Source organism: Pseudochaenichthys georgianus, chromosome 23 (assembly GCF_902827115.2).
Source record: "Pseudochaenichthys georgianus chromosome 23, fPseGeo1.2, whole genome shotgun sequence".
Classification (NCBI taxonomy): domain Eukaryota; kingdom Metazoa; phylum Chordata; class Actinopteri; order Perciformes; family Channichthyidae; genus Pseudochaenichthys; species Pseudochaenichthys georgianus.
Genome location: NC_047525.1, coordinates 10,541,834 through 10,824,893, shown reverse-complemented (window position 1 = coordinate 10,824,893; position 283,060 = coordinate 10,541,834). Strand labels below are relative to the sequence as shown.

At 40.4% G+C, this 283,060-nt stretch overlaps 26 protein-coding genes and 1 long non-coding RNA gene across 59 annotated transcripts in view; 18 read left to right on the top strand and 9 right to left on the bottom strand.

Moving 5' to 3' along the window:
- lhfpl3 (LHFPL tetraspan subfamily member 3) overlaps positions 1-26,385 on the bottom strand; it is a 48,419-nt gene extending 22,034 nt beyond the window's left edge. Inside the window, exon 1 of the mRNA XM_034075241.2 lies at positions 25,391-26,385. Coding sequence (XP_033931132.1) covers positions 25,391-25,826 — 436 coding nt within the window. The 5' untranslated portion in view covers positions 25,827-26,385. The remainder of the gene's footprint in view (positions 1-25,390) is intronic.
- Positions 9,419-10,322, top strand: LOC139432964 (uncharacterized). The gene is made up of 3 exons (XR_011642533.1): positions 9,419-9,487; positions 10,043-10,103; positions 10,187-10,322. It is a non-coding gene; the product is annotated as an uncharacterized lncRNA (long non-coding RNA).
- A 571-nt stretch (positions 26,386-26,956) lies between the features above and the next one.
- Positions 26,957-34,665, top strand: orc5 (origin recognition complex, subunit 5). The gene is made up of 15 exons (XM_034075240.1): positions 26,957-26,999; positions 27,291-27,417; positions 28,325-28,417; positions 28,783-28,968; positions 29,390-29,464; positions 29,981-30,092; positions 30,389-30,519; positions 30,718-30,766; positions 32,358-32,448; positions 32,611-32,666; positions 32,923-33,035; positions 33,139-33,186; positions 33,269-33,379; positions 34,177-34,289; positions 34,387-34,665. The coding sequence occupies exons 2-15, from the start codon at positions 27,301-27,303 to the stop codon at positions 34,430-34,432; spliced, it is 1,341 nt and encodes a 446-aa protein (XP_033931131.1). The 5' UTR covers positions 26,957-26,999; positions 27,291-27,300; the 3' UTR covers positions 34,433-34,665.
- Positions 34,666-35,105: 440 nt separating this feature from the next.
- Positions 35,106-37,948, bottom strand: guca1aa (guanylate cyclase activator 1Aa). The gene is made up of 4 exons (XM_034075130.1): positions 37,751-37,948; positions 36,369-36,518; positions 36,196-36,289; positions 35,106-35,701 (listed from the first exon to the last, which is right to left on the bottom strand). The coding sequence occupies exons 1-4, from the start codon at positions 37,946-37,948 to the stop codon at positions 35,574-35,576; spliced, it is 570 nt and encodes a 189-aa protein (XP_033931021.1). The 3' UTR covers positions 35,106-35,573.
- A 754-nt stretch (positions 37,949-38,702) lies between these two features.
- Positions 38,703-57,533, top strand: golgb1 (golgin B1). Its single transcript, XM_034074859.1, has 20 exons — positions 38,703-40,405; positions 41,205-41,283; positions 41,451-41,621; positions 41,739-41,852; positions 42,748-42,915; positions 43,017-43,139; positions 43,623-43,736; positions 43,950-44,652; positions 44,741-44,817; positions 46,165-46,225; positions 46,573-51,583; positions 51,668-52,079; positions 52,149-52,382; positions 52,891-53,691; positions 53,830-54,023; positions 54,334-54,493; positions 54,740-54,840; positions 54,931-55,002; positions 55,378-55,465; positions 55,565-57,533. The coding sequence occupies exons 2-20, from the start codon at positions 41,215-41,217 to the stop codon at positions 55,700-55,702; spliced, it is 8,811 nt and encodes a 2,936-aa protein (XP_033930750.1). The 5' UTR covers positions 38,703-40,405; positions 41,205-41,214; the 3' UTR covers positions 55,703-57,533.
- Positions 57,534-58,339: 806 nt separating this feature from the next.
- On the top strand, positions 58,340-65,645 carry hcls1 (hematopoietic cell-specific Lyn substrate 1). Its single transcript, XM_034074891.2, has 16 exons — positions 58,340-58,449; positions 59,144-59,227; positions 59,311-59,384; positions 60,116-60,239; positions 60,370-60,480; positions 61,689-61,743; positions 61,839-61,949; positions 62,029-62,139; positions 62,222-62,332; positions 62,413-62,468; positions 63,035-63,104; positions 63,774-63,922; positions 64,000-64,137; positions 64,626-64,875; positions 65,217-65,285; positions 65,373-65,645. Exons 2-16 carry the CDS (start codon positions 59,144-59,146, stop codon positions 65,507-65,509), a joined length of 1,650 nt encoding a protein of 549 aa, XP_033930782.1. The 5' UTR covers positions 58,340-58,449; the 3' UTR covers positions 65,510-65,645.
- Positions 65,646-65,964: 319 nt separating this feature from the next.
- On the bottom strand, positions 65,965-67,949 carry llph (LLP homolog, long-term synaptic facilitation factor). The gene is made up of 3 exons (XM_034074896.2): positions 67,858-67,949; positions 66,767-66,989; positions 65,965-66,659 (listed from the first exon to the last, which is right to left on the bottom strand). Exons 2-3 carry the CDS (start codon positions 66,975-66,977, stop codon positions 66,496-66,498), a joined length of 375 nt encoding a protein of 124 aa, XP_033930787.1. The 5' UTR covers positions 66,978-66,989; positions 67,858-67,949; the 3' UTR covers positions 65,965-66,495.
- Positions 67,950-68,059: 110 nt separating this feature from the next.
- pex26 (peroxisomal biogenesis factor 26) lies at positions 68,060-70,482 on the top strand. Its single transcript, XM_034074894.1, has 5 exons — positions 68,060-68,394; positions 68,486-68,626; positions 69,096-69,415; positions 69,497-69,637; positions 69,723-70,482. The coding sequence occupies exons 1-5, from the start codon at positions 68,201-68,203 to the stop codon at positions 69,827-69,829; spliced, it is 903 nt and encodes a 300-aa protein (XP_033930785.1). The 5' UTR covers positions 68,060-68,200; the 3' UTR covers positions 69,830-70,482.
- Positions 70,483-70,544: 62 nt separating this feature from the next.
- usp18 (ubiquitin specific peptidase 18) lies at positions 70,545-78,034 on the top strand. The gene is made up of 10 exons (XM_034074893.2): positions 70,545-70,832; positions 72,563-72,659; positions 73,743-73,885; positions 73,955-74,034; positions 74,123-74,257; positions 74,743-74,838; positions 74,923-75,084; positions 75,159-75,290; positions 75,540-75,586; positions 76,397-78,034. Exons 1-10 carry the CDS (start codon positions 70,769-70,771, stop codon positions 76,467-76,469), a joined length of 1,029 nt encoding a protein of 342 aa, XP_033930784.1. The 5' UTR covers positions 70,545-70,768; the 3' UTR covers positions 76,470-78,034.
- A 22,584-nt stretch (positions 78,035-100,618) lies between these two features.
- LOC117468457 (G1/S-specific cyclin-D2-like) lies at positions 100,619-112,275 on the top strand. The gene is made up of 5 exons (XM_034112583.2): positions 100,619-101,039; positions 101,915-102,130; positions 104,529-104,688; positions 106,950-107,098; positions 109,567-112,275. The coding sequence occupies exons 1-5, from the start codon at positions 100,845-100,847 to the stop codon at positions 109,711-109,713; spliced, it is 867 nt and encodes a 288-aa protein (XP_033968474.1). The 5' UTR covers positions 100,619-100,844; the 3' UTR covers positions 109,714-112,275.
- Positions 112,276-112,887: 612 nt separating this feature from the next.
- tigarb (TP53 induced glycolysis regulatory phosphatase b) lies at positions 112,888-116,768 on the top strand. The gene is made up of 6 exons (XM_034075258.2): positions 112,888-112,981; positions 113,240-113,277; positions 114,120-114,241; positions 114,810-114,887; positions 114,992-115,102; positions 115,906-116,768. Exons 1-6 carry the CDS (start codon positions 112,950-112,952, stop codon positions 116,335-116,337), a joined length of 813 nt encoding a protein of 270 aa, XP_033931149.1. The 5' UTR covers positions 112,888-112,949; the 3' UTR covers positions 116,338-116,768.
- A 2,211-nt stretch (positions 116,769-118,979) lies between these two features.
- fgf23 (fibroblast growth factor 23) lies at positions 118,980-120,709 on the bottom strand. Its single transcript, XM_034075248.2, has 3 exons — positions 120,303-120,709; positions 120,108-120,211; positions 118,980-119,450 (listed from the first exon to the last, which is right to left on the bottom strand). Exons 1-3 carry the CDS (start codon positions 120,535-120,537, stop codon positions 118,980-118,982), a joined length of 810 nt encoding a protein of 269 aa, XP_033931139.1. The 5' UTR covers positions 120,538-120,709.
- A 905-nt stretch (positions 120,710-121,614) lies between these two features.
- Positions 121,615-128,440, bottom strand: LOC117439321 (fibroblast growth factor 6-like). 3 transcript variants are annotated; one of them, XM_034075218.2, is made up of 4 exons: positions 127,473-128,440; positions 126,749-126,852; positions 124,777-125,002; positions 121,615-123,315 (listed from the first exon to the last, which is right to left on the bottom strand). In XM_034075218.2, the coding sequence occupies exons 1-3, from the start codon at positions 127,813-127,815 to the stop codon at positions 124,826-124,828; spliced, it is 624 nt and encodes a 207-aa protein (XP_033931109.1). In that variant the 5' UTR covers positions 127,816-128,440; the 3' UTR covers positions 121,615-123,315; positions 124,777-124,825. The 3 variants fall into 3 exon arrangements, with proteins under 3 accessions (XP_033931109.1, XP_033931110.1, XP_033931108.1); XM_034075219.2 differs by having other exon boundaries at positions 121,615-123,225; XM_034075217.2 differs by having other exon boundaries at positions 121,615-125,002.
- A 12,005-nt stretch (positions 128,441-140,445) lies between these two features.
- Positions 140,446-144,004, top strand: rad51ap1 (RAD51 associated protein 1). The gene is made up of 9 exons (XM_034074966.1): positions 140,446-140,701; positions 140,796-140,842; positions 141,433-141,562; positions 142,161-142,267; positions 142,350-142,430; positions 142,553-142,693; positions 142,772-142,954; positions 143,046-143,186; positions 143,534-144,004. The coding sequence occupies exons 1-9, from the start codon at positions 140,685-140,687 to the stop codon at positions 143,656-143,658; spliced, it is 972 nt and encodes a 323-aa protein (XP_033930857.1). The 5' UTR covers positions 140,446-140,684; the 3' UTR covers positions 143,659-144,004.
- A 2,193-nt stretch (positions 144,005-146,197) lies between these two features.
- LOC117439224 (probable polypeptide N-acetylgalactosaminyltransferase 8) lies at positions 146,198-158,127 on the top strand. Its single transcript, XM_034075033.1, has 11 exons — positions 146,198-146,602; positions 147,354-147,597; positions 150,632-150,798; positions 153,572-153,755; positions 153,838-154,035; positions 155,993-156,107; positions 156,277-156,462; positions 156,562-156,699; positions 157,384-157,479; positions 157,551-157,718; positions 157,801-158,127. The coding sequence occupies exons 1-11, from the start codon at positions 146,392-146,394 to the stop codon at positions 157,975-157,977; spliced, it is 1,884 nt and encodes a 627-aa protein (XP_033930924.1). The 5' UTR covers positions 146,198-146,391; the 3' UTR covers positions 157,978-158,127.
- A 683-nt stretch (positions 158,128-158,810) lies between these two features.
- On the bottom strand, positions 158,811-166,273 carry ada2b (adenosine deaminase 2b). Its single transcript, XM_034075298.1, has 9 exons — positions 165,973-166,273; positions 164,935-165,154; positions 164,044-164,254; positions 161,858-161,985; positions 161,070-161,160; positions 160,828-160,936; positions 160,567-160,724; positions 159,550-159,752; positions 158,811-158,898 (listed from the first exon to the last, which is right to left on the bottom strand). Exons 1-9 carry the CDS (start codon positions 166,271-166,273, stop codon positions 158,811-158,813), a joined length of 1,509 nt encoding a protein of 502 aa, XP_033931189.1.
- Positions 166,274-166,820: 547 nt separating this feature from the next.
- On the bottom strand, positions 166,821-174,729 carry atp6v1e1b (ATPase H+ transporting V1 subunit E1b). The gene is made up of 10 exons (XM_034074716.2): positions 174,621-174,729; positions 174,439-174,500; positions 173,195-173,260; positions 172,248-172,357; positions 171,948-172,014; positions 171,736-171,825; positions 170,592-170,660; positions 170,388-170,482; positions 169,543-169,630; positions 166,821-167,483 (listed from the first exon to the last, which is right to left on the bottom strand). The coding sequence occupies exons 2-10, from the start codon at positions 174,469-174,471 to the stop codon at positions 167,421-167,423; spliced, it is 681 nt and encodes a 226-aa protein (XP_033930607.1). The 5' UTR covers positions 174,472-174,500; positions 174,621-174,729; the 3' UTR covers positions 166,821-167,420.
- A 1,036-nt stretch (positions 174,730-175,765) lies between these two features.
- LOC117439029 (glutamate-rich protein 6) lies at positions 175,766-184,638 on the top strand. 3 transcript variants are annotated; one of them, XM_071201732.1, is made up of 3 exons: positions 175,766-175,948; positions 181,991-182,066; positions 183,485-184,638. In XM_071201732.1, exon 3 carries the CDS (start codon positions 183,737-183,739, stop codon positions 184,379-184,381), a length of 645 nt encoding a protein of 214 aa, XP_071057833.1. In that variant the 5' UTR covers positions 175,766-175,948; positions 181,991-182,066; positions 183,485-183,736; the 3' UTR covers positions 184,382-184,638. The 3 variants fall into 3 exon arrangements, with proteins under 3 accessions (XP_071057833.1, XP_033930608.1, XP_071057834.1); XM_034074717.2 differs by lacking the exon at positions 181,991-182,066; XM_071201733.1 differs by lacking the exons at positions 175,766-175,948; positions 181,991-182,066 and adding an exon at positions 182,224-182,313.
- A 3,350-nt stretch (positions 184,639-187,988) lies between these two features.
- spic (Spi-C transcription factor (Spi-1/PU.1 related)) lies at positions 187,989-189,399 on the top strand. Its single transcript, XM_034074715.1, has 5 exons — positions 187,989-188,027; positions 188,173-188,260; positions 188,473-188,594; positions 188,672-188,783; positions 188,863-189,399. Exons 1-5 carry the CDS (start codon positions 187,989-187,991, stop codon positions 189,333-189,335), a joined length of 834 nt encoding a protein of 277 aa, XP_033930606.1. The 3' UTR covers positions 189,336-189,399.
- Positions 189,400-190,707: 1,308 nt separating this feature from the next.
- On the top strand, positions 190,708-192,304 carry spi2 (Spi-2 proto-oncogene). The gene is made up of 5 exons (XM_034074721.1): positions 190,708-190,895; positions 190,993-191,077; positions 191,158-191,258; positions 191,350-191,488; positions 191,850-192,304. Exons 1-5 carry the CDS (start codon positions 190,893-190,895, stop codon positions 192,140-192,142), a joined length of 621 nt encoding a protein of 206 aa, XP_033930612.1. The 5' UTR covers positions 190,708-190,892; the 3' UTR covers positions 192,143-192,304.
- A 2,278-nt stretch (positions 192,305-194,582) lies between these two features.
- On the top strand, positions 194,583-229,596 carry mybpc1 (myosin binding protein C1). 27 transcript variants are annotated; one of them, XM_071201708.1, is made up of 37 exons: positions 194,583-194,871; positions 199,713-199,739; positions 200,699-200,770; positions 201,604-201,819; positions 207,270-207,317; positions 207,701-207,772; positions 208,615-208,830; positions 210,076-210,147; positions 212,014-212,061; positions 213,238-213,279; positions 213,756-213,797; positions 214,474-214,584; positions 215,009-215,157; positions 215,245-215,362; positions 215,448-215,496; positions 216,102-216,158; positions 218,464-218,627; positions 218,751-218,883; positions 220,447-220,571; positions 220,661-220,766; positions 221,124-221,290; positions 221,400-221,565; positions 221,645-221,751; positions 221,848-221,984; positions 222,170-222,329; positions 222,423-222,527; positions 222,612-222,800; positions 223,373-223,507; positions 224,043-224,210; positions 224,346-224,434; positions 224,508-224,703; positions 225,026-225,165; positions 225,257-225,416; positions 225,811-225,947; positions 226,201-226,387; positions 227,578-227,616; positions 228,744-228,832. In XM_071201708.1, exons 1-36 carry the CDS (start codon positions 194,850-194,852, stop codon positions 227,595-227,597), a joined length of 4,152 nt encoding a protein of 1,383 aa, XP_071057809.1. In that variant the 5' UTR covers positions 194,583-194,849; the 3' UTR covers positions 227,598-227,616; positions 228,744-228,832. The 27 variants fall into 27 exon arrangements, with proteins under 27 accessions (XP_071057809.1, XP_033968428.1, XP_071057816.1 ...); XM_034112537.2 differs by lacking the exon at positions 227,578-227,616 and having other exon boundaries at positions 228,744-229,596; XM_071201715.1 differs by lacking the exons at positions 201,604-201,819; positions 227,578-227,616 and having other exon boundaries at positions 228,744-229,596.
- A 903-nt stretch (positions 229,597-230,499) lies between these two features.
- Positions 230,500-241,218, top strand: chpt1 (choline phosphotransferase 1). Its single transcript, XM_034074806.2, has 8 exons — positions 230,500-230,945; positions 235,822-235,969; positions 236,078-236,219; positions 236,323-236,407; positions 236,811-236,942; positions 237,023-237,181; positions 237,450-237,575; positions 239,556-241,218. The coding sequence occupies exons 1-8, from the start codon at positions 230,706-230,708 to the stop codon at positions 239,670-239,672; spliced, it is 1,149 nt and encodes a 382-aa protein (XP_033930697.1). The 5' UTR covers positions 230,500-230,705; the 3' UTR covers positions 239,673-241,218.
- Positions 241,219-241,596: 378 nt separating this feature from the next.
- On the bottom strand, positions 241,597-261,113 carry gnptab (N-acetylglucosamine-1-phosphate transferase subunits alpha and beta). Of its 2 annotated transcripts, none has more exons than XM_034074822.2 (21): positions 260,819-261,113; positions 260,110-260,195; positions 259,601-259,720; positions 259,137-259,187; positions 257,816-258,018; positions 257,214-257,278; positions 256,620-256,754; positions 251,072-251,233; positions 250,795-250,974; positions 250,451-250,621; positions 250,200-250,323; positions 249,906-250,118; positions 248,140-249,212; positions 247,856-248,055; positions 246,802-247,021; positions 246,576-246,689; positions 246,293-246,378; positions 246,094-246,192; positions 245,780-245,947; positions 244,499-244,589; positions 241,597-243,044 (listed from the first exon to the last, which is right to left on the bottom strand). In XM_034074822.2, the coding sequence occupies exons 1-21, from the start codon at positions 260,978-260,980 to the stop codon at positions 242,973-242,975; spliced, it is 3,795 nt and encodes a 1,264-aa protein (XP_033930713.1). In that variant the 5' UTR covers positions 260,981-261,113; the 3' UTR covers positions 241,597-242,972. The 2 variants fall into 2 exon arrangements, with proteins under 2 accessions (XP_033930713.1, XP_033930714.1); XM_034074823.2 differs by having other exon boundaries at positions 246,299-246,378.
- A 3,984-nt stretch (positions 261,114-265,097) lies between these two features.
- On the top strand, positions 265,098-268,800 carry dram1 (DNA-damage regulated autophagy modulator 1). The gene is made up of 7 exons (XM_034112521.2): positions 265,098-265,509; positions 265,847-265,914; positions 266,141-266,283; positions 266,364-266,541; positions 266,751-266,809; positions 267,309-267,401; positions 267,490-268,800. Exons 1-7 carry the CDS (start codon positions 265,379-265,381, stop codon positions 267,526-267,528), a joined length of 711 nt encoding a protein of 236 aa, XP_033968412.1. The 5' UTR covers positions 265,098-265,378; the 3' UTR covers positions 267,529-268,800.
- Positions 268,801-269,195: 395 nt separating this feature from the next.
- Positions 269,196-273,684, bottom strand: washc3 (WASH complex subunit 3). Its single transcript, XM_034112522.2, has 7 exons — positions 273,490-273,684; positions 272,598-272,696; positions 272,412-272,477; positions 272,157-272,318; positions 270,011-270,136; positions 269,851-269,915; positions 269,196-269,760 (listed from the first exon to the last, which is right to left on the bottom strand). The coding sequence occupies exons 1-7, from the start codon at positions 273,538-273,540 to the stop codon at positions 269,661-269,663; spliced, it is 669 nt and encodes a 222-aa protein (XP_033968413.1). The 5' UTR covers positions 273,541-273,684; the 3' UTR covers positions 269,196-269,660.
- Positions 273,685-274,092: 408 nt separating this feature from the next.
- On the top strand, positions 274,093-279,505 carry LOC117439293 (zinc finger protein 502). 2 transcript variants are annotated; one of them, XM_034075163.1, is made up of 9 exons: positions 274,093-274,233; positions 274,759-274,961; positions 275,045-275,146; positions 275,224-275,319; positions 275,403-275,513; positions 275,592-275,709; positions 276,381-277,170; positions 277,262-277,326; positions 277,408-279,505. In XM_034075163.1, exons 1-9 carry the CDS (start codon positions 274,200-274,202, stop codon positions 278,901-278,903), a joined length of 3,015 nt encoding a protein of 1,004 aa, XP_033931054.1. In that variant the 5' UTR covers positions 274,093-274,199; the 3' UTR covers positions 278,904-279,505. The 2 variants fall into 2 exon arrangements, with proteins under 2 accessions (XP_033931054.1, XP_033931055.1); XM_034075164.2 differs by lacking the exons at positions 274,093-274,233; positions 274,759-274,961 and having other exon boundaries at positions 275,060-275,146; positions 275,229-275,319.
- Positions 279,506-281,711: 2,206 nt separating this feature from the next.
- LOC117468448 (tetraspanin-7-like) lies at positions 281,712-282,800 on the top strand. Its single transcript, XM_034112570.1, has one exon. It carries the CDS (start codon positions 281,712-281,714, stop codon positions 282,798-282,800), a length of 1,089 nt encoding a protein of 362 aa, XP_033968461.1.
- The last annotated feature ends 260 nt before the right edge of the window (positions 282,801-283,060 follow it).

Here is a 283,060-nt window from a genome sequence, read left to right as displayed (position 1 = left end):
TTTCCATGGCAACCGGATAGCTCAAAGGGAGGAAAAGCATTAATGGGTGGCTGAGGTGGCTGCGAACATCACTGAAACAACACACGTCCCCTCTCAGAGTCCGTGTTCTCTGATCCGTGACCTTCGGAAAACGGTGACTGTAAACAAACACTACCGGGCAGAAGCAACCGTTTACCCACAAACACACACCTAAGAGAGAAAAACACATCACTCAGACCTAAGAGAGCTTCCTGCGAGTGTTGTTCCTCTGGTGTAATCTTAAGTAAGTCCACTGGGATGCAAACACTCCCACAGCTCGCGCTTCTCAACTCCCCCGGCTAAGTTTATCAAATAACAGAGCCACGGAGCCTTTTGAAGTCCTCTCAAGCTCGAACCTCATTTGTATTCTACTTTGCCCCCAGTTTTTACTACGCTTTCTTTGATTCTGTCCCTCCCGCCAATATGTTTCCAGTGTTGGAGTTGTTAGTCATGTTTTCCACACAGCATGGGTCCCTCTGATGTGCCGCTGTTATAATCGTCGGTGGATGATCAGTGTAATTAGGCGTCTACCTCGGAGGAAAACCAGCTGGAGGAGACGCCTTGTGACCCTGAACCGATTTGTGTCCCATTCTGAGGCAACTTCTTTGGGTAAACATTTGTTTCTGAATAATGACCGTTATGTTTCTCATCAGTCAACCATATGCAGCACTTAAATCTGAGGCCAGAGAAAGGAGAGTAATATATTCTGAATGTCACGTCTGTATGATGGCTAAAAGGCTGCAGTCATCAAACAGCTTCCTCTCACGATACAACGGTATTGATTGATAAGAGGATGGGATGGTGGAAATGAGATGTCCTGCTGAGAAGTGGAGCTAATGGATCAGAGTTTTGTTCTGGCTCATCACAGAGGAAATGAGGATGCACTTTAGATCTGCAGAGAGGACCAGAACGAAGGATGGGTGGGCTATATACTGGTATTAAAAAGGCTGAGAACGCAGAGAGTATAATACACAGAGATCCAAAACTGGGATAAATAAATATGTCATAGAGTAAGCTGGGTCCATGTAAAGATGGCAACGTTGTACTGTCTTTAGTATCAATAAACCACATTTCTAGATTTTAAATTTCAACACAAATTTTTGTATTTATGTAAAGTTTCATATTTTATATTCTTAATCATTTTTGAATAGACAGTGCAGACTTCACCTATCTCTATGTTTCAGTAATATGTTTTGTCGTAAAGTCGTGTCTAACTTTACCTTGTTGACTTGAATGAGAAACATATCAATATTTTGTCGTTGATCTTTTTAAAATTATTTTCTTACCTTTCTTTCCCTTTTATTGTATTTAATGTGATTCTGTTTATATTCCATTGAGTTTGTAGCGGAGGTCTCACTATAAGATTTTAGGTGAGCAAGCTTTTACTTAATTATATACATATATAGGGAGTAGGGTTAAAGTGTGTAGTTAACACCGTTTTTTATAATATAAATGTGTTTTAAAGTAGGGGCAAACAAATACAAAAGAAACTAAATCAAGTAAAACACTTTTTGCTATATATGAAAGCAAAGTGTTGACATGAGATGATGGGTACTGGCATATGAAAGTGTTTTCTTTTGCCACAAGCCTGTCAAACAGCAGGGATATAACACAAGTCAAAAGGCATACCACTAAGAATCCACATGACATTTGCACACAGCGTCGGCACATCATAGTAAGCAGTGACATCTGTCAATAGAAATCAGTATATGCCATTAATAAGTATGTGACAGTAGACATGAGCGGGACCAGAAACATAGTCACATACAACTCAGAACTGATGGTTTCAACCACTTATCACTCTTAACATCACTTGTAATATCTGCTAAATGGAAAAGTAGCTTTCTTAAGGTTATATCCTCCTTATGTCTTTCAAAAGAGAGTTCAGAGCTGTTTTTCAGAGTTTAAAAATGCCCCATGTGGTGCAACCTTCACAGAGGCGTGGTCTTCTATAAATTAAGGAGCATCTGAGCATCATTCACCCTCAGACATGCCATGTCAAGGCAGAATCTGATATATGATGGAAACCTTGGACTGGCCGTCAGTCTCCTCAACACCAGCAGACAGCAGCATCATTAACTCAAACATGTTGAAATGAGCATCAATCAAAGACACATGGGCTTATTGGAGGCAGATAGTTTCAAATGGGTCACCCCGTTCTTGTCCTGCTGCCTAACTCAGGGGGAGGAAGATAAATCAACCGGCTGTCTTTTCCATCCATGTCCAGTGATCAAGAAGATACTCCCCTCCCCAAAGGGAAATCTATAAAGTCTACCCCTCCTCTGGGAAACATGTGAAAGCAAGCAGCAGAGGAGGAGACTTATTGACAGTAAGCGCACGATGGAGGAATCAACTACAAAGTCTAATGGATCAAACGGACGCTTGAAAAGCTGCTGTCTTCTGGTCATTCGTTTGTTTGCAAAAAATGAAGGCTTATGTGTCTTTGACCTGTAGTAGTGTCATGGCCCTTTTCGCTAAGTCAATAAAACACAAGGAAAAAGTTAAGAAAAGACACTATTTTCTAATGTTGGCTACCAAGTGTAAGTAGAAAAGTAAACTCCTGGAAAAAAAAAGTGAATCATACTCAATTGTATCTCCCTTTGATTGAGTCCCTAACAGTAAAATGCTTGAGAATATAACGAAAACAGAGATTTATTTCTCTTGGATCATGCCTAACTTTAGTGAATTATAACACCATGTATGGGATTACTCTGCAGATGCTCCAGTTTAAATTAAGACCAATCTTTTCAATGGATTTTTTAACATTAAAAAAGGCCAAAATGTGTCCTGCAACAGAATCAGTAATGCCTGTGTTTAGCCCATTTCCTCTTGAAGATATGAATCAACCAGGAAGTTATGCAAAGTACTTTTTCACTGCCAAAATAGAAAAAGTCGAAACCAGCCCACGTACATGCTGGTGAATGAAATGGTTAGATCATTATTAGCAAGCAAGGGCTTCTAGATAGCGAGCTCTTGTAGTAAAATGATTTAACCTGGCAAAAATATTCTTACAAACATGAAGTCTTGTTAATACACAACATATTGCTTTTGTTTTTACACAAATACGGCACTCTGTCATCGCCCTTGGGTTGAGAATACATGTGAAGTTATTTCTCTCTGTGCACTCAGGTCCTAATTGAGAGCAAATCAACTTCTCGTAATTATGGAGCGGGGGACTGAGTATGTAAGTAGTATTACACATGCCCCTTTCGTCTCATTAGTATGCATGAAAAAGTGACAGATGACACGCCCCCAATTATGCAAATGAGCTAAGTCCCGAAGAAAAATGGCCAAGAGACGTGCAGGCGGAGCCCTCTGTGAAAGTGAGAGTCTTTTTCACCAGTCAAACCTTTTTTGTTGCATACAGCAAATTCTAATATTACCCCCATACAACCTCATATAACTTCATATTGGGTTTCCTTGTAGTTGTGTGAAGTAATTATAAAAAAGACAAAAGATCATGGGGGAAATAGGATATTTTATTATTTCCCTCTTTACGTATTTGAAAGTACACAACCGGGGGAAATCTGCCACTTCCTCACAGAGCCCCTCCTCCAACACACATGAACGTGCGCACAGATCTTCGGCTGTATGCGTCTGAACCCCGCACAGATGCTGCATTCGTTTCTTGACTGGCGCTCCGGACGGATGGCGGTAAGTTGTCACAGGCGTCTCGCTGATTAAACCCATATCGAGGCGTCTCTTGGCCATTTTTCTTTTTTGAAAGGTGACTTGGTAAGTGGAAATTAATGGCTTTTTTATTTAGTTTGAGCGTATTTCTATTTTCACCTAATTCCACCCCCACTATCTGCTGGTGTCATAGCCAAAGGAAGGGGTGGAGAAAAGGGGGAGAGGCCTGTGCTGGGAGGGGGCGGGGGGCTAGACAGTCTCACGCATAACTTCAAAGAGACACTTAGATTAACATCAAAGGCTTATAACACACCAGTGTGAAATCATACCTGCCTGTTATAACACCTCACATCAAAGGGCAAACATCAAAGGCTAATTAGATTAGACAACTTTGAGGGCACAGACAGCATAACTTCAAAGAGACTGCCTTAATCAACACCTAGATTAACATCAGAGCCTTATATCACACCTACCTGTTATAACACCTCACATCAAAGGATTAGACTACAAAGGGGTGTGAGGGGACAGGAGCCAGACAGCATAACTTCAAAGAGACTGCCTTAATCAACACATCAAAGAATCAGACAACAAAGGCACTACACAGGGGGGCATTTCACACCTACCTGTTACAACACCTCACCCCTCACATCAAAGGATCTCGACCAAAGGGAGGCGGGACTTAGCTCATTTGCATAATTGGGGGCGTGTCATCTGTCACTTTGTCATGCATACTAATGAGACGAAAGGGGCATGTGTAATACTACTGATGTATACCAACAGATTGAGGAGGAGGGTCTGAAGAATCTTGTTCGTTCGATGTTTTTTCTGTAGGTTCATTTGCATGATTGAGAATCAAGTTTAAATAAGGGCATTTACTTTGTTGGACGCAAACATGACTACATTTCTGATAAACTGTACCATAACAGAGACATACTCATTCATGTCTAAGAGTAATTATTTATTCACAAACCAGTGTTGTGGTTGCATGTATAATTCATATCAAAGTGACTCGCTGCAGAGACAATGTCCAACATCAATGGAAGCAGCATTCCTTCTGCATTCCTCTTGGAAGTGGCTGTCATGTTCATAATATCTCAACTGTGAGCTCGGACAGAACAGGCCAGAGGGATCAAAAAGCAACAAAGTCGCTCGCTAGTCGATTTCATACTGTTGGTTTGGGGGTCTCGTTATTTGCATTCGGCCTGTCACATCCAATAAGAGCAAGGAAAGCCTGAAAGTTCACTCGTGTTTTAGCTCTGACAGGAAGCTTTTGCAGAAGTTTTTAGTCGTTTGAGGTTATTCAATTCAATTCAATTCAATTCAAAACCTTTTGAATTGTTATGAGGAGTTGTCGGGAGAAGGTGTGCAAGTGGTACAGGACGGAGCCTTTGTTTATCCTCCATCCTGGCTACACTAATGACATTACTCCTGGGGAGTCGGGATAATCAAGTCTTAATGAGACGTGGAAGACTTTAGTGCTGTGTTTGACAGTCACTGCTAACAGGGGGGCTGATCCTTTGCTGATCTCCAGATGACTCATTGTTCTACAACGTTTTACCCAGAGAAAACATCAAGTGGAATGAAGTCCAGCTTAATGGCGATCAGAGACCAACGTTTACTGCACTCTTATTATTTTTCTTGGCACTATTTGCTTATGAATTCCAAAAGGGAGGTTACCTATTTAGTTATGTTTGTCAGCAGGATTACGGAAAATCTCAAAGCACAAATGTTATGAAATTTGATGGAAGGGACGACATATACAAATATTAGGAGGAGAAAATTAATATCAATATTAAGATGATGTGATGAGACAAAAATGCTGAATTGTATATAGAGAATATTTGTTTTATTTAATGTTGAATTATAGATGTATACATCCCTGCCAAAAATCTGAAAAAGCACTTTTACTGTTTTAATAGGTAAAAGTAGGCATCAACATGCTTAAAGCTCATTTTGCTTTCTATGTCGCATGAGATTTTCCCAACTAAAACTCAGAGCAGCATTCATTTATGAAAAAAGTGAGATATTCAAATCACCTCTGTTTTAATCCTGGATAATTGAGACTTTTTCCCCATCCAAGTTCTGCAAACTAGTCTGACTGGAGGGACTTCAGCAATTACTTAATGTGAGGAATTGATCAGGATCAAGTCCAGCCAGTTCAGTGGAGTTAGTCCAAAATGGGCCGGATGATTGGATATAAATTCAGCCACTCAATCAAAATAAGTAACATTTCTACAATGCCGTATGAAAACGACACAGAATGTGCATATGATTGAATTATTATTTAAACTCAAGGATGCAGTCGTTTGATGAAATATGAAGCGATTGTACAAAAACTGAGACAACTAAATCCACCAGACTTTGATATGCAGATCAGACTGATATGAACAACTCTGAAGAAGAAGTTATTGTTATTCTGGAGCTTCCCGTAAGACTGTAACGCAGCAGGAAAAACAGAGGGTGTTTCGTTTTCCAGTGGGACGAGCTTATGCTTATGACTTTCCCCTGCTGAGGGATTTGTCAATGATCCCTCAAGCTGCAGGCAAGCTCTTTAGTGACGCTCCCTCATGGATACATAGAACAATACAACAGCAGATCAAAACAGACGGTAAAATAACATCCACGGCTCGAGTCAGTGATACTCCCACTCAGTCTGAATAAACCTCTCATCTTTCATACACACTGGCACAGTTCCACAACACACCAGGAATGTCAGACTCATTGCTGCTGATCAATCTTCTTCCTCTCATTTTTGTCCCAACACCATGCTGTTAGCTCTCCCACTGCTCCATAACTAGCACCTGATTAGGAGTGATATAAAACCCTATGACTTCAGCACGTCCACATCCCGCAGAGACCTCTGGAAAGATCTCGTTATCTCGGCCTCCTCTGGCTGGCAACTGGACACTTTCCCATCATCATCATCATCACCATCATCATCCCACCAATTTAAAAGGGCAGCACAGCTCATGATAATGCCAGTGGTCTTCCATAGCAGCACGTCTATTTTAACTGGCTTCAGCCACACATGGGAGAACCATTTCTCATGAAACATGTATGAAGCCTGGCAAACTCTGCAGTAATCAGCGCTATAGGCTGATTAGGAGAGAGAGACATGTCTATTTAGACTTTTGTGTTGCTCCATGCAAGCCTAGTGAGGGTTTAATTAGAATTTAAACTCGATAGATTTTTACAAAATGCTGAGGAAACTCCCCTCAGCCGTCGTAACAACAAGGACATTAAAGCAGCCACCTCATAGTTGGTTTAATGAAGAGGTAATGGAGCCTGTGAGGATGCTTGTCCCCATAAAGCATCTGACTAGAACAAAGCAATGAAAGTGCGATTAAGTTTTAAATAAGGCGTTTAAAACAAATAGAAAGCAATCGGAGAGCACAGACGTCCACATTATTCTGATGATAGAAAGTGTTTGCCAGTAGTTAACAGAGACAGAGATGGACCCTCTGAGAATATTAGGTCCACGCACAACGACAAATGAAACAACACTCTTAATCTTTATCGAATTTATGCAGCAGCAAATTGCACTTAAATATATAGCGACAATGCACCGATTAAATGTGCACATAGTTTACAACAAATAGCCATCAGGAATTTGGCAGCCAATTATAGGGAAACTGTTGACATGTCAAAAAGATAAAAAAAGGAATTATTCTCCAGAATCTTCAACATATTTAGGCTAAACCTATTTTTTGGAGATGAAATGGCAAATGATAATCATTTGGATTCATGTTCATTTTATGCAGTATAAATACAAAGATTTAAAAAGTGAAGAAAAAAAAGTCAGCCTCCATCTGTGGCCTTGATGCTATTATATCATGTTTTGTTTAGGCATGTTAATGTACACCCCAATCACTGCTGTTGATTTATCTGCACTTTAACCTCAACAGAGGAGTATCCATTTTGTGGAGCGTAATTCATATTTAGCCCCGACAGGTTCTTCTCCTTTTTCTTGGTCTCACATAATCTCCATCTCTCTGCTCATTTTGGTCCTAACTCCTCTGCAATCAGAGATGTCAGTCACACTTAAAGCTCTAAATACCTTGAAACTCCTCAATCAGACACACCTCCACCCTCGCTTCCCATTGGACCGGCTCCAGGAGCTCCAACAGTCCCATCTGTCGATCACGCCGCGGCTAATAAAAGACTAAATCATAATCACCTTAAGATGACATGTTATTCATCATAAAGCGGCAGTAACTCAAATATAATGTGACCTTGATGATAGCCAGGCTTTTTTCTCATTAAAACGTATAACATTTTTCATTGTAATCGCTTTAAGGAATGACTAACGAAAATGTCAATGTACTTTTTGTTCCAGAAAATTCCAAAAATATTGGATTGCTTGCCAAACAATTCTATGAAGAAATTATACATATTTTGGGCATCGCAACACAAATGTTGGCATGCAAACACGCACAGTTAAGATGGTGAATATACTGTAGCAAATATAACTGCCATTATTGACATTCTGAGCATGCAAACGTATCAGAAAGTCACCATCTACCAAAAAAACTAGTTAGCTTACACAGTTACAAGTTTCATGTACAATTGAAGCAAATCAGTGAATAAAATGGTAAACATGGTTAAAATGACACCAGCTAGTTGCATGTTAGCATTGTAAGCATGTGAAGGCAAAGCTATGTCTACAGTATGTAACATGGCTTTAGACAATGTATTCTGGTTAGCAGTATATTTACCATACACTACCGCAGTGGTTCTCAAACTTTTTTCAATAATGTACCCCCTTTGGAAAAAAAAAATTGAGCCAAGTACCCCCTGATCAGCGCAAAAAGAAAAAATGCCTATATAAAGAGGTACAGTACAGCGCTGCACCATCAGTGTCTGATTTATTAAAACAACAACCTTGTAACTGAGAAACACTTAAATGCTACATTTCAAATGTTTACAATGCATCACTAAATTCATGGCAAACCAATTTTAACATCATGCAATAACACTAACGGCCCTTGCCGGCGGGCGTGTCTGACACTCGACCAACAACCAATCACATGAATCTCCCGCCCCAGACACACAAGCACGCGGTTTGATTGGCTAGAGCTTTTACTGGCATATGATTCGATTGGCTGACGCCTCCGTCGAGGGGTCAAAAGTTGAACATTGCTCAACTTTTGAAGCAAGCAACGCCAGCAACGCTCCACGTCGCTTCCCAAAATGCAGTTCGGCTAAAAGTGACGTCACCCCATTCAAAGTGAATGGGCAGAAGCGTTGGAAGCTTCAACGCACGCCGCTGTGTGGACGGGCCATAAGACGACATTAGTTGCATTGAACTGATCTTTTTAATAAGTTGTACTTACAATGTAGTGAGAAACATGGGCTGAGGATCTTTTGTCATTCTGACAGGGAGGCTAACTGCAGTTATTACACTTCGCGTTTTGAAATATGTGTAACTCTGTTAATACAAAACCCACACTTCTCAATCTTCGTTACTTTTCCTAAAATTTGTATATTTATTTATTTATTTTGGGGGCGTGGGGAATGAAGAGAAAAAGATATATGAGCATTTTATGAGCATGGGATTTTGACCCCTAATAAAAAAATTATGCATAATGCTATACTTTGCGAGAAGGTCCTCGCTGCGGAACGCGGAATGGGGCGGCGTCGGATACAAGGCGGGGTTGGATGTCCGACCCCGTTCACTCCAATGGACCAGTTTTTTACAGCAATGGCGGATCGCGGAGCCTCTCAATAGTTCCCCGGAAGTTAGCTTGCTACTAACTTCCGGGAAACTATTGAGAGGATCTGCGGCTAGCAGCGCAGTAGAGTTGTAGCATAATAGACTGTTCGTGATGGACTTTTAAAGGTAAGAAGACGTTTAAAGATTTATATTGCGGATATTATCAGAACATCTGAATCAAATTAACTACACATGTGTATTAAAGGATGTTAGTGGATTATCCCTTCAATCAGTATATTTAACGTTTACAGATTAGGCTAGAATGCCGGATAAAGTTAGCAACACACGTTAACCACGAACAGCCTATTAATCCGTTCTCCTCATGTTATTTCCTCCAACGTTGTGGAATTAGAGAAAAGGGGCTTCTTAACGTGCTTTTATTCGGGGTGGAGGGAGTTACATATTAGTTAAATATAACATTGGGGCGTGTGATTGTAGTGGGTGGAGGTGGTGAAATGAGGATATCCATTTTGGAGTTCAAGCTAGTATAATATAGTTAACTTACACAATAATAAGGAAGAGAGCTACTTTTGTGATACATCACTATCGATATGGATTTAGAGTGGATATTTGAGACTTCCAAACAGTAAACAAAAACGTAATTTATGGGTGAGTGTTTTTAGCAGAGTCATATTATGTCTTTGATTCTGTTGATTATTACCTGTCTGTATTATGTTGCAGCTCAGCTGATGTTGGATTGATGGCAAAGGGAGAGGGACTTAAGTGAGAGTGAAAACACAAGGTACGTTTTAAAATAGGTCAGCAATTTCCCATCCTCTAGGTTGCTAGATGTATCTAACCCTTTCTCCCGTCTCTCTCTTTCAGCACAAGAACCCCAGGGGGATTCAATGGAGCCTGAAGACCTGCAATGAGACCCTCACCCTGCACCTGAGTCTCAACTCCCAGAGCTTTGCAAGCCTCTCCCTGTTCCTTATTTTTTATTAAACAGACGTTAAGCTTCCCAATGGTGTGGTCTTTGTTTTGTGAAAAATATGATTACCTCACATATGTTGTTGCTGTTACATTACATTGCATTTAGCCGACACTTTTATCCAAAGCGACTTACAATAAGTGCGTTCGACCAACAAAATACAAACTTGAAGAAAACAGAATCATATAAGTACATCAGGTTTCATAGAGCAAAAACATTTCAAGTGCTACTCAACTGGCTTTAGGTAAGCCAGTCCTTTATTAGTATACAAGTGCTTTGTTAATAGTTCTATCGCTCGAAGTGGAGTCGAAAGAAATGAGTTTTCAGTCTGCGCCGGAAGGTGTGTAAGCTATCTGCTGTCCTGATGTCAATGTGGAGCTCATTCCACCATTTTGGAGCCAGGATAGCAAACCCACGTGTTTTTGCTGATGTGAACTTGGGTCCCCCTCGCAGCGAGGGTGCAGCGAGCCGTTTGGTTGATGCAGAGCGGAGTGCACGTGCTGGGGTGTACGGTTTAACCATGTCCTGGATGTAGGAAGGGCCAGATCCATTCGCAGCATGGTACGCAAGTACCATTGTCTTGAAGTGGATTCTAGCAGTTACCGGAAGCCAGTGGAGGGAGTTGTTGTCTTTTGTGATAGTTAAATTGCTCCTGCTGACTTGAGCCAGCCATTCTTTCCTCCTCTCTGTGTCAGTGGGGAAACCTTACATTCATACTCCTTTCTCTGAGCGCTTGGAGCATCCCCAGGCAGCACAGCATTTATGTTCAGGTTCAAATTTGAGTCTGACTTTTTAATGTTTTTTGAGCAGTGCATTGATAAAGAAAACCTTAAGGTTCATGCCTGTTTTGAAGAGCGTGTTTTTGAATGTTTGCATCAGCAAAGCCTTTCACTGTTGTATAGATTTTTTTTTTATATACTTGTTTTTTTTTTTTATATATTTACTGTATTTGCTTTCTCGGTTCTGTTATCTTAATGATTGTTCTGTTATATTATAAATGTTGTAAATAATAAATGCTTTTTCTATCATTCTATGAAATGCAGTGCAATGTATCATTTGAAATATATGGACTAGATATGAGTATGCACAGAACTGACTAAATGAATAATCAATTATAAAACAAATATTAAATAATGAACTTAAATACACTAATATAGAAAATATGACCACATTGCACATGTGGTATAAAAAGGTATATTTAAATACATTCATGCATTTAATTAGTATGAAGTTTTTAAATTATATTTAGTCGAGTGCAGATTTGTATTTGTAGGCTACTTCTTGTAGTTATCCAGCAGATGATGCTGTTTGTCTCATTAGGATATCCATACACCCCGCCCATCGGACGTCCAGCCCCGCCCACATCTGACGACGCCCCATTCCGCGTGCAGCAGCCAGGGCCTATAGTAGGCTACTTTGCGGCCACACGCCATTGCCAAGCAACGCTTATTGTTTAGGTCCTTTGATAAGCAGGCAGTCATATCATTAACTAGAACTAGCTAGATCTCTAGAGCCAGTCCTTTATTAGTATACAAGTGCTTTGTTAATAGTTCTATCGCTCGAAGTGGAGTCGAAAGAAATGAGTTTTCAGTCTGCGCCGGAAGGTGTGTAAGCTATCTGCTGTCCTGATGTCAATGTGGAGCTCATTCCACCATTTTGGAGCCAGGATAGCAAACCCACGTGTTTTTGCTGATGTGAACTTGGGTCCCCCTCGCAGCGAGGGTGCAGCGAGCCGTTTGGTTGATGCAGAGCGGAGTGCACGTGCTGGGGTGTACGGTTTAACCATGTCCTGGATGTAGGAAGGGCCAGATCCATTCGCAGCATGGTACGCAAGTACCATTGTCTTGAAGTGGATTCTAGCAGTTACCGGAAGCCAGTGGAGGGAGTTGTTGTCTTTTGTGATAGTTAAATTGCTCCTGCTGACTTGAGCCAGCCATTCTTTCCTCCTCTCTGTGTCAGTGGGGAAACCTTACATTCATACTCCTTTCTCTGAGCGCTTGGAGCATCCCCAGGCAGCACAGCATTTATGTTCAGGTTCAAATTTGAGTCTGACTTTTTAATGTTTTTTGAGCAGTGCATTGATAAAGAAAACCTTAAGGTTCATGCCTGTTTTGAAGAGCGTGTTTTTGAATGTTTGCATCAGCAAAGCCTTTCACTGTTGTATAGATTTTTTTTTTATATACTTGTTTTTTTTTTTTATATATTTACTGTATTTGCTTTCTCGGTTCTGTTATCTTAATGATTGTTCTGTTATATTATAAATGTTGTAAATAATAAATGCTTTTTCTATCATTCTATGAAATGCAGTGCAATGTATCATTTGAAATATATGGACTAGATACGAGTATGCACAGAACTGACTAAATGAATAATCAATTATAAAACAAATATTAACTAATGAACTTAAATACACTAATATAGAAAATATGACCACATTGCACATGTGGTATAAAAAGGTATATTTAAATACATTCATGCATTTAATTAGTATGAAGTTTTTAAATTATATTTAGTCGAGTGCAGATTTGTATTTGTAGGCTACTTCTTGTAGTTATCCAGCAGATGATGCTGTTTGTCTCATTAGGATATCCATACACCCCGCCCATCGGACGTCCAGCCCCGCCCACATCTGACGACGCCCCATTCCGCGTGCAGCAGCCAGGGCCTATAGTAGGCTACTTTGCGGCCACACGCCATTGCCAAGCAACGCTTATTGTTTAGGTCCTTTGATAAGCAGGCAGTCATATCATTAACTAGAACTAGCTAGATCTGATAGATTTGGACATAAACGGGAGTGAAGTCTAACCGGACGCGAGAGAGAGAGAGAGAGAGAGAGAGAGAGAGAGAGAGAGAGAGAGAGAGAGAGAGAGAGAGAGAGAGATCCGCTATGCATGATCATAGCTCCCCCGCTGTGACGGACCGTTGAGTTGAATAAAGTAGTTAATCTACTAGTAGTTTGTTTAAATGCATTAATTATGTTTTTTTTAGGGCTGTCAAACGATTACAATTTTTAAAATCAGATTACTCACAGTTTACAAATTAATTAATCATGATTAATCACCATTATGTCCAAAATATGCCATTTATCTATCTATATTGTTGTGGGAATGGAAAGATAAATGAAAGAAGGCGGATATATCCATTTAACATACAGTATCCATGTTTATTATAAAAAATTTCTGCGTGTCAAAATGAAAGACAACCCACACACCTATCAATCATCAAACCGTGGGGTCTTAATTCATTACGTGTTTATTTCTATCAACGGGGGAGTACTTCAGGAAAGTCGACAGAGGGGGCGGCGGCTAGTGGAGTACTTCGTGACCACAGAGTGGGAACGTTGTGATCAGCTGTTAGCGCAGTTCTCCAGTGAAGGGGGGGGAGGAGTCTCCCTCCGCAGCCGGTTGGCGTAGTTTTGGCACAATTCCGTTGTACAGACCGACGTTAACAGCAGCCCTGTCTGTGCACACGGAGACCGACTCTGTCGTCTGGTGATCGAACCGCCTTCTGGAAAAGCTTCACAAGTACGTCGGTACGCAAATGCGCTTTGTGACACAAGTGACGGTACGCATTTCAGATTACGCACATAACCTGCGTACCAGTTAGTTATGTGCACCCCTGTACTACAGCAAAAGTATTCTCCGTCGGGACTTCCTGCAACAACACGACGCCGTTATCTTGATTCTGATTGGCCAGAAGACATTATCAAAGATGTTCTATTGAGAAGTCAATCACTATGTGACAAAAGTTTTCAAAACCGTGGCTACTGAAATCAATCTTACTAACTGCTGTCTGTGCAATTTACTCTGCGCGAGTTGGCAGACTTTATTTTGCTTACTTTAACATCATTTTTCATGGTGGGGCCAAGCCATTTCTTGGTATGGGTGTAGCCTACCCCAGCCATACCCTGGCGCTGCCACGTATGGGGCGGGCCATTCTGCACATGCGTTAAATGCGTTAAATATTTTAACGCAATTAATTCAAAAAATTAATTACCGCCGTTAACGCGATAATTTTGACAGCACTCGTTTTTCCATTAACATAAAATAAATCTCACGTACCCCCTGCAGTACTCCAACGTACCCCTAGGGGTCCGCGTACCCCCATTTGAGAACCACTGCCCTACGGTATGTGCATATTTAAAATATGTATTTTATCTGTTTTTATTATTGGTAATGCACTTTGTTATAGGTCTATTTAAAATCAACAAAGAGGTAAAGAATGTGGGACTATTTTTTCAAGCTCAAGGTTTTATATCAGGACAGCAGACCTTGTAATCCTTGTAATAGAAAGAACACTGCTGCACACACTAATGTCAAATTCCTCCATGGCTGCAGCAGATTTGTGAGCAGCTGGCAGGCAGCTATGAGGACATCGAGTCCAGCTGGGATTTAAGCATTTTGGATCAAATGTTTGGTCTAACCTCGCCATTAGACCACACACACCATAATAACACCTCACCCTCTGGGACATGTTTAAATTGCCTCGCTCACGCTGATTTATTCTCTCTGGTGACTACCTGTAATATATTGCTGATCATCTGATCATCTGGCTGATCATTTTCTTAAAAAACTTGCTTATTTTATAAACTTTTGAATTTGTAGCTCAGCTTTTTCAGACATTACATTTGCATCAAGAGGCAACGTAACAATTTGTTGTAGATAGTGTTGATTTTTCAGAGCACTTTAAAGACTGTTCATTCTTGGAAAAAGCTATTGATAAAGTAAACTAATTACAAGGTCCATTTAGTTTAATCCAACCTGGGCAAAACATTAATAAATTGCTCAGACAAATATTAAGTAGACCCGATTAGCTACCAAAAATATACCTTATAGTGTGGTTATTCTGTCAACCTCTCTTGGTTAGTTTGAATGTTAATCCGTTGAGTGCAATTTAGTCACAAATCTAAGCTTAATTCAACCAAATAATGATTATATAGTCAAGTGTCTCCTAAAAGTTTCTACTTGTATGAAAGTGTCAAAGTGTCTATTAAGGCTGATGGAGGTCAGCAATTGGTTACTGTCTCTTTAAAATCCTCATCAGCTAAGGGAGGTGATCCACTTTCTTAATCCTCAGTATTAGAACAAGTCTGTAGGGTGAGATCTGTGAGCGTCTGCTGACTTGGCTGGCTGTCTTGTTTGGATCATTTACTCTGCATGGGTCAACATTTCTATTTTTGTTAATGCTTCTGAAGCATGTACAAATCAACATCCATCAAATGTGACCTATCTGAGCTTAAACTAGTTTGTTTTGTCTGTGTGTGCATATGTGTCTCTGTTATGTCTGCGTCTTAGTCTCATGTGTGATCATGTCTCAGACTTTTACGGTGCTTCATTTTATGTGAGTGGATAAAGATGGGGCTGATGTCATTAGCTCCCTGCCTTAAATCTCATCTACAGTGCAAATGTTTGGCTTTTTTTAAATAGGCTTTGACCCACAGCCAATTATTGCCAGCAACCTCTTTCCTTCATTTTTTGTTTGTTTATTGTTATAGTGGCAGGTACAGCATTTGTATTATAGGGTGCGATAAGTGAGTAGTACAGCCATTTATTTTGACTGGATGTTAAAATTTGGAACAACAAATTACGTTTGCGTTTGGTTAAATACTACACGATATAGGGACATGCAACTATAAGATGTTTCACTTATCAAATGCAAGAAATAACTGATGATAATAATGTAACATTATGCCTTTATGACTGAGTTGGTATGATGGCAGACTTGTAAACAGAGAGCTTTTACTACAATGTGTTTTTTTACTCACAAATAAATGAATTAATAAAAATGTATTACGTAGATCTTGTCATGAAGAAATATAACATACAATCTATAGTATATTTGTATTTCTGACCTCAGATAAGACAAGAGGAGTATAAAAGGTGTACACTTGACTTCTTATTGGATTACAACATGAACAAAAAACAAGTTTTACAAAATGAAGATTTCAGTTTTCAAACATTCCCTGGATCAGTTTTCATTATCTATCTCTCTCCTCAGCAGAGAGTGTGATAGCGTCTTGGTGTATTTTTCAAGCACACAATGTGACGTGATAAGCAGCACGTCCCCGTTCCACTAGACATCTTTCTGATGAGGTGTAAAATTGAATACTGCACGGCACACCGAGCATTGGTATAACGATATCAGTCAGTCAGGCGCTTTTATCAAACTGTTATCATGCATCAAACATAAGGCAAGCAGAGCCTTTGTGTTCTCCGTCACTCTCACAGCAGCTGCCCCTGCTGGATCCTCTGGATATTCTGGAAATCAACATTTAGATCAATAAACTAACTCCAACAAATGTTGTTTTGGCTCCGAAAGCGAGACCACTTACACTAAAGACAGTGCAGCTGTTCTTATCGAATCAACCCCTCCCAACTTTAGTTTTATGAGTCAGGAAAGAATGCATAAGAGAGGTGGAGTTGCTATTTTGTTCAATGATTCCATTAAATGCAGGAAGACATCTTATGGGAACTTTGCTTTTTTTGAATATGTGGCCCTTCAGCTGAAATGCTCCTCTCGAACTCTGTTCCTAAATATCTATAGACCACCCAAATACTGTGCAAGCTTTTTTGATGACTTTACTGAACTGCTGTCTATAGTGTGTATTGACTTTGATCGTCTAGTCATTGTTGGTAATTTTAACATCCATGTTGACAACCCCCAGGACAGAGGGGCTAAAGAACTGTTTTGTGTTCTTGATAACTATGGACTGACTCAGCATGTGACGGAGCCCACGCACAATAAGGGGCACACTCTGGACTTAATTATCTCAAAGGGTCTGAATATCTCTAAGGTTGTGGTGACTGATGTTGCACTCTCTGACCATTCCTGTGTTTTCTTTGAGAGCTCTATTTCTGTTCACAAAAATGTTCAAAAAGAGGTAACCACAAAGCGATATTTAACTGAAAATACTAGGGAAATGTTTACTCAGAATTTTTCTTCCACACTTGCCTCTGCTAACATCTCAGTAAATGAGCTAGTAGATCATTTTAATTCAAAAATTCAAAATGTTATAGATGCCATTTGTCCAACTAAGGTAAAGGAAGTGACTGGGAAGAAAATATCTCCATGGAGAAAGGCCATGACCGTGAGAGCAGAAAAAAGAGAGTGTCGAAAAACAAATCTCCAGGTTCACTTTGAAATCTATAAAGAGAGACTTGGCCTTTATAATTTGGAATTGAAAAACGCACGACAGTCTTTCTTCTCTGACATCATTACCAAAAACAAAAACAATGCACGTGCCTTGTTTGCTACCGTCGACAGACTAATGGCGCATTTCCACTGCAACGGGGTAGCCCCGTTTAAGCGTCCCTAAGCGTCCTCGCTCAGGCCTCGGGCTGCCTCGCTGGCCGGCAGAGGCCGTGGCGCATTTCCATTACAGTTTAGGACCTGGGGTAGCAACGCAGTGTAGGCGGGGCGATCAGCTTTTTGGTCGGAGCGACGCTGGGTAAAACTGCAGTGGCGTCATCTTCAATGCGACACAACTCACAAAACACACACAACAATGGAGGATGTGGAAGCGATCGTTTACTTGTTTCTTGGTGTGTGGCTTGTTATCACAGCAAGAAGGAAAGTGATCACAGCAAGCATTGTATTGTATTCATTGTATTGAACATAAATAAATCCTTTTTTTTTTCAATATACATGTGTTTGTAAAATGTTTTAAACAAATATTATCTGAATTGAATATTTGAAATTCAAGCACCAGTAAGTACTGCCCCATAATAACATTTGAGGAAATATCAGATCATGAAAAGAAAATCTTTCTAATCAATTAAGCAAACTATAAACATAAATACTAAAGTGTAAAACACAGCAAAACTATATTCATAAATGCAAGTGTAAAATAGTGTGGACAATTGTAAACATGGATGGAGACTAAAGTATCCACAACATATAATATATTAAATATAACCTCAATCTTTCTTCTAGACATGTTAAAAGCTTGCTTGAATGGGTTATAGGTTTATTTTGTTCTCTCGTCTTTGAAATATATAAGGAATGTGTTGTTTGAGTCTAGTAGAAGGAGGGTATTACAATTGAGCAATTGCTACATGTATTATGTATTTATTATGTATTCTTAATATTATTACAAAATAAACATGTAATAATGTTTTAGAGGAGGACCTCAAGCTAGAAAACTCAATTTCTTGCTTTAAATCTCTTAAAAGTAAGGGTCTTTTTCCTAACTGATGGTGTTTGTTATTGCTTTATAAATTCATGTATGTTTATGATTTGTTTCTGTTGGGTGCCATTCATTATCAACAAGAAATAAGATAAGTCAAAGAAGTACTTTATTGATGGCAGTATAAAAATACAAATGTTGTATCAAAAAGGCATGCCATTAAACAATACAAATAAAAAATTTAAAACTGTATTGCAGCCAGCATAAATATACATGGAATTGTAAATATAAAATGAACATTTTAAAGAAAATAAATAAACAAGGAAGTAAAAATGTTGCATTTAAAAATTAACTAGATAAAAAATATATAATATGTACAATAACTATTAAGGTTTTTTGAAGTATCAGGGAGGAGACGGGCCACGTCGGCTGCCCAGTCATGGTGCCGTTCCTGCTGGGCCCGATCCTCTCCTCCTCGTTTCCTCTTGCCTGGGTGACAATAAGATAATAATTAGCAATAAGGAAAACACACAGGACAGGTACAGGTCACACAAGGATATAAGAATAACATGTATAAACAGAACAACAGTAAGGTGAACTAAAGAAAGTTCTGGCCCTAGATGTTTACAATGATTGTGAAAGTGAATTACATTATGTCCAGCCTGTTGATAATGAATATAAATATATGTATATGATAGGATGTCACACACAACTGTACTAGCTGCTTACTAGCTAAGACTTTACTTGTAACAGAGCATTTCCACACAGTGATATAGCTTATTTTAATTACTGACGATGGATGATCCACGGTTTAAAAAAACAAAAACACAATTCCAGTCGTTTTGCCATTTCTATTTCTTACCTAGAACCACACGCTGCGGTGTCGTGATGGCACTCGGTGTTGGTGGTTGAGTCGGTGTCGATTCTTCGGCTGGGGTCCGTTCTGGATTCGATGACGATGTGGACGGAACACTGCCATCAACCGTTGTTCGGGAAGGTTCCTCCTCACGAGTCCCAATGTAATCATCTAGAACAGCAAAATGACTTGATAATTCCACAAACTACTGCAGCACAATACTAAATAGCAACAACAACTATAGAAAAGAAAAACTGAACGTAAACAATGGCACATATGGTGTTAGCAAACAATAGCTCTAGCTAAGGCTATCTGCCTAGGCTATCTGCCTTAGCTAGCTATGTAGCTCTTTGGGGCTCCATAAAAGCACGGGTTGTCGAACATTAATGTAAGGATAAAATAGACTTCTTTGTTAGAAGTGAGCGTACCTTGCAGGGACTCCAGTAAAGCCGTTCCGTTTTCCCTACATCGCAGGAAAATCCGCGCTCGGACATCTGTGCAGAGACATCCTGGAACACTTTCACATTTCGCGTTGTTCCGTCGAGCTCCCGTTGGATTCTATCATCCCCAATGAGATGTAGGAACGTCGTCACCTCCTCGGTCGACCACGGTGTGCTTTTCTTCGACGTTGCCATTTTTGTAGCTCCTCCGTTTACAAAATGCTGCAAGCTTGCTTCTTGATATATATGTGACGCGAGGGATGATCTCGCGCGCGATCTTGTGACGATTCTCTCTCTGACCAATCAGCAGTCGAGTGTTGACGTCACAGCCCTGGCCTGGTCTGATAGAACCACGATTTTATGGGGCCGGAAAAAGAGAGAAAAAGTACCCGCTAGCCGGTACTAGGCTATATGGAAATGCCACCAAAAACTGGCCTGGCCGCTTGAGGACGGTCCAGGACGCTTAAACGGGGCTACCCGCTGCAGTGGAAATGCGCCATAACTAACCCCCCAGTGTCAGTAGCCTCTGAATTTCTATCCACCAGGGCATGCAATGATTTTGCCTCCTTTTTCACTGACACAATTCAGAAAATCAGACAAGCAGTCAGTGCCTCTGCATCAGGTACAGCAAATGTGTTGTCCCTATGTCCACCTAATATCAATTCAAACACCATGACACAATTCCATCAGATTAATGATAAAAACCTAGAGGACATTATTCAACTTCTGAAATCCTCCTCTTGCTGCCTTGATATTATTCCAACAGGATTTTTCAAAGATGTTTTTCGTTGCATGGCCTCAGATCTACTTCATATAGTAAACAAATCTCTTCACTCAGGTATTTTTCCACAGGCCCTGAAAACCGCAGTCATTAAACCGCTCTTAAAAAATAATAATCTAGATGCTTCAGTAATGAACAATTACAGGCCCATATGAAACCTGCCATTTCTAGGTAAAATCATTGACAAAGTAGTTTTTCAACAGTTGAGTAATTTCTTGCATTTAAATAGTTGTTTCGATGTGTTCCAGTCAGGCTTTCGTCCAAACCACAGCACTGAGACTGCTCTTGTAAAGGTCTTCAATGACATCCACTTAAACACAGACTGTGGCAGAACTTCAGTGTTAGTATTATTAGATCTCAGTGCTGCGTTCGACACTGTTGACCACAACATATTACTCGACCGACTAGAAAACTGGGTGGGACTTTCGAAAACAGTTCTAAATTGGTTTGAATCCTACTTAAAGGACAGAAACAACTTTGTTTCTATAGGTAAATACATATCTGAGTTGACAAAGATGACATGTGGGGTACCTCAAGGCTCCATCTTGGGGCCTCTTCTCTTTAACATCTACATGCTACCACTGGCTCAGATAATGAAAAACAACAAAATAAGTTACCATAGCTATGCGGATGACACACACATTTACGTAACAATTTCACCAGGAGACTATGCTCCAATTCAAACACTGAGTAAGTGCATTGAACAAATCAATGACTGGATGTGTCAGAACTTTCTCCAATTAAAAAAAGATAAAACTGAGGTAATGGTTTTTGGAGCCAAGGCAGAACGTATAAAAGTTAGCACTGAGCTTCAGTCTGCAATGTTCAAAACAACAGATAAAGCCAGAAATCTAGCTGTAGTCATGGACTCTGACCTGAGTTTCAACAGTCACATTAAAACAGTTACTAAATCAGCCTACTATCACCTAAAGAATATATCTAGGATTAAAAGACTAATGTCACAGCAGGATTTGGAAAAACTTGTCCATGCTTTTATCTTCAGTAGACTGGACTACTGCAATGGTGTCTTCACAGGTCTCACTAAAAAATCTATTAGAAAGCTGCAGCTGATTCAGAACGCCGCTGCTCGAGTCCTCACTAACACTAAGAAAATGGATCACATCACTCCTGTTCTGAAGTCTTTACACTGGCTTCCTGTGTGTCAAATAATTGATTTCAAAATACTGCTGCTGGTTTATAAAGCACTGAATGGTTTAGGCCCAAATTACATTTCTGACCTACTGCTAAATTATGAACCATCCAGATCTCTCAGGTCTTCAGGGACTGGTCAGCTTTCTGTCCCCAGAGTCAGAACTAAACATGGTAAAGCAGCGTTCAGTTATTATGCTCCAAATATCTGGAACAAACTCCCTGAAAACTGCAGGTCCGCTGCAACTCTGACTACTTTTAAATCCAGACTAAAGACTTTTCTTTTTGCCGCTGATTTTAATTGAACTATTCACATCTTAAACTGCACTGTAACTTTTATCCATGTATTTTTTCTATTAATGTTTATTTTATTATCTTTTCTTTTTAATGACTGATTTTAAATGCCATTTTCTTAATGTCTTTCGTTTTTTGTAAAGCACTTTGAATTTCCTTGTTTTGAAAGGTGCTATATAAATAAACTTGCCTTGCCTTGCCTAAAGGCACAGGAAGCTGACCAACGTCTGATTCAATGGTCTTCTACTGATTTACACATACAGAACATTTGCAGCTGTTACTGCCATGGAGAAAATCATGCCTGTGAATTTGTGGGATCCAGATGGTCATTAGCTCTGGAGGCCGTCAGGTTACTGAGCATCGTCCTGTTTTCTTTCTGATATGCTTTAAAAAGGCGTTTTAAGTGCTTCTAATGGATCTATCAATGGCAAATACATCACCTATTTATGGCTATCTGTATAAATAATAAGCCATTTATAACCTTGTAGGTTATAAGGTTGTAAACAATCTATTTGGCATCCTCCAGACTGCTTTTTTACAATCTCCCTATTTCATAAAAACTAAATACGAAGAAACTAGAAAGTGAAATTAATTAATAGCAGATAAATGTCTTAGAGATGCTTACACGATATTTCAGAAAAGCTCCTTGGCATACATTACAAGTCTCTAAAAGAGGAAACAGCTTTTCCAAAAGATATTCACTCATTTGGTGTTTGATGAATACATCTCCTGTTGGTGTTTAACTAGGTTCAGATCTATCTGACTGCGAAGGTGTGTTTTAAAAAAAAATGTGATTTAACATCATCATGTCTGATTTTAAATAATGAATAAGAAGCTTTAAAAATGTGGTTTGTTGAGGAATTCCGAACCGAAAGCATAAGGAAGTGGAGAAACAAGAATAATATATTAAAGTTGTCTCTCTGGGACCTAAGGCAGATCTGTCGAAAGAATGACGGCTACTGTGCAAAGTTATGCAAAACATTTGTGCAAACTATATAACCACAGATGTTGTTTAAAAATCGCAAATAAATAATGACATGGTTACCTCATTACAACAATCATAATTATTGGCTATAGTTAAAAAAAGTGCCCTGCCTGGTCCACCAAGGCAGAGCTCTTCAAACATTCAGGACGTCCCTCTGTGGGAGAGGAGGGCTTCCTCTGAGCTCTGTTTGCTGCCATCACAGCAGCTTCATACACCCTAAAAGACATCACGCAGGGATGACTTATCATTTTTTTTTGCAATCACGTTTGGATTTCAGACAGCTTAGAGAGAGTACCTCGGTATCAGCTATTTCTGTTGCCTAGAAAACCGTTAAATGGCCACTTTAACAGCAGCCGTGATGAGAATAAGATATATTGGTCACATTGAATTGCACAAAAGTATATTGAAGATCAATTAAGGTTATTTTTACTTGAGTAAAAGTATAAGATATACTACAAATTGTACTTTGTAAATAAGTAACCTTAATTGTTTTGCTGGATTTTTTTTTTTATTATTATACAATTGTTTTTTTTACCCTCTGGTTAACATCTTTTTATGAATGGATATATTTTTAATACTGATAATGACCCAAAATGTTGTGTTTTAGACTGTTGGCAAGTACACAATATACCAATTTGAATACATCATCTTGGTAATGGAGTGACATGGACATTTTTTTATCACTTTCTGGCATTTGATGGACCTAATGATTTATCGATTAATTAGGAATATAATCAGCAAACAGTGTATAAAAAAAATAACCTTTTTGTTTCCAATTTCATATGTAAATATGATCTGAAATGTAACCAGTAACTACAGCTGCAGTTAGCCAAGTGTAGTGGGGTAAGATGTACATTGTTTTGCTCTGAAATGTATTAGTTATGTACTGTCTACTTCAATAAACCTCCTTAATTACTCTCCACCACTCCTTACGACTTTAACAAAAACCACCAGAGCTGAACATCTGATTTATTTCTTTATCAATGTGGTGCAAACCGTCACATCTGCTTCTCTGATGGTGGGAAAACTGGAGAAAGCAAACATGTGACTCTAAGGAATAAGAAGCAACTTTGATCTGTGAAATAAAACCCTCAAACTAGCAGAATGTAGAACTCATTAGGACTCTGAAAGAGCTCATCATAGTGCTTTTGCTCCAAGATAATCCAATTTAAAGCTGAGATACTTCGAGATACTTTAGTGAAAAAGCTTTTTTCTGCTTTAAAATAGCCTCGCATCTGGCCAATGGCTCTCCTAGTTTCTATGACTAATGGTTTGTGCAACGTGGAATTACATTAGCCTCTGGTTACTATATATTTAGCTAAAACTGGTAATCAACAGACTTCGGGGACAGATGTTCAGGCTCATAAACATCAACACAAATGCTTGATCAAGATCTTCATACACTTCAGATCGTTACATGATATTTGACCAAGACTCGAGATATGCTCTAGTGTAAAATGGACCAAATACTACTTTTACTATAACAGGGCTCTGTGGCCAAACCCATTGGAGACGTCAACACAAAAAAAGCAGGCGAAACATCTTAAGTGAAAGCAATCTGCATTTTTATCCTCCTCAATTTTTGCAATCTTAGCTGTGAGATTTGAGTAAAACCTGTAATTAGATTAGATTAGATTAGAATCTTTAATGACCACACAGCCAGGCTGGTGGAATTCGTGTTCAGTGCAGAGTATTACAGCTTGTTCCATACAACTCAACATACAATAAAAAGTACAACACACAGCAGAGGGCAAAGACATATCATAACATAAAGTTCAAGGTGTGGTGGATTGTTATTGTTCATTGTGGACAATTCCAGTTCATATTATGATCCATTACATTTCTTGTTCTCATCTCAACAGAGTTCAAATGAGGAGTCTGGAGAACATCTAGATTTTTAGGTGCTGTAGGGTTGCAACTTCTACTTATTTTCATTGTACATTTTCTGATTCTTTTCTAGATAAATTGCTCCATTGTTCGGTCTATAATGTGTCAGAAAATATTGAAAAAAATCCTCTTGAAATCCAAGGTTATGCCTTGACAATCCACAACCCAAAGATGCAGTTTACCATTATAAAAACCTGTATATCTAGTACAAGAGACTGAAACCACCTTTTCTTTGATTTTTGTATCATTTATCAAAAAAGGGTGTTTACTTTGTTGATTAACTAGTCAAATACTCAATAAAGTTCTAGACCTGATAAATAATAAAATATCATAAAAGATCAAACCTGTAATTGTATTTCAATGGCTTTTTATTGAAGCTCTGAGTCATTTCTACTCGGATCTTCAAACCTAAAAAGCAGGAGAACATAGATTTCTGGCTGCAGAATGTGTGAATATTTATTCTAAACTTTGTGATAAGGGGAGATAAGGGAGAGACCTCATCTCATAATATTTTGAACTATGAATCTCATATGAGAACACTGAAGTGTTTTGAGAACTCCAACCTGTAGCCAGTCTCTTACCTGCAGCCAGCTGCATCCAGCCGCAGATCTTGTACACGGTGCCGGTGCTGCAGAAGAAGAAGAGCGAGAAGCAGCCGATGCAGGAGAGCACCAGCACCATGGACATGGCGATGAAGAAGGAGGCGGCCTTGAACGCACCGGAGGGGATGCTGCTGAACTCGGTGAAGCTGCCCTTACAGGTCAGGTCCCGGGACAGCCCGTTGCCGATGCAGTAGTGGAACAGCCCGAAGTATCCCGCCTGCGGGGTGTCCATGCCGTCTCCAATCCAGTACGGCTGGATGAAGCACACCACGTTGACGATGGCGAAGAGGATGGTGAAGATGGCCCAGAGGGTGCCGATGGCGCGGGAGTTCCGGACGTAGTTGGTCTGGTATATTTTGGCAGCCTCGGAGGCGGGGATCATGGTGGTGATCGTGCTGGGGACCCCGGGGATCATCCTCCGGTCTAAGTGCAGGGGTCTGCTCGGTGCTCAGGACCAATGTATTCAGCGAACTCACATCTGAGCATCTGATCCGTAAAAGGCAAAGATGCTGTGTTCTGCAGAACTTGTCGCTGTTTAGGGTTTTTATTCTGACTTTATACAGTCACAGCTGTTTCCATAGAATCACTGCACCCTCACATCCATGGCGAGGTCGGGTTTTGTTTTCTGGTGTTTTCCTCCTGGTTTTCATTCATCACTCTTGCAAAAAACGAAACGCGCTTTCCGAAAAAACACGCTTCAGGAATCCATTCAGAAGCCAGTGGATTCATCCGACATTTGTCCTGATGATTTGTCAAATATGTCGTTACCTGAAACGTGTGTAAAGCCAGATACTGTTCCCCCGGCACACAGGCTCATGTCTGGGATCCACTCTGCTGAAATGCTCCGTCTGAGCTCCGACAGACCAACAGCTGCAGCTGAGGTGAATCAGAGGAGGAGGAAAGCCTTGGGTAGCACAGGGCCAGCCCACATCTCTTAATCCACGTCTGACGTATTATTCAAGTAGCACGCCCAAAATCTCAACACACACAATCATAATAATAACAAACTACAACAGTGTGGCTAATGCACCCAAATGTAATGCTCACATAATCCCCACATAATCCCCCTCTAACAGCTGCTTCACATTACCCTAATTATATGAGAGCGGTATGGGAGCATGCTCCTCGAAATTACCGTACACAAATGCAACTATTAAACAACATTAGACTGCAAATGAACGGCATAAATGGACCTTTAATTATGCTTGCTTCCAATGATATCATAACAAAACCATAAAAACTCAATATTCCCAGATGTTGCCTTTGTATATGCCGTTTATATCATTCAAAAGACTATTAGCCTATATGTTCTCATGTTTTCTCCTTTCTACTTTGCTCAGCAGATAAAGCTGTACAGTTGTCATGTAAGTATAATGTGTGTATCACATCCATACATAAAGAACAATAAAAACATATGCACAATGTGTATATTTATGTGTTTAAAAAACAATCTTCTGAAGTTCTTTACATCACAATAACAGTTTTAGAGCTAAAAACTACATTACCCATGAATCTTTGTGCGATCTGCGATTGGCTGGTGACCGGACACCGTCATTTGGCGTAATCTGAAGGCGCGCGCGAAACTCATGTGAGTGTCCACCTCCTGTTTGTTACCGTTTTCAACTTTTAATGTAGCTTTTCATCGCTTTTTACGTTTGCTACACATTTTATTTTCTGTTATATATATTATTAAAGTGCCCTGTCGTGTTTACAGTGCATTGTTTTCTTAAATATGTTTCGTTCTGGTCACATTTTTGACTGGATACGAGTTGTGCGTGTGCTGTCAGTGAACGTTTAGAAAGCTAACGTTAGCCTGGTTGTTTGTAGCCGCTTGTCACTGACCTCCTCACAGTCTTAAACACTGTGTTGTGGTTTGTAGTACGGAGAGCATGATGTCAGCGCTGTTACAACAGCCAGGATATGAGGAAGAGAGGCTGCAGACGGTTTCAAAGAAGCTGCCCTGCAGAGAGGTCCAGGCAGGGATGCTGCTGTCGCTCATGGGTCAGGTATGTAGGCTCGTGTCGATCTGAAGTGAGATCCTGGCTGCGGGGGCGCGCCTTAATACGATTATTACACTAAAAGTGGACCTATATTATTTCGCTTCGACTTCACCTAAATTAATGAGAAATGGCAACATGTGGCAGGGTTACATTATTGTTTTAGCATATACCATTAGTTATGGGATACACATTGTCAAACTGCATTTTCGGCCAGCCACAAAAACGTACACTCACTCTATACATCTCTGCCCCACCATCATTCTAGGCACATTTATTTATATAGCACATTCAAACACAAAGTGCCTTACAAAAAAACAACACATATATTACAAGAGAAACACATTATACAATTACATTAAAAAACAATGTTATATTGTATAGCTAAGATACACAATATTTCAGACTTATAGCACCTGCTGACCTGCACAAAAATCATTTTAATTGGACTCTAACATACCTTACAAAAGATAAGAAACACATTTAATAAAGTAAAACACAACTATACAATGGAATACAGCAATCATTGTTTTAAGTATACTCTACATTTAAAATCTTTACAAGTGTATTTTGTAAGTGGGAGGTTGTGGCTCAGTGGGTAGTGCGCTGACCTTCGGATCACGGGGACACTGGTTTGAATCCCGCTGTGTGCTTGGACAAGACACTTCACCCCAAATTGTTCCTGTGGGGATTGCCCACAGTATTGAATGTATGTAAGTCGCTTTGGATACATTCAATACAAGTGACATGTAATGTAATGTATTCATTTCAGCAAAAAAAAAAAAGAGTAACTGTTGCATGTAACTTTAAATCAAGTTATATTTGTCCATTTTGGATTGGCGTTTTGGTTGATAAAGGAATATCTATGTTGTTTGTTGGATTGTCATTAATCATATTGACATGTCATATTTCACAGCCACACCAGTACAGCTATCCCTCAATCTTCATCTATGGTCATCAATCTTCAGGGAAGAGTCATGTGCTGAATGTTTTGCTGAAGGAACTGGAGGTAATGTTTAACACAAACTTAAAATGTTCTGTTTGTTTTTTCATTTAAGTAAAAAAAAAGCAGCAATTCTGTTAATTTTGGTATTTGGAAGTAGCAACTTTTCGCATTTTCCCTGAATAATTGTTTTTACAATTGATCTGTTATTCAATTGAATTGTTTTCTTTTCTGACTGTCTGTTGCTAACAGTATGTAACGCTGAATCACAGCAGTGGAGAGCAGTAACAATGAGAGTGTTTGAGTTTCATTAAGGACTTTTAATTGTTCAGTGTGCAACAAAAGCAAAGGAGAGTCAACACAATGTGAAGGTGTGTATTTAACTGCACATGGATACAAAACTGATTGTCTTTTCCTCCTCCTCTTTGCAGCTGCCCCACGCCACAGTGAGCTTTGTTGAATGTGTTTCTGTTGCCTTGCTGTTTGAACAAGTGCTGCTGTCCTTCTTTGGCTGCGATGCTGCCTCGCTGCTCCCCCGCAGTCCCTCCCTGTCTGACTTTGTACGCATCTACAGACAGCAGAGCTCGCAGTCTCCTGCCAAGCAGACGCGATACATTGTGAGTGCACTTTATTCCCCAACCAGAAAATCGCTCCTCACTTGGCACACCAAAATACTATAATCCATGGCATATCAAATGTATTATTCTTGGGATGTGTCACTCAAATGTATGGCAACATGATTAGTAGTGATAACAAATGCAAATAGACGCTAAACAAAGCTCCAGATGCATAAAGCCTGGAGAAAAATAGTCAGATTTCCAGCCAGCACTGGAGTTTTAGTCTAGAATGTTGGCTTACTACTTGGCCTTTTACAACCTCTAGTTTGTTAGATATGAGTTACATTACATTTTGCTTATGCTTTTATCCAAAGCGACCTACAATACGTGTATTCAACCATGAGGAAACAAACTAACAAAGGAATTCTCCTCCTGAGTACATTACCTTTCAATCACACTTTTTCTGGTATATATTTTTCAGGTAATGGAAAAAGCAGAGCTTCTGAGAGACTCTGATGCCAATCTCCTCCCTGCTCTCCTGCGTCTTCAGGAACTGGTGAGAAAGTGCAGCACGCTCTTTGTGTCATCTATCAAGCCAGCAGCTCTAATGTTGTTGCAGATGATGAACAGGGACTGGAGGAGCTTCCTTTGTTATAAATGATCTGGAGCTGAGTGCGTGGAGCGCTTTAATAATGTTGTTCCGGAAGACAGATGGCAATCCCACACAGCATTTAAATTGAGGACATATAGAGGACAAAGACTATTTGTGTTTTATTCCTGTGATAGCCGTTTTTATCTGGTGGGTTGTTTATAGAGATCCTTTAGCTGCCCATTTCAAACTGTCCATCATTGTTCCTCATGGCACAAAATCATATTGTCACGGTAAAACAAATGAGTAGAGCTATTCAAATGTCAAAAGACTTCAACTAAACAATACGCTGAAATACACTCAACATTAGATCTATATATATAAAACATAAATTGAATGAGGTAGCAATGTCTGTAGCCATGGAGCCTGAATCCCCTTGTAGTACAAACCAATGTTATATCACACATTATGGGACCTCTTCAGGTGGAGGACAACGTTACCGTCATCCTGCTCAGTGAAATCGTCTGGGACAGGTTCAGACCAAACACCGGCTGTTTCGAGCCCCTTCTGCTCCATTTCCCCGACTACAGTAAAGGTAGCATCCTTCACACACACACACACGCACGCACACGACACGATGAGCATTCAGTGTCATGAATAAACTCCCGTCACACTGCATAATTGTGAGGCACACTTGGCGGATTCTGCGTGAAATGTGTACCTGTGACTTTGTTCTTACACATAAGGCAGAGACTGAAGAGGAATATGCATGTATTTTTAAAACATTTAGCACGACAGGAATTGTACTTGATGTTAGAAGAAACATTGCTTTTTAAAATATTGTTTTGTGTGAGTAGTTCTACTGACAGTGCTACTTCTATGCATTTGAAGGTGAGCTGCAGCACATTTTGGCCCAGGACAGAAATCCTTCATATTCGGATGAGTTTTACTCGGCTTACATCAACATCCTGCTGGGAGTTTTTTACTCGGTGTGTCGAGACCTCAGAGAGCTGCGACACATGGTCAGACACACACACACACACACACACACACACACACACACACACACACACACACACACACACACACACACACACACACACACACACACACACACACACACACACACACACACACTCATAAATTAGAGAACATTTTTCATAGTTTTGATTTTCTTTCAGTCTGGGATCATTGATTCTCTTTCTCCTCTTGTCAACCAGGCTGCTCTCAACTTCTCAAAGTTCTGCGAGCCGTTAGCAGAAGGAAAAGGTAAAACATAAAGAGATGTATTCTTTCATCTGATAGCTGATCAATAATAAACACATCTCTATTTTACCCTTTTATTTGTGCTCATTTGAAGAGAGATCTTTTTAATCTTGTTGAAATGAGTTTAAGCTATTTGAACTTTTCAGCATTTCTCTCTTTTAAAGCTGCATTCATTGATTACCCCCCGCTAATTAGATTGAAGTGGAACAAGCTGTAAACACAACAGTCAAATATTGTCACCATATAAAGTTGTTGATGTGAATACGCTGGCAAACCTTTTCTCATGTTCACATCCACCATACTTCAGCAAAAGATAGGTAAACCATGACACCTAAATGTAATAGAATTATAACATAAGTTGAACAATCACTGTTTTTATAGCTTTTTATGTTCTGTTGTGACAAAACAATCTGTCTCTTATATCCGAAACATTGAGTTAAATTAGGCAAAAAAGCCTCATAGTTAATTGGAGACTGGCTGCAGAGTAAGGTGATATTTGTATTTATCACAACAAACGTCACCCCTCCTCAGGGGCGGTTCTAGGGGGGGCAGAGGGGGCCAGTGCCCCCTAACACTGACTTTTGACCCCCCTGTGGCCCCCCTAAAAATGAAAAAAAAAAAAAAAGTTTATGATTACACGATTTATTGGCTGACGGAATAGGAGGAAGTAAAACATTTTGTCACTCTAGTCGGACCCATTAGAGCAGGGGTCTCCAACACGTCGATCACGAGCTACTGGTATCTCAATAGCCCTCAATAGCCCCCACTTTACAAATATGTTTTTGTTTTTTTAACTGCAAGCCGTCATCGTCACGGAGGAGCACACAGCCTCTGTGAGCGAGCGAGACAGAGAGAGAGAGCACACCTTTATCTATTTAATTTGTTGTAAAAAATAAAGAAATCATTCCAATGATATAGGACAGTAAAAAATAAGAAAGAATACTAACTATAGGTAACATAAGATAAGAATAAACTAGTTTAAATGATTTGTTATTGGTTGTGATCATATTCTAAAGATTTGTTGATTATTGAAAAGTTTACAGCTCTCTTTCATGAGTGTTGAGAGCTGTATCCATACGTTCATTTTGTGCTCAAAGTGCACCAGATTGATGCATTTAACTTCAACATTTCAAAAAATAATCTTCCCGGGGCTGCATGCCCCCGGACCCCCCTAGAGGATGTGAGGTCCACCCCCGAATGAAGCAGGTTCAAATAATTAAATTGCATACATTTTCTTTTAGTAAACACTGAAAACGGGTCCCACAGACCCAAACAGCACACAAAGGTTAAAGGTAAGCGTATAATAATGTGTAATGAAACAAATACCAATAACTGTATTGCATTGTTTTCTTAGGTGTATGTGCAATTACTTCATACTGTCTTTGTCTTTTTCGTCCTGCATTTATTGTGCCCCCCTCAGAAAATAACTGGCCCCCCAGTCAAATTGGTCTACCGCCACTGCCCCTCCTTAACCGTTACGCAATTACATGTTCCTATTCTTCCTGATAACATCTATTCTCTTATAAGCCATTTAAAGTGATTGTATGCTCTTAATGTGGCTTTTTCATCAATGCTCCTCTGTGTATGACTTCAGTGAAAGAGACGGACACTCACAAGCTGTGGAGAAACATCGAGCCTCATCTGAAAAAAGCCATGCAGACTGTTTACCTGCGGGAAGTGTCCAGGTCTGTCGGCTTTACATCGATCTGCTAATGAACCATGTCACTTTCTGATCTAACGGCTCGTTCTAGTTCTGCTGCTTGTTTGCTGCCTCCTGGTGAACAACCTGAATCAGCGTATTTACTGCTGCTGTGGTTTGTGTTCATAATTCCCTGTTCTCTGTTCAGCCTGCAGTGGGAGCAGATGCAGCAAATGGAGGAGAAGGAGAATGGAGCAGTGAGAGGTACCAACACACACTTAGCGCTGTTGAATCTAATGACGTAATACGCTTGCAGAGCAGATGTTAAATTGCTGAAACAGGTGCATTGACATTTTGTATTAATGCTCAAATTGGGAACAGCAAAAAAATGAATCCCACCGTATGAATCAATGTACTGTATGACTAAATGTAGGGTTGCTGAGCATCATGATGTACTGTATGAAAGTCTTTTTACACAGTGCGCACAGTACACCCGACTCATTCCTTTATTTCCCTTCAGGTTTGTCCGCTCACACTCATGTTGAGCTGCCTTATTACTCCAAGTTCCTTTTGATTGCTGCCTACCTGGCATCCTTCAACCCTGCCCGCACAGACAAACGCTTCTTTGTAAAGGTACAGCAGTTTTATATTATAAATATTGGTATCTTGTACAGATTGTAAAGCCCTTTTAAGTGTTATTGTGTGAGTTTAATGTTGCTCTGTTATCCCCCAACAGCACCACGGTAAAATAAAGAAAACAAACTTCTTGAAGAAAAATGAAAAGGTGATCATCTTCACATAACACTGCCCTTTCTGCACATTTAAGCTAAACTGTTATATAATCTTAATATGTCTCTGTTTTCTAGACTAGTAACCACCTTCTAGGGCCGAAGCCGTTTCCTCTGGATCGCCTACTCGCCATTTTCTACAGCGTGGTGGACAGCAGAGTGGCCCCCACTGCCAGCATCTTCTCCCAGGTCAGGGTCGAGACACTTTCAGACGCAAAAAAAAATTACCGTAAATGAATAAGGATCTTTTTTTTTGGCACGTTCTATCACATCTTATTCCATTTGTTTTATGTTTCTGCATAATTTCAATTGATTCTCTTCGGCATCTCATAAGTGACTCATAGTTTTTTAGCCGTGCTAGTGGTACAGTATGGCTGTAGGGATGGAAATGTCTGAGAGTGTTGGTTTGCCATTTCTCTACAGCCTGAAATACCAACTTCTGGATGGACATTTTGATGTCATCATGTCCTAATTTGTTAACCTGAGCTCTGTAGTGGGATGATTCTTTATTTTATTTTGCCCTACAGTGCCTTCAATCTTTCTCTATGATTGTGACTTTGAAAGTCAACTTTAGGAATACTCCAGGGTCTGTGAAGTAGCTTCGACAGAATATTTAAACAAATAACGTCATGCTTGTTTGCCCATTTGCCAGTTAAGCAAATGAAATGAGAACATAGTTTCATTTTAACAGGATTTTAAATTGTAATTGTTCCCATTTCTGGGAGCAAATGACACACTATGTTATGTTAAATCAAACGTAATGGCCACAGTGTCTCAGATGAGAGTTTTCTCCCCATATGGTCATGAGTTTCGTACCTGAAGCCAAATGCTGATCTATTTATGGCCCGAGCATGAAATGGTTTTAGGAAATTAGGCTCAACCCATATCTGTGCTACTGGCTGTCATTTAGTGCTTCAAAGTGAGGCAAAGCTGTTTAAAGAAGTGGAACCGAGAGGCATTTCATGTTTCACTCGATTCTCCGTCAGATCTCCTCTCTGGTGACCCTGCAGCTGTTGACGCAGGTCAGTCATGGCGACCAGATCGATGCCCCAAAGTACAAATGTGCCGTTTCTATGGACTTCATCTGTGCCATCTCCAGGTGTGTGTGCATGTCTGCTAAAACACATTTGACTGAAAATGAAAACAAATTACAAGTTTTTTCACAGAGGATATGCTTCGTCTGTTTTATCTTCCAGGACTGTGAATTTTGAGATTATCAAATACCTTTATGACTTCCTGTGAGCCCCTGAGGAAAAGAAAGAGGCAAGACACAGTGACAGAAAGACAAAAGAGGGTAATATACATCTAAAGATAAGCAGTATCAGGAGATGGACTGTTGTTGGGATCTTTTGTGTAAAAAAATAATCCAATTATGTCGCTGCCCCCTTGTGGTTAAAGAATAACCCTGTTTTCCTTGTCTCATGACAGTTAATAATAATGTTTAATATTTGTATAAAATAAAAGCCATTTTCGCATGTTTGCTTTATACTTGTTTTAGTTTTTCTATGTTTTTACAGGATATATCAAGCGTAATACTATAGTTTACATTCCTTTTCTTTTTTATTACAAAAGATAATCCTGTTTCAAATAATGGCAGAAAAAGATGAACACGATGCAGGTTAAGCATGTGTGCCTTACATGGAGCGACTTTGGCACCGTGCAGGAAAATCATCGTACTTGTTTAAAGGGAGGGTTCACTTTCCACAACGTGTCATATTTGTTGATCCTGTTGTATGAGGTCGTATACTGAAGTCATGGGGTTTGCTGAACAGGCAGTAAGTTATTAAGCTAATACACACACCCACACCTAAATGCCACACAATCACAAGCTGCTGCTTTGTCTTCTGCTTCAGCTTTATTTAAAAAAGGATAAAAAAGGTAAACATGAGAACACTGCTTAATCTCTTCAGACACTTTTACCTGTTTGTGTACTTTACGCTGCAAGTCTCCTCCTGTTAACCCAACGGGCAAGAACAAGTAAAAAGTCATTCAAGTATTTTGATGTAGACGCCCAGAAAATACAGATTTGGAAAGCATTAAGTGCATATAACTGCCACTCTGCTCCACTTTCTCCCTGTTTAATCCCTGAGGGAATCTGTGGGTAAGTGGACCGTCTGAGAGATCATCCCTCGTGCCAAGGTGTCCTTGGGAGAGCTCAGCGACGATAGACAAAGACAAGTAACACTTTGCAAAGGTCATCCAAATGCATATGTGATTCTTTTAGAGGTTAGAAATAAGATATGTCAGGGTTTGCAGCAGAATTACAATAACCTGGTTTAAATGTTTATAGAAATCTTAGTCTATGAAAGACCTTTTATTCAGAGGCCATGTACTGAACTCTCAGGTTGAATTGTGTATAAGCATAAAGTCATCGGGGCAGGCACTAAACACTGTGCCTCCTATTGTGGATCATCGTCATGATGTGGGTCAGGTCCAGGCTTTTTATCATCACCTCCATGAAATCATCGTCACCTCGAGCACCGGCCACAAACTCCTCCAAGGAGAGCTCACCTTTTAGAGGGAAAAGACGTTTAAAAACATGCATTTTTCTCCCAAATTAAGTCAAGTAAAAAAAGTCCCACACCCCCGTTTTAAAATTGCATTTCATGTATTTCATTGTACTTGTTGAATTAACATCCTTTGGTAACGATTTAAGGATTGTTGGAAGTTCATCAGCCATCCACATAATATTGTGTTGTTGTGATTGTCTGGTTTTCTACAGAAGAGAATTAGTGCCTACCATGAGAACAAATGAATATGAACATTTATTATTCATTAAAACATTTTATTTCAGTTGCATTTTGTGTAAGAACCATTTAATCGATAATAATTACATTCTTAAATTACTGAAAATTAACTTTACATTTTAGGATTAAAGTTGAATTTCTGAAAATAAAGGAATTTTTTTATGTCTGGCCTTCCATAGATGTTAGCCTCAAGACAGCCTCACAGCTGATAAATGGCTCAACACTGTCCTCCCAATGTTCTAAATCTCACACACTCACCATCTCCGTTTATATCGATCCTGTCAAACACGCGGTTAGTGAAATCCTCAGCGGAATCTTCCTGACTTTCATTCCCATTGATAGCACGGATAGCCTGCAGGAACAGAGTATATCAGTATCCCATGATGAGACCATGAGTTGCTATAAAATAGAGAGTGCATGATATGCTGTACCTTTATGATGTTGAGGAGCTCATGCCGGTCAATGCAACCATTACCATCCACATCATAGAGTTTGAAATACCAGCGCAGCTTGTGCTCCATCTTCCCTCTCATCACCAGACTGAGAGCAGCCACATACTCTATGAAGTCTATGTAGCCGTCCTGCAAAAACAAGTGGGGCAAAACATCAATCAATTATTATACATCATCGTCTGATTAATATTTAACTATTTTCACACATTCAAAGACAAAAATCACTGACGACGGCCCCTTCATTTCAACTTTCAAATTCTATCTGTGAAATAAAGTGTGCCACAGGGTTATCTCCAGGGACTGTCCAAACAACATCAACAATCTCACAGATAATCCCATCGTTGAAATCATGCAGAGAGATTAACATGACCTTTTGTGAGCTGAAGGGGGCCTAAATATAGCGATGACCCTGTTCATGCTCCGAGACAATCTTAATAAACATGATCCAGGGTTTACAAGCGTGTAGCTGGGAGATAACTGAACCGCTTGTTTGAGTTAAAATTGTATATTCAGTGTAGATAATAAAGACAGAATAACTCACTGATGCACACAAATGTAAGTCTTTCTTAATCTCATGTCAATAACGTCTTTATGTCCACATGGTATTTATTTAGTTTACTCTGTCTCTTTAAAAGGGAGTAGAAAGAAATGCAAAACATGACGCAAACTAGAAACCCCACATATACCCAGAGGTGGGAAGTTGTGGAATACTAATACTTCGTTACTGTTCTTAAGTACATTTTTCTGGTATCAGTACTTTGCTCCACTCCTTATTTTTCTGACAACTTTTCCCCTTTACTTCTACTACATTTGTAACACAAATACCTGTACTTTCTACTTCTTACATTTTGAAAACAGGCTGGTTACTTTAGTTTTAATCTGTGGTTGGTGGCGTGATCATTATTATTTAGAGTCATTGCGTGCCTATTGATTTGAACACGATCCGTGGCTCCATCATTTCCTGGTCTTCTCTAAAGAAGAGGGACTGATGAAAACGTTATCAAGTTGCCGTTGTTCAGCATGGAAACATTCATTAGCTAACAATGACATTATTGTTCTATTAATATAAAGGGTAGGCCTACTCTTTAAAACAGCTGCTAGTTATGGGTACTTTTTTTACTGAAGTACATTTCGAAGCCCATTCTTCTTTACTTTTACTTGAGTAAAGAAGTTTAGTCAGTACTTTTATTTTTAAACACGAGTATCTGTACTTCTACTTGAGTAAAGGATGTGTGTACTTTTGCCATCTCTGCTTATACCATCAAATCCTGACCCTCTCAGATATAAAAAAAACCCGTTTTTTTTCTGCAACCGAAGTCTAAACCCTCTTGAACTTTGTATTTGAATGTACAGAATCTTACTTTGTTCATGTCAAACGTGCGGAACATCTGCTCGATGTAGGTGTTGGCCTCCTGGTCCAGACCACGCAGGCCGAAGAACTGCTTGAACTCGTGCAGGGTGAGCTGACCCGAGGGACACTCCGTCATGAACTTCTTGTACCAGTGGTGCATCTCTACCGCCTGCAGGTCGTCCACGGTGCTTGAGGATGAGTTACCCATTCCTCTTTGACACCTGTGTGTGTAGGGAGAAGATACCTTGAACCTTTTTTCTGCAGCTGCTGGTCTACTGTGAAGGGGATGTTATCCCTCGCCACAGTCACACAACAACAGGGCTAAGGGGGAGAGCAGCAGCTGATGGGGGGGCCTTTTGTAGCTGGGGACGTCCTCCTTGGGTCTAATCCATAGACTGTATATATAAATATCTAATCACTGTCTGTAAGCCGGACAGAGGCAGATGATCAGCATAATCGGCCCATTGAAAGGCCAGGTGGACTTCTCCATCCATATTTACCACGAGAACTGCTGAAACACAAGATGCAGCTTTCATCCGTCACGTGGAGACGAGGGACATCCATCACATAATGCATCTGAACTGAGGACTCCAGCAGGTGTTGTGTTCTTGTTTTACACTATGCACATTAAAAAACACACTACTCAGCAGATTGAGAATTCACAAAAAATGATCTTTTGTTGCTGCTCTATTTCTGAGATTTGCAGAATCAAATCAAAATCATGTCTCAAAACATATCTTGCACCTTGATGCTTTTTTCCCCAGTATTTATTTTTTCCGTTTTAGCCTATTTTTTGGCTAAAACACTACGTCTATAACACTGTCCTACCACATCATACCAACATTTCTATTGTTCTATATTTAAACTGAAAAACCTAAGTATTATTGCTTAACCATGTGAAGCACTTTGTAACTTTGTTTTTAAAGGTGCTGTAAATAAAAACATTACTATATATTCGATAGAGAATTTTATTGGGATACCACAGTTTAAAACCAAGAAGGCATGGCTGATTGTTGCAGTGACTTATTAAACATAACAGTTAGTGTAATTACTTTAAAAACAATGCAAAAAGCTTTTTGATCTCGGTGACAATACCAAAAACAAGTAAAATAATAAATCCATCATGTCTTAGTGCTTCTGTATGAAATGAAGTCTCACTTCCTAAATATACATTTCTTCCTAAGCAGTATTGTGTTAGTGGTATTTAGCAGATATGTGCAGTTAGTGTTTCCAACAATGCATTCTTAAAACTTCATTAGTCATTCAAACAGACAAATAACACAGATATATACATTGTTAGTGCATAAACTGGAAGCTAAATGAGCTATCAAAATATTGATATTAAAATATATGCACTAATACAAAACAAAAGATAAAAACGTCATTAGTAAATGCAGCTGTGGGTCCTTTTAAAGCAACATTTCACTTCCAATTTTACATTGACATCGACATTTAAAGAATGGTTTAATTCATAGTAGTTGCCTCTGGAATACATTCAGGAGCAGTGTAACTGGCCATAACACTTGCAAAATAGGATAATAGTTTCAGGTTATGACAGGAAAACCACAGGAAGCATAATCTCCACAGGAAGCTCATTGTTCATTCAAGGATTTTCATTACTAATACCACATAAGAATTGGCCTGCTGGACAAAAACAATATATTTTGCAGCAAAATTAAATATGCTTCAGACAGGCACCGATTTAAGAAAATCAACATTTGGCTGGTAGCTTTCAATCAAAAATCCTACACCTGCTGTAGTGCAATAATGAGATTCGGAAGAGGCAACACATTGTACTCTAGTTTGCATTTCCCTGTAATCCATTTGCATTAACAGCAGATATGAGTGACGAAACGCAGCAACACTGTTACCTCACAAATAGAGCAATATTTTTCCAACATTTTGGAAGAGCTTTAAGACAAATTCGAATGATGGAATACACATATTATATTATGTAACCACATAACAAATAGCTATATTTAAAAGCTTAAAAAAGTAAACAGTTATATGTTTTCAGTAAGGCCTCATTGTCCTTCATATTCAGTTTCCAAATCCCCTTCAGGTTCACGGTGCGGTTTTTGTGGTTGTCTCAATTTGGCCTTAGGTGTAGACAACACAGTTAAAATAAGTTTAGTCAATGTTGATGATCCATGTCAGAGCTCGGGCATATCTCTGGCACCTCCACCAGCGACACTTATCCTCTTTCCCCAGTGCAGATATTTGTAGATGGAGTCAAACACTGACACCGTGTAGCGTGCAAACAGGCTGGTCCACTTCACTGCGTCCACCATCCACTGCACTGTGCGCCCCACAAAGGCCACAAACACTGTGGTGTAGTGAAACAGCAGCAGCAGACTCCTCCCAAGCTGCTTGCCATGGTTGATGATCATGATCAAACTTTGTTCATGTCCTGCCATCATTATACTGTTTGGAAGCTAATTTAATGTTTTGAAAAATATATATATTAAATGCAGATAGTCCCTAGAAAGTACACGCCTGTGAATTTGCAGACAGTCCCTTATACACGCAGATCCCGGCTGTCCAATCAGAACACAGGAAATGTTGTTTCCGGGAATGTTTGGTGATGTGGCTATGCTCTGACATCCATCCGAGGAAATATATCACATAAAAAGCAGATACATTCACCTGGAAAGCACTCGAACAGGTGAGTCAAAATGTCCTTCTTTTAAAAAAAAAAGAAGCTCCACCTGTCACTGGGTTGCAAAGTAGAGCTGTCATCCGTCAAGGAGAAAAACTCAGCTGTGCATTTTTTAAGAAGCTGTCCTTATTTACCAGCGTTAGATAGCATTAAGTAGCATTAGCTTACTTACTGTAATTGTGCAAACTACAGCCAGAGTAAACACCGGGTGTCTTGGCACAGTGTCCCCTTCACACTGCTGTTTCTTAATCTTAATATGTGTCTTCTAATTTTTAAAGACACCGTTGTCCAGCCTCTTGCAAAGTTTGCCGTCCATTTTCGCGTTAGCTAGCTATAATCGTTGATGTTCACAAAAAGAGTGACGCAGCCGCAGTGGAAAGTCAGGCTGGTTCGGAGGAAGTCGACTCTGTTCGATCTAACTCGGAGAAGATAGGTCGGGGATCTCTGCCAATGTGTTGCTTTGCACATATTTGCGTGAGGGGGAAAGGCAAATAATTACAAAATATGGGAAAATGTTAGCACAGAATAAGTTGAATAGTTATTTCTGTAAGCATGGTTCTGCAAAATGCCTTTTTCTGAAAATAACAAAATATAGAAAATAATGTAATATTCATGTTCATTCTAAGTTGTTAATATTGTACACAATTGTAACAACACTAAATTCCTGCACAGTTAAAGAAGGAGCCATGAACATGGAATTCTTTAATACACTTATTGACTATATGTAAATAGGAATGAATGTTTTAGAAGCAGATAAGGAAACATTTGACCATCATTACTGATGTTATATTGTTCCCACTCACAGTGGCATCTTTATGTTCAGCCGTCTGGCCACAGTCCTCCAGGAGCTCTCTGGAGAGGAGGGCCAAGATGGAGACCCACAGGTGAGAAAGCAACAGTACAATATGAAAAATCATTATGAAGAGTTTTGCTCAGTGTGTCTTCTACTTTTCAGCTAAAGATGTCTGGTCCAATTTCAGCTGTTTTTACAGGTTCGCTTTACAAAGTTAACCATAACAAATAAACGGACCTTCTCTCTTTCCTTGAGCAGGGCATGCTGGTGCCTCAGCTCCCCGCCGGTGAGGGCCAGGCTCCAGGAGAGTCGGAGGCCCCTGAGGAGGCCTTGGAGAGGCTGGCTCATCTGGAACAACTGGTGGTCCAGCTGAAGGAGCTCATCCGAGAAAAAGACACTGAGCTGTTTGACAAAGATGCAAAGCTCAAGGTAAATAACCTGTGTGTGTGAGTCTGCTATCGAGAGTCCAAAAGTCTCTTAATCGTATTCTTTATGCCAATGTCTTTTATCAATTAGCGCTTATGTTTTTTTGCTTTATATCCACAGAATGGGAAAGACGAAGCTGAGGCCCGCTTCACCAAACTCAAACTGCAGGCCAAAGCCAAGATGGCTTCACTCAGCAAACAGATCACTGAGCTGAAAGGACAAGGAGGGGCACCAGTAAGTTTGAATAAGGCTTAATACAGGGTGCCTACTAGGAATGCACGATATTGGAAAAAACTGACATTGCGATTTTTTTTCTCCCCCTGCGATATATATATTGCGATGTGAAAACATACAGGAATTGAAGAAAAGACCGTTTTTTTCCCGTAAACCATCCTTTCTTGAACTTTCATGCTCTACAATTGGTATTTCTTTAACCATATTGAACCGGATGAAGGATTTTAGTCACCGACGTCTGGATCTTAAGTTATCAGAGCAACAAGCTGAGCTAGCTCGGTTAGCAGCGCCAAACTGCCCTGGAGAAATACATGAAACTACTTTATTCAGTGTTTTTACCTTTAATCACGGGGTCCGTTTGCTTTGATTGTGATTGGTGCATGCAGAGCCTGCATGTCACTCACTCAAGTACCCCTGACATGAGAGCCGCGCAAGTTTTCCTTTTGTAGCAAGTAGCAAAATAATTGTAACATGACGTGTTTGAGTAAATTTGCCTACTTAATATCGCAAGTCCTAAATTAAAAAAAAAATTAAATAAAATTATTTTTTTAAATCGCACGTCCACGCGATGTAAATATTGCGCATGCACATATCGCGATTATCGTCACGACACGATATATCGTGCAGCCCTAGTGCCTACCATGTCGAGTGTAATCCTTGAAAATTGAAAAAAGTACATGGAGAGTGCTGTAAAGTCCTGTAATTTCTTCTTTAAACGTGTGTATGAACACTTCAAATGGTCATGGTTGTATGATAGTAGCAAAACATCCTCCAGTATCCTGTATAGTTCCTATAGTTCATTTACTATATAGACTGAGATATGCCCCTTGTTCACTAAAAACCAACAATAAGGCTCAATGCTTTTATCTGATTCCAACATCTGCTTTGTCTACAGCAGAGTCCAGACAGCTCTTTCACTGGGGCCGGTCCTGCAGTCGAGGAGGAGCTCCAAGAACTGAGGATCAGGCTGAGGGAGGAGGAGGCGAACAGCAGAGAGCTGCAGGAGCGACTCCGGACCACAGGGCAAAGCCTTCAGGACAAGGAATGTGCCCACGCTGAACAGGTGACATGTTTATAGCAACATATAGACATATCGTGTAAAACAATTACAGAGTTCATTCATGATTCTGCTTTCTAAATGAATTCTTGTGCTTTTGTTTTCAGTTGCACAAACTGCAGGCTGTGGTTTGTGAGAAGGACGTGCGTTTCCAGGAACAGATCCAGAAACATGAAGAAGAGCTGCTGGGGGTCACAGCACAGTCTCAGAGTGACGGCCAGCTTCAGCAGGTACAACATCCAAGAGTGCTTTAAATAACTTACATTCAAAGTGAGGATTATATATTTATCAACCCATTTAATCCCTACTCCAAGAATTTGTTTGGTTTTCCTTCTTTTTCTATTCTCTTTTTGTTGATTTGTATAGCTACAACTTAGTAATATGGTGATTATCAATTAGTCTGCTTGTTATTACCGCAAATAAACATAGGTTAATGAAATGTCAATTTAGTTAAGTCCGTTTTTTTTTTTTTACATAAAAACATACATACACCTTCTAGTCCTAACATAGCCGATGAACACGAGCTAAACACTTTACTCTGAAGGAAACGGATAACTGGCAAATCACTGGAATTTGCTTCTGATCATCTTAAGGGGGTTAACACAACAAGCAATGTTTTTTTAGCTTGTAAAATAGCAAATGATGCCCACACATCACAGATTCATTCACCATTAATACAGTCATTTGGTCACTATGTTGTTCTGCTCTCCCAGGCCCTGAATGCAGCACAGAGGCGCTGTGAGGAGCTCGAGGAGGCCTTCAACTCTCGATCCCAAGTGCTGGAAATGCTGCAGCAGGAAGTGAGCAGCGCTGATCAACAGAAACAGGTACGGTTTGGATTTAGTGCATGTGGACTGTTCTGCACACTGGCAGCACATGCAGATGTTGCAATTATTCTTGCTCCTGCTAGATGAAAAGAAAACTGTTCAAACAGACATACCCTCGTCTTGATGGCACAACATTATTATGCATTGTTTGGCGCAGCCTCACAAAACACACCCACTCAAGTCCTGCTTCTCTCTGGTCTAATTTCTGCACAGATCCTGACCGCTCAGTTCCGGCAGATGGAGCAGGAGCTGGCCGAGGCCGCCAAGCAGCGGGAGGAGGAGAGGCAGCAGTGGAGCGGACAGGCCAGCAGTGCCGATGCAGAAGTGGCAGCCCTCAGATCCAGCCTGGAGGACTTGGAAAGGGACAGGGCGGAGCTGGTGAGGCAAGGTGGTGAGCTGGCCGCTTTGAGAGAGGCAGAGCATGGGAATGTGGAAGCTCTGGAGAGGGAGAGGATGGAATTCGCCAGATTGGAGAGAGAGCTGTCTCTGATGAAAGAGGCTGAACTCGCAGCCGTACAAGCCAGCCAGGATGCTTCAGAGAGCGACAGGGCGGAAATACTGCGGCTTGAAAGCGAGCTTATATCCCTGAGAGAGGCTGTTGTTCATTCCAGCGAGGACGCTTCAGAGAGGGGGCAATCAGAAGTAGATAAGCTGGAGCAGGAGCTGGCCTCACTGAAGGAGGAACACGAAGATGCCCAGAAGAAGGGGGAGGTCTTGGCTGAGATTTGGAAACATCTTCGCTTTTTGGCTGTCGAGGATGAGCAAGCAGCAGTGGAAGTCCCCGTCCCTTCTGACCTCTCCCTGTTCCTGGACACTGTGCAGACTATTGAGACACAACTAACCAGGCTGAGAGAGGAACGCAGTGAGAGCGAGGAACGCTGTGCACATCTCACCCACACCATGGAAACCCTTCATGGTAACATCATGTGTTTGTTTATGAAGTTGTGTGTGTTTGTGTCAAGCCTTTTTATTAAGATGCTATAACATGAATCTTCAATTTTCAGATCAACTTGACAGACATACCACAGAACATGAGGAAACCGCTGCCAGGGTACAACAGCTGGAGCATAACCTTATCCCAGTGAGTGCTAAGACAATGTAACTTCTGCTATTTACATATGATCTGGATCCGGATGCATTAGGCTTTTGCATTTATACCTTGTATTTAATCGCTAAAAGTACACTATTAAATTATAACAACTCTCAGTCCTACATTGCGATGGAGTTTATAAGACTGTCCATACTGAAATGGAAAGTTTTGGTTTGCATTCTTTTTTACTAACTTACAGTTGGACATGTTTCTTCAATCGAATGGTAACTTTGTGTGTGCACGTGATTTCTGTACAAAGTGAGAACATTTATAAGTACATATTAGTAGTTAAGTCAGATTTATCTTTAAATCATGATTTGTCAGGGAAGACTAGATTCTCTCTGTCGTTTCTGTCAAAGACATTCGGCCGATAGGAAGAGTTGGGTGACCTGTCAACTCGCTGGTAGGGCTGCTCGATTATGGCAAAAATCATAATCTCAATTATTTGGGTCAATAATTGATATCACGATTATTAAAAACGATTTATTTGAAAACATCCATTTAATGAAAACAAATATTTAAACAGTATGTTTTTAACCGTTGATTACTCTGAACTTTAAGTATAATTCAACTGAAAAACTAATAATAATAAAAAATTAAAACAATTTTATAATAATCATTTTATTTAAATTATGTTGTTTTCATAATCGTTGCAAGCCAAAATCGTAATTGTGATTAAAATACGATTAATTGAGCAGCCCTACTCGCTGGGCAGGTTTTCTTCTTTAATTGTGGTCATGCTGCACGGATCGCAGTCACACTTCTCTGAGGACCGATCACAATGCGAGCCTGGCCACCTACAAATGTGGTCTATCCGGTTTTATCACATTCCAAACAGAGCATTTGGCATGCATTCACACCAGCTATGATTTATAAACATCATGCTAATGCTAGGCTGAAGAATGTAAACTTGTAAATAAGCTCTGTGATGCTCTGCACATGCTTTAACTTCAAATAAATGTTATTGTGGGACTAAAAGCTTGGTATAGGCTGAGGTGTAAAAAGCTAAAGCAGTTCTTAATATCTACAATGTCAGACAGCCGTGTCATTATACTTTCATTGATGTACCGTTTGCACAGTCAGCTTTTATTTTGCGAGTAAAGGGCAAGTTGACTGCTCTTATCCTCTGAAATGAAATGTCCCTTATCCCCTCTGCACTGATCAACTGTTATACCTTACTGTCTTATCCCGTCTTCACTTAAGGCCATATATAGTGCTGACATAGATTTAAGGACAATGATAGAAGCCATGTCAAGCTTTTTAAAGGGTTTCTTTAGTATATGTTTTAATAATAAGGTCAACAAAAATGTAATTCTGCAATTTTTGTTTTTGTTTCAGACACCTGAAAGAGATGACGTGACTGAACCATCGGGCCAGGATTCAACTGAAGCTAAACATGGTACACAAATTGGATTTGTCTTTCCAAGATAAAACTCATACATTAAATGGAAGCATACATACAATCAAACAAATCAAGAGCTCTTGGTGGCTAGGCCACTTTAAAAAAGAAAGATTTGAGCTATAACTTATCAGCCAGTGATTTTTTGCTACATTATACTTCTACTCCACAACCTTTATTTTACAACTATAGTGATTTGCTACTACTACTGCTGTAGATTTTGAGTTCTCTATTTTGTGACAGCAGTTATATAAAATAACAAAATCAGTGTGCCATTCAATTACATTTTGAGAATTCAAGAAGTAACAGACATTTTAAATACCATCTCCTGTTATTGTCTTTCACAGAGCACATACTGGAACTAGAGCAGCAGCTTTTAGAAAGAGACCATGAGCTGCTGGCCTTGCGAGAGTCCCTCAGACAGGCCACTGAGCAGAGCGCCAGTGGGGTTGCATCGTCTGAAAACTACGAACAGACCCCAGATCAGGGTCAGGATGCCGATACGCCCCCCCATGACAGTTCTGCAGCTCTTTCTGGCTTCATGGAGGATTCACGTGACGACGAAACCACCTTAGTTGCCGAAGACACGTCAGTCTTCTCCATGTCTGCTGGTACTGAGAGCAGCCCAGAGCTCATCGGAGACCAGTCTGAGTCCCCGGAAGAATCCAAAGGAGCCTCCTCAGATGAGATGGTGGCCAGTAGTGATTCAGAGGTGGCCCACAGCAGCTGGACCCTCCTGGAAGCTTTGAATCAAGATGGAGGCCAAGAGTGGCCGTCCAACCTGCAGGACTTTAGCCAGCTGCAGTCCTGGGAGGCGACGAGCATGGAGCAGGAAACCTCCACAGTTCAAGTCGAGTCCTCCTCTGTCATTATCAGAGAGACGGTTCAAGTTCACGTGACTCAGCAGAGTTCTTCCACCACAGAGGGCAGCATATCCTCTGGTCAGGTCTTTGCTCAGGCTTTAGCTGAGGAGCTTCAGAAGAGGTACGGTGAGATTCTGGCTGAGCTTCAGGGGCTCAGAGAGGCAGCTGCAGAGTCACAGGAGAACATCAAGAGCTTGGAAGAAGAGACACAGTATCTCACTGCTGCCAAAGAAGAAGCAGAATCCCAGTCCAATAGTTTTGAAGAGGAACTTCAATCCACCAGAGAGGAGATGGAAAAGCTCTCTCAGAACAGCAGCTCTGGGGCGGAGAAATACGGTGTTGAAATGCAGCTTCTAGAAGAACAGATAGACATTTTGAGCAGTGGAAGTACAACTAAGGAAGAGAGGATCCAGGCCCTGCAGGCAGATCTGGAAACAGCTCAACAAGCTTTCTCAGAGCAGGAGGGGCATGTCAGGATGCTCAGTGCTCAGCTGGAGGAAAGGGAGCTCCTCTCCTCTGAGCTCGAAAGGAGACTCCAAGAGATGGAAAACAGCATGTTGGAATACTCTCAGACATCAGAGCTCAACAATGACACTCTATCAAAGAAGGACACGGAGATCAGCGAGCTGCAACTCCTTCTCGGACAAAAGGAGCAAGAAGCGACGGAGCTCAATGACAGTATGTCAGCAAAACTCCTCCAAGCAGAGGAAGAGAAGTTCCAGAGAAATGGTGAAGTCAAATCGCTGAAGGAGCAGATAGTAGACTTTGAGAAAGTCAGAGACGAGAAACCCAAAGAGAGTTCTGAAGACTCAGGCGCTCCTGTAGATGATGAACTCGCTAGTGTGCGAAAGGAGAAAGGAGTGCTGGAGACCCAACTGATGACCACCAAGAAGAAGTTGCAGGCTGCACTTGTGCAACGCAAAGAGCTCATGAAGAAGGTTGCTGATTTCGATGTAGAAGTGAAGACATTGAAAGAGCGAGAGGTTGAAACTCCTGCAGACATCCCAGAGGCAGAACTATCCAGAGGGCAGGAGATCCAGGAAATGGAGGCCAAACTCCTCGAACTCCAACAAACTTTGAGAACCAAAGAAGAGGCGGTTGAGGCCCTCGATCTGAAGATGACTCAACAGGATGGAGTTCTCACTGAAACACTTTCTGTGAATAAAAAGCTAATTGAAGACGCTGAAAACTCTCAGCAGGCTGACGGTCCCCCTGCAATAACTGCGTTACGGTCCCAAGTGGCCTCTCTTGAAGCAGAGTGCGAAACCCTTCAGAAGAAAGTTCAGGAGGCTCAAGAATCTCGCAAGGAAACCATCCGCAAAGCCAAAGAGAAAGACAGGCACCACCGGGAACAGCTGAAGCAGCAGAAAGAAGAATACAGCGAGCTCGTACAACGATCTGAGGAGCAGAGCGCGGAGAGGGAAGGGCTTCTGACTAAATTGAGAGAATTAGAAGAACAAGTGAGCACTGAGCCGCCCAAAGAGGCCAAGCAACTGGCTGAACACATGGAAAAGCAAGCAACAAGTGATTGGGTCCAGGAGGAATGGGTGGATTTTGCCACGTCAGAGACAGATTCATCACAGCCACAAGCCAGTCATCCGGTCCAGCAACCTGCAGAGCAGTCGCTCTTTTCTGAACAGATGGATGAGTCTTTGCAAGCCCTCAGAGGAGACATCCAGAGCGTGCGGATGGCTAACGCAGAGCTCGAGAAGCAGCTGCAGGAAACCCACACCAGTTTGTCACTGAAGGAGGCTGAATTATTGGAATTGGGCGAAGAGCTGCAGGCACTACGAGAAAAGGAAAGACAGATTGACGCACTCTCAGAGGAAGTGAATGACCTCAGAGAAAAGTTTCACCAAGCTGAGGCTCACGCTGAAACCCTGAAAGCAGAGATGGAGATTGCAGCAAAAGCAACATCTGAAGATTCTACATCCTCCATCACAACTCTTCAGGCCGAGGTGGAGGACTTCAAGGAGTTCCTCGACAATAAGAACCTTGAAATCATGGAGCTAGGTCAGCAGCTTAGCGAGCAGAAGTCTCTCATACACTCGATGCAGGACACCGTGTCTCAGAAGGATCAGCTCATAGTTTCTTTACAGGAAGAACTGAATGCTGAGCAAGAAAAATCCCAGAGGTTAGAGGTCGAGGTTCCACAGAAGCAAGAGGAAGAAAAAGACAGCGAGGCAAAGGTCCAGCAGCTCCAAAGGAAACTTCAGGCTGCTCTGATTTCTCGCAAAGAGGTCTTAAAAGAAAACAAGACCAAAAAGGAACAGCTGGCTGAAACTGAGAAGCTCATTAAAAAGCTGAAGCACAAAATGGAGTCCGCTGAAAATGAGCTGGAGAAGCTGAGAGCGGAAAGAGTCAGACTGATTGATGAAGTTGACCGGACATTAGTAGAAAACCAAAGCTTAGGATCGTCCTGCGAGAGCCTCAAGCTGGCCATGGAGGGCATAGTGAGTGAGAAAGACGCCTGTAAGAGGGAAGTGGAGCTGGCCAGAGAAGAGGCCGCCAAAGCCTGCAGAGAATGGGAGGAGAAGGTTCAAGGCATGAAGGACGAGTACGAGACACTGCTCAAGTCGTACGAAAACGTGAGCGACGAGGCCGAGCGAGTGAGGCGAGTCCTGGAAGCCGCCCGGCAGGAGAGGAAGGACCTCGCGACCAAGGTGAGGGCGCACGAGGCCGGGAGGCAGGAAGCTGAGAGGCAAGGAGAAGAGGCACAGAAAGAGGTGGATTTGGTGAAAGACAAAATGAGAAAGTTTGCCAAAGGAAAGCAGCAGAAAATAATGGAGTTAGAGGAAGAGAATGAGAGACTCAGAGAGATGCAGGACAAGACCGTGGTAAAGCGAGAGGGAAGGGCTCTCAAAGCAGAGGCTGAAAGACTTCAGGATGAGCTGGGGGCTTTGAAAGCTGACTTGGATGCTACTGTGGCAGAAAGAGACTCGTTGGGGCAGCAGATTGAGGAACTGAAGGAACAGCTTGCCCAAACAGAACCGATAGAGGACAGTATAACTAATGCAGCTGTTGAAGAAGAAGAGGTAGTCACTGCCCAGCAATCCGGTATAACCATGACCACAGCAGAGCCTGATGAGAGTCAGAATGAAGACAAAGAAAAACCCTTGGAAGAAACACAAGCTGAACAAATAGCTGCAGCGCCTGCACCAGAAAAAGCAGAAATGACTGAAAGTGTTCAAGTTTTATTAGAGGAGCAAATGAGGGAGATGGAAGCAGCTGTCAATGCAGAGAGGGAACTGTGGCAGCAACAGGAGGCTAGACTCAAAGCGGAGCTGGCCTCTCTTGAGCGAGATCTCCAGGAGAGTAAAGAGAAGGAGAGCCTTGTGGCCTCTCTGGAGAAGTGCCTCCAAGAGGGCAAGGAGAGAGAAAGGAGGCTGGTGGAGGAGGGTGCGAAGAGGGAGGCGCAGTTCAAAGTGCTGCTCAGGAGCCTGGAAGCCGAGAAGGACAACCTGGAGGAGCGTCTGATGAACCAGCTGGCCCAGCTCAACGGCAGCATCGCAGACTACCAGCAGGAGGCGGCGGACAACCGGGAGCACTTGGCCGAGCTGCAGCGGGAGGTGGAGCGGTTGGCGAGGGAGCGGGCCGAGTTGGAGGCCGAGGCTCAGAGCGAGAGCGACCGGGCCGCCAGGCTGGAGGAGGACATGAGGCAAGCACAGAGAGAGAGAGCAGAAGCAGAAGCAGAGTCTGGGAAGCAGAGGGAGCTGGAGCAGCAGCTGAGGTCCGCTCAGAGGGTCAGGGAAGGCAGCCAGAGCAGAGCGCGGCAGCTGGAGGAGCTGCTGAGGGAGAAGCAGCTGGAGGTCCGGCAGCTGCAGAGGGACTGCATCAAGTACCAGGAGAGGATCAGCGAGATGGGTAGAGACGCTAAGGCGCTGCAGCAAGGTTACAACGAGCTCCAGAATAAGCTGGAACAATCCCAACTGGAGACTTCTAAAACTCTAGAAGACCTGAAAAGGACAGAAGCAGAGTTGGATACCTGTACATCTCAGCTGGATGAGGCCCAGAAGCAGGCACGCGTAGCTATGGCGGAGAGGAGTACCATGGAGCAGAACGTCCAACAGAGAGAGGCCTCGATGAAAGCAGAGGCGGAGCAGACCCTGGACTCTGTGAGGTTCAGACTCGGAGGCGAACTGAAGGAGATGGAGCTGAGACTGGACGAGGTGGACAGAGAGCGGGACAAGGAAGAGGAAGCGACCCTAGAGGCCAGAGAGGTCGCAAGAGCAGCCGAGAGACGAGCCCAGGAGCTGCAGGCCCGCCTGGACGAGTCTCTGGCCAGGTTAGCTGCCTTCTCGCGCTGCATGTCCTCACTGCAGGACGACCGAGACAGAGTTTTGGACGAGACCAAACAATGGGAGACTCGCTTTAGTGACTCTCTGCAGGGTAAGGAGGCCGAGGTGCGGGAAGCTGAGACACGAGCAAAGGATCTGACAGAACAGCTTCAGAGAGAATCTGCTCTGAAGCAGCAACTTCAGCTATCAGTTGACAGGTAAAAACGTCCTCTTCCATTTTTCCTTGATTGTATTTTTGCTTTTTAGCTTAAAACTTACAAGATTTGTTTTCTTCTTTTAAGGCTGGAGAAGGCAGAGAGAGATTTGAAGCTGAAACTGGAAGGGGAGGAAAAGAAAGTGTCAGAGAGCCAAGCCGCCCTAGAGGAGGTGAAAAACAAGCTGCAGCAAACCACATCCGAGCTGCAGGCTGCACAAAGTGAAGCTCACGCTCTGAAAAGAGAGGCGGAGAGTCTCAACCAGAGGGCCAGAGCTCTGGAGGAGGCTGTCGGGCGGCTGCAGGGTGAAGTGGACCAAGCCAGGACAGAGCTGAGTGAGCGGGAGGCCGAAGAGAGGCGGCTGTGTCTGAGCGTGGAGCAACTGGAGACAGACCTGCGCTCCTCTAAAGCCCTGACGGAGAGTCTGCAGACTGAGTTAAATGAGAAGGAAAGGAGAGAAGTGGAAATGCTGGGAGAGAAGGAGCATGCTGTTGCTCAGGTATTTATAGGTTTTTATCTCCAGCATTCCCTATATTGTTCACTCCTCATGGTTGTTTTTGTTCCCCAGGCTGCAGAGGAGGCTAGAAAGGAGGCCGACGGCAGGGCAAAGGAAGCTGAGGAGGAGCTGGAGCAGAGGAGAGGGGAACTGAGGGATCTGGAAGAAAAACTGCGAAAGGCTGAAGAGGAGAGCAATAACAGGAAAACCAAACTGGACTCTTTCATGAAGGCCATGGGCTCCCTGCAGGATGACAGAGACCGAGTGCTCAACATGTACAAACAGCTGGAGGAGAAACACCTGCAGGTAACACACACGAACCTAAAGCTTAGAGTATTGGTAGTAATGTAATACTTCACAGGAACTGGAAAGAATTGCTCAAAGCTGTTAGTTCCTGAGCACTCTTCACAAGCTCTCCTTGTTTAAGAAGCAATAATGAGACGCAGCAAAAGGGAAATGATTCTCTGAGTTACACATTAGTTCATACCTTTTCTTTTCTGTATTAAAATCCTGACATCTGAAGTGTTTGAGGGATGGTAGCTTGACTAGTAGATATAGGTTGTATTTTAATCCTAAATACTCCAAACATAGTCTCAAAAATAATCCTGCAAAAAATGTTGTAACTTTAAGTATTATTAGAACATATGGCTTAATTCCTATGAAGTTTAAGACACGTTTCTGCAAACCTTTTAGACAACCAAAAGATGTCAGGCACAGAGAGCTTGTAATGGTGCTTTTGATAGACCCTTTCATTCATGTTTTCTGTGAGTTGTATGCCCAGCTGATGATATAGGAATGTTGTTGTGTGTGTCAGGTGATGCTGGAGAAGGACGGTCTGATCCAAGAGGCGGCAGGGGAGAACAACAGCCTGAAAGAAGAGCTGCGCTCTCTGCTGGTCCAGAGAGACGACCTGTATGCTGAAAGGTCTCAGCTGTCTGCTCAGCTCCACGGCTACCGCGATGAACTGAACCAAGTCCTGAGCATGAAGGACTCGCAGCACAAGCAGCTTCTGGCAGCTCAGAGAGCGCGCATTGCGGAATTAGAAAGTCAGGTAAAGAGTGTAATCAGAGCCGGAGAGATGAGAGTGGGAGCAGTGAAAGTGGAAAGGGAGGCTCTAAGCCAGGCTGCACCACAGGTGATGGATGCTCCCGGTGCAGAGGTGGAGAAGCTAAGGGAGCAGCTGCAAGCAGCCAGAGAGCAAGTGGAGGCTTTGGAGGAGAGATTACAGAAGGAGAGACAGGAGCAGCAGGGCAGGAGCAAAGAGCTGTCAGAGCTGCGATGGGAGTCGGGGGTGATGCGGACAGAGTCAGAGAACGCTCAGGAGAGGGTGGCAGAGCTGGCCAGAGACCTGCTGGCTGTGGAACAGAGTCTGCTGGCAGAGAGAGAGATGACCACGCAGCTGAGAGCAGAGAACCAGTCCTTCTCAAAGGCCATGGCCTCCCTGCAGGACAGCAGGGACCAGGCTCTGAACAAGGCCCAGGACCTGAGCCTGAGACTGGAGGAGGTGAGTAAAGCAGGGGGCGTCCCAGTACCCAGCAGCCCCGGGGGCTCCACTGGAGAAGTGTGGGGTCTGAAGAATGCTCTGCAAGCCTTGCAGAATGACAGGGAGAGACTGGTGAGTTACATGTCTGACAAATACATGTAAATATTATGGACATCACAAATCTCCTGGCAAAAACATATGATATTTGTGGATTTTCATTGAAATCTATTCCAACATCTATTTGTTCTCCTTCCTTCTCTTTGTGTGCAGCTGGAGCAGCTTCAGACACAGGCGACTGAGCTCAAGAAGCTGAAGTCAGAGCTGGCTCGACTTGGAGCCGGAGAGCTGATTAAAGTCAGCCAGGAGCTGTATGAAGAGAGGAAGAGGAATGAAGACATGCTCAGTATCATCATGCAGCTGGAGAATGTGGCGGAAATGGGCAAACGGCAGATAGAAACTCTCAGGTGAGAAACACAGAGAAAAGCAAAATGCCACAAGAATGTTTCAAGGTTCGCGGCAAGACCTTAATTAGACTTCAAATGTATGAATCTTAAAATAGGACCTTAATTGGTTTTATAAATGTCTTTAATCCGTCTCTCAAAAGTCTATATAAATGCTAAGACATGGGAAGAAAGGTTTGATGAATCACAATGTTGCTTTTTTTATTATTAAGAAAATGCCACACATTAATGCCATACGTACCAGGATACTAGAGGTGTAGGAACCCTGCTTTTCTGTTTGTGAATGAATATGAATTTGTCTTGGTCTTATCAGACTAGAGCGTATGGACTGGATGGCTCAGGCGGAGCAGCTGAAGCAGCAGACCCTCACCACTCTTTCAGAGAGAGACCAACAACTGCGGCAACTCAGCGCCATGCTGGAGGAGGCCCGCACTCAGAAGCCCAAGCTCCAGCAGGAACACTATCAGAGAGAGGTATACAGCTGCTGCTACTTCTGACTGCAAACTGGAACATTATAGATGTGTGTGTCCTTAATAGATGGTTCCACATCTCACTTTGGGAATAATAATTGGACTTCAAGTTCTTAGAAATATTTGACTTTGATCCAACACTCTCCAGAAATGTGGCTTGCACAAGGTTTGATTTAAACCTATGAAATCTACAGAACATAGGATAAGGATGCTTCATATAACGTGGATCCTTTCTAATCTTTTGTTCAGGGAACAGAGGAAGTGGACAGCGCTCCCGGAGCCCCACAGGAGCGTAGCAGCCTGTCAGACAGCCATGCATACGTAGCCGAGGTCAAAGAGCTGCAGGGAAGGTAATGCAGAGGTCAAGCTTGACCTGAAACACTATTTAAAAGATTAAGGATAACATTTACGGATACTAATCCATTTCATTCTTACCTCAGGCTAGATCAAGAGATGCAGCAGAGAGTGGCTGCTGAGGAGCAGCTGATGGCCACACAGGATCAACTCAAACGGTATGAAAAGTGATGCAAGATAAAAGACAAGGGAACTTAAAGCAATACTTTAATGTTATACTGTATATATGATCAAATCACTATGTAATGTAAAATGGATTGCTTCTAAAGACAATTAGCTTTTTTCAATCCAAAACAATGATACCTAGTTATTACAATAGAAGAACTTGATAAACATGATCACAAAATTGCTTGTTATTGTTAATTATTATGTGTTTAACGTTGAGTGAATGATCATGATTTGTAATCGCAGTTAATAAACAGTGCTTCAGAATATTTGTTCTGCATCTCTAAAAAGTGAATCTTTAAGCTCTCATAAATGTGTTTTAATTGACCAATTATCACCACTAACATCGGTTTTATTATTATTATTAGTCACAGCCAGGGTACATGGCACTCGGCACAGGAGGAGGATCACTCGGAGACGGCTGTTTTTATCGAGCAGGAAGGAGCCGTCCCTCGAGTAAGGCTCCCTCTAATGTCCCCTTCCACCTCATTTGTCAAAGTAACTATAATAATACAGACGTATGAGCTGGATGTAACCTTGTCCTCTCTCCTGCAGGCTCGGAGAGGCGGCCCCAGCTTGATGCGGATGCTGCGGGGGGCTTTCTGCTCCCGCCAGCGCACCCCTCTGCTGCTCAGCCTCTATCTGCTCACTGTGCACATCCTGCTGCTGCTGTGTCTGGGCGGGCTCCTCTGAGAACCGCTCCCTTTAAACACCTGACCAATTGGATCTAGAGTTAGAGAAGAGGGGAAAGGAAATCTTGACGCAAACCTAGCCCAAGCCATCCATCTGTTTTCATTTTTAATGTCATCAATTATAAAAAGTTGTCTAGGAGGCTCTCCACACACACATTGCACTTTACAGGACTTAATGCTGCATTCATGCGCCCCTCGGATAATCCACAGAGTTGGGAAGTCGTTCTTCTGCCTTTATTAGCTTTCAGTCGTTATGTGAAAACTACAACGCGTTTTGAGTGATCAGAAGACTAGAAAGACTTAATAAAAAGTCCATTTAACAATTACCAACATGGACGTTACAGAGACAATTTAGTATTTTATTAATTCGATAGAGCACGACACGCTGATAGCAGTATATTTTTCCTGTCACTTCACGTGAACAGCAAATTACGGTATAACCATGTTACAAATAACATAGGAGCAGACATCGATAAGCAATGTGTTAATTATTTAAGTTTCTTACTGTATCACAACTTTTACTTCTGTAAAATGTTACTGCTTTAGATATGAGCGTTGTTGTCTCATGACATGAGATTATGAAGTTGTGTACCGTCCTAAAAGAACGCAGCATTCATATTTTATCCAAAGTACTTAAATGTATTTAGTTTTTTGTTAATGGTTTTAATTATGTTGCTTGTGTATGGCTTCAAGGGAAACCCGAGAAGGAAGGAAACGGGAGATTAAGTTTGCTTTCTGAAGTGTGTCATGATGGTGTTCTTTGTGCCTTTGTATTGGATTTAAAAGGGTCACTTCAAGTACGGACTTACCAGTTTTGTCAATTTTACCGATTTCTATTGAAATGTTTGGCTGTTGAGTGATGGAAATCTTCCATCCACTTCCAGTGAACTAGCGTATTTGTCAAAATGTCCAACTGTAATTTGAAGATGGCTTGAGGCTCAGGACATGCTGTTATAATCCAGTCTCTTCCTATTCTACTCATTTCATGCACAAAATTGGAGCACAGTGCAATATTTGCTCATACACATTCCTGTAGTGTGTTTCCTTTTCTTTTCCTCTTATATAAATCACGAGAAAGGGGAGCATTATAGTGATATTTGTTATTATGTACGTAAGGTGGAAGTGGGTATTCCCTCCTAACATATCCAATAAGATCCCCTCCCCATCCAGGCTTCTGTTGCACAGATTTAGATTTGACAGTTTGCTCTGTAGTTTTTACAGCAGGTGAACAATGTTACCGCAGTGTGGATCCATTCCAGAGGAGAAAGACTGCCGTGTTTCCTATCAATATCCATCCCATTATAATCCACTCTAATGTAGCATCATTTAATGCCATAGCAATCAGAATGATCCACATGTATACTGACTTCATCCTCTTGATTCCTGTTTATTTAATCGCTCAGTGTTGGTGAAGGATCTGTGCGCATTTGCTTTTAACGTTTATGTTCTTCATGTGTTACACACTGAAATATACTTACTGTAAATAACTTTAAAAAGGGCTGTATAGAAAACTAAAATGTAATAAAAGTGATGGTGGTTTAGATCAGGGACAGATCTTGTCAAGCATTAATTATTTTTCTCATTTGTGTAGAAAAACCACATTGGTATATTTTAAATTACTGTAGAACTTTTGTCAGTTAATGGTTTTATTTAATTCATAAAATTAAAACAACGTTATCCGATGATTGAGCAAACATTTATAAATGTTGAAGTGACATAACTGTGATATTTTAACAATTGAACTGCTGGTTTTAAAACATAATGCTTCTCTGTGGGACTTTTTGTTAAGTTACTTTCACTTTCTTTTAGCACAGAATAAAGATTAAACACATCAGCTGTGTCTGTCTGTACTGATGTCAGTGAACTTAAAGATGGAAGTTAAAATGAGTATTATGTCTAAGTCAATAAAATAGAGCCAGTGGGTATGAAAAACAGGTTCAGCAACGTTTTACTTAATTGTTCATGCAGAATTTTACAATTCCTGGAGGGACATTTAATCTATTGCCTTCAAATAATTTGCTTTTATTTGCCAGAATTTAAGAGAAAAAGGAATTAACTGTTCAGCTACTTTTTCACACAAAATAATTTTCATGACGTCTGAGCCCAATTTACGATGCTTTTTTAACAGCAAAAACAACAAACATTTCCTTTAATGTGTAGTCACTATGGTCAGCGAGTACTTAGAGATATTATTACCCAGTTGTTTCCTAATACTGTGTATGGTGTGTGTCTGCCCCCCAGTGTTACTTGTAACTACACCACAACCTGCTAAATCACAAAGCTGACAAATTCTGTTTATAAAAGGACTCTCAAGGTCAGAAACTGTAACTAACATAAGAGCCCATAATTATTCATGCATTTAACTGATTGTGTTTTACACCATTAGTGCTAGCAGCCCCTATATATCCTTAAACTCCACATTTACTCTTATCACCACTTTCCGTGAGCACTTGAATGCAGCACTTCTTACTTCTTTTTTTTTTTTTAAAGGTCTCCTACAGAAATCCCTTGATTTATATATTGTATTAAATATTGAATACTAAAATAACAAGATCCTGTAATGTTATAATTTAAAGTACGATAAAAATAGACGACATTATTATTATTTACATCAACGCACGTTCACGTCCCCAAGATCCGCGTTCACTTGTCGCCCATTAAACTGTCACCACTTGACTGAAGAACTTCAAGAACACTGTCGGTTTAACATCCACTTAAACACGGATATAATACCCTGACAACTCAAAGGTAATGTTATTTTGTTTACTTCAAACTTACTATAAAAAGCATAGGTCTATGTGCTTTTATTTTAATCACCTTTAAATGTCATTAAGGAAGTACATATTGAGACGTAGTTAAAGGCAATGTACTGTAAACCGTTAGGAAAATGCGACATGGGTGACTTAAAAAACTGCAAAAAGAATACTGTAAGATAGGAAGGGCTAACATTTAATGTATTTTATTATCTTAATATGCACCTGTATGGGCAACATATGTTACAATGAACAATTATAGTAAAAGGGGCAATTGCTAACTTCGCATTTATTAAATGAATAAAGAGAATACTGTGTTTTCCTCCATTGAGAAACAATGTTATATCAGTGTGTAACTTGTAAGCATTACAGGAAGTATTTCTTTTAAATAATATGTTATCATGATACTGTTTCTTTTGTAGTTGAGTGTCTCTTTACTTTATAGAAGTACTGCAGTGTGTTCCATTATGGGGAAATGAAGCTTTGTGTTGAGAATAACTTCCCTTTTGACACTTCACCAAACTGTGTTCATAGCTTGTGGCTGCACATTACTTATTTTTAGTTATTATGTTAATAAAAAGTGCTCAGTGATAACAGTTTTTAAAAATATAACAAAATATTTCCAGATGTGAACATATGATGACTCAGAAACTGTCTTCAGTGTGGCTCCTGGTGTTTTACTTCCCCAGATGTGGAAGGCAGTCGTGGGCCACAATGTGAAGGTGAAGGTGTCCACAGAGGGGGACGACTGGGAGACAGACCCTGACTTTGAGGTACTGTACACTTCCTGCAGATATGTGAATCACTGTATAAAGGTGTGTGCGTCACTCAAACCCTTCCTGGTTGTGTGTTTCAGAATGATATATCCGAGCAGGAGCAGAGGTGGGGAGCAAAGAGTGTGGAGGGTTCAGGGCGGCAGGAGCACATCAGGTAGGAGATGCACACCTCCTGAGCGATTCTTTGCACTATGTAGAGAAATGCAGGACAGAAATGGTGCTGTGTAGCAACAGGAAGAGGAAGTGAGAGCAGAGCACAAGTCGCAGGCAGTGAGTCTTTCCTAATATGGGTAATATATGATGGTGACTATGTGACAGTGACAGTCACTTTGAATAGGTGGGACTATAAATACAAGCAGTGGTGCTGAATAGGCCTAGAGATGGCTCAAAGATGTCTTTACTTACCGCTAATTCACACTTTCAAGAGTTTATAAGGTGTTATTGCTGTTGTGAATCATACCTTCAGCTGTTCATCATACAACATGACACTGTATTTATCTTTTTATGTTGTATATTCTTCAGGTATACAAAACCTGTACAGTATCTGTTCCAAAATATTATCTATAAACAACTTATTTACATGAATAACTTATTAGGAAGTGTTGCATTTACACCATCAGTTACGGAGATGGGTATTTCCGAGATTGAAGTAATATATTTTGGATAAGAAAATAACATTTATCTAAGATTAAAGCCTCAAATATCAGAGAAGAAAACAGGAATGCCACCCCTATCTCTCTTTTCCCATGAATGTAAGACTTTGTATTTCTAATTATATCCCCCTCCCCAATCCTGCTTAGTTTTTTCTACGACAGATGTTTTTATCATTGTTTGTACCGCTGTGCTTCTCTGTGTCAGTGTGTTTGACCCTGTGTGACCTCCCAGTATTGCAGATCTCAGAAACAAAGTGGCTGCGGAGCACGAGCAGGGGAAGAAGAAGGAGCACACTCCCAAAGCCTCGTACGGATATGGAGGGAAGTTTGGAGTCGAAAAGGACCGAATGGACAAGGTTAACACATTTTTGACACTCAAAACATCATGATAGGATTCTCTTATGTATTGCCAGATTCAATGTAGGTCATCCTTCGCTCCTACAAACTGTAGGCTGGATTGTTTACATTTATATCTCTGTTTTTAAGGCGGCGTTGGGGAACGACTATGTAGCACAAGTGGAGCAGCACTCCTCTCAGAAAGATGGGGCACAAGGTTTCGGTGGGAAATACGGTGTTCAGAAAGATCGAGTCGACAAGGTGAGGAGAAGAAGAGACTTAAAAAACATCCGTTCTTATCTGATTTGATTATTGTTACTTCATCTGGATGTTTGACCTTCACTGAATGAATTGCACTCAAATAAGTTTCTAAATCTCAGTTGAACCCGTGTAACTACTATCATGATTTGATTTTAGGCATAAAAACATGTCTGGGAATGAATCGTACACCAACAAGTAACTTTCACACGTGTGATGTGGAAACATGATATTAATAATTGAAATAAGGAAGAACAAATATGTAATGTAAGAATCTATATCCGTTTAGTTCAGCTTTTCTGTTAAAACCATATCGGACACAAATGATCATTTAAGTGTTTTCAAACCATTCAAAGCACTTAATAAAAGGTAGGTACGATACAATATTACTTTAATAATCAGATCAAGTCTGACATTTCACTTGGGTCACAGCAGATCCATTTGCAACATTAACAAGGACAGGTATTAAGACAAGAAAAGCAAACATTTAACATAACATCAGTGAGAGAAACATGCTCAAAGACCCTTCAGCATGCATTTGACCTGGGATTTAGCTCTGTATTTACTGTTAGAATGGACTGGTTTATGTTTATTAAGGATCCCCATTAGTTTTTGCTCTTGACAAAAGCTACTCTTCCTGGGGTCCGACACTTAAAACAATACAACAATAATACAACAATGATACAACAACATTCAAGACATAATTCCTGACATCATTAACAACATCACCAATATCATTAACCATTTCCAACATCATCAACAATCTCATCCACTTTCAATATCAATCTCAATCTCAGCCAAGGATGAGTGCACAAGACACCCAGCAGTACAAAGCATGAGATCAAATTAAGTTAGGGTTCACAGCTCACAAGGGTACATGGTCATTAGTAGATGGCCCTTCAATCTCTTCTTGAAAGAGGCTCTGGGCTCTATTTCAGCAAGGTAGTTTGAGTTCCATTCCTTTATAGCTCTATAAGACACAGAAGATGTGTCCTGGGTTTAGGTGCCAGTAGATGGCCTGATGTAGCTTGTCTAGTCTTATGGTCATGCTCGTCTCTTAAACTGGTGCACATTGGAGAGCTTCAGTCTGACTTTATTAAAGCGAGGGACCCTGTATCTCCGATTAATGGCAACAATGAACATTCGCTGTTCAGAACAGAAGGGGTCTTTAAAGAATAAATAACCTTAAATGCAACTTTGTTTCTGTGCAGTCGGCCATGGGCTTTGAATACAAAGGAGAGGTACAGCAACACACATCTCAGAAAGGTAACATTAAAGGGGCAATTTCATCTACAGTACAATATTTGTACTTTTGTTAACTAATACCTCACAGAATTTCCTCTACAATCCACATGTTTTAGATTACTCAAAGGGATTCGGAGGAAAGTACGGTGTGGAGAAGGAAAAAGTGGACAAGTCAGCTTTGGGGTACGACTACAAAGGCCAGACAGAGAAGCACCAGTCACAAAAAGGTGAGCTGACTTTGTAGCAATAATCAGTTTTGACACATTTTTTGTGACATTTTCTTTATATTGCACTTTATTTCACCAGATTATGCTAAGGGGTTTGGAGGAAAGTACGGCGTGGAGAAGGAGAAGATGGACAAAACCGCTTTGGGGTACGACTATAAAGGAGAAACAGAGAAGCACCAGTCACAGAAAGGTCCGTGATAGTTGTTGCATTCGTCTGTTTTCACACCCTTTGTCCATGATTTCTGATCAGTGTTTATTTATTTAATGTACAGATTATTCAAAAGGATTTGGAGGGAAGTTTGGTGTTGAGAAGGAGAAAGTGGATAAAGCTGCTTTGGGCTATGATTATAAGAGCGAGACGGAGAAACATCAGTCACAAAAAGGTAAGGAGACATCCACATGTGTGTATTTTAAAATATAATGTAACTATAGTACGTCAGGCTGATCAAATGGATCTGTTTAGATTATTCAGCAGGTTTTGGAGGTCGTTATGGAGTTCAGGCTGACCGCATGGATAAGGTCAGTATTACAGCTGCAACTGTTATTTCACTTTTTTTTTTTTTTCTCTTGTAAATGATTATAGGTTATTATTTAAACTTAAATAAAATGGTAGTGTTGGCATGTTGATGTTACATTATTGCCATTACTGGCATTAATATATTTAATTTTATCTTTATTTAGTACAATTGTAACACAAATTCTAGCCTTTTTTAGTCATTTGAATTGGTGGGCGTTAAGGCTGTAATTCACAGGTAATAAAGGCTTGTTCAAGCTTGCTGTGGATGTATGAAAAAATCAATATACTGTATATAGAAATATGAATTAATATGTGTGTAGCATGGAGAGTGGTGTGTGAGGCTTGGCAGAATATATCTGTTTTAGTGTAGAGGACATATTTTTGTGCAAACTGTGGTATTTAATTGGCTGAGATAAAGCTATATTGTGGACCCATACATGAACCATTTTAGTTATTAACTTATTATTCCTGCACATGTCGGTATGGCCAAATGTAACATAGTTAATGGTATATATTGAATCTATATGGACTTTTGGAAACACATACTTTCTCTATTGATCTCTTTCAGAGTGCAGCCGGCTTCTCAGACATGGACTCCCCTTCCTCTGCGTATGAAAAGACACAACCATTAGAGGCCTGTAAGTCAATTTTTCCACTCACTACAATACACTCTACTGCGCCATCTTTCTGTGAACAAATAAAGCCACCAGCGATAAGGTGTAACCATGATCAAACATCTAAAGCAGTGTTTCTCAAACTTTTTCATTCCAAGGACCACTTTTTAACCAATAAAAAAACACTCGCGGACCACCTAACTCCACAAATATCAAAAGACACAGCGTTTGTCTAGAACAGATTACAAATCGCCTGAAAATGGTACAAACAAGTGGCAACATGTGTGATGAAGGTGTTGCGCTGGGCTATATCATGCAATCGAAGGTGAAACTTAACCTCGCTCCATTGCGGAGATATTCCCGCGGAAAACTGAAATTTATTTATTTATTTCAAATGTGAAATGTTACCAATATACTCACGGACCACTAGTGGGCACTCACGGACCACCAGTGGTCCGCAGACCACACTTTGAGAAGCACTGATCTAAAGTAACGGACAGAGAATCGGCACTTTTGAAACAGGGCTGAAGCAGAGGGGATTATGGGATGCTGCAATGATCTGTTTGGTGTTTGGAGCCAAACACTTCAGAGACATGTTTTGTATATTTCTGAGACATATTATATATTGATGAAAAACAGTATAATCGGGGACCTTTAAGCCACATTCATATATTTTTGTATCTGTTTCTGCAGCAAGCGCGGGCGCAGGGAAACTGAAGGCACGTTTTGAGAACATGGCGAAGGCATCAGATGAACAAGACAAGAAGAAAGCAGAAGAAGAGAGAGCGAGGAGACAAGCCAGAGAGAGCAAAGAGCGCGAGGCTGCCAAACGCAGACAAGAGGTAACACACTGTCAACATTATATTAGCAAATAAACTAAAGGTTAATATGCGTGTTAATGAATGTGTGTTCCCTGTAGGAGGAGAGCAGAAGAGAGGAGGCAATCCGTCCACCACCTGTTCCAGATGTGGCTCCAGAGGTGGAGGATGAAATGCCGCCACCAGATATCCAACACCACATGCCAGAGATACAAGAAATACCTGAACCAGAACTAGAGGTAAGACACTGATTCAAACAAATTATACTAAACAAAAGATTCATCCATATTTTTGTTAACGAATCCCAACTATTTTGATTAACGACTAATTTGCTCATGCTTAAATTGCAGAAGATGCTGTTATTAGCGTCTCTCTTATAGAGAGTTCCTGCGTTTCTCTGTTTTACATCATTAAACGGAATATAATAGGCTTATGTACTGCCAAAACCAGACCTTGCACTTTAGAAACATAATGTTTTTCACTGTTTTCTAACATTTTAAGGACACTATTCTGCAGATTCATTAATGAAATTAGTTACTTTAGTTCTGGCTATCATCTCTGTTTGTAACTAGGGAAATATTTTGTTCACATAGAATCGTTAAAATTGTTTGAGAAATCTGGAAAACACAGAACAGACGTACACTGAGATTAGGTGATATACTAAAATCCTAAAGTCACCTCCAGGATTTGAGAACATGAAGTTGAAGACATGCTGTGATGTTTTCAGGAGGAACCAGTGTATGAGGAGCCCCCGGTGCTGCCCCCGCGCTCAGAGGATTCCAACTCCCTGGAGGCCCACCCACCCCCCGAGATGTTTGCAGATGTGGAGGAGGAGGAGGATGAGGGAGAGTACGAGGAACTCGCTGACCCGCCTCCTCCTGGACCCCCAGGTCTGTCTGCAGATATGGAGGAGGATGAGGAGGAGGATGAGGGAGAGTACGAGGAACTCGCTGATCCACCTCCTCCTGCGACCCCAGGTCTGGTTGGGAGGGTTACTTTAAAAATGGAATCCGTTACAATGACTAGTTACATGTCACAAAATATAATCTGTAACCAAAATTGAGTATACCAATATATAAGTAATGTAACCTAATCCTACCTTTTGGATTACCTCAATATCAACACCTGCTAGTATTCTCTATTTTTTTTTTAACAGTAATCTGATAACCTATTTATTTAATGTAACTGCATGGGAATAGTTACCTTCTTTTGCATCCTGATTGATACGTAATCTCGTTACTCCCCAAGCCTGGCAGTCAGTTACACGTCAAACCTTTGATTTATAGAACAAATATTAATTTCTATGTTCCCTTCACAGCCGACGATAATGACTATGAAGACCTGTCGACTGGCCAGACGGCTGTAGCAATTTACGACTACGAAGGAGGTATGACACTTTTCAATTCTTCATTTTTTTGGACATTTCATTATATCTCGACATTTGTGAGAACAAATCCTCTTCTTTTCCACACAGAGGCTGGTGATGAGATCTCCTTCAACCCAGATGATGTCATCACCAACATCGAGATGATTGACGAGGGCTGGTGGAAGGGACATTGTCGCGGTCGCGTTGGTCTCTTCCCCGCCGCGTATGTTCAGCTGTCGCAGTGAGGAAATTATCAGGGAGGTTTTGAACAAGCTTAACTTAAACAGTTATGTTTCTAAGGATGTGCAGCAAAGGGAAATATAAGTTTTTATAGAATAAATCACACAATAATAAATAATAAAATGGCTTCTGCTGAGACGATTTCTTTATTTTTATTGTGTAATATCTACCTTCGGGTCAGTGTAATTGAGTATCTAACGATGTGATGATATTAGTGGTAAGAAGTTTCATTTTCTTCATGAGATTAACTGATTTAAATCACTCAGGCATATATTCTAAAGGCAACATTCTTGTGTTGTTTATATGCCAACAGCTTGTCTTAGTTCATTTTTAAATTATTGACAATTTTCAGTAATGTCAGGGCTCTTATCTTCTAGCTCAGGAAAAGTAAAGTATTGTGATCATATTGTCACTATTTTACATAATTCTGCTCTCCAAATAAATGTCCTAAAGCAAAGTGTTGAAAAATGAAAGAAAAACCTTTAATTAAAGTCCGGTTACAAGTGGGAAGCAATCATTCATTATTATTTCGCATACAATTTTATTATAGAATACGCAGCAATATTGAAAATGTATACAAATCGGTTTAAAGAATCTGACAACAGTAGAGAGCTCCATCAAAATGAGGGGCGGGGGGAGATGCGGAATGACACAACATATGACCCAAGTATCACTCAAACATAAAACATGACGTTTACTGTAGCCCAGTTTGAAGACTTTAATTGTAGTAATGACAATCAGACATATTGTGGACTGGTTCTAGTTTCTCTAAACGTGTCGTAAGATGAAGCTGCTGTTCCATAAGAACAAACGTTTTCCTGCAGGGAATTACTTAATAACAGTCTCCGTTTCACAACCATGAATCTTGTAATCCACTTAACAGAATGGGAAATTCCACTGTTACATGTATAAAACAATACATGAAATTATTCTGTGTTGCAGCGTAAAAAGTCTTTTAAGGCAAAGCAGTGTTTTTTTTGTTTCCTCTGCTTTACCAGGCGAGGCCCTTCTTCTTCTTGCTGTGGCCGTTTTTCTTTGCCATGCGTCTGCCTTTTAGTTTTTTGGCCTGCCTTTGATTCATCCACACGGGGTACTGTCCATTTTCATTCAGTTGAGTTATCTTGTTGCGCTTGCTGTCCATGTCCATCTTACCATCTGCAACACAAAAGACAAGGATTACAAAATAAGAAAGATGATAAATAAACATGTTGCAATAAAACTTACAAATCTGTGAACTATGTTGTTAACAATCTCTCACTCACCTTCCCCCTCCATCTCCCCCACATCTGTCTGCTTCTTGATCTTGTCAGCTGGCACCACAGTGACGATGTCCTGTATGTCGGCCATGACAGCGTCTCCTTTCTTATCCATACTCAGAGCTTGTTTCAGGCGTGCCAGCTCTTTGGGAGCGTTCTTCTTCCTCTTCTCTGCACGCATCTTCCTCTTCCATTTGCTCCTGAGGCTTTTTGCCATTTTAAAGACGATCTGAAAGAAGAAAGGAAAAACACACAACAGTCAAACTTACTACATTTTTAAAGCTGCTCTGCAAGTCCCCACACTTCATTGTTTTTTTTCCTAATCAATTAAGTTTCTCTAGGATGCAGAAGATGCCAAAACCAAGAGGCCCAACAATCAATAAGTATGTATACATTGTTGTATCTACAGGGATCCTGAAACTATTAAAACATATCCTCTTTGGTGATTACAACCCCAAAATAATACTCCTGAAATGCAAAAAAGAGTGTTCAGTTTTTCTGAAACTGTACTACACTTTTAGCAAGACTTGCTAAAACAACATAGGACAACACAATCACACTGTTGTTTCAGGTGTAATTATAGGGAAGTGTGTTGAAGAAATATATCTCACAGGACATTTATAGTAATACAAAAAAGTGAAAATGCTAAAAAAGGAGATGTGACACAGCTTTGCAGGGAAGAACGACAATCAAGTGGTAAACATCACGTGTAATCCACTGTAATTGCTTAATGGAGATATAAAAAAAAATAGGCCTAAAAAAAAGCACCGTTGGCCTGATCACTATTTATATGACACAAGATCATCGTAATTACATACGTATCCACATGGGAAACAGAATATAACATAACACAATGTCACTATTTGGTATCAACACATAACTAACGTTTGATATTAGCAAGCTAACGCAAGGTAGGCAAACGGTTTGCTAGCCTGTTAGCTTTCCAAAGCTAGCAAGGTAGGCAAACGGTTTGCTAGCCTGTTAGCTTTCCAAAGATAAAGCAACCAAGCATAAACTTGAGAGCGAATTCATTCTACATAGCAACTAATACAGTGTATGAGTATTATTTGACATGTTAACAATAAGCGTTGACTTACAGATGTCTTTTAGGTGCTTTAATTTTATCCGTAGACCGACAGGGACACACTGCGCTCCGCACACGTGTTTACAAGTTGGAGGAAAAACGATGACGCCTTTGTGAAGAAAGAGTAACATGATTGGCTGCTTTTGTCGATCTGAAGAACGGAACATGTGATTGGCCGAGGATGCCAGGAAAACAGGAAGGTCTATTGTAAACTAATGTTGAGTAGAGTGTTGTGTACAAAAGTAGACGTCCACACAGGACTATCCACGTACTAACTTAGCAGCTAAAAGTAAATAAATAACACGCACTATCTTTTAGTGCGTGTTATTTATTTTTATATTTTTTACTTTTTTGTCATGAGCAGTTCGTCTGCAGCTCGCAGCTTCGGTTCAGTCTGCAGCTCGCAGCTCACTTGTTCTTTAACACAGATGTCCAGCATGTTGGACACCGCTGCAGAGCAAATGATGGTCGAACAAGACTTCCAGGAAGCCTTTGACACATGCGACAGAGGCCTGGAGAGCCTCGCCAACATGGACCAAGAGGACATTAGGTGGAAGTCTCAATGTTCCTAAGTATGAGATGAATGCTCCCTGCAGCTGGATGCTAATGTCTCTGTGGTTTTCTGTGTTTCCCCTCTTCAGGTGTGGAGAGCTTAAAGCTGGCTTCTGCATGTTAGGGATGCAGGCACTGGCTGAGCAGAATCAGTGGCATGGAGTCCTCTCATGGATCCTCCAGCAGTACGAGCACCAGGAGAAAATACCAGCCAAAATAATGCAGATGTGGTGAGTAGAACTATAGCTGTATAATAGATAGAAAGATAGACAGGACACAAACAGGACAACAAGATAGTAAATAGTAAATCCACAACATTGCATATTCTTTTTTATACTTAATATAATACATTAACCCTTCAAAAATGTATTTTTGTTCTATCTTATCTTAGTTTGTACAACCCTCTATAAATAGAGCCCTTGCATATACATTGTAACTCTGACAGTTGAAACCCCTACTATCCACTTAAGCATAATTGAGAACAAGCTTCAAATAGTATAGCAACCAAGGTAGCATTGTCCTATTCCTGAATTTATTTTAAAAAAAAAAGGATAATTAATATACATTTGTTTATTACAAGAAGAACAATTTGGCCTTTTTGTTTGCTAAACCACTTAAAGATGATTGTTCTGTTGATTACCTATCATTCTATCGTCTTCAGCTCTAACATACCTATTGATAACGATATTTTGTCCCCAGCATACTTCTTTACTCCAAGGTGGGAGAGCCAGCCGTGATGCAGGACGCAGCCAGAGTTTGGTTACACTGCCTGCCCAACAGCACAGTGACAGGCTTTGGCACGGTGGCGGAGCTGTACCTACTGCATGTCCTTGTGCCTCTGGGAGACAGAGACGAGGCTCTGCAGCTGATCCAGGGCCAGGTTGGAAGCAGCGCGTTCTCAGAAGAGCAGAGGCAGACGGCGCTGGATGTTGTAGAAGAAAAAGAGCGACAGAATGAAGAACCGCCTCCAGATCCTGGGATCAGACCAGACTCTGAGATTGCCACTCACTCAACCCAAGGTCTTGCATATAGGTTAAGCCCTGAATTATAATGAAGTAATATGAGTACAAGTAATTCATTCAGATTTTCTAATTCTACAGGATCTGTAATCCGTAAACTTCAAGCCATGCTCAGGTTTTTGTACCGAAAAGTGTTGTTGGCCGGCTCTGGTTCATTCTCTTTCCGGAAATTATTTCTTGCTGCTGTTCTGCTCTACATGCTTCTCCTCCGAATGGATCCAGGTTAGATCAAATGTTCTTTGTTGACCAGTATCACATTTAAGATTTGAATTATATCAGTGAATTTCTTCTTGTTCTTTCCCTGCAGCTCTTCCATCTTCATTCATGTGGATTTCTAAACTGCTCCAGCTGCTCAGACAGATGTGGACTGCCATGTTTTCACCGTACCATCAGGCTCTTACACAGAGACTGTAAAAGACTGTGAAAATCACAATGTGTTTGACTAAAGTATATGTGTATAACATCAGTTTGTGAGTGTGTATGCAGGAGCAGACCTAGGGAAATGTTCATGGGGCGGCAAAAGAGTGTCATAAAGGGCATAACATATGAACATTAGCACAAAATGTGATCAATAGATTATTAATAGAGACTAAGGGTTGGTAATGTGGCAGAAGATAAGTACTACATGTTGATGTCACATTTATCAATATTTGCTTGGAAAATAATATTTTTAATAATATTAAAATAATGTGGCAAAGCGCTACAAAGAAATACCAAAGGGTGACATTAGAAATCCATGAACCTTTAATGTCAAATCTTCCGCTGTCCTTTTTCCTTTAACATGAGCCTATCTCTTAGCATAAACAAGTGCATTTACATATTATTCAACCTTATGTTTATTTTTAGAAAGTTATTATTTCTATTAATCTTGATAATTATGCAATTATATTGATTACATTGCGGTTTATAATACGTACAATTCAGGTAATTTTTGTATTAACTGTGTTTTTACAGTTAGGATGTCAAACTTTTAAAAATAAAAACAAACAAATCAAACAAGAAATACTGGCAACGGAATGTTAGATAAAGGAAATCTAATAAAACGATAATAAATATGAATGAAATTATGTTAATTTTCCGTTTGTTTTGTGATAATATCGGTCTGCGACTCTGCGCGTGGCAACTACTAAGTTTCGATTCCAGCAAAATGACGAACCCAGAAGTGTAAAAACGAAATTGAACCTTAAGCTGTCAGACGGTGATGTTTACTCTGAGAGGAGAGGAACAGATCATTCTGAAAGATACACGGAAGGTTTTATAACTTTTCTCTCAAGTAAACGTGTCTCTGCACCCCGGAGACGTGGGGTTTGTCTCCAGAACTTCCGGTAGTTATCCGACACTGAGTCTGTGCTGATGTCTCATAGAATCTGCCGGTTATTTTCATTTATCTCTATGAGGGACTGGGACAGCTCTTTTGGTAAGTCTGCTGATGATATTTGTACATATGATTTAACCCTCTATGGCATGACTTTTTATTTTGGGAGGAAAAAATGTTTCACCATGTGTTTTAGGAGCTTAGGGGTCCCTGATATTATATCAAATGTGACCACCCCTCAACCAGGGGTTGGCTTGTTGCCTCAGGGCAACAATGTGCTACGAGGGTATTGAAACACCAAGGATTTCTATAATTCAGAAGAAATAGAAAAAACAACTCTATATGAATTCAAAAGATTTTCTTTGTGTGAGTGTGTGTGTGTGTGTCTCTGTGTGTGTGTGTGTGTGTATATGTTGTGTATGTGTGCGTGTGTCTGTCTGTGTGTGTGTGCCTGTGTGCCTAACCCTATCTTGACCTTCACTGTGCTCACTGTCAGACGGATGCCCATAACATGTTTTGGTGTCCACTTCCTGTAAATATCAGTAGATGGTAAAGTAAAAACATTGACTAGGTTTATCATTTTACAGCTGAGCACACTTGTATGATATTGCCTGGAAAAAAGTGGTCCAAGTGGTACAGTGATGCCCTGAGGCAACGAACAAAAACACATAGTTTTAGCTAATTAATAAATACATAATAAGTCTTTAAACAATCAAATATACTTCTTTACATATTCATGCACATGCATGTATTTTTTGTTTTAAGTTGTGTACATTTCTAATATGTTAAAAAGTGAAATGTATCTTACCAAGTGGTGGCCCTGAGTCAGCTGTGCTTGCAGAAAGGACTGCTCCACCCCCAGACAAAATGCCACACCCATATAATTCCCTCATTTTATTGGACACCAGCATGTCAGGTGACATTGTGTATATTTACAGTATGCCATAGAGGGTTAAATGTTACCAAACAATACAATACATTAGCCCTGCTACATGCCTCCATAAGCACTCATCTGTTGTCTACTGTAATAGACAGTATTTCATTTCATCTTACTGTACAACATTTAATTTTACATTCTGTTCTTGTATGTTGTATCATATTCTATTTACGTATATATAGAGTTCTTGCACCATTTTTTTATTTTATATTTTATTATATTGCATTGTTGGAGGAGCTTATGTGCATATACATTAACACCTTTGAATTGAATGCATTATATACTCGCATAGGTGCAATTCATGTGCTCCTCCACAGTATGTCATTAAGGTGGAAGATTAAAAAACATACCACCTTTCAATGTAATACAATACATTTCCACCAACAAAAGGAAAACTAAGCATTGTGATGAAACATGTCATCCTTACATTCTTTCTCGAAATAATAAGTTACAATGGCAAAATAATGAGCAACTTTCTCAAAATTACTTAAATAAATATCATAGTCTACTGTATTCTGTTCCTCTTCACAACCAATAAATCCCTCATGTGTGCAGCAATGACAGAAACAAACAAACTGCCCTTGGATCTGTAAAATCAACTTAAAAAAATAAACCTGTAAAATCTTCTATAAATAGGGCCTTAAATCAATAAAAAAAAAATGTCACTGTCTTCTATAAAAGGATTGACTTGTTTATTTGAATCCAATATGTAAGTGAGGTGGGCGCTGGAGGTATATATTTACTTTGAGCTTCAAGCATAACCTTTATGTTTTTATATTATTTTCACACCTGTGAATGCCCGCTGGCATGGGCCCCTAGGTGGGCCCTGGAAAATGTGTTTGGTTAAACTTTTCAGCAACAGGATTCTTTTGACGTTCCCGATGGTCTGTCACAGGAATGAGAGGCCTCAGTAACCACCAGCTGTCCTGCTGTGTGAACACACTCCTGCAGACCCTCTCCGCTACCTGGGAACTGGGAGAAATACTCGACAAGTAAGAAAATAATGTTGTATGGTCCTGAATTAAGAAGATCATAACATACTGTATGGCAGGGGTGGCCAAAGTCTTTTCACCAAGGGCCACATGAGGACATTCGAAGGACTGGGCCACTCACTCGAGGTGAGGTTTATTGCCTCATAAGTTAAGTTATAAGTTAGCAAAATCAATCAGGTAAATTATGCTTGATAACTGAATATGCTTTAAGAAAAAAAACAGCCTACATCACAGCTCTCCATAGGGTTTCATTAATTTTTTTAGCAGCTCGTTCCTTAAAACAGAAACCTCAGATTGCTTATCATAAGAGGAAAGAGGAAGGGTATATTTCAATCTTGTTATGTAAATAAGCTATTGGGCTTTTTTCCTATCAACTTAGATTTGTTAAAACATATTTTCAACTTTAATTGACTTAATTTATTAGAAATTGGGCTTAACACATGAACACTACTGTGTAATATATGTACAGATATATTCAAGAAGTTTAATTTGTGGGCCGTATTCCATTATACTTTTTTAATTTGTTGAGGGCCGATTCAAAATGATCCGCGGGCCGTATTTGGCCCCTGGGCCGTAGTTTGGACACCCCTGACATATGGAGTTAATCCGCAGATGCTTTGTTTAAAAAAATTAGACCAAACTTTACGATGGATTTGAGGATGTCAGTTGTTGAGCAACAACAAAGGCACAAATAGGGCCTTTAATGGACTAAGTAAAGCTTGTCTTTAATCTAACCAATTGCCTGGAGCAGTTGTTGATCACTTGCGGCCTCTACTGGCTCCTTAAGAGGAGTAAGGAGTCAACATTATAACGGAATAAAACAAAATATGTTTCTCAAAGTTGTAAATCACCGGGTGGTCCTTGAGCATACAGTGATGAATGTGCCCAATGAATATTAGGCTGATCGGCGCAGTAGTATGCACGATAAACTGCAGACAGACATACACAGACACATGCAGGCACACACACAGATGTATTGGCCGACGGTGGATTTAACAATCAACAAGGTGTCAATTAAGATCCAAGGCTGCTTCTCTCAGGTAATCAAAAGTAGGATTAATGAGTTTTTATGAATTGCACCAGGTGGGAGGCAGCTGCTGTGAGAGAGGAGTGGTGTAACGTCCCCCTGCAGCTGAAGAGAGTTCTCTCCGCCATGAAGAGCGACACCTCTCGTCCTGCTCATCATCGTGCCTTTCTCCACTCTCTGGACTCAAACCGTATTCGACGTAAGGATGCTACTTTATCAGATGATTATTGATTGGTGTTTATTTAGTAACTTTTAACATGTTTTGCAGTTGGTACGCAGCATGATGCTGATGAGGTGTTCCTCTCCATCCTGAACCTCCTGCACCACCAGATGGACGACGAACATCTGGTTGGTCTTTCATTTTGAATATTCCTTATCTTTCCAACTGTAAGTGCGCCATTTATTATATTGTGTTTGTATTTGTTTTTTCTGCCAGGCTCTTGAAATCCAGAATCTGTACAAGATATCCGTGGAGACATGCGTGCAGTGTTTAGATTGTTCCTCCGTCCAGACCCTGAACACCTACCTGCTCAGCCTGCCGCTGCATGTCAAGGAAGATCACGACTCTCTGGTGAACTTTGTCTTTTCTTTAGACTTGGATGAATATTTCAACATATTGGAAGATATAGTTATAGGCTGTTTTGCCTGCAGCTAGATGGGAACATCGATTATCTTAGCATGAAGACTGGAACCTAAAGGAGACAACTAGCTTGGCTCTGTGCAAACAAAATTCAAACTTCCTCTAAAGCGAAATAATCGAAAAAACGATGTTTTGGTTGTTTAATCCAAACAACACTTGATGGTTTTACTTAGTCCAGGAAAGATCACACACTTTTTTCCTGGTTGTTCCCAGTCTTTATGTAAAAGCTTTTAGGGAGGCTTTAGGAGCAGCTGCTAATAAAGTGTCCTAGAAAAAAAGCCCTTGCATTTTCTTTTTATCAAGAAAGCACACTTGACACACTTGACACTTTCCTTAATGCTGCTTCATTGTCAATCAATTGCTGTTAACTTTTGTGAAGTTGGATTTACAAGTTTTTATTCAACAAATATTTTCAGGAAGGCTGCTTGACCTCCTTCTTTGAGCATCAGGAGCTAAGGGGCATAGATTGCTGCTTTTGTGCACAATGTGAAAAGAAGACTCCTTCTAAAAAGGTGAGACTTGGTTTAAATGCTTCCCAGTAATTACTTATTTTAATTACAAAAAATTATTTTGTAATTATTTGTTTTCTTCCTCAGGGTGTTAAACTACTTTCCCTGCCTCGTATCTTGAGCATTCACCTGAAAAGGTTTCGGAATAGCAATGGTGACACCCGAAAACTTGACTGCAGGATTACCTTTCCAGAAACCATTGACTTTTCTGAGACTGTTAAGGAAGCGTTCTCCTCAGACTTTAACCAGGTATTTCAATAATAATAGTAATACAGTCTGTACATTGTATCTTTTGTCTTTTATAAATGTACACATTTTTCCAGAATGACTGCAAGTACACACTGCATGCAGTGGTAGTGCACTCTGGATATGCATCGTTTGGGCACTATACTGCCTACGTGCGCCAAAGGGGGAGCCAGCACTGGTACTATGCAGATGACAGCCACGTACATCAGGTACGTTCAATCTGACAAAATCTGTCTCACTTGAATGCAACTTATTTCAGCTTGCACTTGTTGAAGGACCCCTTGTTAAAAAAAAAATTAGACACAAATGCTCCCCTGTATACCCTTGTTTCAAAGCCCTGAGATGTTTAGCACAATGATAATGATACCTTACGTGAAAAAATGAAAATGACATTTTGGCATTTTTTGTTACTATAATTCAGTTGTATGCATTCATTTGTTTTGTATTCAAACACATAGGCCTCCTGGGGAAAAGTGCAGAGTTCCTATGGGGGAAATCACAGCAGGTAACCTCCTCAATATACGTTTTTCATGTCTGGATCTTTTGATAACCTTTGATATTGCATTAGGGGTTAGGGAGTCGGAATAATTTAACATTTTGGGAATTGCTTCCTTGGCAATAGAGTGATACCACTATTATATACAGTATATATGCTTAACGTGAGGCTGACACTAGTAAGCAGAGCATGTCATTAAACAGCTACCCTGGCTCTGACTTTATGTCTTTATTTTTTAGCTACAATGGATAATCGTACTCTGAAATTAATTTCTTAGCTTGATCAAAAGAGCTATTAATACTTCGATTAATACATTTTTTAATAACAACTCCCGGTCCCCTGTGTTCAGCCTCGTCTAGAAAATGGCAACAAAACAACATGTGACCCCCATTTAAGCTCGCTTAAACCAACCTCCAGTTGTTTTCAGAGTTAAGGGTTTTTATAAATAACATTTAAAGCCTTGCTTGAATCCCACTTCCATCATGCAGCTTTTATCTTCCTACTTGCGGAAATCGCTTTTGATCTTAAGACAAAGCCTTATTGTCTGTTCCTCGGTGGAAATCAAACACTAAAGGTGGTCTTGTTTATTGCGATGGGGGCTTTCAGACTTTTGAACCCACAAACAGAGGAAATCTGTCTTGTCTGTCATACTGTCTTCAAAAGCTTTTTGTCCAACACTGTAGTTATATTTTTACTTCTAATTCTCTTTAAGTGTACTGTAATTTGGTCATTTTATCCCTTTACTTCCCTAACTTGTAGGAGCATAACTTTGATTTCTACATTTCTGTGTTCAAATGTTTAATGCTGTTATTTTTGCAGCGGCACAGCCTACATGTTAATGTACAGAAGAGGTTCAAAAGAAGCGGTACAACAACCACAACTCTCCGGCTGAGTGGATTGACGTGGATGAATTTGACCTGGGTTCATGGTGCAATACTGGATCAAAATGGATACTATCGGAAATATATAGAATACATATACTCATTTTCTTTATTTAATTTATGGGACTTTTTAGATGTTATTGTAAATGGTGAATTGATTAATATGTAACGATTTTTCTTGCTAATTTAGACTGTACTTCGTCAAAGGAGTCTTTGTATTTAAAGAAGTTGGTAAAAAAGCTTTTATGGTTTTCTTATGATTGGATAAGGGTTACCTGTAATCATATGTTATTTGTCATCAATATCTCAACAGGTTTATTCTGAGATAATACATTCTGACAGTAATTTGTGCTGAACACCAGCAGGTGGAGTTGAAGACTCAACACACTGATGGGGTTTTCCATCCCGAGACCACACACACTGTAAACACACTCTATGATATGGGGAGGGTTGGTTTGAAAAAATGCTTAGCTTAGATATTCACTGTTATGGGGGAAATACCTGCTATTGGAGTCAGTGTTCATTTTCCTGACACTGCTGTATGATATATATGAGTCACCCATTAAGCACAGTGAAGTCATTTCTTTTTCTCGTTTGGACTGCCAAAACAACAATATTAAATGTCCTTCAGAATCTCATTTTGAACTTTCATTTTCTCACAACTTGTAGGGTCTATAACTTCTTACACAAAAGCGGATTTGATGTCTCAATTAAATTATTGTATTGATGCATCAACATCAGCACTTCTATCACTACCTGGGCCCAAAATGAATGCACTTTAATGCAATTTAATAATGCCTGTTCTGAATGTGTCTTGCAGTTAAAAGATGGGTTAAAACTGCAATTACATCAGTGCTAAAATGCTCGGTATAGGCTTTCAGCAGAGCCTCTAAAGCTCCCACTCGTTTCGCCAAGAGTCGGGGGACCGTGTGAAATGGTGCCTATGTGCTGTGGAGCTTTGACAGAATGGAACATGTCTGCACAGTGCCACAGGCAGCACGCCTCATGCTTAGTCATCTCGCTGCTGTGTGGTGCCACTTTCTATATAGGGGGCATCTTACTCCCACATTAAAAGACCAGGGCTTGAGGTTTATATTATGTGTCTTGATTGAGTCAGTGTCACATTAAGATTGTTTTATCTGAATATGCTTAAATGGGAAGCTGACAATGGAATACTTGTTGACACATATTGAGAAGTATTGGGATGTGGATGTATTTACAATAAAAAAGCATTTCAATGATCTAGACGACAGGCTCAGATCATTTAATAAAAGCTGATATAATCAATGTATTTCTTTTGGTGTTCCTGCTGTTGTTTAGATTGCAGAAAATGTATCCAATGAAAGATTTCCTGCTTAGCATCATATGGCAGACATATTGCCAGGTAGATCACACATTATGATAATATAAGGAATGTACATTGTGCATGTTGAGTCTGCTTTTTGTGCATTTTGCTGATAATACTTGTGTACTTTCAACTGAGTTCACCTATGTGGGATTGTCATTGCTAATGTGTTAGCAGCATAGCGATGTTATACTGGTTGAAGTGTATGTAATAAAAAAATGTTGATTTCAACTATAGAATACATGTACTGGATTATATAAATCTGCCAACTATCTGAATATGCACATCTAGTGGAGTAAAAAGTACAATATTTGTCTCTATATAATGTGGATTAGTTATTAAACACCACCCTTTTAGATTTGGTCTTAGTACTAAAGGCACATTTGGTTTATGCACCTCTATTGTCCAGACTGATTTTGAAAAGTAATTCTAGAAGAAACAAAGCGACAACAACACAATAAAAGTGATTCTTCTCTTGTAGGGTTTTCATGAATAATTCATAACGTATATACCATGTGTCATGTAGGTGTTAGACGAACACCTGTCGGACACCACCTTGACATTGACCACAAAATCAAGCTAACAATACGACAGCATGACACAGGCAGCACGGCCCAGGGCCACACGGATGAAGTCTGAGTTAACGTCTGGACATCTTTGTTTCTTTCCATGCACGTGTCACATGCCTGAGGCCTTTGTCTTCATTGTTTGGGGTTGAGCTCTGGCCCCTGGATGCGGTTACTCAGACACTCTATAGCAGATCATAATCTCTGCAATTTAGCTTTCGCTCTTTATCTTGATCAGGTGTTAGCCAAGGACACCTTATGTTGTATTTCTTTGGCAAAACATCTCGCCAGCAGTGATAGTGATTGACTCGATAAATCAGTAAACGGAGGCAGAGAGAAACGTAGGCCATCATGATTCTCCTCAGGCATTGCAGTGTGGCAACACTTAAACGGTTTTATTTTGAAGAACATATTGAGGTTCATTAATGCTTTTTCATCATTGTTGATGTGTGTTTACCAGTTACTAGGTGAGGACACCACTGTGATGCATCGAGGAGAAAATGGAATTTGAGAACCACTCTTAAAGTTTCCCTTTTTTGTGGGTGGAGGATTTCACAGACTTTTTATGTAGCCAGCAAGAATTACTGTTTATTTGATAACAATCATCAATAATCTAATTTAATGTCACTCGAAAAGCCCTCATGCTGTTTAGTCATACAAAGGCAAAGTGAATTTGGACTGTTTTGATACCTAAACTTCAGTTCTACTTTGTTATATCTAGGCCTAATTATGTTAGCCAGTTAGCTAAGATTGTGAATATGTTAGCATTAGCGTTGAGCTCGAAGCCCCACAGTGTCTAAGTACAGCCTCACAGAGCAACATTCTGTTATATTATTTAAATATGGTAATATAAACGTAAATAAACTTGCCTTCAAGGTGTATCAGGAATACATATAAAAACCTAATATCCTCACTTTCCTAAAAAAATGAAAGTTTCTTTAGGGCAAATGTCTAAATCACCCACCTTCAGCTTGACATTGATATCTTAATGGTGACAAAATGGCTTTCAATCATTCAAACTGCATTTATAACTTCCAAACTGTGAAGAGTTTGTAGTTGTTTAAACTTTTACCAACAGCGACTATCAAATTATGTTCAATTTGTGATTCTGCGCTGGTAGTATGAGGATCAGATTAAACAGGTTACTGCATTTAGGCAATAAGGGAAGAGTCAAGGCTGTTTGTTTAATTCATAGTTTACCGTTGTCATCTTCTGGTTTTATTGTTAAAGCCTCAAAAAGGAAGTCATTCATGCACGTCTCCACGCAGTTCCCTTTTTCTTCTCAGGACGGAGTTTGTGAATGGTGGCTGTTTTTGCCTGTTTTATTTACATACTGCAGAAATGCTGATTGTAAAATGTTCCCTCCATATTTCCAAACCAAGACCCTTTCTGAACGCCTCTTGTCTGCTTTAATCCGGTATGATCTTTCCAACAGCAACGTTCTGGATGCTTCAGGGGAGGCAAGCTCACACAGCGATCCTTTAGTTACATAATAAGCTTTCAAATGTAGGAAATGATTCTCTTTGGCTCTTTCCGTGTTCAAAGTCCAGGCCTGTGACCATGGTGAAGTCTGCTTTTGTAAATAGAAAACAAGAACTGAAGGCAAATGTCTTTTGCATGACTTAGATATTTCATTTCATTAAAAAAAAAGTGGTAAATCAGATAAAGGAGCATAGGCCTTGAACATGTATCCACATATTTCTTCATCAAAAGAAAATCCTTTAACAAAATTCCAAATTATAGCCATGTTGGAATGTTTGTCCTCATTGATTTGTGACACTCACCTCTAATTTAAAAATGGCTTCCCTTGGCATTGGTATGTGGCTATACTGTGCTGATCTCACTGGAATTTGTAGTATGAGTGGTCGTATCGAGGAACGAAGCCTTATCGTACCCCAGTGAGTTCATAAAATGTCCTCTCTGTCGGGAGAAGGGAAGTCTGGTCAACACAGAGTTTTCCTCTCTTCACATGTTCAGTTGTCCTCCCAGAGGATCTTGGCAGTCTGAGAGCAATAAATATAACATCTGTGAGTTTTCTAGGAAGAAGGGATTGATAACAGTCAAACTGCTATAGGGGAACAGAAATAAAACAGCATGGATGAAATGTAGTCCGGTTTGGTTTGTACCCAATGTCTCTGATGTTGGTTAACTCAAAAGACTAGTGGCTAATAATATTCAGTCAATGTTTCCAGGTTTATCGTGAAGTATACTTCCATACAAGACGGCATGTTACAGATGTTGGTTCTCACAGGAGGTGAGCGGAGGCCCCCTGATAATTGTGGTCATGATATGTAGGGATATATGACCTGATGCCCCACCCTTGTCTCCATAGCCCTGTCGTTGCCCTTCAGTTAGCACCTTATCTCAGCTCCTTATCATCAGACTCAGGATCCAGAGAAGATCAGCCGCCGTCTCAGAAGCCGGGCTGCTCAGGTTTCAGGGGAAATGGCTTTGCTGACGGGGCCCAGGTAACTGTCTGTCACACAAAGCTCCTGCTCTGACATGTACGCCACCATGTTTGTGCACCTCCACAGTGTTAGCCCCTCCACTGGATACCACGGGAGGGGAATTCAGCTGCTGAGTTTGTTTAGGTAATCTTTTCACACCTCAAACTCTTCCATATGGTACCTCCGCTTACCTTGATTGGAAACGTTGTGACATGTCAAAAACCAACATTATCCTGCACAAAGGTTTCTATCGTAATCAACAATGCAGTTTCCGTATTACATTTTGTCTTCATTTACATTATTTAATTTCATAGTCGGTTCTTGTACATATCATATTCTGTTTACATGTATATAGACTTTTTGCATGACTTCTTATTTTGTATTTTGGTATTTTATTATATATGTTGCATTGTTGGAAGAGCTCAGGTCAGAAGAATTGCATTGCCATTTCTACACTGTAGCTTTGTGCATATGACAATAAAACCTTTGAATCTTGAATCTTGAGTTTCAATGTATGGGAACCTAATTTTAGAAGACCAGGCTGCATTTTTGCTTATGCATGTGAAGCATCAATTGAATGTCACTTAAATAACTCTTGTTGTGACATGTGAAACCTCACCAGATATTATCATAATAAATCTCCATCTCGCATGGCATCCCACAAATTAAAAATACTCCTCCTCTGGTCTCTCACCAACCAAGAATGAATGGAATTGCACCTTGAGGCGAACCGCTGCCTCACCGTTCCAGCTCTGAGCTAGTGATAAGCTCATAACCTGTTAACTGCTGCCGACACACATTTCAGCTGTGCTTGTGCATGCATGCCAATCAGTTGCTACATCAGCGCTCCAGTTAATGATTTGTACACCAGGAGAAAACAACTGACAGGAGGATATCTCATAGCGAAACTGGCCCGGTTACAAACAATGCCATTTATTATTTTCTCCTTGGTGCACCTTGCCATGTTCAGGAGACTTGACCCGGGTTGTGCTGTTCACTCACTCTTTAATGTGTGCTGGGCACCTTGAGAAGTGAGCTATCCATTGTCAAACCTCTTTGACCTGCTCTCTCCTTCAGCCTCTCCTATTTCCGCACAAAGACTCTCTAATGCCAGGTAGCTGGCTATGGCATTCCTGTTGCATTCCACCATGGGGAAGTTGCTGGGATCAGGATGAAAAATGCCTGAAACAAAGGCCTACTCTCATTCACAGGGTTTAGGGTTCTGTGGGAAAGTCCAGGCTGGACAGAGATTGGATGGCAGAGGAATGCGAAGCGGGGCATAGCTTACACAGTCTCTTCAGCGCAGACCCAAAGATACATTGACAAGGTAGAGGTCTTCTTACAGAGAGGAGTCATGAATGAGGATGATAGGATAACTGCAATACATCCCTCATGCATTTCACAGCCAGTTAAGTTATCCATTCTCAAGCTGACCTCAAAGAAAGACGTGAAAATGGATACGACATCTTAACACCGCATTACGTTGTGGCGGTACGTTATTATAGAACAAATTCCCATTTTTAGTAAAAATCATTTTGAATAAGATTTTTTAATGACAATCAAGAGGTTGAGGTGGATGTGTTGATGGGTCGTTGGGCCAAACATGGGGCTTTAACCAAGGGGACCTTGCATATTTGTACCCGGACCATGGTCTTTTCTTTCCTTTGTCGTATCCTTTCTGGCAATATTTGAATACATTTCACAGCGACAGTAAAGAGGTGGAATGCATCAAAGCAAGGATTACCAACTGTTTGGGCTTGTTGACCCTCAAAGCAAAGGTTATAAATGTTCAGATCACTGCCATCATCTACTGACCTTTTTAAAATATGTAATCACTCCTTTGGGATGTCTCGTTTTGACTCCCGTGTTGAACCCACGTAGCAATTACAGGGTCAGATAAATGACCGCTTCTCTAACCTTTCATTAATCATGAATTATGACACTAGTAGCCTTTTCATTTGTAAAGGTATGAAGTCCATTCCTTTACCGCCTCATGCTGAGGTTAAGTGTCTGACCTCGCTTCACCCTCCCTCCCCTGAATCCTATCCCCAGCTTGTGAAGATTTAGAGAGGAATTTTCTGTCAAAGCCCTTTAATTTTCCAACAACAAATAGCAAAAATATATTCTTAATAACGCATCTTGAGCTGTGGGGGAGAGGAGGGCAGTGAGATCAGTCAGGGTTAGGTCCTTTTAGAGCAGCTGACATTTTCCAAGGACAGACCCCTTCATATTTTAGTGGGAACCAAAGATCAAAGAATACAGGTAATTATTTATTGATATATTTAATATTAGGACAGATAAATCTCAAGCAATAAGACTGATATATCTCAACAACTATTTGATGGATTTGCTTGATGTTGTATAAGACATTTGTGGTCCCTAGAAGATGACTCCTAATTGGATTGCAATGATATGTCATGCATGTCCCCCTCAAGATAAATTGTTATAATTTTGTTGAGCCCTTTTCGTCAAAAATATGATTTCATTATAACTTGATACCTGCAAAACTAAGGAAGTTCTCATCAATCTTATCTGTACATTGTTTTTAGAGCTATTTGCGACTTTTAGAATGCTAACACGCTAACATAAGATGTTGAATATTGTATATTATACCTGCGCAACATCAGCATATTAGCATAGTTAGCATACTGATGTTTGGTCAGCAGCCCTATGCTTTAGTACAGCATGCTCGTAAGCATGGCTATAGTCTCTATTGAAATAAAACTGTTCTTTCTGAATGTGTGCATAGAAAATCTTACCTCAGTTGTTTGCATTTTACTTACGATGAGACCACAGATTACAACAATGTGCAGTACTTCCCGAGCATTGTCAGTATGAATAGCATTAGTAATACTGCAATGTCCACATTTCACACATAACTTGCAGCTTTTGTTTTGAACTGTGTCTATCTCTACACATGAATGCATGCGGGCACTTGTTGATAAACCCTTCCTCTCAAAAAGGTTTTGTTTGATTATTGTTCTCATGAAGATAAAATCACGGGCGAGCACACCTAAACACTCCAAGCTGCCATTGGTTTATATTCTGAGCTGTGGGCTGCTATCTGCTCTGGCTTTATATCATCTCCATACATAGTGTGTGGTTGTGGGGCGTTGGAGATGAAGTATGTGGGGAAATGAGAGGAGATCTGTTGCAGCCCACAGGCCCCTTCGGATTCTCTGATGTGGCTTCTGGACTTCCTAGGAAATGCAAGGCCTTCTGGGACAGCACTTAAGTAGTCTCCTGAGTTTTGTGAGCGTGTGTTTTGAGCGAGAATGAGGCTGTATCTAAGCGTAACTACACGTTCTTGTTCAACTATTTCCTTTGATATGTGAGAACACAGTTGGCTAACTGCGGCTTTCCAAAGAATAAGGAAGGGCCCCTTCAAACAGAAAAAGCAACCGACTATAACACACAGGTGATTTTCCTACAGGTGGGGCGTGCTGATAACGCATGGAGGGTTATGCCTCTTTAAAGCCACATCTGCTTCACACTGTGAAATGCATAATGCTTTCAAATACAATAAGACAGTTTTCTCATCGGCTGCTATCAGTGTTATTCAAACAATGTGCTCATTAGACAACCACAATGCTATTATCTTTGCTATCTTCAGTCTGGGATGCATTATGGACAATTTCAATGGATACATGAGTTAAGATGAAGAAAAATGTTAATTTTGATGGAAATGTAATACCATTTTCTTCTTTTGGATACTTTCCTGCTTTTAGTTAAGCGAATAAGGCTGCTGAGAGGCCCAGCCCCTCTCATCTGCAGCCTGTTATGGCGGAGCGGGAGGATGACATCATGTTGGTCCTCAGAAGCGCAGCTTGGTAATTGCCCGCTCTCCTCCTCCAGCGGCACAGGCCAAACAGAACACACAAGTGGAGCCAGGCAATGCACAGTCAATGCTCAGGTTTTTCCAGAGTGGCTGGTGGGGCCTCAGTGCAGACTGGGAGCCAAGAGGCCACAAAGAGGGGTGCAGCGATCCAACTGTAAATGTCAGAAATGAATGAAGGGCCTCAGCTCAAAATTAAATCTGATATAATGCGCCCCGGGCCAGTCTGTTTGATCTGCCGTACAATCCACTGCTGTAGTCGTCTGGATAACTGCGCCTATTCTCCAAGATATGACATTGCAAAAGCGTTATATGTGAACGTTTTGTGAGAGTCAATGAGCTTCCAGCCCACACAAAGTTCCATTAAAGTGAGACTGAACTGCACCTCTGGGCGGCAGAGGAGCCAGTCCTTGTTTGTGTTATTGAGATCAGTGTGTCATTTCTCAGTTTTGAAGAAATTCTCATGCTTCAGAATACGGATGTATTCCTGATGATAGATGATGTCAATCTCCACAAGGCATTATTCTGAAATTCCTTGCACATGCGGATAATGGCCAGCGGAGGAAACATCTGGGAAAAAGATGAAACCTCTGCAGGTTCAGATGTGTGTCATATAGACATAAATCAGCAGGACAATAACATACAAACCCATTAGATTTTTAAGCAGCTTTTTCATGTGGCGTAGTGAGTAAAACCTAAGTGGTTGCAGTGGATCTGCTTTTACCCTGTGGCCAGTCTCACACACGGCATATGGGCCAAGCAGGGATGCTGGATACCTCTGTTCTAATAAAACACAGTCTTTACCTTTTATAGAGGCTGCTAAGTCCTGCCACCATGTTTCCTGAGACGTGGTGGTTTTACACAAAAACATAGGTGTGCTGATCTTCTGATCACATTGATGGATGATCATATAAGCCTCACCTGTTATCATCTGACAGAACAGTTGTGTGAACATGTTGGGTGTATGGGCTTGTGTGGGAAAACATGCGTTCCTGTTGTGTCAAGAGGGTGCAGTGCTCAGCGTGTTTGCACGTGCCCGTCTGCCTGTCTGTTACCCATTGTTGTCTCCCTTCATCAGTGACAGATAAAAGAATGTCAGTCGTGAACAGAAGGTCACGTTGGGCTTGTAGATGTAGAGAACATCCGAGTTCCTGTCAGGGCCAAGATGCAACTCAGCGTCTGTGGGCAAAAACGACTGACTGAGCAAAAAACGTCTCTGAAATAAGTCTTTGAATGCTTTTCCTCTTCGTGCTTTGTAAGGTTACGTGCTGAGCTGTGAAGATGTGCACTGAAATCTCTCACCCTGTGGTTACCATGACAAAAGAACTACAATATATATTTTTTTTTAAATATCTTGTAGCCAGAAAACGTCAGACACAGATTGGGGATGCATGCAACAAAAGTCGAGACCCACTTTCAATTTGTTGCAAAGCTCTTTAAAGCCCCACAAGGTTTTAAGCCACAGTGAAACAGCAGTTACCACATGATATCTTGGTGCAGCATTTGTTTTTCTGACCACTTGGGGCAGGGTAGCAGGATGTAAACTCAAAGCTGTTGCAGTGTTAGCTATTTTTACAAATCCAGCAGCAACACTCTCATTGATTCTGAGTAACGTTTACGGCCAATATTCAGTGTTCACTGTCTCAAACAAGTACTGAGGAGATATGGTGCTGTTTAGTTGCTAAATGATCCACCATGTTAGCTAGCTGCTAACTGTGTCTGTCAGCTGTTTGGTGCTGGTCATCATATTGATGTTGACTGATATAATTGAAGTTGCAAACAATGCTATTTGAGAGGGAGCCACAGAAAATGCTAACTCATATAAGTGTTTTGGGACTCATTCCTGTAGCAATCTATTACATATAATAAATGTATATATTGTTCAAAATATGAAAATATGAATGCAACTGTAACAACATAAAATATGAATACATGACGAACTATGACCAACAAGAGGAGATGAAATAACTTTTTTAAGTCCCTACATGTATAAATAAATACACTTCTCAGCTCATGAAAGGAGTGTGTTAACTCTGGTTTTGTTGGTGTAAAACCATTTATTATGCTAATGAGAATTTGCCTTTTCACTTCCACAAGTCATCTAAGGACAGAAAGTTATTTCAAAGTGGACAGCTTTATAGAATGTACTTAAAGAGCTGATCAAAGCTGGATGTCCCATATCTTTCATATTTGAATCCTTATGGTGCAAATTTCCCTGTGCATCCTCTCTGCCTCTCAGCGGGTGAGCTAGCTGTCAAGGCAGGAACTTTTCCAGAGGAGGAAATTACTATAGCATTAGGGAATGCGTTATCACTTTTGTGCCTCTTGTGCATATACTCTCCCTGACCAGTCGAATGTCATATTCTTGAGTTCCTTATTTGTGGTCTGAGAAAGAAGCACATTTCACAACTTAGACAAGATGACACGTGTTTCTCTTGTTCTTTTATTTTTGAATGCTTCTGTGTGACATTTCAGGATGATTATTCCGGCAAGGACATGAGCGGTGAAATATCAAATGTCATGTAGGGTTAGGGTTAGGGTTAGGGTCATATTCCCCATCCATCAAACACTGCTCTCCCGGGGAAGCAGACCCAGCTGTTGCCTGCCTCATTCTTTCTTTCTCAGCAATTTTCTGCTTAAACTTGTCAAGTTTACTTCTGATCTTCAACTCACGGTCATCCCAGAAATACCTGCTTTCTGACAAGTTACTTCACGACAGTAGCGTTACGAAGAAGCATTTGAAGTTTTGTAGATTCCCTCTGAAACATATACTATAGTTACGTTGTAAACCTGGATTATTTGACTTTTACGGCATTAACTTTTGTCAATGACTTTTCATAATGCCGCTAAAACATTTTGATACTACACCGTAAACTAAAGGGCAAAGGAAATACATATAAGAGACCAAATATGTCCTTGATTAATATTGTTTGTAAATAAATACATTTACATTTTCTAATTCAGTTTTACCAGATGACATGAATTGCTAATGCCGCATAGGCTGATAGTTGGCTGATGTTAAACTAGGTTATTTTAGTGTTTGACTTTCTTCCTAATTTATAGTTGGATTTAGTAACTTCCTTTTTTATGTGGTTTAATAAATTCAATTACTCAGATGATGGACTATCACAAATGATTATTTATTAACGTAAAAGTGGACAAGTTAGCTTCAGTCCAGTTTATCTCACTGGCTAACGTTAACTCAGGGTTGCCAACTCTCACGCATCTGGCGTGTGAACACGCTTTCACTCTCAATCTCACGCTGCCCAAACTATTCTCACGCCAAAAACAAGAATACCGAAGACTAGAAACGGTTTTGAAAACTTTTGTCAGGTAGTGATCGTCTTCTCAATAGAACATCTTTGATAATGTCTTCTGGCCAATCAGAATCAAGATAACGGCGTGGTGTTGTTGCAGGAAGTCCTGACGGAGAATACTTTTGCTGTAGTACATCTCTATATACAAATACATCGATCCAACATTACGTTTTGATAGAAATCAACACGTAATGAAATAAAACCCCACGGTTTGATGATTGATAGGTGTGTGGGCTATCTTTCATTTTGACACACAGAACAATGGGGCTATCCACCCTTATCCACAATGTAAAGTAATTCACAGCCTCTTTCCTCTTCTCTCTGTGAGGAGCAGCAGGTTCAGCTTTCAGAACAAAGTAACAAAAAACTAAAATGGCATTCATTTTTTTAAATATGTCGTGTAGTAATAGATTTATTTATTTTTCTTCTCAAGAGAGAACCAGAATGTGTATGTTAGTATTTTAAAAAATCTCCTGGGGGAGAATCCCCCCAGACCCCCTTGCAGGGGTTGGGTTTTCAGCATGTCAACTCTTTCACCTGTGGGGAAATTGCAGGATTGGCTCCAGGTCACCCTTTTTATTTACTACAAGACAAATGTGCCTTTTTATTTCATACAGTTCAATTTGAATTGAGACAGGGAAATAATCTAAACCTCACGCGTGGCGTTTCACTGTCAAGGGGAGCGTGTATGTAATTACATTGCAAATACTGACTTGAGCTCCCCCACTGTATGGGTTAGTCCAGGGGTCGGCAACCCGCGGCCCTTTAAGCCCTCTGCTCTGGCTCCCTTGAGTTTAGACAAAAATAAGAAGGAAATAAAATAAAAGTATTTGTAGGACTATTTATATTTTGTTGCATGGTTGAAAATGTTTCGTATCTTGTATTTTGAGGTGATACTGTGACACATAAATAAAAAACAAAACGGTTTTAATTAGGTCAACTAAAATATGCGTCACATCCTGCTACCTTTTCTTGGAGGCGAATAACCCCCGGCTCGATGAGCGAACTATGGATAAATCAAAGAAAAGTACCGGAGGAACACAGGATTTAATTCTGCGTGGACAGAGTTATCTGCTTTCACAGCAAACGATGCTGGTTTACCGGTATGTTTGATATGTAGAGAGAAGTTGTCAACGGTGGTGCAGCCTTTACGTATCGAGGAACAACAAGGGAGAGGAAGCCAGCTGACGATCTTCAGTCATAATTCAATGGGGTATGTAATTTATTTCAGGAAACACTTTTTGTTATATTCCATGGAATGCTCTTAACGTCCCGATAGCAATGAATATATGAAATGCTTTGACAATAAATACATACAAAAATTAATCTGTGGAAGCCGTAGCGCTGTAAAAAGCACGACCAATCATCTGCCTCGGCCCGTCTAAAATAACTGGATGGCCTACCTGCCTGTCAGCCTTCCATCTGTGCACAAATTTATCTCGTGCCCTCATTGGTCATGTGCGCGTTCGTGTGTGTTGGAGGCTTTATATATACAGTCCAGAGCCATTAATGGCGCTGATACAGTCTATGGTTGGAGGAGGGACTCTGTAAGAAAGTCTGAAGGAAGAGGCATATTTTTTCCGGTTGTGTATTTTCAAATTCTAGCGCACTCGAGCTGGTTTCTCCATTCTTACCTACCCTACCTTTAACTCTTTTTAGGGTGCAGCTATATGTTTTATTTATTTCAAAGTGGGCCCATTTTAATAATATTTTTTTCCCTTCAAATGTGCAGAGGACTCCCCAAGTGCTGTGTTTAATTTATTTTAAAGTAGGCCTGTGTATTATTTTTAATTCTCCTTATAAGAGTTCTTTGTTTCTTATTAGAGGTTAACAGTTTTATATCATGTAATAAATAGCATAATAAATGCAAAAAAACTGTAGTTTTTGTCTGATATAACAATACAACACTATGAAATATGTTTTGCGGCTCCAGACAAAAATGTTTTGGAAAAAGGAGCAAAATGGCTCTTTTGGTCAAAAAGGTTGCAGACCCCTGGGTTAGCCCTACCATAGGTTACCCAACAAAAATACTCTCTCGCAACTGCCGACCCGTATTGCGCATGCGCAGATCTAAGAACCAGTAGAAATGATAAAAAAGTAAAAGTCTGCTGTTTATTGTTCTACTAGGCCAAAATAGAGTCAAAGAGTATATGAGAGTGTGTTAATTAATATGTTTGGCAGTTTGGAGTAAGTCTGTAGATTTGTTTGTGTGTGTGTGTTTCATGTATAGACCTCTCACGATAATTAATTTTGTTGGATACATTGTCCCGGAAATTATTGCGATAAACGATAATATTGTCGGCACCGTTGTATGAGCATATTAGACCACTGACATAATGATAATATATAATAATAATTCAAGTACATCCTTTCAAACTGCTAGTCACCTCCTCATGTAAATGGCAATTTATCGAGTTCATTTTTATTTATCATACGATAAGTCAATTAATTGCTTATCGCGACAGGCACACAATAAAACAGTGGAAACAAACATGTGTTTGACTTTCATTAGTGAATGAAACGGTGTGCCCTTTATAGTCTGTGTCCAATATTGTGTATTTGTATTAGGGCCGGGACTTTAACGCGTTAATTAAGATTAATTAATTACACAAAAATTAACGCGTTAAAAAAATGCAAAGCATGTAGCAGCTAGCGTGGACGTTAGCCCGACTCCGAGTGCAAGGAACCACACCCTGACCCAACCCACACTCAACCAGATGACTGGTTTCAGGGCCAGGATAAGTAAGTCCACGTCTGAGAAAATAACCAACTCCCTGGCTCACTGGACTGCACTCGACTGTAGACCACTTGGAGTAAAATCCATGTGAAAATTGCTTCTCACTGTTCTCAGGTCAAATATGGATATTTGATTAAAAATGCGATTAATTTCGATTAATTAATTACAAAGCCTCTAATTAATTAGATTAATTTTTTTAATCGAGTCCCGGCTCTAATTTGTATATATTGTATATATATCCTAAGGTCCCGCTGCTGACACGACAGCAGTCATTTAGTAGAGCCATTTAGTGCGCATAATGTGTAATTAAACCCATGATATCAAAATCTCACTCCCGCCAGGTACCCCAAGTTGGCAACCCTGCGTTAACTAAATATTGTGGGATTTATATCCACCGTCACAGTACTTGTATTAACAAGGAAACCCCACAGAATGCAAACATTTACAGCCCCCTTCACATCTGAGAACACATATCAATTTTGACAGCCGGGACTGTAAAGGCAGGAGAGAGGAGCCGCACCTTGAAAGCCCCGATTGAAAGCAAGTTTTCATGTCTTGCAACCAGCCACATGTGTCAAACTTCTCCTCCCACACTGCACATTTCACACATTCCTCAAGAATGTTTGCTTTTTTACCAGGTCACGAGGATGAATCCAATGCTGCAGTGCAAGTCTCACTGGCTTTGTGCAGCTCTTGAAGATGATTCTGCGAGACTTTTACCTTGTGCAATACCTTCTTTGTCCAGTCATCAGTTTTTCTGCAGTCGGATTGTGCGACTTGCTTTTCCCAGTGAGTATTTATGTCTTCATGGGCTAACCATAAAGAGAGCCTCCTTCGACTTTCATTTCCTCGGTGACATTGGGAATCCTGACCAAGGGCTTGAGCTCTGGCCATGGCTGTAACCAAAACATATGCCTCACTACTTCCTGTTATCAATGATTACATAAGTTTCGGAAACAAAGACATCCGAGGTTGTCAGGAAAGCACCCGGCTCACCCCTCGATTTCCATGAGAATGAGTATTGTTTAAAACAAGGCCCAGTCTGCAGTCATGCTAGCATCTCTGAAAGGCTGACATGCTGATGCTTTGAGCTGAATGCTAATATCAGCATGCTAACAACAATGACAGTGCTAACATCTTCTGGCATAATGTTTGGCGTGTTGGCATGCTGATTCAGCATTCACAACCTCCTAAGTGGCCTTTTTCAGAAAATGAGAAGTTAGAGAATCGCCAAAGTCAATATATTTTATTCTGTCAAATTAAAATGCATCGAACAATTGTTAAGCTGTAGAGGATTCAGTCTCTGGGTATGTAAGGAATGAATGGTAATACATCCATTTACATTCTTAGCATGGCTTTAAAAGTTTACAATTGGTGAATACCCTTGTTTGTTTGCACCCTACGTCTACGTCTATGGCGTACTGTGATGTCTTACATGCATATCCTTTTGTGCATGTAAGTCGTATCAATGGGATGGACAGTGCTGAGGATGCAGGGAGAAATAACCGGAACTTTATCTTCAGCTCCCCAGGGACGAGGCCTCGGTCCTGGGAAGCTATGGCCTAAGATCAGCGTAGTTTCTGGCCACAGCAGCACTGTGAACCTCCTTTTTTCCCAGCGTGGGCAGGCTGACATTTGAACAAATATTAGAATAAGTCCTGTTCCTCCCGGACTTTTGGTGGGAAGAATCGATTTGTTAACTCTAAGCAAAGAGGCAACGGTTTTCTGCTGGGCGTTAACTGTTATAAAGAGGCCCGATCGACTGCTAAACAAGGACTGCCTTGTTTAGTTGGATCATATTTCATGTTTCCAGGAGTGTGGAATTATTGTGTGTGTTTGTAGCATGTCGTATCATGATCAGTATGATCCACTCCTCATAGGTCTGGGGGATCTTAGCTCATTAACAAAGCCATGTTATCTGGTTCTGCAAGCTTGTTATTTAATCAAGACTTATCTGAAGGTTTGGATTTCAACTGGTATTGTCTGGGCTGGAAGTACTTTTTGCTTTATGTAGGTGTCTAAACTAAAGCTCAGCCTGTCCAACTGGATTTTGAGCTTTCTGAGCTAAAAGGGCTCCACCCTGAGTAAAGTGTAAAATACATGGGAAAATGCTGACTAAGCTATTTCAGAATGAGAAATAAAAAAAACTATTACAGAAAAAGTTTGACATTTTAAGGAAAATGCTTACTCCCTCTCTTTCTGTGCATATTAGAAGATTGATACCACTCTAATGTCTGCACGGTAAATATACAGCTGAAACCAGCAACCAGCGTCTGGAAACAGTGTGGGAAGCTGACTCGGTCCGAAGGTGGCCTACCAGCAACTTCTTATTACTTTACATGTTTTATCACATTTTTTTAACCCGTGCAAAACCAGATTGTTAAACTGCAATTGGAGAATTAAATGAAAAATGGAGATTTAAATACTGTGACTTTTTCTTGGCAACTGCTGGCCATTTACCTAGCACAGCAGCTTGATTTGTATGGTATCAAACTAAAACCCATCTTGGCAGGCTTCAAGTAACATGTTGTGTCTGTCCTGTGAGGACTTATTTGCACGGTTCATGTAGATATGGAAAACAACCTGTTGATTCACATAGATAATTATGTGTTGCTTTGATTGACAGATGGTTAACCCTAACCCTAACCCTGTCTAATAACAAGTCAAGTATTTTGGAAAAGGTCATGCGTTTCACAGACAATTTCCATTGCTGGCTTCTTTGATGGTTCTTTGTCAAAAAAACGTCTGGCATGTCAGGTTAGCTGGCAACTGTCAAAAGTAGTCAGATAACCCGCCATAAAACTATAATTTGACGTTTCCACACTTCCACTTCAATCAAATATTTCCCCAAATGTCTTAATTTGTGTCAAGAGGCATGGAATGAATGTAATCTTAATATCAGAGGATGAAGCAATTACTGGGTTGTTTCTCATATTCCTGCACTTGAGTGAGAGATAAGATGAATTTGCGCAGTATGTGAAATCCCTTGGCATGGCCAGGGACAGGAACGCCCTGGTGGATGGAAGCTAATGGTCTGGGCACCACCAGGCGGGCTGGCCCCTCTGCTCCACTGGACCCCCCACCCACAACATCAAAGCAGTCTGGATGTCAGGGGATAGAGGAGAACGATGTTGTCATCCACCACCTGACCACACCATCACTATACTAACTTCTATCATGGTATTTCCTGCTGATACGGCTGGTATGCCCCCGTTTTTGTCTTAATTTTTTTTAAACTTAGGCCCTCAGGAATGCTGAATTACGCAATATACAAGGGAAGCTCTACCATCACATGAGGAGTGGGTTTGTATGCATCCCTAAGCCCACCGCAAGCCAGAGATGGACCAAAGAATTGCTTTGCGGTTGAAGTAAGGTGGTCGTTTCAGGACTATTTCACTCTAAATAGGCGTTGCTTCCTCTATTTCAGACACTTTTCCTTTGTCTCCTATGCTTAATGAGATACATGTAGTCTCTTTTGCAATACCATAGTCTGCCAAGAATATTCAAATGGTTTCAATTTAAAGACAATGTCATTAAAACAAGAGTTACCTCACAGAAACAATATTTCCCCCTCCCACTTAATCTATTAAACTGACAATGCTTATCAGTGTACATCGATGTGTTTGCATTGGCTACAATTCAGAGCCTGATTGTTTATCTGCACTACACGAGAACCATTGTTGTGGCAGTCTCCAGTTCTCATACTGGTAACGATAGATTTACATCCTTCTGTTTCAATGCATGAGATATTCTGAGATAAGTAGGGGCCTTCTGAGTCCCCCTGCTGAATGTAATCAAGCAATGAGACCAATGAGGTGAATTAAGGCTGGAGCTGACTCAGCCTTACAGAGGCCCCTTTATGCGGCTGCAGGAGTCGAGGGGGCCCAGGGTTAGCATGCATCACACACAGGAAAACACCAGGCAGCTCCCAGACAGTCCAGGCCCCAGCAGTCCGCCCCTGAATTCCTCCCTGCTCAACGTTTATAAGGAGCATATCGCCTCACAAGAGCCGCTTTCAAAGAGCTTTCGTTCACATTGCGAGGCCCCCCATTTCCTCCTCTCTCTCAGGAGGGAAATGTAAGTGTGCAGGAGTGGAAATGTTGCGGAGTCGAAAGGGAAGTGAATGGACGAAGAAAGCAATGTTATTTGTGGAACAGTGAGGCCCATTGGCTTAAAAATAAACTCAAACAAAATGACTTACTGGAAACTTCTCAGACCTCTGCTACTGATAATGCCTCATTCTTCTATGGGCACAGTGAGAGAGGGTTTGAGAAGGGAAGAGACAGAAAGACTAACTTTTATTTGATCCAAGGTCATTGAGTGACCAGCTGCAAGGCCCTCTATCTACCCTTGGGATTGGTCTTCCTATTGGACATCCTGTCCCTGATGAATTGTCACTCGTCTCATTTATGATCACACAGAGGAAGTAGGACGCTGCCAGGACACACCCACTTTGTCCTCGCCCAGCCAATCGGCTCGCTCCAGTTGTCCAGCATCCTTCGCACTCAGAAAACCACAGGAGCTCCTCCACCGGAATTTTTGTTTGTGTCCTTCCTTCCCTAATCTCTGACCACACACACTTGTTCACTTGTGACAGGCCACCGATGCCTCTTGGCCTCAGCCCAGCCACCCCCCACATCTTCTGCACCGCCCTGAGACATCTGTGTGATGTGAGGCAAATGAGTACTAAAGCTGAGGGAACTTCAGAGTGTAATACTGGAACAGAACAAGGGGGCCCCCACTGCAGAGTTATATAGCAGGCAAACATCTAGACGTACAACGTCGCTCTCTTTTGCAGACAAGCTCTCATAGCTCTCAAAGCTCTCCTTTTGTAATTGTTACGTTTATTCTGGTTTGTTTTGTGTTTGTATCTTTTATTTTTAATGTATTTATTTTATGTTTTGTGAGCTGAGCTGTGTGATTTTATATGTTATATATCTCTCTGTACAGCACTTTGGTCTGGAGGTTTTAAAGTGCTATATAAATAAAGTTGGATTGGATTGGATAGCATGACCATGGACATTACTTACATGCATGCTTGTTTTTTCTGTCTGCATGGAGGGAGGGAAGGACAGACCCGAAACTCATCTTATCCAAATATCTGTGATTCATTCTAGACATGAGGTTTGTTCATTGGGAAATGGAGAGGATGTGATCTCACCCAATCAAAATCCAACCTATGTTATGGCTTAATGTAGGCTTCCCCTTTGTGCTTAGTGTCCCTACCCCCCACATGTAGAAAATGAGTCCTGTTGCTAAAATTGCAAATGTTCACTGTTGAATCAAAGAGTTTCGGGAACGTCTCTATCCAATTACAACACAATCTTCCTACCAACACCTCTACAACTCACTGAAGTTTGCTTACTAATTATGACTGGAGAATCAGGTCTACATAATGACTGCAGCAGCATTTAGCATCACAAGCCTTAATGTCTTGTTCTGGCACCTTATGGCGCGTTTCCACTGCAGTGGGTAGCTCGCTTTAAGCGTGCCGAGCCGGGCGTTGGGCCTGGGCCGTCGGGCCTGGGCGTTGGTTGCGTTTCCACTTGGCCTAGTTTTGGCCCGGGGCTACTTTTTCACCTTTTTTCTGGCCCGACTAAATCGTGGTTCTAGGGCCAGGAACAACCAGGCTGAGTCGGGCTGAGTATGCTAAACTAGAGAGAGAATCGCTGGCAAGGGGGCTACAACTACAATAAGATGAACATATTTGACGGTGATTTAATTGTAATACACGTTTCAAAATGATGCCGAAGTAACAACATACTGATACCGGTTAGTAAAAACCATGAATTAATGCTTTGACAAGTCTGCAGACAGACGGCAGGCGAAAAACCCTTTTTAAAATGCGTGTTTTCTAAATGTAGCTTGGCTAAGCTAACGCTATATATGCTCCGACCTTCCACACTCACAACAATGGCCTACAGACATAAATAAACCAGCGACTGTATTCGCCATGACACAGGCAGTCTGTGGTTTGTACTTTCTGAACAGATATGAGGAGCTGTGAGCTCTGAGTGCTAAGAGCTAACGGCTGTGTTGTTTTTCTGGGGCTCTCATTGAAGAAGACGTCACGGCTCCGCCTACACTGCGTTACTATAGTAACTGCCCAGTTCCTAAACTGTAATGGAAGCACAGCATTAAAGTGAGCCGGGCCTAATAAGGCCTAACTAAACCGAGCGAGGCCTGCAGTGGAAACGCGCCATTATAGAACTCCTTTTCTTTTCAGTTTTCCTCTCCCCTCCTCAGTCAGCTATTACTCCTGAGTGCATGAAGGAGAATAGGGCAATGTTCTCAGAGGCTCTGGTAGGAGTGAGGGATGCAAGCTGCCGGACATCAGACTTGTATACAGACTTAAAAAGGAGGGGGGACATTCAGCAATGACCGAGGCCCAAACTGTAGAAAAGAAACCCTGTTGTGTTCAAGACCCAGACGACTAAAGACCAGGCCCGGATGCTGCTATCTGTCCAGTCATTGTCTCCTCAAATGATGGCATTTCAGTTTGAATGATTGCTTTCACTTTAGCCAAAACATTCCTGAGACACAGTGTGGAAAACACCCCCTCTTTCCTACGCTGATTCCACGGCACTCTATTGGTCTGCTAATCGAATTGCGTAGTAGCAAATTAGCCACAGGGCCTACAATCACATCTTCAGGGTTGGTGGTGGGGGTTACTCAAAAACTAAGCATTAACACATGCAACAAATATAATGATGAGATGGTGGGTAGGGAAACCCACAGAAGCTGTTAAGAGCAGCGCAGATACAAACAGTTATTTCTCAGATCATGATTTGCTGAACAACTCCTGGAAGCACCATCTATTCCAATTGTTCCCATCAGCCACTCTGCAGTGAGTGAGTGGCAGTGAAAGGACGGCTTTGATGTGTGACATTTGCGATAGAGGCCTGCTGATAGCTTGACGAGAATAGCATGTGAAAGAGCAAGAACATGAGACAACACATGAACATCTATATCGCCTTCTTTTCTTGTTTGGTCCACTTGCAGTGGGGTGTAATCAGTTGATGTGAAAGCATATAGTATGCAAACATGTGACAGACAGAAGCCACTTTATCTAGCCCACTGGCCCAGCTATCACTCCGTACTGGGAGGAGTGTTCACCGCCGTTCACACCACAGCATTCCTGCCATAGCATCCTCTTTTCCACTGTCAGTAAACCCAAACAGCTAGCTTAACCCAGAGCACATGGGCAACCTGTAATCAGGCTCGGCCCTGAAACAGGCATGTCAAAGTAAATCCTGTGTTTATATCTGAGTGAGGCTTCCCTCATGGAGCGACCTACGCAGGAAACACATAACATGATGTTAAGCTTCAATCCAATCTGTGGGATTAAAGATTTTGACGATCACCCTCGGATCCTTCTCTTCCTCTTTCTTTGTCTCTTTCCCTTCATATGTGGCAGTTTGCCCATCTCCGGGCCCCTGTGGGTTCTCTGGTGGGTTCAGTGGACTGTATGGCAAGCGGAATCTTTGGGATCAGGTGATTTCATCACGCTCCTCCACGTTTTCCCAGGGCTTTGAGCGCTCTCTGTTACCTCTGCGCAGCCCAGAGTGTGTGATAGCGGCTGACGTGTGTTATCATAGGACACATACACAAACAGCAGCAACAGGGTAAGGCTGCTCTATCTATCTAACACCTTTGTTTCCCTCAAGTGTCATGCTTTGACTTTCTCTGGTATGGGAGGCTTCTTTGGGCTATTGCTGAGAGACCCCCTTTGGACACAAACACTAAACCGTGTGATTTGTCAGCACCTTGATCAACAGACAAAGGGATAGCCCTCCGACATGACATCTCAATTTTAAGATGGATCCTCTCAAACATTCACCCCCTTTCTTTGAAGTAGAACTAATCTTGCTAACCTTGGCATTCTCACAGAGACAGTTCCCACTCTCACTCCACAGTCTGCTCTCATACTCAATGAAACTCCATATCTCATTCAGCTCTTTGGTGGCAACTGTGAAAGGGGTCAAGTTTGAGAAGTTGTTCCAGTGAGAAGTGTTTCAGTTCAACTACTGAACTGACTGTAAGTATACCTACACATGATCGGAAGCAGCACATTTAGATGCCTGAAATTGAACTGCATGTGTGATGCCTTTTGATAAAGAATGTAGCACTTACAGCTGCACAGAGAAAACCCATGGAACGGAAATGGCCTTTAGGGATCCACAATGATAGGAACATTACAACATCATGACATCCTCTTCTATTATTATCCTAGCTTTTTTCGATTAGATCCTGTCTTAGGGAACAATAAAACATTTTTTAGACATTCCTGAGCACTCTCTGTAGATGTGCATGTCCATCCTCATACTTTGCCAAAGGACTTCCTTATGGAAAAAAAAATCCTGGAAAGGGATCAACATACCGTCCACACCCTTCTCCATAGCCAAATCACACTGCGTTCCAAGGATCCCAGCTCATGTGGCAGGGACTATGACCTGATTAAAAAGTACCATGGTTTCAGAGAGACTGTGTACTGACTTTTTTGCAAAGGCTATCACATGTGATTAGATAATGAACCTTTGCTAACAGTTATGCTATAATAAAGAAAGTCTAGTGTCTCTGTACATTGACACTATAGTTTAAGATACTGTATAAGCATGCACACATAACACAGTTGAGGCTCATAGGAATTCATTTAGCAAGTTAGCAAGCCTAACTGAGTACATTTTGGACAAACTAAATTACAATCCAACCTGGTTATGGCGCTTTATAAACAATATGGATCACAAAGGTGGTTTCAAATCATTGAGAAGGAACCATGAATACTTTTTGACAATTAATTCAGTAGCTATTGAGAAATGCAACCCAAACCGGCAAATGTGAAACTCTCAGTGACGGTGGAGTTTGAGAAAAGTCAGAGGATCATCAAAGTCACGACGATTCAGAGGAACCATGAATGTTTTTACTACATGCCAATCCAGGAAGTATTTGTCCAGATATTTCAGGCTGGATCAACGTGTCTTGTGCTTTAATTTTCCTACATAAAAACAATGAATATAGATGTGCATCTGTATGGAAAGGACTGCTTCCAGTCTTTTGAGCTACATATTAGTTGGCACAGAGATATGTTGATACTTTTTGAACTGAGAAGCAGATCATTTAATGCACATAGTAACCTGTAAGTTGGCAGCAGAGAGCAACATGATTGAGAACTATTTATGTACTAATGTCTGCATGGATGCTAGGAATCTTTTCTGTCATTCTAGATATACAGGACTGATGGCAGACAGTGCAAAGTGCTGATTTGTACCATAAACTGCATATAACAATGTCAACAGTCTATGATTTGTACACTAGTGATGTGGCATTTTTCCAGTTTTCAATACAGCAGTGTTCTTGTTGATATTCACTCTTGTGCTGCCTTCAAAAAGGATTTATGAAATATTTATTTTTACAATAACCTAAACATATTTGACCATATAGTGCAGGACATATATGGTGATTACACCCAAACCCACGTTATAAAAACGTACATCTGCTGCCCTAAACATCTTAGCTATTCGACCTGTTTTTATCATTATACTCATTCTGCACTGCAGTGTGCTTTGATTACAATAATAAGCAATTATGCTGTCTTAAAATAAGCTCTCATATGTAATTAGTATAGGTTCATTGTAGTCATTATCCTATATTTCATGCAGAGGCACCATACAAGTAGGTCTAAAGTTAAACCATAGACTGTATATAAACCAGTTGTGAAACAGCCCACGTCACAGTCGAGGTCTGCCTCTTTCAAAGTATTGTTAGGAAAGTAGAGCGAGACCGGAAGCTCAGCCAACAGTCCATAGAACACCACCAGTTACAAGAGAACGGATAGTCCCACAGCGGCTTTTATTTTGAAAGCTGTTGCCGGATGTTGTATTCTTCGTTGTGCCCGGTTTGACTCGGAGCAGGATCAGGCAGCGCACACTGAGCGCAGAAGAAGAAGAAGCAACAGTGAGGCAGGAGGACGGATTGGAGCCAACCCCCAGCAGCAGTATCAGCCTCATGCTTCATCCTGGGCACTTCTCCTCCTCCTGTCGACAATATTGTGACAATATTTATTTTTGTATCTCTCTTATCTAGTCACAAAAAAAAAAAACACAAAAAGAAAGTGGAAGGGGGAAGAAGGGGCCCGAGTCATGGAGCTTTATTGCATGGAGTCGGACATAGCCGTGAGAGCCCAGCCTGACCCAAACATCCTCTATGATGACAGAGTGTTGCAAAGTTTATTAACTATTGAGGAAAGGTTTTTACCTCAATGCACGTATTTCCAGCGGGTCCAGAAGGATATTCAGCCTTATATGAGACGAATGGTTGCAGTTTGGATGCACGAGGTTTGTTGGCATTTTCTGCATTCATGAGCTAACTGCTTTAGCTAATTTATTCGTATTGCATGCTGACGTACATCTTTTTAAGTTACTGTATGTGTAGAACACACGTTTTTGTTTAGTTCAAGGGGAGTAAACAAAGATGTTATTTGACAATTGAATGAGAATGACTCACCAAAGGCGTGGGAGAACGGAAATTCCACCACGAAGAAAATTCAGCTTCAAAGAAATAGCCTAGCTAGATATTTACATTGGTTAACATCTGCAAAGTTGATGCTTTTTGCTAACTAGCAATAGCTCAGGCGACAGAGGGGAAGTTAATCTTAATTGTCATGATCGAAAAAATGACTGTTCCTCTTTTAATTAATTATTATTAATTATTTGAAACTGCTCAAGCTCGTTGGCTCTGCTATAGCACCGTGCATGCAACACTACTTTCATTTTTCAAGATGAAATCACGTCATGTTTGCAAAGTGTTCTGGTTTTTAACTGTCGAGAAGTATTTGAACACAACTTCTGAAGATTGTGCACACGATTTAAAGCTCCTACATGATTTATTTTCATTTTAAACATTTTTTTAAAGATGGCAAGCCCTAACAAGGAAGAGGAGTTGAATGGCGACGTTTTGCTGAACGACTTCCTATGAACTCATTTGTAACTGCTTTTCACTGACTTTGCTAAGTGTTTTAATTACTTATTTAACCTTTAATCTACAGACAACATTAGCATGGGAAAATCACATTCTTCAAGTAACCACCCCCATCTTCCACTGCTGATTTGCTTTGAAGCTTACAAAAGTGTAGCCTACTTTTTCTTTTTATATGTGTTTTAATATTGCATCAAATTAAAGTGTTCTGTTCCATTCTTCTGTCTCATTTTAGGTGTGCGAGGAGGAGAAGAGCAATGAGGACGTCTTTCCTTTAGCTATTAATTATTTGGACAGATTTTTAGCAGTGACACCCACAAGAAAGACTTATTTGCAGCTTCTGGGAGCTGTGTGCATATTCCTGGCCTCCAAGCTAAAGGACTGCAGGCCGCTGTCAGCCGAAAAGCTTTGCGTGTACACAGAAGGCTCCATCTCACCACGAGAACTGCTGGTAAGTATAGGATATCCCACCCCTACCCCATTCATGTTCACAAGAACATCAAAATGCAGAGTCATATTTTGGGAGATTTTCTTATGCTAATAGCTGTATTGGTTTCACAGGAAGTATCCCATGCTCCTTATAAATGGAGCTGTGCACAATATAGCCACATCCTTTTTTGGGATCCACAAGGACTGGAGAGGTGTGTGTTGCCATCTAGTGCCAGTTATGCAGTACAGGCCTGGGATATCTAGTGCATAGCCTTCCTCTCTGCTTCAGTTAGTTATATGAATTCTCCCCCCCCCCCCCCCCCCGGAAAAGTATCAACAATGCTATTTATTTCTAACCTTAACACATTCATTTGAGTAATAATTAAGAGAAGCATATCTCTAAATAAATGTACATTTACTCCCTAATTAGCATCTTATTAAACGTGAAGCTATTGTTTTTGAGAGCTAAAATGTAATTGTTTTTATTGTTATATTTTACTTTTTCCAAAGACAGACATATTAGGTTCACCAAACAATCAACAAGCTCTTCTTACAAACTTGTCCTGAGGCTTTCCACTGAATCACACACTCGTCATCAGCAGACTCATTATGCCCATTGGCAATGGACCTGCATATTAGATGTTTTCCATGATTCAGAGATGTCTAATAGCATTTCAGGGAAGAGATGAAGAAAAGCGGAACAGACTATGGTTATCCATTGACGGGAACATAGTTCCAAGTACATTTTCAAAATATATGTATAACCTTTGGAGGTTTTGGTGGTTGAGAAAAACAAATAATTGAAGGCAAAGCATACAATTGTGATACATAAAGAAAACAATTCACTACGACTTACAGTATAATAAACAAAATATGGTAAATTAAGAAAGTAATCGTCAGTTAAGAAAAAGCAGCAAATCCCCCCCCCCATTTGAGAATCTGTGACCTGGTGACGTTTGGTATTTACAATCTGTTTCTTATTTTAGCCAAACAGCTCCACATGCTCTATACATCCTCATGTGTCGCCTGCAGCCGTTGAGGGAAATGACATTCATCCCATTTGATCCTCCATATTGTCCAAAGACTCCAGATTCCTGGATATCCTGTCAGGATGCACAGAGAAGGGCGTAAGAGCCGCTCAAAGATGTTGCAGCTCTTTGTAATGAATACTGAGGCTTCAGCTGCAACAGAGGAGTTACAGGGGTTGAATGTGTTGGGGGGGGGGGGGGCAGCTGTGCAGGAAGTGAGCGCAGCGACAGCAAACCTCCGCCCCGCTCATCTCAATCTACCCAAGTGCTAAAATAGGTTAAATGCAGGCATGTGTTCTGTAGGTTATGTACAGGAAACCCACGTAAATGAGAATGATGTTTCAGATGACGGATAAGCGTTGAGTGAAGGGCTGGGGGGGGGTGACTGTCCCTGTCCCTGTAGGCTTTGGGTTTTCAGTGTACATTTGCTTGAATTGCTACATTAGGATACCTAAAGTACACTACAATTAGTCTTTATTTAACTTGATCTTTCTTTAACTAGCTGCCACAGTTTTGTGTAGCAGTGTTGAAGTCTTGGGAGACCAAGAGGAAATATGTCTGGAATGATTCAGTCTGATGAGCGATGTGAAATCGACTTTTAAAGATGTAAAAGGATGTGTCAAAATGTGTACAGCAGATATCTTACACTGAAGTTTACAATGTAAGATTTGTGGATGTGTCTCCAAATCTCTCGTCTTTACTTGTGGGGATCTGAAGAAAATCTCATTTGTAGATTAGCACAGCTAGACAATGGAAACCTCGCCATCTTCTTGGATGGTTATTTTGGTAAAGATAATGGAGTATTATTAATAATAACATGGGATTTTGATAGCGCATTTCCTAATGCTCAAAGAAACAGTAGTCCTAATCCACTGTTTCAGATAATAACATTAACGGCTCATTATTTGTCTGAGATTATCCAATCAATTTATCTCAGTTTCAATTTCTGTAGGTCTGTAGGTTTACTTTTTAAACATGTGTTTTCTATAGATTGCCTCATCACACAGGAAATTAAATCATGAACCCTGTACACCTCTCTTGCGGCTGCTGTATGAATAGTCGGCTTTTTGCTGCTGCCTGTGCAAACTCACTGTGGCTGTTTGAGGCTTGTGACAGGAAGGAAGGGGCTAGCTGTCTCATTGGCAGGGCAAAGCTTGTCACATGCCGGCGTTATGAACACAAAGGATGTGAGGAATGAGAAAGGCACGCAGATAATAAGATACAGCGAGGAGAGATAAAGGGAACATTTTTTTTACTCTTCTTACAGAACCATTTCCTCTGCGATCTTCTTCACGGTCAATGGAGGCATGGCAGCACGCCATTTAAACCTCTGACTGAGGAGATTCTGACCCTACTCACCCCTCCTTTCTCATCTTCTCCCCTCTCTTCTAGGACTGGGAGCTGGTCGTGCTGGGCAAGTTGAAGTGGAACATGGCCTCAGTCATCCCCAATGATTTTATAGAGCATATCGTACGCAGGCTGCCCCTTCCCAAAGAAAAGTTGGCAATAGTCCGCAAACACTCAGAGACATTCATTGCCCTCTGTGCCACAGGTAAAGTTACCTTTTTTACATTCATTCATATAACTGACGCTTTTATCTAAAGCAACTTACTATAAATGTCACCGCTGCAAATCATCTCATGCCCCTTTTCTGATTTGTTCGCTCACACGTTGACTTTTCTGCTATGCAATTACATATCCACCAGAATATTCTCACACACTCAAACATTCTCCCATCGTGAGTCATCTGTGACCTCTTTCTTCTTTCCGCATACTCTGCCGGCTGCTTTATCCACTTTCTAGTCCCAGCCTGTAGTAGGGCTTTTTCTTCACATCTGCTAAAAGCTGCCTAAAGTGGTTATTAAAACATTTATCTTTTAAGTGTCTGGGAAAAATCCTATCGGTGCTCTGTTTAGATAAACCGCTGTTAATGACAGCGATGTTATCGTACTGTGTACTCTCCTGTAAGCCCCAGGTGTTGCCTGTATTGTTTGTTGACGGGGAAGCTTCCAGGTTTAAAAAGTCATGGCAGTGATCCTCCTCCTTCCTCCTCCCATTCCGGCCTTATGTCCAAAATAAACTCTGGAGAAACACAAACTCAGATGTTCCCTTAGGCCTCTCTCTAGGTGAATGTTCCTAGCATGCCTTTGCCTAAACTAGGAATCCCTCTAATATGTTCATATCCTGGACATAAATACGACAGCAGGATCCCCTAATACGCAGAATGAGCTCGGTCACGAGGATGCCTTTCACCTGCTACCTTTCGGCTAATTCAATGAAGGAAATAAAACAAAGGAGGTCACTTGAATGAAGAGTGCAATGAAGTTCCTCACAAATGTCAGTGTGGTCAGATTTGACCAATAAGCGGTTCTGGTTAGAATTTGGTTATTGGAACCGTAGGCTCATTCAATTTCATGCCCTGTTTAGCACAGTTTTAGTGTCACACCTTTTTTTTTTATATATTTGGGTGTGTTTCAGTGGTGGCTTCTGCTTTTCATAAGCAGCTGGTTATATAAAAGCACAAAGCAGCCGCAGTGGAAAAAAAGAGGCCTCCTGTGGTTGTGCAGTAATGTAAATGTTTGGAGTTTTATATGGAGTTGAGATGTTATTCTTATGATGGAGGAGCTCCTCCTACGGACAGCTGGCCCCTGGAGGAGGAGATGGGCGTGGTGAAGCAGGCTGCTCTCCGGGGTTTAATCCAAGCTATCAGGAAACCACCATGGGTTAGGACTGGGCTACGACTATGTGCTGGATTGGACATGTACAGCACTTAACAATTGTGTGTGCCAAGTCTCAGCCTTCTTTAACTTTGGTCATCTCCACACGATGAGACCGGAAGAAGCTCGTGTATTGTAATGGTGGAAAAACCCCCACAGGGGCAAACACATCCTGAACTCCACAAGTTGTGAGAATCTCCTCAATATAAGGGCTGTGTTATTTCTGAAGAAACATGCTAGAAGATTAACACTGGGTTTCATTCAAAGCATTCAAAACACTTACCGTTTGAACTTGTCATTTCTCAGTTGACTTATCCATCAAACAACAACTGTGCTCCTCAGACTTCACTTTGTTTGCCAGCTCATAACATTTACCTAAGTTAGCAACCAGAGGGTATTTAGTAACCATCTTTGTTCCATAAATTCCTATTGGACCTGACAAACAATCACTGTACACATTGTAAATATGTTCATGCATGAAACATGACTTCGACTACCCCTTCTTTGAGATCAGATGTTCTCAGTTCCTCTGAAAAGGTTTTCCTTTGCAGCTTTGTAAAAACATGTTACGAGGAAACTCTTAGCAAGCAACTTTTAGACTCCTAGTGGTCTGATACGATGCTTTCAAGTGTCCCGATTAAATGAAAACAACAGTTGAGGCGAGATAGAAAACCTTGGAAAGCAGCTTAGCGCAGAGTTGTACTCTCCCTAACTGCCTCGTATTACTCCTCCTCGATCCAGGCCTGTTGTCGTTTAAGCCTTTAGACTCGAATACGTACCAGAGGGAGTCGTTCCAGGAACTCATTGCGCTTTGAGTAGGAGGATTCCTACTCTGCTTTTCCAATCAGTTAAACTCTTAAGAAGGAAACCACGTAGGTTGCATTGTGCAACTACGTCTGAGGAAATTCACACTGTGGGAAAGTCAGCTTCAGCTGTGCAGCATGCGTTTTGAGGATGATTCAGATATTTGCACCTCTTTTACGTCTTACTTCCTCTGGGCTAATTAAGTGTTATCGTCATAGCGACAAACGTGATATTCGTACATCATTGCAGCCTGAAGCTTATGCCTGACTAATTAATACTCCTTCCTCTCCAGATGACCGCCTTGCCATGAACCCTCCTTCCATGATCGCCACTGGCAGCATGGGAGCTGCTGTCTGCGGCCTGCAGCTGGACCAAAGCGACCCGAGGCTGAGTCGAGACAACCTGACAGACCTGCTGGCCAAGATCACCAACACAGAGGTGGTGAGTACACCCGTGGACGAAATGTATACTTTTCAGAAGTAATCACTGAAGAGTTTTAGTGCTCCACAACAATGCATTGTTAATAATAATCATTGCACCATCTCACGACAGCAGTATAAAAGGCCCAGTGATGCCTTTAGTAGTGGCACATTGAAGCTATTTACTTTTCATGGAGAGAGAGCGTTTGGCTCTTGGCTGTGGAGCCAGACTGCTGCTATAAAGAGCAGCGGCAGTGGGAATGTCTTCTTAAAACTCAGAGCCCACATTCTTGTGGTAGGACACATGCAATTTCTCTGCAAGGCTCCCACTTCAGCTGCCTGTTTGCCCCTCCTGGTGGAAGAATATGTTCGTAATGAACTCAAGAGCGTCTTCCTGAGCAAAGGCCTGGTGAAGCTATCGGTGTACATGCACAACAACACTTATAAATGTTTGCATTGACTTGAATCAATGAATCAATGATGTATTCGGGTGGGATTAAATGGAGCTTTAAAACTAATGGTCAATGTGCAATACTGAGCATTATAGAAACTTAATGGAGTTTCTGCTGAATGCAGGTGCTGTGTTACACATTCAATAGGAGTTAAACGGCCTCCAAATATGCTTTAATGTCATATATAAGTCAGTGTAAGTTATAGACTGTGCTTGCCTTTTTATAATGAGCTTGTACAGCTGATCAGTGTAAAACAATAATAATAAGGATATGCAGAATGTGCTGTTTGAATTCAACTCTGAGAGAAAATGGGCCTTGAATGGATTATATTACTACGTAACAATTAGTTTTTGAGCTTGTTTTTAACCAAATGAAGATGTATGATGACCATGTCCGTTTGTTTGTGATGCCGTCATTATGTTAAATATAAAAGTCATAAAAAGGACTTTAAATGTCACCCTAATGAATTTTGGTACTGGTAATCGATATCCAATAATAACTATTTGGAGATTTTATTGGAGTTTGTACAGTATACTGTAATATCCATAGCAACAGATTTTTAAATAATACATTATAATTGCTAAGAAAAGAAACTGCAGACAAAGTAATTTGACACATCAAGAGATCTTAAACTATACCGACATCCAAGTGTGTGCTTTCATTGCCACAGTGAGTCCTTGTTACGCCAGCGAACCAGTTCAGAAGCGTAGAAATCCAAACAGACCGCAGCCAATGGGCCACAGGAACAACACGGTGCACCTCTTAGCTTGTGGTTACGTTTCCACGGTGACGAACACACCGCAAACCCGGCCGTCACAACAGGCGCTCCGACTGCAGCGCATGGGGTTCCAATTATTCGTACATTTCAAAGGAATGCGGGCCTCTTTGCGAGCCTCGCTTCAGTCTTTAAAGAGTCCTGCAGCCGGCTCAGTGAGCAGACCTCCCACATGTTCCTCCAGACCTGAGGAGGGGCACAGACACAGAGGATCCCCTTTCACTGGAGAAGTTGTCCAAAAACATCCGGCCCCACTGTCCTATATTCTGTTTTACACCAAATCTCAGAGGTTCAGGGTGCAGAAGGTCAAAGCCATTTCCTCTCGACCTCCACATGGGGCTGACCGTGCTTTAAACCCAAAGGGGGGTGAGGGGGGGCTACCAGATCTGCTTATCTGTTCCCGGACAGACCACAGAGGTAGTGCCCCCTTCACATTCCCTCTGTATTGGTGCCTCAGACATGCACAGGTCCCGTGTCAGAGAGGACTTGCTGCAGGGTGCTGGTACCATTGTTCTGGTCCTGGTGCAGACAGGACCACCTACCTCAACTCACATAATTCCCTGCTGGTATGCCATGCATGTGACCAAAGCTGTTGAACAATTCGCACATCAAAAACCAGGTTTTTGAACGCCAGGGTCCGCAGACGGGTGTACAGATTAAACACCCTTTTAATGGGTGAATACAGGGGGCATGTTTTATTTAAAGTTACATAACTTTATTAATCTTTCATGTAGACAGAAACTTGGCGTTGAAAGCGATGATTTGGGCTTTGACACAATCTAACTTTTTTCTGTAGACCATAACCTTTTTTTTCTTTGAAAGGTATTTTTAAAATGTAAGCTTATTATAAAGGCATACGTAGACGAGACACTCAACATTTATTTTTCAATGACAACTTTACTTTTACAACCTAAACCCTTCGTTTTGCAATCCAGTCTGAATTCAATTCACAAGGTTACATGAGTTATAAGAGATAGTTAAAATTATAACAGAATTATAATAAGGTTACAAGCTTAATCGCTTATTTTTAGTGAGGTAGTAAAGATAAAACAATTCTTATAGGCACCTGCGTGTTTTTTTAATTTTGGTTCTGGGCAGCTTTATACTCTTGTAACTCAGCTAGTTTAATAACAGGAATATCATGCAGTGGGGTAAGACAAGAAAAATGAATGCACAAAGTCAACCAAAAGGTGCCTGGACCCTGAACAGTAGCAATGGGGTAATTAAAGTGTGTGTAACAACGTCCTACCGTTTTTGCTCCAGGACTGTCTGAGGGCGTGCCAGGAGCAGATAGAGCGCGTGCTGACCACCAGCCTGCAGCAGGAGAGCAGCATCCGAGCAGGCAGCAAGGCCAGGGAGCAGCAGGACCAGTCCAGCACCCCTACAGATGTGCGCGACGTCAACTTATGAACTCCACCCGACTCTCACGCACCGCTCATGCCTGTTTACCGAACTAACAGGAGCGCATGAGCTGCCAGTATCTACATCAAGGCGCCACATGAGCGATGGTGTGACGATCGGTGAACTTTTAGAAAATAAGCAATTCCTAGTTTTTCTCCTTTTTTTGCCCCATTGTACCCGGTGTGCTCTTCACCTTTTGTACGGACGATATGTAACCAAACAAGCTATGTAAGAAAAAAAAAATGGAAAACTTGATAGTGCCTTAGGTTTCCCTGAATGGAAACCTGAATATATTTTCATACTTGAAAAAAAAAAACAGCATAATTATATGATATACTTATTTTTTTGATACAACCTAGTAGAAATAAATGATAAATATTGCATATCTAGCTAGCATTTAGTTATGATACTCTTTTATGATCTTATAGTGAACAGTTATCAATTCAGTTTGTATGGGTTTTCTTCCCCTGTACAGGGAAACGCCCATAGTAAAGTTTTAAATGCTGATAATACAGTGCATGGCATTTAAACTAAGCTGAGATCCAATCAGAGGAGCTCTATCTATCATACTGTGCACCTGTAGCACTGCTTTCTATTTATGCTGAATAGCTAGCCGGGAGTGGGCTGGGCCTGCTCACAGAGGAAGGACACGAGGGGCTTTGAGTCTGGAGCAGGGGCTACTGTTAAAGGTTAACACAGAGGTCGGTTATTAAGGTCTTGATTGAACTGGCTTATCCACAGACCAGTGCAGTAGGTTAATATAATTCAGCGAGGCTACATTGTTATTGTTCATAGTCTAGCGTTAGACACGCACGTTAGAAACACGTTGGAGTTTAGTAGATGGGATTTTAACCTCTGCTAGGTCGTACTGATGTTACTAGAGGAAAATAAGATCTAGCAAGTTTAATGGAGAAGGAAATGGATGCAGGTTGTAGGAAATGGAAAGAGGATGCTAGAGGTCTAGATTGATGAATGATAGCGACTTGGCGAGAAGAACTTAAGCTATGTCATGTTTGCAGTTGCATGAGTGACACACAGTAGGTGGAAAACCCCCTTGTGGGGCGGTTCAGATGAGTCTTGCTGCAGATTCTCCTTTTATCAATTTCTCCATTAACTTTTTTTGAGAGTGGGCGACTTGGAAAAATATTGATGCACTTTTTTATAGACACACTCCTTATGTATGGTAGTGGTGGTTGAGGTGAGTTCAGTGTTTTTTTTCTTTCCTTTAAGTTATTTTAATTTTTTTTTCTGGGCTGGATTCCCACGGGGTAACGCACATTGTCTTGAAAGCTACGCCCCGACAGGTGAGTAGACGTTGGATAATCTGTGTAATAGTTTAATAGAATATCAACTAAAGAAAGCCAAGTCACTTGTAGACTTCTTTTTTTTTATTATTTGCATTTATTTAACCTTACTTGAATTTATGTTAATTCATAGCCAAACCTTCCAATAGTTCTTACAAAGGGTCACACGCATATTGTGTCCAAAATATTCTCTCTTTTTCCTGTTTTTCACTCTTTGTATGTAAGCCTCTCTCTGAACTGAAGTGTTACAGTGACATGGGAGGTAGGGGTTTCAATGGTTTGAACTGTTTGTCTTTATATAACCAATTTCCCCTTGAGCACAAATGCTAAAAAGTCCTCTTTACATTTTACAAAAGATATGTAGTTTCTAAATTCTATTCATGTTCTGTTGTGCAACAAGCCAAATGTTTGTTTTCTCCAAAAAAAGTGCTTTAAACAGAAAACATGTTTATGCTTCTAAAGGTTTTGTGTATAATTTGAAAGAGATAATTCCAAAGTGAGAACAAACTATATTATACACATCATTCTCTTGCTGCTATGAAGCTTTTCTTTTCTAGTCTTACACAAAGATGCCTTATTGTGATTCACTTGTGTGCTGCTATATTACGAAATGTTGTATATGTAACAAGTCTTCTTTGCTTTTCCGTTGTATGTGTACTGGAGGAAACGTAACACAGTTTGGTGCGGGACTGGAAGTACTTGGTTTTGCCGATCTTTTTTGATTGGCATGTTTTCATTTGTATCTTTATACTCTACCATATTCTTGCTGCTTCTTTGTTATGTTTGTGTACCTCAGGTTAATTTGGACAGATAGAGCGAGAGTCCATCTCGCATTACCTCATCAAACTTTACAACACAAACGTTGTTTTCACTCTGAACTTGTTGACAGATTTCACTTTTTTCAGCCTTGATGAGAAGGACAGTTTCTTCTCTTTGAATAAAAAAAAAAGTCTGACCCCAGATTCCACTGAACCGTTATAAGGGCCTGTACTTTAGAATAGGTTGTTTCATGTAAGTAAAACATATATATACTGTAATGTATACATGTATTTGAAAGAAAACAAAATATTGGCATGTTCAGATCAGTTCATTGGAACAAAATTGAATATTGTTTATTTTTGAGGTACCCATTTAGTCTCAGTTAAAACCACAAGAATGTTTTATCATTGTTCAGTGTGGTTGTTTTCCAAACTCCTCTCCCACTATCCCCATGTGCAACCACACAGTGTACCTCAACAATTTCTCATCAATAAATTGGCTAAGATCATGTGACTGGCTAATTTGTTTTCCTCTGCACAGACTGAGATCAGCCCATCTGCAATAATAATAATTCTGCATTGCATTATGTCTTTAGTGAGATCTGCCTTTCTGTTAAAATGACAGCTAAACCACTGAAAACAAAGGTGATGCTCTCAAAATTATAAATAAGAGTTATTTTTACTAGTGAGTATTATATTCCAACATATAAATAAGTATTTTCCTGAAGAAAGGCAATTAGTACATACTTGTAACCTTACATTTATGAATATAGATATTAAGATATTTTCTATGGTTCTTGTGTCATCACACATGTGGCTGTGTCTCAAATCATTTCAAAAGATTAGTACATGGCACGCATTTAGTTTAAAGTGACTGTTTAGCACAGGACAGGAATTTCATCATGAATCAAAGAGGGTTGATAGGTTGTGCTTACAGACAGAATTCGGAAATAGTGTCATTTGAGAAAATATGTTATTTAAATATCCTTTTTCGTTCTTTTTTTTTTTTTACAATCATTATTCAGACATGCCTTCATTGTACACACTCTGATACACTAGGTGGCGATGTGCTCCTTAAAGTATGTGTAGCGAACTGTCAATTGACGCAAAGAAGAAGAACAAGAAGATTACGTCACATATTTGCCGGTGAACTAACCCGGATGTAACAGCAAGTGCGTTGAAAATGTTTACACTCAGTATAACCCTCGTGCGACAGTAAGTGATTATTTTCACACCATGACTGTGACATGAATTAATTGTAAATGTGACATTATTCTGCGTAAAAAGTTAGTCCTGTCAGTTGTTGTTGTTGGTGGCTATATGTCTGTTGTCAAAAATGACAGAAACAAAACAAGAACATAATGCTTTAATCGTTTTAACCAAGCTATAGCTTAAGCTTTGTTGTCAGCTTTGAAGCAGGCCTACGTGGATATGGCTGAGCTAATTCAAGGACATTGCTTTTATTTCTCACAGTGGGGAAACACAGTACAACAAGGAGAAGCTGCTGCAAGGTAAGTTGAAACATTAGCACCTGTATAGAAATGAGCAGCATGGATTTACAACAAACACATTTGAATAACATCTGCCCCATTAGACAACCATGTAACCTACTGAGGGCCTTGCACAGCTATGTTTATATTGCTACGTAGGCGGACATTGTCAGGATATGAAACGTGGTCTCAAAGTGTCAGTGTGTTGCAACCACCTGAATACCTCTGCCCTCACCCCACCCTTAAGACAAGCCTGGTGAAGAACTGCAATGACTCTTCTAAGGTAACAAAAAAAGAGGAAAAACCCTCCACAGAGCTGTGTTGGGTTTGTCCATTCTAGGCTACCGTAAAACATGGCAGTAGTCAACAGGACCCCCATATGAAGGGGTCATTCTAAGCTGACAAAAACACAACTCCTAGTTTCAGGTGATTATTAATGAAAATATGTATATTTTATTGTATGTGTGCTAATAGATCCCCTTAAATACTACACACTGGACCTGTAATTAAGCTAAGTAAATTAAAAGAGATTTACCTAGGTCCTTTTTAAAATGTTAAGGCCAAATACAGCATCAAACCATCCCTGGATTTGACAAATGTTTTCAACTATCTTAAACAAGACATTTTTCTACAGAATACAGTAGTTGTGGGTTTGTCCCCCGATTTCAAGGTAGAGACGATTGTCACTCCCAGAAATGCAGCATGTAGCTGGCCATCAATGACACAGCTCTGGTCCAACATGTGTGTTTTATAACGTTAGATATATTCTTACGTGTTCCAGAAAACTCCCTCTTTAATAGTCTTAACACTATTTTGCACTGTAAAGGAGTATTACTGCAGACTAAAAGCTCTGTTTCCTTTAGGTCAAGGCGTGGACACACCTCTGTCAGAAACAGGTGTGCAGCAGGCTGAGGCCGTAGGAAAATACCTCCGAGACATCGCATTCAACTATGTGTTTTCCAGTAACCTACAACGAGCCATACATGTAAGTCACACTCATTCAATTAGAAAGTTACCTGTCCTGTAAAAGTGAATACATATCACACACAGATAGAAAAAGAAACAGACTTTGAGGACCTGATCTTCATTCTTTCATAGGACATTAGTTAATCCATCCTTGAATGTTTGTGAGTTTAAACCTTACCTGTAGAAAATGTGTTTGGTACCCATTAAAATACCTCATAATAGACACTAATAATTAACTTACAAATAAACGTACATTCTTTTAGGGTTTCTTTCGTATGTCTTTCAAATCTTTCCTGTCTTAGCTTAGTAATCTCTTTACCCATACATATCTGTAGCTTATTTTCCATTATTAGCAAATCATTTTGTTCCACCAGTAAAATGAACAATAGTTTTCCAAGAAAAGTGAAGCAAAAGAAGGAAAACAGGATGCACGGATATGACATAGCTGTGTGACCACTCATGTCTCTGTGGTATCTGACTCACTGATGTTGACAGTGTATTAATGATTTTTCAGTCTGTCCAAGACTCCTTCTTTGGGTGGTTACAAATGTATTGAGTCAGTCATTGACGATAACTGCTTCCCTCAGACGGCTGAAATAATTAGGAGGAACAACACTCATTGTTCTGGCACGGAGATGGTTTTGGATCCATTACTCAGAGAGAGGGTGAGATCCATTGGCTTTATACTTTATCCAAATATATATAATAATGCAGTACTACAGCAGTTTATTTGGTGAGTTCTAAGAGTATGGTTGTCTGTTTAATTCAGGGTTTTGGTGTTGCTGAAGGACACCCCAAAGAGCATCTGAAGAACATGGCAAACGCTGCCGGCCAGTCTTGTCGTGACTACACCCCCCCAGGAGGAGAGACTTTGGACCAGGTGAGTTACACAGTCAGTATTTGGGTACTGATGATATAGTAGTGGTCAAAAGTTGAAAACAGTCACTGTGAAACTCAAGACCAAGAGAGTATTACTTGTGCAACAGCGCCATGTAGAGTCCATTTATAGTATTGCAATTAAACTGAGTTGTGGCCAGATAATGTGCAAAATGTAAGGTAGTTTAACCTGTTAAGCCCTGAGCCTGTTTTCCAGGTCTCAGGCTCAAAAATGACATGCCCAGAACAAATGACTATATCTTCACTTCTAAAAGGAGTACATTAATAATCTTTGTTCTCAAAGCAATGATAGAAGAGTCAGAATCAATATAGATGTTTTTTTATTTTAAAGTAAATTCAGATTGACCATAGTAAAAAAATGTAAATTATAGTTTCCGTAAAAAAAAAAAAACATTACTTATAGTGAAAACCACCCTTGAATGATGGGATAGTAGACTAAAAGCTTTAGGAATCCAAACTATAACATATAATAAGTACCCTGTATCAAGATTGATGCAAGACAAGTGAAATTTGACCTTTTTTAGAGAGGTTTAGAAAAAAACATGCAATATTGTTGTTTTATTTTATTTTTTAGAATGATGGTAAAATAAATTACCTGCAAATCCTTACATTTGACAAGCTGCAAACAGAAGACAACAATTCCTATCAAAGCAGTTGCTGATGACTTGTCAATCAAGTAACGGATAAAGCAACAAACCATTTCAGCTCTAAAGTGAATTTTCTTTAAGGAAAAAGTGTAGCTGACAGATTGCAAAAAGAACAGGCTGACTTTCACCTTGCTTCCAGGTGAAGCTACGATTCAAAAAGTTCCTCAAAGCCCTTTTCCAGCAATTATCGGATGAACACGGCAGGGCGGGAGCAACTGAGGCTGCAAACGGGACAGCAGCTGCTGCCTCGGAGCGGGCTCCTGGAGGCTCGGCTGAGGACGGGCTCCAGGAAGCGTCGGTCCACGCTCTGGTCGTGAGCCACGGAGCTTACATCCGTGTGGCCATCAAGCACCTCCTGGAGGACTTAAAGAGCTCTCTGCCTGCAGGGGCCAAGATGTCCCAGGTGTTTTCTCCATGTCCAAACACGGGCATCAGTCGCTTCGTTTTCACCCTGAGCCCCTCCGAGTCGGGCCCCGTCCTCTCTGCTGCTCGCTGCTGCTTCACCAACAGGAAGGAGCACCTGGGGAACCTCACAGCTGCTGAAAAGTGTGGAGGGAAAGAGATGGGATAAAAGTTTTTTGTACGGCGTTGGCGTATTGGTGTGCAGATGTACACAGTCTATGATGGGAACAATCATGAATCTTGAACACTAAACCGAAAAAACAGGGAAATACTTCAAGCAATGCACACTGAGAAATAATGTGTTCTCATTCATGTGTATACATATATATATATATATATATATATATAACGTTTTACTGAGAATCAACAATAAGTGTCCAGTACTGTATTGTCAAACTGTTCCTTCATCCTCCCAAGTGAGGCCAGTGAGAATTGAAGTACTCAATATAACTGTATTGCCTCTTTTATCATGTTATACCAAAGTCAGAACTATTTAATGTAAGTTTGAACACTCCGTATGCGTGGCATTTTTAAATGTGATGCGTATCTTGTGATGCTGCTGCTCATTTCACTTGTGCAATACAACATGACAAACCTGAATCTTTGTCGAGTCTGATAAATAATACAGGATGCACATATCACTAAAATATATGAAATCCGTCCAACTCTTTGTCGTTCAATGGTTGTTTTTAGTCTTTCTATTTTTAGAGTCCCTTTTTGATCCCCTCTGAATGCTTTGTGCTTCGCTGTCGGTCATGGCCTCAATATTTCAAAGAAAATCCAATCTATTTATGCTAATGCCAAAAGCTAACATCTTAAAACTGAAGACTTGAAATAAACCTAAAGGAACAACTAATGCATTACAGAATATAAGATGACATAGAGGAAAGTGGACTCTTTCTAGATTGCTTTTTCATTGTTATTGTCAGTGGTGGAAGAAGAATTCCGATATGTTACTTAAGTTAAAATAGTACAATAAGTTCAAAGTCTGTAAAAGAATAAATTAATTTGAACCAGTACCAACTGCAAAAGTCCCCATGATACAGAATGTCCTTTTTCAAAATCATGTATTACTGGATTAGAATGTGTGATGTTTGATGTGTGATGTTATCATGTTAGCTCTTATTCTTACTACATCATATAAGGAATGAACCATTTCACCTACCAGTGGTATAAAAAAAAACTCCAACTAATTCAATAATAGGATATATAATGATATGAATTAGGTCATTCTGCAATATGACTACTTTTACATTTGTTCTTTTGAATGCAGTATTTTCACTTAGTGGTAGCCTATTGTACTCAGATAAAAATGGATCATCTTCCACCACTGAGAGGAGAAAATGCCTAGTGGCTTCAATCGTATCTTCAAACAGCTGATTTAGTCAGTTTTCTCATCTTTAGAGACTGGAAAAAGCCACCGCTTTACTGGAGTCCCCATGATGAACTTTAACGTCCATTAAAGATGTGTATTCTGAAAGAGCTTCAATATGCTGCAGCTATAGAGTTAGTGCCAGGTGACCGGATTGAAACCACTTTGTTATCCTAGTTAATGGGTAACAAGTTAAAAAGAGAGTAAGATCGTCACAGTGTTTTTAAGAGTGAACTGACTCATGTATGCTAATTAAAGTGCAGGATTTCCAGCTATAATGAGTGGAACTGCTGAGGAACTGGCTCAATGTTAAACCTGCTTACTCATTCATGACTTCCTGTCCGACAGCACAGGTTTTTTGCCAAATTAGAACACTAAGACACATCCTTATACATTTGCCTAAATAACACACGACACCATACATGTTTCCTTTAGTTTATTTTGTCCAACACACTATGTCCACAACTCTAACCCATACATTCAAAGACAAACCATGTTTTCTTGTAAGTAGATTTCAATTGTAAAGCATCCTCATAAATACCATAAATAACAATAAAGGAATGGAATTAAATAAATAAATACTCTTTGGGACTGGTTTAAGTGTTTGCCGGTGGTGCCCAGCACCCGTAAAAATCACACAGCAGGAGTTTAGGTGTGCTTCAAGATGAATGCTTTGTAAAGGATGTTTACCCTGTTGTAATATCCGTTCAAGTCATGAATTAGATTTGACAAATACAGAAACATTTACAAAACAAGTACTGTAGTTGTCTGTAGTTTAAAAAGATGCTGGAATTGCTGTTTCAAATCTGACAATATACAAACATCAAATCTCCTATGTCTTGTCCAACTCAGTAAACGTAAGACTTTAAAATAAAGGCAAAACTTAACATTAACTCTAGTAAATTAAACTCTTATGTATATTAATGTATATATTTTTGATTTAAAATCATGCCTCAGTAGACAGGGCCTTCAGTCCTCCAGAGGTGGGCTATAGGCTCCTGTCTTGATATAACATCATGTCACTGCCATGGGCTCCTCAGACCAGCTGTCAAAACCTATTGAAAAGAGTCTTTAAAAAATGCATGCTGACTGTGATTATTAAATTATAAGTTTGCATTGGTAAATAAATCGTCTTAAGGCCAGCCAAACTGTATTTATGAAATTCCAATACATTTTTACGACCAAGTGTCATCTTAGCTCCATTACTGTAATGGCTCAGGGTGGGAAAGGATTTTGGATCTTGGCACAAAAATAAGTGTACAAAAAACTAATTATTTATGAAAATGAATCACCTTATTATAGATTGAACTTGTTGTTCTTCTGTGATCTCAAATTGTTGAATTGTAACACAAGTTGTGCAAAAGGGGCTGCAAGTCAAGTCTACTGTTTTGCAACTTGGTCTAACTTGGTAAACATATCCATGTCAGTCACCACAAAAGTCAGCCCATGACCCCGGTGCTGCGAGGGCTGGCCGGGTTGGACGAGTGCACGTTCCAGGGGTCGTGGGTGGATGGAGCCAGCGGGTTCTCCCGGGACACGTTGCGCCCATCATCTCCGACTTCCACCTCCACCTCCACTTCCACCTCCACCTCCACCTCTAGATCCGCGTCCTCCTCCGGAACTGCCCGAGAGTCCGAGCCCTCCTCGGTCTGACCGAGGTAGACGTTGTGCGGGTCGGAGGGGTTCACCACCTGGTTCCTCTTCTCCCGATGCAGCAGCAGGCGCTCCAGCGGCACCGTGTTCATCTTGGGCAGGAAGAGGGCGGTCTGCGGGAGGTTCTGCCCCGCCGCGAACACCTGCCGGGAGCCCTCCAGGTTGAAGAGGATGCCGGTCCGGCTGGAGAAGTACACATCCCGGTTGTTCTCCAGAAGCCTGTGGTTGAACAGACAGTCGTCCCTGAGGCAAGTGGGCTGTAAGACAGGAGCAGAGCATGAAACAGCGAAGGCATATGTTATTTGTAATAAATGCAAGATTATACGGACAGTTTTGTCATTTCATGGAGTCTGTTTGATTCAGTAAAGTCTCCGAATTTGGCTACTCTATTTAACTTTACTGTACTATTACTTAACTAGATTGGCTATTTCGGCCAAAAAAATGTGGCACATAGAAGTTTTGAAAATCATTTGGGATGAAATGATTTTCAAATCCATTGAGTAGCCTCTCTGTTTGTTCGGTAGGCTGCTTTAAATCTTCATAGCAGAAGAAATCCAATGAATAAACCCATGCGTAAATTATAATTGGAGTAAAAGTTGTGCGTAACTGCAGAGCAAGAAGTGTTGAAAAAGATGTCTAAACCTAACGTTGTTAATGTTACCAAGTATTAACCAAAACGTGTATATGATCGATTTGATGAAAAATAACAATACTTGGATCAAAAGAGACTTATCAACAATAATCAAATGATTTGATGGTCAAATATTCTATAGTTGCAGTACAAAATTAAACTCCTAATAAGCGATGTTAAAAACGATGTGTGAAACCTCAAAAGTTAGACATATTTAATACATATTTAGTATAGAAGGTTGATTTTTTAACAGACATTAAAGTGAAAGTAATATTCGTCTTACCGAGCTGAATGGGTTGCCCTCCAGATCCATACACAGGTAACGGCTACTTTTGACGCCAAAGATGGCAATGCGCTCTCTGGTCTCAGATTTCAGTACAATCACACCTGCAGGAAGTAAAAGTTAGTGAGTATTAGCTTTTACAGACAGAACTTCATATTGCCTCATTGCAAAGAAAATATAAATACTGGGACTTACTATATGAACTCCTCACTGTAGTCCTGCGCACAGTGCCATCCAATCTGATCTCCAAGTAGAAGTTGTTGAGCTCTGTGGATGTCTGCAGGTGGATATATCTCCTCGGGTTCCCCCAGTTGGATCCAACCAGCGGTGAAGGATTCGGGGCAGTTTCGCCGAGAGGAAATCCCTGGAGTACGGCGAGTAAAAGCGCCAGCACAGCATCCTTTATCCCAAGTCTCCCGTTGACGTCCATCCTGGAACAAACCGGCGCTTTCCACTGCGACTGCTGGAAGTTTTCAGATGCTCTGTTGTCCCAAAGTTTGGAGACAGTTCCTATTTAAAGCCCACCGAGTGCCACTCCTGCTCACATCCTTTGCGTAAAAAAAAAAGAAACTCGCCCCCAAAGCAGATGTGCGGGTGTGCTGCAGCGGAAGGGCCACTTCCACCTCTGTTTATCCCGATGCTCTTGGTCAGACTGGACTCTTATTTTTGGTGACACGTCTTGACTCATCCACCTTAATCCTTATTCTAAGAATATTTCATAATTGTCCATTGGCTGTAGTTTTTTTGTTAAGACTGGAAACATTGTGCATTGAGCAGTGTAAACAAGAAAGAATAAAAACAAAGTGCAAGAAAGAATACATTTAAAAGAAAAGAAAAAGGAATGACATTAATGCAAAAAAAAAGGTTTTCTTTATTAAATCAGAAATAACATATAATGTTAGTTAGATGTGTATAGGTCAGATTCAGGTATCCAATTGGTGCAACCCCCAGTATTTTTTGATGAATTACACATTTTTCGAGTATTATATTTAAAAAGAAAAACAGTTTCGTTTACTGGACTGGTCGTTTAGTTATATTGTGAAGTTCAGTTTGCTGCTTTTACGCACCTGCCTTAACATGTACACCATTCCACCAGCAGAGGGAGTCACTCACTTAACCAGTACAGCTTTGACTTTGAGACTGGGAGTTACATTTGACTGACTTAATTATTTTTGGATGCAGTAGTTTCAGCATTGGACACATTACACTTTATACTGAATACTCCTGATCTTGTTTTCAACAGTTTCTCTCAAAAATAGAAAGTTATTTTTAATTGAGAACTTAAACTCCAAATGTACTTCAATCAAAACAAAACTTAAAAAACCTTTATCTTTCCCACAGGTAAATGGGCTATACAGTTAAACTAATAGATATCTAACTTGTGTATTTACTCTTAAGTATTTCTATACTGTGCTACTTTTACTCAAGCAATATATCTGAGTACTTCCTCCACGGTTAGACCACAGTTCAACTGATCCAAGGGAGAAAACGACACTTCACCAGCAACCAGTTAAAAAAAAACTTTTATTGTTATCTCAGGAATACAGTAGACTGCTGTGCACAGCACATACGTACAAAAATAAAAGGAAAAACTTTAATATCCTTACTTAGCATTGTCTGTTTTCAGAAACAAATAAATGAAGTTTGTTTCCTCTTAATTTACAGTCATCAGCAAACCGGCAGAGGGTGAGGTATATGAGAACAGAGATGAGAGGAATAGAGTGGAGACTCCCTTTTAGAGCAGGAGTTTAAAGAAAACACATGAAGCACACACCCCTATTTAAGTTTGGGGCTCGGGCATGCTTATAGTACATTTAACATCAATTAAAAAAGATATACCTCCTCTTTAATTCAAATTTGATCTATGATTAGCTGTGGAAAAAGAAAAAAAGACGACAGAGAAATCTTGATAACATTTTTTGGTCAAAGCTGAAATGTGAGCTTTTTGTTTTAGACACAGACGTTCACTCTTCTAGGGATCCAGCTCTATTTCTTGACAGAAAAATGTGAGAAAACTCTTTACCGTATGTACTCAAGTAAGGTGCTGCAGACATCCTTGTTTGTGATGCGGCCAGAGAAGTGCTCATTGCTGTGCATGCGCAAAGTTCACTTCCACAGCTTCCTCTGACAATGCTGACACACATATTGTTGTTTGTCTTACTACTCCAGTCAATAACGACAATTTACTTCCAGCAAGAAATATCTATCCATGGTATTTCATGCAGCCTCATCTACAGCAGCAACAAGTTTATTTTTTAAGAAGGCTCCTGATAAATCTGCCTCTCGGTAGCCTTTCCATTAGCACAAAAAAAGTCCTCAGAACAAAAAGAGATTTATCTTAGAAAAATACTGTTATGAATTGATCTGTGCGTCATAGACAGTTGAGCAGCAGGTGATTCTGGGGATGAAGGGAGTCAGCAGCAGAGGGCACGCCCTGAGGATGGCTGGGGGGGGCCGTCCTGCAGCAGGAGAGGTGAGGTCCTGCATGACTCTGCTCTCTGCCTGCTGCTCACACACTGCATTAACTCTGCAGATGTCCCCATCCCAAAAATACTCTGACAAAAGTACCAAGAAAAGGGGAGGGGGCAGCATGTGGTGGAGCTGCATTGTAAAGAGGCGGAGCTCTATAAATCAAGAAGGGTTGTTTCAGAAGAACTGTAGGATATATCCATGGTTAGTGGAAGAGCAACTCTTCTGTATTACTTCAATCAATTAAAATGAAGTGTTTCCTGCGTGAAAAGGATACTTCAAATTCCTATTTCATGAAAACAGTACGCCCCATATAGCCGAACACCCCCGGCCACTGGGGTTGGGGCCAAGGCTGGTCCATGACTCTGACCTTGAACTAAAAAAGGCTGAAAGGAGAGGAGGAAGCTCCTGGGTTACAGCTGGAATCCCAAGGTCCCTGTCCGCAGTGGGTGAGGGGGTAAGGGACGAGCAGAGGTGGGTGGTGCGGAGTGACAGAGCTCAGAGAGGGGAGGGGGCGCTCAGGTATGTGGGAGGAGGCCTGTCATCCTGGCAGATCCACATTCCTGGAGGAAGTTTAACGAACAACAAAGACAGCGGGCCGGCACCCGCACATTCGTCTTTCCTGGATTTAAATAGTCCTGCTTCCTCTCTGAACACAAGAACAGATGGAAGCAGCAAATTCAGGGTTTCAAGTCAACAGCTGCAGAAAGTCAAACGTGGATGCACACTTTAAGATTCTCTGAAAGTGAGAGAAGAAAGAAAAGACCCCTTGGAACATGTAAACTGTAATGGCAATACACATGATATATCTTGAGCTTTAAACAAAATACCAGCTTGCATACCAATACTTAAATAAATAATACCCTTTATATATGAAAAGGCGCTTCTATGAACCTGTTTTATGCCTCGTATTTATAAAATCAAACAAAAAATATAAATTATGACTTTTCTTTTAGCGTGCATCCACTGCACTGTCCTTTAGTCCTTCGGAGGAGACACGATTGACTCATCCATAATTGAATGTCAACACCTCGCTGCCACTGCAGTGCTGCTGCAGAGCACACAGTCAAATGAATTGGGAAATGGCCCAGGGCACGCACACACAGAGATCAATTCAAAGAAACAAACGAGGGAAGGATTCTCACCGAAACATTCAGGCACCATCATCGATGGCTAACTGTGCAACCTGAACTCTTTTTGCCTCGTTCAGGCAACTGCGACACAAGCAGCGTCAAAAAGCTCCTGAATTCTTCTTTTTCACTAGCAACTATTTACATTGTTTTTCATTGGTTTCATGGACATTAGACATCATTTTCAGCAGCAGCTTAAGCTTTGCGATTCAAAAAACAGCAACCCGCTTTACTGTAGGAGCTCAGTTCAGGACAATGTGCAGGTACAGTTCTACTGTGCGCTTGCAATTTACCATTTCAGTCTATTCTTGTGCAAGCCAGGTCCAAACCAAAATGTCCTCCATGCTTGGATAGATATGTATTCCACCCTGTTTATTAGCTGGCAAAGCCACACAGTCAAACGTATGGCCTGGTGCCACTCTCCATGGCTGACCGCTCTCTGGTATCAACCACAGACTGTAGATTACTTAATCGATCTAATTACAGAAAAGAAAAGAAACCAGAGATAGTCAACCTCCCCCGCCCCTTCTGAGGCCCTCTCCGGAGTGTCAGCCCTATTTCTGACTCCGGCGGGTGTCTCTTACATGCAAGTTTAAGGGGGCCACAAGTGGGAACACCAAGGCACCTTTAAATCGTGCAGCAATAGTGCATTTAAGTTTCTCCCTCTGCCGGACATCAATAATCGAGCAGGGAGCCATCAAGCGCTCAAAAGGTTTGAAATAAATCATAAACTTAGCAGATATTTGAGCAGAACTCCATGCATCCCTTAATCTAGTAAAGTGGTTCTTTGAGGTAATAAAAAGTATTATTTTCACTCTTTAAAAGCACAGGATATAGCTCATCCTCCATCTCCAAAAAGGAAGTGACACGTACTTCAGTTACAGCAAGCACCAAGGTAAAGTGAGACAGGCAAAGGCTTCAACTCTCCCCGTCCATAAAAACAATAAGCAGCACAGTACATATACAAAGATAGCTATCCAAATATACAGATATATAAACAGAATAAATATATGTGTTATCTTTCGCAGTCCATCAGTGTGTGTATATCATGACTATGCATTTCTTATTACCTGGAAGAACATCCACATGTGCAAATTATTGAGTTATTGCCAGTGTCTCTCATAGTCGCGGGAGGAAATGTGTGACGGTCATGGCGGTGGTGGCCTTGTTGCCTCTCTTTGCGCGGCCATGCTTGCTGAGGGCGATGTAGAAGCTCTTGTAAACAAAAGACTCATAGGCGTTGTAGTTGTTGGGCAGCAACGTCTCCTTGAACTTGCACTCGTCCACGAAGACTCTCTAAAAATGCCAAGAAGAGAGAGGGGGTCAATAAATCTCATGGCAGACACAGGGTGATCCTCACAACATATGCAAGGTTTTAACGTGACCTTTGCTTTGGCAAACAGCCGGCCTACAAAGCAGGAAACTGGAGGAGGTGGTATGTTGTTGCAAAAGATACCCACCTCCTGCTTTTGCTCTCATAACTCATTAAATAATCCCAGGTATACTATCTATAGAACTACCCTTTTGCGCACATTTAAATAATAAGTAAGTGATTACTAAAATAACAATATGTACAGGAATCAGGGACACATTATAGAATAGAAGTCAACACATTAAAGTCCAGACAAAATATATAAAGTTGTGTATCCCTTTACAACCATAATACTAGGGCTGAGTATAGTTTAATTTGTATTTTAGTGCCAACAAGATATATGAGTTGTTCTACAATACTTCGCATACCTTAAAGTAAGTTAACTTGCTCCTTTACATTCTTCTCTTTTAAATAAAAGATGAATACATTCCTTCTCATTACAAATCAAAAGGACAGTTGCATATCATAATACACTGTAAACTGTGTTTATACTTTTATACTGTGCTGTATACAGTCAGAGATACATTAGTTTCGCTACAAGCCAGAGTAAAATATTACACATTTTACTCGACTACCTTTATCTGAATGACTTGGCAGATTTTACTTAACAAACACATTATTGAATAATGCTTTAAAAATCCAAATACCAAAAGTGTGTAAATGAGTTAAACTATACTTAGAAATGGTTCTTGCATGCTACCGCATCAGTAACAACATTCAATATACATATACTGTATAAGCACTGGTGTCACTGCATCATGAGTACTTTTGACATAACAAATACATTTGGTTGGTAGCGCTTCTTTTTATTTAAACAGTGTTAAGTGCATGACCTTTACTTGTATAAAAGTACTTCTTCCTTATTGCTATGTTTACTAAGGGGTGGGAAGTTACTAAGTACATTTACTAAAGTACTATTGTACAATTTTGAGGTGCTTGTTTGTCACTTGAATATTTTCATTTTCAGCTACTTCATACTTCTACTCCAGTACAGTTAGGGGGCAGATATTGTATATTTTTCTCCACACCATTTATTTAAAAATATTGAGTTCCTTATGCCACATATATGACAACAAAAACTACAGGATATTTTGATTGTAAACTGAAAAACTGAAACGTTGACTTTAATTAAATGTATTATGTTAACAAATGTCATGCTGCTATTAGGCTGCTATTAGTACTCGATATTATTGTTTTCAACTTACCTAATACAGTTATGTGAAATCTGTTGACATAAAACATTTAACTAAAGTCAACATTTCTGTTTTTTCAGTGTAGGTTAATATAAGAACATATATCTGAGAAGCTACCAGGCAGTAAATAAAGTACTTAAACTTTAGCTACATTCAAGTAATAAACACATTAATGCACAGATTATCCATATCTATTATTTTCAAATTCTGCATGAGTACTTTTACTTTCGTCACTTTATAGTTGGGAGCTAATACTGAATGTGACTGCAGGGCTTATAACAGAGTATTTCCCCACTGTGGTATTGCTACTTTGGCCTCAGTGAAATATCAGAGTCCTTCTTCCCCCACTGACAGAAGCCCTCCCTATCATCAGAGCATATTAATAACACAACAGTGCTCATAAACCCGGGGATGCAGCAGCTACGTGAACTCATCTTACACTGAGCAGGATGTGTGGTGAGTTGCGCACAAACGTACCGTTCCGTATAACCTTCCCCTGCTGTTCATTGCGACAAACAGCTCACTCCGCACCCCGAACATGCTGATCACTCCTCGGTCCACCGTGGAGATCTCTATTAGACCTAGAGGAAACATAATGTTAGGGAAGCAAAGACAGAGTGTGACGCTGCGCCTGGGGACAAAGTGGAGTGGAAGTGGCCTCTGCAGCAGTGATGGGTGTAACCTTGCAGGTGCATTGCGACTGGATGATGCTCTCTGCTCAATTAGTGTCCACCTATTCGCAGATTAAACACCATGATGCCCTGTGAGTGTAGTTTACAGCGTGTTGAGTGTGTGTGTGTGTGTGTGTGTGTGTGTGTGTGTGTGTGTGTGTGTGTGTGTGTGTGTGTGTGTGTGTGTGTGTGTGTGTGTGTGTGTGTGTGTGTGTGTGTGTGTGTGTGTGTGTGTGTGTGTGTGTGTGTGTGTGTGTGTGTGTCCTGCTGCAGCGGGACACAGGGTAAAAATAAGTTAGCGTCTAAACCGGGTCCAGGCATTCCTGTCATGTTTTTGGCTTGGGAGGATATTTCGCACTGCACGGATGTGAGGCTCAGTACACTGTTTTTGCTTTCGGAAACTTTCAACCATGCCGACACGTCTTATTGAATATCATGCAAGACAAGCGACCCGCTCTAACTTTCGCACAGCATGCGCATAAGGTTACACTCTTATTTCGGGTCCAGTGCTTCGCCCGGATGCAACTCACTGTATTGGTTCTCATTGTGTACACCGCTTATCCTGCCATCCGGGAGCACCTGCAGGTGAAACCCAATGCCCACGTTGCAGTACAGTCGCCGCACTCTTTTGATGCCCTGCAAATAGTCACTCTCCCAGTTCAGCTCTGATTTCCCCCCGGCTATACCCAGGTAGGAGCGGGAGAAGAGCGTCTCCCACTTCTTTTCCATTAAAGTGACATTAGTCCTGCTCGGAATCGGATAGGATGAAACGATCCCCAAGAGAGAAGTCCACAGTACAAGAACTGCTGGCAGCGTCCAGTGCGTCCTGGCCCAGCTGGACATGCTGTAGAGGCACCTTTGCGCAATGGCCATCCAGTTTACCTTTGGGGCACGTGGTCAAAGTTACCTGCCCTAAAAATGCAACTCTTCTTATTTGTTGTCCTTTGGCATGGTGGTGGTAAAGGCTTATTTTGGGATCAAGGCAGATCAGGGCTCCATAGCCCGAGATCTGAGCAGGAGGAGAGGGGCAGAGCGCGTCGGAGCTTGAATTGGTGCCGGTGGCGATGATCATCTTTCGCCGCTCCGCGCCTCTGTACAGGCAACGCTGGTCGTGGAAGGGACACCACTCACCGCAAAACCAGATCACCTTGCCCACAGACTCTCACATCCTAAAATGACATCACTGTGACTTCACTGCTACACCCCCCATCAAAAGTATGAGATGGGAGGAGGAGGGAGAGAGAGAGAGAGAGTTACAGGACCCCAGCAGCAGCACTTCTGATAGGAATGATGAGGGGGTGCTGCACCTTCACATCAGCGTGAAGCAAGCCAGAGAGAACGGGAAGAAGCTTTTCCTTAGGTGCTTTTCAAAATAAAGCCCTTATCAGTGTGGCCGAGTTCCAACTCTTAGAACAAGTATTACATGCTAAATTGAGTCACCTCACAACCCAGAACTATCAAACCTTATTAAATAAATGACACGTTTAAGGAGAACCTAAACAAAGCATCAATTGAAAGCAGGAGCAATAATGGAACTGTTCGATGATAATTAAAATGACATCATTCATAGGCTATGGCCTTTGTCTAAGTTGGACATGTTTTAAACAACAATGTATTTGTCATCAACCAGGTCATTAAAAAAACGGACCAATAACTATACAATAAGCTAACATAAGGATTTAGTTAAGGTGGAGGTAGCCCAGAGTTGTTATTGCCATTGAGCAAATGAGGGGAAAACATAGGACTGCAACGGACATTTCATATTTCTGGGGGGACAATTTCTTAGATCAAATATAGTTTCAGACTGTCAGACAAAATAATTGTGAGTTGCAACCCTTTATTAAAAATGGGGATGTAATTTTCATATCACAAAATGTAGGTACCTGAAATATTATGGTCTATGAATTAACAAATTCTCATCTCAAAGGAATTAGGGGCTTTAATATTTTTCCAGTGCTTTTATTTTGAAGGTACACTAACATATTCTGTAAGTTATCCTGTGGCTAATTGTGGCTGACCTGACGCAGCTCTTCCTCACATGGGAGACCTGCAGGAGGGGGGGTGTGTGTGTATGTGTGTGTGTGTGTGTGTGTGTGTGTGTGTGTGTGTGTGTGTGTGTGTGTGTGTGTGTGTGTGTGTGTGTGTGTGTGTGTGTGTGTGTGTGTGTGTGTGTGTGTGTGTGTGTGTGTGTGTGTGTGTGTGTGTGTGTGTGAGACTTTCATTGGCGTTGAGCAATCATGGGATGGATGGATGGATACTGTGTCCAGAACCCAAATCGGGACGGTGGTCATATGTCCTGGCAGCCTGCTGCCTTATTTAGAAGGAAGGTGTAAAAACAGTCACAGCCAGTCACAGGAGAGCAAGTGGCAGTCTGTCTGACACTTCCTTAGCTGTTTGTTCAGGAAGATTACACAACCAGATATTTTGCCTGGTCAGATTGTGCTTTATTATTGCAAGTTACACACCTTTGTGACTAACAGAATAATATCCCTATGGTGAATCAAATGCCTAGCATTGTTTTGAGTTCAGGTCCAGGAATAAAGAGGTCAAGGAACAGTACTTGTACAAAATAGGGTCAAAATAAAAATAAAACAGAATAATTTCACATTGTCCCTGAAATGTGGATAAGGTATTGCACAAATAAAATAAGTGAAAGCTGAGAGCACTTGGTTCACCCCGCTTTACATCCCTGTTTGCATCCCGTACTGCAGGGTGCTGGTGGAGCTGAAGGCTCGGGGGAATTCCCAGCACGTCACAGAGCGCAGGCTCTGGGGCCCTGGGGTGCTCCTGGCTGCCAGGGAGCCTTAAGCCCACCTTAGCAACCAGAGAGGCCTTGTTGCTCATAAACAGCAGCGGCAAGAAAAAAGAAAACATGCAAACAATAATCCATATATTCCACATGTGGTTGCATGTACACTTTTTGTTTTTGTTTGAATAATTAACAATCTTGTCAACAATACAATATGAAACATTTTGTTTCTATCGTTTTTATTTAAGAATGTATGTACGAAGTAAAAGACAAAACCACAACCGTTTAGTCCCACTGGAGCAGATAGACTGGACCACACCGAACCAGCAAATTAATGATTTGCTGTGTAAGCAGATGACTATGCAATCCAAGGCAACCAACAGCCTGAATAGACAAAACTCGGGGCTTATTGACAGAGAGGAACTTCAATCAATGGAGAGTGGGCACCGCTAATGAGACGCTGCTGAGCTCCAGAGATTAATTCAGCTAATTATGTTATACTGGTTGAGGCTGCCTTTCGGTAAAAACATCTTTTATAAAATAAAAAGCAACGTACAAAAAAATACCACTTCTCGTTAAATATGAACTTGAATAAATTATACTAAAATGACATACATGTGATACAGAGCTATTCGATGCCTATCAAATGTAATACAAATATTAAACAAAGTCCAAGACAAAATCTCTGTCTTGTTTTCTCAGACCAGCAGTTCAAAACACAAATATATAAATTGCACTATAAATTAAGCTAAAGAAATTGGCAAATTCTTCCATTTGAGAAGATATCAAATGCGTGGCATTTTTCCTTTAAATACAATTTAAAGGCCAACTCCATTGATTTAGTACTGCACTTCCATGAAGTTAGGTAACTCAGAAGAGACAGATAAATGTCCAAACTTAAAAATCAATGGATGCTACATTTTCCATAAAGCAATAGTGTATTTCAATACACCAAAAATGCTCAATTATTTTAAAGTCTACAGCTGCATAGTTGGTAAAGCACAGATATTATACCACAACAAAAGTCCTCCTTTAAAAAAATGTAATACAGCAGTCAAGCTTGACTGGACAACCCTGAGTCACAGTAGAGAGCGAGCTGGATGGAAACGTGCCCATAACACAGCAAATTGATGTTGCCTATGGACTCACGTTGATGGAATATATTAGAGCTGTAGTGGAATTCTTGAAACTAGAGACTGGAGCAAGAGAAAAGTGTCTGCACTTTCCTATTGTCAGGTCAGCTGTCCTTTTTGCAATTAAAGGATCTATTTAGTGCACACGCATCAATCAGAAAACTGACCAGAGGGAATAGCCATACAAACAGCTTGTGTGCATATTACCGAGGTGTCAGTAACTGGATACAGGAGGATGCAAAGCTCTTTCAATTACTGTTTTATTAACGTGGGCTTTAAAAGATGAGATTGAAACAACAGCTGGGGAGACCCAGAGATCGAGGGGGGATTTCCCTGGAATGACATCAGAAATGCTGGCATACACAAGCAATAATACTCAGTCCAGCTGTGTATGTATACAGATGACACAGAATGAAGCGTACAGCAGAACATTCATATCTTGCGTATAGAGTATTTATGTACGCTTGTATAATATAAAATAAGCCCACAAAACCTGGGACCAAACTTTACATTATTGAGCGGCTGGCAGTGATGTTGTGATCAATCATAAACAATTGGATTTCATTGGATCCAGTGGAGCAGGGGCTTGTAAAATTGTTAAACCCTAAAAGGAGCTTCAGGGTTCGGACTTTTGCTGAGCAAGCTAATGTTTAATTCAACAGCCAAAAACTGCACTGCATTTTTCCAATGCTGCTTTGTCAAATTGAGACACAGTGGAGAAGCCACAAATCCACAGGGAGCCTGAACTGGCACGCCGTGTTACCAGAACATACGCACGAACAGAAATATATATTAGGAGATCTGTTCTGCTTCCTCCATTATTATTGTGTCAAGCTGCAGAGAGAAGACAAAGAGCAGCCTGTCAGAAGGGAGTGTTCACAGTACACATATATTTTCAAGGGTACAGCGTGTGCACCTTGCAGAGAAAGATGTGTCTGCTGCTAAATTTGGCGTGGAGTGACTAAGGGGAAAAGAACCAAAGCAGAGGTGACTTTAACACTGGTTACAAATCCAAACCAGTGACACAGCAATTATTATTTTCATGTCCCTAAGATATACTTAAAAAAGACCCATTGAGCAGCAGATAACAAAAACTAAAGATTTTTACATTAAGGTTTGCTGATTTTCACTGTTATATATGATAATAAAACAATGTCTTGGACTGTTTGGGACATTGTATACATGTTTGCAGTGTGCTCATTTTACAAACCAAAATATTGATTGATAATATGTTGATGATGAAAACCAACATGAGTTGCAGCCCTTGTTTCCTTGAATAAATAAGAATTGTAAATAAAAAAGAGTTTACGGAATTATTTTTACTGCATTCCATTTTGGTACCAAACCAACATTTAGGAAACTTTTTGAAGGATCGAATCACAATTGTATTGCTTTTAAAAAACCTTTTTTGGAGATCTTTTTGGCAACTGAAACAGATATTGTCAATTCTTTGAATACATCTTTGGGAGCATTAAGTTATTAGTACATCTTTGGCAACACATGTCCCCCCTGAAAGTAACTTCAAATCTCACTACAACATTCAAACCACAAAATGACTACCTACATTTGGAGGGTATGAAAAAAATGCTAGAACTAACAGCCGTGGATAACCATGCACTCTGAATGATGGTGAAAGCTTCCCATCATGACCATTGATCTCCATTTAAGCTCAGTAATCACATTGCATCCCAAGAGAGCTGAAAGATGTGGAAAAGAGTGTCTAACAAGACATGATCAAACGGTTTCTGGAGTGTTCCGTGATGAGCTGTGAGTGCGAGCTCAGCAGGGTTGTCCGTTTACAAAACCTTTCGCCCTAAAAAACTACAATTTTACAGAGCAGATTTTTGGCCAATTGATTCAGGCTCCAAGAAAACCATTAGTCTACAAACAAACAAAAACCCATTACATCACATTTCTGTGGATAATGTATTTGTTATCAATCTGATAGTGTATAAGACTCGTAGACTTAAGGGAGCTCTACTTTTCTTAAAAGTCTTCTACGTTTAGCTTGTTTTTCATCTCCACTACCAAATATGTGGACATGGAAGCTGAGGTGTGGTCAGTGCCACATCTTCGACCATACCAAACGTCTCCTTCAAGACAAAAACTGGCAGCAGTCTTTCCTCGAGTCCACGGGGAGAACTCTGTTTACTTTTCTAGTTCAGGCCATTGCTCATGTTACAGATCTCATAACTAGTGATCAACATGGTATTATAACTTAAATGGTAGCTTAAACCACACTTCTCCAAATTATCAAAATAATTACAAAAGTTGGTTCTGAAATGGTATGTAATTGTGTGTTTATCTTGTATTTCATCTCCATTGTACCAAATATGTGGACATGGAGGCTGAGGCTTGGTCAGTGCCACATCCTCGACCATACTCAACGACTCCTCCAAGGCAAAAACGGGCAGCCGTCTTTCCTCGAGTCCACGAGGAAAACTGTGTTTACGTGGCCGCCATGAGGCTGGACAGTTTGGTTTATGGCTGTAGGAAGAGATAGAGATCAGTAGAGGTGTCAGCTGCTGAGTCGGCAGCCGATTCCCCCTGGCTCCTCTTCCCTCTCTCCCAGGAACCCAACACCGAGCCAGGCCACCGGGACCGAGCAGGAGAATGTGAGGAATTCTCTCAACACATTTGCTCACTGCTTTGCACGTTCTCACCCCTATGGGATGTAAAGGGTGCCGCCAGGCCTGAGGATGCGACCACCTTGCTCCACAGTGAGGGTGGGCGAGAGGCGGCAATGAGCGGAGGATCAAGGCAATTTGGCTGATGGGTAGAGCAGAGCGTCAGGAATGGCACGCTGCTGAGAGAGTGAGTCATCCTGGACAGAGCTGCTGTCGTTCGGCCAGCACAACAAAGAGCGGATCATTTATTTTTGTCACGGCCCCCAAACCCACAAGGAGTTGATCAAAGCTCCCGCCTCTCCTGGAGAGCAAAATGATATTCAAGAAGGTTCTAGAAGAATCAGTTGTGGCTAACCCAGGACCGTTTTCCTTTCATTTACTCGTCTCAGCCTTTGTTTTAAAAATAAAAAAGGAATATTAATTGAGTGATTCAGAATTGGTGGGCTAGACCTAAAATGAACTAATGTATTCATCAAATCACGTTTATAAAAGATAATGATTTAGTCAATAACATACAAGGTAAAAGTGATAGTATAGTGCATGCCTGATTCCAGGAGCCAAATACTCAAACCAACAGATTAAAATGTTGTCTTTTTAATCCTTTCTTGGTCTTTTTACAGCAACACAAGGTTTCAAACAACATTTTCTTTACTTTTGCAATACACTCAGGTCTGAGACCCCAAAGCATGTCACTGGAAAACAGACCTAGTAGCAATGTTCTTTACCAAGTCAACAGGCACCTCAGACAATTTGACCTTTTGTTGGAGAAAAAGCAGAGGTGTAAATAATAAAATGAATAACCAGTTAATTCCATTCAGCTGCTTCTGGTACAATGTAGCATGTAACTCAAATGACCTTGCACAAAGTGACCAATTGAGATTAGATAGAGATAATGACACCATGACAATAAACAAAACTGCCTTTTTTGGTACGACCAGGATATTACTTTTTCTAGTTTAGACCATCGCTCAGGTTACAGATCTCATGACTAGTGATCCAAATTATATTATAACATAAATGGTAGCTTAAACCACACTTTACCTATCAAAATAATGTAAGAAAGTTGGTTGTTAAATAATTGTTCTCATACTTATGATTATTAAGTTTAGTTTAGTTCATTTCTGTTGTGCTTTAACTTATACATCTCAAATATAAATATAAAAAATAATACAAGTTTTTCTCTCATTTTTGAAAATGAGACAAACGTAAGGTTTATGTCTTAGCTTATTACAGCTAGCCTTTTTACATTCATATTTTTACTTAAATGTATACACTGACAATAACATAAACAAGATATGAGTATACTATATATATACCTAAAAATAATATAGATATTCTGAGCCAATATTTTATTTAGTATATTATTTGTAATTCTGACTGATGAATGGACTGTATGAAGGAAAACAGCATCAGGCACCCCCCTGATGAAGGCAACACAGCATGGAGTTTTAGAGAAGGGTTGTACAGTACGTTTTCATTTTGGATGATGATCAGAACTACAGAAAAGGTCCAGATCGGACGTATTTCTCTGCTGCACCTGAACCCATCCCTCTCACATGTGGACATCGCCCTCTGGTGTCAAACAGATGTTAGGACACCAGGGCCTGTGTGAGGGGAGATAACTCACTGCATTGCAGCACTGGAACGCTGGCATGTGATCGGGATCAATGTTACTTCACTTTGAATACAACTTGTGAGTGGTACATCTATTTGCAAGAGGAGTTTAATGACTTAACATAAACCACATTAGCTCCATCTGATGTGCTGTCCATATGCTTAACTAAACATGTAGTAAGTAAAACAACTGTGTCATCCCCTGCATTGCAGCTATAATGTGTCTCAGTGGAATATATAGGTAGAATAACCTCAGGGCATCATTTGGTTACTATGGGGCCACTGAGACAGAGCAACATATTCAAATAAGTGTCTATTTCTTTGCTTACCAACTGATCTCTTCTAGAATTTACATTAAAACTTGTGACTATTTTTAACTATCTGACACTCCTTCATTAAGGAGTACCATTCCTTGTGGGGAAACTAGGCTACAGTAAGTGCACTGCTGCTGCCAGAAGTATGTGCACACTGATTGGTTATCAAAGATGGCCGTGTGTTTTGTGCACAGTACGGAGTGGGAAATGCACAACAGAGAATTTGATACAGCTGATCCATCAACGAATGAGGCAGCAGTGAGCGCCGTGCATCCCAAGCATGACGACACATAAGTCACCGAGGTTTCATGTGCTTGTGTCCTTTTGCCTGTGACCTCTCCGTTAAAAGGTCATCCTAATGAGACTGCTCACCGTGTGCCCTTCAAGTGCCACGCTGGAGTGCAGGAAACAATGCTGGGTTACAAATGCTATTTCGAATGGTGTCACGGCGTAAAACTGGCAGCGTTGAATTATGGCCCGCCCTTTGATGCTTTTTATATCCCTGCTGTCTTGTCAACACATATGATCATACAGCAGATTCCTGATCCAGGGCCTGGAATTGCCATTAGAGAATCTGAAAAACATCTTGTCATGATGATTCAGCACATACAAGTCTTTTTCTTCGTATGGCTTTCCTCTACTCTAGAGCAGAACAAGTCTTTCAGCTTGTCTGACCAACGGTAGAAGTTTTTTTTTTTAAAGAATCAAAGCTGATTATATACTGTTTTTATTATCCCATGCATTCTCTTCCTTGTCAGAAATGGACACCAACATCGCCCACAATTCAACTCAGCAGCTGAGTTTGGTTAGGGATGTGGTTGTTAAACATTTTTTGACAAATCCAATGAATAACATTTTCTAAAAGCTCCAAGTCAATAATATAAAAATGTGGGAAAACCAAACAAACATGGACGTGAACTATCTGCCAAAAAGCCGTGTTTAAATCCATTAAACCTACATTTAACTGATAAGAGTTTTTATTGTCACAGTATTTTACCACTCACATGCTCGGTTCTGTAGTCTTACAGCTGTCCTGATGACGCGCTTGCTCTCAGGTCATTAACAATAAAATCGTACTCCCATCCATCCAAAAGGACATGAACACAGCAAAAGACCATAACCTGTGATGAGGGGTCACAAAAAGGTGGGCAACCTTTGCTCTAGCATACTCGAAATACTTTTAAATGTGACAGACTAACACTCACTAAGACTAGGACACCCTATGTCAGTCACCTGCACTAGGTTGAACAACCAGAATTACTTGTGCAAAGGTCTTGACTTATATCACTTTCTTTATTACTGTGGGTTTTGCTTTATCTTCCATAATAGATTTTTTTTAAAGTTTGTGCAGTCACAAGCCCACACTGAAATCTCTTTGTGATTGTTCCTCTCCGGTCCCTCGTCTTCTTTGCAATTAGCTTTGTGGCTGCCGCGTGTGTGCTCCAAAAAAAAAGAGTCAGCGAAAGCATGCACTTAAGAAGACAGGGTCTTAAAAAACAAACTCCGGAAGCCACTGATTGACAGATCTGTCTGCCCACTCTGGTCCGCTGGCTGAAGCCGCGGCTGCTGTGGATGTGCTGCGGTTGCCACTGGTCCAAGGCCATTTCTAGGGTACAATAAGAACACCACATTGACACTGCAACGTCGCCGGATATCCGAAAAACGTAGGAACTCAGAGAGACATATTTAGCCTAAGACATGTAAATAACTGCAGAATGGCAATGAATACTCTCATTGACAGAGCAGTTTGCCTTTACGAACGACTCAAAATACATCCAGCTTTCTGCATCACAACAGTTTATGAGTAGAAAAGTGGAACTATTTTTGGTACTTTTATCACTTTACAGAATCTTAGTCATGGCAAGCTATTGCATCTCACCTAAAATATCTCACTACTAAAGAACCAAGCTATTTTTGCTTTGCTCTGCGTGGAATGTAAATAACAACAGTGCAGTCTCCGCCTTCGGAACAACCATACAAGGACAACGGCGCTGGACTGAGAGAGCCCCACACAAAGTGCCACTCTGAGATGCTGCATAATGATGGCAGTCAGTCAGTGGTTGAGGGGGAAAACTGCCTCCTGACCACTTCCAACTAACAAACTCAAATGAAGACCACTGATGACCTCATGACTGCCAGGCCAGTAAAACCAGCTGGTTGTCTAATTCAAAAATAGTCTGGTAATGCTGCCGGAGACAGATACAAAGGACTGTAATTGTTTTGTTAAATATCATGAAACAGGTGAATATAATTCAAAGCAATTAAGATGAGGTGGAAAATGTGTGTTTTATTACTTATTATGGGATGATTTGAGGGTCACTAACTTTTATAAATATGTCCTTAATATATAGCTAGCTATTGGGATTAGAAACAAATATGCATACCCAAATACAGGTTAAAAAGAAATATATAAACAATTCCAGTCAAATAAGTTTAGAAAAAGACAATTAAGCTCTCCAATAAAGTGTTGTCTTATACAAAGCACAATTTAAAAGACGATATTACAAACATTTCAGTCCCAAAAGACCTCAATTACCTCATTATTTTTATACTTTGGTGATTTAAAGCATCCAAAGTGAATATTTGTGCACCACTGAGTACAAATGTAGGAACACACTTTACTTATTTTAAACATTTAACATCACATACCTACATATTTTTAACTTGGCACAACTTTCAGTACGTTTTGTTACCAGTCATATACTAGGAGGGAATTTCTACTTTTAGTTAAGTGAAACATTTATATGCACTACACTCTGTTCTCCGTGTGCCTTTGTTTGGGAACATACAGTATGAGTGGAGGTGTTGCAACTTTCCCTCTAACAATATAACTATAAATCCTTTCCTGTACTAACAGAAAAAAGAGGTGCATGCACCAGATAAATGGGATTGTCATCAAATGATTACCATAAGTCAAGAGGTTACTTTTATTAGCATTATTATTGTCAAGAACACAATATAAACATCTTTATGGGTGAAAGCATGATGTTGTGACCGCAGTGTTTGCATGACTGGATCTGATATTTTGGTCATGGCTGTAGGCAGCGCTGGAGGAGTTGAGGAATGTGTGACCACAGGGCCCTTTGGCCCCACGTCTTCCTCCCTTGTCTGGGTCCCAAGACATGGACCATCACACCCTTTAAAACGTCTCAGTCCAGGTCCACTGAGTGACAAACCGCAGCCGACAGCCACCCACTCACAAACTGGAAAATGACAACCCTTAGGAAGCTGCTGCTCTCTTAGACGTGCAGTAAAAACGGAGCGATTTCCCTTTTTGCTGCACTTCAGAGGGAGCCGGGATTGCTTCCGCCCTGAGAGTGGGCGACTGGGAGGTTGTAGACAACATGTCAACCAGCAGGTCACAGTCTGTACCTCTGTGATCTGAAGTCCTGGAGCGTCAGACTCCTGCTGCCATCTGCTGGACTGCTGGCTCAATTCACTCATGGGCAGAGGTGACACAGACATGGCCTGCAAACAGAGACACAAAAAGGTTTCCATAAAGTCAACGGTTTTCATCATTACACCAGTATCTGCTTTATTGCCAAGTAGGTTTTAACAAGAAATTTGATTTTGTGTATTGGTGCATGGAGAAACACAATAAATATAAATATAGATTAAATGAAAATAGAAATACATTTTATTATTCAGAAATATGTAAAATGTGTGAGGTATACAATAAAGCAAAGCTAATGGGTCAAATCAAAATGGGACTTGCCATGGCAAGTATAGGGTGGGGGGGGGGGACGACATTTAACATTAATACCAGCATATAGTTGTGAAGTTGTTTAAATCTGCACACAAGAAAGGACAAGACAGAAGTATTTACATGAATATGACATTGACTTTAGATATTTTTGTCCTCTGCCTACTCTTCCTCTAAACCCCTAATATTTGTTGTACTTTGAATAATGAACATGAATCATTTCTTTTTTTAAATCCCAAAAATATGTTTATTGTTTTGAGTCTGGTCCCACACACTCCTACATGTTCACTCATGCAAACTTAGGTTTGGCAGCCTGGTACTGAAGTGTTTGTAATGAGTAATTACCTTACACTCTGTCCTCAAATGTGTTTTTATGGCAAGAGGAAATATTTATTCAGAAGAACAGGAAGCAGACAGCAGGTGGTAGGTAGCGGATGTTGTCCTCACTAGTCATTTTTTGGTATAAATACTAGAGTCTAATGGGTTTTTTGGGTTTGATATGTACATAATCAAAGCTAAACATGAATGTAAAGAAGGGCCTCTGAGGCAGATACTGATATGTGACAGTTGAAATCAGCTGACTTCTGTTTTAGTTTTTTTTACATGAACGGATACCATAAAACACCGTTTTTATAACATTCATTTAAATAGGGTAATTAAAGCAATGTGAACGAAAATGTCCAATACATTCACTGTTGTGTGCTCTCTGCTGGACAGTTTGTGTATTGAAGGCATTGTTTACATTTGTCACATAATGTGTATCTGTTTACATGTTGAGTTGTTTAAAGCAAATTAAAATGGCTTGTTAGATAAGCTATCTGCATTGTGTTTATTTTGTACTCAGCAGTACAAGAAATTTCCAATACGTTTTGTGTCATTCTTCACTATGACTTATTTTATTAATATGAACATGACTGTAACTGTATGGGATCGACCGTAGGCCTATAATGAACCCAGGTTCTCTATTTTTATACATTTAAGCTAGCCATGATGTTCACAGCCACAACACAGTACATTTATGATATCATTACTAGCGCACAACTAATTAAGACCCCATATTATACTATGAAAACGTCAAAATATCCCAAACAGAATAATACTAACCAGATTGAGCACAGCTCCATCGCAATACAACAATAATACAGTATGCACTACAGGGTATTTATCAGAAGCACATTCGACAGATTTTCAGAAAAATATGGAATAAGTGCCACTTGTATATTTATAAATGTTCGATATCAAACCTCCTACTGATAATAATTTCCTGCTTTAGTCCTATTTTTTAAGGGCTACAAGAGACACATATACATGTATTTTAATAAACGAATCTGCTACCGGTATTCGTCAAATTAGTCAACACAACGTCACTTCTGCTCGGTTCAGGCGGGAAGTTGAAAATAATAAGCGCTTCAGTTGGCTGCTCTGTAACACAACTAACATGCTAGTTAGCTATAGCAGTACTAGAAGACACAATTCACTCGGTGAATGTACCGTTAGCATTTGAAACAATTAAAGCTAGGTAAGGCTAACTAACATTAGCTTGTGTTTCAGAAGCAGCTAACCCAGCGTTGACGTGGTTAATGTAAACTGGATAAACAAACAATGGACCGACCACCAAGGTTTGTGAAGACCTTTTTAGAAACCTAACTCTTTGCTCGTCTGATGTTGTTAATGTTCATTAACGCTAACTCGTTGTTTATCCTTGACACACAGGAAAACAAAAGTTGTGAATTACTCTGAAGCAAATGCCGTTGATGATGGTAAGAAATTATTGGCCTTTTACTCCTCAAATGCATTGTAATTTTCAAGATATTCACACCATCATGTAAAATGGAAAAGTTAGGTTTAACGGATAACTGTTGGACAGGTTTTCTTTATTATTCCATTTGCAATAGCAACATGTTTGAGCTTCAGATTTCCCATATTCAGTTAGGGGGCAGTAACAGGATCTTGGTAAGCAAACTCATACATTTAAACAAAACTAAGTAGAGGGACAATTGTTTTAGCAATATAGACCAGACATCCAACCGAACACTTAATAAGGTTTTATTTACCCTAATATCTTATGGGTTTACTGCCTGCAACACTTACAAGGAAAAGAGCAATGACAGCTCATACTGTAAATATGAAGAGGGCTGAAACTAATACATATTTTCATTATTGATGAATCATCATTTTCTAGATTACAACGTTGATCATTTGGAAGAAGAACATGTCCCCTGTTGAGAGGCTGTAAACAGCATTTTAGCATTACAAATTACAAATCATGACATCATCATGTAATGTTATCGTTACATTACAGTAACGTTATGTTAACATATCTAATTATTCTGTCTTAATGTTGTGACAGATGAGGATTTTGCTCAGGCTCCTCCCAGGAAAAAGGCCAGGGAGGAGGTGAGACAGGAGCACATGAAATCATCGGGCAAGTCCTCCAGTCAGCAGTCCGACTCACCATCCACACAGAGCCCGAAGAGCAGGTACAGTAAAGACTAGATAATGGGACATAATGTGGAATACAAGATGACTTATTATTACTCGGAATGAGAGAAACATTGAAATTCCTTTTTAGATTTTTGTTAATAAATGAAGTCTGTTGTTTAGCATGAATAACATTGAATGCACTCTCAGTCTACAAGTTAAATTAATGATAACGTAATGATGTCTTTGTTCATTTTAATACCACACATTCAGAAAGAGACGTGCAGAGAGAGCTAGCAATACTTCAAGTTTATCCAAATAAAGATTGTTTCATGTAATTTGATTCAAATGGTCTGTCAACAATAGCCTACATACACATAATGTGGCGTAGTTCACCTGGGGTATGTGCTTTGGATTAACGCTCTCACTCTAGTGGATAAACAGTAGTGTGGAGTTAAAACAACTCATTTCAGAGGGTAACATTTTATTGGGAGGACTTTGTGTCATTGTTATTTTCTTTTTTTCCCCTTTGGGATAAGTCTTCAAAATGTAAAGTAAAAAAATAATGAATCAGTTTGTTATTTAAGATATTTGAGAACAAATCTGAAAAACATCCTGACACTAAAATCTTCTTGACGTTAATTCTGTTCTTCACAGAAGACCATTAGATGTGAAGCCGCTTGAACGGGATCTAGAAGCAGCCATTACATTGTCCTTGCTCAATAATGCAGATGGGATAAAAGAACAGTCGGACACCAGTAAAGGTATGATAAAGCTCTGACAAAATAAATCCAATTGTCTATTTTTGAAGAGTCGTCAACTTAAATTAATGTTATATCTCTTAAGGAGATGTCAAGGTTCAAGTTCCAGTCGATGAAAACATTGATCCGACCTCTTTGCACCTTTCCAACTGCAGCGTCCTTTTGGGTACATTTTCTTTCTGTTATTGCACATTTAATTTCCACATGCTGCCCAAATGCATTGAATGTAATATTGTTTGATAAGTGGTATGAATGTTTAATGCTTTTATTTATTTATTTCATCTTTAGACCTGGATGATATCACATCAGAGAGGGAGTCAGCGGTCCTATCGAGACAGAGAAAGTCTGCCTCTAAAGCCGCTGAGGCGCAGAAGAAAACGCTTGCAGATGAAGAAGACGATGAAGAATATAAACCCAAACTGACACCAGGTTGTTACCCTGCCGCCCCTCTCTTTTAGTACTTGATTTACATTTTTTAAACAACTATTAACAAAAAATCCTTTCCAGATTCAGAGAGTGATGAAGACTTCAGTGAACCAGCTGAGAGCGACGAGGAGGAATTCACAGTGAAGAAAATCAGCAAATCAAAAAAGGAGAAAGCTACCAAGCACGAGAAGACCAAACCACCTTCTGCCTCTAAAAAAGAAAAGCTACCATCAAATCCACCAAAGTATAAATCACCGGCAGCGGGTACGTTCTTGAAGTTCATTAAAGAAAATCTGCTTTCTTGACTGTTATTTTACTTATTCGTATTATTTATTGGAACTACTTTGTCTCACAGCCGTTTCCACACCAGTGAGGAGTCCTCCAACAGCTCAAGCTGCACCCAAAAGACCTCCTTCATCGTCCACAGTTTTCACAGCGAAACCTGCGTTGCCTCTGAGCCCAGCAGGGGGCAAAATACCCAAGTGGATCCCACCAGGTGAACACCCACAGTATACCAGATTTGTAAAATGTTTTGAAAATAACTTTTTTCAGACTTAGGCTTTTTATTTATTTTATTTACAGATACATACTTGAATATAACCTCAATTATAACCATTTAACATAAATGTTTATTCTGGGACCTACTCAAATGACCACCTATACATTGAAAACCTTAACGTAACTGCAATATCAATCCACTGTAGGTGATACACTGACCATGGATAAGTACCTCGTATGACCTTTCTTTTAACAGTCTGATCTGTAAACCTTATTGAAGCTTAGTAGGTTTCTAGAGCAGGTTTAGATTAATGAAACGCTATTGTTACCTTTCTTCTCTCCCAGCTCAAGTTGGTAGAGGTCCTTCGTCTTCGAGTCCAGCAGTGAGGTCTCCGGGTCAGGGTCTGCGGCTCGGACTGTCCCGCCATGTTCGAGTCAAACCTCTTCACCCCAGCCTCACCACTCACTGACCTGTGTTGTCGTTTTAGCTTCATTTTTAAAAGACGCTTGTGAATACTCATTTCTGTTTGAAGATTACATGTAAAGTAAATATTTTCCCATGAGGCTTTGGTCAAAGATAGAACAGTCATAGACTCAGGCTCTGGTTGTTGGATGTCAATCTCTATCAGAACAGTAATTGTGTTGAATTACTTTTCACATTTCTTTGATGTATGTACGTTCAAGACAAACTGTTGTTGGTATGACTGGCAAGTTGAAATGATCCACTTTTTGTCTCATAGCATTCTCCCCTTTTCCTATTGTGTGCAAACACTGTAAATTGTGTACATATACAAATAAAATTTAAAACAACTTTAACTTTTTGATGCGGTTTTTCCATGAGCTGCAGTTGAGTTGGCTGCTTTACTGTATTAAAATGTTAATGTTTCAGACTGCTACAAGTGAAACATTTGTCTCAGTTATTATGTACTGGTCAGGGAGGGGGAACAAAGGGAAAGATAACAAATGTTTGGAGGATCTGGAATGCAGATTATGTTATGATGCTCTCCCCCCTAAATGCTGTCATTATGCTGAGCTAAGCTAATTGGTGACAGGGTAGCTTCATGTTTACGAGACGAGAAGTGAATCTCAATATTTACTCTACTCTCTCCAAGAAAGCTAGTTAATAATACTAGTTGAGCATAACATTTTTATATTTGTATGTGTTTTTTATTTATTTATTTTTTATATGTGTCTAGTTATTGTGCTTTTTATTATGTTTTTAATTATTGTTTTTATTATCGTACTCCCATTGGGTTATTCACTATTGTAGTTACTGCCTGCCCTACAGCACTTTGGTCAGCCGAAGGTTGTTTTAAATGTGCTATATAAATAAATAAAGATTGAGATTGAAAGCTAAAGAGTGCATTCTCCAAAATGTTTTTACTACTCAAGGAAACATCTAGAGCTTTGAATGTCTATTTTCAGCTTTAATCTAATTAAAACAGTTTGACAAATAAGCTAAACGCCAAAGAGTTTAAATCATTTCTTTAACATAAACTATACTATGACTATATGTTTTTGATCACCCTTTAAAAGGACTTTTTCATGGTATTTTTGACATAATAAATGGTGACTTTTTAGATATACTATACTAAGATGTTTTGTGGTGTTTTCAACATAGCCTACTATTACTTTTTCCATTATATTTCTTCACATACTATACTTTTATCAACATGCTAAATGGACTTTTCTTCTTGATTTGATATTCAGCAGCGTTTTCTAGAGCCGAACACATTGAAGCCATCTTTTGTAAAGATACATTGTTGAAGAGGTGCAAGGCTTAAAACGTGTGTCTGCCCCAATTTAACCTCTGGCTCCTACAGTCATTTCTGTACTTGTTAGGGAATAATTCTCCTGGACTCCTAGATCTAACCTGTTTGCCCTTTGACGTGTATGACCAACCCTGACGTCTGTTATCTCCCTTAAGGAAACGGGCTGCTTCAGCCATAATGTTGTTGTTCCCATTCTGTGACCGGGCAATCCTCGCTCACAGATGGTTTATTGTTGTGGGTGCACTGGGACACTTCCTTCTCTGTGTTTGTGGACTCCAAGGTGTGAAATCTTCGAGACCACAAGTGTCAGACGCAAGTAACTCAGTGTTCCCAGCTGTTTAGGCTATCTTCTCAAATATGTTGATTACTCTGTGAAACCAGTTCAATGGGCTAACGAGAGAGAGGCGCTCCAGAATTGATGTGCCAACTCTCCCGTGCAGTCAGACCGTGGCTGCCGTGACTTGTGATGTGAATCCTCCGGCCGAACCTCCTAAATAAACCATCAGTGTTTGACAGCAAAGCTCCTGCTCATCCCGTGTCTCCTTCATGAGTCGGTGACTCCCACTGCATTGCTGCTACACAGAAGTTTCCCCCACAATACTCTTAATAAAATAATGTGTTCTCAGATTTCAAATGTCCCCCATCATCCTCTCTTGTGAGGGTTTTATAGGATCATTTGAGTAAACAACCTGAGCGGCTGATTTGTACCCCATATCATGTGGTGTCTATCTCCACATACAATACTTTCATGCAAGCAAGAAACGACTGTCTAAAAGCACAAAGCAGGATCACACCCAACACCTCCCTCCTTTAATCAACTAAGGCTTGCTCTCCGTGTCTCTCTCAAGCTGCTTTAATATCAGATTGCACAAGGATGTAGTGTCCTGTTTGTTTTTCAACTGCTAATGTATGAATAAGATCATTATGGGTGGGGAAAAAAGGGCTTCGTAAAACATGTAACACAAACAGTGATAAAAACACAGATAATATAACTTTTTTCCAAAAAAAACGATCAGTCAAAAACACTTTGCAGCCCTGACCTCCTGATTTACTTGCTTGAAAACAGAAGGAAGGAGTTTTGCATGAGCAGAAATAAAATGTAAAAGATGTTATTAGTAATATATATATATAGTTCATTTTGTATCTGCAGCATCATCAGATACAAGGTGAACATCATAAGTCTCAGTCCTGATCTAGTAACCTGCAGAGTTCTGCTGGTTGTCTCTCCTCCCAGGTGACGACAGCTAATGATTCACACCTGGTGTAATGCAAGAGAGGCAGCAGAGCAGAATCTGTTGAAAACCACACTTCACACAAATCTGTCTGATAACACAGCTGTGGTTTGTCAAAGGGCGTTGGTGTTGTATTTGGATAAGGAGGGTGAAAGTGAGAGCACCTGGAATTAAAAGCAGGGGATTATTTTCAGAACACATGCACAGAAGCCCCAGGATGAGATCTGGCTGGATTAAAGGATTCCTTCTGGCCTTTGCCATGGCTGGGTCTCTTCTTTACCTCGGCTCCATAAAGAAGGAGGTGCATACCCACTCAGAGAGACTCGGTAGTGCCCATCACAACGACTCCATCAGGGGTCAGGGGATGCTCAACAGGATGGACAAGATGGAAACGGACATCAACAGGCTGCGTGAGTCTCAATGGGCTGCTTCTTACCTTATCAAATCACTCAACTTGATTTCAATACTTAAGCATTTGAGCATTTGATTTGTTGTTTTCCAAGTCAAGATGAATCAGAATCAAGTTTATTGTCAGGTATGTTTACACATCAAGACATTTGCTTTGGTTTTGGCTTTGGTGGTGCGTACATTAACAATCTAAAAACATTAGTTGCAAAGTAGGTGAAAAAAAAAAATATATAAGGATAACAAGTATTTTTAAGAAACAATTTAGCATGGAAAAGTATTTACACCAAATGTATTATTTAACTATACAAATAATATGTCTAGATTGAATCTGGACCAAAATTGGATGAAAAGGAAAGTGTTTTTTAGATATTTAAATTGTCCAATTTATATAATAAACAATGTTTATCATGATCGATGAATCTGCTGATAATAATAATTGTTATTGAAAGAAAGATACACATTTCCCAAAGCCCAGGTGACATTTATTTGGTAAAGTAAAGCAGCAAGTGTCACATTTAAAACTGGATAATATTTTATATTTGTCCCTTGAAAATAGACTCAAATAATTATCAAAATATTCTGGCTGTTCTAAAAGGTGGATGGGCTGTACATGTCAAAACTCCCCCAGTGCAACAGACTAGTGTTTCTTACTGACATTAGGCGTATGCTGTGATGTTATAGGGAAGAACACCTGTATTTAAAGTCGGTTGTATAAAGCAGAAGAAGGGTTAAACCTTATATTTTTGTCAACAGTCAATGTGATGAATAAACTTGAAAAGAAGGAACTGGTGAACCAGAACAACGCAGATGTGAAGAAGGAGAGGAGCGTGGTAAGGAAGCTCTACCCAAACTCTCACCTGTTCACCAAGTGGGGGGACGATCTGTCGGAGGAGGAGCAGAAGGAGGCCGAGAGGTTGTTCCAGAGCTACGGATACAACGCCTTCCTCAGTGACCGGCTGCCCCTCAACAGAGAGATCCCAGACACCAGGCCGGCCAGGTGAGGAGAACTTACTGTAGGAGATAATAAACTACTGATAGACCCGTCACACACCGCTGGAGCCACATTGAGCTGCTTTATGGGGCTTCCTTATTGGAGAAACAAATGATGTTCCAGGAACAGGACAGGAACTCAGTGTATCTGTCTATAATGGTGACCTAACAAACACACTTTGGACAGATAATAACACCCACTGATGAGATTACATGACAAATAATTCAATGTTACTACTTTCAATGTAGTAGAAAACAAACATTTACATTTTTGATTTCAGTTTAATGTCCAGATATCACATGAGCAATGGTTGATGAGGCTTTTTTGTGACTAGAATGTGACATTTGCTGGTTGTTAGTCTTAGTCTTTTGCAATATTAAGATAAATGTATTAGTTTTTTGGAGGTGCAGGTTGCACCAAACAAGTAGCACAGATGTTAACTTAAAATTCAATCAATTATAAAGCTAATAGTTAATTGCAGCTCTTACTGAGATACATCTTGGATACAAACTTGTCAATCAGCTTTTTTTTATGTAAATATTGTGACGGCCCCTAGGCCTTAGACTCAGGTCCCTGGTTAGCCACTCCCCAAATCAGGAGAGATTGCTGACACCTGATTTGGGTTGACTGCGCAGCTACAAGTATGGGTGCCTGAGCAGTCAGTCTTTCTCTCCTCTTGGGTTGCTTGGCTCTACTGGAGGTTGGTTTGTTTGTGCTTTCTTTATATACTGATGCATGGTCACACACCCACACACTACACACATTACTGATTAACTGACTTCATAGTTAATTTAGTTTCTTTAAATAAATGCACTTCAATTGGATGAATCATGTGTGGTCTCCTTCCTTTGTCCATCCTTGAGCCAGGGCGTGACATGGGGGCTCGTCTAAAGTCAAAAGACACATTTTGACATACATTTTGTTGGTATGAATTGTCTGTGCTAATTTAGGTTGGAGTATCACACATGGATGTAGTTGTTTTGGAGAGCTTTATTATAATCTAGTTTGGGCCAGTTTTCTTTGAGGGAAATATGCTAAATGTTTGGTGTGACTGGTGTTCTCCTCTGGGAGGCCAAGCAGCAGGTTCTAATAGAGAGTCTGTTGTCGGGGGTTGGGTTTAGTGTGACAGAGAAAGTGGCTAGAGCAGTTGTACGCCAACGTTTTAGAGACTGGCGAAAGAGTGGTAACAAAACACATGTGGAATCAGTTATGTGATTTAATCATTCTGGAGCAGTTGAAACCGTCTGTCCCTGAGAACATTGCAACCTATATTAATGAACATAAAGTCACATGTCCTAGGGAGGCAGCAGTACTGGCTGATGAGTATGTGTTGACGCACAGGCGCATCTTTGGTGAGCGTTATGAAAGGAATGAATCTCAGAAAGCAGGATCTTTGTCCCCAAAGTTTGCACACCATCCTAATGGCACAAGCAATGCAAATGTGTGTCATTATTGCCATCAACAGGGTCATTGGAAAAAAGAATGTCCTTTGCTAGAGGGGAAAAGCAACCATTTTCGTGTGAAGTCAGTTGGTTTGGCGACAACTGTTCATAATCCCAGAGTTGGTGAAACAGAAGTCTTGGCTCCATTGCAAATGCAGGGTAAGGCAATTGATATCTCAGAGGTTGAGTCGGGTTATGCTCCGTTTATCTCTGACGGTTTTGTAACTCTAGTTGGGAGTGACAAGAAAGTTGAAGTCAGGATTTTGAGGGACTCAGGCGCTTTGAATACTTTTGTGAGGGAGGCCATCTTGCCTTTTTCTCCAGATTCAGACACGGGGCGCTGTGTTCCAGTTCGAGGGATTGGTCTGCAAACCATTTCTGTGCCTGAGCATAAACGGTTTCTGTCCTGTGATTTGGTCCAGAGAGAAGTGGAGGTTGGTGTTCGTCCAGACTTGCCCGTGACTGGAGTGGACATCATTTTGGGAAATGACCTGGCAGGTGGTCGTGTTTGGCCAGATCATGCAAAGCCATTCAGGGGTAACAAAATAAACATTGCAGGAAAGAGTTTTCAAGTTAGAGACGAGGACTGGTTTTGTCCGGATAAGTGTGGAATGATGCACTTTGCTAGAAGAAGCAGTTGTTACAGATGTGGCAGGAAGAAACCCATGAGGGCACGGATGATGAAAGATGGAGGAACAGATAGTTGGAAAACTCTGGCTGGGAAGAGCAGGGGTCTCTTCCGTGTAAATGATTGGAAGTGCAAAACATGTGGCAATGTCAATTGGGCTAGAAGGTCAGAGTGCAACATTTGTAACACACGGAAGTATGTGAAAGAGAGCTACAGTAACCTCTTTGGGTACGATGGGGCAGGCAAGGGGAGCTTCGTCCCAGTCTTCTTGAAGTTTTGGCCGTACAGGCATTCCCTGTTTCGTCCACTAAGCAGCAGTAGTTGCTTTTCCTGGGGTTAGGCTATAATGATTGCAGGTTTTGGGCAAATGTCGGTAGTCACCTCATGTACTCTTTGTCATAGTTCCTTCTTTGCCTAGTATCACTTTTGATAGGCTTATAATGCAGTTTGTGTGTGCTCTGAGACGTGTTACTCGGATTTATGAATTGGAAGAAAATGTTGTCTAATGTTCTTTTGTTTCAGGATCTGAGGTGCTATCTCATTCTTAAGGGGGGAGGTGTGACGGCCCCTAGGCCTTAGACTCAGGTCCCTGGTTAGCCACTCCCCAAATCAGGAGAGATTGCTGACACCTGATTTGGGTTGACTGCTCAGCTACAAGTATGGGTGCCTGAGCAGTCAGTCTCTCTCTCCTCTTGGGTTGCTTGGCTCTACTGGAGGTTGGTTGGTTGGTTGGTTTGTTTGTTCTTTCTTTATATACTGATGCATGTTCACACACCCACACACTACACACAATACTGATTAACTGACTTCATAGTTAATTTAGTTTCTTTAAATAAATGTACTTCAATTGGATGAATCATGTGTGGTCTCCTTCCTTTGTCCGTCCTTGAGCCAGGGCGTGACAATATATATTTAAATATCTATTATTAGGGACAAAAAAAAGCAACATTTGATTTTTTTTCCCTCTCAGGTGTGCTGATAAAAAATACCCTAAGGATCTGCCTTCCATGAGTGTCATATTAATCTACCTGGATGAAGCACTTTCTATCATCAAAAGAGCCATTCGCAGCATCATAGACAAGACACCAGCTCACCTGCTGAAAGAAATCATACTTGTGGATGATTACAGCAGTAACGGTAGGTCCAATGTAGTGGATGTTTAAAGTTTCAGTTCACCCAAATTACTCAAGATATTATCTCTCCTACCCCAAGCTGTATGCAAAGTAGGATAAAAGTAATCATCATCAAGCTCTCACATCTTCAACAATGTATCTTCACAAACATTCTTTAAAAATGCATGTAGTATGTCGTAAAAAGTCATAGCATGTTATGTCAAAAAAAAGTCTTACTGTACTATGTCGAAAATATGCAAGTAACGACATATGATGTATGTCTAATATAAAATAAAAATAAACGACAAAGTATAGTATGTTGAATATTCACAAAAAACTAGGGATGTCCCGATCACCTTTTTTTGCTCCCGATTCGATTCCGATCATTTGATTTTGACAATCTGCCGATACCGATTTTTCCCGATCTGATCTTTATGCAATGCATTAAGAGAAAAAAAAGGTAACAAATAACGGCTGGTCATCCAACGCGATGAATTCAGCTATCTTGGCTGTTATTGTGTTCTTTTCACTGTTCTGGGGCAGTTTCTCTTTCCTTTTAAAAGTCTCTGAAAGTGTCGGTTGTTTCAGTGCCCTTACCTGAGTGGCCGCTGTGCACTCGTGTTGTTGTTGGTGTTTGTTTCTCAGGTGGCGTGTTAGATTGGTCGTGTTGAACGTAGCTCTGTTCTTTCCACCACGCGGAACCTCTGCCTTGCAAACATTGCATCTGGCTGTTACACTGCCTTCGCTTTCAATTTTATAATACTTCCAAACTCCTGACATTTTCTCTGTCCCGACTCCCGAGTCACCAGCTGAACGTAGCCTCTCGTTAGCTTACTGCTACTATTAGACACTGCGCCCACTCTGTTGCCAGCTTTGAGAGAAATAAGCAACCAGGTCTATGAAAACAAGCCCAAAAGAAGCAACACATACATGATGTTGTGTAATTTTAAACCAAAACTAAGTCCTCAGGATGACTGTAAGACGTGAACATGGTCATTTTTGTTTTGTAACATTAAATTAAAAAAAAATCCCGATCCCCGATTTTTTTTCCTCCTGATCCCCGATTTTTGGAAAATCACGTGATCGGCTCCGATCCCCGATCACGTGATCGGATCGGGACATCTCTACAAAAGACGACATGGTAAAGTCAGTCGAAAATGACATAGTATGTGGAACATTTCAGAAAATAGCGACATAGTATAGAATGTCAAAAATATCAGAAGAAAACAACATGTGTGAAAATGTCATTAAAATAAAAATGGTTTGAGGTTAAAAGTTGTGTCAGAGATGTTTTGACTTGACTGGTGAGCCGCCCCCCCGGCTTTGCGACCTGCTACTGTTGGTGGACTCGGTGAAGAGTCAAACCGACCCTTCTTTAAACAGAGTTTCGTCTACCATGCTTATTTGGGGTTGTTTTATGCTGCGTTATGCTCATTCATAAAAAACATGCGCATTTATGATCAATTTGTTCACAAGAACACAACATTGTTAAAAATAAGTAACTTGCATAACAGGTGAAGCTTGCAATGTGTCCATCGTAAAGGGCGTATTATTTTTGTACACATACTGGAAGTTTACTTCTTTCAACGGCTTCTATGTTGTGTGACCCTTTGACTGCACATCAATGCAGGATTATAACATTTGATTGGACAAGTGATTAGGGATTTGTTGGATGATTGTTTGATTGATATGGCCCGTTGGAATGAATCTACCTCTCAGATTCCTCTCTTTTACATTTGCTATTCTCCCTCTATTTGCTCCCTCTTGGGTCCATTTTTAGAAGGCATCGCATTCCACTGCTATGCTGACGATAGCCAGATTTATGTCCCTCTAACAAAGAAGGAAGGTTGCTTAATTAGCCCACTGCTAAAGTGCCTCGATGACATAAAGGCCTGGATGGCGTGCAATTTCCTTAAACTCAATGAAGGAAAAACAGAAGTAATGGTTTTTGGTAGCACCACTGACACCACTTCTGTAGACCTGGGTCCCTTGCATCAGTACACCAAGCCCACCGTTACGAACCTTGGTATTAAAATGGACCGTGAACTCAAACTTGAGTCAGATTAAGTCGGTGGTAAAAACGAGCTTTTATCACCTGAGGCAGCTAGCGAAATTAAAACCTTTTCTCTCCAGACAGCAGTTTGAGACAGTAATCCATGCCTTTGTCACCACCCGGCTGGACTACTGTAACTCTCTCTACATGGGGGTCAGTGGGTCCTCGCTCGCACGACTGCAGCGGGTGCAAAATGCTGCAGCAAGGCTCTTAACTGGCACACGGAAGTTTGACCACATTTCCCCTGTTTTAGCTTCTCTCCACTGGCTGCCAATTTATTTTAGGATCCATTTTTTAAAATTCTTCTATTTACTTTTAAATCCCTAAACGGCATGACCCCACCATACCTTGCTGAGCTGCTACAGCACTACACGCCGAACCGCCCTCTCAGGTCAGCGGAGCAACTGCTCCTGAATGTGCCTACAACCAGGTCAAAGCTCAGAGGGGACCGTTGCTTCTCTGTAGCGGCTCCCACACTGTGGAACGCTCTGCCCCTGGAGATCAGACAGGCCTCCACACTGCCTGCTTTTAAATCGCTTCTTAAAACCCACCTCTTCTCCTTAGCATTTTAACATTTGGCATTTCAACATCTTTCAGAGTGTTGCTTTTTTGCATTTAAATTGTTTTTTGTTTTACTTGTTTTATGGTGTGTGAGCTGAGCTGTGTTTTATCTATTTGCCTGTACAGCACTTTGGTCTGGAGGTTTAAAGTGCTTTATAAATAAAGTTGTATTATTGTATTGCAGAAGATTTAATGGAGAAACTGGATGAATACATAAACTCTATCCACGAAGAGCGTCCAGCCCTGGTGAAGAGAGTCCGTCACTCCGAGCGGCTCGGCCTCACTCAGGCCAGACTCTCGGGGTGGAAGGTTGCTGTGGGGGAAGTGGTGGCCATCTTGGATGCTCACATAGAAGTCCATGTTGAATGGTAGGTCTAAGCCATAGGATTTGTCACACCTCAGTTTTCATCTCTCTGCGTAAAACTCTGTGTTTCTGGAAACTGTGTCTAGGGCAGAGCCCATGTTGGCTCGGATCAAAGAGGACCGCACCGTGATACTGACACCAGTGTTTGACAAAGTCAATTACGACGACCTGAAACTTATCCCCTACATACCAGCTGCGGATGCCTTTGACTGGGCTCTGTGGTGCATGTACGAGTCCTTCAGACCCGAGTGGTATGCTTTAAAGGACGACTCACTGCCTGGAAAGTAAGTTCAGGAGCAGCTGCCAGGGAAATCACACACACAAAAACATTCTTCCACACCTATTATGCAACATTTATTTGTTCATGTCTTTCATACATACATATGGGTCCCCTCTGCATTAAGAGATTTGGAAAGTTTCAGGTAAAAAGATTCTCTCTCTTTGTCCTGATCAATCTTTACATTACATTACATTTAGCTGACGCTTTTATCCAAAGCGACTTACAATAAATGTGTTCGACCAACAAAATACAAACTTGAAGAAAACAGAATCATATAAGTACATCAGGCTTCATAGAGCAAAAACATTTCAAGTGCTACTCAACTGGCTTTAGATAAGCCAGCCCTTTGTTAGTATATAAGTGCTTTATTAGTATATAAGTGCTTTGTTAATAGTTCTATCGCTCGAAGTGGAGTCGAAAGAGATGAGTTTTCAGTCTGTGCCGGAAGGTGTGTAAGCTATCTGCTGTCCTGATGTCAATGGGGAGCTCATTCCACCATTTTGGAGCCAGGATAGCAAACCCACGTGTTTCTGCTGATGGGAACTTGGGTCCCCTTCGCAGCGATGGTGCAGCGAGCCGTTTGGTTGATGCAGAGCGGAGTGCACCTGCTGGGGTGTACGGTTTAACCATGTCCTGGATGTAGGAAGGGCCAGATCCATTCGCAGCATGGTACGCAAGTACCAGTGTCTTGAAGTGGATTCTAGCAGTTACTGGAAGCCAGTGGAGGGAGCGGAGGAGCGGCGTGGTGTGGGAGAATTTAGGAAGGTTGAAGACCAGACGAGCCGCTGCATTCTGGATGAGCTGCAGAGGTCGGATGGCACATGCAGGTAGACCAGCCAGGAGGGAGTTGTAGTAGTTTAGGCGTGAGATGACGAGAGCCTGGACCAGAACCTGCGTCGCTTTCTGGGTCAGCTGGGGACGCATCGTCCTGATGTTGCCAATCTATATAAAAACCTGTCTGAAAATGAGCTGTTCAGATTTTGGCAACGGTTTTGTTGGCTTGTGTAACCATTAGCCAATAACCGACCAAGGTAACACCCGCCCACCTTGTCACCTGAATCTCCTCCTCGAGCACCATTGTTCCTTATCAAACCAAACTCTTTGCAGAGGGGGGTGGCAGTTCATTTTCATTTAAACAGACAGAGAATCAGCACTTTTAGAACAGGGCTGAAACAGAGGGGATTATGGGATGCAACAATGCATGCCATAAACATGTTTTGTATATATCTGAGACTTATAATATATTGTTGAAAAATAGTATAATATGTGACCTTTTTAAGTAAAGTCTGACAATTTGGGGAAATGTATTTGTTAAGTCGAGCTTGCTACCAGACAAGGTTTTTATGGCACATAACCCAAGAACAACTTTTTTACCCTTTTTTTTTACTTGTTTCAAAATGTACTAAAAACACAGCCAAAATACAACATGAGTGAGTTTTAGAGGTGAAGGCTTTATTGGACTATAAGAATTAAAAGGTTAATTTGTTATCATTGAGAGTCACAGGTTGTCATAGGAGGATTAAGTGCAGTCTTACTACTACAACGCCAATGTGTGTACTGTCAACAGACTGTAACACGCCCTGCAAATTAGTTTTTGTTCCAGCTGGTTATTTTTCCATTCAGTAGAACGTCGAAATGGGAGAACCATTAGAACAAGATACACATATTTATCTGTATGCTAACGATGTTGACACTGTCAATATTTCCTTTACCCGTGTCAATGTTATAAGTATCACTTCAAAAATATTGACCTTGGCTGCAGAGGATATAATAATTCTCAAAATGTCAGTCAAGGAAAATAAAACTGCACGTGGCTTAAAAATAAATATCATATCATTTGTTTGAAGGAAGTGACTCATGAACCACTTTACTTACTCTGATATCTGAAATGCATTGACCATGGATGAAGTATAGCTGGTGTTTAATTTCAAAATCTTAACGAGACAAATTGTGACGTGTAGGAGCCCGGCCATCATGGGGATTCTTGTAGCTGATAGCAAGTTCTTTGGAGAGATCGGAAGCCTTGATGGTGGAATGAAAATATACGGCGGTGAAAATGTGGAACTCGGCATCCGGGTGAGATTTTCAGGGAAATTTAAATTGACACCATTTTTAAGATGCTACTCCATTGCAATGTTAATATCGGCAAGGAATCGGCTAATAGAATACAGTCCATGTGTTTTAATGTGTCTAGAATGATCCATTAATGCACTTTTTAAATATTTGACCTTTCGTGTCTTGCCAGGTGTGGCTGTGTGGAGGAAGCATAGAGGTTATTCCTTGCTCTAAAGTTGCCCACATTGAACGAGCCAGAAAGCCTTACCTCCCTGATTTGAGTGGAATGATGAGGCGTAATGCTCTGAGGGTGGCCGAGGTGTGGATGGATGACTATAAGAACAATGTCAACATTGCCTGGAACCTTCCCTTCGAAGTAAGGGGATGACACCTGAATAAAAACGATATATTTTTAAAACTACATCCTTAAACTGTAGTTCCTATATTTTTGTTGTGACCTTTTGTTTCCTCACAGAATCATGGGATAGACCTTGGGGATGTGTCGGAGAGGAAAAGGCTGAGAGAGAGGCTGAACTGCAAGCCCTTCCAGTGGTATCTGGATAATGTTTACCCCATGCTAGACCCTTTGAAGGACCTGCTAGCTTATGGAGCGGTGAGTAGGAAACAATATCAGATGGCATGCTTTAGAAGGGTTTGTTAAGGATTAAATGAATATATTTTAGACATTTTTTCACAACTAAATTGTCTCCACGTCTATCAGAAAGTAGCAAGTCTGTATTTGATTTAATGTTAAGTGGTGGTTTCATATCTGTGTAGTTTTTACCCAATGTCAGCAGGGGCAAACATCTACATGTATGGGTTGAGACTAAGATTGATGTCGATTTTTTTTTTTTTTTACAATTTGGAATACATTTGAGAGGCCTAAAGAGGAAAACTATTCAATACCTCACAAAAGGACTGATTAGAGAAACCAATATAATTGTTTGTGTTGTGTGTTTTTTATATTCCGTGAACCATCTTTGTAATCCACCTATTTAAATATTAGAACTGTGCTAGACTCTGTCTGTATCTACAGATTTACTCTCTGGAAGATAATTATTTTTTTTGTAGGAATCATAGTAAAACAACCTGAAATTGTATAAAATGAAAAGATAAGCCTGGTGGAATTCTATATTCTTCTTCAAATCCCATTAGAAAAAATAAAACCACATATCAGTACATACCCCTGCTTTGGTTTTTGGTATTTTAAAGGTATTCATAAAGAAAAAAAATATGAGGCTGGGGCCTGATTTTTTTTCTTTAACGTCATACTAACTATCTCTGCTTCTGTTTGCAGCTGGTTAATGATCTGATGCCTAAATTCTGCATTGACCAAGGCCCAATGCCTGGGAACACTCCCATTGTATATGGTTGTCACTACCAGTTCAGCCAGGTATGTTCAAAGTCCACTGTATGCACACGGACACTAATTCAGTTTTGGATTATAATAGCTTTTTGTTGTAGCACTGTTATTATCGCACCAATGGACAACTGTACATCGGTGGAATAAAATCTCACAAGTACAACAGCAACCGCTGTCTGTCGGACCCCGGCTCCGGAGTCCATCCAGGACTGTATGAGTGCAAAATGGCCAAGCAGAAGAAATTCCACATACTGTGGGATTTTAAACAGGTACTTTTTAATACAATTTGAATATACATATGCACAAAAGAGGTCAGTCTTTTTGGAGGAAAATAAATGTTTTTTTTTCCAGGACGGAGCTATCCAGAACAGAGAAACAAAGAGGTGCCTAGAAATAATGATGGCTGGATACAGCAATTATAAACTGGTTGTTCGGCAGTGCACCAGTCAGAGATGGAAAATACAATATCTCATCAAAGGCCAGCTTGGTGGGCAGGGTTCAGAAGACAGGATGATAAGGGAGCCATGACAATCTGCAGCTCAGTGAAACACATGTTTGCTTTTGGGGCAAGTTTACATTTTTGCTTTGGACGACTTGGATCTATGAGAGGCAAACTCTGTGACAAAATGTATTTAAATGATTGTTTTTGAAAAATATAACATTGTGACAAAAAATGAACTACTAAATGAATGGTCATTTATTTCATTAGTTTTGAAAAAAATGTTTTCGCTGTGAACATTTGCTATTATCTTTTCTTTGTGCGGAAACCCCTATTTATGAGAGGAAAAGATTGGCAGTAAACGGCTTTTAATACTCCCCACAGTACGTCTGAATGGCAGTTCACTGAAATTCCTTTTGTTTAAAAAAAAAAATGCATACCTTAATACATCAGACAGGAACATCCTGACGGCCCGTCCACACAGCGGCGTGCGTTGACGCTTCACCATTCACTTTGAATGGGGTGACGTCACTTTTAACCGAAATGCATCGTGGGAAGCGACGTGGAGCGTAGCTGGCGTGGCTCGCTGCAAAAGTTGAGCAATGTTCAACTTTTGACGCCTCGGCAGAAGCGTCAGCCAATCGAATCATATGCCAGTACAAGCTCTAGCCAATCAAACCGCTGCTTGTGTGTCAGGGGCGGGAGATTCATGTGATTGGTTTTTGGTCGAGTTTCAGACACGCCCGCCGGCAAGCGTCAGCGCACGCCGCTGTGTGGACGGGCTGTGAGGGTATGTTGTCAGCCAATCAATAACACAAACAGTAGTTCCAATTGTTTGAATACAGGCCTAAATATGTTTGCTGTAGCTAATCGCTTTGACAACAATAATTCAAGTTGATCAGGATCCGTTGTGTGTTTTTTGTCATGTGTGTTTAAAGATGAAGGCGTCCCATTTGCTCTGCCACATGACGACACCTGTGTCCTTTAGATGGGCTGGCAGGGAGCTGTACCTGCAGGAAGAAGACATTTCAACACTTTAACATCATTAGGTTGATTGTAGGCTAAACATATCAATGTTTCTCAACCATAAAGTAGAAATCACGTCCTATAGCTGGGCTTTTTTCACTGAGGGCCACATACAGAACAACATATTAAGGGCTGGGTAAGTGAGGTATATTGCCACACAAGTTATAAGATAGCAAAATCAATCAAATGCAGGCACATTGTGCTTGATACTTGAATGTGCTTTAGGCTACATCACAACTTTCCATTGGGTTTCATTAATTTTTTACAAAAAGTGTACAACAGAAGCCTCAGATTGCTTATAATAAGGGGAAATAGGAAGGGTACTGTATGTTTCACGCTTGTTATGTAAATACATTTTTTATCAATAAGATATATTAGAAAATGTTTTCAACTTTAATTGACTGCATTTATTTGAAAATTGTGTAATATTTATATATATTTCAGAAGTACAATATAAGACAATCACAAGTTTCATGTGTAGGCCAATTCAAAATGGCTCATGGGTCGCAGTTGGCCCCCAGGCCGTAGTTTGGACCCCCCTGTCCTACAGCCTTTGTTTTTCCCACTGAAGGGATACCATTTATGCAATACAGTAAAAATGGGGCCTGACAGAGATCAAATCAACGGATTCTCACCTGATGGAGTTCAGAGCCAGCTCTTTCAGAGTACCCAAATTTGCTTTTAAACCTCCGATGCCAACAAAGGCTTCATAGAAGTCGTAGGAGAGGCCCGTGGTGCCGAACAGAGATGGGTCATCGGAGCTGATCACCATCGGGTGGCCCTCCGACATCAGCACAGCGGCAGGGTGGTTCCTCAGGTCCGATACCAGTTTCAGCACCTCAAGGGCAGAACACATTCAGGTTAATAACATATGGAAACAGGTGCTGGTGACTTCACCACACGTGCACACTTATTGGTGCGTTCCAGAGAAGTCTGCGAGAGTCCAAACGTTTTATGGACTTCCAGAGAGTTCGCTTGGATTGGAGCCCAAAAATGTACCCAGAATCCAAAATATAAATTGTTTAATCATAAGTATTACTGTAACTTCATTCTCTGTTTTTTTCCCACGGTTTGAATTCACATCTAGGCTCTAATTTCCACTTCCTTAGAACAGACAAAAGGCTGTCTCTACAACCATTGGTTTGTGATGAACATGTATGCAAGTATCCACCGTCTGGCCAAATGTTTTCCTGTAATGTATATTGCATAGCTGTATGTAAGTTTCAACACTTCCTGTAATGTAAATTCGCTTGCTGAGGACCTTCCCCTTCCCTCCTTCTGTAATGTATAAAGTGTTTGTATTTTCTGTTGTATGTGGTCAGATCTTGTACGAACTTTTTGGTGCAAGACTCTGTCCTTTCAGCTGAAATAGGTTAACTCTGTTAAATGCTTTTTGACTTTATTAAATAACAAAACTTCGCTTTAAACTTCTATTATTTGTTAATTTCTTGCCAAACAGGTTGTTTCTGTTTTTGTGTGGAATTTCCTCCACACAAATTATCTTTAGCATAGTACTATTTATCAATTTTGATTATGATTGAGTGTTGGAGATCGGGCCGCAGACAGAGGTGTCTACCATCTCTCCAAAAAACAGACTCAAATTCTTCTCCATGGTTTCTCCATCATGCCAATGAAATGGGTTACCATCTCACCTGGTTTGAGATGGGGCACAGCTCCACAGCTACGTTTCTTTTCCGAGAAAGCTCTTTGGCCAGAGGATGGTGTGCCAAAGCAAAGCCATGCCCGATGCGTGTGGTGTTGAACAGAAGGGCGTCCATTAGGTTTTGATCTACGTCAGTGCCTTCCTCATCTAAAAACAAACCAAATCATATTTCGACAGATTCATAAAGCTGGGAAATATTTCAGTTTTTGTTAATAAAAATGATGTATTTAGTGCTTTTTAATCTAACCACCTGTTTCACCTGCGTGAAAGAAATACGGCAGTGTGACACCCATCTCAGCTGGCAGAGAAAGAGCGTCCCTGAAGTACCACAGAGTCCTCCCACTGTCCTCCCTGCCAACCTGAACACATACTGGAAACTCAGGGAAAGGCTAATTATGTCATCACAACAAACAAGATAAAGGGGTCCCTTAAAAAGCGCCTAATGTTCAGTTAAATATGAGGTTTAATAAGACGGATCTCTTCTTAGTGTACCATGTCAAATCCTGCAACAACCTCTGGGAAGTCCTTCTGCAGCTGAATGGCTTCTTTCACAGCTGCTTTCACCTCAGATACACTCAGAGCCCTGGAGGAAGCAACAACGAAAATACACACAGAAATCATTCAGTATTTGACTAGAAAACAATGAGACTACTGTGCAATTTGACTTTAATATTATAAGAGAGCCATCTCATTAATCTTCTGAGGATTTTCTTTGTATCCAATGTTAGCTCTGGTGCTTCTTTTTTGTATTTAGAGCCGTTTATGTACTGCACACAAGTAGGGAGACAACATACTAACAGCTGGTGCATCTGTTATATAGCAATGTCGCCACAAAAATCCTTTCAACATCCAGAAATATGGTACCGACAGAATAACACTTAATGAGAAACATTATACAACTGTTTTTGGATGAGTATTAAATTGGTGAAGTGACCAGAGAACCGCAAATGCAATCATTGAGAGATAATACATGTAATAATAGCTAGAGAAGGATTTGTCCAACATGGTTATAGTTAAAATTCATGGCATATTTTTCCAGTTTGTTAATTGAAAAAGTAACCATCTTATTAACTACTTAAAATCTGTGTCTAACGTCAACATTCTTATTCTAATTTCTACATCAACTACAGTACATTTAAAAGGAAAATATTGTACTACAGTATACTATCATATAAAGTATTTTGGACATTGTTCTCATCTCTCAAATTAAGCAAATAAGGAGTAATTGTGCATTACAATTAAAAAGTTGAAGTATTTAGAGATGACTTAAATATCCGTACCTGTGCACAGAAATGATGATACGAGCCCCGAGAAAGTCCGGATGATCCTCTTTAAATGTCCTTGTAACCTCTTGAAATGTTTTCAGAGCCCACACCTTATCATGAATGCTTCCATCAAGCTCATACGTCTGAAACACACAAATGAAATGTCCAGATGTAGAAGCTGTGATAAAATAGAGACAAACAACTTCTTTCTTCGACTACATAAGTTGTGTGTCATTAACTTTACTGCTACAATTAGAGAGAATCAGAATCAGAATACCTTTATTAGTCCCACAGAGGGGAAATTTGCAGCGTTACAGCAGGAAAGAGCCACAGACAGCTAGTGTTGCATATCTTACATGCGTTAAAAAAAAGAAGTACTAAGTTATAATATAATAAACAATATGCTAAAAAAGTATTAAGTTATAATATAAACAATATCCTAGAAAAAAGAAAAAAACTAAAAAAGTTACATAATTTTCAAAAATACAGATCAAAAACAAATCAAATCTACAAATCAAATCCTGTAGCAGTTCTTAGGATTTAGCAGCCCGGTATATATTACAGTTATTAAAGATGGCATATGTATATAAAGTATATTCATCCTTCATCCTGTCGCTGAAGGTGCTGCACAGTGAGGATAGGGTGTCCTGGAGGGGATGGGACATATTGTCCAGCAGTTAGGACAGCTTGGCTGCCATTCTCCTGTCTCCCACCACCTCCACAGCAGTGGCAGCGCCAGAGATTTTCTCTAGGGTGTGCTGTGGGGTAGCTTGACGTTTCATAGAGGGTGCTCAAACATTAAGGGTTTCCCATTAATGCACCAGCGCTACAGTTGAATTTTCTACTGCAACACTCCCCACACGCACACACAGTGTACCCGCGACTGTTACAATGAAGGCTCGATAATCAGCTCACGGCATATAGGTGTAAGCAGGGCTAAAGTGCTATTTTTATAAGTGGGGAGTGGACCTCACCTCTTCTAGTGGGGTCCGGGGGCATGCTCCCCCGAGAAGATAAGATTACTTTAACAAGATGCCTGTGTGCTTAGTACCAGGTTGTTATCATACCAGCAATGGGTCTTGCTCGTTCTTTTGCTTCCCGTCTGATGAAAAGACCAGGAGTGGCTGGATCAAGTTAGCTACCTAGCTAGTAGCTAGCACGTTAGTTAGCATTACAGCCTTTTCATTTTTATTAGCCTTAATATGAAGTAATATTAAGTAACCCAAAATGTTAAACAGTAAGAGTAGTAGTCATATTTCGTGAACCCTTTGAAGAGTACTGTCACCGGTGTGATCATTCCATAATACACAATTTAAGCCCGGGGGAGAAATGCTAACGCTAGCATCGGCGATCGCCGATCTTTTCTACTTCATGCTATCTGCACAAATGGTTGACATTAAACATTAAAAAGACCAGGCAGTTCAGAGAGAATCAAAGGAAGGCAGGCAGGCAGCTTTGCATGACATTCTTCTGGATGTGTTTCATTGTGGTGACACTGATAGTGAAGGTAGTCAATCGTTTTGTTGACAAGACAGTAGTGACAGCCATCTTGGTGACGTGTGTTGTTGTGGGAGACCAGAGATGTAGTTCATTGAGCATTTCAAACAAACAAATGTGTTACTTCACAGTTTTACGACACATTTCCTTTTTTTTTACTTGCAAAATTATCTTTTAAATTGACAAACATCATATGTGTAATTCGTGGCACAATTAAAACGGGATCGAAAGATAATCTTTCTCTCTCCATTGACTTCAATACATATTTTTTTCGAAAAAGGTCCCATGGAGGTCCACCGGAAGGGGAGGGACTTCACCACTCCATTGGCTAGCTCTTCAATGCATTGAACTTGATAGGCTAAGGAGCGGGACATCTCTAAGCAGTTCACCAATCACAACAGAGCCAGCCAGCTGACCAATCAAAGCAGACAGGGCTCTGGTTTCAGACAGAGGGTGAAAAGAGGTGCTGCAGCACAGGCAGTACGAGGAAAATAAAGAGCTTTTTGAACATTAAAGCATGGAGACATGTCACAAGAGGCACAACATACTAATATGAATCTGAAAATGAGCATAAAAGGGCCACTTTAAAATCGAAATGGGTGAGGTAAAAAAGTAATTGATGTCAATGCTCTTATACTACTGCTACCAATACCGCTAATATGGCTCTGGAGCTAGGGATCAGGTGTAAATAAAGCAACACACACCCGGGAGAGGCCGCTCCTCAGCTCCAGATACATGATGTTGTCTTGCAGCAGCTCCTCCAGGCCTCTATAGAAGTAATCCTTCAGCACGGGCGCGTGGCTAATGAGCCCTGCAGCAGCGATGAAGGCTTTCTCAAACTTCTCCCACACAACCTCTTGGCTCGGATACTCCCCGTCCGGGTCCTCAGTGAACAGTGTGAGGTGCTGCATTAAACTGAAACACACCCCAAACAGATCATCTGGGTTACTTTCTCCCAATATATAGTTATTTCAAAGGCTTTTCTATCAATTCCATTTAAATGTGTTGCTTTTTCTGAACATTCCTGTGTCACAATAAATAACGCACAAAAACAACAACATACAAGTGACAACAAAAGATTAAAAACATTTTGAAATAGAAACTCAATGAGATGGACAGGAAAAAACACCAATAATAGAGAGAAGAAAATATAAACAAAAGAAAGAAAATAGATACATTTAAATAAAACTAAATTAAATAAGATGAAATAAAAATAAAATAAAAATACATTAAATAAGATAAAATAAAAATATAAAGAAATACATTAAATAAGATTAAATAAACACATGTTAAATAAGATTAAATACAAATACAATAATAATAATAATAATAATACATTAAATAAGATAAAATAAAAATATAATAAAAAACATTAAATAAGATGAAATAAAAATACAATATAAATATATTAAATACAATTAAATAAAAATATGTTAAATAAGATTAAATACAAATACAATAATAATACATTAAATAAGGTTAAATAAAAATACATTAAATAAGATTAAATAAAAATACATTAAATAAGATCAAAATCAACTCGAATTGAATACATTGACCTGAAATGTGTAAGGTAAGCTCATGTATTACTCAACCTGTTATCAAAGCCTTCTGTGTTTCCTATCCTGGCTCTCAAGGTCTCCAGCAGCTGCCAGTAGAAGCAGTCCCACCGTGGGAAGGGCTGGCGGTTGGAGAACAAGAAGCGCACCGAGTTGTCCCAGGTGAAGCAGATGTAGCAGTGCGGCCTGTAGGTGATGTTTTTCACCAGCCATTCAACACCAACCAGAGAGGAGGTGTGGATGTGCAGTGCTGCACCTGGCACAGAAACACCAAGAAGGTACCTCAAACTCACACTGAGGGGCTGAGCTACGACAGTAACATACAATGAAGAGCTTGGCTTACTTGGTACTGTTTATTTGCATCTTTTAAGTCATTTTGCGTGTTTTGCCTAATGTTGTAATTGGTTTTGGCATTTTATTTAATTTTTTGTCTTTTTGCAGTCATTTTATGAGCAGGCTTGCTGTATTTAATTCCAAAAAGAAAGCAATACTCTGTGTGTGAGACATTATGCACTAATGATGATGATGTCGTGTGGTTTAGACTCCAGAGTCATTTTTGGTATCATTTTGTAATTTTCTTTTACATTATGTTGCAGTTGTATACATGTAGTTCTCTTGTGTAGTTTTTGTGTCTTTTTACATCTCATTGTTGAATTTTTCTTCTGTCTCCTCGTCAACGTTTTGTATATTTGTAGTCATGTTTGTGTCTTTGAAGTACATTTGTGTAAATTGGTAGTAAAAATTAATTCCGAGATGTTATTTTGTGCCTCTATTAGTCACATTTTGCGTGTTAAGAATAACTATGAGGTGCGTGCTCCTATTGGTTGATAAATAATATGTAGTTCCTGTAAGATATGAAGAGAGACTCATGTCCAAAACTTCCTGCCACATCACATGTAAGACAATTGTGAAAATTAAACAAAATATTACAGGAAATCGTCAAAAGAAGTAGGTTTTAACTACTTAAAACCGTGATTTTTTTCTCAAACTGATTTAAGATGTATCTATTAAACTCTATTTGAGTTATGGTACGTTAATGACATGTTACTGTAGCCTCTGTATTTGTGAGATTACCTTTGGGCATGTCCTGCAGTAGTTTGAAGATCGGACTCTTCTGGATGAGAGGCTTTGCTTTGAAGAAGTGGACAGCGGGGGGGAACAGTGCTGCAGACATCTCCTGCTCCTTTAACTGATGGAGGTGGAGGTCCAGCATCTGCTCGGCCTCCGTTAGCGCCACCCGGCCCCCCGTCTGCCGGGACGCCTCCTGACGCATCAGCAGGTCCCTCTGAGTGGGGTCCGGAAACCCCTCACTCAGCCTCACAAACCACAGCAGCGAAACATAAGTGACCACAGCCTGGAAGATGGACATCACCATGTCCTCGGGGGCCACAGGAGGGAGCAAGAATATGAGCACACCCCCGCAACAAGAGCAGGCTGATGCTGTAAAGAAAGAAATACTGTGAGACTTATACTAATGACATTAAATACCTTTTACGTGGGACGAGAGGTTGTGTGTTTTCCTTTTTGCCACATAGTGGGTTAATAAAATCTAACAAGGTTGTTTGTGATAACATGCTGCTCATCCTGCATTACGGACCTGAAAGAGCCTATTCTACATTAAGCACATGGCAAAAATAAAAGGATGGAACTAAAACTTTAAAAGTAAATCTATCTAGTCTAAAACATGAAATACTTGCAAGTAGGAGGGAGCTTCTGGGGTCCTGCGTCTCAGCCGTCTCAGAAAAAGACTCCTCTATGAGCGGAGCATGTCAGCAGAACACTCTGAGCCACAGGATAATTGGGGGCATTTTTGTCTGACCATGTGATAAACTAATGAATGAAGCATGATTGCAAAAACATGTCAAAAAACTGACATCGACTGAAGAAAAATAAACAAATAATGAGCACAGACGTGGGACCAATGATTTATAATTGTATTTTATTTAACATTTCCACAATATAACATCTTTAGTTTAAGACAAAAAAAGACAAAACAACAACCACACATAATTGAATCAGGAAACATCATATACACACAGTGGACCCTGATATGATATCAGCCACTTGTTTAATTCATGACAGAACACCAATAAATTAACTCTGTAACGTCGTGTACGGCCCTCAGCGTTGCTTCCAGGATGCCATTTACTTTCTCAGTAATTGGTTGGAGCAGGCATCCATTAGCAACACAATGCCCCATGCAACTTATAACACGTGGGGTAGAGGTTACCGAAACGGGGGAAACCGTGACACGAAAGCTCTGTGTTTGTCATGATCCAATTAGAGGACAAAGGGGAGCAGCGGAGTATACAACTGTGCAGTACCCACAATGCACGTCTGTAATGTTGAGCTGCAGCGTCTATATAGTCCCTTAATGCACAGAAAAATACAGCAATACATCACACAACAATATCTTTTGCATCGGAGATTTGTTTTACAGACAGAGGAATGACGTCTTTCTTGTGACAAAAGAAGAAATACAAAATAACAAGGAGAGATTTTCTCGAACACAGCGGAGCCACTTAGTCCAAAAACTTGCGGTTGGGGTTAACGCCGAAGAGAGACACTCGGACTTCAGGCATCATCTGAAACACAGACACACGGATTATTGTAAGCAGGAAGCAACTAAAGATTTATTTGCTGATTTTTCCCCGAATCATTGATTGGTCAAAAAATATATTGAAAAATAGTGCCCCAAATATTTTCCTAATACCTGAGAGGACAAAATTGTCAAGTCTAAAACCAATAGATATGCATAGAGATGGGTATCGTTAAGATTTTAACAGTACTACTACTCTTTTTTATATATATATATATATATATATATATAACCTTTTTTTTTTTTTCGGAAATGGACCAATCTGCAGAATGAGTACTTTTACTTTTGGTACTTTAAGTATATTTTGATGCTAATAAACCGAGTATTCCTACATTCTGGTACTTTTTTTACCCCATGTTTCACAGTAGGTATGGTGTCCTTTGGATGCAACTCAGAATTCTTTCTCCTCCAAACACGTCTAGTTGAGTTTTTACCAAAAAGTTCTATTTTGGTTTCATCTGACCATATGACATTCTCCCAATCCTCTTCTGGATCATCTAAATGCTCTCTAGCAAACTTCAGATGGGCCTGGACATGTACTGGCTTAAGCAGGGGGACACGTCTGGCACTGCAGGATTTGAGTCCCTGGCGCCGTAGTGTGTTACTGATGGTAGCCTTTGTTACTTTGGTCCCAGCTCTCTGCAGGTCATTGACTCGGTCCCCCCGTGTGGTTCTGGGATTTTTGCTCACCGTTCTTGTGATCATTTTGACCCCACAGGGTGAGATCTTGCGTGGAGCCCCAGATCGAGGGAGATTATCAGTGGTCTTGTATGTCTTCCATTTTCTAATAATTGCTCCCACAGTTGATTTCTTCACACCAAGCTGCTTACCTATTGCAGATTCAGTCTTCCCAGCCTGGTGCAGGTCTACCATTTTGTTTCTGGTGTCCTTTGACAGCTCTTTGGTCTTGGCCATAGTGGAGTTTGGAGTGTAACTGTTTGAGGTTGTGGACAGGTGTCTTTTATACTAATAACGAGTTCAAACAGGTGCCATTAATACAGTTGACACGTGGAGGACAGAGGAGGCTCTTAAAGAAGAAGTTACAGGTCTGTGAGAGCCAGAAATCTTGTTTGTTTGTAGGTGACCAAATACTTATTTCACAGAGGAATTTACCAATTAATTCATTAAAAATCCTACAATGTGATTTCCTGGATTCTTTCCCCTCATTCTGTCTCTCATAGTTGAGGTATACCTAGGATGAAAATTACAGGCCTCTCTCATCTTTTTCAGTGGGAGAACTTGCATAATTGGTGGCTGACTAAATACTTTTTTGCCCCACTGTACTTAGGTTTAAGAATACGCAGCTAGGGAACATTTTAGGAGACAATAGAGGTAAAGACTACCCAACATGAAATATGACACAAAGCTCAGAATTAGTAAGTGTAAGCTAAATGTTCAATATATCCTAAAAACAACTTAAATGGCTACATAAATGTAAACTTGAATTTGTTGATAAGACCGATTTAAAAGTACTCATAAATAAATGAATGATAGACATATTTATCCATAAAACATGTGTCACTCCAACTTGTGACACATGGGGTCGCTTGTTGTTTCTCATGTAATGAACGTAAAGCTTGCCTAACGTGAGAGCTACGCTAATGTCATTCGGTCAAATGCCTCTTAACAACCACATCCCTTATTTCAAATGGAAATTCAATTCAAAGCAATAAAAAGGCAATTCATGTATTTATTTGACCTTTGTTTAGCCAGAGAAAGAAACCTCACTGAGCTAAATATATATATTGGTTAGGTGTATGCTCACTGTAAAAGCAAAGGAGAGGTCCTCTAAATGTTTTCTATTCTCAAAATAAATAAAGAATAATAGTCTATAAAAAACATAAAGTTTGGGGTTCTTTGAAACTACTGTAAACGTACCTATTTCCAATTTGTTGAAATAAATGCATTGATGACACGTAGGAACAAGATATTTTCAACATGAAATTAATTAAAGAGGGGATTAATAATAAAGGTTAGAAATGAAACTTGAAAGAAGGTTTATTATGCAGGTTTAAGAAATGAAGGATTTGAGAGTGATAATATACCTGCTGAGCCATGAGGTCCAGTCTGCTCTCCATCGTGTTGGCCACCTTGATTTTCCCGTTGGCATTATAGATCTCCACGCCTCCAGCACTGAAGAAGACGACAAACATGGCGATAAATCTAACTTTATTTTCAACTACGTTTTTGTCAGTGTCTCTTCTAAATCCAGAAAAACTCTCTCTCAGTCAGGCATGTTTAGTTCAGTCACAGAGAGAGAGCGTTTGGTCAACATCAAAAGTCAATCTGTTTGGCAAGGAACAAAATACTGAGAGACAGCTGTTAGACGGTGGTGTCTGCACCACAAGGCAGTACAAGTTGTTCTATCAGATGAAATTCAATATACACATAAAGGTCCCAACCGACTACAGAACAGGAAATGAAGAGAGGAATGAAGCCTGCGTGACTTCTTAATGCGCGGTTCTCAATCAGGAAGGTGTTACATAGCCCTGCAAGTAACAGCTATTTTGTATTATGGATTGATCTGCAGATTACTTTGTAGATTAATCAATTGGTCTATTAAATGTCAGAAAGTAGTAGAAACTGTCCAGTCCAAGATGATGTAACTAAATGAATGATCCCAAAGATATTGAGTTTAATATGATATGAATCAGAAAATAAACTGAACATCTTTAAGTAGAGGCTAAAAACAACATTTTCTGACTTTTGCCCATAAAATGTGTTAAATTACTTTTTCATTCTAAAATAATGGGCTATTACTTTTTTATTGACTGATTCATTGTATGCAGTTCTACAGTTAAATAATTTATCTCAATATTGAATAATATAATGCAAAAAAAAGTTTCGTTTTAGGGGTCATTTCAACTTGATGATGAAATGTGATGCTTACACGTCGGGGGGGATGAAGTTGTCCTGGTCGATGCGGACCTCGATGTTGATCTTCACAGCGGCTTTATAAATAGGAATATTCCTCTGGATGGAAGCCTGGATGGCAAAAAGTCACAACACAATTTAGATTCAGAATTGATTTTAAGAGCAGGAACATCAAATAGTTGTGATCAAATAAACAACTTTAACTCTCTGACGGACTCACCTGTACCATCTGCACGTCCTGTTTACGGCAGCGAATCGTCACTTTGGGCTCCAGGAGCTGATACAATCCCTGGTACGAAAACGATTAAGAAAAGATCATCAAACCTCTGTTTTTAAAATCTCAAAACAGCCTCATCATAAACATACACACTCAGTCAGACACACGCATGCAGTCTGATACAACCATTCTGCAATACATGCTCCCTGTACTCAGATGCTGTTGAAAGATGTGGAGAAAGCCTTAGATGAATATGCAGGAGGCAGTTTGTGCCCCTGTAATGACTATTGAGTACCTTTATTGATGTCAATGGGGTGGACAAAATAGCAGAAACACCTGTCTGTCAGCAAAAAAACATAACAAGCTATTTATTAGCAACCCCCCACTTTAAAATGTTCTTTTAGTCTTTATTATTTACCTACCTTTATATTGTTTTATTTATTTTATAGGTCAGAAGGATTTTATCTTATATTATTAATCTAACATCAAATCAAGTTTTATTTATATAGCACATTTAAAAGCGATTTTTGGTCGAGCAGTGTCAAACACATTACTACAATCACAATAAAAGACAATAATTTGGAACAGAAGTATAACAAACAAAAACACAGGGAATAGTCAGGTGTCGTGCTCCGCTCTGACTAGAAGGCCAGAGAGAAGAAGTCTTTAGTGAGGATTTAAAAACCCCGAGGGTCTGGGCCGACCTCACATGGAGGGGCAGAGTGTTCCAGAGCCTGGGGCCAGCTGCTGCGAAGGCTCGGTGCCCTTGGGTTTTGAGCCTGGTCTTGGGCACTACCAGCAGCAGCTGGTCAGCAGACCTTAAAGCTCTGGCTGGGGTGTAGCGACGCAGGAGTTTGGCTATATAGGCAGGAGCCAGCCCATTTAGGGCTTTAAAGACAAATAAAAGGATTTTAAAATCAATTCGGAACCAAATTGGAAGCCAGTGGAAGGCCAGAATTGGGGTGATGTGGTCACGCTTTTTGTGGCCAGTCAAAAGACGTGCAGCTGCGTTCTGGACTAGCTGCAGGCGTTTAATTGAACATTGTGACCTTTAAGAAGGAAGGATTTATTGCAGGGCATTTGTATTAGAATACATTAAGGTTAGTTGGTGTACTTGTGTGTGAAGAAGCTGAGAGGATAAACCCACCTGTAGGATCAAGCCGTCCATCAGAACTGGATACCTGGCTGGGTCTTTTGCGATGTTCCCGAGCCGTTGGCGGGCCTCGTTCAGCATTTCCTGAGGACACAAATACACACGGGGTTCCTATTATTCACATATGGTGCACTTACACAATCAATCTCTCCTCTGTATGCACAGTATGACAGCGTGATGACAGAGCCCGAGTTATAACTGCTTACCGAGATCATATCGTCCCGGGCCTTCAACACCTTCAGGCGAGCCTGGTTCATCAGGTTTGACATCTGACTGTTAAGTAGAAAAATAGCAAACACATTGGGTCTGTTTAGACGTGTGAGGGATTTTGTTTGTTGTGCGGAAAACCCTAAGACTGTTTTGGGCCAGGTCACAAAAGCGTCATTGTAGGATAAAGTGATTGAATCAAATCCCGGAAACTCTGCGTCACACGTACAGATATTTCTTTGTCCTTAAAAAGGGAAGAGGACTGGATGTGTCCTGTGATGTGTCTCGCTTTGACTTACATTTTCTTCTGCTGCTCGATCTGCTTCTCCTTCTTCTCGTAGTACTCCATGATCTTCAGCCTCTGGGTTTGGACCAGACGGCCCTTCTCAATGTTGAACTCCTCTTCTGCCTGCAGGAGGAGACAGTTATATCTTTCTGTTTCTGTGATCTTTAACCAATAATCAGTTCTGCTGGTGTATTTGTGATATGAAAGACACACGTGTTACACAATAAAAAAATAGTACACGTCAGAATATGAAAGGCTATTACCTTTGGAGCTATAAATATGGCATAACATTGTGAAATAAATGTAGTTATATTTAAAAATAAAAAGACACTTTTTATGCATAACAAGACAAAACCTAAAAGTATAAAATGTTATTTTTTATAGAGAAAAAGAGCACATCCTTATATCAAAGAATTAAAAACAGTGATTTTTAAATGTTTTAAATCAAACTGCTGTTTATAATGTGTAATGTAATACTTTGTGTGCTCTTAGCGCCCCTAGTGGTAAGCATCACAAAGGACCAAATGGATAGGATTCATGCATTTTAAAACTTGTAAACTTATTTTTAATGTAGAATCAATGTCTTTAATTATGTATGTTAATTGTGTGTGTTTGTCTGTGCTTATAATATATATTTTAATATTGTGTTAACATCAACACCTGTAAATACATAAACTGAAGCTAAACTCAGTCAGATGAGTGCACAGCACAACAGTGCATTTGGAATACATTTAAAAAAGGCCATAACTGCTACATTACAGGCCCACATGTGATCAAATCTAGAATAAAGATACATGTTTATGCTGACAAGAATTAGTTCATTCTTTTTCCACTTTTCTCAGCTCTCTACTGCTGACTCATTAATAGAAGCACAACATGTCCAAAAGAATACGACTTAAAAAAGGAAGGGATTATTAATCATCCCTCGGGGCTTCTCTCCACAGCACTGTGTGATTTTACCTTTGCATCAATTTCTTCTGCCTTCTCGTTGGCCTCCTGTTCAATGAAGGCCATCATGTGCTTGATCTGTACACAGGAGAAAGACATTAATACCATCAGGCTTCCTCAACAAAAGAGATATAGATTCCCCCCACATGTGTTATGGATTTAAACGCACACAGTTTCATAATGAACATTCAGTCTTAGGAACTAACTGCAAATCGTCATCTCTCTCCTAATGAACTCAGAGGCGATCGTCACCCTGCTGTGAAGCGACTCTGTCGTCTTACTTTAGAACACTGGGGAGGAATGTCTCTGCCAGCCGTGTAAGAAGTATTAGAAGCATTTACTCAAGTAAAACAACGTAAACCACAGTGTGAAAACACTACGCTTAAATCATAAGTTCTGCATTTGAAACCTGAATTAAGCAGAAGTATATTTTGGGAAGATGCGCGAATAGTACTTGAAGTTTGAGCAGTTAAAGGCTCCATGTTGTTGGTAGTCTTTATAAGATGTTTATGGAGTACATGTTTGCTACATGAATGCTTGTGTTGCTTGTTACACCTGTCGATGTTCAAAGGAACACATTATGCTTCAGTTTAGGGTAAAAGAAAGGGCACATGGAATTGTAATCGGACATAAAAAAGAAAAGCTGGCAACTTTTGTTGAGAAAATACAAATATTTGTCTCTGGGATGTAGTGGATTATTAGTATAAGTTGCATTAAAAGAACATACTCAAGTTCTCAAATACAATTAATGTGTACCTCATTACATTCATAGTTTATTGTAACCACCAATGAACACTTGACCTTAACTTGTGTACAGTTAGCTTCTGCAGCATTGCATTTGCTCATATGGAGGTTATTTCCAGTAAAGATTCCAGACTGTGGCTCACTCACTCCTAGTTCCTCATCATGTGCTGATCATGTGATCATCCAGTAATATGAACCTCTAAATATCACCCATACGACCCAGCACAGGTTTCAAAATGGTTGCTTATTTAGCTATAACACGCATATTTACGTATAAACCCTCCATTCAAACACACCCTCAATCATCGCATTGTGTATAGTTAGGGTTTATATCAATGCTAACCTCCTGCAGCTATCTCAATGTCATTATGTTGCACACACTGTGTATTGCAGCTACTAAACACATTTCACAGTGTGTTAATGAGACGATTAGCAACGTGAAACTGCTCTAGCATCGACCAAAGAGAAACAGGTGGATGGTGACAGTATTGATGGTTAAAATGGGTTATTACCTGCTTCTGAACGTCGGCATCGCTAAGCGCCATGGCTGCAGCTGTCAGAGGTCCGTGCAGGCCTGCGAGCAGAATTAACAAAAAAATACAATAATTAAAACCGCCGAAAAATAAAACAGGCATGAATGATAACAAGGGTATGTTAACAATGCAATGAGAGCCTTAAATCCGTGTATATTTACCAAAATATCACAGACGAGGAGGTATGAATTAAATCGCCGCAGTCGTGACTCGTAAAGATGTCTACGGAGGATCAGCTGATTGGCGTCACACATCACATGATGTTTACTTCCGGTCGAGCAGCCAATCACGTGAGAGAATAAGAGGCGTTTAACTTGCTGCAGAAAGCAGGAAAATTATGTGATGTTTTTGATAAAAGAACAAAAAAATACGTCGCATACATTTGTAAGTTTGTATAGTACCATTACTTATAATATAGGAACAGCAATGATTATACAGACACGAACATTCAAAAATAAAACACGTACTTTTTTACTCAACAAAGTTGAGTAATATGTGAAAGTATGTTCTTATTCGACTAATACAGAGGCTGTCAAGTCACTAAAAATGTAGGTTTTATCATTTTTGTCTTGTGTTATATACACCTGTCTCTTTTTTTAAATTGTTTTAGTTATATACTTTCCCCTGTAAGCTCTTACTCAATGTGTATCATGTTGTTTCCTTTAAGTTCTTTAATGTTTTTATCAGCTATATTCTGTACTATTTGTCATTTTTATAGCTAATTTACTGATAATGAATTGCATATATTTAAAATATTAAATATGTACTTCATTTAAATGTAATCCATTTAAATGTAGTGTTAGTCTCTTGTATTTGATTATTTCATTGTTTTACAATCTTGTACATGTTGCCATGCAGGTGTACCATTTAAAAGCCTCCCCTGGCATAGTTTCCATTCGTGTAACACCTCTCACCAGCAGAGGGAAGTAGAATATGGAAAGTTCAGCTTTAGAAATAGCTCTTCTCCTCGTCTGGCATGCGTTTTACACTTGGTGTCACAGCAGCACACTGTGGTGTGGACTGACTAATAATATGCTGTTTGAACTTTGGACAGTGGACATACAACTCCAGAGGCTTGTTTACCAGAATAAAACACTCACCCACTGATCTCTGCTGCCCCTCCAGAGACTGTGAACACACAGGGTAAAGTCTGATTGAAACATTCAAATCATTTTTCACCTTTTACCTGCATTTTCCTAATCTTTTTCATTCTGAGCAGCCAGCAAAGTCACTACTGCCTGCTCTCCAGCCAACTGTTATGTCATAGATTTGGGTAGTGGGGTGGGTGAGAGAGAGAGAGACTGATAGGGGGAGAGGGAGGGGGAGAGACTTTTGCACAGCTTGTCCATCTTGTTAGTCCTGTGCCAGCTCCAGCATGCATGTCTGCCTATCTGTTGTTGTGTGGCTTCGTGTCTGAATGCACGTCTCACTTTGATCTCCAGCGTCTGCTTCTAGCATCTCGTTCACCACCGTCACCAAGAAGACACAGGTATGCTCTGTTTTTATTTACATTGCACAACGTTTTAGCAAAGTCTGAAATCAGAAGAAAGAAAGTTGAATGCATACTGATCTGAACGTGATCTGATCTCTCCTTTGCTTGTCGGGCTTTGTTAAAAGTGTGTCATCTGTAAACATGTCAAGGGTCATTACAGGTCACTCTAATGTTTTGAAGGACAAAACTTCACCTTGCACAATGCAAAGAAACTAACATGAGAGGCTAGTTTGTTTTATCTCAATACGATCCTGCATTTTGACATGATTTTATCTGATATCCCTCTGTCCTCATCTCACTTTAGCACAGATACAGTGCCTTAAATCTTCTTGATTAATTACTCCACCATGAGTCTGTTATTGCTAGGATAGGATCAATGGAAATCCAATTACTCAAGTAGGCCAGTAAGCAAAAGAAGGGTCACAGAGGAGAAAGGGTTGATTGGTTTCAGTGCAGGCAGGGACACAGGAGAGACTCTGTTTGTGAACGCTTCAAATGTTTGGGTGACCACCTTTAATGTTTCAGGTCTACAGAGCACACAGCTTGGGTCAGACAATATGGCCGCTATTGGTCATTAAATGGGTGACAACAGGGGGCGTCTCTCACAGTCTGCTCACTCTGGAAGAGGTGGAGCCAACATCAAAGGATTTAAGTCATGAGAGTATGAGACCATATAAAATATCCTCATCATGAATACAACAAAAAAGCTTTAACACAACACTGAGCATTCATAATCAAGTAATTTAGCTCTTTCTGTGTACTGGACATTTTTATTCAAGGCAAAATGAGCTTGTTTTTATTGATTTTGTCCAGTTGCTAGACTCAGTTTCAGAAGGTTTTATTGCACACAAAGTAACCAAGCTGTTGTGCAACAGGAAGGAAGGAAGGAAGGAAGGAAGGAAGGAAGGAAGGAAGGAAGGAAGGAAGGAAGGAAGGAAGGAAGGAAGGAAGGAAGGAAGGAAGGAAGGAAGGAAGGAAGGAAGGAAGGAAGGAAGGAAGGAAGGGGTTTGCTTTCCACTGTGAGGCAACACATGACATATTGTTTTAGTCTGGGAATGCATGGGAATAAGGCAATAACAGAAAGTAATGAAAATCATGAATGTAAGAACACACTTTATATATTGATAGGACTTTTTTACACATAATAATAGTTGTGGATTGGGGAAGACTTTAAAGATTGGATAAACTAACTCTTAACCTTAGATTTTGAAACAAACATAATTAGGCTAACAAAGGAAAGGGGAGCGTTGGATTTCTTGAATGCATCTCTGTTTTTGTTTTGATACATTATTGCATTTTTTTTGGAAACACTACTCTTATCGATTATTCTTGTTTACAAAAAGTAAAATTATTCACATTATTTAGGCAATAATCAGAAAAACAAAGTCACGTGATAAAGCCTTCTATCACAATCTAACGTCTGAATAAAACTAATAACATTTCTGGCTACAACAACACTGGGTGAAGCTTAACACATTGGGCTGATTGAGGTACTGAACACGTATTCCAGAAATGACATTAAGATACAGGTTCTTACATATTTAGATCCAATCCAAAAGCAATCTCATCTGGAACCAGGTCTCAGGAGATATATCTGGAACACCTCAGAGGGCTCACACCTGACCTCTGTAATGAGAGGTGGTCTGAAACCAGAGCAAACATACAGTGAAGAGCAAGAGTGTCTATTCCGGGGTGGAATGGGGGCAAATACTTCATGCAATCAAAGCTGAGACGTGACACAAGGGGTGAGGAGGGTCACCTTGAGACACAGAAAAACACAAGAGTGGTCACATCTCATCAGAAATTGTATTAAGTTGACATCAAATGTTGTTATCAAAGTATTGTTAAGAATAAGTGTTGGGCTGCTGGAATGTTGGTGTTTCAGACAGTCAATAACATGTCACTCCCACCCTGGGCTCCTACTTGTAGGATTCTCACGTAATGTAAAATCACTGGAATAGCTTCCACCCTTGGATGACAGATGGAGATGTATATAGTGCCTAAACATAGTAAGATATGCAGGTCGAGGCTATAGATAGTCACAGCCGCTGCAATACAGAGCAGTCGGTGAGCAACTTTTTCCAACCACAGCGTCACTGATGTCACTGAGAACACTGACCTGTTGAAGTAAGCATGCTGCAGATCATTATTTACTAAAGCCACTGTGAGGAGAAATATTAGCTATGCTGAAACATTTGTCAATCAGTTCAGTATTTGTGTTGGGTTCTCTGTGTCATACCCAACACACTCTCACTCCCTAAGCGTCCAGGAGCGACGTTTGGTCAGTGTCCGTGGCGTCCAATTGTGACGCTCCTAGGCTCCTTCGGCGTCATAAAGGGACGCAAATAGCTTTCAACTGATTGCAATGTATTCCCATCTGCGTCGGGATTTGACGCTCATGGAAGCACGGCATTCGTTTGTGTCGGTTGCCCTTAAAGGCAATGTGAGCGTCCATTCCCATTGGATAACGGAGAATTGTACACCCGGAAGTAAGTATTCCCCTTACTGTCGATTGATTTTACAGTGATATCTGCACTACTCATCGACTAAAAAACACCAGATTATCCTTGTTAATTAGACAACATTGATTGGTTTAAATTGTGTGCAATGCTTTTGTATTTTTCCCCTTCGATTCGGAGAAACAAATGTTTTTTCGGAGTAAAGGATGGCAGAAGACACTACACTACCCAGAATCCCCAGCTATCGTTTGGACTACACCATGTGCACCGTTTTTTTCACCATTCATTCCAATGGCTGTCTATGTCACGTGATCTTCAAATTTCTCCCTGCAGAAAAAGAAAACATGGCCGAACTTCGTTTTATTCTAGGTGGAAAATGCCTATTTTAAGTTAGTTTGGCCATTAAAATGCGTTTTGATGTCATTTGATGCGAGTTGTTATTTCAGATTATGTGTGCAGTGGATGTACATGATCTTTAGTTTGCTAGTTATTACGAAGATTACTTCAGGAAATCGCGACGTTTTCATTGTTACCAAGGTGGTTGCTAGGGACGCTGCTATCGATATTATTTCTGTTATGTTGTGTAACTGTTTAAAGGTGTTATCTTTATTGCTACCCCCTTCCCCGTCAATGTATAGTGTTGGTCCACAGCGCAAACATATTAGTTTAACAAAATCTGCATCTAAAGATAGCTTACGTTATTTCCCCCTGTGCAATTCCAGTCTCACATCTCACAGCACACATCGTCATTAACAAATACCGGAAACAGACCGAAAACATTAAAAAAAATTTAAAAAAATACTTTATTCCGAGTGTGCTTGCTTTTCTCTTTGAAAGTCATCACATAACGGCATTGTAATACACGGTTCGGCTGCATTACATATTACATATCTGCCGTAGTTCTGTATTTATAGAGCCCTGATGAGAAGACTTCTAGATAAACATGAGGAACTGAAAACGTGACGTGGATCATAAATATATCAGCCATTAAACAACATCTTACATTTCTTTTCACACAATACGTCTCCTTGCAGTATCAACACTAATTCGGCTCACTTTTATATTTGATCCAAATGGTAGATAGGCTGTATTTACACCATAAAGGTGCACAGCTGATATAAAGGGACACCTAGTGGTTAAAGCATGTTATTGAATTTCATTATTTTTATTATTAGATATTAATAGGATCCCTATAAAGTATATTCATTACTCGTTATTCTCTACTAATAGTTAATTAAAGACTGTATATAATGACTATTTTGCACATCCCTTTCAAGATTTCAAGATTTTCTAAGGTTTATTGACATATCATATATGGCCTACACAACTATGGTGTAGTTCTGCACTGAATGAAAAACTTGGGTCGCAGGTTCCTCAATAGTGCATTACAAGACATCTATCAATATGTGTGCATACCTCCAGCAATGTTAACTATGTTGAAGCACTTATTTTAACTGATATTATACATAATGTATTATACTCTTATAAGATGTATGTAGATATTTCATCTCCGGCCTTGTCAGGTATTGAACAATCAATAAATAAAGAACACAGAATTGTTGAATATAAAACACAGAATTTGTGTGATTATACTAAATGATTTTCAAATAAACACCACTGCATATTTAACTGTTACACATGCTGATGTAACGCAAATGTTCCAACTTGGGATCAATAAAGTATATCTTATCTTAAGCTGATCGATGGCTACTGCCATATTTTCAAAATGTGCCTCTGAACCTTGACAAGTGCATGTTTCAGGCTTATCAATTAATGTAATGTAATGTTATCAATTAACAACAGGGGTCACAAACATAAGACCAGCTGTTAAATAAAGCTCTTCTGACCTTAGCTGGCATGTGGGTATATATATTAATGCTGCCCATTATGGGCACCAGCAATTTTCACCCATTTATTAATTATATGTTTTAAATGTGAGTGTTTCCTGTCCCCTAAACCTCCAGGGATGGACACAGTTGAATACTGGCAACTTCTTATTATGGGAAATACGAAAACATCTTTTAAAACTACAACTCCCAGTAGAGACGTGCCATAGAGAACATGTTGCGAAACATAATAGCCAGCATGTGTAGTTCTGGGGACTGGGTCGGGGAGGGGGGACGCGGTGGACCCGTTCAAATCCAGTTTTGGACAGCCTGCCGTGGTTCCATCCCATTTCAAGTGCTGTTCGAGAATCGGCTTAACCCTCGGAGCACACTCTCCAATCACAGAGCTTGAGGACTATCACGGGGTTTGTCAAACAGAGCACATGGTGTAGTCCAAACGATAGCTGGGGATTCTAGGTAGTTCTGCCATCCTTTACTCCGAAAAAATATTTGTTTCTCCGAATCGAAGGGGAAAAATACAAAAGCATTGCACACAATTTAAACCAATCAATGTTGTGTAATTAACAAGGATAATCTGGTGTTTTTTAGTCGATGAGTAGTGCAGATATCACTGTAAAATCAATCGACAGTAAGGGGAATACTTACTTCCGGGTGTACAATTCTCCGTTATCCAATGGGAATGGACGCTCACATTGCCTTTAAGGGCAGCCGACACAAACGAATGCCGTGCTTCCATGAGCGTCAAATCCCGACGCAGATGGGAATACATTGCAATCAGTTGAAAGATATTTGCGTCCCTTTATGACGCTGAAGGAGCCTAGGAGCGTCACAATTGGACACCACGGACACTGACCAAACGTCGATCCTGGAGTGAGAGTGTGTTGTCATATCATGCCTTGCTGTCTGCCACAATTTATTTTGTTGCATCAATTTGAAGTCAGAGATTTTCATAATGTACTAATTACATTATCAAGGGTACTAATGATGTACGTGTGATTGAATTAAAACACAACATGTTTAAGATATGTGGACTTGAGTCACTTGATATGACATCATGAAATATAAGTGCTATGTTTACATTAGTGTTAAAACAACTTTAAACAAAATAATTGGTTGGGTTACGTTGCACTGTCATGTTTCTACAGTACAGTAGCTTTTTTTTTTTAATATTGTTTGTATTTGATATACTATTTTAGATTTTCATTTTATTTGTAATTGTTCTATTCCACTTTTAAGTATTTGTATTTTAATGTTGAGCACACTGGTCCTCCTGTAACAAAATCATTTACATGTGTTGTCCCTTCTGAATTGTGGTGCTCCTTAAGAAGTTTTATGTTAACTGATATTGATAACTAGTATTTTATGAGTTGAGCGAGGCGGTAGTCCTGAAAGAGGCAATGGCGTTAGTGTAAGGCAAGGCAAGGCAAGGCAAGGCAAGTTTATTTATATAGCACTTTTCAACGCAAGGCAATTCAAAGTGCTTTACAAAAAAAAATGAAAGACATTAAGCATTGAAAAAGAAAATCTAATAAAATAAACATTAAGGAAAAATACATGGATAAAAGTTACAGTGCAGTCTAACATATGAATAGTTCAATTAAAAGCAGCGACAAAAAGAAAAGTCTTCAGCCTGGATTTAAAAGTAGTAAGAGTTGCAGCGGACCTGCAGGTTTCTGGGAGTTTGTTCCAGATATTTGGAGCATAATAACTGAATGCTGCTTCTCCATGTTTAGTTCTGACTCTGGGGACAGAAAGCTGACCAGTCCCTGAAGACCTGAGAGATCTGGATGGTTCATAGTTTAGCAGGAGGTCAGTAATGTATTTTGGGCCTAAACCATTCAGTGCTTTATAAACCAGCAGCAATATTTTGAAATCTATTCTTTGACACACAGGAAGCCAGTGTAAAGACTTCAGAACAGGAGTGATGTGATCCACTTTCTTAGTGTTAGTGAGGACTCGAGCAGCGGCGTTCTGAATCAGCTGCAGCTTTCTAATAGATTTTTTTGTGAGACCTGTGAAGACACCATTGCAGTAGTCGAGTCTACTGAAGATAAAGGCATGGACAAGTTTTTCCAAATCCTGCTGTGACATTAGTCTTTTAATCCTAGATATGTTCTTTAGGTGATAGTAGGCTAATTTTGTAACTGTTTTAATGTGACTGTTGAAACTCAGGTCAGAGTCCATGACTACACCTAGATTTCTGGCTTTATATGTTGGTTTGAACATTGCAGACTGAAGCTCAGCGCTAACTTTTAAACGTTCTGCCTTGGCTCCAAAAATCATTACCTCAGTTTTATCTTTGTTTAATTGGAGAACGTTCTGACACATCCAGTCATTGATTTGTTCAATGCACTTACTCAGTGTTTGAATTGGAGCATAGTCTCCTGGTGAAATTGTTACGTACATTTGTGTGTCATCCGCATAGCTATGGTAACTTATTTTGTTGTTCTTCATTATCTGAGCCACTGGTAGCATGTAGATGTTAAAGAGAAGAGGCCCCAAGATGGAGCCTTGAGGAACCCCACATGTCATATTTGTCAACTCAGATGTGTATTTACCTACAGAAACAAAGTTGTTTCTATCCTTTAAGTAGGATTTAAACCAATTTAGAACTGTTTCCGAAAGTCCCACCCAGTTTTCCAGTCGGTCTAGTAATATGCTGTGGTCAACAGTGTCAAACGCAGCACTGAGATCTAATAATACTAACACTGAAGTTCTGCCACTGTCTGTGTTTAAGTGGATGTCGTTAAAGACCTTTACAAGAGCAGTCTCAGTGCTGTGGTTTGGACGAAAGCCTGACTGGAACACATCAAAACAACAATTTAAATGCAAGAAATTACTCAACTGTTGAAAAACAACTTTTTCAATGATTTTACCTAGAAATGGCAGGTTTGATATGGGCCTGTAATTGTTCATTACTGAAGCATCTAGATTATTCTTTTTTAAGAGCGGTGTAATGAATGCAGTTTTCAGGGCCTGTGGAAAAATACCTGAGTGAAGAGATTTGTTTACTATGTGAAGTAGTTCTGAGGCCATGCAAGGCAAAACATCTTTGAAAAATCCTGTTGGAATAATATCAAGGCAGCAGGAGGAGGATTTCAGAAGTGTACATGGGTGTCCATGCGGTGGCTCCTTATTGCAGTAAAGAAAGGGTTATTCAAATCCCACACACTGAAACTGAAGTAAACTGAAAGTTCCCCCTCTGAAGATCTATTTTGTCTCTGCAGCAGCCGGTCTTCATTCTGGAGGGAAAGGCCCCAGTCGAGTCCAGCAGGGGGGATGGAGGAGATGGGGAGTCTGGTTCCCTCAGCCCATCTGCTGCTCTGCCTCTGACCCACGCAGAGACTTTGGCCCCCTGGCAGAGCGAGAGCCTGCTGGCAGAGTCCTGGTCCACGGTGGGCGATACAGACCCTGAGGACACCAAGAGCCTGGACAGCAATGACGACCAGGGGCTGGGCGGAGAGGAGAACCACTCTGACATGGTCCACCTAGAGCGAGAGGAGGCGGAGATGCTCGAGGAAGCAGAGAAGGAGGAGGCGGTGAGGAGGACAGAGGAGGAGGAAGACGACGACGAGCTGCAGACGAGCGTGATGAGTGTTTTAGGCGGGGAGAGGGAGCTGGTGGAGCTCAGAGAGGAGGAGCAGGACCTCATCGCCCCGGAAACCGAGGGGCTCCTGGTGTCAGCGGAGGAGCCGCACAAGAGAAAGGAGCCGGCAGAGTTCATGCAGGTGGTTCCCCCCATGGCGCTGCCTCCTCTGCCTATCGTCAAGTTCGACCCCCCCTCCACTACCTCCACCCCGGTCCCTTCAACCACAAGCTCTGAAGTCGAGGAGCTCTACCCCACTCAAGGGCTCCAACCTCCTTCTATCCTTGCACGTATGGCAGCAGAGTCTCTGTCAGAGAGTCATGAGCAGCTACGATTCTCACAGATTCCCCTGTCGGATGTGGAGGGACATTCAGCCAAAGCCTCTGAAGCAGCACCAGAAAAGCCGGAGCCCCCCCCGCCCGCTGCGCCAGAGACTCCCACCCCTCTGAGCTCCACAGAGCTGCTGTGTGGAGGCGCAGCTCTGGTCGCGGTAGTGGGGATAGTGGCTTATGGTACTGTGGCCTACTGTAGGAAGTAGAACTAGAATCACCCTTTAAACACAAATTTGTAAATCTATTCCAAATGAAAATATTCCACTTAACTCTCTGAGTTCTGGATGTTACTCTTTGTATTGTAGTTGTTATTATTAGACACATTAATTAGATTTTTCAGATTCGTTTTGTGCTACCTCAGCTCATGGCCTTTGTTTTTCTGTATACGATTGATCTCTGATCTCTATAAGCCTGGATGTAAAATCATGTGAAGGTAGAATTTTAAAGAATCCTGAAACTTGAACTTGATGTTTCTTTGTGTGATTGTGTCTCTTATTGCTTCACCAGAAAACAACATGAGGGATTAAATTAGACTCTCCAAACTACATCATATTACTCTAGACTGCTCCTGCAAAGGAAAATACTCGTGAAAAGTACGAGTAACTCCAAATGACTTGTACTGCAGTACTTGAGCAAAACCACTGTAAAATGAACCTGCTTCTTGGCATTTTAGGGATAGAGCAAAAGGAGAAAAATCACCTATATTGTCATTTTTGAAAAATGATGGAACAATTGGACTGCAGGGACATTATAAAAGGTGTCTCTAAAACCCCGATAATGTGCTCCTCAGGGCAGGAATGTGGGTGCAATGTGATATGTGTTCGTTTCGAGCCCTGTCCTGCCGTCTGCTGGACAGTCTGCAATATTTCAGCTTTCAACTTTTCAGGAAATATATTAAACTATGAATGAATCAATAAATAAACCTTCTTCTATATCACTAACTATCATGCAATTTCTATGATTTATATATCCTTTTAGAATACTTACAGAATGGATGAGTAAGGCACCTTTTCTAAAAATTAGATTTAAAAAAAGTGAAATATGCAACTTTGTTTGCACTGCAAAACAATAAAAAGTTTAACTGGGATTATATTATATTAAAAAAACTGCAGAAACACAGTGAAGCAGTCTTAATCTACAATTAATCTATTTTTTTCCGATGCTTCCCCCGAGGACACGAATGTGATCTCATAGATAATGATCATAACTCTGTGGTCACACCAGCGTTTCTCCCGATAGCCTAATTATATACCAGTGGGTTTGAAACTTCTTGATTTTCGTCGAGTGCCAGTAAATAAAGAAGAACAATGGGGTTGACTGTGCTGCGGTTAGCCTGCCGTTCCCACCTCGCTGCCAACATGCACGCAGCTATTGAATTGAGAAGAGGAAGGAAAGTGCTACTCTGTTTGAAAAGATAAATGTACAGCATGTCTCCTCTGTCACAAAGACATACTGTCCCACCTTCACAGACAAGGAATCTCTCTCTCCAAACACACAAACACCTAACCACATAGCAACACATGCACTTTATTGAGTAATGCAAGATTGGCTACAATAATGATAAAAACTCTGAAAACTCTTTGAATAGTTTAAATATACAACAATTTATCAAATTATAATGTTACATTTTTTTTTTTTTTTTTATTCAATTTATTTTGAGCCTTTTTAAAAGCGGTTTCAGCTTTGAAAACATCAACATGTCAAAGGTCTTAGTGCTTCATTCAAGCAAAACTGAGCATGTTAATGTAGGAGATGACTGATTGAATTATGTCAACAGATTTCCCATAATTGTATTAGGTTAGTTGAAAGCAATGATATTAAGTTGAACCTAATTGTTTTTATTTTTAACTTAATATTATTGCTTTCAACTAACCTAATACAGTTATGTGACAACTGCGTCAATTTAAAGTCAACGTATCCGTTTTTTCAGTGTTAGCTTTGTCTCGGGGGACATGTTAAACCCCTGGTATAGACAAGAATAGAGGAGGGGCTCCCTGGTAGCCCACCTTGCAAAGCAGGCATGAAAGAACTTCAAAAAGTAAACCAAGGAAAAAAGCATCCAACACCTTTGCAAGTAAATGATCTATTCAATTAATAATAATAATTAAAAAGGACAAAACACCTACAACACCTAACCCTAACCCCAGAGACAGATCTAATGGAGCCAGCTCTCACAGTGCCTGCAGCAGCAGCAAACATCTGGCAGGCTTCAGCTGCAGCCGACAGGTTGTGGTCTTTAAATTTATGGATTTAATTTGACAGAAATGTCCCCCTGAATGGACAGAGGGCCAGAAGGAGTGTGTGTGTGAAAGTCTGTGGTTCTTTGTTTTTTATCAGGGTACTGCACAGGCAGGAAACACACACAAACACACATGATCTATACCCTCATGCTTAATTGCATGCTTACACACAGACACACACACACACACACACACACACACGCACACGCACACACACACACACACACACACACACACACACGCACACACGCACGCACGCACGCACGCACGCACGCACGCTCACACACACACACACACACACACACACACACACACACACACACACACACCTATATAATATTAACAGGTAGGCGTTCAGGCCTCACCGCCGTCTACACATAACGGGGCTGAAAGGGGAACTTCAGGAGCAAGTCAGTTGATATTTAAAACTGCACGGCTGAGAGAAATGCACTTCTCAAAAAGCCCTGTGTTTATTTGAACAAGGGGTGTTGCTATATAAGGGGAAAAACAGGCCTATAGTTTAACAGCGATCATTAACCATTAACCTTTACAATCATTTTTATGACGTTCTCGTTAATTGAAAAGTTAATAAGTCAAACATATAATATATATATATTTTTTTTTTTTTGGCCTGAGCTGCACAGTGAGCCTTAACACACCTTTAGAGTGCAGAATAGTGAGCCTGTTTTTTTAATGAAAAGTGGATTTAATGACTCAAAACAATTTTTACAGCAACTTTAAGGGGCAGCCAATAAACAATCTCTGAAAAAAACTAATCAGGCAGTAGTAAAACATTTATCTGAAATGATGAGCTATAAAACAATAAAAGTATAAAGTGAAAACAGGAACAAAATTCCTGTTAGCAATATCCGATATTATTTGTGTGGCTTTGTGAGGAATATAAGTGATTTTTAATGTTGCTTTTAAATTAATATTTTACTATTTTCCATCCATTTATTTCTTTGTGTGCAACTTAATGCTATAATTGCAGGATAAATACTGCATCTTAATACATTTACTGAGGAAATAGGCAATATGCAAAACGTAAAAGATATATTGTGGCATTTTAACATTCAAATAAAATGGAAATGAAGTAACACTGTTTACCACCTTTGATTTATAAGTTAGTGGTTGTGCAATATTTGTATTTTAAAAGCCAATCCGCACCCTCAAATGTTATGCAAATTTACATTGATCCACTTTATGAACATTTCCTTCAATTCCATGATCTTCAATTTCAATATACAGATATTATAGATGCATATGTTAGATTCATATCACGGACGTATGCAAATTCTCAGGTCAGGACTCTAATTGTTGGTATTCCTGGTGCACGGTTGCAATAAAAGAGGTTTTTGTTGTTGGTAGATTGTGATCTCCCCTATGACGGACCGTGTGATGCTTGAATGTCTGTTTTACAAAAAAGAAGAAGTGTTCAAATTTAAATTGACCGGCCTCTACCTATTCATGAAGCTGAACGGTGAACAGGTATTGGAGGTCTGCTACATATATATACCTGTCCACACACTGCGCACCTGAACTAGTGCGGCAGTGTTCACCTCCAAGGAGAGAAATGGCCTCGACCGAGGGCAACACTCAGACATCCAAGATGGTGAGTTGATAGGATGCTATACATTTTAGATTACACTCATTTTAAAGCCTTAGACTTGTATTATCTAACTTTTTTTATTTTCCGAGAAAATATGATTAAAGATTAGATATGTGTGGGTGCTAATAAGGCTTTCTATCTATTGCAGACGTCCTTGGACAACGACATCAACCAACATTTCCAGGATGCAATTGATGTGATTCAACAGCATTCAAACAATTCATATTACAATTCAGGTACAGTAAAAATGGCTGAGAATGGTTGCATAATTTACTGCAATAAGACATGATTATCAAACCTCTGCTATTTTATTTTCATTTATTTTTCAATGCACAATGTTATGCTTACAAATCCACATCTTCCTCTCTTTTCTTTAATCTGTATAATTAATAGTATCACTTTCACTGATTCAATTATATCTGATCTAGTGTATTTTTTTTCATTTCAGAGTACACATATTATGAGACTCTTGGTTCGCAGCAGCAATCTCTGCAGTGTCAAATCTCCTGCTGCCTGGTCACACACCCGTCTGATGTACCGACTCCAGTTTACGACTGGAATGACATGGCTGTAAGTTGTGCACAAAAATCTGTATTTGTGTTTAAGATACAAAAACATATGTTTGACTTGAAATGATTCTCTTTCAGCAGCAGTCCTGGCCTCAGGTCATCCCGGACGTTTCCTTGGGTCACTCTGCGCACTGCAATGAATCGCCTCATTTATACTCTATCTTACCACCACAGAGGAACAGCAAATCAGGTAATCAGGTTAAGGTGTTCAGCATACCTTATTCATTTCAAATTCTTTGTGACTAAAACGACCAATTCCATCTCCTCAGGTCGTAAGAAGCTCAGACTTTATGAATACCTCCATGAAGCACTGAATGACCCCAACATGGGCGACTCAATCCAGTGGACGGATAACAGCAGCGGCACCTTCCACTTCATCTCCAAGAACAAGGAGAAGCTGGCCGAGTGCTGGGGCCAACGCAAGGGCAACCGCAAGACCATGACCTATCAGAAGATGGCCAGGGCGCTGAGAAACTACAGCCGCACCGGGGAGATCATCAAGGTGCGCCGCAAACTCACGTATCAGTTCAACCCAGACATCCTGCACAGGCTGGGCTCGGCACACCTGCTCTGCCGCCCGGCAGCTCAGGAGGAGGCCCACCCCCGGCAGCCCAGCCCCGCCGAACAGAGCTACTGCGGCCCTGCAGCGGCCGACTGGCACACCTGGTACGGACACTACCAGCTGCAGGAGGACTATGACCTGGCCTCCAGCTTCACTTCACAAAACACAACCAAACTCTGAGCTGCTTCTGATCACTGAGGGGGAAATAACTTAATAAGGCTTTTCAAAGACTTCAGTTTTTCCACTCTCAAACTACAGGCTATGGAGCTATTAATGTAATACAAGCTGTTTAAATAACCTTTATTATCAAATGTGTATGTTCCATAAAGAGAAGTGTTAGTGTAAATGAAATTGTAAATGTGAGGGCTAAATTATATAACCCCTAGATTTAAATAAAAATAAAAATAAACACCTAAATCTAACAGAAAAGTGAACATTTGGATATAATTAGATTTAATTGAAATCATGCTTCTATTTGTGCTGCAACTTATGGTAGCACATGGTCTGATTAACAAGAACTTAACAGGAGGTTTTCTAAAAGTGAGCCCATATTTAGTCAATTTACGTTTTGTGTCACACATTTATACACTGCCAGTCAAATGTTTCACTGTAAATCAATTGTAAATACTTTAAAAACGACTAAATGAATAGTTTGAGAAACTTCTCTAAAGTTCATAAAGAATAGAGATGTATATTCTATTTCTATAGATTTGATTGACAATGTCCTAAATGTTACTTTAAAGAAAGATTTAGAAATATTCAAAGGACAAAATGCAGTTATATATTCAACGATGCTTACATATACTTATGAGGAAAAACACAAGCCGTAGGGTTAAGTTCTTCACTTTAGTCTGAGGAATTAAAAGTTATCTTTAAAAAATATATATATATTACTTTATAAGATGGCAGCTAGAAGCATAAAAAGGTGAACAAACCGGTCACCTGCAACAGGTGTTCATTTTAAACAATTGACCAGTTGCAATAAAAATAACTCTAAGGTCTTTACAAAACGATGGGAGAGATAATGAGGATTATTTTATAAAAATTATAACAATTTCTACTTATAAATGTGTATGGCTCCTGTATTTTAAACAACCAGTTATAAGCATTACCTTATGAAATGTAAAGAATTGTTCTTGTTTTGTATACTGATTAATTTATTGTGTATAAAGAAATGTTTGCTATTAGAGTCATTTTTTGTATTAACCTTTTTATTTGAATAAAACCAATAAATCTATCTTTGTACTCTCACTAGTGTTTCATTTGACTGACTTTATAACAAACAGCCACGCTCACGTCTTTAGTCACGAAAAGAGAAAACTGTGAAATGATCAGCGTGTTGAAAGATGTTGGCACCGTCTCCATTGAAATATTGCAACAAGTTCACTACGAAATCTGAAATTAAGACACATCCTGTGAGGAAAAATGTGGCAGCAAGTGTGTTTTTCCTGAAAAGAGAGCGTTGTGTAGACGCTGCCTTCAGGCCCGGTCTTATCTGCTTCAGCGGGGAGGATGTGGTCAGTGCTGGGAGGCTTTGTTGATGGGTTGACTGGTGCCGGTGATGGGGCTTTGTGGGATGGTGGTCATTGTTCCTGTGAGCATTGGGTAGCAAACGTCTGGTGTTATGCAGAAAGCCCCGCTGCTGTGGGGGGTATAATAAGAGTCTGCACTTGAGCGTCTCAAAGTCAGTTTTGTGAAATTTGCCAAACTGCAAGGACTGTACTGCATTCAACAGCAATGGTAAAGGATGATATGAAGTATTACCTTAAAATATAATTCCAAGGCAAAATGTTATTGTTATTAGGTATTCAAAGCTGATTTATTTTGTATTCATCAGAATTCTTACCAGGAGTCTCAATCAGATTTGGAGGTGATCCTAGAGTTCCTAGAGGAGTACTACAGACAACATGCTGCAGAAAAAGGTAAGAGGAACGCCTGGGAAAGGAAACTACAACACCTACACACCTATGATGAACTTAATCTTCATGTTTGCTTTTTACAGTGGACGATGTGTATTGGTTTGCAGGTGCGCCTGTTGATGAAAGATGTTCCACTCTGGAAGCAGAACCGTGCGAGCAGCGCTGGATGTGTTATGAGCCACCTGTAAGCATTACAATGTTTTTTCCTCATAAGGCACCTGTATTTATAATTTAGTCAAATGTGCAAAATGTATCCTTGTTTTTCTTTATCAAAGATCATCAAACATGGACCTCTGCTTGCACACGTCGCCCCACATGCTCTCAGCCACAACACGACAGCAACATTGTTTGAGCGTGGGTCACTGCCACACTTTGTATCAACAACACAAGCAACCAAACACACAGCGGGGAGTGGTGAGTTCTCCTTTTTTTGGTCACTAGATACTGTTATTGCTCTGGTTGCTAGTAGCCTGGGGAAACAATACCAAGAGACCTTCCCTTTACTGTAAAAAAAAAACAATTAAGCTGTGCATGGCTTAGCTCTGTGGTGTTTTTTACATATCTATCAGACAACCGCAGTGTTTACAGCCATACCCTCTCCACTGAAAGGCATCCATCGATGTGGAGATTTTCTGGGAATTGTTGTATTTGAGGAAATGATTAACTGTAACAACACCAACTGTTTTAAAGTGGCACAGCTGCTGTTATATTCCAAAATGCCCTCTTCTAAATCCCTATCAGGTGTAGCCACTTACTGTTTGCTCCATGGTTGCAGGCGGAAAGGTGCGCCTCTTTCACTTTCTGTTTGAGATGTTGGAGGATCCGAACATGGCCCACTGCGTGTCCTGGGTGCCAGCATCGGCCGGCGTTTTCCGCTTCTCCTCCACCAACAAGGACCAGGTGGCGGCGCTGTGGGGACAGAGGAAGGGCAACAAGAGGCCCATGACCTACCAGAAGATGTCCCGCGCCCTGAGGAACTACGCCCGGTCCGGAGAGATCTTCAAGGTGAAGAAGAAGCTCACCTACCAATTCAGCCAAGAGACACTGATGTTACTGCGGAAGTGTTAACGTGGTGATCTGTAGGGTGGACTAGATGTTGTGTAGCTCATTTTCACGTCATATATATAAACCTCCTTTTTTGTCCTTATATTTAATCTAAAAGCTAACACTTTCCAGTGTGTCAATATTGTGAGCAAAAAACTGTTCTTTTTAGATAGTACATGCATTGAGTTTATGGTGTAAATAATAAATAAAAAACATATTTCACTCTTGCAAAGCTGTCATCATTTTATTGTGTTTTTATATTATTTCAGGTAAGAATTGTTCTTAGCTGATATAGATAAAGGCTAATTCTATGTTTAGTATGTCAAGGTAAAAGATAACATGTCAGCCACACTATATTTTGAAGTACAGTATAAGGATTAGATTGTCTATTATTAATATGTATAAGACTATAAAACAACAGTATAGATGGAAACAAAGTTGAATTCAGCAATACGTCTCTAAAGTAGTTTTTATATACTGTATAATATTGCAATTGAATTGACTAACCCTAACCCTTATCATCATTTATTCATATTTTCTATGATTTCCGGCATACATAAAACATGCCGTAAAACATTAATATTACAATAATAAGAAAAGAAAAACCACATTATATAAATAACATGTCAGTACGTGTTTAGATCAGTAATATACAAATTATCTAAAATCAATAGTAGATTTATTTCTCAACCAACCACATAGTAATTATACTGGTCAACATAAATCTCAAAAGGCAGTTCAGGTCTCCCATTGAGTAGATTCCCACTGAGACTAATGTGCCTCTTCGCCTGTTTTCCTTTATGTACAATCTGTGTCTGGCTGCAAAGATCCAGAGGGTGTCAGTGTAGTCCATCTCAAAGCCCCTCTGCCTCCTTTCCCTTTCCCTGCGGTGTGACCTCATGGCTAAATCGCCTCTGTGATGTGAACCCTCGGCCATCCCGGGGAATACCAAATGGTTTTGTGCTGTTTGTAGCAGACCCACATGATACCTCCCTAAGCCTAGTATTTACTGCTGGTGCCCACTGCGGGTTATAAATGGGTGAACTGAGCTATGAGTGTCTGTTACCAAGAAAGGCCACATACAAAAAGTCATGTACGAAACTTCTTCATTAAAAACTTCCACATCATGTGTTCGCCTGCATGTGACTCATTTTGAGGGCCTTGCTATGATTGTTCAGGCAAATATCTGAGAGTGGATATAGGCGGCATTCCTGTGCACAGACATTATCTACGGCCCCTAAAATAGAGCCGTGCCTTGTCTTGACTGTCCTATTGGCTTGTCTGAGGATTTAAATGTGAATGTTTTAAGTGCACTTCCATGTTCAGATCATTAACATGCTAAAGTGGTAAAGATATTGTTAGATTCTCTGCAGACACCTGGTACCGTCCAGGCTTGCTGGAGCCCGTCCAAATCCAGCAGCCTTGTTGTTTAATCTTCGCAACCTTTGATCGGAAACCACATCTGATTTATCACTTGTGATTTGACGTGCTAAAAAGATGAATTAGGACCAAAGCAGCAACATCAATGTCAAGGTCTATGGCAGCTTTCTCAGTATAGGCCATACTGTATAAACACCGCCCAGTCATCTCCTCACTATTTATTTGCCAGTTTAAAAAGCCTGCTTTCCTTGGACAGCATTCCCCCTGGAAAAGGGATATCTGTGGCATGTCGCAGCATTCCCTCTCAAACTTTTTATATAACTTGTTCAGATTGTACATGTTGTCAATCAGTTGTAGTAGAGTATTACATCAGCATCCGACCTGTGACTATGACAACACTGTATTTATAAAGCCCACCTGCTGATGTCCTCCCTCTTCCCCTGCTTCTGTAGTGCATTAAGGATACTCACCTCTCATGCCCTGCTGACAGCCCTCACCCTGATCCCGAGGGGGGAATCTGGAAACAATGACTACAAATGTATCCTTAAATGACACTGACATTTTGAGCAATGCTGAATTACTCACGTTGTTGCGTATACAGTGACATATGGATGAAACTAATACAATAAAAACACATTTTTTAACTGACTTTGATGGAGCTGGTGTGAAGATTTTGACAGAGCTGGGCTATCTGTTTATCGTGTTTCAAATTGTTGTGTAAAACAAGATGACCAGCTGCAGCTTTCTATTTAATGGACACCCATGAGAATGCTATCGGAATAAGCTATCTGCTTACCTAACTCTCAAGATAACAAATTCATTTTTTTCCAAATGTCCAACTATTCTGTTTCATGACATTTTGTAGAAATATGGGCTCTGCAAAAATGACATTATTTAAGTTTAAATCCAACTGCTCTAACTACAAAACTAATATATTGTATATAATCCAGCATTATAAAATGTACTTAAACTTTTCTTCTTCTCTTCTTAAAAGCTGGCACAGCAGCCGGTGGGTAGGGGACAGTGATATAGCAACCACTACAGAGAGGAGGAGCATGCCACCTCTCTATATAAGGCCTTAAAGCCTGTCCCTCCTGGATCTATCACTGGTCCTCCTTTGCTCCCCCAGTGAGATTTCAAACTGTATCTCTGTGCTCTCTCATCTCCCATCACTCTGGTCCGAAAGAGTCTTTGAGATTTTTTCGTCTTCTGTCCTTTCATCATCTTTCTCCTTCCTGGAAGAGAGGGGTTTCTACGCCTTACCTGGCCTCCTCTAGAGTCACATTACTCTAAAGACACCTACCTGCTTCTTTTGACTTCTTGACGCTTTTTTCTTGGGACGAGGCGCAAGATGCCAGAGCCCACAAAGAAAGGTAGGGGCTCCCATAGTTTGTGTGCATGTAAGATCAAAGCATGTAAAAGAAAGATCCAACAAAGCCTACTTGAGGCTTGTAATAATTTGATAGCAAAAAAAACCTTTAGATTATTTTGTGATTGGCTTGGTATATTTATATTTATATTTAGTTTGAGGGGAGCACAGTCAGACGACTGCATCACTATGGCCAGCTTGTCCGTAGGAATCCTCAATGTGACTTTGACAGTGGTATTGTATTACTGATGCATGCGTGTTTCTACCATCCTGGGCTGCAAGGGAGGATTTAAGGTCCATGAGCAAATACTATTGTTGTGGGGGGGGGGGGGGGGGGGGGCTAGGGGCTGGCATACTGCATTATTCTTTGTGGTCCAGCTGGAGAAAGACAAGATGATGAAGATCAGCGTAGGAATGTTGATGAGCGAAGAGTTGAACACAAGCAAAGACCTATGAAGGATGATGCAATTTGAGCGAGGGCCGGGTTGTATAACAAATGTTTATTGTCTGTCTTTCTTCTGATTGATGCGATTCCACCCGTCAAACTTTCCCCCTGCACCTAATTCGACTCCTAATTCAAGCCACACACAGCATTAACCCATCCCCTCTCTTCCACAACTCTCACTCATCTGTACCATCATGTCCATCAACATTCCCTTTTAATCCGCTCATGTCTGTCATTACGATATGGTATTACTCCCACCCTCTGCATTAGCCGAGCTCTTTTTTTGGGGGGTGGGGGGGTCTGCTGTAGACCCAGATATGCCCATGTAAAGGAATTGGAACATTTTGTTTTCATCTTGGAAGCCTTCCTAGTGTGAGTTGATACAAGTTTTTAATAAACGTGTTATCCTCGGGACCTGTGATCTGCCTGTAGTTTTTCCTGACACCTTGATTTGCACATAGATGTGAACATAATACTCTCCACACAAGATATCTATTCCTTGTTTTTCCTGGAAGAAAGAACCTTGAGCGTTACTGTTTTTACCCAAGATTTTTTGGGGCAAGGATTTTCTTATTTGAACCAACTAAGGATGTGGAGTTCCCTTTGAGACACATTTGCGCTTTTGGTCTATATAAATAATATTAGCTGAAAGAAAATTGCATTTTCAAGATTTGGTTAATGGGCGCTCTTGTATTGCCTTTATACATTGGGAAAAGGAACGCTCCATAATCCTATTTCTCCCATCCAGGTTTACCCTTTATACCCAGATGGCTTGTTAATGGTCAAGAAAATGTAGGCAGCCACAAAAGCCATAACAAGAAACAATATTAAGTTCAGCTTGGCCTTCATCTCTTATATTGTTCTGTCAACGTGTACATTGTGTCCATCCACTGCCACAAACATCACTAATCCCCTCAAAGACAAAGCTGTGGCGAAATAGAGGCAGCAGATGCCAGTCTGCTACACACACTACCCATAAATAGCTGCTGCATAGCCAAGAGCAGCAGATAAATGAGAGTAGAAAAGTATTGTTCTTTAAATGAGTCTGAACAGCTGAAGAGAAGGAGGCCAGGGCTGTTGTTTTAGTCACCCCACTGTCAAGCCTTTAAAAAGTCCGGACCAGATATGACGGACTGGCTGAGTCGCTCGCAGATCTCTTGGGACCTGGATTCTTGTCCCTGGAATAGTTCAGAATGAGTGCACTTTTAATCCCCATCCCTTGTTTCCTGCCATCTCCCTCCACCGCCGCCAAACCCCTCCTCCTTTTCCTGTGCCACACACCAAAACAGACAACTCCCTTGCACCCTCAGTTCAGGTTGGATTGTTCAGAGGTCAGACGCCTCGCCCATTAAACTTCTAACCTGGTCCCCAGAGGCCTTAGAGTACTGTCCTCGCTGCCACTCAGCTTCAGGTTTCAGTTGTGAACAAGCCCTTGTCTTCACCTCATGATATTTACTGTCTCTAAGGTTTGTCACTCTCCCTGGGCTCTGTCCTCTGACTCAGTTGCTTTGTGTTACAGAATACGATCTCATAAATCAAACCCATGGTAAGATACACTGGGGAAAGCCTCTCAGCAGCTAATTGCTGCCCCAGAACAGCTGCAATCTCTCCTCAGACACTTAAAGACACATACGTTACTTGTTAAAGTTCCTTTCTAACCAGAATAAAAAATAAAGTCCCACGACAAGGAATAACAGCATCATGAATGTAGGGTTATTCAAGCAATGAAGGTCTCTGTTAGAAAATTAAGCTGCCGGCAGTTCGGCTCACGACCGAGCCTCGGTGAGCTCTTCTGTCTGCACGCCAGCAGGGGGAACAGCTGAAATACCTGCAGCCTTGTCAGCTACGCTGGGAGTCCTCAGAGGTGAAACAAAACCTTTCTCCACTCTCATTATCTCAATGAAGATGAGACATAAAGTCTTATTCTCGGGTGCATGATGTGACCCTGCAGGATTTTGGCCCAGTGGCCAGCAATACATTGTTTTGATGTGATGAGTGAAGGCAGCTAGTTTTGAAGAGGAATGCTAGGAAGCAATCGTTTGAGATGGAGGCATGGCTGTCAAAATGGTGCATAGTCAATGGACATACATGGATAAGTGTTGCAGTATTCATAGATGGCTGCAAATAGCTGCCAGGGAGAAACCAAAGAGAGAAAGAGTCTCTCTTTGAAGGGAAGAATGGTTTCTTTGCATCTAAAGGTACACAAAGAAGAGGTTTAAGTCTCAAATACAGGCTACAGGTTAATGTCAACATATTTAGATAATGAAATGTCATTAATTATTAGCATTCCTTAAGATGTTGGTTCTAGAGAATACTCCTTACACAGGACTTCACACTAACACTGGGTCTTGCCTCAAAGTTTGTATTTTTTTAGCAATGGGCTCTCTGATTAATAATAATAATAATAATAACTCCCTCCCACAACACATCGGAGACTGCACCGACCCCCGCACTTTCAAAACACTGACCAAAACACACCTCTTCAGACTGGCTTTTAATTTGTGAATTATGTTGTGTTGCTGTTTTAATATTTACTTATTCTCTATTTTATCATGTTTTATCAAACCACTCTAAAGCGTCTTTGAGCACCTGAATAAGCGCTTTGAAATTAAATTTATTATTATTATTATGTTTTGGTTTTGGGACAACAGGCTGTGACAAATTGGCTTTTTGTGGACTTGGTTTGGATATAATGGGCTATGGGGCCGTAGGAATCCCCAAAAAGGAAAAGAACAGAGGCCTTACCTGAACTACAGTGAGCTTCAGAGGCCTTACCTGAACTACAGTGAGCTTCAGAGGCCTTACCTGAACTACAGTGAGCTTCAGAGGCCTTACCTGAACTACAGTGAGCTTCAGAGGCCTTACCTGAACTACAGTGAGCTTGAGTAGTTTTCTAATGTTGCTACGCTTGTTCCCATTGTACACACAACTGCATGTCGGGCCAGTGTTCTTTCTCTTGATTTATGTTAAGAGTAGACAATAAACCAGCCTAAGTTTTGGGATATTTAGTTAAGCGTTGGATTATACCGAAACACTAAACACTTGCATGAGCAGGCTGTATTGTGCCTTAATCAATAAAGGTCCATCTTCTTCTTCTTCTAATCATATTCCCTCACGTAACTTGTGTATACTCTTTCAATTACTTTGTAAATATAAGATGCTAGGGAAAGTTTGCCTTGTCTCATTATCTAGTTGCATACTGCCATGTAACTGTTTTGTTTAAAGTTTTTCATTCACTGAGTGAGGACCAAGGTGAGCAGAGGGTTTGCAGTAGAGGATTACTGAGGCAACTTGTTTAATGTTATGTGTATTATCAACATAAATAATTTTATTTTTTTATAAACAAACAGCCAGACAGACAGCACAATAGCAGTTGGCAAACAAGTAAGGATGACAACAGTGTGACTCGAGTCCGAAAAACAAAGACAAAATGAAAAATAAATAAAACAAAACAAAAAATGGACTGTGACAGGACAAAAATCAACAACAAAAACAAAATCTAAAACTAAAGGTGCTGAGTCTAAGCCCATTATTAATAACATAATGCAAAAGTAGAAAAAAAGAAAGAAAAAAAAATCAAATAAAAACATAGCACTTGTTGGTCAGTCAGCCGCCCACTAATCACAGTTTAACACCGCAGGTCCACCACCCTATTGTACAGAGACATCCGGCATGTCCAGCTCTCGTATATACCTGTAGAAGGGGTTCCACATCTTGTGGAATTTCTCCAGGGAGCCCCTCAGTATGCACCTTATTTTCTCGAGTTTGGCTGAATTTAGGACTTCTTTTAACCACAAGGTGTGTGAAGGGAATATTGGAGACTTCCACATGAGCAATATCAGGCGTCTGGCTAGTAAGTTAAACATAGTAATTTAAACGCATCTGAGCAAGACCAATGATATTAAGCTGCTCCACATACTAATACTCCCATGAGTATATGACAACATATCATGACTATATGCTCCACTAACCCACTGATAACAAAAGAGGTACCTTATTTAACCCCATCACTGCATGCATACCAATGGCTGTATGGGTGCTTTGATCTGTTTAGGCCCTGCGTTGAGTCCCGGTGCAGGTTTTGAATGTCATATCCAAACATGTTTCTGACACTGCCCCACCACCACCATTAGTTTCATAAGTCTAGACGCGGCAGAGGGCATACAAATGGTGTGTCTGGAGCCATTTCACAATAAACCCTACCATAATCAGTTAAGACAGCATGGTGTCTAAACATGAGGAGCCAACCATCTGACACATAGATGATATGGCTTAGTGGTACAGTAAATGGATATCAATAAAGAAGTCAATAGGCACAAACATTTTTAGGATTAGGACAAACTGCAAGACATCTCGTTATCATGTTTTTAAAGTGATGTGTTTGTTTTTTCTTCTTTTAGATGAGATGGCGAATGGCCAGCCAGAAGGTGAGTGGATTATGATAGACATCCAATCTGCCCATGTTGCCTTTCAGTCTAGCAGATAATAGCCGCACTATGTATGCACAATACAGATATATATTTTTTTATCAAAAAAAAGATTAAATAGCAACTCTTTGGATTAACACAAAATTCAACTGCCAAGTGTACAGATAAATACCAACCCTTCACTAGTAAGATGATGATGGCAGCTCTGTACTTGGCGTGAATGTGCAAATACAGTCTTATAGGAGTGTAAATGTGGAGCCAATAGTCGGCAGTATGGTTTGCTGCTGTGCTCCAGAGCGATCTGTGGCAACAACCAAGCTGTCAGCATCTCTGACATTCCTTTCACCATCCAGCTAAACCCTGTCTGTTGATTCAGCTGACGCCCGGGACACCCCATGTGAGCAAGGTGCTCGCATTCAATTGGCTTATTGCCGGTGCTAGGGTTTGACCTTGGAGCTGCAGCATCTTGAGGCTCCAACATAGTTAGAGAGGACACCTCAGGTTTTGAGGTTCTTATCACAAATATTCCTACAAATATTCCTATGTAAAACATTTTAAGAGAAAGACCATTGCCATCCATTATCTTTAGCATTCAATAAAAAAAATTGCTGCTGGATCTAAGTGTTATCTTTGAAGACTGGGGCACTGGTTCATAATTTCAAAATTTGAATATGGTGTATTTTTATTTCTGGGCATTGCAATTGTGAACAACACATAGCGGGAAAAAAACGTGATGTAATGTAATGTATAAAATGTGAAAATGGTTTGAAATGATGTTATTCAGTGTGATAAAGTTTGAAGGACTAGGTGGGTTAAGATGTGAGTTGGTACATATTTGTGTGTTTGTATGTCTGTTTGTGTGTGTATGTTTAAGTTCGAGTCTGAGAGAGGCCTTGAAGATGCTTTGTGCTTATAAAAAGCAGCTGTTCCATCCACCACTATATTTGTCACATACTTAGAAAGTGTTGCCCCAGAAAGTAACGGTGCCATGCCCCTACCTGAGATTACCCTGGAGGTTTCTCCACCAACAGGTGGGTAACCTTGACGTCCCCTTCACTTGCCCCAGAGTGTTGGGTTATTTTCACTTCACACTCACATCACGAGTTTGTTTGGTTTGTGAAAAGTTTTTTTTCTCACTCGAAGACACTCAAATCACTCTGAGGCATGAAACTGCATTTTTGTTGAATAGGTTTGGTTGCTCAACACACCGTTATTGGCAAAACATGTTAATTAGGTTAGCTGTCAGATCACCTCCCCACTAACTGTGTACATATCCACATGCCTGCACTGCTCTGCCTGCATTTGCTTTGATTCTGATAGTGACTTATACTCCAGTTGTCTGTGCCTTTGTGAAACTGTGTGACTTATTCAACACACTTGAGCTATAGAGAGATTGGGGATGTTTGGTTCTATTTACTGTCGGCTTTCGTCAAAAGCCAGTTGTCTAAATGTCATGGTACAAGCAGTCAAATCATTTAATTTATACTGTGAAAGTCAGTAAATTCCGCCATCTTTAATCTCTCTAAAGTATAGATATGCAATGACCAGATAAATGCTCCTCTGGTGCACCCAATGAAAACATGACACAAGAAAGCATACCACATTGGTGCTTATATAATTAAATATATGTTGGACTTGATTAAAATAAATGTGGTTTTCATATCAACAAGCCTGACAAATCCAATAGCATAGTTGTATAATCTATAGTTTAAAATCAACTTCCTTAAATGACACCAATTAGAATTGCGGCTATCTGGTCATTAGCCATGTATACCACCTTGTTGAGCAAGCATTGTATTGCAAGACTACCAGCGGTTGTGCACCAAGCTTGCTGCTCTAGCCTGGCGCTTTGTCTGCTGTACAGAGGCTGTAGCAGATGGGAAAGAGCCAGTAGAGACTGATGGGAAGAAACCAGAGCCCTCAAAGCCTGAGCCATTACAGGCTGTGGAGGCTCAGGAGCCAAGCCCCACCGAGACTAACACAAACCAACCACAGCCTGGTGGGGTTGGGGTCAAAGAGCAGGCAGAGTCTGAACACTCTACTGTTAAGGAAGAGGGTCCTTGCTCCCCCCCACCAACTGGTAAGTATGCGTCCAAACATGAAGTCTAATTTCTCTCCCAGAATGCATATTTCAACCCAGTCTCACGGCATTTCGTGTTCACCAACACGATTTTTAATCTATTGATTCGTGTTCATCAACACGATTTGCCCCTTTTTTTCGTGTTGCACAGCACGATTTTAAAAGCAATGTATTTCTACTGCCTGCAGCACGTCTTTTTCTCCGGTCGGGTCGAGGAAGACCGGAAGCTGTGTGGTTCATAAAAACATGTTCTTATTCAATATCAAGCCACAGTTATTGCTTTTATTTGAAATCGTATAATTTCGGACTTTTGTTGCCGTCTGTGAGGAAAATAAATGGGGCTCAGAGCCTCAGGATACTGAAATCTGTATTTTTTTTTCCTTCTAATTTGTTATTCTTTTCAAAATAACACACTGTTATTTACTCACCAATAACACTCAATTATCCTTGCTTTTATTTATTGGTTTAATTCCATAATCTCGGGCTTTTTTGGCGTCCGTCAGGAACTGAATTTCAAAATAAAAATAACCTGAAACAGACGTAGGCATTTCGAGCGATTACCCAAGATCCTCAGCTATGGTTTTAAGCTCGCTTATTGGATGTGTTAGCCGCAATGCATGCTGGGATTTGGTGTTTATATGATATGAAATCCGGAAAACATTTTAAAATAATAAAATAATACTTAATTCCGAGTGTTCTTGCTTTTCTCTTTGAAAGTCATCACATAACGGCATTGTAATACACGGTTCGGCTGCATTGTATATTACAGATCTGCCGTAGTTCTGTATTTATAGAGCCCTGATGAGAAGACCTTTGGAAAAACTGAGAAAATGCCGCCGAAACTGAATACTTGACGTGGATCATAAATATATTCAACAATTAAACAACATCTTCAATTTCCCTTCCCACAATACGTCTCCTTGCAGTATCAACACTAATTCGGCTGACTTTTACATTTGATCTAATTCACAGATAGGTTATATTTACACCATAATGGTGCACAGCTGATAGAAAAGGACTGTAGTTTTCAAAGATATTACTGATTTTCTTTGAATGTAAGAATGTAAATACTGAGTCTGAAATAGTATAGCAATATGCTGTAAAATTATGTGAAAGCATGAATAAAACGTGTCCTACACTAATAATACAAAGTTATTATGGCTGTGTGTACCTTGTGTGCACCGCCTAGTGGTTAAAGTATATGGGCTCAGAACAGTCTCATAATACACACATGCACACAGAAGGATTCAAACTTGTATTTCCGGATCCATACTTGTGTTTTTCAATGCACACACAAATGTATTCCGTTTCATATACATGTAAATAAAATCCAAATACAGAAAAAAGTTTTACATATGTATTTTTGATCCTCACTTATTAGTTTCCCGTTTAAATCCCCTGAACCTGCAAACACAAACAGCTTTCTGTGCACGGATCGCTTTGCATTCGTGTGTGGGTTTTTTGAGACTCCCCTGACGGTCAGCCGATTCGTACTTGTAATTTTTTCTATCTATAGCCAATCAGATGTCTCCTTCATTCTAAGCCAATCACATGAGCGCGCCCCCACGAGGGTAAGATTACTTCATATACGCATTTTGCGCAGTCCGGTCAGCTCGCTAAACAGAGGGCGGAGCATCAGGTGATCATGCAGAGCAGCGTGTCTCCGTCAGACTCAGCAGCTGATCTGATCTCTCTCTTGCGTCCGGTTACACTTCACTCCGGTTACACTTCACTCGCGTTTATGTCCATATCGATCAGATCCAGCTCTCCTGATCGGCCTTTATAGAGAGCACCGACCGAACTATTAAGAGTGAATATCGGCCGATAATGACCGACGGGGCTCCCCCCGTTAACAGGTCACTGTCTAGCACTGGCTTCGTAGTGCACTGATCGATTAGGCTAAACTAACCTGTAGCTGCTCCCTCCACACTCACAACAACTTCATACAGACATAAATAAAGCAGCTGTATTCGCCACACAGAAAACACACATTTAAAACGGTTTTGCCTGCCGTTTTTGTGTACACAAGCATTCATCAATGGTTTGGAAAGTGGCGCTGTACCTTAATAATATAAAGGCTTATATGTGCGTGCATTTCCTGTTCGGAAAGTGGCGCTGTACTGAGAGTGAAGAGTGTCCTGAGATTAGCGCCTGCAGGCAGGCTCCATGTAGCTGTCAGCTCCGGACTGCGCAAAATGCGTACATGAAGCGCTACGTCATGAACGCAAGAAATCTACCCTCGTGGGGGCGCGCTCATGTGATTGGCTTAGAATTGAGGAGACATCTGATTGGCTATAGATAGAAATAATTACAAGTAGGAATCGGCTGACCGTCAGGGGTGTCTCAAAAAACCCACACACGAATGCACAGCGATCCGTGCACAGAAAGCTATTTGTGTTTGCAGGTTCAGGGGTTTTAAACGGAAAACAAATATGTGAGGATCAAAAATACACATGTACAACTTTTTTCTGTATTTGGATTTTATTTACATGTATATGAAACGGAATACATTTGTGTGTGCATTGAAAAACACAAGTGCGGATCATGAAATACAAGTGTGAATCCTTCTGCGCGCATGTGTGTATTATGAGACTGTTCTGAGCCCATAAAAGTACGTTATTGAATTATTGTTTTTATGTGTTATAATATAACACATAAAAACAATAATGTACTCTTAATATTTTTTTCATCAAATATTATTTGAATATTTGAATACAAATATGAAGAGTACATACTTTCATAGGGGGAAAGTAGAAGGTCTGTGATAGAAATATAGAATATAAAAAATCAAGAAGATACTATAAGTGATCTCTACAATAAAACAGTTTAGTGCAGGATGTACAAAGATATTAATAGGAGGAGGTGCAAAACAGAAAAACGAATTAACCTTTATTTAAACATTAAATAACAGATTAAGGTCTTCTTTTAAATAAGAAAAACACTTTGGGGGTATCTATCTACAGATAAATATTAAGCCTGACAAAGTACTTAACGTCTAATATATTGCTTTCCTGCAATGTTAACTATGTTGAAGCACTTATTTTAACTGATATTATACATATGAATTATACTCTTATGTATTTGATAGAATAAGAAATGTGCAGAATATGAATATGTTTAATGGTGGAGGTACACACATATTGATAGATGTCTTGTAATGCACTGTTGAGGAACCTGTGACCCAAGTGTTTCATTCATTGCTTACACCGTAGTTGTGTAAATGATATGTCAATAAACCTTTGAAAATCTTGAAAGGGATGTGCAAAATAACCATAATATACAGTCTTTAATGAACTATTAGTAGAGAATAACGAGTAATGAATATACTTTATTACTCGTTTCCATTCATGTCAATTGCAGATACATGTTTAGTCTTCTCAAGCACCAACTATCAAATATCTCTCCTGATTGTTGGCACTTGACAATCACCTTACCTGAATTTTACTCAGGTGTAACTAAAGTCTGATTTAAGGGTTGTTTATATTTCACATAATTAATCAGAATCTGCAAAGTAACTCAAATAAATGCAGTGGAGTAAAAATACCAGGTTAACCTGTCATGTGGGTATATATTAATGCTATATATTAATGCTGCGCATTATGGACACAAGTGATTTTCACCCATTTATTAATTATATGTTTTACATTTGATAACACCAATGTGTTTAATACTGGCAACTTCTAATTGTGGGAAAAACGAAAACGTTCAGTAGAGACGTCCCATAGAACATTTTGCGAAACACAATAGCCAGCATGTGTAGTTCTGGGGCGGCGTTCGATTCCAGTTTTGGATAGTCTGGCGTGGTTTCGTTCCATTTCACACAGCTGTTTGACGCTCTGCATAACCTTACGGGGACTATAGTCCTAAACGATAGCTGGGGATTATGGGTAGTGTAGTGTCTTCGGCCATCCTAAACTCAGAATGTTGACAATCGCAATGATGCTCGAAATGTCCCTTATAGGCCTACGTCTGTTTCCGGTTATTTTTATTTTGAAATTCAGTTCCTGACGGACACCAAAAAAGCCCGAGATTATGGAATTAAACCAATAAATAAAAGCAAGGATAATTATGTGTTATTGGTGAGTAAATAACAGTGTGTTATTTTGAAAAGAATAACGAATTAGAAGGAAAACAATATTTAAAAATACAGATTTCCGTATTCTGAGGCTCTGAGCCCCATTTATTGTCTGAGCCCCATTTATTTTCCTCACAAACGGCAACAAAAGTCCGAAATTATACGATTTAAAATAAAAGCAATAACTGTGGCTTGATATTGAGTAAGAACATGTTTTTATGAACCACACAGCTTCCGGTCTCCCACGACCCGACCGGAGAAAAAGACGTGCTGCAGGCAGTAGAAATACATTGCTTTTAAAATCGTGCTGTGCAACACGAAAAAAAAAGGGGCAAATCGTGTTGGTTAACACGAATCAATAGATTAAAAATGGTGTTGGTGAACACGACATGCCGTGAGACTGGGTTGCATATTTATACCTCTAGCTCTTTCACCTTAAACACTACTGAAACAAGCCCTGAAAGTCTTACAGGTCATGTCAGTTGCACACTACATGGCTCAGCAGCATGGCCCAATGATCTATAACGCTGAAAGCTAATAGATATCTTTACTTTCCTGATAAGAATGATATGGACTTCACTCTTGAAGTCATGCATTAACCTATATTTAGATTTTAAAACAGTGCTCCAAATCATACATGACACTAATTGCATGTGAGCCCATAAGAATTACAAAAAATATACTTACACCAGAGTGCTTCATGGTTCAGTGTCCGAGTTTTCAGATGTCTTAAGAAATAGGGACTATTATAGACCGATAAATAAGGACTAAAAGTTGAAGTATTGACTTGGTAAACTGAAGGTGATTCAATGTGTACGCAAGGTTAGTCTTTAAATGATATCATCCAGATATATGAATGTATCAGCAGAACACTCACACGAAATACTGTATAGTGTTGATAGGCGATCTCCAGGTTGGAATACATTGATTGTAAGAAGAAATGTGCAACTCAAGTAAGAAAGACGAGATACTTGGAAGATACAGAAGATTGGAAGCTTTTGGAAGCTTGATCATCAGCATTTGTTTTGCATGTATGGTTTGCACTTGCTGATTAAAGGGAGATGATGTGTTTTCTGTATGCCAAGTTGGTACAAAGCCAGTGTCGTTAGTTTCGGTTGATTGAAGATCTTGCAGTATTGAGCAGCTATGATCCCATGTTGTTTTATTTTGTAGACATACAGCATAGGTTCCAATCAACGCTTGATGGTTTTGTCTTATCATCCTATCCAAGAGCTGGATACTCTATTTCAAAATGTGTATGTCATGCGATCAATGCCCTTTTAGGCCTTCCAATCTTTTGCCTTTTTGCCCGGCAGTGACTGATTTTGAGCTTTTTGATAGGTGGGTGTATTTATCAATTACTTTTTTATTGCAGATGATGATGCTGCGGTTGCCACTACCCCATCCCCAACACCCCATGCAGGTGTGTGCTTATTAATGTGCATTACAATTGTGAAACCTCAACGTCAGTAGCATAATCGTAATCTTGACATATTAACAGTACATTTCGCAAATTAATAAGCAGGAAAATAGTCTTACAATACATTGTTTTTCAGTTTTGTATCAATGGTGAGAATGGTGTGAAAAGTTCTGATTCACTGTGATAGAGAGTGGGGGTCAAACGGCAGGCAGGTGGGTGTAGATGTGCAAGTTGGTAGATATTGGTGAGTTCGTAGGACAGTTTGCGTGTGTTGGTTTTGGAGTGTATGTTTAAGTCCGAGACTGAGAGAGGCATTGCAGATGCTGAAGCTTTGTGCTTATAAAAAGCAGCTGTTCCATCCACCACTATATTTGTCACATGTTCAGAAAGTGTTGCACCAGAGAGTAACGGTGCCATGCCCCTACCTGAGATTACCCTGGAGGTTTCTCCACCGACAGGTGGGTAACCCTGACGACCTCTTCACTTGCCCCAGAGTGTTGCATTAGTTTGCACTTCACAGTGACATCACATGTTCTTTGGTGTGTGCAACCATTTTGTTCTTGTTATCACTTAAATCCATCTGAAAGGTGTGAAGATGCGTTCTTGTTGTGCAGGTTTGATTGCCCAACACACAGTTTGTTTGCGAAAAAAGTTAATTAGGTTAGCTTTAGGATCACCTCCCCACTAACTGTGTATATATCCACATGCTTGCACTGCTCTACCTGCATATGCTTTGATGCTTGGTGCTGATAGCGACTCATACTGTTGCTGTCTGTCTTTGTGAAACTGTGTGACAGTAATTCATCACACAGGAGCAATAGAAGGCTTAGGGATGTTGAGTTTTACTGACTGTTGACTGTATTCAACAAAGGCTAACTTTCTAAATGTAATGGGATAAACAATCATACAATGTCCTACATAATGTATGAGTCAGTAAATCCCTCCCTGCTTAATATCTTTACAGTATAGATATGCAATGACCAGATAAATGCTCCTCTGGTGCACCCAATGAAAACATGACACAAGAAAGCATACCACATTGGTGCTTATATAATTAAATATATGTTGGACTTGATTAAAATAAATGTGGTTTTCATATCATCAAGTCTGACAAATCCAATAGCATTGTTGTATAATCTATAGTTTAAAATCAACTTCCTTAAATGACACCAATTAGAATTGCGGCTATCTGGTCATTAGCCATGTATACCACCTTGTTGAGCAAGCATTGTATTGCAAGACTACCAGCGGTTGTGCACCAAGCTTGCTGCTCTAGCCTGGCGCTTTGTCTGCTGTACAGAGGCTGTAGCAGATGGGAAAGAGCCAGTAGAGACTGATGGGAAGAAACCAGAGCCCTCAGAGCCTGAGCCATTACAGGCTGTGGAGGCTCAGGAGCCAAGCCCCACCGAGACTAACACAAACCAACCACAGCCTGGTGGGGTTGGGGTCAAAGAGCAGGCAGAGTCTGAACACTCTACTGTTAAGGAAGAGGGTCCTTGCTCCCTCCCACCAACTGGTAAGTATGCTTCTTAACATCAATAAGTCCCATTCTATAGCTCTTTCACCTTAAACACTACTGAAACAAGTCCTGCAAGTCTTACAAGTCATGTCAGTTGCACACTACATGGCTCAGCAGCATGGCCCAATGATCTGTAATGCTGAAAGTTGAGAGATATCTTTACTTTCCTGATAAGAATGCTCTGGACTTCACTCTTACTAGTTGGAGTCATTTGTTGACATACCATTTGCTTTGAAAAACAGTCCTCTTATTCTCTTAGGGCCGTATGTAATTGCATGTAGACCTTTATGAATAAATAAAAAACATACTTACACCTGAGGACGTCATGGTCCAGTGTCTGTGTTGTCAGATGTCTTAAGAAATAGGCATGAATATAAACCGATAAATAAGGATTACAAATTGAAGTACTGACTTGGCGAACGGGGGGTAAAGCCATTTGTATGCAAGTCTTTAAATTATAGCATCATACCTAAATAAAGTGTTGATAAGGTGGCCAGCTGTTTTTATGATATGTTTTCTGCACGCCAAAATGCTTAAGAGACAGTCTGTTAGGAACAGCGGCTTGAGAAGCTTGCACTAATGAGCATACATGCTCCTACATTGTTTTATTGTTCAGATATGTTAGGCTCCAATCATCGCTTAATATTTGGGTATTGTTCTCCCTATCCAAGAGCTGCATACTCCATTTAAAGACTTGTCTTGCATGAAATCAATGGCGTTTTAATCCTTCCAGGCCTTTTGCCTTTTTGGCCTGGCAGTGACAGATTTTGAGCTTTTTGATAGGTGGGTCTATATATCATTTACACCATAATTGCAGATGAGGATTCTGCTGCAGCCACTACCCCATCCCCAACACCCCATGCAGGTGTGCGCTTATTAATGTGGACTACAATTGTAAATCTGAATGTCATTTGCATAATCTTAATCTTGATATATTAACAGCACATTTTGTGTATTTATAAGCAGGACAATAGTATAACAATGCGTTGTTTTCATGTGTTGTATCAAATGTGAGTATGGTCTGAAAAGATGTGACTCAATGTGACCAAATGTGAAGGTCAACGTCCAGTGGGTGTAGATGTGTGAGTTGGTACATATTTGTGTGTGTGTCTGTCTGTTTGTGTGTGTTGGCTTTGGAGTGTATGTTTGAGTGCGAGACTGAGAGAGGCATTGCAGATGCTAAAGCGTTGTGCTTATAAAAAGCAGCTGTTCCATCCACCACTATATTTGTCACATGTTTAGAAAGTGTTGCCCCAGTGAGTAATGGTGCCATGCCCCTACCTGAGATTACCCTGGAGGTTTCTCCACCAACAGGTGGGTAATGCTGGCTTATTTCTGCGCATCACACTTACATCACAAGTTTGTTTGGTGTGTACCACACTTCCTTTCTCACTTAAATCACCCTGAAAGGTGTGAAACTGCATTTTTGTTGTGTAGGTATAATTGCTCAGCATGTTTTCATTTATTTGCACAAAAAGTTTAATTTGGTTAGCTGTAACACCATCCCACTAACTGTGCATTATTACACATGCTTGCACTGCTCTACCTGCATTTGCTTTGATGCTTGGTGCTGATAGTGACTCACAGCAATTCAACACACAGGATGTATCGAGGGATTGGTGAGGTTTGGCTTTACTGATGTATGGCTCTTGTCAAAGGCTAGCTGTCAAAATGTAATGGTACAAGCAATCAGTGAGTCAGTTAATTCCTACCTCCTTACTCTCTGTACTGTATGGATATGCAATGACCAGATAGATGCTTCTTTGGTGCACCTGATCAAAACATGACACAATGGCATACTACATTGGTGCTTCAAAATAAATATAATTATATACGATTAAACACATTTTGGTTAGAAACCAATGATATTCCCATACATGTAAGCGTCAGCAGACCATCTGTTGTGGAATGCAGCCAATTAGTAAACATCAGCATGCTCAGACCCTATATTAAGATGGTGAACATCGGAAACATTGTAAGTACTGCCCATCAGCATGTTAGCATTTAGCTCAGGGAACAAATGTAAGAAAGCTTTATAGAACCGCTAGCATGGTTGTAGATTATTAATCTTATATAAAAATCCTTTTAATTTTGCCAATTACAATTGCAGCTATCTGGTCATTAGCCATGTATACCACCTTGTTGAGCAAGCATTGTATTGCAAGACTACCAGCGGTTGAGCACCAAGCTTGCTGCTCTAGCCTGGCGCTTTGTCTGCTGTACAGAGGCTGTAGCAGATGGGAAAGAGCCAGTAGAGACTGATGGGAAGAAACCAGAGCCCTCAGAGCCTGAGCCATTACAGGCTGTGGAGGCTCAGGAGCCAAGCCCCACCGAGACTAACACAAACCAACCACAGCCTGGTGGGGTTGGGGTCAAAGAGCAGGCAGAGTCTGAAAACTCAATGTGTTTGGCCCAATGATCTGTGATGTTGAAAGCTAATAGATATCTTTACTTTCCTGATAAGAATATTATGGATGTCACTCTTACCAGTGGGATGCATGCGTTGACCTAGCATTTGTTACATGACATTAATTGTGTGTAGATCTTCAAGAATAAAGAATATATATCAACTTGCATCAGAGGACTTTATGGTTCAGTGTCTGAGTTTTCAGATGTCCGAATAAATATTGGAACGAATGTATACCAATAAATAAGAAAATATTAAGTATTGACAAGGCATTTGTATGCAGGGTGACTCTTGTATCACACTAAATAGTGTTGATAAGGCGGCCAGCTGTGTTGTCTGTAGTATCTTCAGGTTAGTATGAATGAATTGGTTTTAAGAGAAAACATTCTGAGAATCACTGAAGATACACAGGAATCGTCATGCTTTTGTTGGCTTGGCATTTTTTGTGAATGTTGGTTGCATCTGCTGCTTATGATGTGTTGTCTGCATGCAATATTGCTAAAGAGCTTTGCTTTTTGCTTTGGCCGCTTGAGAAGTTTAATGAGCATTCATGCTCACGCTCCTACATTGTTTCATCGTTGAGACAGAGTAGTTAAGTTAACATAGGTTGATATTTTTGGTCCATTCTTCCTGTCTAGGAGCTGCATGTCCTGCTCCATTTAAAGACTATTGAGCCTTATAGGCCTTCTAGTCTTTATCTTTTTGACCTGTCAGTGATGGATATGGAGCTTTTTGATAGGTGGGTCTATTTGTCAATGACACTTTTATTGCAGATGATGATGCTGCTGCAGCCACTACCCCATCCCTAAAACCCCATGCAGGTTGGTACTCATAAAAAGCAAAAGCAAAACATTACTACTCCCTAAGGCTCAAATCAACTCCCATCACCACATTTTCAGAGGTGTGTTAAAGTATTTTAAGATTGAATCACAAGTTACGGGTATCTTAGTTGATAAGCTATATCTTGGCAATCTAAAGACAGCAAATTAAGTTTAATCCAACAATATTTCAGCTTTACAGGTATTGGTTAGTATTTGACTCTTCTAAAATAACAACATCTAGTAACAAAAAGGCATATGCTCAAATCTACTCCACGGTTAAAACTGTATTTATTCTTATGTACCGTATTTGTATGTCAAATTTGTTACAATTCTGATGTATGTCATCAACACCCTGTGCACTAAAAAACATGTCATCATTGAGTGTTTTTTACATGTACTCCTACAAGCGCATCAACCTTTATTTACTCATGTCAAATAAAGGTGTGGATGTGAAAATGATATTTCACATGTATATATTATGCAAATAAATACATGGTTGCTAAATGTGAACATGCATATTAATGCACATGGAAACAATTGTTCAAAATTGTTCAAAAAAATCTATCTACGAAAGATGAATACTGCTAAATGTCTTTGCATATGTTGTCAAAGGGCAGTTTGATATTGTTGACCAGAAATTTACCAAAACTGCTGATAAAGCATCAATTTGTGTTTTGTGCTACACAAAACAAAACCGTTTAGCTTTACTAGTAGTGATCTCAACACTTCATCTTGGTTTTACAAGAGAAAAGCCTTTCAAGGACAAGTTTGGATTGTTTGGAAAATGTACTTTGGGTTAGCGTAAAAATGCAGCCAATCAGAAAGCTGCTTCTCTGAGCTTATATTCAATGGTAAATATCCACCACCTGGTCAAATGAACAATGGTGAACAGTGGTTCTCAATGTTTTTCCACCAAGTACCACCTGAGAAAATAGTTGGCTCTCTGAGTAGTACCACCATATGACCAATGTTAAAATACAGTCTATGCACAGTTCATGCAGGACTCGGAGGAAAATGTAAAAAATATATATATATATATATTTGTTATATGCCAGATTCCTCCGCGTACCACTGTACCACAGGTTGAGAACCACTGGTGTAGACACATTATTCATCCAACCACTATAGTTTAATTTATGCTCATTCATTTCAATCACAACTGTGTTTTTTCCACAGAGGATGCCAGTTCACTCAAGAAACTCTCAATTGAGTTGCCTAGTAAGATCCCTCTGTTAAATCCTTCAACCATTTTAGTACCTCTGAAACCTGTAGACTCTAAATCAGATGTGCCCTTCTGAATTGAGAAACATGTTAAAACATGTTTAGATATGTGTGTGTGTTTGGAAGTTAGCCTTTCAATAGAAATAATTATGTTAAAAATGTTCTTACTAACTTATTAACATACACCCATTAATACAAATATTTTTCTTAAGGTTAATTATATGTTAGGTATACGTTTTGGTTTTTCGATCAGTTATTAATCAATATCCAATACTTAGTTTTGTGGTAAACAAATATAATAACATCGTTTTTTTTTTTTAAATCATAGCTTTGATTCAGAATCCCTTGGACCAAGGCTTGAAAATCTTTAATTGCTTGTTGGTTTGACTCTTTGTGAGTGTGTGCTTGCTTCAGTGGACTTTACAGTACTATTACTTGTAATATGCTGTAAATTTCTCTCTGTCTTTGTTTAGATGATAGCGTCCCTGTGCCAGCCATGGGGAGAAAAGACTCAGGTAATAAAGTGGTAGCCCAAAAAGACTCTTACCGTAATTATGTTCACCTTTTCATTCACCCCAAGAGGAAGTTAGACCGGCACCAAGAAAATCCTATCGTCACTCAACAAGTTTTATGTTAAAGCTGATCAAATGGAGCCTTTCTAGTTATTAAGCATAATCATCAACAGGTTCATTTGTCTCAACAATATGGTGAGCAAAATAAAAAAGACTATTTTCCTGGATTGTCATATGCCCAACTCTCTCAGACAACGTTAGAACGCTAGATTCAGACAGCAACTATTCAGCAACAGTGTGATTCAACCACATTCATCCCATTGCAACGGAGACTGGAGAATGTATCAAGAGAATCCGTAATTTACATAATACATTTATTTTGCTGAAAATGTCCAACGAATGCGATCTCTTTTGCCAATGAGGTGGCATTTCTGCATTCCATAATGTCTGTTTCATGCTTTCAATGTTGCAAAGCGCTTATATTCTGCTGGTGTATGAGGTCTGGTGGCTGAAAGTGAGAACATGTGTCTGTCTGTCTGTATTACTTTCTACTGGTAAGACTTTCAGATCCAAGTAAAAGGTGGGTGTATGAACTCCTGAACTGTACTGCTATATTCTTTCCTAGCACAATGACTTTGGAGAGCACTTTGTCATGTATGTGTTTCTTCTGACTGAGCAGTGTGGTCTCTGGGAGACGGCCAGGGCGCAGATGACCTGGAAAAGCCTATTGACAGCCCACCACGGTCCACCCTACTGATAGAGAGTCCACAAAGCGCCACTATCCTTGTGGGTGAGTGACAGCACAAAGAGTCAAAGGTTCTCTTTAAAGACATTCAGATCATCAATACATCAGCAAACGAAGATTTGCTATGTAAAGATGAAGTGGACTAATGTTTACCTGAGCAGAGAATGTTATCCAAGTTTTTCTTTGCTTCGGTGATATAGCCTGTCCAGTCTTTATGCTAAGATAAACTAAAATTGACTACTAGCTCTAGCTTAATCATCCTGAAAGGACAGATATGACTGTGGTATTGATCTCTGGAATAAAGCCAATAAGCGCATTGCATAACATTTTGAACTAAGTCTTTAAGAAGAGGGGCAAAAGGGTCAGTATAGTAGAATGTCACAATAAAGAGATACAATCAGAGCATAGTGCCTCAGTGTGACGTGGAAAGGTTTTCTCTGTAATCACATTATATTTCCTGGGTCTTAAGGTGGAGACATCACCTTTGTTGCGAAGGTAGAGGCCAAAGATATTTTCCGCAAACCCACTATCAAATGGATCAAAGGAAAATGGATGGATCTTGCTAGCAAGACAGGAAAGCACTTACAGCTGAAAGAGACCTTTGAACGACTGACTAAGGTATTGTACAACAAGTCCCCAAGCTATCCCAACTCGATCTCATAGTAGGTGCTTTTAAGCCAGTTGTTATATATCACTCCCTGACAGATTCACACATTTGAGATGCACATCATCAAGGCCAAAGACAACTATGCAGGAAACTACAGGTGTGAAGTCACCTACAAGGACAAGTTTGACAGCTGTTGCTTTGACTTGGAAGTTAAAGGTTTGTTTAAGCATACAAGTCTATATATTTATTGTAATATGTCAACAAAGTACAGACTAGCAGGTGTGTTGTTACTGTCTTACAGAAGCTGAGGGCTCACAGAATATTGATATCCGATCAGCTTTCAAAAGAAGGTAACGAAAGAACTTTCAACAAAAACCGCTACGAATTTCATTTTTTCACTTCAAATAAATTAACTTAGTGTTTATTTCAGGAAGCAAGATTAATACTAATAAATGCTCCTGAGAAGTGAAGAAAAGAACAAGTGCGATAAACATTTCACTTTCTGGTGATATTTTTGAACGCCATCTAAGTGTGACGGTTGTAATAATGTCATTAACCTTTCTCGAAGGTAATTACAACTCAAGGTGTAATTAAAGGCCAACTCTTGCATTTTAAATCTCCCTCCAAACAATGTGTCTGGAAAGCAATACAAAGCATCCCAGTTTTACAATCTTGCTGCTAAGTAATGTTGCTTCAACATTGCAGAAAGACTGTAGCAATATTGCCTGGGACCGCTCTTGAAGTGTCTTACACAAAACACCTTATTTGAAGCTTTTATCCATAAAGACTAAAAAAGTGGTTTTGTGTAAGCATTAATCAGGTGTTAGCGTGGAGCTAATGCATCGATTGACGTCAGAGCTTTTGCTTTGTTCTGCTATTTTAGCATTGTTTTATAGTGCCTGCAACTGTTTCAACTCTGATTGAATCTTCATTAATCTCTCCTTGGTAACAACAGCAGTGAAGGACAAGAAGATGCAGGGGAACTTGACTTTAGTGGTCTCCTTAAACATAGGTGAGAATCGCATCCCGACCCTGAGTGGATTATAGGCACTTTGTCAATGTGCTTTTTTTTGTCTTTTTTCTTTTTTTTATTATATCAAGCTACTTTATTTGTGGCACGCACATTTTTACATATGATACATTATGGCTTACCAGAGGTTTTCAAGGTCTGACACTATGGCAACAACTACACACCAACCCTTTCGAAGGGCAAAACATATTGATAGTGCAGCCTGACAAAATATTTGTTTTACAGTACAGCCAGCCAGTACAGCCTGCTATTACTTGGATTACATTCTGGACTGTAAAGGAGTCTTTATTATATGATATCTAAGCTGATTGATGGACATTCATTTTGCGAAATTTTTGCGACATTTTTGTACATGTACAGTAGTGTAGTCTGATTTATCTGAGTTTTGACTTTGAGAAGGGGTTCCGATTTATGAAGGGGCACCTTACAGTTTGAAAACCTCTGGTTTACCAAAGCTACTGTGGTGACTCAAAATAAACACCATATGATGCATATTTCAGAAAAGACAGTGCAACGTTTAAGGTACAAAATTCCTAAGCAGTGACATTGTTCACTAGCAACATTATCCATTTATTTTGGGCTTGTCTCTTCTTCTCCCCTACATATTCAGAAATCAAAGGTTAGTAGAGAGAAAATCATAGGTTTTAAAACAATTAGACCTTACTGCGGGTGAGTACTGTAATCCTGTAGAGTCCCCAGCATGACATGTAGCTCTAGGAATTGGACGAGCAAGAGTGTTGGCCTACTGTAGTGCGGTAACACTTCATTTGAAGGCAGCATTCCTAACCCCTCTGTCATTAATCAGAAATGATGGAAATGGGCCTTGCGTCATAAAGAACCCGAGGTAATAGATCTTCATCAAGACATGAAGTCAAAAACCACCTTTATGAGGCATAGTGCACCATTTTGGATCCTTTATGATGTGCTAGTGGGCCATAGAGAAATGATGCTGTAGAATAGTGTTATCTCTACATTGTCCTCTTATTTCAACTTAGAAATATAAGGCAAACATCACCATGTTTATTTCAGATTTCTACATAATTGCCTGAAAATAAACAGATAAGAAATACAAACATAGAATGGAATAATATTGACGCTATTCACCTTCAATCTTTCGGACATTTGGGAAAATGTCTACGAAAGAAAGGGCTGTCTGAATGTTCTTTATGTAAACTAATTGATACACTCATGTTTAGGGCGGCATTTTAATTAAATGTAACTTTGATCTCACAAAACTAACCTCTTTAATATCATAAACTAACTGTGTCAGTGCAGTTCTGACGTGATCACTCAAACCAACAAAAAACAAAGGGATGGGCCAGTTCATAAGAGAAAAATGAAAGATGTGCAAATTCGCATTAAGAATCTTTGTTTCAGGTTTCCCCTAAATCCCTGCATGCTGCATCATGTTATATCTCAAACGAGTTTAGCATTACAAGAAGTGGAACGACACAGCAAAATGGAACCAAAAATGTGATCTGATAACTGATCTTGTGTGCTAATTTAATCACACAGCACTGATACAATCTTGTTTTCATCTTCCACACTTCCAAACTAAAAGAACCCACCTCAAAGTTCCTCCTTAATATACATTAGTTCCCATTTCCCTTTCATCCCTCGATGCATGCTAGAAACTTTAAAAGCCATTTTACAGTCATTATTGTGGAATTATTGGCAACCCTAGATATTAGAATATTATAACACTAAGAACATGTACCGTAATATCTTTACAAAATAAATGTTCCCCTCTTGGATTCTTTCAAATCTCCCCTATAAAAACACACATATACTTGATGTATTCAAGTCGGTTGGTGCATTTAACCAAGTCACTGACCTCAGAACAATAGCTAGTCCCGTGATTGTAATTCCTCACAGTTTTTTCCTGCACACTTCCAAAGGAATCCTGGTCCATAGACACGTGAAAGGCCACAAGCAAACTCAATTAACCCCCCAATCATTCTCAGTCATTTAGAGGGCACCGCTGTGTTTCATGTTACAGTTAACATTTGACTGCAAAGACAACCTCAACACACAGGTTGATAGCTCACCATGCCCATCCCTTTGTGTGACATGTCCCGAGGAACGAAATAGGATATGCTAACCAAAAAATGGCAGGGCAGGAAGCAGAAGAAATTAACCTAGTGAAATAAGCAGTGATTGTAAAGCTTAAAGATATGCTTTAATGACCCTTACTCAAGAGGTTATGAAGTAGTTCCTCAGGACACGTTGCGAAAAACACCTATGGCTCCGAAACCTCACATCGTTCCCTCGTCTCCGGCACCACTAGGGAGCCCAAACCGGATGAAGGTCCAGATGTTGATGTGTGGGAGATCCTGAAGAACGCCCGGCCAGATCAGTATGAGAAGATTGCCTTCATGTATGGTATCACAGATCTGAGGGGTCTGCTGAAAAGGATGAAGAAGATCACAAGAGTGGAGAAGAAAACTGAAGGTAAATCAGTGTCTTCCACATTTTTGAAGTGCTCCTTTGTTGAGTATCAGTCTGTATGCCTGGTCAAGATGGGATTTGTATCTTGTTTTGTCTTTTTGTGACCTTTGTTTCATCTTTTCAAAGCTTTTGCCAAGAAACTGGATCCAGCATATCAGGCAGATAAAGGTGGAAAAATCCGCATGGTGGTTGATCTGGCTGACCCCACAGTTGAGCTGAAGTGGTACAAGAACGGACAGGAAATCAGACCCTGTCCAAAGTATGTCACATTGTTTTCTTCAGCCTTGTTCTTTGTCTTGTCCTCTTCAACAGAGCACAAATGAAACGCATGTTTTTTAAATGCGTTTCAATTTGTGACACCGCCCTTCTGCACCAGTTTTCTGATTTTATGTGTTTTTGCGTAATGTTTTGTCACCACTCAAAAGAACAATGGTTCACGTTCTACACTTTTCATTAACTTTCTTGAGTATTTTGCAAATACACACACAGAAATACTTTTATTATAACCCAGAGGTGACTTAATAAGTATTTCTGATGTCTCCAACCATCACATTTTCAACACAATCTTACTTATGTCCAGCCATAAGTACAGTGAACCAGTGCTAGTCAACAAATAAACAAATGTGGCTCTAATCAGTTTCCCAACAGCCTGACACACTTAATTAGGAACATTATAAATTCAGAATCACAGGGCTATATAAAGGAAAAGACCCCTGAGCCACATTTGGGTGTAAATGCAGTGTATTTTTCAACTTGTGTATAATTGCCATTGACTAATATATATGTCCTCCTCTGTACATGAACAAGGTGGTACTTCCTTTACAGGTCTTTAACCAAGTCTGGCTTTGGAACATATTAAATAAATGTTGAATCTGATTTAGTGGTAGATGTCCATAAAAATCATGTATTTTCATAAGTTATTACCACTGTAACAACAACAATCTAAGATTAGGTAGGTCTCAGTCTTTTTTGTTTACATTCTACAATTAAAGTATTTACATTTATATTGTGTAACTTTATTAATTAAATGTGGGTGTAAAAAAACAGTGACTTCTAGTTAAAATGTGTATTGACTTTGGGAATAGTGTTAGTGACCAATGGGGGTAGCGTATTACTCTGGGCTGATGAGGTTAATAGTAGGGTATAATACTGAATTGAGCGATAATGATTCTGTAACTAAAATCGTTTAATATAAAAACCCTGAAATATATTTCAGCTGAAACGTCTAGTCCATCTAAGCCAAGCCAAGTTAAAGCCATTTGGGAGGTTATTGCCATTTTCTGGTTTTGGTCTCGAGTTGCATTTTCTCCAGGGCTCCCTACACCGCAGACTTTATTATCTAAAGAAAACTTTTTCTGTCTTTTGGCACTATTTTCTGACGAAATAAACTCTCCAAGGCATGATGTCTCTCTGTCTTTGTCTGTCTATCTATCTATGTGTCATATCATTATGCTCTTTCCTGTCTACTATACTCACTTCCTGTACACTGCTCCGGACCACTCTGGCTCACTGCTGACCTTAAGTCAACGGAAGTAAGTCCATCCATACAGTTGATTCTCCCTTCTCCATATCCATGTTTTGGTGTGATCCCACCCCTCTCTCAAATCTGACCCTTGGGTTTGTGAAGTGAACTTGATGCATGCTGATTACCTTAATGATGTTTATTTTGCTGCTGTACATTTTAATTCTAGGAATATTTTTGCTGTAGCCCAGTCTTTGCTTCCCATACATCTTCAGTTTTTATCTTAAGATGACTGTATTGTGTATTGACTTAAACGAACTGTATGTGAACAGTGGTGTGACTAATAGACTTCCTGTTAAGGTATATCTTTGAGCATAAGGGCACACAAAGGATTATGGTCATCAACAACTGCTCCTTGAATGATGACGCAGCTTATTCTGTAGCAGCTGGAGATGAGAATTGCGCCACAGAGCTGTTTGTCAAAGGTACCCTGATTATCTTTTCAGTTTGACCTAATTTGTTTTTTTTGTTATAAGAAACGTGTTTAGTTTCTTCTTCTATACTCCTCCTATAGAGTTGCCAGTTAAGATAGTTAAAAAGATTGAGCCGGTGAAGACCACAGTGAACGAGAGGATTGAGCTGGAGTGCGAGGTGTCAGAGGAAGGCGCTCAGGTCAAATGGTAAGACTTATTTAAGATGTTTGTTAGTTTGTAACTACTTTTTGCAGAATAAAACAAGGGATGGGTTTGCCAGAATAAAGACAAATGTTAAAGGAAATAATATGTTTACCTCAGAAAGCTCATGTAGAATGACGAGCAGGGATAATTCTTTTTGACTGGGTGCAAGTTCTACTTCTTATGCTCTATTTACTGGTCGGTTTACAGCCATGCCTATAATGCCTACTCCTGATGAACTAGCTGATGTAAATGCATCTAATTAACATTTCTGGAAACCCAACTAATGATCTGGTGATCTGATGACACTCTATGTCTATGTTGAGATACATGACATCTGTAAGTGTTTCATCCTTCCTTCAGGATGAAGAATGGTGTTGAGGTTCCAACCGGAGTGCGCTCCAGATACCGAGTTAAGTGTGAGGGAACAAAACATTTCTTGGTGATTGATGACGCCTCCCGGGAGGACACTGGGACATACTCCCTCATGGCTACGGGTGGCACATCTGAGGCCCACATACAGGTTGACTGTATGTAGCATCTGCGCCTTTTTCATAATGTCTGTTTGTGTCATTTTCGGAGGAATCGGTATTAATACTGTGCCATATTCGGTTTCGCAACCTTCTTATATTTATTCAGTGAAACCGCTGAAGATATTTCAGGACTTGCAAGACATGAAGGTGATGCTGGGGCAACCCATCAATCTGCAGTGTGAGATTTTCCCAGGCAACGTCGCAGGTCGTTGGTACAGGAATGGACAGCTGATCCAGCCAAATGACCGCATCAACATCGTACACAAAAATAAGTATGTAACCTCTGTTAAGCTATGATCAATCGTAATCAAATTCACACAAATGCTAACTAACATCATTTTGTTTTTCCAGGGTCCATCGTCTTGAAGTTGCGACCAGCACTCTTCATGACACAGGGGATTACACTTTTGTGCCTGAGGGATATTCACAGAGCCTCTCTGCCAAAATTCACATCATTGGTACACAACCTATGCTCTGTTTATATATGGACATCATACCAAGTAAGAACACCTTAACATAGTTTTATTTTAATTGTGTGATTCAATTTTCTTTAGACCCACCGAGGGTGCACTTGGAGAGTTTGAACTTTCCAGACAACACAATTACAATTGTGGCAGGAAACAAACTTCGCCTGGAGATCCCCATTACTGGAGAACCAGCGCCCAGGGTGGTGTGGATGAAGGGAGAAAGGGTGAGCTTTTGTCGGTTTAAAGTATAAGATTTACATTATTTATTTTCTTAAAAAATGTTTTTGGTTAAGGCTAACAAATCCCAGGATAAGACAAAAACCAAAAGTATATACATTTTCTGTTCAAGACAGATGCATTGACTTTTACTTCACTTTCAAGGCTTACATATCTGTCTCAATTGCCTTAGGTGATTCTTGAGTCTGGCCATCGTGTCCGAGCTGAAACGTATGGCGACCAGACCAGCCTTACAATTGATGTAACAGAGCGGGAGGACACAGGCAACTACAAGATAATCCTGCAGAATGAGGCTGGTGAAGCAACAGCCAGCGTCAAGGTCAAGGTTGTAGGTAAGTGTTCACAAAGTACTCTAATCAAAAGACCATGTTAAGAATTAAGAAGATGTCTCTTGAACTGTTGACGTGGTCTTGTGTTGTCTGCAGACATCCCTGACCCTCCGGAGTCTCCCTTGGTCCCAGTTGTTGGCGGTGATTGGTGCTCCATGACATGGGAACCACCAAAATATGATGGAAGTTCTCCAATATTAGGTAATCAGGCCTTTTTATTATTCCTGCAGCTTAACTGTTAAGCGAAAGTAGTTAAATGACAAGCGTTTCTGCGGTCCTTTAAAGGCTACTACATCGAGAGAAAGAAGAAACAGAGCTCCAGATGGATGAGACTGAACTTTGATCTGATTAAAGAAACATCCTTCGAACCCAAGAAGATGATTGAAGGAGTGCCATATGAAGTGCGGATCTTTGCAGTCAATGCTATAGGCTCGTCCAGGCCCAGTGAACCATCCAAAGCCTTTACCCCTCTCGGTGAGTAGCCCAAATGTCTCCATGAAAATCCAGTTAGCAATCTTAACACTGGCCTTTGAGCTGTTACTGCCAATAATCTGTCCAGGAAAGTATTACAAGCAGCTTCAGTGTATCTTATAACCGTTTCATGATAAGGGAGGACATTTCAATGAGTGGGCCGGTGGTAGTGCATGTGTGATCTGCCCTTGCTACCCCAGCAACGCAGCTGTTCCTCCGCATAGCCCACCATCCCAAGCATTCTGACTGTGACCTCCACTGGACGCGCAGGAGCTTTAGAGGATAATAGTATGTCTTTATAATGGCTGCCAAATCATCTGCAGATTAGAGGTTTAGGAGATCAGGTCTGCCAGAGGGTTCAATATAGGTTCATTCAGAATACAAGAATAGCTGGAAATAGCAGGGACTAAAGAGATCTGACAAGCAGATTTACAGCATACCAGCCAGAAAAAGAAAGGCGCCTTTATGACTTGCCAAAATGAAAGTTTTCCGATCTCGTTCATACCCATTGTTGGAAAACAATTTAGAAATGGTGGTCATGACTTGTGATCTCTAAAACCTTTATCTCCACTCAGCTGTGACCAGTGAGCCAACAATGCTGGTTGTGGACGATATCACCGACACCACAGTTACAGTAAAGTGGCGTCCTCCTGAAACCATCGGAGCTGCCGGTCTGGACGGATACTTAGTGGAGTACTGCATAGAAGGAAGTGAGGCAACTTCAAATCTTCCAAAGGCCCTGACAAATATAGATGTTTGGCTGTTTTAGAGTAAAGTGGGAAATATCTTAGGAAGTTAATCCAAAATGTTGCTCCTAAATTCCACTTACAGACAGTTTTTTCTAAATGCACCCAAACAGTCTACGTAGAGATTGTAATAGTTTTAAGAAGCTCAATGCAATACGTGGGATAACGACATACTTTTGGACAGGAAAACATTCATATTATTGCACCTGTTTTAACATACATAAAAAACAGATGTAGTTTTGTACAAAATGAAAAACAAGATAAATTGTTGAAAGAAGCTACCAATGACTTTGTTGTAAATGTGTGGGGAGGGGATTTGAGATGCTGTTTGACCATCCGACAAAGCATTCATGGCACAAATCTGAAATGCCTTATTATACATTCTGACACAGTGTGACATCCAATAAACCTGTAAGATCAAAACTGTTGCATAGTCTGTAGGGTTCTAACGCTGTCCACAAATGTCAGTGAAGGCTGTTAACATTTTCTTTTTCCACAGCTGATGATTGGGTAGTATCCAACAAAGAGTTGACCGAGAAGACCAAGTTTACCATCACTGGGCTGACTCCAGGGACTAGAATCTTAGTTCGAGTCAAAGCCATCAATGCTGCCGGAGCCAGCACTCCACGGACCCTTCAGCATCATGTCATGGTCAAAGAGATTATTGGTGAGCTCCGAAAACGGTTGTGGAGACTTTTGAAAATGCATTTCCCCGATATAGCTTGGCTCAGAAGTTGATCGTTTTGTAGGAAAACATTTAAACAAACATTGATTTTGATACTCGTGGCCGTTTGCTCCTCAGAACCACCCAAGATCCGCGTTCCCCGACACTTGAAGCAGACATACACTCGTAGAGTTGGAGAGGCGGTGAACCTCGTGGTGCCATTTATGGTAAAGAAACTCCCATCGATTCCATATTCACTTTATCTCTAAGCAGCATTTAAACTGTGTGTGATGTCCACAGGGCAAACCCAGGCCAAAAGTCAACTGGCTGAAAGAGGGCCAGCCCATAGAGCCTACCCACGTCAACATCCGCAACACAGACTGTGACAGCATCATCTTTATCCGTAAAGCAGAGCGCAGCCACTCCGGAAAGTATGAGATGACTGTTCAAGTTGAAAACCATGTGGACACGGCCATTCTTGACATACAAGTTGTAGGTGAGTGTAGTCTTAAATGGCAGTGCATTGAGGTTTCCTCAAAAAGCTCAATTGTTTATACTGTAGACATTAATGTCAGTTAAAAAGCTTGTTAAAATATGTATTTAAAATAAATTATTATTTCAATTTCAATTCGTAATTTAGTCATCTATCATTCCATTTTGCATTGTATATTGAAATTTGGTTTGACCAAAGGTCTTTGAAATACTTGCATTTAACTTGGTGAACCCTGCATCAGCCCAACAATACTGTTGCCACAACAAAACATATAAATGAATGATGATGATCATGATGATGAATGACATTCTTTTCTGATTGGTAGATCTACCTGGGCCTCCTCACAGTGTCACGATTGAAGATGTTTGGGGAGGAAATGTAGCTCTGGTCTGGACTCCTCCAAAGGACAACGGCAACGCCCCAATAACAGGCTACACCATTCAAAAAGCAGACAAGAAAACAATGGTAGAACATCAATTTACCGTGTATACTAAACTGAAATATCAAATAACATGGTTACAATATTTACATTAACTTGCTTCAATACGCTTTATAGGAATGGTTCACATGCATTGAGCACTACCATCGCTCATGCATCACCATCACAGAGCTGGTGGTAGGGAATGAGTACTTCTTCAGGATCTTTGCTGAGAACATGTGTGGCCTAAGCGAAACTGCCACGCAAAGCAAACAAAGTGCCCTCATCGTCAAAGAAGGTAACATTGACTGTAATATTAGCCAATGGTTACTTATCATTTCTGATGTGGGAAAATGCTTCCAAAGTTAGAACTTTGGAACAAATCGAATGCATTTAACATGTTGAAAATATCAATAGAGTTGTTTCAATTGGTGACTATTTTTTCACAGCTGTTATCTAAAGGTACTGTCAGTGATGTTTCCACCCTAAAGTGAGCCTCATTACAGCCTCACTTTAAAATCGAACAGGGGTCGGGTAATAACTGACAGGCCTTTTGACAGTGATGTTTCAGACTCAGCCGATGATAAACAAACAAACATTGTCTTTCCCTCATCACTCAGGGAATTTCCCACATGATACCGCTCAGCGTCAGTATCATGCACAACCCCATTCCTTTACCCTTACCCCAACAGGCATGCAGGTGAAAACGCACGAGTTCACGGACCACGACTTTATGGAGGCACCAAAGTTCACACAGCCGCTGATCAACACTTTTGCTATTGCCGGCTACAACGCTACTCTAAACTGTAGTGTCCGTGCCAACCCAAGGGTAGGTGGGAGAACCACAGGTATAAAGTCGTGTATGAATATATTACGCTTTACACTCGGGTAAATAGAAAAGTTGATTATCTAGCACTGATACTTCCCAGTATTTAAAAATACAAAGCTAGTATTATAACTAACTTCTCAAGGATGGGTCCAGTTAGTTTTCAACTTGGATATTTCTATTTTTGTTTTGTTTTGGCCATCCTTCCCCTTGCTCATACTTATATCGTATTGACGAATTTCTTGTCTGACCGCAGGCTAAAGTGGTCTGGATGAAGAATAAGATAACCATCCTGGACGACCCACGGTACCGCATGTTTAGCAACCAGGGAGTATGTACTCTGGAAATCAGGAAGCCCAGTCCCTACGATGGAGGCCTGTACACTTGCAAGGCCGTCAACGATCTGGGAGAGGCCCAAGTGGACTGCAAGCTGGAGATCAAAGGTTAGTGTGGACCAGGAGGCGAGCTCAGTGTGCCTCCCTAGATACCCTTTTGTATCTGAGTCTGGTTTCCCAAAGCCTTTCAACTTTCTTGTTTTGTTAATTTATACTGCCTCTTACCAGTGTCTACTAATAATAAATGTAAACAATCTTAGTTTTATCCTCTAAAAGAGACAAACAAATTGATTATTTTAAATCCAAATTGTCACTTTCTAAAGTTTATAAGGACACAAAGGTGGCTATGGGAAAGCAACTCCCCTGTTATACTGTATTATCTGAACTGTGCATTATAGTCTACCAAAGGGCTGACCAAATAAGCGATGGACATGTAAGTATCTGGAAAGGGTTGCACAAGCTATTCGTAAATTCATGGCCATGGTTGTATATAAAGTCTTTTTGGACTTCTTAGAAACCGTTAGCTAGTTGGTGATTACCTAAATTGGGTTGCACCATTGAAAATTAAGGGATGTCTTAACTGCAGCTGTAGACGATAGTATTGTGTTCATCTGTTGCATCCAGTAGCATCATCTAATCTAAAGCATTTAACTTAAAGCTTTAGGAAACCAAATTGAGTGTATGTCAGATGTGTCAGCTGTATAATCTCTTTTATTCTACACTCTAAACGGGTTATATTAGCAAGCCAACGTTAACTGTCAGGTAACTTAATTAGCTAACACTGTGTAGTTATTTATGAACAAGTCATCCCTACATAGGAACTAGTCTGTGTAGTGCAAACCATTTTAATTGACTGATGTTTCAATCTCCACTTGAATTTGAATTTATGAACAGTTGGTGCAACCGGCTCCTGGACCACATTTTCAAATGAAGTGCAAATAATAATCTGTTCATTTGTGTGCAGTGCACATAATATCTGGTGACACTTCCCATCACCACCACATGTAGAGGTTTATCCCCTGTGTTCTCACAAAACTCTGTCCAGTCCAGTCCACCTGGTCATCTTGTTCATCATCACAACACAGTCTGTCCCCAGTCACAGCTCTGTAGGCATAACAAGAGGAAATGTGATGTTTTGTGTTGTCTTCGACTATTCTCCACGGATTCCAGTGTCCCCTTTATGCCACAGTTAACTCCTCATATAAAAGAGTTCAGTAATAAAAGCTAGAGTCCCTGGTACACACATATAACTCCACGTAAACATTTTGTTAACCCCTCTTCTCTTCTCTCTCCCCCAGTCCAAACTCAAGAATTATGAATGTATGTTCTCATATAAGGTAAGCTTTCATATGGTTTTGGCATATGAAGCTTATGTCATTCATTATGCATCTTTCAGCCCGCTAATAACCTCGCTTTTCTCAGTCGGTGGGACTGCAGCAGCTTTTATCGCCATGAAAGCAGTCCCAGAGCAAGAACATGTGCAACCGGGCAGTAATAAAGCAATGTTTGCATGACAACTTTGCTAAATTATTCCCCAGTTCTGCTTTGCTGGCTTATTTTAACAGTCCTGTTTGGAGATGTATAATTGATTGCCATAGTCGTTGGTGTGAAATGGAGTGAGTTCAAAGACTACCTCTCATGTATTTTGTGCAACAGATAAGGTAAGTAAACCGTTTTGCAAACTTGCTAACATTTGCTGAAAAATCAAGAGCTGGGAATGAGTTTTAAGTTATGTTGACTTGAAAAATAAAATCAAACAAGATTGAAACAAAGCATACTAACTGGGTACACTGGTATTATCCACATTCTGTTTGGAAGTGATTGATGAGTTGTGTCTGATGAGAAAATAATACGAATATCGCATTTATCCATTAAATATGAAGCTACAGTCAATATATAATACATTCCTTTTTATATCTACATATATATCTTTTATATGTATTTCTATAGACGCATATTTGTATGTTTTTTTTTTACTCTACAACATGTATCTGATCTATCTAGCAATCACTCTGTATATTTAATACTAAAGAAAATTCATTATCCTCTAAAATGTATGATTTAAATATTTGTACCGAGTAAACATCTATTGATAATTTACTTAGGGATCCAAGTGCTTACACAACTGTTAGTATATTGTGGATGACTAAAGACAGCTTGATTAACCTGGAACTTTTCAGAGATATGTGACCTGCACTGTATTTCAGTGATGTCCTCGCTTCTGGTGCTGCAAGCCTGTGCAGGGCAGAGATTTACAAACCGAGTGTGCATTGAGTAGATCTCTGACCATCTTTTTTTCTCTCCTCTCACTCTTTATCCAGTGCATTCTTGCATTCTGCTTGTTTTGCTTGGTTAGGTTATTGCTCTTTCCTCCTCTTCTTCCCCTCTCTGCTTTTCACTTTCCAAATCTACCTCGGTCCTTCCGCAAGAATATTGTAAGAACCTTTTTCCTCTCGTCCCTCAGGAGGCTTCACCTTCTTCGAGCTCATGCAACGCGGGGTGCCCCTACACCTGATTGACAAGTACATGAACGAGAAGGTTGTGGAGCCACAGAAGTAACATTGGATAGACTGCTATGAGACACTTTTGCTTTACAGACATTTGCTGCCAGTAATGATCCTCTTCTCTCTACTGCTGAGATCTGGAGGTTGAAGAGGGATGCTGGCGAGACAGGCGGAGGAGGGGTCACTGCTCTGTGGTGTGGCATGCTGTGTGGAAGTTTGGGGCTTGTTCCCGTAGAAGAAGAAAATCCCAGCTCACTTCTGTCACCCTTTTGGGTTCAAAAGACTCAGCTCTGATGCATGCCAGCAGTGTTTTGGTTCTAGATTTGATCATTTCATATAGTGTGTAAAAAAAAATTAAAAAATATATATATACAATGCACATATATAGAAAAGTGGCACACTTACAGTATTTACATGTAGGTTCTTCTTGGGAGTGTCTGTAGACGTTGATAACTTATTTCCTGGGTCTGAAAGAAGGGAAAAGACCTTTGTATAAACAAAGGTTGCAGTTTTATGTTGTGTCAAAAATTATATAAGGGATACAATGATAATAGATCAGAGTAATTTTGGATACATTAACATGTAGAGCCTTCTAAGACAATTCACATGAATATTTGTTAATTTCCCCTTTTCTGTGTTGATCACTTATGTGTAAAATGTGAGAAAACTGTAGAGTTTACACTGGCATGAAACATTATTCTTTTTGATTCATATATGATGTGAGGCTTGATTGATGCTTGTCATATCATATGTGCATGCCTTTACCTTTGTAATTATGACCCATGGATTACAATAAAGTCATTTAAAATGTGATTTTGTTTTAACTACTCTTTTTAATTTGGATCTCATGTATTAGTATGACTAACTATATTAATTATGGTATAAAAAGTGGACTAAAACATTTGTAGTTGTGATAAGAGAATAACCTAGATATGCAAATATGGCTTCAAGCACAAAAATACAATACATTTGCATGTCATATTATACAAACTGGTTCACAAAAATCTATCTTTCTAATTAAAAAATGTGGGCTGTACCTCGTGTCCTTAACCTCGTGAATCTATAAGATATTGAATTTCACTTCACCAAAAATGTACACAGGAAATAATACTGCTCCTTTAATACAATAATTCAAGTAATATAGATATATTATTTCATGATATATAGTCCAAATAATAAAAAAATAGTAAAAAGTAAATTACTGAGTATTTATTATGGGAATTCGCAGTTCCACTAAGTTCAAGTACATTTAAATTTGACTCATTTTAGGCCAAATCATACATTAATTAGGGATATTTACACCAGAATTAGTTCAACGCAACACGAATTCAGACTTTAATTTCAGGAAATTAAATGCACATACATTTATTATTAGTTAACTTAGTTAAATACCGTAAAAACAACTACATGTTGTGAGTGGAATTAAACATTAATTATATTGTTGTAACTTGTATTATATTTTGCACTACAAACAAGGAGTGCACATTTTAATTAAATACTTACTGTCAATTGAATATGCTGGAATTGATGGATATAGGCATATCCATGTTTGCTGACTTGTAGTGTTACCTTTGTTTTTTTACTTGATAAATGGAACATTTTGACATTTAATATAGCATTTAATGGTTCTAAACAACCTACATATTAGCCTAATGTTTTCATTTAAATGTAAAATTCCCGGTGCGCAGCCAAGTGATTCCCTTCCGGGTCCCCACTTCCTGTGGAGACGCGATCAGAAAGTATCGACATCTCATGGTTCCACTGTGGAAATGGCCTCGTCTAGTCACCTAGCTATAAATGCCAAATGAGCTGCTATTTTTTGGAGTTGGCCGAGAGAAGATAGCCCCGTCTAAGCCACTATCGGGCTGGGAGTATTGGGACGTTTACTACGGTAATAGGAGGAGTGACTAGGCAGAACAACAATGCCACATTTCTTGTGGCCAGAGCCGCTGTCACCCGCTCAACTGAAGCGGCTGGAGGAGCACAAATACAGCGCCTCGGGTCGGTCTCTGTTCGAGCCGCCGTGCCAGGTCTACTGGAACTGGCTCGTCGAGCAAACTCCGATATGGATCGCCCCAAACACCCTGACTATTGTCGGACTGATGATCAACATCCTGACCACCGTGGTGCTCGTGTATTATTGTCCCACGGCAACAGAGGAGGTGAGTAAAGCGACCTTGGCCAAAGTTTCTACACGGAGGCTAGCCGCAGTTACCTTCAGTGGTACGGCCAATCCTCCATTCACAAATTGCGTAATTTAAATTTAACTGGCCACCTACGCAAACTCCACATGTCTTAAAAGCCATATTTTTTAAATATTGCTTGAGTCAGCAGTCACCTGGTGAATTCGGCATATATACGATCCTCACTGCTGCCCACCTTTTGATAATAATGTCACTTTATTATTAGGGTCACCCTGCTTGCTAGCGCCCACAGTGTTTTGATCAACCACTTGGGATAGTTGTTGTTCTGGAGTATGCGCTGCTCTATGCATGACATCTAGCCGAATTAAAGACGTTCTCTTGATCAATATGGACACGTATTGAATCACAAGGTGTCACGTTTGCATGGCCACTTAGAGGAAAGGACGCTTTAAATCGGATTAGTTTTGACATTACTTCCCGGCCTCATGTAGTTTTTGCTACTGTCTTGGAAAGTTGTTAGGCTTGACGTGGTGTGTTATTGTCTGCCCTGGCCCTCTTGATGTTGTTGATGATACAAAAAAACAGACATTTAAAGGACCATATTTCTGCTCCTGTTCAGTTAGCCAGTAGAGAGAAGGTTAACTAAGCATGAATGCTTAAGGTTGATGTTAAATGGCTTCATGTACTTCTAATGTAGTTATATATTCCTAAAACTGTAACATTAATGCAACATGCAACAAACCTGTGACCTATGATCGAGTTAAACTGTCACCAGGTTCACTGTGGGGCAGTGACCCACCCTGGAAATGCATAGGTGTGTGAGTGAGTGTGTCTTTATCAGATGTAAACCTTTGTCCAATCTAACGATGAGAACTTAAGTCCACAGTCCCTGCAGCGCTGTCAAATTCCTCATGTGCAAAGGCATTTCAGTCCCCCTCCCCCTTTTTCATGTTTTAGCATGACATAAGGCAAACCTGGCCACTCTTCTTAATAACCTTGTGAAGGTATGACTTTACAAACAAACATATATTATAGGACTTCACATAAACCACTGGACACAGTTAAGATCCGCCCTGAGGTGTGACCTGTGTGCTAACCCTAAACAAGCGGACTCTGTCCCCATCAGGCCATGAGTCATTCAGGACATGAACTTTGGAGAAGACAGCAGGATCTCTGAATATTTAGGAAAGCATGAGTTTCTTTCTCTGTCTGGAAACACAGATGATCTTTGTCTCCCTCTCACACACACTCTCAAACATACACAAATGCTCACACACACACAATGTTGTGGTAAACACACTGTGTTGGCCGGCTCGAGCGTCCAGATGGTCTTTCACCTTCACCCTAGTTAGAGGAACTCTGGCCAGTCAGCTGGAATCCCTCATTCCCCTTATGCTGCACACTCTAGCCTAGTTTCAAAACTTCAGCTTGAGTTTACGACAGATATACAAACATTTGTAACTCTCGAAAACTCATAACCCCCCTCAAAACTCATAACACAAATACAAAATGGTAAAATACTGATCAACAATTTAGTTAACAAACAAACTAAAGGGAAATAAAAATATCTGCTCCTTTCCATAGAAGTTCCATTTTATTTCTAAAATATGTATTCATATTTCAACACTACACAAAAACTAAATGAGTGAAATTAGCCTTTTTTTTCTTTAAATACATATTCAGGAAATGTCTTAATTTATAATTGCCCTATAAAATGTCAGAAAATAGTGAAACCCCAGTTTTTCAGTGTACAGGGCAGTGTTTCCCCTATATACAAATAGTGGCGGCGCAGCGCCGCTGCTGAAATATGCGCGCCGCTGCTAGGGGGCGCCAGCCAGGTACCCAAAAATGTGTGATTTGTAGTATTTGTGTTACTGTATGTTCAATAAAGGTGTATTTTTGCTAAATCTTGAGACATTCCCACTGTATGTACTAGGCAGGGCCGATTTTTGGCATAGGCGACATAGGCGTTCGCCTAGGGCGCCAGATCTGGGGGGCACTGCGGTGGTAGCTCTGGGAGGGAAAAAAACATTTTTGACCGTTGGCGCTCATCCTAATTTTCAGCCTTGATGCCTTGATTCATAATTGAGTAAATGTAACACCCTTTTTACCCCGGTTACACTTCTCATTTGCTGTAGGATGGGCACTGTAAGTGATGAAAGTGGGGGATGTTGGCTTATCTGGCGGCCGCAGCTCACAGCCAAAGTGTGAGCGTGGGAGCGAGGGAGAGAGAGGGCGCACCGGTACCGGCGCTGTTGTTATTAGAATCTGGTGCTAGCTGCGCTAAAGGATATAAGAAGTAGATATGTCTACAACCAGGGTGGAGGAGAGATCTCCTGTCAGACTGAGAGGCTCACTAAGGTAAAGCACTCTTGAGTGTTTACAGAGCTAATTTTAGTTTTTAAGTTATCTCAGTGGGTCAAAAACGTTTTGACCACAAATTATGTAAACACATATTTCCAAGACACTCCTTTATAATTATTAGGATAAATAAAAACAGGTTTGAAATCATTCCAATGTATACCATAGGACAGTAAACCAAAAATATCGTTTAAAGTTGGAGAGATCCAAAAATATGCATAAATAAATAAATGTTAACTAGGTAAAATAAGATATGAATGAACACCAAAAATCAAATAAGTTACATTTATTTGTTATTGGCTATGGTAGGTTATGGTTATGTTCCCATACTTATTTGATTTTTAAAATGTAAACCGATCTTTTTCATATGGGTGTTTAGTAGGGATGTAACGATACCAAAAACTCACGGTACGATAATATCACGATAACAAGTCCACGGTACGGTATTTATCACGATATTGAATAATAAAGGAAAAAAAATAATAATAATCTTTTCAATAAAAAAAATGTTTACTCGGAAAATGTTTCTTTATTACATAATAAATCTGATTTGTACAGCATTTTAGTAGGATAGCAGTATTTTAAAGTGTCAAAAACAAAGTGACAGTAACAGACTGGAACAAGAAAACCAGTGTTTTTGTACCTATAGTACTACCAAACAAAGTAGGCATTTTGTTTGTGCCACTGCATCTTACAAATAAGGACATTTAATAATCAGACCCTGCAATAAAATAAATCAAGTTTCACTTTAGATTTTCAAGTAACTCAACTCAAACTCACTAGTCACTCACTCAGCATCATCAGACAGGTTTTTAGGAATATGAGAATGTCCACATTTCCAGGTATTTATAAGCTGGGATGTTTGGGAATTTACAATATCCCCTGCTCTGGAAAAAAACTCTCTCGCTTGGTACTGATGTTGCCGGGACAGCAGTGGTCGCGTTAACCGAATTTTTTATTTAACAATGACGGAAAAATCTGAAAGCAGTCTGTCATTTTGACAGATTAGAACACACTCGGAACAGCGCCAACGTTTCCCCACAGCGAGGCTCTGGTGTTATGCCGTGTTATGCATGCCCTCCAAAAGGAAATGATATCGTTTCCAAACCGTACTTTGCCGTACAGATCAATACATGTCTGGGAGGTTTTGCTTTAAGCTGTGTGCGCTCCCGCGAGGTGCATGCACACACGGCATAACACCGCCCCCCGTTGACAGTTCACGAGCGTGCTCTCTCTCTGTTCAGACCCGACGGCTAATAAGGGATTATGACGGATATTTTACGATCCTGTCTGTCAAAATGACGGACAGCGAAAAAGTTTAACGCCACCTCAGTGGGACGGAGAGATATGCTTTGGCCATGGGTGACAGCAGTGGGTCAAACTGTGCATTGTCTCTCCACCACTTCAAAAACAATACAGTTTTTGCCAAGAAGGTGAGGCTTATTGACAGGGCGAGATATAAATATACTGTTGGTACTTGTCAATGTCTCTAGGTGTGTAAATGTAGCCCTGTAAATACGATGTCCTTTTGTGTTCTGTTGTTTTATTACATTACATTGCATTTAGCTGACGCTTTTATCCAAAGCGACTTACAATAAGTACATTCGACCAGGAAGACACAACCTTGAGGAAAACAGAATCATATAAGTACATCAGGTTTCATAGAGCCAATCATTTTATGTTTATGTTGTAACCTACTTGCTGCCATGTTGGACAGGTCTCTCTTGAAAAAGAGATCAATGATATCAATGGGACCACCTGGTTAAATAAAGGTTTAAAACAAAAAAAAGTGTTTAAAAAAAAAAAATTAATACAAAAAAAAAATCGCGATATTCGGTATATCGTTACATCCCTAGTGTTTAGAGTTGTACCCCCCAGATCAGGTTTCTAGTAATGTGTGCTTAAAGTGCACCAGATTGAAGGATTTTACTTTAAAATGTTCAAAATAATCTTCCCGGGGGGGGAAACCCCCGGACCCCCCTAGAGGATGTGACGTCCACCCCCCAATTCAAACATGTTCATACAATACTGAATACATTTGAAGCCATTTTGACGTATATTACCTATGTCAATAAGTGTCTGCTTTTGTAGTGTATTTGTCTTTTGTAGAGATTTTTCATTTATTCTTTATATATAAAATCTCGCCTAGGGCAGCAAATTGTCTAGAACCGGCCCTGGTACTTGGCCTCAAGAGCCTTTCTTGTGCTGGCAGACACATAGAAACAAATTGGCGGGGCGCACTTCGCACGTGCACATACTAAAAAATTCCACGTGCTCACATTATGCTGGGCCCACGTGCCTTAGCACCGCTGCTATGACTCCATCCTAGGGGAAACACTGCAGGGTAATGCCCTCAAATGTTTTGTCCAACCAACAGTCAGAACAAATACTCCCTTTACTACGATATTTGAAAGAAAAGGTGAAAATACTCTCTATTGAGAAACTATTATTGAGGATTTTTTTATTTGATAACAACTTTAAGTGTGAGGTCCTTCTTGTGAGCAGCTATTTAACAAAAGTCTCTTCCCCTCAGGCTCCAGCATGGGCCTTCATCATGAGTGCTCTGGGCCTCTTCATCTACCAGTCTCTGGACGCCATTGATGGGAAGCAGGCGAGGAGGACCAACAGCAGCTCGGCTCTGGGCGAGCTCTTCGATCACGGCTGCGATGCCGTCTCCACAGGTGCTCTACTCAACCCAAACTATTATTGCTTGTGTCTTATTAAGACTATTTAGAACCAGCTGCAGGGAGGTATATTCATTATTTGTCTTTTCTGTCTGTTGTCTTCAGTCTTTGTTGCAGTGGGATCATGCATTTCATGTGGAATAGGACGATACCCAGACTGGATCTTCTTCTGTGGTTTTATCGGGATGTTCATGTTCTTCTGCGCACACTGGCAGACCTACGTGTCCGGGACCCTCCGCTTCGGCCTGTAAGTCCCACGTTCAGTAGAATCCAGCAATACAGATGCTATGAAACCATTACATTGTTATTAAAAGCTATAACCTCACTCTTCCCTGTCACTTCCCCCACAGGATCGACGTCACAGAGGTGCAGATCGCCATCATGACCATGTATTTGATGTCGGCTTTCGGGGGCGTGAGCCTTTGGCAATGCACGGTAACGGAGGACCCAACACCAACAGAAACTCTTTCATTTCACTTTATTTAGTAAACCTTTTTCTTCTCCCTTAGTTTTCACACCCAACAACTATCTAATCACTTCCTAGTTTTTAGTCGTCTAGCTCTTAAATAGAATTTGTGTTTTACCTTTACTCTGTGCTGCCTTTGGAGGCTTGACTTAACGTCACTTGAGAGAAGGTAAATATCGGTAGCTAACGCCATGGCAACGGGTCATCTATTGGACATGGTCTGGCTCAAAAAGCTGATGATGTCATCGGCATTTATTATTTGTTGCTTTGCCCTCCCATCACGCTCGGCATGCCTGCGGCTTTCATAGGAGCACATTTCTTCTTGGAGAGTTTGTGTCTCTTCACTAATTTGACCTTCATGTGTTTCCGTAGTTGCCCCTCATCGGAGTGAAGATGTACGTCTTCCCCGTCATTGGCATCTGCGGCGGGGCCTTCTACTCCTGCTACAACTACTTCCATGTGATTTTGAACGGAGGTGTTGGCAAAAACGGCTCCACTGTGGCTGTAAGTCAACACACGTATTCACGCTTTTATAGCAGATGTGATATTGCGATGCATGCTGAACATCATTTCCTTCTGTTCAGGACACCAGTGTGCTGAGTCCCAGTTTGCACATCGGCCTCATCCTCGCGCTGGCCTTCATCATTTTCAAGAAGTCGTCCAGCGAGCTGTTCGAGCACCACCCCTGTCTGTACCTGCTCGCCTTTGGCATGGTCATCTCCAAGATCTCCAACAAGCTGGTGGTACGTTCATCTTGTCTTTAAGTTCTAATGATAATGATTTCGGTCATGGGTGTTATGGCAGCACCCGTGGTTACCATGGTCCAATCAAAGGCTAGGAATATTGGACCTACACTGACTTAAATACCTAGTTCTGGTATTGGTAACAAAGGGCTCGATGAACCCATTTTTTGGCTTGTAGTTTTTCATGTTTCATCTGTTGTCTTTACTGAGTGACTTTAATACAGAATTTATTTAACCAGTGTTTTATTTCCCTCATGTATCTCTGTAGGTCGCGCACATGACCAAGAGTGAGCTGTGCCTCCCGGACACGGCCTTCATCGGCCCCGGCCTCCTCTTCCTCAACCAGTACTTCAACAGCTTCATCGATGAGCACATAGTCCTCTGGATCGCCATGGTCAGTGTTTGACACTTGTATTGTAGTATTAACGCCTCATTCTTTTTGAAAAGGACCAACTCTAAAAGACTTAACACCCTTAACAATCATCAAGTTTAGCTACAGTTAATTTGAGTTTGTCCTATTCAGTTTAAACTAAAAATGATGTAGAAAAAGACCAGATTTGATTCCTGAAATGTGGAAAAGGATTTTTATTCCATAGGGCTGTGTAAAATAGAGAATGTGAATCGCTAAACAACAAGTAGGGTCTGAGCAATGTTCACTACAGCTTGCAGGTTATGTTTGAGCACAGTCAGCACGGTGTGACTTTCACCTCTAGCGATCTAATCAGAGAGCCATAATGGATTAAGTTCAAAGTTCCTTTAAGGCCGATGAGATGACTTGACGTAAACCTTCTTCCATGATGCTTGTTAATTCATCTGGCTTTGGTTTAATACTATAAGCTTTGACATGAAAGGATAAGGTCAAAAACAGGTTAAATGCACCGTTCATAATACGGTGATTTGCAGGGTGAATGTGGTAAAGTAGTACTAAGATAAGCATAACAGTTGGCAAAACTTCACTACTTGAGGTTCCAAAGTGCATGGAAAGAAGAGTCTGAAGAGGTAAAACTTTAACAATTGTATTTTGGACCAACGTGTTACTGCTTGTACATTTTATCAAAAAGTTAGGTTGGCCAAGACATGCTGGCAGTTTTCTTTTCAAAGCGGTTTGGTTGCATCACTTAAAGGCGCACCCACACAGGAGTGACCAGTTCTTCTGGATGATTAGACCTCAAATCGGCACAGGTGTGTCCAGTAACATTAATTACACCCAGTACTGTGTATGCTGGCTCACTGGGATACTAACAAGGATTCGGGGACATTGTTAATGTTATCAGTTAGATTTTACTACTAGGAAAAAGCAAAAGGAATGATAAAGGTGTTAGAAGTTGACCAAGGTTTAATCAGGTATATTAAAGGTGGGGTAAGTCATTTTGGAGAAACCAGCTTGAGTGCGCTTGAATTTGAAAATACACAACTGGAAGAAATCTGCCACTTCCTTACAGAGCTCCTCCTCAAACACACACGATCACGCACATGACCAATGAGGGCACGAGATAAGTTTGTGCACAGATGGAAGGCTGACAGGCAGGTAGGCCATTCAGTTACTTTAGCCGGGCCGGCTAAAATGATTGGTCGTGCTCTTAAGCACTTAAGATATTCATTGCTATCGGGATGTTAAGAGCATTCCATGGAATATAACAACAAGTGTATCTCGAGCCGGTTTCTCAAACGTACCTACCCCACCTTTAAAGATTTTTTACATGGAAAAATCTAAATTAAAACAATTCTTGCCTTTCATTAAAGGAAGTCAGGTGAATAAAAGTGCAAAGAATGACATAATATACTCAACAATAAACTAAGATAAGAAGGGTGTTGGTAATAATTAATTCTTTACATTCTGAACAAACCAAGGCAAGTTTCTACGGACCAAACTTAGTTACATTTAGACTTACCCTTTTGAATCATTCTATAGAATCTCATCAAATGTGTATTTATTTGATTATTTATTCGTTTATTTTTTCAAAATGATTAGGCATTCTGGAGGCAATTCTTTAGATAATTGTCCACCAACATCTCTAAATCTGACAGTAGGTAAAGGTGAAATAATAAGATAACAATACAAAACTTGTCTTTAGTATTATTTTTTTTAATGCCAAATAGTTTCTTAAAAGTACTTATTTTTATTATCTTTATTTTATTTGTACCTACTATTGCAACTTTCTTAGATTGTTTATGTTCGCACCAGCAGACACCAAGGCAAATTCCTTGTATGTGTAAACTTACCTGGCTATAAACTTGATTCTGATTCTCATATAGAGATATATACATAATGAATTCAGGTGCTGATCTCTCCCATTCCCCATGCCCGTGTAGTGAAGTTTATAGTATATTTGTATCCAGCCTTTGATGTCTGATCGCCTCCATCTTCCTCCAGGTCTTCTCTCTAGTTGATCTTGCACGCTATTGTACGGGGGTGTGCCTCCAGATCGCCTCCCACCTGCGCATCCGAGTGTTCAGCATCACTGCGCAGAGCCACGGCAAGCACGACTGACCGGTTGCCCGGCGGGAGGAGGCGGGGGGGGACGCAGACCTCTCCCCGCTCCTGCAAGCAGGCGATGACGAGGATAGACCTTCCTCGGCCCTGAGCCACTGCAGCCTTGACAAAGTGACCACATCCGATTGAAACTGCCTCTCTCACAAGATGGAAATATAAAACCAACTCATCACTACAAACCAAAAAAAAGAAAAAAAGCATGGATCAAGATATTGAATGAAAAAAGAACACGGAACCAGAGCTTCCCTCAATTTCCTCATTGGCTGTTGTAGCCAAACATATTTTAATTTAGACATCATTGCATGTTGTCAGAAAAATAAAGTTTAGATTGTTACATCTACTTCCTGCTTACTCTAATCAAAACAAAAATATTTTTCTTTAACAGGTACTTTATAGTTTGGGCAAATATCAAAGCATTTATCTGCTTTAAATCATGTTTGAAAATCTGTTATGTCATTTAAATATATAGAACTGCAAATGAGGTAAAGCTCTTTGATATATGCCCATACTAAATGCAGTACCTGAAAGTGTTCTTAATTAGTTTTTATTTATAAAATGAATGTTACTCAATCTGTCATTAATCAGGGCTTAAAAATGCAAATTTAAATCATAAAAACCTCAAATATTATCCAATGAAGTTTGCAATGTGGAATGGCAAGTTGTCAACGCGGGGACGGGGCTACGGTCGGTGTTAGTGTTGAAACATTACGACGGCTTTTCTATCAGGTCTCTCATACAAACTTTTTATTCATGTTTTTATTCTCCGTTACTCATCTCATACTGCAATCCTGGAAAAAGAACGTAAACACTCACCTCGGGCCTCTTAAAGAGCGCTGTCGCCTGATGAAGCACTAACACTTGACTCGTACTGCTTTCTCTGTTCTTCTCCCTGAAGGGCTAATAGTTAATTATTTGTGATTGTACAGAATTCAACTGAAAACGCCTTAAATATTTTTGTTGTAATTACTGTTTAACTTGTGAATATTTAAAACAGCTTTGTATGTGTTTGTTTTTTTCTCCACTGAAGTATCATACCAGACAATAGTAATAACACAATGCTACTGGAACTGTTCACTCATGGTTTCTTCACTTATTGTGTCATGTATCGGTGAGCGATTCATTTGGTCCTTGAAAGATCTGTTGGATTATCAGTAATTTTGCATTGATTTAACATTACTGAGTTCCTGTAATCTGACCGACTCATTATTCAGGTTCATTTGGATCAAAAGGGATATTTCTGTAGTGCCGCTTAACTATATATAAGGGTAAAGACAATGGTACTCTTGAGTTTTATTTTGGAAAAATAAAATGATCTTCCTCTGAGATTCTGCACCTGCAGGATATTGAACATTGAAAAGCAGCATGTTCTAAAAAAAAAAAAAGATGATTTTGCATAATTGACGATGGACTTTGGAACTATGCATTGAAATGTACGACTTTGATTTCAACACCATGTTGCACTGTTCAATAATAACAGTAAAACACCTTTCTACTAACAAACTGTATGGGTGGAAAAGATTGTAATAAAGAAAAATATTTTTCATGTGGTGCGTTGTAAGTTAACTGTACTGGTGTTAGCATTTAGCTGAAAGCATTGATGTTCCTATAGGTAAAGCCTCAGAGCTGTATGTCTTGTTTTTGAGAAAGTTTGGATATTTTTACCTGTTTGAGTATCAAATAACATGTTTTTAAGTATCTAAGCCAATAAGTGAACTTCAAAGATATAATACCATCAATATAAGCTTTTTAATCTAATTACATGGTTTCAGAACAAAGGAATTAATATACATTATGGTTGTTGCCATGAATGCAGTGGTGTTCACATTACAATATCAAAACAAACGTAAGACATAATGTAGCACAAAATATAAAAAATCAAGTACCTCAAAGTGCACTTGAACAAATGACAAAAACACCAGGATGACTGAAACCACATTTTATTTCCGTCAGATGAGTCACTGAACTGATGCAATCTGAAGGAATCCTATTTTCCAGATATGTAGTTCACTGCTGCTGACATCAGAGATCATACACGTGACCGTTACGGCACGAGCATTGTCTGAGGCTATGTTTACATTCAGCTTTATTTAGCATCAGATGCATCAGTCACCGGCTCACCGTCACAATAATACAATCAAAATAAGTTACACAACATGCTGAGGGGTCTGAATTTCAGACAGTAGCGAGCCTGTTGAGTCCCACAGAGACACACACACACAGGCTATGAACACTGTAGCATCACTAACATGTTGCTCCAACAATCATTTACATTTGTACCACATTTTAAACTATATATCCCATTCATTCTCATTATAAATCCTTAGAATAGGGTGTGAAACATTTTTAAAAAAAAACAGGAAAGAAACAAAAACGTTCAACAAGCAGGAATGAACAAAGGCACTTCAAGTTTTTATAATTTTTACCAACACAATTATTTTATTCCCCTTATATATATACCTTTTCCTTAATTTTTTTTTTTTTTTTAAATGAAGCCATTGCGCTAAAAGCCAAACTCATCCAGAGCTGCAAGTACCAAGCTTTTCATCAGCCGACAATATCTTTAATCTATTTATTGTGTTGTCTTTAAAAAAAAAAAAAAGAAGTGAGAAATGCCCCTCGTGATTTCTCGGCAGCCAAGATGACTTCAGATATCAATTTTTGTTTTAACAATGATGCAAAACCTGATTATAAAGAAACATTCAATGATAAAAACTCACATTTAAGAAGAATATGTTTGGCATATTGCCTGACTCAAATGAGCAATCAATTAGGAAAATAGTGACATTAATCAGTGAGTTTGAAACACAGAAGTTTATGGATATTGTGGTAGAACGCGCTTGCTGCATACGCACCTCATACACACATGCACACACACACAAACACACACCTGACCAGCTGCTGTCAAATGCTTCACACTTTAACAGCACATCAATCACAGGGTGGCGGCAAGACATTAGGAGGGGGGTGCAGTGTGGAGGGAGTGTTCTGTGTTTGTTTGTGTTTTACAAAAGTCTCAAATGCCCCCCAGTGGAGGAAAAGAAGAATTGTACGCTTCTTCTTTCTGGCTGTGACTCCTTTCACCGGACAGCCCCATCCATTATCTTGTGAAAAAATGTTTCATCACAATCTCACACGAGTCTCTATCCTCTGTCCGTGCTGATGCAACACAAGCAGGCGGGACTTCAGACTCCTGTTTCCACCCGGTCCCCCGGTCCTAATCCTCTCCACTGAGCAGGAGAGAAAGGGTGGAGGTGGTTGAAGTGCAGAAAGAAGAAGAGAGGGAAGTCTTCCTCGCTCTCACACCCGCTCAGGGTTGCTGTCCTTGTTCACTCTGCGTCTCGGGAACAGCTTCCGCTTTAGAAGAATCAGCTGCAGGGAGAGGGGAGAGGAGGAAATTACATAATGAGAAACAACATGCAACTAAGGAGACATAAAAACTGTCTGTTAGCAAGAGGATGACTGGCAGGGAGTTGAACGAGAAGATGGATACCACTCCTATACGTCCATTAAATATGGAGCTACTGTAGAGCTAGCAGCGCGTATTTATGTATATATGTTTACTGCATTATGTGTATATTCCGTATATTTTTGCATGTATAAATATATGATACTTCTATGTTAGATCTATGTAAATCATTATTATTTTTGTTCATTTTGGTGTATTTTTATTTTCTACTTAAAGATAGGGTAGGTAAGAATGTAGAAATCAGCTCGAGTGCGCTAGAATTTGAAACTACGCAGTCGAAAAAAATCTGCCACTTCCTTACAGAGCCCCTCCTCCAACACACACATGACCAATGAGGGCACGAGATAAGTTTGTGCATGAGATGGAAGGCTGACAGGCAGGCAGGCCATCCAGTTACTTTAGCCGGGCTGGCTAAAACAATTGGTCGTGCTTTTTACAGTACTACGGCTTCCACAGATGACATTTTTTGGAATGTATTTATTGTCAAAGCATTTAATGTATTCATTGCTATCGGGATGTTAAGAGCATTCCATGGAATATAACAAAAAGTCTTTCTGAAGTGAATTACCTACCCCACCTTTAATGTAGCTTTAAAATGTGTATTATATTTGTACCTGCTATGTATTTATGTGTGTGTGTGTCCATGTGTAAATGATTGCCCTCTTCTATTATGGAAACAATAAATATCATACTTTAAGAAAGCCAGATTGCCTGGCTCTGTAATTTAAGGTAATACAATCAGCAGAGTAGAATCACCCCCCTCTGGAGGAAAGACACTCTTAATCACTTTAACATAAACTGTACTTTAATACCTTAACTGACAGAAGGACAGCCAGGCCTATCTGGTTATGTGTGTGTTCTTCTATCTGAGAACACAGGTCCCATGGGTTGCTAGGGAATATTCTCCAAAGGTCACTGCACTTAATAACCTTTCTTTATGTTCGCTGAGGAGAAACTGGAAACCTTTGGATTAAGGGAAGCGCCTCAGAACAACGCTATGTTCAACCTGGGTGGAATAGTATTAGCTAAACATTTCCAGGTTATGAATTCATTGCTATAACGTCCTTTAAATGTTCTTCCAGCTTATCTGGCAACAAAGGTTAAAGTAAATACAATACTGTCTGATCCAAGTCAACACAGACTGCTTGCCGTCTTTCCTTTCGGTAAAGTCAGGCCCTGGCTCAGCCACTCATACTAACGCGACACATGAGCCGGATGCTTCTCCGAGTGGAACTTCGGTAGTGAAGGTCTGAATCATAGCTCAAGCGTGAATCATGGAAAGGGATCGGTGTGAGCGAATGTCTGCATATCAGAATGTGTATACAAACTGTGTGTGGTACGAGGTGGGGACACGGACCTGTTCGGCAAAGAAGGACATAATGGTGAAGACGACGAGCGTCACGAGGACACAGTGAGTCCAGAACTTCAGCTTGTCTCGATACACTCGCCTGGCAAAAAACACAATTCAGTTAGTTTTGGTTAGCTGCTGGTACAGATGCTGAAATAAAATGTCTGTTGCCTAGATTAAGGGCTAGCTGTGCTGTGATACAACAAGAAGGACTCTTGAAGTATGCAGGGGGCAGCAGGGCAACAGGGTGACAAGGTGACAAGGTGACATCACCCAACACCATCTGCCAGTTACTTTACCAACTCAAAGTGAGAAGGGGAGGCAGGGGTGTGATGAACTTGCAAGTATCTTACAGCTAGCGGCTGATCTGAGGCGGCCCGGTCTAATTTTAAAGCTTCAATGTGAGACTGGCATTCTGCAGCTGAAGCCCCCTACGCACAGGAGCCGGGTCCCTGACGAAAACCCCTCTGAAGGATTCTCCCCCCCGCTCCAACCCCCCAGCACCAAATTCTTAACTGAGGCTGGTCGGGAAAAAAGAACTTGATAAATTACAGACTGTGTGTATTGTCTTATAGTAATACTGTACAGTAAAATGAAACTCTACTCATGTACACTTATGTCCTATAAAATAGGACAATAGCAATAATATTGAAGATAGCATTGAAATGTTTTTATTTGAATAGAACAACAACTAGATCAAATGTAATGTTAAAACAAATAACCTTTTCCTTCTCAACCAGTATTATGTTGTTTGTAGTCGTCTATTATTTTTATTTTAATTACATTTCTGTATTAAAAAACCTTTTTATGTAATATTCTAATTTGGTTAGATACTGAATGTTGGGTTTTCATTAGCTGTGAGCCGTAATCATCAAGATTAAAACAAATAAACGCTGGAAATAATGCACTTTGTGTGTAATAAATGTATATATTATACGAGTTTCATTTTAAATTGAATTACTGAAATTAATTTACTTTTCCACGATATTCTAATTTATTGAGATGGACCTGTCAAACAAAAGCCACATTTAGTTATATACTTTATAATTGTCGGTTATCGCAATTTGACGTTTTTTATGCAAGGTTATTGACTATTAATTGATTCGTCAAAAAAGCCAAGTAGAAGACACATTTCAATTTGAACCTGATGATGTTTAATTAAAAGAAAATCCATGGTGTGGTAAACATGACATAGTTATTCATCTAATATTTGCAAAGGCTTTCCCCTCTAAACCACATATTCCATAGATGTACAATTGATCAATATTTTCTCTAAACTTGATCGCCTACCAGTCCTGGAGCTCGTCCATATGCAGGAATCTGTTGCGGTACTCTCTGGGCAGTTCAAACTGGGACGGCAGTGGGAACATGGACTCATAGAAGTCTCTCAGCACAGCTTTCACCGTGGAAGCGTCCTTATGGCTGTGGTCGATGTTATCGTTCAGACAGATGAACTTCCTGTTTGGGATTAATGAAAATACTGTTAAAACAGCTCAACAGCCAACTGAAAGGTGAATTGTGGTTGCTTAACAGAGAGAACAATTAATTAATGTATTAATCTTTTGTACTACTTTTAAGGAAAAATAATCGAGAGTGTTTCCCACCTTGGATTCTTCCTAATGTCATCTAACTGGCCGACAACATGGGACACATTAGTCCGCACCATCTTGAAAGCGATCTCCTCCTCCCCCATGATCTCAAACCTGTCGACACAGAACACGTTAGCAGCAGCAGGAGTGAGGCTAAGCAAGGAGAATATCTGAATAGTACTCATTGTGAAAAAAAGGTGCTTAAAGATGACACCTGTACTTATTTTGGTCTCTGAAGGCCTTGTGGATGCGTTCTGTGATGGGCTTGCAGTGCAGGATGAGGCCTTTGGTGACGGAAGGCTGGGGATTAAAAAAAGACCATCAGTCAGACAACAGAGTAAAATGTTATATATTTGTATCTATCAACATTATAACATAGCACATATTTTCCGTATATCGTGTAACACTACAAGAAGTGCACATTTAATGGATTTAAGTGTTAGGAAACATGCTATAAAACAGTTTTTTCCAAGCAGTTGCCTTCCGTAGTGGCTCACCATGCTGGGATCATAGTAGGCCTCCTGAGTGGGGTTCACCAGGTGGAGCTGGGTCAGGTTAGTGGGGAGAGTCTTCGAGCAGTTTATCAGCATCTGCTCCAGGCCTGTCAGGTCCTAAATACAACAAGGAAACATTACACACTTCAAAAATACAAGAATTCCTGCAAACGGTTTAGTCTCAGAGCCTTATGTGAAAGAGAGAAGAGAAGTCAAAGGCAGGACGGACCTGCAGGCTGAGGGGCAGCTCGTGGATCCTCGTGGCCAGAGTTCGAATCTCTCGGTCGGACAGCACGCCCGAGTGGTCGGTGTCGATCTCGTCAAACACATCAGACACGTTGAGCTGCTGCTGAGCACTCATCAGGAAGTAGAAGTATGAAAAAGCGAACTGCATGTCCTCTGAGTGACGAACGCTATGGCCTGAGGTCTTGGCAAACTCCTCCGGGAATCTGAAGAAAAAGGTATGTTACCTTTTCAGACAGGGTTATCATCCAACTGAGACTAAAACGAAAAAAGTCAATGTTAAATATTCTGGTAAAAATGTAGAATAACTAACTGAAACAATATTGCCTCATTAAAAATAAATAATTACAGTTTATTTGTATGGATATGTAGCTGAATATATTATAGATATTACACCTAGCCCTAATGAAACAATACTAAAACTAAACCTCTCTGGAAAAACTGAAACCAATCAAATACTAGCAAACACTGAAAACTAAACAATAATGAAATGAGAGTTAAAAACTAAACTAAAAATAATAACAAATTGAAAACTCGCTTAAGGGATACTTAAAGGTCCCCTATTATACTGTTTTTCATCAATATATACACTCGGTCTCAGATTACAAAACATGTCTCTGAAGTGCTTGGCTCGAAACACCAAACAGATCATTGCAGCATTACCCATAATCCCCTCTGTTTCAGCCCTGTTTCCAAAGTGCTGATTCTCTGTCTGTTACTTTAGATGAAAATAAGGAGCCCCTCCCCTCTGAGAGAGATTTGGTTCAAAAGAACACAAAGGTGCTCTAGGAGGAGATTCAGGTGATAAGGTGGGCGGGGGTTACCTTGGTTGCTGATTGGCTAATGGTTACACAAGCCAAAAAAAATTGTTATGACATCATAAAGTGGCCAAATACAGCTCATTTTCAGACAGGTTTTTATATAAATGGATCAGGACAAAAAGAGAGAGAATCTTTTTTCCTGAAACTTTCAGAATCTCTATACACATTAGGATTTTGCATAATAGGTGACCTTTAAAAACAAAGGTCCGTCACACTCACGTGTCCTGCAGCTCCTGCATGATGAGACGGTCGATCATGTGAGGCATGTGGGCGGGGACTTTGCGGGAGGTGAATCCGAACTGGCCGTTGAGCAGCTTGTTGACGTAGCGCAGCGAGTTGGCAAAAGTGTCCTGCAGCCGGCGGCCAGCGGCACCTCCGTCGGCCTCATACGACAATTCTCTCTGCAGACGCTCCTCTTCCTGTGGAGTCAAAACAGAGAGATTAATGTTTGAAGAAATATAAAATGCTTAATTAGAAAAGTGGAAGTTGTCGGCCATGTTTACCTCCAGCAGTTTCTGGAAGTACTTCCTCCTCTCCCAGGGCAGGAAGCCTCTGTCTGCATGGATGTAGTGCTGGAGTCTCCTCCCCACTGGAGCTCCACCTGCAGCGTCCCCAGGCTCTCCCTGACTCTCCGTGCTCTTGGGTTTGGAAATTCTGCTCAGCAGTTTGGAAGTCTTGGGCCTCTCGATCGCAGCATTCAGATTGTAATGTTTGGGATTTTCAAAGTCTTTCTCCTGCTTATCATCAATATCGACTCTGATTAGAGGAGTGACAGGTTTTACCGGCACAGCCACATCTTTCCTTATCATTTCTTCCTTTGGGTTTGGATTTTCCTGCATGATATTTCCTGCTTTCTCTTCCACGGGTGACTTTCCTTCTAAATACTCTCCCTCCAAGTCTTTATAAGGCTTTCCCTGGAGCTTGGCTGCTCCCTCGTTATGGGGTTGTGAATCAATGACTTGCTTCTTTTCAGTCATGTAGGATTTTAGAAGTTCAGCCTTTGTAAAGTTATAACCCTTCATAGTCATGTCCCCGATCAGGAGCTTCTCGTCCAGCTTCCGCAGCTCACTCTGTATATCTGCAGGTAGAAGTGACTCATTCAGTGAAGGCACTTGTATTGCAGCCTGAAGTTCACCAGGCTGCCTTTTCAGGATCTTAGGACCCCGTTTGTCCTCGGGAATATCTAAGAACAGGACGGGAGGCTCCGGTGTTGGGGTCGGCTTCGGCTCTTTGTCGGCATCTTTGCTAACAGCCGTGGACACGTTGACCTGAGGCGCCTCGCGGGTGTCCACGGCTACACTGAAGCTCATTGCGAACTCTGTGTCATCGTCCTTCTGGAGAGTGAGATTGTACTGGATCTGGGTGGCGTTGTGACCCGGGTAGAGCAGCAGGTGAATGGTCTTCCACTTGTTGGCGACGGAGGTGTGGCGAAGCGCCGGGTTGTCGCTCACGTGGGCCTCGGAGACTCTGCGGGCCAGTCGGTCGAAGCTGAAGTACGGCCTGGTCTCACCGACAGGGAGGGTGTACATGCTCTGATTCCTCAGCAGGGTCACATGACGCAGCTCGCCAAAGTGCTCTACATCAGAAAGGAATACATGTTAAAGTCTAGATTTTTGTAATAGGCCACAAATCTCAAGGCAAGACGAAACCAAAAATAGCCTGAATCAGAATACCTTTATTAGTCCCACAGAGGGGACATTTACATTGTATAAAAAAAAAGTATTAAAGATAACAAAATTATAATTAAAAAAAGTTACACAATTTACAAAATACACATCCTGTAACAGTTCTGAGGATTTAGCAGCCAGGTATATATTGCACAGTTATTAACGGCATATATACACTCAGCCCAAAGCCCATTGTTTCCACTGAAGACATTCATATTTTCAAAGGAGTTACTGTTATTAGTTTAGTAGTTATTATTCATATTGTAACTACAGTTGACTTTGAGTGTCCGTGTTCATTGTCATTAAGGAAAATGTATCCCACTTTAACTTTGTTTCTAATTAATGTGTTTTTAATGTATCTATGGACAACACAGTAGGTCTAAAGCACATAGGAATTAGCTTTAGTAGGCTTTGGATTAGCATCCAACACTTGTTGGAGGGATTTGTCAACAACAAGAACATTTAGAATATCACCAGACACATTAAGTTATTGTCGTAAAGAAACTATGGCTGGAAGATATAAACATATGTTGGATTATGAAGGCACTTTGAGGGATCAAAACACTAGAAAAGCACTGTATAAATGCCCCGTGTAAACTCACCTTGGCCGCAGTCCCCCACATCGAACCCACAGGAGAGAACGTTGCAGGCCTGGTCACAGAACTTGTCTGCGAGCCAGGAGTTGGCACAGCCTTGATTGCAGTATGACGTCCCCCCAAGACCTCCGAGACCTCCTGCAAACTGCCACACCTGTCCACCAGCTCCACCCGCCCCCCCACCGATCCCGGCCGCAAACCGACTGCTCCCTGCTCCACCTGTCAGATAAAAAGGCACAACATATTAGACATGAATAAAAGAGGTAAGCTTATTAAAACAGTGAGAGTTGATGTCTTTACCGAGGCAGTCTCCTCCATCCCAGTCACAGGCAGAGTTGTTGCAGGCTTTGTCGCAGTAGCCATCTTTGATCCAAGATCCTGGGCAGCCCTCAGCACAGTTGGGGACAGGCCAAGTGAGATACACCTGCAGGGAGGGGAGGAAAGAAATGATTAGAGGCCAGTTCAGAGAAAAGCAACATGACTTGCACAAAAAAGTACGAACATATATTTCTAAATGAACATACGAGCCCTTTGTTTTGTTAAATTCATACCTTTTGTCCTTTCGAGTGGCTGTAGAAGTCGTCCGGCCAGACGTCTTTGCCAAACATCACATCATCATTAAGGTAAATGAACTTCTGGGAGAGCCCTGGGATGCGGTGGATGTGTGTCTCTATGGCAGGAGAGCTGAACGTGGGAAGGTGGCTGTGGTTTTGGAAGATATCCTGGATGTCAAAGAATAAAACATTTATACTTTAGTTAGTTATTTTTCAAAATGACATATCTGTAATTGTTTTGGTAGACTTCTATTTGGTTTTTAATACGTTACAAAGGGTTACGCTGACCACCCGTTCCTGTTTAAGGGTCAGGGTGGGAGAATCTGGGGCTTAAATTGTACCTGATGTGTGACAACTGTAACTCTGGGGCTATCCAGGTTGAGCCAGGAGGGAATCTGCCCGTTAGTGACGATGAAGATGTGTCGCACCCAGGGGGCGTGTTTCTCCACAGAGCGCAGTGAATAGCGGAGCTCCTCGTTGTCCTCAAAGCGGCTGGCAGAAACATCTTCATCCTGTTTGGACTGAGGAGAAAAAAGAATGAATCCTTTGCCTGTATCTCAGGGGACAATGCTGCTCATGACGAACAGCTATCAGGGTGTTAGAGAGGAGCAGTCGTACCTGTGAGATGGCAGTGAGGTCCCAGAACAGGTAGCCAGGGCTGATGGTTAACTCTTTACCATCCAGGGTCAGGTTCTTTTTAGCCTGCTGGGTCAGATCAGTGAAATCCTGTGGGGTTTTCAGGTGGAGCAGGGCGATGCTGGCCTCAGAGTACAACTCGAACTAATGGACAAATAAACAAAAACAGTAAGGTGTTAAAAGCTTGATAAAGTACTCCAGTGTTTGATATTAGATTGAATACTTAGTATCTTTCAAGATCCTTTTGAATACCGGTACTGGACATTTTTACTAACACTTATGGTACCCAGAGAAGGAATCATACTTTGGTGATCATTTCGTTTTTGGGAGAAGGGGTGGAATTAAATAAGTGTAAACTTCTTCCCACCCCTTTTATAATAATGCCCTTCCCATAAACTTTACTGTAGCTAAAGTAACTTTAGCAAAACATCAACATTTAAGCATTGCCATTGTGAGCATGTTAGCATTTAGCTCAAGCACCAAGGTACAGCTAAAGGGCTGGTAGCATGGCTGTAGATTCTTAGACCCATCATCAGTTTACAATACAGAAGAATAACACGCTCTTATGTTTCAGCAAAGACACTCCTCTGACAAATGAGAACTTCAAAATAATAATCTAGACTTTGACTTTGTAACAGACTTCCTTGATATTGGTTAAAAAATTCCAAAGCCAAGTTCTTAGAGATGAGGTTTCTATGTTAAATCACAGGAGCGCCATTTAAAGGTAGGGTAGGTAAGAATGGAGAAACCAGCTCGAGTGCGCTACAATTTGAAAATACACAGCCGAAAAAGATCTGCCCCTTCCTTCAGACTTCCTTACAGAGCCCCTCCTCCAACACACGAACGCGCACATGACCAATGAGGGCACGAGATAAGTTTGTGCACGAGATGGAAGGCTAACAGGCAGGTAGGTCATCCAATTATCTGCCACGGGCCGAGGCAGATGATTGGTCGTGCTTTTTACAGCGCCACGGCTTCCACAGATGAAATATTTATAGTCAAAGCATTCAATTTATTCATTGCTATCGGGATGTTAAGAGCATTCCATGGAATATAACAAAAAGTGTTTCTGAAGTGAATTACCTATGACCTTTGACAACAAGCGTCTGTGTGTGTATGTGTGTGTGTGTGTGTGTGTGTGTGTGTGTGTGTGTGTGTGTGTGTGGTGTGTGTGTGTGTGTGTGTGTGTGTGTGTGTGTGTGTGTGTGTGTGTGTGTGTGTGTGTGTGTGTGTGTGTGTGTGTGTGAGAGAAGAGGTGAGAGATTGGAAAATTCTGTGATGTCATCTCATCCATGGGGGTCACATGGGGATGGTTCTAGGAGAGTTATGTGAGGCATCGAAGGACACATGTGAGGGAGAGACCCCCGGCACGGCCCATTTCAAACAATTTGTCTCGCCTGTTAAACTCTAATCTTCCCAGGAAAAAGACTCACCCCGTCTCACTCCATCATCAAACACCGAATCCAAAATGTGAACATGAACTCGACTCCTTTGTTTTTCTCTGCTCCTGTTTTTAGGTGAGGAGGATTAGCTGTGTCTTATGGACCCGGCGGGGAGAAGCCAGCCGCGGATCACATTGCTGTCTTTATTATAGCTCTCTTTATAGTCCTGATAATGCTCTAACACACGCATGCAAAGAGGAGGTGCGTGTTGGCCTAACACTGCCTGCAAGTGTAGGCTGTTTTTTATACACACGACACGTTATTACCAAATTGGTCAGAATGAATATTAAAGTAGCACAGTGTGCTCCGATTGGTCGGACAGCCGAAGTAAAAACAATAAGTGTGGCTTGATATTGAGTAAGAAAAAGGTTGATAAACGCTGTGAGAATGGGTCCGCAGAGAGAATTTCGCCGCGATCCCAACTGTCTGTTATCAGCCTGCAGCCAGGGAGGAGAGATCAGCAGAGCTGCCTGCACTGAGTGTGTGAGGAAGTCCGTGGATTGGTCAATTTGGACCAATCAGCAGGGGCTTAACGTAACGGCTCCGTGGATTGGCCCATTTGGTTCCGGGTACCGCATGACCGTATCACGTCATAGTTCTGGGCGTGGCTACTGGGTGCTTCTACGACACAGCACCCAGGAAGTAAAAAATGGACAATGACGTTTCACCAACGAGGCGTTTTGGGGAGGTATTTTCTGTTTTAGAGTTTTACTTGCTACAGGGTGTACTTTGAGGGTTTTGACTCTGCACACCGCTTACATGCATAAAAACCTTCATAACACACAAGGGGACGGGTAATAACCGGAAAAGCATGACATGTCTCCTTTAAAACTGAAATCATTTTGGTGGATTTACTTTTTCTACACTGATGAATTAATCGAAAGAAAGGATTTTGGCTCTGTAGATACAGCTAAATGAAAATGGAAACTATTTGACTATTGACAAAAAGTGTGAATGTTTGTACAACCTAACTGAAACTGAAATAAAAAGAAAAGGAAGAAAAATAATTGTATTTGTACACATTGTGATTGGTATGTTCTCACATTAATTTTTCTAAATTAAGGCTCAAGATACGGCCTCAGAGCCATTTTTACATGACCCCAAACATGTTGAGAATGTAATTAGTTTAGGGTAAAACCAATTAACGTCGTCGTGAGTGATCTTTTTAGCAGGTGGGTTGAGATGCTACATCTGAGCTGAAGCACATCATCCTGCATCACGTGTCGGGTGGAGAAGCCATGACCAGTCGGACCAGTCCCAACATTACAAAGGTGACAGATAGAGGGAACTGAAGCAAATATATATAAGTCTTTGCATAATGTACCAAATATTGTCAATGTAATGACATGACGTGTAAACTTTGGTTGTTCCAAGTTGATTATCCAATGCCTTGAATATAAATAAATATTATAGAAAGTCAGTGATTCCAGCTTTTGAAATGTCTATACAGAGTGTAAATAGCCTGCATTTTTGCACTTAAGCACGCATATAAATGTTTCAATAGAGTTTTCCCTACACTTAAAAGATGCATTGCCCACCTTCAAGAACACCTTTTCAAATTAAAGTACATTTTTAAACTTTGCATTTTATTCTTAATACTTGGTCTGTAATTCTTAGTTTTACTCCTAATACAAATATTATTCTAAATAGCACACTGGCCATTTTAGCCCATTTTTCACATGTTAAGTCAAGTCAATGTTTACAGTATATAGCGTTTAAAAAAAAACAGCTTATTTCAAGACGCTATTCATCAACTCTTTACATTTGTATGAGGAAAAAAAGGCCTTAGGATGTTGCTTCACGGTGGAGATGAGACCCCGTGTGGACAACAGCAAACACATAAAAAGACACGCTAATGCAAACACATCAGCACGGCAGGCGCGTACACAAACACTCGGACGGATGACGGAGTTGTGGGGCAGCTTTCATCACCATAGCACTCGATCTAACACCGGCTATAAATAACGGCCGTCCCTCACTGCTGAACCTCTCCATCCACATCATCCCTCTTTCAGAGAATCAGCCTGGCGTCACCAGGAGACACTTTGAAACCCAAACTGTGTATTGTGGGGTGGCCAGTGTACCTAGAATTCTTCCAGCCTTAAAACACACACAAACTTTCCATCCCAGACTTTGTTTGGCTTCACATGAACTAGCATCATCTCTACTCTGTACCACACTGCCTTCACGTAACCTATTGCCATTATACAACATGACAACTGGACTCCAAACAGGCAATGCTGACCGCACAAGTTTGAGATGACAGGGTGTGTCCAAGAGTGCAGAAGAAGGTCAGTGAAGTCCTTGTGACCTTTCGGTGTGCTGGCTGGCTGGCGCCACTCCAAACAGTTGTTCTAATGTTAACCCCCGCACCGCCAGCTAAGGTTACAGCCCGAATGCCGCCAGCTATTATCACACGACCCACCAGGCTGCATTGCAACCGACAAACCTGGAGACAAATGCTGCAGTAAAGGGACAACTGGGTGTGGTGATGATATGTAGGTTAAACACTGTTAACCTACATATCGTCACATATGAAGAAACAGTGAGTCTTACTCCCCTGAGCTGCTACTTTGTTCTAACCAACAGCTGTATATGGTTGACGATCATACAGCATTACTAGAGTACTATTATGTACAGTGCATTATTGTATAATAATTGCAGATAAAGGTATCTGCAAGTTCTTGTTGGAATTTTTTTTATTAAATGCCATTAGGTCCATTTAAAAAAAAAAAAAACACAAAAAAATGTTTGTGTTAATTTATTTGATTTAAAATTGGATTTAATTGTATCTGTTTAAGATTACAAAAAAATTAATTAAGCAGTATATCAATAAGATGTGGCCCTTTAGAATTTGATAATTTTGTTAATAATAATTTAGTTAAATATTGCTGATGACTGTTATTCTTTTTTGAAATAGAAATGATTAAAAACACATTATTTCAGTTTTTTTTAGCATAGTGCAATTTATTTTAAGGGCTTCTCATGAGTCCACCGAGTGAAAATAGGTTGTATAGCTTCTCTGTTTTACATTTAGAAACTACATTTTGTAAGCAGTTACAAAAGATGTTATCTAATCTGTTAATTCATTCTTATCAGCCATGTGAGTGTATTAATGGAAGACGGGATGAACAGTTGACTCACGGCCGTCCTGACTGTCTGCTGCTGTGACAGGGTCACATGCACTGTTTTGTTTTCTTTGATTATTTCAGAGTAATCCAAGCTCGTTAGTGGCATTCCTCCCTCTCAAAATATAAAGCAGACTTCTGATTAGAGAAAAGTATTAGATACACAAGCCGCCGAGCTAAACAGAGGCTCTTTATCCACATCCCAACGTAACCGTTTAAAATAGAAAAAGCCCATATTTAGCATGACAGTGCAACCTCCTCTCCACGGAGAACTTGACATTTGTCTTTAACACTTTCCTAAATGATGCTGCCACTGAGATGTACAAGAATATCTTATTATGTGCTTGCACAAAAACCTTCAGCTCTGTGATAAGACACTGTGTGAGTGACATCTGGTGGCAAAGTCCAGTTATGTTAAACTTGTTTTTTACCACAAACTTAAAAAACACCTTTTACAAATAATGCACATTCTCTGTATCAAATGAGTAATATATTTCTGAAAAGAAAGATAAAAGTAATGCTTGTGTATTGTACATCCATCAAGTGTGCAACAATGCCACCTGCTGTTGAAACTGAAATATCCATTTGAACAGACATCTCACAAAAGTGGATTTTTTAAATGTTCTTCCTCAGCTTGAATTTCGGAGGAAAACACAATAAATGTGATCTTTAAATTGAAAAAATCTAAGAAATGTCTTAGAAGAAGAAAAATGTACAACTTTCCCAAATAGACAATGGTGATGTTAAGAAACAAAGAAGTAGTGTTCAGAATCCCTTCTGCTGTGTTTTACAACATGTATCATTAAATCATCATAAAAGGTAGCTTGAGCATACAAAGGATGGGCCACATTTAGAAGGCTGCGAGGTTATTTGAAGGTGTTCCAACTAAATCAGGTTAATATAATAATCAAATCAGCTGACAAGTTAGTAAGTATTAAATGTAAGCAATAAGTGTTTTACCTGATTGATTTTAGTGGTGATGACAGAGGGCAGTTTGACTCTCAGCTGCTCCGTTTCCTTAAAGGTTGCTGGGAAGCCGCTCAAGTACGCCAGAGACTGCATGCGGATCAGACCAGGAGCCTCTTTATCTGTCGTCTGCAAAACACACAACAAAAACATTTGTATTTATTTCTTTAGTTCCGGGATCGTACTCTTATCTATAAAAGGTAGTTCTGGACATAAGTGGGACCCTTATCTATAAAGGTAGTTCTGGACATAAGGGGGACCCTTATCTATAAAGGTAGTTCTGGACAAAAGGGAGGACCCTTATCTATAAAGGTAGTTCTGGACAAAAGGGAGGACTCTTATCTATAAAGGTAGTTCTGAACATAAGGGGGGACCCTTATCTATAAAGGTAGTTCTGGACATAAGGGGGGACCCTTATCTATAAAGGTAGTTCTGGACATAAGGGAGGACCCTTATCTATAAAGGTAGTTCTGGACATAAGGGAGGACCCTTATCTATAAAGGTAGTTCTGGACATAAGGGGGGACCTTACCGCCTTGATACAATTTAAATATGTATTTCACAGTCAATATAACGGTGATGAACTCACCAGGTAACATCTGGACACGGAGAATTTCTGGACTTCTTTAGATACATCTTTGTAGGCTTTATCAGCTGGAAAAAAAAATGAACATATTAAAATCTTCATTTACATAAGACAAGAAATCTTATGCCCCTCTTAAGATTTAAAAAAAAAGTTTTTTCTATGAGTTATGTTCTTAATATCAGACCTTTTAGATCATTAACACGGTTAAACATTACTAACAGGGTTCAATACTAAGCAGCAGATTGTGTGTTATATATAAAAGGCCAGCCATGAGAATATTTAAAGACGTTTATGTTTGAGCTCACACGTTCCCCTCTATTGATCTTTGAAGCTGCTGCTGTAACTTAGAATATAGATTTCTGTCCCCACCGCTGCAGCATTCTCATGTTACCCATTAACCACACTGCAAATAACATATTTTGCATACATTTTCATATCTCAATGATAATCCGCTTGCTCGTTTCAGTTATTACGCCACTCTGTGGTTTTATGGTTTTCCCTGGAGAAACATTTATGGAGAGTATTTACCTACCAGATTTTACCCTTATTTTGCTTGGTGTACTTATTCTAAACATTTGCTTCTGAATTTGTTTGTGTGTTTTTACCGTCGGCCTGCGAATGGAAGACAGCCACAGACACGGTGGTGGACGGGTTGAAGGGTGTGTTCATCAGCAGCAGCTCTTTGGCAGTGGAGAAGGAGGGAGAGAGCGACGGCAGCTCTTTGAGAGTGATGTTGGCAGGCAGAGCGGGGTCCAGGGCCAGCATTGGCGCTATGATGCAGTGGGACAGCAGGCATTCTGGCTTTACACTAAACACACAAAGACATCATACTTTATTTCATGCATCTTTACTCTGTGCTCTCACTCAGACGACCCCCTCCTCTGACTCAGTGGTTTTGCACCAATAAATGTTCAAACTGCATATGTGTGAAATGAGTCAAGTTCACACGTTCAGCAAACCACTTCCTTTGTGGAAATGTTGCATCGAGCCCCCCTTTTGTCTGCGGTTTTAACTCACTGAGGTTATCATTTTGACAAAAGAGAATACGGAGAAGGTGAGAGAGATAGGGCCCCTTGTTAACACGCTGATGGTGAACACAGGAAATCCCTATCTTTGACTTTTATCTTCATTGTGGTTCAGCTTAAAGATTAATATTGTTACCAAAGTTGAGTCCTGGCAAAATGTAAGTAAGAATCTTCCACTTAGATATGTTAGAAGAATGCTGCATGACATTAAATCCTCATTATTAACGATGCTGGCCCTGTTTTGTCTCCATCAAATAACTGATATTTCACCAGTTTACACTTTCTGGTGGTTTAAAAGCCCGCCCCCAAACTTCCTGTTTCAACATCAAACTCTAAAAGTGTGATTGTGCCCATAACGGTCATTGGTCATTCGTATTGCAAATGGAAAACGACATCTAAAATAATAAATGTGCATAAGTTGTAAAGAGAAGATTACATTATGCTGTATAGTTGTACCTAAAAAAGTGAAACAGATGTACAGTACAACAAGACAATATAGATTGTGTACCTTTTAGAAAGTGGTGGCCATCCCTTTTATATCCGATGCCTCCGATGCGAGGAATTGTGTGATTCAATGAGTATGAATTTCTTATGTAAATATTGGGTTGGGGATTTAGTCAGAATAAACCAACATCAGATATTTCATCAACATAGATTATGTAGGAACAGTCCTGGAATAAATCCTACCTTCATTAAGTTAAATAATTTACGCAAGTTTTTGGAGGATGTAGTTTGTGGTGCTGTTATAATGTATTGCATTATAAAAGAGAAGTTAGCCTACCTTCAACAAAATAAACTCACAATTAAGTCTATATAAATCAAAATTACAATGCAATATGACAAACTAGGATAGAGCATTTAACTCCTCTAACTTTAGGACACACACTATCTTCAGTCTCACCTCTCTTTTGGCACTTCAGTTGTCTCACTGGCATTTTTCCCCAAGAGTTCCCTGTGTGCAAGGAAACAGAGACTTAATATCATTTTCATCCCACACAACATGAAGTAGCTATTTTCAGCATTGTATTACTCACAAAGGTCCATAGATGCCAATACAACAGAATAACTACACAATTTGAACATGCTGAGAGAAGAGGAAAAGTGTATAGACTAATGAAACCGCAACTTTCTCCTCTGAGTTTTTTGACCTTTGATCTCAGATCCTCTCTTCCTCTGGGGCAATGTATGAACAAGCCAATCAGAGTGAAAATGATAATGCTACAGCTCAGCTTGCACAAGACTTTCTGCAGGAAAAAAATGGTTTAAATATAATTGAAGGCATGAGTTACACCCACATTTATTCTAACTAACCATCAAGCTTGACTGCAACGCTACATTAGCACAAACAATGGAGTCACAGCTTACCTCAGTGCCCTTTGTTCCTCCTCCAGTTGCTCTTTGACCGTCTTCAGTTCTTTCAGCAGAGCCACATCTGTACCGTTCACCCATGTGTAAACTACATCAATAGGCATGGGCAGACAGAGCCTGCAAAAAGAAACACTCATATCACTCAAGACAGTCCTCACACTGCAAAGCCTTGTCCCCGATCCCCTCCCCAGCGAGCCTGATCTAGATGTTCTCATGCATGGTTAATCCTCGCTCTTGTTCTTTCAGATTCCTCTCAAGGGAAGGATAAAAACAGTCTTGTGTAGGAAGGATTTTGCAGGAAGGGGACACACTTTTTCACATCAACATTTATTAATATGCTAAGAGTTTGACTTCCTCACCAAAGAAGACTTTGCACTATAGCCAGCTGTTTGCATTATGCATTCTTCTAAATGAAGGCGTGACACAATTGTGAAATTCATACATGCTTTTGTTTTGATGTGTTCAAGGCACCCCTCTTTAGGAGCATGAATAATTAGTATAATCACCTGCTTTGGAACGATTTACCACCCACATTGTCTCTGTAGGAGTCGAAGAGCACATGATACTGGTCCCGACTCCACTCCACCACCACCTGTATGGAGAGGAGGGGACGCAAAATGATACATTAGATATATGTATTATCAAGTCTATGGATAAAACCCTCTAGGATAAGCAGTTGCTAATGTTGCTTCCGCCCAAATATCACACAGCAAAGGCACACCAAACCACACTCAAAAAACCGGTTTTCTTAGGGCGGACTCATTATCTGCGAAGGTAGACACCATGTACTATAAGGCTTTCTTAATATTTACATTGAAATAATAGCTCAATTGAAATAACACACTACAGCAAGATGATCCTTAACAAAAATGATTTAACATACAACGTCGTGAACTGTCAGTAAGCAAACCATAGGAATCAATGTTTCAAGAAATGTGACTTTCCTCTGAATGCCTACAAATTGGGTGTTTTATAATCATGCCGAAGTAGCATGAACACCTCAAAGATTCACAAAACCCGTGAATTAAAGATAAAAAGCTAATTCGTTTTTCTAACGAGCTACACAACTTTAAACAGCAGAGTTTTTTGATGGAATCTGGTCCGTCGTTGTCTAAGTACAACCAAATCAGGACACAGCTGTCAATAAAATAGCGTTAGCTTAACAAAACTGACTGCCAGTGAGTGACTGGAGTTAAGAAAATAGAAGAAGCTCACCTCTCCAAACTGAAAGGCGGACACTATCATGAGGACTATCCCCCCAAAGCAGAGGTAGAGCCCATACCGATGGGAGAGACAGGTGTAGGTCTGCCGCTGCAACAGCTTGAGCACCGAATTGACGACTACCATGGTTCTCTTTGGCAAAGCATGCCGCTGCATTCATTCAAACAGGCAGGTTTCACGCACTAAACAAAGAAAGTAAACATCACAGGCGACCCATTTGTCAGCTGACTGCATGACCAGTCTATGTGCATGACACATGACAACGATACATTTCAGTTTTCTTCGGCGGTGGGGAGGCTGCTGCGGCCCGGCTGCTTCTCCTCATCGCCCTCTGCTGGAGAGGAGCCGGGCTCATGGTGCCTTCAGGGTCAACCCGGTCAACCCCTTTCTGATTACACATCCAGCAGACATGAAGATAATGGATGTTTAAAGAGAACGATGGAGAACCATTATTATAAATTAAAAGTCGTGTTTTGGTTCTCCTGAAGAATATTAGTCAAATATTATATTTAATTCCAACCCTTTTGTCCATTACCAACACTTGAGAAAAGTGTAAAGCTCTTTAGCTGCTAGCTATCTGTTGTTTACATAAGTTAGCTAAGTAGCTTCATGTTTGTATAGGGTTTTTTACATTTCTGATATCAAAAAGCATGATTCCTATATATTTTTTTATAATACTTAACAAATTGTGCAGGAGTTCCGAGCACTGACACAATTCATACAAGTATTCATAAGAATGTTTTACGGGGTAAACAGAATTAAAGTTGGCAGATGCTATTTGCACCCTGGGTGAAAATAGTCAACAATGCTTTGGAAAAATCATGTATTGAAGTCAATGGAGAGAGAAAGATTATCGTTTGGTCCCTTTTGAATTGTGCAACGAATTACACATATGATATTTGTCAATTTAAAAGATAATTTTGCAAGTCAAAAAAAATTAAAATGTGTCGTAAAGTAACACATTTTTTGTGTGAAGCGCTCAATGAACTACAACTCTGGTCTTGCATACGTCACCAACACCAAGCTGGCCGTCACGTTAGCACATGTCACCTCTCTCTTTCAGAATGAAGTGAAAAGTATTAAAATAGGTGAAGTCTGGCCATGATACACCTTTTCAAATATACAAATCTTTGCATAACTTTTAGAAATTAATTTGTAATTACCCGTTAGAATCATGTAAAAGAAAAGTGAAAAGAAACTATATGTAATGATAATGACTATTTTCATTAATATTGAGATCACAATTCTTTATTATGATTCCTCATTGGTGAAAGGGACAACATTATTTTAATGAACTTTCACATTTAAATACGCGATTCATTCTATAGAAATGTACAGATATTTTTGACAAAATGTCTCCAAAATAGTTGACATAAATCTTCTGGAACCAGTTGACAAAATGATAAATCCATATGAATTTGAATTGTAACACCTTGCAGGGATGTTAATGAGGAATAATTAAAAACTTTGTCTAGTTGACCTTTGCCTCTGGACAGATAGTGTGAAGTTTATCAGCAAAACAAAACTATAAAACTGTATTGACCGTTTCAAAACAATGAGCCAGAAGGCTGATACGGTCTATTATGTGTTAACAAAAGCATTTATTTTCTGACAACAGAAAAGCAGAAATGTTTGCACCCCAAATTGACAAAGAGAAAAAGAAACTTTAAAAACATAGTGGAAGTTGATCAGGTGCTATCACATGATTTTTTTAAACGGGACTTTGGTCATGTGATAGATGTTTGTTGTTTATGGGGAGGTGGGGATCATTACCACTGACTCTAAGACAAACCAAAAGTCTGTCTCCTTTTCTGAGACCAGGCAGACTGCAAAAGCCTTCTTTCTTGCTGTGTCACTAGTCCCACAAAACCAGACAGAAAAGGCATTTTCAATCCATTTTATTAAGGTTGCTGCCAAGTGGCCCTGCCAAGCTTTTACAGCCGCATCAACAAAAAAAGCACTGAACTGGTTGCACTTGGATTGTGTTTTGCCCAGGCCTTCATTAAGATATGAAAAGGCTATATTGAGGTTTAAGCTGAAGAACCTAGGGGCGTTTGCCTCCACCAGATGAGCCCAAGTTCAAGCGGTAATTTAAGTCTAAGATTCTTTGGAAACTGCTTTTCATTTTGTGTGGAATTGTATTTTTGATACATGTATTTTTCCTGCCAATATTATGCATACATTATATATATTTCTAATCACACAGTAAGTCTGAAGTTTAGTTCAAGTTCAATTTTTGTGTCTGAATCTGATGGAGTAGCACCCTGGAACAGCCATGTTGGCTAACTGCAGAGAGATTTACACCCGTAACAACTTGGACAGATTTTTATTCCTCAGCTGACATTACCACTGTGTCCAGGGTCGGCTCTAGAACAAATCGAATGGGGGGGGCAATCATTTACCAAGGGGGGGCACACACTGCCGTCAACAACCAACACACAAACACCAACGCAACTTCAATTTAAAAAAACATGCTGTAAAGTCTATTGTCTTGCACACACATTGCAGGGGTGTAGTGATATTTTCTAGCGCACCTATGACTTGTGCATACATGCACGGTTGTGGCACAACCACCAAAACAGAAACATATGGACATAGGCCACCATATAAAAAGTGTGCAAATGTATTTTGTATCCTATCCATGTGAACATGTTTTAGGTGGGGGTGGACCTAACCTCCTCTAGGAGGGTCTGGGGGCATGCTCCCCCGGGAAGATTATTTTTTAAAATATTGAAGTTAAAAGCATCAATCTGGTGCACTTTGAGAGCAACATTAGGAGATCTATGGATAGTCTACATCTCTCAGCATCCATATGAAACAGAACTGTACACAGATTTACTTTTTCTTTATGGATATTTTTCTAATCACTCCCCTTTTAAACTGTATTCTTGTGTTACTGTCCTATAGTATTTCATACCCGTTTTTCATTTATTCCCTTATTTTTTTAATAACTATATGCTAAGGATCATACACATGTTCCTCGCAAATACTTGTTTACATAAATGGTGACCAAACCGTTTGAGACCCACTGAGATAACTTACACTAAAGTGAACTATCTAAACACTGAGAGAGTCCTTACCTCACTGAGCTGAGGTTATACGATCCTCTCAGTCTGACAGGAGAGGATTCTCCTTCACCTTGGTGTAGAAACAGCTCTTTATATCCGTTAGCATAGCTTGCTAACCAGATGCTAACAACAACATTCCACGTTACCGCTCGCGCACTCACAAAATGCTATCGTGCCACACACACACAGAGCCGAGCTTGAATGAAACACAGAGACCCAGAAGTAGGCTACTTGTAATGTACTGTATATCATATTATTTTCGATGGCTTTACTGTATAATCAGTGTAACAGATGAACAGATTGCCACCGGCTTTCATCTAAAACACACAGCCACGTAATGATAACAAAACAAAGGCCTGGGCGGGTCATTGGCAACACAACAATCAGAGAGCAGCAGTGAGCACACCTCAGGCTGTGTTTTATATTTGTATTCTTTATTTCTGATGTATTTCACACAAAAAACCTTTAGTGGAAACGTTTTCACTTATATGATTAAAAAAAAAAACGGCACAGTGACTCATTTGGAGGGGGCATGGCCCTCGAATGACCCCCATGACGCCGACCCTGACTGTGTCCCTATCTGTGAACTTGTCTTTTGGAACCCAGCCAAAAGCTATACATATTCTTAGAGTGAATACTCACACACACTCCTTCACCACCAAAGAAATACAGTTTATCATTATCATATATTCAAGTAAAAATACTCTATTTAAAGTTAAATGTATGCATTTAAAATCCTAATTAAGTAACACTACAGAAAAGTATACTTCATGTATCAAAAGTGCTGCAGGAAATAGCAGTAATAAATGTTTGGATTATTAATACCGGGTATTATTAATATAAGTATCATTTCAAAAGTGGGTCAAAGGGGAATAGATAAATATATTATGCTAAATTAGCTATTATAGCTTGTCAACTAAATACAGTGGGGTAATTCACAAGGCAAATTAGACTGTTTGATGCCATTCAAATTAAGTTTATTATTATTATTGTAGTAAAATCACTGATCATGTGAATATAATATTTATATATATAAACATTTGACATAATTATCCTTTTAAACTTTTGATAGTTTAAGTGCATTTTTTTGCATTTCTTTTTATCAAAGTATTGTTACTTTTAGGCTACTGTACATTTTGACAGCTGTGAATACTTCCTTATTGTTGGTGAACTAACGCTGACATACGTGTTGCTGTTCACAGGAATAGATAGATGATAGATAGAGGAAGTGAAGTGCTGTGAGATCGGTGCTTTTATTTGCAGACCGGCCAACAGGAGGTTGGAGGAAGAAGTTATTGTACACTATATCGGTTTATTGGCCAATTTCATTCTTATTAACACACGACCATGTGACTTTCGGTAACTTCATCAGACCTCACAGGAACAACAGCCGCAGCAGACAGACCACTGATCCTGGACCAGTATTTAAAGTGGACTTTTTTTATTGTATGGCACTGTTTTATCCGTCTCATCTGGGACCTCCGCGATGTTTTGGTTCACACAAGGACTCTGCTTTCTGCCAGCGTTTCTGGTTATCTGGTCCTCCAGCACTTTCATCGTTGCCTACATTATTGCGCTTTTCAGGCGTGATGTCGACATCATCTTCCCATACATAAGGTACGTTTAATCATATATATCTTTTTAGAAGTTGTTATTTTTGCATTTTTAACAAGATAAAGGCATATTTTTAGTCATTTTTGAGAACCAGGCATGAGCAAAGTTAGGTTTCATTTTCCAACTTGGCTGGTACCCAGCCAAGTTGGCGGCACACGTGTCTTAATGAATGCTCTTCCTTTCACTTCTCCCTCTAAAGTGAGTCTGTTATTTTAAGAAGAAGGTTGAAATGTCTCATACAAACATAATCTAGTCACAAATAACAGGAAGTTATGCGTTACTATGTGCAGATGTCTGTAATGTGAGAGCAACAATGAAGAGCTCTCTTCTCCCTTTTCAGTGACACAGGTGCTTACCCTCCAGAGAGCTGCATTTTCGGCCTGATGACATTCATTTCTGCATGTGCAGGTATGTTAAATCCATCAGTATGAACATCTGCAATGTCACCTCTTTAACTTGTTTGTCACTTGTGCAAACTTGTGCTTTCCCAAGGGAGGAACCAAGATTTTCAACCATTTTATTCTCATTTCCTCTTTAGCAGAAAATGAAAGCAGAAATGTGTCTTTTTGTTGGGATGCAAGAGTCATAAGTTCAGAAAGAAATGTGTTGAATGCACTATTTTACCTTCACACAGGAATAGCTACCATATATGCCAGGTACAAGTTTGTGGAGAAGCTGAGTGGGGACACCAGGGTGGTGAGCCCCCGCCTCAATTACACAGCACTGGTGTTTGGGCTGCTCTCCTGTTTGGGCATGTGTATTGTTGCAACATTCCAGGTATGTCTACTTATGGGCACATCTTAAATGCATGAAAATAAATAACATTTGTAATGTTTCGATCTTATTTTATGTTGCAGGAAACAGCTGTGACGTGGGTTCATGATATAGGAGCTCTGATGTTCTTTGTGCCTGGTACATTATACATAATACTCCAGTCGGTTATATCTTATTGTGCCTTTCCATATGGGTGCTCCATGTTTGTGTGTCGAGCACGCTTGTTTATCGCCATCCTTGCCGCTTTAGCGTTCTTTCCCAGTATCCTTTCACAGAAGCTTGATGTGTTATAATAAACAAAGAGTCAGTTTGCTTTGGTTTTCAGATCTACTAAGCAACATGCATTTAACCAGGAACTTCCCTTTATGGCTGAATTAGTCTCTTGTTTTCTTGTAAAGACTTGAACACTAAATGCACACAATAATAAGTGCCAACCATGTATTTGCAATTTTCCTTGATGGATAATTCAGCTGCCATCTGTGCGTACTTTGTGAAGCAAACCAAACTGCGCAGAGACAAAGATGACGAGGTAGGCTGTCTAATTTCACTTTATCCATCGGTGTAAGTTAATACTTAATAGACACATAATAAACAACTATTTTGATAATTGATTAATGTTTCACAAATGCCAAACTTTTCTTTGTTCCAGATATGTGTTACCATGATTGTGGAATAGCAAAAAATCTGTCTTAATGAGAACAATTCACATCCAACTTAAATTACAAATTGGTATGATGTTGATCTTAAGTGAATTCAGGGACACAGCTACTCACTATACAATCTGCTGACTACTGTGTACAAATCTCCCAATTGTATAAGTCAGTTGTAATACCTTAATGTAGTTTGTTAGCAAGCATAGAAGGAAAAAAAGTAGGCTTAAAGAAGAAAAACTCTATTTAAAGATTTCACTGTAGGACATCATTTTGGGAATTTTCTACAATGTCTCTACATTTCTAGCAAAAAAATATTTATCCATTAATTGATCAAATATTTGCCAGACTAATTCATAATGCATATCTGTCTTTCAGGACTATCCCTACCATGTAGCCAGCGCCTCGTGTGAGTGGGTTTGTGCTTTCAGTTTCATCTGCTTCTTCCTCACATACATCGACGATTTCAAAGTGAGTATCTCACCATCAAAAATAAACTCTTATTTGTAATTTACAGCTAAAAAGAGTTCTTATTTCTCTCCCTTTTTATTCCCCACAGCTGTTTACCTTACGAGTGAAAACAGAAGATGTGGAGTAGTCTCGATGAGTCTTCAACTGCCAACAAACTTTGTATTTACTGTACATCAGTGTTATCAACATGTGCTGCATTTATTTTTATACACTTTTACACGATACATTTTGTAAAGAAAATAAAGATATCAGTGACTGTACCCTTACACATTTTAATCGAGCACAAATCATATATGTTTACTTAACTTTGCACTTTGCTCTTGACTGTTGCATCACCAGCATGACACATTTGTTCAGACCTGTGACCAGTAACAAGGGAAGTCCCCCCCCCCCCCCCCACACAGTGAGTGTATGACAGCTGCACATGATACTAATAAGTATACAACTCAAACTAATGACAGTCTGTGAGAGTGGTGGCTCATGATTTCTGGGAAAACAGTCAGAGCTACACTGAAACTGTTAGTGAAACCTGTCTGGAATATTACTTCAAATGGCATTATTAATGAAATGTTGCGAGTTTTTTTTTAACCAAAATTATATATATTTAATGTAGACTTATTTGTGACAGATTAGGTTAAAAAAAAAAACTGCTCCAATTCAGAATTGTGTTCGTACTTACTGTATGCTGCTCATGTATTTAATGGTTTCCATTGATACTGCTATTGGGTTCAGCAGTGAAGCTATGGAGGAGTTTTGGCATATACAGCCTGCAGAAGGTCATACACTGAAATTAGGCTACTAAATAAATAATTTTTCTCAGTACAACTTCCAAATTAAATTGCCGTAATACAATAAACAGGAATTGAAGCTAATTCAAATCAAGAACAAGTATTCAGTGGGCTCTCAGGAAGATAATAAAGCCTGTTTCTCTGCCTCAAAGCTTGAGTTAGAAGCAGTTCTACACACAGGATTTCCACATGAAATGTAGCTAAATCTGAAAAATACACTTCATTTGGATAACATAAATATCTATGTTTTTATCTCTTTAAATTCTCCCCTCTTTTTGGTCAAACTCCAGGATGGGAACCATTTTCTCACATCCTACTGCCAATACCATTGCTTTCATTTTTTGTATTGGCGCTAAAATGATAAGATATCACAATTGAGTCAGCTGATATATTTCCATGGCCATTATTCATGGGGCATCGTTTTATAGATCATGCCTATAGTTGGTGATTAATAGGAGAGAGAAAATCCTTTGCTGTAATAGTGGTCACATGATGACACTGATTGTTAACTCGTCCACTAAAGATACTGTTTTTTTATTCAATGACTTTGTATGTGTACTGGTTTGCTTATGACATTATGATATGAAAAATAAAGATATATTTTTCAAGCAGACTGTCAGTTTATTACAGATCCAAACTTTGTGCACAAGTGCTTTCCAGAGTTCTCCAATCTCAACTCTTCACAGTCAATATAGCAGAAACAGACAATATGTTAATATAAATAATGTATCGTCTTTCAGGGGTGATAGATAAGACACATAAGGCAGCTTCTGAAAGTATGCAGATTAACTTCTTTATTTAATTAAGTTTGCAACTAATAACATCATTTTGCTTCGACATAGCTGAATGATAATTGATGGCTAGAAAAGATTAAATGATATCCATCTTATTTCTTTTATTGAATAAAGTGATCAGAGATTCTCTCCATTTAAACAGGATTATTGTTCTGAAATCTTTTTTTATAGACGTGTCTACCTTGCCTGAACACACAGACTTACAATCTGAGTTTTGAAGTTTCCAACACGTGTTTTTTTAATAACTTTCACCAGATAGTTGTATCTCTTAAAAAGGCATTTGTCTGTAAAAGTAGTGACCACAAAAACATGTTAACATTTACAATACATAATTACTTTTTGTACAAAAATGACTTGCTACTGCAATATTCTGAGGTCTAGTGCTAACATTTTCAACAGGGAAAAACTTTCCCTCTTTGTGAATACAACAAAATAGAGGATGGCACTGACCAACCTTAAGGAAACTATTTCAGTAATTTAAAACCAAAAGTACAATCTCTCTGGTTTCCTGGTTCAGGCACCTATTTTGCTAGAAGGCAGCTTCTCATTGCTACTCCTTCACAGGGTCACTGTGATCTACATTTCTCTCTCAGTGCAGGCAGGCCTACAGGAGCTCACAGCAGCGATGGTGAGCCTGTACAGGACGCGTTATGGGTGATGGGCACAGAGGTCAGAGGTCAGTCGCTGAAAGATGATTCGCTGTCAGAGGTGGTGGCAGAAACATCTTGATCCTCTATGCTCCTCGCTCCTTCATCCGGCAGGGGGGCATCTGGTGTGCTGTCATCAGCAGGGAGGAAATGTTACCGGTCAGTTTCATAAAAGGAGATATGAATATGACATCATTACCAATAACAGTGACACACTCACTCAAGCAAGTTAGAATCCAATCCCTCCAGGACCATTTTATTCTTTATAGCCATAACTGGAACTCCCTGCGACAAATAAAATATGTATGAAGATGCAAAGCAAACAGACAGTTTTTTTTTTAATCATTATAGTTCATTAGCAGGTTTTAGTGATGACTTACCACTTGAACCATTTTCAGGTATCGGGCATAACGCGGGTCCTTAGCCACCGTCATGACATTCTCTGCGGCTGCTACTACTTGAGGTGGCGTTGCAGGGTCTGGTGCTGTCTGAGCAGCCTGCGAAATCTAAAAGATATTTACAAATCACTACAGGATATCAAATTAACTACTTTATTATGCATTGTTAGTAGGCAGTGCTCAGTTTTAGACTTGCAGTGTTTGTACTTTCTTTGCATCCTTTATGGAATAGTAAGTACAGTGGGGCAAAACAGTATTTAGTCAGCCACCAATTGTGCAAGTTCTCCCACTGAAAAAGATGAGAGAGGCCTGTAATTTTCATCCTAGGTACACTTCAACTATGAGAGACAGAATGGGGGGAAAGAATCCAGGAAATCACATTGTAGGATTTTTAATGAATTAATTGGTAAATTCCTCGGTGAAATAAGTATTTGGTCACCTACAAACAAACAAGATTTCTGGCTCTCACAGACCTGTAACTTCTTCTTTAAGTGCCTCCTCTGTCCTCCACTTATTAACTGTATTAATGGCACCTGTTTGAACTCGTTATTAGTATAAAAGACACCTGTCCACAACCTCAAACAGTCACACTCCAAACTCCACTATGGCCAAGACCAAAGAGCTGTCAAAGGACACCAGAAACAAAATTGTAGACCTGCACCAGGCTGGGAAGACTGAATCTGCAATAGGTAAGCAGCTTGGTGTGAAGAAATCAACTGTGGGAGCAATTATTAGAAAATGGAAGACATACAAGACCACTGATAATCTCCCTCGATCTGGGGCTCCACGCAAGATCTCACCCCGTGGGGTCAAAATTATCACAAGAACGGTGAGCAAAAATCCCAGAACCACACGGGGGGACCTAGTCAATGACCTGCAGAGAGCTGGGACCAAAGTAACAAAGGCTACCATCAGTAACACACTACGCCGCCAGGGACTCAAATCCTGCAGTGCCAGACGTGTCCCCCTGCTTAAGCCAGTACATGTCCAGGCCCGTCTGAAGTTTGCTAGAGAGCATTTAGATGATCCAGAAGAGGATTGGGAGAATGTCATATGATCAGATGAAACCAAAATATAACTTTTGGGTAAAAACTCAACTAGACGTGTTTGGAGGAGAAAGAATGCCGAGTTGCATCCAAAGAACACCATACCTACTGTGAAACATGGGGGTGGAAACATCATGCTTTGGGGCTGTTTTTCTGCAAAGGGACCAGGACGACTGATCCGTGTAAAGGAAAGAATGAATGGGGCCATGTATCGTGAGATTTTTAGTGACAACCTCCTTCCATTAGCAAGGGCATTGAAGATGAAACGTGGCTGGGTATTTCAGCATGACAATGATCCCAAACACACCGCCCAGGCAACAAAGGAGTGGCTTCGTAAGAAGCATTTCAAGGTCCTGGAGTGGCCTAGCCAGTCTCCAGATCTCAACCCCATAGAAAATCTTTGGAGGGAGTTGAAAGTCCGTGTTGCCCAGCGACAGCCCCAAAGCATCACTGCTCTAGAGGAGATCTGCATGGAGGAATGGACCAAAAATACCAGCAACAGTGTGAAAACCTTGTGAAGACTTACAGAAAACGTTTGACCTCTGTCATTGCCAACAAAGGGTATATAACAAAGTATTGAGATGAACTTTTGTTATTGACCAAATACTTATTTTCCACCATCATTTGCAAATAAATTCTTTAAATTTCTGGATTTTCTTTTTCTCATTTTGTCTCTCATAGTTGAGGTATACCTAGGATGAAAATTACAGGCCTCTCTCATCTTTTTAAGTGGGAGAACTTGCACAATTGGTGGGTGACTAAATACTTTTTTGCCCCACTGTATATAGTAAGTATATATTAGGTATAATAGTATAGTACAACATTTTGAAATGTGCTTACTTTGCAGAGAGTTGGGTGAGAAGAGAGTTGTGGGTTGGTCAGTCACATAACTGTATTTGGACAAGCCATGAAAATTCAAGTTTCTCTCATATATCCCCTTGAAACAAACATTATGTGTTGTGCTCGTATGTGTGCAGTTGGACAGACCTAGAGTAGCCATTTTCCCTCAGATACAATCTCAAATTATTCATTTTAAGTTAAAACACCCATTTGGCAGATTTGTTATACTCATTTGTATTCACCTCTGGGGGAGGAAGACTGCCTGCTGGTGGACCCCCTGTTTGACTCTGAGTGGCGGTAGAGGGTCCATTGGCAGGTCCATTGGCTTGTCCATTGGCCTGGGCAGGTTGCCGCTGACTGAGTCCTTCTATTGTGACGTCCTCCAGCCCGGGAATGGAGGACAGCTTCACAGAGCAATTCAAAATGTAAGATATGATAAATTGAAGGACATGACACGTATAAAAAGTGTCTCAATCAATAGAGGGGATAGAACTTACTTTGGCTTCTAAAATGGACAGGGTTGTTTCAATCTGCTGAATGCGAAGAGATATGTTTGCAAGTTTCTGTGGGAAAGAAGTTAGACAGTTTAGGTTATGGTGTGTCACAGAGGCTGCTTGTGTGAACTAATCAGGACAGCAGAAACTGGTTAAAGGATCAGTTTAGAGTACAGGAAGCATACAAACCTCTTCACAAACTGTGGAGAAACGGTTAAGAAACCGGACCGTGTGCACAACAAACTGATTGAGATAGGCAACAACTCTTCTCTGTTGAATAGCAGGGACCTAAAGGAAACACAGAGAAAGCTATTTTAAGAAAGAGTCCGGGTTGTGAGGAAATAGGCTATTATACTTACAGGTCATTCCTTATCAACTCACCAATATCTAAAAATGGAAAACTAGTTCAGATGAAATAGTTTTTCTTTAAGATTATTTATTAGGGTTGATTTTACATCTGCAACAACTATTTACATGGGCACATATTGAAAATTATCCTTATGGTTTCTTGAATGGTCAGTACAATTGCCAACCTAATCCAGGGAAATATAAGCAATTGGTGAGGCTTAGAATAAACAAACTTTCCAAAAATGTGGGGTACAGTTATAGGATTTTGCAAGGTCCTATAAACTTAATATCATTTCTAACTAACTTTATTTCAAGACAATCCATTACTGGTTATTGGTGAGTTGGTATACAACGATCATACCATACATCGATTTATAACCCACTACTCTAATAAAAAGCATTGCATTTATGCAATATTAACATAGTATCACAACATCATAGTTGGCTAAATTACTTACTTTACTTGGTAAATTAGCAGAGATATACAAATATTGAATACAACCTGTTATATAAACAGTTACTGCTACAAGCTATTATTGCATTTGTTTAACTATAGAATATTGCAGTGACGTTTGCTAATGATAACAACTGTGGACTGCTTGGTAAATAACCCTACTATTACTAGCTCAGTTACTGAATGACAGCCTTGTTGCATCACTGTTTTGGCCTGTTTTCCTCAATATGTTAGTTAGTTAGTTAGCCTATAGTAAATGTTAGCTAGTTAGATACCAACCTTAGTAAGATCGACACCAGACCCCACAATAGGCAGCCCGTCCTCGTCCATGTTGGGTTTTAAACTTCCTGCAGTTACTAGAGCAGTTTCGGTACTCAAAGCGACACTGTTCACTGCAATAAGAGAGAAAACGGTGCTTAAAGATTTGCTGTGAAACGTCTCATGTGACTCTGGACGGTGTGAACGTCACGTGACGTCACGACGTTAGATTCCATGTCATTAGTGCTTTTATTTTGAAGTCTCCCTGACAGTCTGTTGAAAATAACAACATCCGGTCCCGTCTTTTAGCTACTTTATTTTTATTTGGTCACTAAAAAAAATTGCTTTTACCAGCCCTTTCGACTGCTTTATCCTTTCCGTCATCTGCCGAGGAACACTATGATTAAGTTGAACAATTGTGGTTTGTTCGAAAGAATACGGAGATTGTTTAGTTATCAAAACACTCCATATGTGTAAAATGGATAACGATACATTAAAACTGATCAATAAAGTGCATGTATTGTGTCTAATCGTTGGGATAGCAAAAATAAATTGAATGACACAGCAGTAAAACACAGCTGAGTTGCAGGACTTTTATTTTGAAAAGAGGAAACGCAGTGAAAGAGTTGAGGAAACGGGTACTTGCGTACCATCAGCGCATGTTAGCTAAAACAATCAAACAACAACATTTTACATACACTTCTTAACGCTACTGGAGACATATTGCATTAATGGAGGTTATTGGGTCAATTGAGAAAATAAACGGTACGTATATTTATAATTTTCTCCCACTGTACTTAAAAGTAGGCTGTGTTTATGTTAGTCAGACAGTTAGCGGGACCCGTCTATTTAAAGGAATCATGACAGTCAGAAGCTATTAGCTTGGAGCTGTTGTCTTAGGAATTGAGTTCATTTCTAATATTTTAAATAATTACTATCAATAAGTACAGTTCTTTCTTTCGAGAGCTTAAGCACAACTACATATACTTGACCAGGTTGCAAGATTAAAACTAACCAAAAATAGGTTTAAAATCCAGCATTTATACGGGTCCATATGCTTTTGGATGAAGGGATATACATAGATCCATCAGTATTTTTTCCATTGCTTTGAGTTAGCAAAATATTGTCTTTTATAATATGCCACGGGTGAAATAGCTTATTTAGGGAATATAATTTCAAAGTATTTAAAGTTAAACAAGTGTTTTTAAGTTTGCAAGTGCTCTCTTCAATAAAAAGCACTTTAAAGCCCTCAGCAGACCATCTCTCAGAATAAACTTTTATGTTTTTCAGACCCAAGCCCACCTCTTTCATCTCTTCGCCTGCTGGTGCCCCCACTGCAGCTTCTGTCTGCTGCAATGTGGCAGCTGGCGAAGCAGAAAGATGTGATGAATTATGAGAAGCTGCAGGACTTTGTGTTTATGGTGACTGAGGCAGTCCCTGAACTGATCAACCTCAGGCAGAGAGCCCAGCTCATTCTGGGTCTAAGAGCGAGGGTGAGCTGAAGTTTTGTATTATATCATAATGTTATTATGTATTTTAAAAAAAATGGTGCGATAACAATTGGTTGATATTTCAGCTCATTCTGGAACATTGCAAAGATTCGGCTCGGGGGTCGGTTGATTCTCAATTGATCCAGAGATATTTGGATAGACTCCCAATTACGTCTGCAAACACAGATGTAAGTACAGCAAAGGAATATATATGTTTTAATAAATAATGATAGGCCCTAAATGACATGAGTCCTATCTGTGGCAGTACAGGGATGCTGAGGTGCAAACAACAGAGTCCACTTTCATTGCACTTGTTCAGAGCCTGCTGAAAGATCCTGTTGAGAGAGCGTATTTCTTTCAGGTCAGACAGATTTATATAATATCTTATTTTAAAAATCCTCAAAGAAGTCCTAACGTGAACTAGCCTTTGATACTCTTTAACAGGAGGTGTTCCCAGTGGAGTATGGGCCACAATTTGATTCTGCTTTGCACGTGTTATTGTGGGAGCTGCTCTCAAAATTGGAAAAGCTGCTTCCAGTACCAGACTTGAAACAGGTATTCTTTGTGTCCATCCAGATGTGTCAGAATGTTTTCAACTGCAAATCACGCGCTGACCACAATCTGTGTTTTCAGACTGTGGCCTGGCTCGGCTCGGCTCCTTCTCTGTTGGAGAAATGTGTTCAGTCGTCACCTGAAGAGCTGGGCTTAACCTTCAAGCACTACAAAAGTTCGGGTCTACTGAAAATGCCATGTGAGTAATATGGAAGCAAACAAGAGACAGAAGTATTTGAATTTTGAAATGATTTTGTTGCAGTAGTCATCTTTTTGCTCAATTATCAAGCCAAATCCCAAACTTGTTATGGTTTCAGCATGTTTTTAGTTGTACAATCCAATGTAAAGTCATCAAATCCCAATCCTTTTCTTTTCTTTGCACATCTGTATAATATGTGCACCACATTTTATGTATAATCTGGGTTACTTATATAGGTTAGACATTTTAGAATGTTATATACTTGGCTGCCAGTTTTGACTCTTATTTTACGGAAGTTCCCAGAATTAATCCTGAGAAGTGCTTTTATATTTATGCAATATCAATATGTATTTGATGCAACTGAATCCTTAAGAATCACATTAGATTGTGAGCTTCTTAATTGCAAATGTTATCAAATCTGAATATCTATATTAATATCCAGCCCTATATAACATTGTAAATTAAATATATTTGGGTTTTAGACTGTTGGTCTAACAAACAAAAAACAATTTAAAGATGTCACTTGGGCTTTGGCAAAGCAATCACATTTTTTATATATTCTGGTGTTTTATTGACTAAATAATTTGATGATGGATCAATAAAAGTCATGAAAAAGTATCTTTAAAAAATCTTTTTTTTAACCACTGACTATTTTCTTGTTCTTTTTTTAGATGGCCCTTCATCCACCATCGGTAGCTGCATCATGTCTGCTTTATCGATTCCTCCGTCGCAAAAGACAAACATCTCTGCTGGACTGGAATCAATCCACAACTACGCTAACATGCTACAGCCCATCACTTTGATTGGACTAGATGGTTACAGTTTTGTTGCCGTCTATACCGAAGAGGAAGTTCAAGCCTCTAAAGTAGATGAAGAAATGATCGAGTCGGCTGAAGTGCAAGTACAAACTGACTTCTACGAGGAAGAGATAGTGGCTGTTAGCGCAGATAACGCCAGCGGTGAAGAGGCTACTATCTTGAGGGCGGAAGAAACAAGTGAGACTGTGGATGTCGCTAAAGCTCTGGACACCCTGACAAAAACGTTTGCCCTAAGGAAGGAGAGCCTCGGTCAAGATGTTGTTACAGGAAAAAGTAATGAGTCACCTTTTAATGGTGGGCTTCAGTCAGGAAATGAAGCAGATGAAATAAAAACACATGAAACGAAAGACAAAACAGCAAAGAAAATAGAAAATGTTGAAGAGCTGAAGGAGGATCTTCCTCCTGGAGGCATAGTGAGCAATATCAACTCTTTTACAGACTTGAATGATGACCATGAGTCATCTGTCCATGAACACATGGCAGATGTCCTCAGTGAGGACGCAGCCTCTGAAACACAAGAGTCTTCTCCCAGCTTAGCTAATGTACGCCGATCCAATCGTCTACAAAAGAAGACGTCACCCAATTGTCAGGAGATGGATCAAATCCAGAGGTTATCCACGGAAAGCAGTGAAGAACCACAAAAGTACAAAAAAACATTTAGTATCTTTACTTTATAAGCTATAGATTTAAAACCAGATATAACTCTGTAATAGTTATTCCAACTTTTCTTTCAGTTGCACTTTCAAAGCCGAATCATCTGTTGCCCCCTCTGTTATAGCCATCAAAGGAATTGACAAAGGTAATATTTTAACCTGAGAAACATCTTTTAGATACAATTCCCATATTGTTTTCACATTTCCATCTTTTTTTTAATTTATAGGTGATTCGGACGAGATGACATCCATCATCTTCACGTGCTCTCAGTGTCCCTTCCACACGTCGGACAATAACAGCCCTGCTCACTTCCACATGCAGAGCGTTAGCACTGAAGTATACAGGACTCTCGCAGGAGCCAAAATGACTCCTTCTCCCTCCAGCACAGATGAAATATTTACATCCATTAAACTTTTCCCCAAAGGAAACACAGAGGAGAGCAACGCAGAACAACCAGTGACTCCGAGCAAGCAGAAAGCCCTTTCATGTGACACGTGTGGCAAGACGTTCACACGGCCGTCAGACGTGAGGAGACACCAGCTGACGCACACTGGAGAGAGACCGTTCCACTGCTCCCAGTGTGACCGAACCTTCCAGCACTCGTGGGATCTGGCCAAACACGAGAATAAAAATCACGGCGCTGCCATTTCCTTCACCTGCCAGCTGTGCAGGAGCTCCTTCGCCAACCTCCGTGCCCTGACCGTCCACCATAAGAAGTCTCACTCTAAGGAGATCCAGCTTCCTCAGATCTGCTCCATCTGCAGTCAAAGCTTCGCCACTTCCTCCGAGCTTCACGAGCACAGGAAGTCTCACGTCACCAACAAACGCTACATCTGCCAGCAGTGCGACGAAGGCTTCGATTCCCTGCTTGCTCGCTCTCAACACCGAGAGATGCATAAAGTAAAGAGTGTGTTTAAGTGTCCGCATTGTGAGAAAACATACACGCGGAGATCTGATGTAAAGAGGCATCTGTCCACACACACTGGGGAGCGACCCTATCAGTGTAATCAGTGCAAAAAACGGTTCTCGCTCCGCTTCATGTACATGAAACACCTCCGCGTTCACACAGGGGAGCGGCCTTTCCAGTGCTCCCACTGCCCCAAGAGGTTCACGCTTGTGTCTGTTCTGGCCAGACACGAGAGGATGCACACTGGGGAGAAACCTTTCCTTTGCTCTCAGTGCGGGAAGGGCTTTCTATCGCAGGGAGAGCTTTCAAAACATCACAGGTCGCACGTGGACGACAGGCCTTACTCCTGCGATCAGTGCGACAAACGTTTTAAGAGCAAGAAAACGCAGCAGGAACATATCGTCACCCACACCGGCGCCCGCCCGTACCCCTGCACCGTCTGCGGGAAGGGCTTCACCAAACCGTACGCACTGACCAGACACAACCTCATCCACACAGGAGAGAGGCCGTTCCCCTGCACTCACTGCGAGAAATCGTTCCTCACCCTCAGCGAGGCTCAGCTGCACCAGCGTATTCACACGGGGGAGAGGCCGTACCCCTGCAACAGCTGTGAGCTGAAGTTCAAGAGCTCGTCGGAGCTGGCGCGACACAAGAGAAGCCACTCTGGGTTGAAGCCACTGAAGCCGTACTGTGAGCAGTGCATGAAAACGTTTCCCTCTAAGGCCAAGCTGAAGAAACACATGGAGAAACACGTGGAAGAGGGAGAGGCAGCAAAGTCTGTAGACCCTTTACAGCCTAAGGAATCTAATCAGTAAATTAATAATGGAGACTGTCAGTGTTTAAATGGAGTGGACTTATGAATAAGAATGTAAACAGGATGCTTGAGTTCAAATAATAAGCTTTATCACATTTTATCAGGAGGGAAATGTGTCCTCAGCTACATCTTCACTGTACGGACTTCTATCAAGTGTGGACAAAGATTTGGTACAACCTTCTAGCTTTCATTCCATTTTTAAACGCAAAGCATTTAATAGATTAGTTTTTCATACTAGAATCTTTTCTCTATCATTTTCATTTTGCTTTAAAGATCGCAAATGGAAGAAGTTTGTTTGAAAATAAAATTACAGGTGTTTATTATACACTCCATTTATTTCTGTTTTTCTCTGAAACATGATATATTGCATTTGTGAGGTGCACAAGTTCAATTTCTGGTTTAAATAAATACAAAAAGAAAGCAAAAAAAAGGGGACATCTACCGTCAATTATATTTAAACCCAACCAGCAACTCTTAATTGAATGATTGTGACATTAAAACCATGTGATTACAGTGAATCAAAAAATGTGCATGGTATACTAGACAGCCAAGCTACAACTAAAATGAAAACCTGTATCATGTTACGCAATAAAACATATCTTTTATAAAGTGTATATGTTGTGTTTCTGCTGAAGTCATAGTTTTCTGATTTGTAGTGCATTTTAATTTAGTGCTCCTAATGTTCCTCAACCTGGGGTCAAGGCAAGCCCCACAGGGGTCCCTAGAAGATTAACAAGAATTGAAAAGCCAAACGTAAATATGATTATTTCTTTCCGTCCCTCTAGCCCCACCATGTGGTTGACAGTTTGTTTTTCAGTGAAAAGCCTCAACGACTATTGGATGGATTCCCTCCAGCACCATTATCAGGTAAAACTTAAAATGTGATTAATTTGTAAAGTTTGGTTTGTGTTACTTCAAATACATAGAAACATTGTCCCAGCTGTACTATGTGTGTTATTGATGAATCTTAACATTTAGCAATTAGCTTGGTACATTGATTGACAACTGGTCTTGATTTAATTATTTCAGATACAAAATATTAACAAATATGACAATGTACGAAGGAATAAGTACTCTTTGGTAGAACTGCTACAAACACTTCACATATGACCAAGACGGTCCCAGTAGTCAAGGCTTTCTTTTTGTACGGTCACACATGGATGGAGACTTGAGGTCTTCCCTAAATGTTGCTTTTGTTTTGCCTGTTTCAAAAGGGCAATTCTCCAGCCACCAAAACAAAGGAGTGGATTCCCCGCACCTCTTCTCCACCCTGTTGTGTTTTCAAGGAGCTGCAGGCCTATTGGAGGTGCCTTTGAAATGTCATCATGCTTGTGTCAGGTGATGTGTTTCTTCATTTCTGCCATGAGTGCTCATAAAACCCAGTGAGCTGATGCTTATAGAGCACAGATTAATTATAAACACCATAAACATTGCCTCATTTCCTCTACAGAAGGTAGAAGGAATTACCCGGATAACACTGGATGTATCATTTAACAAAGAGTAGTTACAGTCTAAAAATACCATCTATTTTCAGCATACTTGTATTTTGTGAGAAAAAAACATTTGCTAGTTGAGACAATCAAACTGTAGAATTTTCCTGGTGTGAAACTAAATAGTGACTATGTTACATCTAAGGGTACCACTTTACAATAAGACTACCCTTATAAAGGGTTTACGAATAGTTTGTAATTAATTAATTAATTAGGTTGTGAACACTTTACAAGTCATTAATAAGCTTTTATAAGACATGAGATAAACAGGGCAACTGTGACCGGTTGCTTGCCAAATAGTGAGCCCACATTTATCTGTACTGCTAAGCCTTATATTGACTACTTAGTTTACTTCCTCTTCTTCATCAGCCAGCATCCTTGGTATCTGTTGCTCACTGAGTTGATTCTCGCTAAGTAGCCAATATAAGGCTTAGTCATCTTTCCAAATAGTGAGCCTGTGTTGATGTATGAAAACTATGTTAGAACTGGTTTATAAATGGTTCGTAATGATTAATAAATTGTTTACAACCGAATTCATAACCTAATTATAAACCCTTTATGAATCCTTTATAAGGGTAGTCTTATTGTAAAGTGGTACCCATTTAAGTCTATTTCTTGGGTCAGGATTCCACTTTTTTATTGTAAAAATGTTAAACGGATTAATTTGTGTTTTGTGGTCTTTATATAAAAAAAAAAGTCAAATAAATCCACACATTTAAAATATGTTTTTATGTAATTGACTTCTACATAGACGTCACAAAAAATAATTAATTTTCACATACAATCCAAAAGCTCTAAACACTTGCTCCTACAGCTCGTATTTTCATTTGTCGCTCTATCATTAAAGTCAATCATCAAGTTTTCACATTTCACAAAAACATTACAAAGGGATGTCTCCTCCACGCCGAGAGAGGGTGTGCATCGGCGGATATCAGGTCCTTTCCACTGCAATCACCTCTCACCTTGACCACAGCCTGGTGCAGCAGCGAGCAGCCAGATGTCTGGATGTTAATACCGTCGGAGGAATTCACAGAGCTGGTGACCATGCAGGTGGAACAAACGGCCGGAATAAACAAATAAATACGGTGGCGACAAGGGGGCTGTGGATGAAGATAACGGCGCGACGCGACACCCATCAACGTGATTTACAGTTTGGTCGGCATTGGTGGTGTTTATGGCACTTTAATAACCAGCCATAAAGAAGTGGGGTGGGGGGGTCTGGTGTTGCAGGAGAACGACAGTGAAGGCACTGATCGAGAAAGAAAGGGAGAGTAGTGTGTCGAAGAGAGAGAGGGGTAGATAAAGCCGAAGTCTGGATCATGAGCTCCGCACTGCCTTACGACTCGCTGTCAGCTCGACTGAGTCCCAGCAGACAAGCTTTGGACTGGGAACACCAGCAGCTGGCTGTGCGACGACTGTCGTCTCCACGGGGTTTCGACCTGCTCTCCCCACCTCCTCTACCTCGTCGACCTTCTGCAATCCCTGGCTACCTGCTGTCCACTTACCAAGAGCAGGAGGAGCAGCTCCACCAGCAGCAGCAGCGACTGTCCTTGTCTATGTGCTCGGACGGCTCGCTGGCGACCCCTGACCCTCAGCCTACGGGCGCTGCTCCACCTTGCTGCCGCCCGGTGGGAGTCATGCACCTCCTGCGTCTGAGTCTCCTGGCCTTCAGCTGCCTCTTCTGGGCAGCTGGCTTGGCCATCTTCACCCTGGGTGTGTGGGCACAGATCTCACTGGCAGACTACATGCTACTGTCGGACAATCACTACCCCAACGCCCCGCTCATCCTTCTGTTCACAGGGGCAGCCGTCACCACCTGGGGCTTCCTGGGCTGTCTGGGGGTGGCTGCAAACCTGCCCTGCGTGCTCAGGGCGTACGGGTTCTTTCAACTTACTGCACTGATAGCCGGTTTGGCAGCTGGACTCTCAGGTCTCTTCTATCGAGAAGACATTGCTGGAGGATTTCGCAGTGGCTTACATCGAGCGGTTGCCGGCTATACCAAGGATGAAGGCCGTGCCGATGCATTAGACAGCTTGCAGAGGGCCCTGAAGTGTTGTGGAGCTGAGGGTTGGCGTGATTGGCTCTCTTCAGATTGGGCCATCCAGCATATGACCTTTCTGCCCAACGAGAACGGCACCTTGGTGTCCCTGCCGGACAGCTGCTGCATGAGTCGCAAGGGCTGCAAGAATCGACCTCTATTGTTGGATGATGTTGAAGGAGTAGAAGCTGCAGGAATCCATCAACACGGCTGCTTCCGCAAAGTCTTCAGCTTGGTCAACGACAACGTCTTCCACATTGCCGCCGCTGTGTTGGGATTGGCCTTCACCCAGATCGGAGGCATTGCCCTGGCATGTCTACTGGCTAACAAAATAGCACCAAGGCAACACCGACGTGTTGTCGCACATTAATGGTCAATTACAAATAATTATGCAACTTAAACCAAGGATTGAACACATTGTAAATATGTATGATAGGGGATTTACAATGCCCTTAAAGAGTAAGAGTTGCAAAGTGTAGGAAGTTCTTTTCGGCGCCCATGTTAACAGGATAACAAGTCTTGTTCATTTTCTGCATAGATCATGTTGGGTGTCTAGAAAAACCAACTTCAACTCCTTTTGGGCCTTTCAAAAAGGAACATCAAATTACAGAGCTTTGGGTTTTGTTTTAG

Bases quoted from the DNA above. Each gene is read 5' to 3' on its own strand.
- orc5 (XM_034075240.1), top strand. From the start codon at position 27,301: ATGATGTCAGCGCTGTTACAACAGCCAGGATATGAGGAAGAGAGGCTG. The intron at 30,520-30,717 runs GTCAGACACACA...CTTGTCAACCAG, and splicing joins TCAGAGAGCTGCGACACATG to GCTGCTCTCAACTTCTCAAA. The intron at 33,380-34,176 runs GTCAGGGTCGAG...ATTCTCCGTCAG, and splicing joins CTGCCAGCATCTTCTCCCAG to ATCTCCTCTCTGGTGACCCT.
- guca1aa (XM_034075130.1), bottom strand. From the start codon at position 37,948: ATGGGTAACTCATCCTCAAGCACCGTGGACGACCTGCAGGCGGTAGAG. The intron at 36,290-36,368 runs GTACAGCATATC...CTGTTCCTGCAG, and splicing joins AGCTCCTCAACATCATAAAG to GCTATCCGTGCTATCAATGG. The intron at 35,702-36,195 runs GTGAGTGTGTGA...TCCCTCTAAAAG, and splicing joins GATCGATATAAACGGAGATG to GTGAGCTCTCCTTGGAGGAG.
- golgb1 (XM_034074859.1), top strand. From the start codon at position 41,215: ATGTTCAGCCGTCTGGCCACAGTCCTCCAGGAGCTCTCTGGAGAGGAG. The intron at 43,140-43,622 runs GTACAACATCCA...CTGCTCTCCCAG, and splicing joins GTGACGGCCAGCTTCAGCAG to GCCCTGAATGCAGCACAGAG. The intron at 55,003-55,377 runs GTATGAAAAGTG...TATTATTATTAG, and splicing joins ACACAGGATCAACTCAAACG to TCACAGCCAGGGTACATGGC.
- hcls1 (XM_034074891.2), top strand. From the start codon at position 59,144: ATGTGGAAGGCAGTCGTGGGCCACAATGTGAAGGTGAAGGTGTCCACA. The intron at 62,469-63,034 runs GTCAGTATTACA...GATCTCTTTCAG, and splicing joins AGGCTGACCGCATGGATAAG to AGTGCAGCCGGCTTCTCAGA. The intron at 64,876-65,216 runs GTCTGGTTGGGA...TTCCCTTCACAG, and splicing joins ACCTCCTCCTGCGACCCCAG to CCGACGATAATGACTATGAA.
- llph (XM_034074896.2), bottom strand. From the start codon at position 66,977: ATGGCAAAAAGCCTCAGGAGCAAATGGAAGAGGAAGATGCGTGCAGAG. The intron at 66,660-66,766 runs GTGAGTGAGAGA...TTTGTGTTGCAG, and splicing joins GGGGGAGATGGAGGGGGAAG to ATGGTAAGATGGACATGGAC.
- pex26 (XM_034074894.1), top strand. From the start codon at position 68,201: ATGAGCAGTTCGTCTGCAGCTCGCAGCTTCGGTTCAGTCTGCAGCTCG. The intron at 68,395-68,485 runs GTGGAAGTCTCA...TCCCCTCTTCAG, and splicing joins ATGGACCAAGAGGACATTAG to GTGTGGAGAGCTTAAAGCTG. The intron at 69,416-69,496 runs GTCTTGCATATA...CTAATTCTACAG, and splicing joins TGCCACTCACTCAACCCAAG to GATCTGTAATCCGTAAACTT.
- usp18 (XM_034074893.2), top strand. From the start codon at position 70,769: ATGTCTCATAGAATCTGCCGGTTATTTTCATTTATCTCTATGAGGGAC. The intron at 70,833-72,562 runs GTAAGTCTGCTG...GGTCTGTCACAG, and splicing joins GGACTGGGACAGCTCTTTTG to GAATGAGAGGCCTCAGTAAC. The intron at 75,291-75,539 runs GTACGTTCAATC...TCAAACACATAG, and splicing joins ATGACAGCCACGTACATCAG to GCCTCCTGGGGAAAAGTGCA.
- LOC117468457 (XM_034112583.2), top strand. From the start codon at position 100,845: ATGGAGCTTTATTGCATGGAGTCGGACATAGCCGTGAGAGCCCAGCCT. The intron at 102,131-104,528 runs GTAAGTATAGGA...CCTCTCTTCTAG, and splicing joins TCTCACCACGAGAACTGCTG to GACTGGGAGCTGGTCGTGCT. The intron at 104,689-106,949 runs GTAAAGTTACCT...CTTCCTCTCCAG, and splicing joins CATTGCCCTCTGTGCCACAG to ATGACCGCCTTGCCATGAAC.
- tigarb (XM_034075258.2), top strand. From the start codon at position 112,950: ATGTTTACACTCAGTATAACCCTCGTGCGACA. The intron at 113,278-114,119 runs GTAAGTTGAAAC...TGTTTCCTTTAG, and splicing joins CAAGGAGAAGCTGCTGCAAG to GTCAAGGCGTGGACACACCT. The intron at 114,242-114,809 runs GTAAGTCACACT...TGCTTCCCTCAG, and splicing joins ACCTACAACGAGCCATACAT to ACGGCTGAAATAATTAGGAG.
- fgf23 (XM_034075248.2), bottom strand. From the start codon at position 120,537: ATGGACGTCAACGGGAGACTTGGGATAAAGGATGCTGTGCTGGCGCTT. The intron at 120,212-120,302 runs GTAAGTCCCAGT...TACTTCCTGCAG, and splicing joins TACAGTGAGGAGTTCATATA to GTGTGATTGTACTGAAATCT. The intron at 119,451-120,107 runs GTAAGACGAATA...CCTGTCTTACAG, and splicing joins AGGGCAACCCATTCAGCTCG to CCCACTTGCCTCAGGGACGA.
- LOC117439321 (XM_034075217.2), bottom strand. From the start codon at position 127,815: ATGGCCATTGCGCAAAGGTGCCTCTACAGCATGTCCAGCTGGGCCAGG. The intron at 126,853-127,472 runs GTGAGTTGCATC...TGTTTCCTCTAG, and splicing joins ACACAATGAGAACCAATACA to GTCTAATAGAGATCTCCACG. The intron at 125,003-126,748 runs GTACGTTTGTGC...TGGCATTTTTAG, and splicing joins GGGGAAGGTTATACGGAACG to AGAGTCTTCGTGGACGAGTG.
- rad51ap1 (XM_034074966.1), top strand. The intron at 142,268-142,349 runs GTATGATAAAGC...ATATCTCTTAAG, and splicing joins ACAGTCGGACACCAGTAAAG to GAGATGTCAAGGTTCAAGTT. The intron at 142,431-142,552 runs GTACATTTTCTT...TTTCATCTTTAG, and splicing joins CAACTGCAGCGTCCTTTTGG to ACCTGGATGATATCACATCA.
- LOC117439224 (XM_034075033.1), top strand. From the start codon at position 146,392: ATGCACAGAAGCCCCAGGATGAGATCTGGCTGGATTAAAGGATTCCTT. The intron at 153,756-153,837 runs GTAGGTCTAAGC...AACTGTGTCTAG, and splicing joins ATAGAAGTCCATGTTGAATG to GGCAGAGCCCATGTTGGCTC. The intron at 156,108-156,276 runs GTGAGATTTTCA...GTGTCTTGCCAG, and splicing joins ATGTGGAACTCGGCATCCGG to GTGTGGCTGTGTGGAGGAAG.
- ada2b (XM_034075298.1), bottom strand. From the start codon at position 166,273: ATGGTGATGTCCATCTTCCAGGCTGTGGTCACTTATGTTTCGCTGCTG. The intron at 165,155-165,972 runs GTAATCTCACAA...TTTCTGTGCCAG, and splicing joins ACTGCAGGACATGCCCAAAG to GTGCAGCACTGCACATCCAC. The intron at 161,986-164,043 runs GTGTGTGTTGCT...TGTGTGTTTCAG, and splicing joins TGAGGAGCGGCCTCTCCCGG to ACGTATGAGCTTGATGGAAG.
- atp6v1e1b (XM_034074716.2), bottom strand. From the start codon at position 174,471: ATGGCGCTTAGCGATGCCGACGTTCAGAAGCAG. The intron at 172,358-173,194 runs GTAAAATCACAC...CTCCTCCTGCAG, and splicing joins CAGAAGAAATTGATGCAAAG to GCAGAAGAGGAGTTCAACAT. The intron at 172,015-172,247 runs GTAAGTCAAAGC...TCTACTTAACAG, and splicing joins ATCGAGCAGCAGAAGAAAAT to TCAGATGTCAAACCTGATGA.
- LOC117439029 (XM_034074717.2), top strand. From the start codon at position 183,737: ATGGTCCACCTAGAGCGAGAGGAGGCGGAGATGCTCGAGGAAGCAGAG.
- spic (XM_034074715.1), top strand. From the start codon at position 187,989: ATGGCCTCGACCGAGGGCAACACTCAGACATCCAAGATG. The intron at 188,261-188,472 runs GTACAGTAAAAA...TTTTCATTTCAG, and splicing joins CAATTCATATTACAATTCAG to AGTACACATATTATGAGACT. The intron at 188,784-188,862 runs GTAATCAGGTTA...CCATCTCCTCAG, and splicing joins ACAGAGGAACAGCAAATCAG to GTCGTAAGAAGCTCAGACTT.
- spi2 (XM_034074721.1), top strand. The intron at 191,078-191,157 runs GTAAGAGGAACG...TGCTTTTTACAG, and splicing joins ACAACATGCTGCAGAAAAAG to TGGACGATGTGTATTGGTTT. The intron at 191,259-191,349 runs GTAAGCATTACA...TCTTTATCAAAG, and splicing joins GGATGTGTTATGAGCCACCT to ATCATCAAACATGGACCTCT.
- mybpc1 (XM_034112537.2), top strand. From the start codon at position 194,850: ATGCCAGAGCCCACAAAGAAAG. The intron at 215,158-215,244 runs GTATTGTACAAC...ACTCCCTGACAG, and splicing joins CCTTTGAACGACTGACTAAG to ATTCACACATTTGAGATGCA. The intron at 223,508-224,042 runs GTGAGGCAACTT...CTTTTTCCACAG, and splicing joins GGAGTACTGCATAGAAGGAA to CTGATGATTGGGTAGTATCC.
- chpt1 (XM_034074806.2), top strand. From the start codon at position 230,706: ATGCCACATTTCTTGTGGCCAGAGCCGCTGTCACCCGCTCAACTGAAG. The intron at 236,408-236,810 runs GTAACGGAGGAC...GTGTTTCCGTAG, and splicing joins TGAGCCTTTGGCAATGCACG to TTGCCCCTCATCGGAGTGAA. The intron at 237,182-237,449 runs GTACGTTCATCT...GTATCTCTGTAG, and splicing joins AGATCTCCAACAAGCTGGTG to GTCGCGCACATGACCAAGAG.
- gnptab (XM_034074822.2), bottom strand. From the start codon at position 260,980: ATGCAGCGGCATGCTTTGCCAAAGAGAACCATGGTAGTCGTCAATTCG. The intron at 247,022-247,855 runs GTGAGTGTGACG...CTTTTTCTTCAG, and splicing joins ATGCAGGAGCTGCAGGACAC to ATTCCCGGAGGAGTTTGCCA. The intron at 246,379-246,575 runs GTGAGCCACTAC...TTTAATCCCCAG, and splicing joins CCTACTATGATCCCAGCATG to CCTTCCGTCACCAAAGGCCT.
- dram1 (XM_034112521.2), top strand. From the start codon at position 265,379: ATGTTTTGGTTCACACAAGGACTCTGCTTTCTGCCAGCGTTTCTGGTT. The intron at 265,915-266,140 runs GTATGTTAAATC...ACCTTCACACAG, and splicing joins ATTCATTTCTGCATGTGCAG to GAATAGCTACCATATATGCC. The intron at 266,284-266,363 runs GTATGTCTACTT...TTTATGTTGCAG, and splicing joins GTATTGTTGCAACATTCCAG to GAAACAGCTGTGACGTGGGT.
- washc3 (XM_034112522.2), bottom strand. From the start codon at position 273,540: ATGGACGAGGACGGGCTGCCTATTGTGGGGTCTGGTGTCGATCTTACT. The intron at 272,478-272,597 runs GTTTGTATGCTT...TCTTTCCCACAG, and splicing joins TCTCCACAGTTTGTGAAGAG to AAACTTGCAAACATATCTCT. The intron at 272,319-272,411 runs GTAAGTTCTATC...TGCTCTGTGAAG, and splicing joins TGTCCATTTTAGAAGCCAAA to CTGTCCTCCATTCCCGGGCT.
- LOC117439293 (XM_034075163.1), top strand. From the start codon at position 274,200: ATGGAGGTTATTGGGTCAATTGAGAAAATAAACG. The intron at 274,962-275,044 runs GTGAGCTGAAGT...TTGATATTTCAG, and splicing joins TTCTGGGTCTAAGAGCGAGG to CTCATTCTGGAACATTGCAA. The intron at 277,327-277,407 runs GTAATATTTTAA...TTTAATTTATAG, and splicing joins CATCAAAGGAATTGACAAAG to GTGATTCGGACGAGATGACA.
- LOC117468448 (XM_034112570.1), top strand. From the start codon at position 281,712: ATGAGCTCCGCACTGCCTTACGACTCGCTGTCAGCTCGACTGAGTCCC.